This window comes from Ornithorhynchus anatinus, chromosome 16 (assembly GCF_004115215.2).
Source record: "Ornithorhynchus anatinus isolate Pmale09 chromosome 16, mOrnAna1.pri.v4, whole genome shotgun sequence".
Taxonomy (NCBI): domain Eukaryota; kingdom Metazoa; phylum Chordata; class Mammalia; order Monotremata; family Ornithorhynchidae; genus Ornithorhynchus; species Ornithorhynchus anatinus.
This window is the reverse complement of record NC_041743.1, coordinates 42,500,430-42,780,074: the sequence shown is the minus strand read 5'-3', so window position 1 is coordinate 42,780,074 and position 279,645 is coordinate 42,500,430. Positions and strand designations below refer to the sequence as shown.

At 54.3% G+C, this 279,645-nt stretch overlaps 9 protein-coding genes across 25 annotated transcripts in view; 4 read left to right on the top strand and 5 right to left on the bottom strand.

Annotated features, from left to right (window-relative positions):
* The window catches only part of SLC17A2 (solute carrier family 17 member 2), a 15,213-nt gene extending 13,037 nt beyond the window's left edge, over positions 1 to 2,176 (bottom strand). For both annotated transcript variants that reach the window (XM_029080447.2, XM_029080448.2), the window contains exon 1: positions 2,061 to 2,176. In XM_029080447.2, the coding sequence (XP_028936280.1) occupies positions 2,061 to 2,136 (76 nt within the window). In that variant the 5' untranslated portion in view covers positions 2,137 to 2,176. The remainder of the gene's footprint in view (positions 1 to 2,060) is intronic.
* Positions 2,177 to 12,449: 10,273 nt separating this feature from the next.
* On the bottom strand, positions 12,450 to 22,052 carry LOC100091005 (sodium-dependent phosphate transport protein 3-like). Its single transcript, XM_039914271.1, has 8 exons — positions 21,998 to 22,052; positions 18,744 to 18,866; positions 17,507 to 17,727; positions 16,850 to 17,125; positions 16,656 to 16,743; positions 15,958 to 16,044; positions 14,539 to 14,657; positions 12,450 to 12,708 (listed from the first exon to the last, which is right to left on the bottom strand). The coding sequence occupies exons 1-8, from the start codon at positions 22,050 to 22,052 to the stop codon at positions 12,565 to 12,567; spliced, it is 1,113 nt and encodes a 370-aa protein (XP_039770205.1). The 3' UTR covers positions 12,450 to 12,564.
* Positions 22,053 to 26,142: 4,090 nt separating this feature from the next.
* Positions 26,143 to 36,020, top strand: PPT1 (palmitoyl-protein thioesterase 1). Its single transcript, XM_029080635.1, has 9 exons — positions 26,143 to 26,276; positions 27,956 to 28,065; positions 29,132 to 29,259; positions 29,709 to 29,779; positions 31,753 to 31,855; positions 32,451 to 32,541; positions 33,004 to 33,102; positions 33,388 to 33,459; positions 35,266 to 36,020. The coding sequence occupies exons 1-9, from the start codon at positions 26,159 to 26,161 to the stop codon at positions 35,386 to 35,388; spliced, it is 915 nt and encodes a 304-aa protein (XP_028936468.1). The 5' UTR covers positions 26,143 to 26,158; the 3' UTR covers positions 35,389 to 36,020.
* Positions 36,021 to 36,086: 66 nt separating this feature from the next.
* Positions 36,087 to 54,116, bottom strand: CAP1 (cyclase associated actin cytoskeleton regulatory protein 1). 2 transcript variants are annotated; one of them, XM_029080633.2, is made up of 13 exons: positions 54,042 to 54,116; positions 45,541 to 45,662; positions 45,301 to 45,401; positions 43,979 to 44,056; positions 41,917 to 42,060; positions 41,738 to 41,823; positions 40,414 to 40,519; positions 40,150 to 40,330; positions 39,659 to 39,843; positions 39,202 to 39,325; positions 38,993 to 39,075; positions 38,263 to 38,406; positions 36,087 to 37,317 (listed from the first exon to the last, which is right to left on the bottom strand). In XM_029080633.2, the coding sequence occupies exons 2-13, from the start codon at positions 45,650 to 45,652 to the stop codon at positions 37,234 to 37,236; spliced, it is 1,428 nt and encodes a 475-aa protein (XP_028936466.1). In that variant the 5' UTR covers positions 45,653 to 45,662; positions 54,042 to 54,116; the 3' UTR covers positions 36,087 to 37,233. The 2 variants fall into 2 exon arrangements, with proteins under 2 accessions (XP_028936466.1, XP_028936467.1); XM_029080634.2 differs by having other exon boundaries at positions 45,541 to 45,665; positions 54,042 to 54,113.
* Positions 54,117 to 65,282: 11,166 nt separating this feature from the next.
* On the bottom strand, positions 65,283 to 89,778 carry MFSD2A (major facilitator superfamily domain containing 2A). 2 transcript variants are annotated; one of them, XM_029081250.1, is made up of 14 exons: positions 89,594 to 89,778; positions 86,420 to 86,548; positions 83,898 to 84,022; positions 73,732 to 73,855; positions 72,924 to 73,002; positions 72,232 to 72,407; positions 71,641 to 71,731; positions 70,232 to 70,353; positions 69,869 to 69,952; positions 67,635 to 67,718; positions 67,413 to 67,525; positions 66,849 to 66,992; positions 66,544 to 66,714; positions 65,283 to 65,861 (listed from the first exon to the last, which is right to left on the bottom strand). In XM_029081250.1, exons 1-14 carry the CDS (start codon positions 89,681 to 89,683, stop codon positions 65,804 to 65,806), a joined length of 1,590 nt encoding a protein of 529 aa, XP_028937083.1. In that variant the 5' UTR covers positions 89,684 to 89,778; the 3' UTR covers positions 65,283 to 65,803. The 2 variants fall into 2 exon arrangements, with proteins under 2 accessions (XP_028937083.1, XP_028937084.1); XM_029081251.1 differs by having other exon boundaries at positions 86,420 to 86,545.
* Positions 89,779 to 133,560: 43,782 nt separating this feature from the next.
* MYCL (MYCL proto-oncogene, bHLH transcription factor) lies at positions 133,561 to 153,194 on the top strand. Of its 2 annotated transcripts, none has more exons than XM_029080326.2 (3): positions 133,561 to 133,683; positions 148,063 to 148,606; positions 152,210 to 153,194. In XM_029080326.2, the coding sequence occupies exons 2-3, from the start codon at positions 148,072 to 148,074 to the stop codon at positions 152,836 to 152,838; spliced, it is 1,164 nt and encodes a 387-aa protein (XP_028936159.1). In that variant the 5' UTR covers positions 133,561 to 133,683; positions 148,063 to 148,071; the 3' UTR covers positions 152,839 to 153,194. The 2 variants fall into 2 exon arrangements, with proteins under 2 accessions (XP_028936159.1, XP_028936158.1); XM_029080325.2 differs by lacking the exon at positions 133,561 to 133,683 and adding an exon at positions 147,548 to 147,696.
* An 8,354-nt stretch (positions 153,195 to 161,548) lies between these two features.
* TRIT1 (tRNA isopentenyltransferase 1) lies at positions 161,549 to 191,378 on the top strand. Of its 3 annotated transcripts, none has more exons than XM_029081446.2 (11): positions 161,549 to 161,697; positions 176,832 to 176,972; positions 178,764 to 178,862; positions 179,585 to 179,751; positions 181,525 to 181,667; positions 183,051 to 183,162; positions 183,418 to 183,530; positions 185,009 to 185,086; positions 187,765 to 187,874; positions 188,577 to 188,694; positions 190,462 to 191,378. In XM_029081446.2, the coding sequence occupies exons 1-11, from the start codon at positions 161,575 to 161,577 to the stop codon at positions 190,632 to 190,634; spliced, it is 1,377 nt and encodes a 458-aa protein (XP_028937279.1). In that variant the 5' UTR covers positions 161,549 to 161,574; the 3' UTR covers positions 190,635 to 191,378. The 3 variants fall into 3 exon arrangements, with proteins under 3 accessions (XP_028937279.1, XP_028937278.1, XP_028937280.1); XM_029081445.2 differs by having other exon boundaries at positions 179,582 to 179,751; XM_029081447.1 differs by lacking the exon at positions 190,462 to 191,378 and having other exon boundaries at positions 179,582 to 179,751; positions 188,526 to 188,605.
* A 20,293-nt stretch (positions 191,379 to 211,671) lies between these two features.
* Positions 211,672 to 248,973, bottom strand: LOC100085192 (CYFIP-related Rac1 interactor A-like). 9 transcript variants are annotated; one of them, XM_029081259.2, is made up of 12 exons: positions 248,755 to 248,973; positions 232,089 to 232,173; positions 227,445 to 227,525; positions 222,050 to 222,171; positions 221,687 to 221,792; positions 220,135 to 220,271; positions 219,345 to 219,422; positions 217,760 to 217,876; positions 216,924 to 217,003; positions 214,218 to 214,344; positions 213,691 to 213,761; positions 211,672 to 211,876 (listed from the first exon to the last, which is right to left on the bottom strand). In XM_029081259.2, exons 3-12 carry the CDS (start codon positions 227,512 to 227,514, stop codon positions 211,813 to 211,815), a joined length of 972 nt encoding a protein of 323 aa, XP_028937092.1. In that variant the 5' UTR covers positions 227,515 to 227,525; positions 232,089 to 232,173; positions 248,755 to 248,973; the 3' UTR covers positions 211,672 to 211,812. The 9 variants fall into 9 exon arrangements, with proteins under 9 accessions (XP_028937092.1, XP_028937087.1, XP_028937090.1 ...); XM_029081254.2 differs by lacking the exon at positions 227,445 to 227,525 and adding an exon at positions 224,733 to 224,812 and having other exon boundaries at positions 248,755 to 248,972; XM_029081257.2 differs by lacking the exon at positions 227,445 to 227,525 and adding an exon at positions 224,733 to 224,812 and having other exon boundaries at positions 248,843 to 248,972.
* Positions 248,974 to 266,561: 17,588 nt separating this feature from the next.
* Positions 266,562 to 279,391, top strand: HPCAL4 (hippocalcin like 4). Of its 3 annotated transcripts, XM_029081376.2 has the most exons (5): positions 266,729 to 266,764; positions 268,457 to 268,530; positions 276,412 to 276,580; positions 277,592 to 277,807; positions 278,500 to 279,391. In XM_029081376.2, exons 3-5 carry the CDS (start codon positions 276,419 to 276,421, stop codon positions 278,695 to 278,697), a joined length of 576 nt encoding a protein of 191 aa, XP_028937209.1. In that variant the 5' UTR covers positions 266,729 to 266,764; positions 268,457 to 268,530; positions 276,412 to 276,418; the 3' UTR covers positions 278,698 to 279,391. The 3 variants fall into 3 exon arrangements, with proteins under 3 accessions (XP_028937208.1, XP_028937209.1, XP_028937210.1); XM_029081375.2 differs by lacking the exon at positions 268,457 to 268,530 and having other exon boundaries at positions 266,562 to 266,764; XM_029081377.2 differs by lacking the exons at positions 266,729 to 266,764; positions 268,457 to 268,530 and adding an exon at positions 267,181 to 267,249.
* The last annotated feature ends 254 nt before the right edge of the window (positions 279,392 to 279,645 follow it).

The window sequence follows — 279,645 nt, the reverse complement described above, 5'->3', positions numbered from 1 at the left end:
GGTCTAGCGTTCCGCACACAGTGAGCGCTCCCTAAATGCAACCGATTGCCCAGGGGAGGCTGGCTTACTTTATGAGGGGTCAATATTTCCTCAGCATCCTTCTCGATTTCCGTTGCGTCGTACTCTCCCGAGCTTTCGGTGCAGCGCTCTGCACACAGTAAGAGCTCGATAAAGACCGTCGACTGATGGATGGCTTTCCCTTCAAGACCTGGGGGAGATGCAGCCTGTGTGTAATATGTGTTTGGGGCTCCGCTAGACTCTCCTCCCAGCTGTTCCCCTTCTAGATTCCCAATCTGAACAGTTTTCCTCACGTCTCTCTCCTCCTTTGATTCTGCGGAAGAAAATTCCCAGCAGAAGTCCTCAGGGACTGATTTTTCCACCTCCCTATTCTATCTCATCTCCTCCGCCCCTTCGACGCCCGTGCATTTCTTTTTATTTCTCGTGGATTTATTTAATCCACTGAAGGGTTTTTTTGAGTGCTTACGGTACCGAGCTGTACTGAGCGCTCGGGAGAGTGCAGTACGTTAGAGCTGCCCTCAAGGAGCGTAGCGTCTAGTGGGGGAGACTGACATTTAAAATAAATTATGGGCAGGGAAGGCAATGTATCTGTTACTTGCATGGTTTAGTGGAGAGAGCCCGGGCCTGGGATTCAGAAGGGCCTGGGTTCTAATCCTGGCTCTGCCACTTGTGTGCTGTGTGACTCTAGGCAAGTCACTTTACTTCTCTGTGCCTCAGCTGCCTCCTCTGGAAAATGGGGATTAAGACTGTGAGTCCCATGTGGGACATTGACTGTGTCCTACCTGATTAGCTGGTATCCACCCCAGCGCTTAGTACAGTGCCTGGCACTTAGTAAGTGCTTAATAAATTGCATCCACTCACCTCCTCCAGGAGGCCTTCCCAGACTGAGCCCCCGTTCCCTCTGCTCCTCCTCCCCTCCCCCTCCTCCCTGTTCTTCCCCGTTCCCCTCCCCTCAGCACTGTGCTCATTTGTATATATTATTTATTACCCTATTTATTTTGTTAATGAGGTGGACATCTCCTGGATTCTATTTATCTTGATAATGTTATCTTGTTTTTGTTTTGTTCTGTTTTGCTTTGCCGTCCGTCTCCCCCGTTTAGACTGTGAGCCCCTTGTTGGCCAGGGATTGTCTCTATCTGTTGCCGAGTTGTACATTCCAAGTGCTTAGTTCAGTGCTCTGCACACAGTAAGTGCTCAGTAAATGCTATCGAATGAATGAATGATTATTATTAACAAATACCACAGTTATTATTATTATCTACCCTCTCGTTCTTCCCTAACGTCTCTCCCAGGATATTGCATGCTCCTTCGGGGCAGGAACCATTTTCTTCTACTTTGGTTGTACCCGGCCCCCGGCTCTTAGTACGGTCATTCTTCCAATTGCTGATATTTACTGAGCGTTCCCCGTTTGCAGAGCACTGAACTAAGCACTGGGGAGAGTATACTACGGCACAGTTGGTTGACACGATCCCAGCCCGCTAGGAGCTTACGGTCTAGTGGGGGAGACAGACACAAAAATAAATTGCAGAGAGGGAAAGATATGGAGTAGGAGAGCGGTGCTCACCCCCAGCAGGCATTCCATCAGTTCCACTAAGCGCTCAGCACAGTGCTTCGCATGCAGTAGGCACTCAATAAATACGATCGTATGAAGTATACGATGCTCCACTCCCAGCCTCTCCCCTCTCAGTCCTCCCTCCGCCCCCAGCTCTCTACCTTGGGGGACGGACGACCTGGGTTCTAATCCCGCCTCCGCCACTTGGCTGCTGTGGGACCTTGGGCAGGTCACTTCACTTCTCTCTGCCTCAGTTCCCTCATCTGGAAAATGGGGATCCAGACCGGGAGCCCCCTGCGGGACAGGGGCCGTGCCCGACCTGATCATCTTGGATTTACCCCAGGGCTTGGCACATAGTAAGCGCTTAACAAATGCCATCATCACCATCCTTATTACCACCCGATTACGTGAGCCTCGTTGGCCGGGGTGGGCGTCGGGGGGAAGGGGAGAGGGAGACCCCAGCATCCCGCGACTCCAAAGAAAGCGTTACCTTTCCCGGCCGGGTGTCGCTCGTCTATCTGCAGAACCCCCGAGGCGGGCCGACCCTCTTCCTCCCGGGCCACCATGGCCGTGGACACGTCTCCCCGGCTCCGGCGGCCGGCGCCCGGCTGCTGTAAGGAGACAACCCCCGGAGATGAGCCGCGGAGCAGAGGAGGACGACGTCCTCACCCATCCCCGCTCGGCGGCTCCTTGGGAGAATCGCGGCCCGACCTGAAGAGAAGCCCGACGCCCAGCCTTCGCTGACCTCCGCGGGGAAGCGCACGTGGCCGGCCCACCGCCCACCGAGCCCAGGTGAGCAGGCGGAGGATGTGCGAAATCCCCTCCCAGATTTGGGAATGGCTTCAGCCCAGAGCTTCCTCTCGAAAGGACGCCGAGTCCCTGCTTGGCAGGAACCCCCAGACAAACTGATCAACATCTCCGCAGAGGCAGAGCCGCTGGTTAAGAGAGCAGGGGAGGGTCAGGAGCGGAGAACTATTGCATCAGCGCACGTTTCCTCTCCAAGCGCCACCTTTGCTCCCATTTTCAGCGTTTGGTTCCCGCCACCGTCCTCTCTAAACAACACGCAGCTCTGGGGCACGTCCGGCGAAGGGACGAGGGCTCGGCGATGGCAGTTCCCGAAAGGCGTTCCGTCGGTCGGGCTATCGGTCGTATCGATCGGGGGCTTCCTGCGTGCGGAGCTCTGTGCCGTACGCTCTATGCTCCATACCGTGGGCGGGGAAGCAGCCCGGCGGAGTGGATGGAGCCCGGGCCTGGGAGTCAGAAGGTCGTGGGTTCTGATCCCGGCTCCGCCGCGCGTCTGCTTTTGACCCCGGGGGTGGTCACTTGGCTCTTCTGGGCCTCAGTTCCCTCATCTGTAAAATGGGGATGGAGACCGGGAGCCCCACGCGGGACAGGGACTGTAGCCAACCCCATCTGCTTGAATCCACCCCGATGCTTAGTACGGTGCTTGGCATATAGTAAACGCTTAACAAATACCACAGTTATTATTACCGGTGCAGTGCCTGGCACACAGTAAACACTTTAGGAATATCATAATAATAATAGGCGCCTGGGAGAGAACAATTTAACAGAGAAGGACGACACATTCACTTGTCAGCTGTGAGATCTTGGGTAAGTCGCTTCACTTCTCTAGGCCTCAGTTCCCTCATCCGTAAAATGGAGATTGAGACCGTGAGCCCCACATGGGACGGGGCTGTGTCCAGCCTGATTTGCTTAATACAGCATTTAATACAGTGCCTGGCACATAGTAAGCACTTAATAAATACCACAGATAGCTTCCTGCCCCCTGGGAGCTGACAGTCTAGACGGGGAGATGGACGTTAGAATGAATTACGGATACGGACGTCGGGGCTGGGGGCGGAGTGGATAAAGGGTGCAAATCTAAGGGCAAAGGCGATGCAGAAGGGAGTGGGAGAAGAGGAAATGAGTTGGGGAAGGCCTCTTGAAGGAGATGCCGTTTCCACTCACCATTACAGAGTAGATGTCAAAATATTCATGGCGGCCACGCATCCCTCGTGAAGAAGGCCCTTGAACCTGGAGCATAAAGTGTGAAATTATGCTTACAACCAGTGGCATTTTAGACACGGGCTCTTTCGGGGAACGCAAGGGAGGAGGTTTGGGGATCTGTCCATTTAAGGGAGACATCCCCTCCCAATAGGGACTTTAATACGTAGGGATGATACTGATCCTGAAGCTGAAATGATCTCTATTCTAAAGTGGCAGTGGGGGCTAGTGGAAAGAGCCAGGTCTGGGAGGGAAGAGTCCCAACTTCTAGATCCCAGTTCTGCCACTGGTGACCTTGGACAAGTCACTTCTCCCCTCGGAGGCTCATTTTTCTCTGCTGTAGAATGGGGCCGAGTCAGACTGTGGGACGGGGACTGGGTCAGATCGCAGAGCAAATGCTTTAAAAATACATTATTATATTATTATTACTACTACTAATAGAAGTATTATCATTATTACTACTAACAACAACCAGAAGCGTGATATACGTTAAGTGCTTACTATGTGCCAGGCACTGTTCTAAGCACTGGGGTAGATTCAAGCTAATCAGGTTAGACCCAGTCCCTGTCCCATATGGGGCCGACAGACTTAATCCCCATTTTACAGATGAGAGAACTGGGATCCAAAAAGTGAAGTGACTTACCCAAGATCACACAGCAGACGAGTAGCAGAGCCGGAATTAGAACCCAGGTCCTTCTGACTCCCAGGCCCGGGTTCTATCCACTAGACCACGCCGCTTCTCAGCTATTTATTGAGCACTTACTGTGCGCAGAGCCCTAAACTATACGCATGGGAGTGTCCAGTACAACAGAGTCACAGTCTAGAGATCCAGTTTGGGGCTTGCTCTTCCGGGACTCTTTTGGACTTGGTATTAGCCCAAGGGGAGTTAGAAGAATCACATGATTTCAAGCTTGAGTTTTCTTAGTTTCTCAAACAATCAATTTATAGGGAAGCAGCGTGGCCTAGCATCCCCTCTAGACCGTAAGGATGCTACCGACTCTGCGATATTGTACTCTCCCAAGTCCTTTATACGGCACTCTGCACACGGGAAGCGTTCGATAAATACCACTGATTAGTTGACTGGTTGAGAGTGGAAAGAGCACAGGCCTGGGTGACAGAGGGCCTGGCTTCTAATCCCAGCTCCGCCACGTACCTGCTGGGTGACCTGGGGTGCGTCACTTCACTTCTCGGTGCCTCAGTTTCCTCAACTGTAAAACGGGGCTTCAAGCCCTCTTCTCCGTCTCCTCTGGGCTACGAGTCCTTTGTGGGACAGGGACTGAGCCCATCCTGATACATTTTATCTCTGCCGGCACTTAGAGCAGTGTCTAAAGCATAGAAAGTACGTAACACATACCACAGTTATTCATCAGTGATCAAGTGCCTATTTGAATGCAGCTGCCGGGAGCCCTTTATCGATAAAAGTTAAAAACAAAAACAAAAAACTTTGACACTCAAGTTTTTATTATTTGGAACAATGGGACAAGTCTTTCCTTCCCGTTGGCTGTAATCAGTCCCAAATCCCGGGCACAAGAAGTCAAGACCGAAACAGGAGATGTATTCAACGCCCATCCATCACAACAATCCCACTCAAATATCATGATGAAATCCTGATTTTATTATCTAGCGAACAAATCAAAACTAGCCTGGCCGGTAAACCATTTTTTCATAAGCCCGTCCTTGTTCGATAGCTCGTTATGAAATAACAGCTGTTAGTTTCTTTCAAAAAAACAACAACAAAAACTCCTCTTCGTATCCGATTTCAGTCACCAACAGAGGTATCCGATGTTCAGATTTTCCATCCCCAAGGGTTTCGAGCCTGTTCTTTGGCTCTCGCTTTTCCGCCGTGGAAATTCCATCGATCTTGGACCCCTTCCCTGTAATCCAGAAAGGTCCAGGAACCGAGTCTGAAAATAAATGTAATTTATTTATTTTAATGTCTGTCTCCCCCCCCCCCAGACTGTAAACTCCTTTTGTGGACAGGAGTCACGTGTCTGCTGGGTGACCTTGGGCAAATCACTTCACTTCTCTGTGCCTCGGTTATCTCATCTGTAAAATTCATTCAATCGTATTTACTGAGCGCTTTCTGTGTGCAGAGCCCCGTACTGAGCGCTTGGAAAGTACAATTTGGCAACAGATAGAGACAATCCCTACCCAACAACGGGCTCACAGTCTAGAAGGGGGGATTAAGACTAAAATTAAGTTTAATTAAGATTTAAACTAAGATTAAAATGGGGTAGAAGACAGTGAGCCTCATGTGGGATGTGGCCTGGGTCCAATCTGATTAGCTTGCATCTACCCCAGCGCTTAGTACAGTGCCTGGCCCATAATAAGCGCTTGACAAATACCATTTCATTCCACTTTTAGGATCAGTCTGGCCCATTAGAACGAGCTATCTGTTTGGAAATGAGATGTAATTCCATAATTCAGTTATCTTTGAGATGATAACATACGGCAGTGTGTCGGTAATCAAATAATCAAACTTCATGGGAACAAAAAAGTTTCTGTACTCCGATTTCTATACTTAATAAGATAATGCCGAGTCTAAAAAATGGCATTTCCCGCAGCAAAACAAATACTTTAGGTAACTGTCTGGAATTTTGACCTCGAGCGGCTAGAACACAAACAGAAGACAAGCCCCGACTGTAAGCTTGTCCTCTAGGCTGTAAGCTCGTTATGGGTAGGGAACATGTCTGCTAATTCTGTCGTGCCCGTCCTCTCCCAAGCGCTCAGTACAGTGTTCTGCACGCAGAAAGCACTCAATAAATACCGTGGATTACTTGGTTGATTGCCAGAAAGGCATAACTGACGATGTGGGGGAGTTTCTTGAGGGGAAAAACAATTAGATTGTTATCCCTAGGCCAGCTGGACCCCTCTTCATCTAAGACCACTGAAACTGCACTCCACTGTGGTCTTGGACCAAACAGGGCCCATACTGTTCCGGTCATTTTCCCTCGATTTGACCTCCACAGTGAGACGGAAGACTGAGGGTAAAATCACCAAGCCAGTAATAATATTTGTCTGAGGTCTGTGAGGGGTTAGCCTGGAGATAAGTCCTAGTTTGGGTGGATCTCCAAGCATCCCCTGCCTGTGAAGAGGATAATGATTAACAGGAAGTTGGGGAAAGTGGGGAATGTCCTCTCCTGCGTGAGACAACGGTAGATCCTGAAACGATTTTCAAATGCTTGCTTGGAATCTATTTCCACTCCACTTTCCCCTTAGCTTTGTGAGAACTGCCCTCTCACCGCTCACCAGGGGTCTCCTTCTTGCCAACTCCAACGGCCTCCACAGCATCATAATCCTCCTCAACCCCTCGGCTGCCTTCGACACGGTCGACCAGCCCCTCTGTGGGCTCCCTCGGCGCCGGGTCCCCTTCTATCCTCCATCTCCATCCATTCCCTTGGAGACGTGCTTCCATTACTTCGACCGTCATCTCTCTGCAGATGATTCCCAAATCTCCATCTCCAGCCCTGATTTTTCTCCTTCTCTGCAGACTCATGTCTTCGCCAGCCTTCAGGACATCTCGACTCGTACGTCCCACTGACACCTCAAACTGAACACGTCCAAAACAGAACTCATCTTCCCACCCAAATTCCGCCTTCCCCACGACTTTCCCAATCGCTGTAGACAACGCCGCTAGTTTCCCTGTCTCACGAGGCTTGGTATTGTCCTCAACTCGCCTCTCTCACTCAACCCACGTATTCGATCTGTCACAGCAACTCGTCGGTTCTTCTTTCTCGGCGTCGCTAAAATCTGGTCTTTCCTCTCCATCTGAACTGCTATTATGTTGATCCAAGCACTTTCCTATCCCGCCTCGTCTACTATATCAGCCTCCTTGGTGGTGTCCCTTCCCTCCCGTCTCTCCCCGCTCCAGTCCATACTTCACTCTGCTGACCGGCCCACCCCACAGCGCTTGTGTACATATGTACATATTTATTATTCTATTCATTAATGATGTGTGTATAGCTATAATTTTATTTATTTTGATGCTACTGATGCCTGTCTACTTGTTTTGTTCTGTTGTCTGTCTCCCCCCATCTAGACTGTGAGCCCGTCGTTGGGCAGGGATTGTCTCCATCTGTTGCCGAATTGTACATTCCAGGCGCTCAGTACAGTGCTCTGCATAAGGTAAGCGCTCAAAAAATACGATTGAATGAAATGAATGACCCGATCATTTATCTACGAAAGCATCCAGGCCATATTTCTCCACTCCTCAAGACCCTCAAGTGATTGTCCCCTCCTCATCCCTAGGAAACAGAAACTCCTTACCGTCAGCTTTAAAGCACTCGATGAGCCTCCGTCCCTCCTACCTTAACTCACGGATTTCCTTCAACAGCGCGGCAGGCTCAATTTGCTCCTCTAACATCAACCCATTCACTGTATTTTCTACTGTATCTAATCTCCTAATCCCTCACCTAGGTCCTGCTCCTGGCCCGGAACTCCCTCCCTCCTGGATCTGATAGATTATCACTCTCCCTAGTTTCAAAACCTTATTCAAATCACATCTCCTCCAAGAGACCTTCCCCCAACTAAACTCTCATTTCTCCTACTCCCTCTCCCTTCTCCACCACCCTTATGCTTGGATTTGAACCCTTTATTCACCCCACCCTCGGCCCCACAGCATTTATGTCCATATCCGGAATTTCTTGTGATGTCCGTCTCCCCTTCCAGACTGTAAGATCGTAGGGGGCAGGGAACAGGTCTACCAACGTTCCACTGTACTCTTCCAATCGCTTAAAAGTGCTCTTCATCCGGTAAGAACTCAGTTAATAAGATTGATTGAGGTCGATGAGACTTGCGATTAATCAATCCATCGATGATATTTATTGAGCACTTACTGTCTGCAGAGCACGGGCTAGGGAGGCAGAGGCTGTGGGTTCTAATCCCAGTTCCGCCACTTGTCTGCTGGGCGACCTTAGGTAAGCCACTTGACTTCTCTGCGCCTCAGTTACCTCATCTGTAAAATGGGGATGAAGACTGTGAGCCTCATGTGGGAGAACCTGATTACCTTGTATCTACCCCAGCGCTTAGAACAGTGCTTGGCACGTAGCAAGCGCCGTTATTACTATTATTATTATTACAGTGCAAAGGAGCTGGTAGATATGTTCCCGGCCACGGGGAGCTTGTTGTCAGAACAAAGCCAAAATCCATCTGCTTTATTTATCTATATTTATTTCGGTCTTTTTTAAATAGTATTTATTAAGCATTTACTACGTGTTAGACCGTAACACATAGTAGACGTAAACTTGAGTGAGCGTCAAACCCTGTTCTAAGCACTGGGATAGGTACGAGAAAATTAGGTCGGACACGGTCTTACAGTCTAAAGAGGAGAGAGAACTGTTATTTAATCTTCATTTTACAGCTGAGGATGCTGAGGCAAAGAGAAGTTAAGTGACTCGCCCAAGGTCACACAGCAAAGAGTCGGCAGATCCAGAATTAGAACCTAGGTCCTCTGACTCCAAGCCCCATGCTCTTTCCCTGGGGCCAAGCTGTCTTCCCCACTAGGCTGTAAGCTCTTTCGGGGGCAGCGACCACATCTACCGACTGTCATATCTTACTCTCCCCAGTGCTTAGCACAATGCTCTGCACACAGAAAGCCTCCCAAAAAATACCATCTATTGGTTGATTGATCAATAGCCAAAGCCGACTGAGAAGATTCTGATCACCTGTATGAGAATCGGCAATTTCAGAAGAGAGGGTCCTCCTTGAATGTATTTGATTTAAATATAAAACAGGTCCGGTTCAGGTCTTCCGCGAGCGGCAAACGAGATCTGAGGAGGCTGTCGGTCAGCAACTTGTTTCCGGGGCTTTCTTTGATCCTATGATGCCTCAGTGGGTTGTTATGCTCTTTAAACCAGTTTTTTCGACTTGAAAAAGGGCCTAGAACCGACTGAAGACTTGTCTTGTACTGGTCTACTTGTCTGACTTTTGGTAAGTCACTGTGCCTCATCTGGAAAATGAGGATGATTAATAATAATAATAATGTTGCTATCTGTAAAGCGCTTACTATGTGCAGAGCACTGTTCTAAGCGCTGGGGGAGATACAGGGTCATCAGGTTGCCCCACGTGAGGCTCCCAGTCTTCATCCCCATTTTACAGATGAGGTCACTGAGGCCCAGAGAAGTGAAGTGACTCGCCCACAGTCACACAGCTGACAAGGGGCAGAGCCGGGGGTCGAACCCATGACCTCTGACTCCCCAGCCGGGGCTCTTTTCACTGAGCCACGCTGCTTCAACCACGTTGAAGACTGTAAGCCTCATGAGGGACTTGAATGGCGTCCAATCTGATCATCTTGTATTTACCCCGGCGCGTAGTACAGTGCCTGGCACGAAGTATTAGCGCTTAACAAATACCACTTTAAAAATAATACGACACTATTGAGCGTATCAATCTTTTAGACCGTAAGCTCGCTGTGGGCAGGGAAAGGATCTGTTATAATGCGCTCTCCCAAGTTCTTACTACAGCGCTGTGCGCTCAATAAGTGCTCAGCACATAGTGAGCAGCGTGGCTCAGCGGAAAGAGCACAGGCTTTGGAGTCAGAGGTCACGGGTTCGAATTCCGGCTCGGCCTCTTGTCAGCTGTGTGACTTGGGGCAAGACACTTCACTTCTCGGTGCCTCAGTTCCCTCATCTGTAAAATGGGGATGGAGACTGTGAGCCCCACGTGGGACAACCCGATTCCACTGCGTCTACCCCAGCGCTTAGAACGGTGCTCGGCACATAGTGAGCGCTTAACAAATACCAGCGTTGTTATTACTAAGCACTCAATAAATATTATTGAATGAATAAGGGCGACTGATGGAGGGGATCGGCTCCGAGAGGAAGAGTGGGAGCAAAGGCGGAGTTTGCCAGTTGGTGGTTCCTCTTTCCTGTGAGGTAGCTGTAGATGAAGCTGATTAATAACGGCAGGATGCAGTGTCCAGGTGACACAAAACACCTGTTTCACAACCTCCCTTTCCTCGCTTTTCTGGTTATAGCCCGGTGGGTATCGGGATGCCCTCTAGTGCCGATTTCCTCAGTGCTCCTCAATGCTTCGCCCCTTCTTTCCCTTTCCGTCAATTAATAGTATTTATTCCTCCCTTCCTTCCTTCAGTCAATAATTTTTGTTCTAATTAAGCCCTTGGAAACGTACACGAGTTCACAGCTGTGCTTCCCAGCCCATAAGGAGCTTACGGTCTACAGGGGGGCATTCAAATAATAATAATGATAATGTTGGTAGTTGTTAAGCGCTTACTATGTGCCGAGCACTGTTCTGCGCGCTGGGGGAGATGCAGGATAATCAGGTCGTCCCACGTGAGGCTCACGGTTAATCCCCATTTTACAGATGAGGGAACTGAGGCCCCGAGAAGCGAAGCGACTCGCCCACAGTCACCCAGCTGACGAGTGGCAGAGCCGGGAGTCGAACCCGTGACCTCTGACTCCGAAGCCCAGGCTCTTTCCGCTGAGACACGCTGCTTCCCCACATAATAAGGTCGGTGTTTGTTAAGCGCTTACGCTTCGTGCCAGGCATTATTATTATTATTACTATAATAATAATACTAATTACTACTACTACTAATAATGCTATCCGTTAAACGTTTACTATATGCCAAGCACTGTTTTAAGCGCTGGAGTCGATACAAGGTAATCAGGGTGTCCCACGTGGGGCTCACAGTCTCAATCCCCATTTTAGAGATGAGGTAACTGAGGCACAGAGAAGTGAAGTGATTCGCCCGAAGCCACACAGCTAAGTGGCGGGGTCGGGATTAGAACCCATGACCTCCGACTCCCAAGCCCGGGCTCTTTCCACTGAGCCACGCTGCTTCTCAAATAGATTAGGGATAGAGGAAATAGCTACATTCTTTCTTGGGGAAACACCAGAGAGCAGCGTGGCTCAGTGGAAAGAGCCCGGGCTTGGGAGCCAGAGGTCATGGGTTCGAATCCCAGCTCTGCCGCTTGTCAGCCGGGTGACTGTGGGCAAGTCATTTCACTTCCTCTGTGCTTCAGTTCCCCCATCTGTAAAATGGGGATTAAGTCTGTGAGCCTCACGTGGGACACCCTGATTCCCCTGTATCTCCCCCAGCGCTTAGAACAGTGCTCTGCACATAGTAAGCGCTTAACAAATACCAACATTATTATTATTATTAGCGGATGGGCCCCGGGCCTGAGAGTCAGAAGGACCTGGGTTCTAATCCCGGCTCTGCCACGTGTCTGCTGTGTGACCTGGGGCAAGTCACTTCTCCTCTCTGGGCCTCAGTTCCCTCATCTGTAAAATGGGGATTAAGACTGTCAGCCCCCTATGGGACAGGGACTGGGTCTAACCTGATTAGCTTGAATCTCCCCCCAGCGCTTAAAACAGTGCTTGGCCTATAGTAAGCATTTAACAAATACCATTATTATTAGCAGTAGTAGAAGCAGCGTGGCTTAGTGGAAAGAGCCCGGACTTTGGAGTCAGAGGTCATGGATTCGAATCCCGGCTCTGCCACTTGTCAGCTGTGTGACTGTGGGCAAGTCACCTCACTTCTCGGCGCCTCAGTGACCTCATCTGTAAAATGGGGATTAACTGTGAGCCCCACGGGGGGCAACCTGATTACCCTGTATCTACCCCAGCGCTTAGAACTGTGCTCCGCACATAGTAAGCGCTTAACAAATACCAACATTATTAATTAGTATAATTACTATAGTAGTCATAATTATATTACTAAGAATTAGTAATAATAATAAAAACAGTAGAACATAAGGATAGTCGACCAATCCTATTTATTGAGTGTTTACTATGTGCCAAGCACTGTACTGAAGACTTGGGAAAGTACAAGTTAACAGAGTTGGTTGACTTGTTCCCTTCCCACAAGGGGCTTTCCAAGTCAGCGCGGTGGAACTTTTCCACGAAAGCGCGTCGCTTTTTTCCCCCACGAAGGGCTGGAAAAAGCAAACGTAGGCCTGACCCAAGTGGGTTTCCTCAGAAGCACCCACCCTCCGTGTCCGCATAATGGTCCCTCTCTGGCGTCTGGGACCTCAGTGAAGTTCAAAATCTGGATCAGGTGCCTCTTTAGCCCAGGCCTGGACATCTGCACTGCTAAAGATGACGTAGAAAGTCACAGCCAGAAGATTAATGGCAGCCGATAGGAAGAAGACATTCCTCCAACCGGTAAGGGCATCCTGTCGGGACAAAATCCAGAGCCGGGTTAGTTCAACCGTGCCTTCAAATCCACTGGAATGCACCTTCGAACAGAAAATCCATCTTCTACTGATCTCTGCCATGAAGTTAGGGAAACATTTATTTTGAAGTGGAGCCCACGTGGGACCGGGACCGTGTCCCCTCCGATTATCTCGTATTTACCCCGGTGTTTAGTACGGTGCTTGGCGCGTAATAAGCACTTAACACATGACACGGGTGTTTTCAGTTTTGTTCTGTGGTACACACTTGGGGATAATTTTGAGAGAAAGCCCTAACTGCTCGTGCTTGAGTTCTTAAAAAATGCCTAAAAAAACTACCTTTTTTTGGCACCTACCATTTCTAAGCAGAGTCCAGAGAGTCATTTGGTCTTAATGTGGCCTTGACCTCTTGCGTTTTCATTCATTCGTTCATATTTATTGAGCACTTAAGCACTTACTGTGTGAGCAGCACTGTTCTAAGCGCTTGGGAGAGTACAGTATAACACTAAACAGACACGTTTCCTGCACCCGACAAGCTTTTCCAGAGCAGAGATTAACTCCCTGGCTTTCTGTTTGAGGGTCCTGATTTTACCACCTACACTAGTCCAGAAGGAGCGTGGCCTAGTGGAAAGAGCCCGGGCCCGGGAGCCAGAAGGACCTGGATTCTAATCCCCGCTCCATCACTTGTCTGCTGCGTGACCTCGGACCAGTCATTTCTCTGTGCCTCCAGTTCCCTCACCTATAAAAGGGGGATTAATACTGTGAGCCCCATGTAGGTCACGGACTGTGTCCCACCCGATAATCTTGTAGCTACCCCAGTGGTCAGTACAGTGCCTGGCACATAATAAGCACTTAATTACCATTAAAAAAAAATCAGATGGGGTGTGGTCTGATGAAACTTTGTCCCATAAATGGTTCAGGCAAGTCACTCCCTTTAGGACCAACAGATGGCAGGAATTGCAGGCACATTGTAAAATGATATCACCCTCTCTTTTTTTTTTAAGGTCTTGGTTATACGCTTACTGTGTGTCGAATCCTGTTCTAAGCGCTGTGGTAGATACAAGTTAACTAGGTTGGACCCAGTCCCCATTCTGCAATGGGCTCACAGTCTAAGAAAGAGGGAGAACAGGAGAAAATGATGTTTGTTAAGCGCTGAGATATATCAAGTTGGACACAGTCCCTGTCCCACGTGAGGCTCACAGTCTCATTCCCCATTTTACAGATGAGGTAACTGAGGCACACAGAATAATAATAATAATGTTGGTATTTGTTAAGCGCTTACTCTGTGCAGAGCCCTGTTCTAAGCGCTGGGGGTGATACAGGGTCATCAGGTTGTCCCACGTGAGGCTCACAGTTTTACAGATGAGGTAACTGAGGCACAAAGAAGTTAAGTGACTCGCCCACAGTCACAGAGCTGACAAGTGGCAGAGCCGGAGTCGAACCCATGACCTCTGACTCCGAAGCCCAGGCTCTCTCCACCGAGCCACGCTGCTTCCCCAGAAGGGAAGTGACTTGCTCAAGGTCACACAGCAGACAAGTGGCGGAGCCGGGGTTAGGACCCCTTTGAAGTGCCTCAATGACTCTTGAAGCTTCCTTCCCGTCAGGACCACCTCTGAAGGCCACCGCACTGTTCTCAGCAGGAAAGGGGAGGACGTTTCCCAGCTCCGGGAAGGCAGAAATGCAGAAAACCGACAAAATCCCTAGACTGTAAGCTCCTGTGGGCAAGGATGGTGTCTACCATCTCTATTATTCTCCCAAATGCTTTATATCGTGCTCTGCGCAGAGGAAGCGTTCGATAGATACCACTGTTTGTTTGATGGATAATTGATGTACCTGATGGGTCAGTGAAGACGTGATATAGTCCTTTTCCCTGGCACTAATAAACGGATGGCTCTGGGGATCTTTATAAACCAGAAAGAACCAGAAAATGCAGCAGACTCCGCCGATGCTTCCTACAGAATGCAGAAACAGGTGTGGGTGCTGAATTCTTAGGATGGGAACACCGAGCCCCGAGGAGTACTGACGACGTCTTTTCTAAGCTTTGCCAAATTCCCAAGGGTCTAATCAGTGGTATCTATTGAGTGCTTACTGGGTGCAGAACACTGTACTGAGCGCTCGGTATCATCATGGTGCAGGGAATAGAGCCCGGGCCTGGGAATCAGAAGGTCATGGGTTCTAATTCCGGCTCCGCCACTTCTCTGCTGTGTGACCTTGGGCGAGTCACTTCTCTTCTCTGGGCCTCAGTTACCTCATCTGTGAAATGGGGATTGAGGCCGTGAGCCCTACGTGGGACAGGGGCTGTGTCCAACTCCATTCGCCGGTATCCACCCCAGTGCTTAGTAGAGTACCTGACACATAGTAAGCACTTAACATATATCATCATCATCATCATCTGGGCTCCAGAGCCATTCAGGAAACAGATAGAAAGAGCACAGGCCTGGGAGTCTGAGGATCTGGGTTCTAATCCTGGCTCTGCTATTTTTCTGCCTCGCGACTTTGGGCAAGTCACTTTACTTTTCTGTACTTCAGTTCCCTCGTCTATCAAATGGGCATCTAATACCTGCTCAAATGGACATCTAATACCTGCTCTCCCTCCTACTTAGACTGTGAGGCCCCATTACGGGACAAGGTCCGTATCTGATCTGCTTATCTTAGTATCTACCTCAGTGCTTAGTACAGTGCTTTGAAAATAGTAAGCCTTTATTATTACCATTACAGGTAGAAACATCGGAGAAGCAGGGTGGCCACGTGGATAGAGCACAGGCCTGGGAGGCAGAGGGTCTAGGTTCTAATCCTGGCTCTGCCACTTGTCTGCTCTGTGACCTTGGGCAAGTCATTTCACTTCTCTGTGCCTCAGTTACCTCATGTGTAAAATGGGGATTAACACTGTGAGCCCCATGTGGGACAGGGACTGTGTCTAACCTAATTAATTCGTGTCTACCTCAGTGCTTAGTACAGTGCCTGACACATAGTAAGCGCTTAACAAATACCATTAAAAAGAACATTGCCCCAAATCCCCCTCAGCTTTGGTCAAATCTTACAGATACCCTCTTCTCTAGTTAGAGCATCCCATCCTCCCTCCCTGTCCTGAGGAAATTAATATTCATCGAATCTCCAAACCCGTCTGATCCCTCAGGGACCAGAATGATGGGTCCGGAACCGTTTCAGACGGTTCTGAGGCAGCTGACGGGTGAGCGGAACGGTGTGTCCGCAATATTATCCGGCCCCCAGGATTCCATGCCGGGAACTCACCAAAGATGTAGAAGACGAAGGGCCACCCCAGACACTGACAGATGATCCCTCCTAGCGAGAAGGTGATGCAGCTCCCGAAATGGGATCCTGAGAAGAAGAATAATTATGGTATTTGTTAAGCGCTTGTTACGTGCCAGGCACTGTACTTAGCACGGGGGTGGGTCCAAGATCATCAGGTTGGACTCGGTCCCTGTCCCACGCGGCGATCACAGTCTCCATCCTCATTTTCCAGATGAGGTAACTGAGGGACAGAGAAACTCCGGATCACATAGCAGACAGGTGGCAGAACCGGGATTAGAACCCATGACCAGTTCTGACTCCCAGGCCCAAGTTGTCTCCACTAGGAAAGCCAGGAGCTGTCGGGATTAGAAAGCTCAGGAGTCAGGGAGAGGCGAGCATCTGTCTTCCCTCTCCCGCCCCGTGCCCTCTTGCCATCGGGCGGCTCTGGATTCATTCATTCATTCATTCAATTGTATTTACTGAGTGCTTAGTGTGTGCAGAGCACTGTACTAGGAGCTTGGGAGAGCACAGTAGAACAATAAACAGACACATCCCCTGCCCACAACGAGATTCAAGAGGTAATCGCTCAATCAACCCGCTTTGAACCAGTTTAGTGCGGCTTGGCCAGAATCTCTGGAACGTTAACATTAAGATGGGCTCCCAGAATCCCTTCCAACGGCAGCGTGGCTTGTCCTCACCGGCTTTGGAAAAGGTGAAGAGGCAGCTGCGTTCGGCCGGAGGAGCCCACTTGGACCAAAACGTGGATGGCACGGGTAATATCACTCCCTGTCACGGAAATGGAACCAGCCATTCGGTTAACGGTCAGTTAGTGGCATATATTGAGCGCTTATTGTGTGCAGAGCACTGTGCTAAGCGCTTGGGGCCCCTCAACCGCGGCTCCGGAATTCTGCCCCCACCAGGACCCATCCATCACCTGAGCCATGCCCTGGGCTACGCGGAGCGCCACGAGGTAGGCCGCCCCCAGGTCCGAGGCCAACGGGGTGAGCAGCGTGAGGGCCGAGGAGACCAGCAGGCCGGCCCCGGCCACCAGCTTCCCCCCGAGCAGGCCCGCCAGGTATCCGCCGGGGATCTGGGTCAGCATGGAACCGTAGAAGAAGGCGCTGAGGATGATGCCCTGGGTTTCTGAGCTCCAGTCATACTCCGGGGCCTGAGGGAGACGGCCAATCACCTCGAGTGAAAAACTGAAGTCTGCAACCTAGTTTTCTGACATCAAGCGCTGGGATAGATACAGAATAATCAGGGTGACCACATGGGGCTCTCAGTCTAAATAATAGTAATTGTGGTATTTGTTAAGTGCTTCCTGTGCACTTAACAAGCTAATCGGGTTGGACAAAGTCCCTGTCCCACATGGGACTCACAGTCTTAATCCCCATTTTCCAGATGAGGCAGCTGAGAAGGGAAGTACTTGCCCAAGGTCACAGAGCCGACACGTGTCGGAGCCGGGATTAGAACCCAGGTCCTCTGACTCCCAAGCCCGGGCTCTTTCCACTAGGCCGCGCTTCTTCCCCGGATTTGCCAGCAGACTTACCAGGCGGACTTCAGGTGGATATTCCAGGTGGGATCCACTGGGAGAAACAGAGGGTGCGCCGGCGGGAGCATCTGTGGAGTGATTGGCCGGGTCCCGCCGGCCCGTGCCTTGGACCATGGCCACGATGGCGATGCTGAGGCTGACGCGTTGGGAAAAAATCACGAAGAAACTGAAGTGCAAGACGAAAGCCAGGCTGTGTCGGACCGAGCAAAGCCTCGGGGCTGCAGAGAGAGGCGACAGTTCTCCGGCAACGATTTTTAAGATCAGAAATATCGGGCATCAAATTATTACCAGAAAGACTCGGGAAGAATCTAGAAACTGCAACTCTCCCCACCTTCAAAACCCTCCTAAGAATCCCGTCTCCTCCACGAGGTCATCCCTAACTAAGCTCTCATTCCCCCCATCCACCCTCCTCTCTGCATCGACTCTACACTTGGCTGTGGAGCTTTTAAGCCCTTCGATATTCCCGCCAGCCCCACAGCCCTTCTGTACGTCAATCGATCAGTTGTGCTGATTGAGCGCTTACCGTGTGCAGAGCACTGTACTGAGCGCTTGGGAGAGGATGAGAGAACGATAAACAGACACCGTCCCCGCCCGCAATGAGCTTGCAGTCCCTTATACTCTTCTATATCCTCTATCTGTAATTTATTTTAATGTCTGCCTCCCCCTGTACACTCTAAGCTTCTTGCTGACAGGGATCACACCTACCAACTCCATTATATTGTACTACTTCTTTGGCCTCGGTTTCCTCATCAGTAAGATGGGGATAAGATTGATGGTGAGCCCCATGCCCAAGTCATCGTCATTACTATTGGCTGACTCCAATGTCATCATTAATATTCCTGTTATTATTATTGATTGTGTCTACCAACCGTTACATTGCGATAGCATACTCTTCCAAGCGCTCTGCACACAGTAAGGGCTCAATAAATATGACCGATTGATTTGTTAAGTGCTGACGATGTGTCAAGCACTGTTCTAAGAGCTGACTCTTCCCCTTGTATCTGTCTTATGTCTAACCCAACAAGTGCTTAATAAATACCGTAATTATCACTGTAGCTTCCACCAAGCTCGTCCCCATTTCATCCAATCTCACCACCAAGGGGATGAAGGAGATTGAACCGGGAAGATCTCACTGGGGAGCTTCGGCCCGCAGGTGATAATAATAACGGTGGTGTTTGTTAAGCGCTTACTATATGCCAAGCACTGTACCAGACACGATTTACTAAAGATTTACCTTTCTTTGCTGGGCGGTGCTCATTAGATAAATGCATCTGTGATGAGGGATCGCTCCCCATCTTGGGATCCTTTTCTATCTCCATCACCTGCAGCTCTTCACCTCCAGGTTGGCCCTCGGATCCTGTAAGTAGACGACGCCCTCTGAAACAATACCGAGGAACGTGTCTCCCAGAAATATGCTCCACCATGAAGGGGCTCGTTTTATTTTTTAATGGTATTGGTTAAGCACTTACTACGTGCCAGGCAGTCGTTCTACGTGCTTGGGTAGATCCAAGCTGATCAGGTTGGACGTAGTCTCTGTCCCACATGGGGCTCACAGTCTTAATCCCCATTTTCCAGAGGAGGGAACTGAGGCCCAGAGAAGAGAAGCGACTTGCCCAAGGTCACGCAGCGGACAAATGGCGGAGCTGGGACTGTTCATTCATATTTATTGAGCACTTACTGTGTGCACCGTAGTGTACTAAGCCCTTGGGAGAGGATAATATAACAGTAAACAGAAACATTCCCTGCCCACAGTGAGTTTAGAGTCTAGGGTGGGGAGATGGACATCAAGACAAATAAATAAATTAGAACCCAGTTCCTCCTGACTTCCTGGCCCTAGATTTACCCTCCAAACCACGCTGCTTAATGACACAATGGATAGGGCTCCTTATTTGTCAGACAGTAATCTTTAATGTAGCAACTTTTAAGGTAACCTAAGGGCTCTAAGGACCTGGTTAATAAACACAGTCGCTTCCACCGACCAAGTTGGGAGTAACCGCGAAGTAAGGACTCAGGAATCATGAACCTCTCAGGCTATATAAACTTCGTCTCTTTTCTCATCCACAAAGTCCACAACCCCTCCCAAAGCTCAGCAAAGGGCAGCACTTGCCTTTCAAAACATGACGTGTCAAAAATCAGGAGAAAATTTTCCGCTCCTAATGAAGAGTGTGGTTTCTGATTCCTTCAGATCCTCGTTTCAGAATTCCTTATAAAGGAATCGGTACTGATAATTTCTTCGCTTAAGAGAGGGCTTTCGGACCCTGTGGGGAAAGAATCATTTCAGCAATTCATTGGATCCATTCATTCTTTCATTCAGTAAATCCAACAGATACTGTCATATGAATGATCTGTTATGAAAAACGATTCAGTGATTTTAGGGGTTCAAACCTCAATTTTCAAAAGACAAAATCCTCTTTTCCTCTTCTCCCTCTCCCTTCTGCAGCCACCTGAACTTGCTCCCTTTATTCATCCCACCTGACCCAGCCCCACAGCACTTAGGCACATATCTATCATTTATGTATTTATATTAATGTCTGTCTCCCCCCTAGACTGTAAGTTCATCGTGGGCAGGGAATGTGTCGGTGTACTGGTATATTGTTCTCTCCCGAGTGCTTAGTACACTCCTTTGCCCAAAGAAGTGCTCAAAAAAATGTGATTGAATGAATGGATGGATGGATGGATGGATGAATGAATGAACGAACGAACGAATGAATCATCTGAGGAAAGGTGGAGGAGAAGAGAAAGAGGAGGAGGAGGTGTTCCTAAAGATGAGACTCTGAAAAGGACAGTGTAAGGTGGCCACCTTTATGGGTTGAAGCAGCATAGCCTAGGGGAAAGAGCCCGGGCCAGGTCACCAGCGGACCTGGGTTCTAATCCTGCCTCTGCCACGTATCTGCTGTGTCACCTTGGGCAAGTCACTTCTTTGTGCCTCAGTTTCCTCATCTGTAAAACGGGGATTCGATAGCTGTTCTTTGTCCCCCTGTGAGCTCCGTGTGGGACAAGGTCTGTGTCCAACCTGGTTACCTTGGATGGCCACAATATTCTAACGAGCTTTGTTTGTGTCTTTTCGTGTCTTTCTGTTTCATTTCACCACTCTTTAGATATCTGTGATCAGTTCCTTCTTCCTCTTGTTATTTTTAGACTGTAGGCCTTCCCCAGGATAAGAACCATGTCTAATTCCCACCTGTGTATTCTTTTCTAGTGGTTGGGACCGTAGAGAAGCAGCGTGGCTCAGTGGAAAGAGCACGGGCTTGGGAGTCAGAGGTCATGAGTTCGAATCCCGGCTCTGCCACTTGGCTGCTGTGGGACTTTGGGCAAGCCACTTAACTTCTCTGTGCCTCAGTTACCTCATCTGTAAAATGGGGATTAACTGTGAGCCTCACGTGGGACGACCTGATGACCCTGTATCTACCCCAGCGCTTAGAACAGTGCTCGGCACATAGTAAGTGCTTAACAAATACCAACATGATTATTATCATTACTCTGCACCCAGGAAGCGCTTAATAAATACTACTTAATAAATAAGTACAGTGCCTGGCGCAAATTAAGCATTTAACCAATACCGCAATTATTACTATTCCTAATATGACTTCTACTTTTTTATGGTATCTGTTTAGCGCTTACTATGTGTCAGGCACTACAATAAGCACTTAGGTAGATACAAACGAATCAGATTGGATGCAGTCCCTGTCCCACCTGGGGCTCACAGTCTTAATCCCCATTTGACAGATGAAGCAATGTAGGCACAGAGAGGTGAAGTGATTTGCCTAAGGTCACACAGCAGACAAGTGGCAGGGCTGGGTTTAGAACTCAGGTCCTTCTGACTCCCAGGCCCGGACTTTATCCCCAAGGCCACGGTTTCCCCTGCATTGAGAAGAGTGATTGGCATAGAGTAAATACTTAACAAATGCCAAAATTACTATGATCATTCCATCCCTCTCCAGTGTTTTCTCACTAATTCACCGTCACTTTTCTGCAATCAATCACGCTATTCCTTTCATAATTTCTCTCCATCAGATCCCCTGTTCCTGCCGGGCAAACAAAGCGGAAGACGCATCTGCAGCATTCGAATGACCAAAATACACCTCATTATTAAAACCTAAGCGACTTTGCTTTATTTCACTTTGGCATCAGTTCAGTCATTTGTTCATGAAAATCGCAGTATTCAAGTTAAGAAACGTAACGTTGGACCAACGCAGGAAAACTTCGTAGAACCTACCAGCTTTTTAAGTTAAAAAAACAAGAAATATTGCCAACTGAATGTGATGCCTCTTACAAACTACACATGCCATTCAGTGAGTAATGAAAGTCTCCAAGTCATCACCAACAACCAATATGTGGCATCCAAGTACCTAGAAATGAATTGAACCACAGGGCAAGAGAGAGGCAAAAAAAAATAAACAATCTCTTTATGCAACTGGCTTTTGAAACAAGAGGAGACACAGAGTGGAAAGAAAAGTGTGTAAAAGAAATTCTAAGGTAATGAAATACCTACCTGCCAAAATTCTCGATCTCCAAGCTGCAACTCCACAGGAAGAAGAGTCATGATCTCAATGGTAAAAGCGGAAAAGAAAAACTATTTTGGGGGGTGGGGGAGAGGATTTCCCCACCTGGGCAGAGTTAAAAAAGCCAAAATACTGACAGCCAGGGGAAGTGAGCTCTGTAACTACTCTGATAAAAATGACCAAATTGAGCCCTTGATGTAATTGCTTCCGCTGCTTGGACTGTGTACTGTGCAAAAGGATTATTCCCTGAGGAGAAAATGACCAAGGTGGAAAGTGACCTTGGTCCTCGGGGCGAAGTCTTCTTTTCAAGTGATTGGGTGTGAAAAGTGATAAGGGCTTCACAAGATAAGGAAACAGTGATGTCCTCCAAAAAATGATTAATGGGCAAAGAAGGGTATCTGAGGTGCTAATTACTAGGAGCTACCCTGAGGAGAAGACAAGATAGAGTTGAAATCAGTAATAATAATCATAATTGTGGTGTATGTGCCCAGCACTGTTCTAAGCACTGGTGTGGATACAAACAAATCCCGTTGGACATAGTCCCTCTCCCACATGGGTTCACAGTCTTAATCCCCATTTTAGAGATGAGGTAACTGGAGTACAGAGAAGTTGTGACTTGCCCTCCGCTCCCTCTGCTCCCTCTCTGCTCCCCCTTCACCTCCCCTCAGCTAAGCCCCCCTTCCCCCTTTTCCCTCTGCTCCTCCCCCTCTCCCCCTCCCCTCAGCACTGTGCTCATTTGTATATATTTTTATTACCCTATTTATTTTTGTTAATGAGTGTACACCCCCTTGATTCTATTTATCCTGATTACGTTGTTTTGTTTTTGTCTGTCTCCCCCAGTTAGACCGTAAGCCCGTCAGTGGGCAGGGATTGTCTCTATCTGTTGTCGAACTGTCCATTCCAAGTGCTCAATACAGTGCTCTGCACATAGTAAGCGCTCAATACTATTGAATGAATGAATGAATGAAAGTAGTGGCAGGCAGGGATTAGAAACCAGGTCCTTCTAACTCCCAGGCCGGTACGCTTCGAGAGCTAAGATTTTAAGGTGTCTGCCCAAAAGTAAAAAGCCCAAAACATGGAGTTGGAAAGGCTTCAAGGGCCTCTAGGCTGTAAACTGGGCAAGGAAGGTGTTTGCCAACTCTGTTTTATCATACTCTCCCAAATTCTTAGTACAGTGTTCTGCAAATAATAAAACCTCAATAAATACTATTGATTGATGGATTATTTCTGAAGAGGAGAGGGTGAACTAGATAACCTAAAGTCTCTTAAAGCCCGGTGATTCTGAGCAAAATCCTGGAGCAAGGAAGTGACAGAACTGAAGAGAAATAAATTAGCTGAGAAGCAGTGCTGCCTAGCGGGAAGAGCCGAGTCTGGGAGTTAGAGGACCAGGGTTCTAATCCTGACTCTGCTGATTGCTCTCTGTGTGACCTTGGGGAAATCGCCTAACTTCTCTGTGTCTCAGTTTGCTCAGCTGTAAAATGGGGATTAAATACTCATTCTCCCTCCCACTTAGACTGCGAGGCTCACGTGAGACAGTGGCTGTGTCCGATCGGATTAACTTGTACCTACCCCAGTGCTTAGAACACTGCTTGAAACTTACTAAGTGCTTACAAATACCAAAATAATAGTAATAATAATTGGGCAGTATTCAAGGAGGCTCATTACTTCCATATTAATCCAAGCATTTATCCTATCAGCCCCCTTGTTCTTTCCACTGCTTCCTATCTTATCACCTCTCATTGGAAGGATGCAAGTTGCAAACCTGGGAATGTGAGAAGAAAATGAGTGCTAATTGCTCGAATGTTCTCTATCTCCAGGGAACATTTTATCCCTAAGGACATGAGCTAATAGGTAGAATAATGGAGGGGTGTGAAAGACTTGGTGGGAAGGATTTGTTCAATTTTCAACCTGTTAAGTATGAGGTCCTCTAAACTGGAAGCTCCTTGAGGGCAGGGAACAATTCTACCAACTTTGTTGAACTATACTCTCCCAAACGCTTAGCATAGAGCTCTGCACACCATCAGCATTTAGTAAATACCACTGATTGATTGACTGAGGTGGGAGTGGGATATCCATCCAGTCAGTAAGTCAATCGTATTTACTGAGCCCTTACTGTGTGTAGACCACTGTACTACGTGCGTAGGAGAGGACATTCTACCAGTAGAACAGACACATTCCCTCCCCACTACGAGCTGACAATCTAGAGGAGGAGACAGACATTAATATAAATAAATAAATTACCGATATGGACATACGTGCTGTGGAGCTGGGAAGGGGGATGCATAAAGGGAGCAAGCCAGGGTGATGCAGAAGGGAGAGGGAGAAGAGGAAAGGAGGGTTTAGTCAGGAAAGGCCTCTTGGAGGAGATAGGCCTTCAATAAGGCTTTGAAGTGGGGAGTTATTGTCTGTTGGATATGAGGAGGGAGGGCGTTTCAGGCCAGAGGCAGGATGTGGGCGAGAGATCAATGGGGAGATAGTCCAGATAGACAAGGCAGACGAGATAGACAAGATGGAAATGTGCGGGCTGGGTTGTAGTGGGAGAGTAAGGAGGTGAGGGAGGAGGGGGAAGGTGATTGAGTGCTTTAAAGCCAATGGTGAGGAATTTCTGTTTGATGAGGATCCCCTGGAGTTTCTTGAGGAGTAGGGAAACATGGCCTGAATGTTCATGTAGGAAAATGATCCAGGCAGCAGAGTGAAGTATAGACCGGAGGGGGGAGAGACAGGTGGCAGGGAAGTTAGCAAGGAGGCTGATGCAGCCATCCAAGTGGGATAAAATATTAATAATAATTATGGTATTTAGTACTGTACTATGCACTGGGGTGGATACAAGCAAATCGGGTTGGATCCCAGTCCCTGTCCCACGTGGGGCTCACAGTCTCAATCCCCATTTTACGGAGGAGGGAAACCGAGCCCCTGAGAAGTGAAGTGACTTGCCCAAGGTCACCCAGCAGACAAGTAGAGGAGGCAGGATTAGAACCCACAGCCTTCTGACTCCCAGGCCCGGGCTCTATCCATCAGCCCATGCTGGTTCTCAAGCGATTGGATGAACGGGGAAACGGTTTGGATGGAGAGGAAAGGGTGGATTTCTGTGATGTTGTGAAGGTCAGACTGGCAGGATTTAATGATGGACTGGCTATGTGGGTCAAGATATTGAGAGAGAGAGAAGTCAAGGATAACATCAAGGTTATGAGCTTGAGAGACAGAAAGGACGGTGGTGCTGTCTACAGTGGTGGGAAAGTCAGGGGCAGAGCAGGGTTTGGGTGGGAAGCGGCGGTAGTTGAAGCCACGGGAGCGAATGGGTTCCCATGCTTAGAACAGTGCTCGGCATGTATTAAGCATTTAACAAATACCACAATTATTATTATTTATTATTATTAGAGAAGCAGCGTGGCTTAGTGGCAAGAGCCTGGGCTTGGGAATCAGAGGTCACAGATTCCAATCCCGGCTCCTACACTTGTCAGCTGTGTGACATTGGGCAAGTCACTTCCCTTCTCTGGGCCTCAGTGACCTCATCTGCAAATATGGGGATTAAAAAATGCGAGCCCCACATGGGACGATCTGCTTCCCCCGTCTCTCCCCCAGGGCTTAGAAGAGCGCGCTGCACATAGTAAGCGCTTCACAAATGCCATCATTAATAATAATAATGTTGCTATTTGTTAAGCGCTTACTATGTGCCAAGCACTGTTCTAAGCGCTGGGGCAGACACAGGGTCATCAGGTTGTCCCACGTGGAGCTCACAGTCTTAATCCCCATTTGACAGATGAGGTCACTGAGGCACCGAGAAGTGAAGTGACTTGCCCAAAGTCACACAGCTGACAAGTGGCCGAGTGGGGATTCGAACCCATGACCTCCGACTCCGAAGCCCCTGCTCTTTCCACAGAGCCAAACTGCTTCTCGGCATAAGCATTATTAACTGCATCATTCTTAACCACCGGCATTATTATTATTATTTTATTATTATTATTATTGTCCAAGGGAGTGGGTGTAGAGGGAGAACAGAAGTCACGTGCTCTGCCCCTCAGCCCTTTTGGCGGGCTTCAAAGGCCGAGGCGCGAGCGGCGATTGCGCCTGCGCCGTGGGGCGGAGCCGAGCCGAGCCGTTCCCTTGACGACGGGCGGCCCCGGCGGGTCACGTGACCCCGGGCAAGATGGCGCCGGGCGGTCCCTGCTCCTGGCTGGTCCTGCTGCTGGCGGGGGGCTGCTCGGCCCTGCAGGGCCCCCGCCCCGGACCCCCGCCCCTGCCCCTCGTCATCTGGCACGGAATGGGTGAGAGCGAGGCCGGGGAGGGGCTCGGGAGACCCTTCGACCTGCTGCCCTGGCCAGGCCCCGGGTTCTAATCCTGCTCGGGGACCTTGGGCCTGACATTTAACCCCGACCGCCTCTGGAAAATGGGGATGAACGCCGGGAGTCCCACGTGGGACAAGCTGATGACCTTGTCTCTCCTCCCCCGGGGGTGAGCACAGTGCTCAGCGCTCAAAAGATAATAACGTTGGTATTTGTTAAGCGCTGACTATGTGCAGAGCGCTGTTCTAAGCGCTGGGGGAGATACAGGGTCATCAGGTGATCCCACGTGAGGTTCACGGTCTTCATCCCCAGCGTGGCTCACTGGTAAGAGCCCGGGCTTGAGAGTCAGAGGTCATGGGTTCGAATCCCGGCTCTGCCACTCGTCAGCCGGGTGACTGTGGGCAAGTCACTTAGACCCTGTATCTCTCCCAGCGCTTAGAACAGTGCTCTGCACATAGTAAGTGCTTAACAAATACCAACATTATTATTATCCCTATTTTCCAGATGAGGGAACTGAGGCACAGTGAAGTGACCTGCCCATAGTCACACAGCTGACAAGGGGCGGAGCCGGGATTCGATCCCATGACCCCTGACTGCCAAGCCCGGGCTCTTTCCATCATTATGTTCCTTCCCAGACTGTCAGGCGGGGGGTGGGACCCAGGAGATCTGTTACCCCTCTTCACCCTTGCGAAGGGCTGGGTGGGGGTGGTCACCCAAGGGCCTGGAAGCACTTCGTACAGTGCTCTGCACATAGTAAGCGCTCAATAAATACGATCTAGGGAATGAAAAAGCGAAAATCCAATATGCGCATGCCTCCCCTTCACTCGGGACTTGCTGCTTCCTTTTCTCAAGTTCCCTAAAAGGATGAGGGTGTTTGTTAAGTAAGTAGTGAGCGCTTAAGAAATGCCATCATCATCATCCTGCCTCTCTCACCCGCTGGGACCCTGTTCAGATGATTCCCCAGAAGAATGGTTCCCCGCAGAGCTGAGAGGTGGTTTCTGGGCTGGGCCTGCCTTCAGGTCAGTCAATCAATCATTGGTACTTAGTGAATACCTACTGTGTTACGCAGGGCACTGTACTAAACGCTGGGAGAGTACCAAGGAGTCCTACCCGGCTAGCGGGACAAGCTGCAGAGAGCTTGACTCAACTGGTGTGTAAATGGCAATTTAGCCCATCTGGGAAGGGCGAATTTCCTTCCAGGAGTTCACAACCCGCTCACCTGAGCATGAAGTGGAGAGTGGTGTTTAAGTGCTTACTGTGTGCCGAGCAATGTTCTAAACGCTGAGGTAGAGACAAGAGGATCAGGTTATCGTGGTCCCTGTCCGACCTGGAGCTCGCAGCCTAAGAGGGAAGAGAACGGGTATTGAAGCCCCATTTTATAGATGAGAAAATCAAGGCTCAGAGAAGTTGAGACTTGCCCGAGATGACCCAGCAGGTGGGTGGCGGAGCTGGGATTGGAACCCAGGTCCCCTGGCTCCCAGGACCGGTTTTTCCAACTGCATTCACCTGGCCCTTAGTGAGACGGCGGAGCCCTGGGCGTTGAAGCCCAATTTCCTCAGGAGTTCTGTGCACAGACATAAGTCGCTTAAAGTCGTCCAGTTTGTTTTCTAAACCTCTTTGAAATCACGTAATGTTGTCGGCTTTTGTTTTCTTTTCCCCAGGAGACAGCTGTTGTAACCCCTTGAGCATGGGATCCATTAAAAAAATGGTGGAGAGTAAAATACCCGGGATTTATGTTTTATCTCTAGAGATTGGCAAGACCGTGATGGAGGTAAGTTCCAAGAGAGCCTCTGCTATCTAAATCGATCCGGGGTATTTTTTGAGCGCTTACTCTGTGCCGAGCACCGTACTAAGCGCTTGGGAGGTATCATATAGCAGCGTCGGTAGACACGTTCCCTGCCCACAGAGAGCTCGCAGTCTGAATCGTGGGTTTTCATCTTTTAGTTCGCAGAGTTGAGTCGGAAATAGGCTCCGTCTCTCCTGCTCCCTCACACATCTGGTCGCAGAGGTGACCGTTAGCGTCCTGGACAGTCCGGTCCTCAGCTGAGATGACATCCGATGCCTTTATGGCTGGTATTTTTATTGTCCTTGCCCAAACCGAATTCCACAGCTTGTTAGCGGCGCCCATGTTTACAAGACTTGGGAAGGGGATGCAGCAGTCCTGGAATGGGGCCGGGATTGGGGGTGAGTCAGAGGTGGCTCCCGTGATTATCTTTCGGGCTTGCGGATTTCTGAAACAGGCTCCTTGTCTGCCTTTGCCATTTACGGAAGTCTGGACTTGGGGCCGGGGGGAGTCGGTAGCAGCGGGTCAAGTTTCTCCTCTTACTTCCTCTTGCCACTTTGCTTCTTGCTGGCCTCCTTGGAGTTCTCGCTTAGTCGGAGAGCCGGGTGCTTAACCTCAGGAGGTTGTTCCTGTGCGAAACTGTGGCGGTAGGAAAAAAATGAGGGGACTCGAGAGAGAGGCTTGAAGAAATGAGCGAGGCGTTCACCGTGGTGTATTAGAAAGTTAGAGACGGAAAGGGGAAAAAAGTTTAGACCGGGCAGCCCAAACTCTGAGAATGGGAGGCAAAACACTGTAGAAGCAGCGGTTTTTTCACAGATGGTGCCCGGGCCTGGGAATCAGAGGACCTGGGTGAGAGTTTGTTGGCGAGATGGAGGTCCAGTGAATAAGTTGGCATTAGAGGAGCAAAATGTTCGGGTTGGGTTATAGTAGAGTCAGGACGGAACCAGGACTAGAATTCAGGTCTCCTGCCTCCTGCCCTTTCCGCTAGGTCCCTCTGCTCGCGTTTCTACTCATATATGTTCGTTGTCTTTCCGCCCGCACGCACCTCTTCTAGGATATGGAAAACAGTTTCTTCATGAACGTCAACCACCAAGTGTCAACCGTGTGTGAGATGCTCTCCAAGGATCCCAAGTTGCAACAGGGCTACAACGCTATGGGATTTTCCCAAGGAGGCCAGTTCCTGTACGTTCCCGATTTCAGCAGCCCCTAGGTCGCATTCATACTTTTCCTCCTGTTTCCAAGGGCCAGTCACAAATCCCCCCCACGGGGTACCCTAGCCTTAAAACAAAACAGAAAAACCCTTCCCGGAAAGCTCTGTGGAATGTGCGTGACCTTGGACAAGTCACTCGACCTCTCTGGGCCTCAGTCCTCTCATCGGTAAAACGGGGATGAAGACCGTGAGCCCGTCATTGGGCAGGGATTGTCTCTAGCTGTTGCCCAATTGTCCATTCCAAGCGCTTAGTACAGTGCTCTGCACATAGTAAGCGCTCAATAAATACCATTGAATGAATGACCGTGAGCCCCATGAGGGACAGGGACTGTGTCCAACCTGATTAGCTTGTACCTACCCCAGTGCTTAGTACCATTTACCTCCCCCCAAAACAATACAAACCACTCTGTTTTTCCTCCAGGAGGGCAGTGGCTCAGAGATGTCCGTCGCCTCCCATGGTCAACTTGATTTCAGTTGGGGGCCAACATCAAGGTAACGAGGGCTTTTCCTTCCGGGCTTCTGGGGAGCAGTGAGAGGAGCGGGGAGACCGATAGGAAATTCATTCATTCATTCATTCAATAGTATTTATTGAGCGCTTACTATGTGCAGAGCACTGTACTAAGCGCTTGGCATGAACAAGTCGGCAACAGATAGAGACGGTCCCTGCCGTTTGACGGGCTTACGGTCTAATGGGGAAGAAATGGGGTGGGGGGGGCTTCTGCACCCCAGGGCCATGGGCCTAAATGAAACTCTTTACGGTCTGCAGAGAGGTCGGAGTCACTTTAAAAGCCTGCTGGATCAGCTGACTGCAGATGTTTAGGGAGGAGACTGTAAGCTGTAAACTCCTTGAGGGCAGGGGGAAGGTGTCTGTTTATTGTAGCACTCTCCCAAAGGCTTAGTACAGTGCTCTGCACACACAATAAGCACTCAATAAATACAATTAACTAACTGACTGAGGAGGCCAGCGCTGATAGAGAGCTGGATTGCGGGAGAACGCGTCTAACGGAGGTAAGTAGTAGGAATGTGTAGCTTAGTAGATAGAGCACAGGCCCCGGGGGTCAGAAGGACCTGGGTTCTAATCCCGGCTCTGCCACATGTCTGCTGTGTGACCTTGGGCAAGACACTTCACTTCTCTGGGCCTGTTACCTCATCTGTAAAATGGGGATTAAGAGTGTGAGCCCCATGCGGGACAGGGACTGTGTCCAACCTGATTACACCGTATCTACCCCAGCGTTTAGAACAGTGCTTGGCACATAGTATGTGCTGAACAAGTACTATTATTATTATTATTACGTGGTGGTATTTAAGTGCTTGCTCTGTGCTAAGCACCGTAGTAGTTGAAAGATAATTAGGTCAGACAGTCCTTGTCCCACAGGGTGGTCAGAGTCTTAGAAAGGGAGAACAGATATTATAATAATGTTGGTATTTGTTAAGCGCTTACTATGTGCCGAGCACTGTTCTAAGCACTGGGGTAGACACAGGGGAATCAGGTTGCCCCACGTGGGGCTCACAGTCTTAATCCCCATTTTACAGATGAGGTCACTGAGGCACCGAGAAGTTGTGTGACTTGCCCGAAGTCACACAGCTGACAAGTGGCCGCGCCGGGATTCGAACCCCTGACCTCTGACTCCAAAGCCCGTGCTCTTTCCACCGAGCCACGCTGCTTCTCGATATTGAATCCCCATGTGACAAGCACCACGCTAAATGCTGGGGGATAAGGGGAGCAGAGTAGCAATGTGGCCTACTAGAAGAACTTGAGCCTCGGGAGTCGAAGGACCTGGGTTCTAATTCTAGCTCTGCCACTTGCCTGCTGTGTGACTTTAGGCAAGTCAAGTCACTTCCTGTGCCCGTTTTCTAATCTGTGAAACGGGAATAAAAATACCTCTTCCTCCTCTCCTTCAGGCCGTGAACCCTATGTAGAACCGAACCTGGGTCTGACCCGATTATCTTTTAGTCTATCCGCAGTGCTTAGTAAAGTGCTTGGCACATGAGGGAGCCCTTACCAATTTCCGCTATTGGATCATCATTATTATAAAACATAATAGTAACAACCAGAAAAGACGGGGAAGCGTTAATCAGCAGTGGCCTCCTGGAAGTTAATCGTATTGAGCGCTTACTCTGTGCAGTGCACTGTACTAAGCGCTTGGGAGAGCACAGCACGGCAGAATTAGCACGTTCCCTGCCCACTGAGCTTACGGTCTAGAGGGGGAGACGGACATGAAAATGAATAAAGAAGCTTCCTTCTGGAGGAGGGGAGGGATGTGGGGAAGCAAAGCTGACGGGAGCTACAGGAGGGGGATGGAAGGGGTGACCCCCCCAGTTACCCTGCCCGCTCTAGAGGAGGGAACTGTCGATGAGACGGGTCTCTGATCTGCCTGGGGTTGAGTAGCGGGTTCACCGCCCACCCCGTCTCCGGGAGAGTGGAATGGGCTGGGGGACTCATTGCCCACCCTCTTGGTCTGCAGGGGTCTACGGTCTTCCCCGCTGCCCCGGGGAGAGCTCGCACATCTGTGACTGGATCCGGAAAACGCTGGACATCGGGGCCTACACCAAACGGGTCCAAGAGCTGTGAGTGGGGGTGGCGGCTGGAGCCCTTCCAATCGGGAGAACGGGGCCCGGGGCGGGGGTCCCCGTTCCCCCCCGGGCATCCGCACTTCACCGTGGGTCGCGCCCCTCCCTGCCTGGTCGAGGCGCCCCGGGCCCCGGCGGGCGGGAGTGAGAGCGAGCGATGCCACGTGGAACCCTGGCGCTAGGAGGAGTGAGGCTTGTCCGTCGATCCCGGCGGGAGAGGGCATCACTAAGAGCCTGCCACCGTACTAAGTGCACTGGAGAGAGGACAGCCCGTCAAGGTTACTTACTGAGCGCCTGCTGCAGGGAAAAGACACCATCCCTGCCCTCACGGAACGTGCGTGAGGGCAGAGATCTTGGCTGTTATATTGTGCCCGCTTGAGCGCTTAGTGCTGCGCACTCAGTAAGTGCTCAGTGAATACGGTGGATTGATACAACTTAGGGGGGAGTAAGACCACATTCTTTGTTTTTGAGGAGCTTGTGGTCCTCTGGGGGAGCCAGATTGTCATTCTTTACAAATAGCGGGGAGCCGGGGGAGCCCCGACCCTCACGGCCCCCCCCCCCGCCCCCCCGATCACCGCCCCTCATGGTGCAGCTTGGTGCAGGCCGAATATTGGCACGACCCGGTGAAGGAGGAGCTGTACCGCAACTGCAGCATCTTCTTGGCCGACATCAACCAGGAGAGGGTAAGGGCCTGCTCCAGCCCCCACCCGCCCAGCCTCCCTGGGCTCCCTGAGCCCGGCCGGGCCGCAGAGGCCACAGGCGAGGGGCTCCGTCGGTTTCCCCAGCCGCCGGGCCCTTGGCAGAGCCCGGGCCTAGCACAGCCCATTCAGTCGGGCTCGGGGGAAAGCGGGGCCCGGGAACCCCTTTCACCACATTTCCCCTTAATCAGGGAAGACTTCCCAGGGCGACGTGAAGCCGCTGCCTTCGGACGTATGGGCGGGATGGGCGTTGTCCTGGGAGAAAGCGGGCTCAAGCGGGGAAGCGTCCGCCTGGCTTCCCCAAGGGCCCCTGCCGAGCCAGGACCGAGGCGGGAGGGCCTGAGGGAAACAGGAGGAAGTCAGGGGCCGGAGCTCCTAGAATTCCAGAGGACGGGGACCGGACTCGCTCCAACCCAGAGCCGCTCTCACCCCCCGCCCCTCGGCCAGGAGTTCAATGAAACGTACAAGAGGAACCTGATGGCGCTGAAGACCTTTGTGATGGTCAAGTTCCTCAAGGACACGGTGGTGGACCCCGTAGAGTCAGAGGTGAGGCCCGCGGGCCAGGCGGGAATCTCGGCCTGGGGGGCCGGAGGGGGGGCCGGACCCTCCCGCTGTCGAGGGGAGCGCAGGTTTAGGGCTCGCTCGTCCCCGGCGGGATTGGCCCCATCCCCCACCTCTCCTCCTGCTTTCTCTGGGACAGGGGTCCCAGGAGGTTTGGGAAAGACCAATTCCCGCCACCCCCCACCCCATGTGACCAGGCTGACCGGCTTGGGTGGGACACCCCCTCCTCATTTCAATCAATCGATTTCCTTTCACCTTTCCCTCCCACAGTGGTTTGGATTCTACAGAAGCGGCCAGGCCAAAGAAACCGTTCGTTTGCAGGAGACTGCCTTGTACGCCCAGGTAACGCAGGCGGCTGCAGGGCGTTCTGAGAGAAAAAAAACCTTCCCCCCACACCCTCCTCACCCGGGATCAAGAACGATCCTGGTGGGGAAAAATGGGGGCCTGGGGGTGGGGAGGGGGGTGGAGGAAGCGCTCATGCTCCCAACCCAAATCCACAGTCTGGTCCTCCGCTTCACGCCCTCCCCAGGGGTTGGCCAGGCAGAAACCCGAGCCTAACTGACCCTGGCAGAACCCAGGCAGCGTGGCTTAGTGGGTCGAGCCCGGGCCTGGGAGTCAGAAGGCACTAGAACGGCTCTAAATGGATCCTCCTCTAAGTCCCCGATCCGTAATTAATGTGTCGGAGAGAAGGGAGGCTCCCTACCGCAGCACAGGCCTCTGCAAGCCAAGTTAGGTGGGGAGGGCGGGGAAGGAGGAGGAGGAAGCGTGGGAGAGCAGGGGGCTCACCCCGCCAGCGGGGCAGCGTGTTGGCCCAGAACCCTCATGCCACAGCTGGACAAAAGCGTGACTCAGCCTGGATCGTCTGGGCCCAGCTGGCATCGTACCCCGCTACGGCTGCCTGGCGGTGGGGTGGGGAGCAGTGCGGCCACGCGGGAGGCCTGTGGGGCTCTGCCGGTTGCCCGCTGCGTGAGCTTGGGCAAGTGACTTCACTTCTCTGTGCTTGCTTCACTTTCCTCATGTTGAATGGAAACTGAATACTTGTTCTCCAGCCCCCTGGGGATCGGATCCGACCTCATCCTGTATTTCTCTTCTTTATTAGCATTTAAGCACTTTCTAAACGTCAGGCACTCTAATGAGCACTGGAGTTAGACCCAAGCTAATGAGGTTGGACACGGTCCACGTCCCACACGGGGCTCCCATGGTGTTAAGGCTGGATTAAGATTAAAGTTCCCATTTTCCAGATGAGGGAACTGAGGCCTGGACCTTGTTCTGCCCTCATAATAATAATGTCGGTATTTGTTAAGCGCTTACTGTGGGCAGAGCACTGTTCTAAGCGCTGGGGTAGATACAGGGTCATCAGATCGTCCCACGTGAGGCTCGCAGTTAATCCCCATTTTACAGGTGAGGTAACTGAGGTACAGGGAAGTTAAGTGACTTGCCCAGTCACCCGGCTGACAAGTGGCAGAGCCAGGATTCGAACCCGTGACCTCTGCCTCCCAAGCCCGGGCTCTTTCCACTGAGCCACGTTGCTTCTAACAATAATCATTAGGGTACTTTAAGCGCTTACTATCTACCAAGCACTGTTCTAAGCTCTGGGTAAGATACAGATTAAGCAGGTTGGACGCAGTCGGTCCCTGTCCCACATGGGGCTTATCTCTCTCATCCCCGTTTGACAGCTGAGGTAACCAAGGTACAGAGAAGTGAAGAGAGTTGCCCAAGGTCACGCGGCGGACACGAGCCGGGGTTAGAACCCGGGTCTTCGCGACTCCCGGACCCGGGGTCCATCCGCTGGGCCCCGCCGCTTCTCAAGCAGAATGCGAGGGGCCGGCCCCCTCCCCCTCGGGGGGCACTCGCTTCCGTTTTTCCTGGGCCGGCTCTCCCCGCCCCCTCCATCTTGGGGGTTTGCTTTGGCCCAGTGGGTCACAGTAGCCCGTCCCCCATCCCCCCTTGGCAACCAAGGCAGCCCTAGGCTCTCCACAGAGCAGCGGGTCCAAGGCTCCTCCCTCCAGCCGCTCCCAGGCCGGGCTGTCCCCCCACCCCTCCTTGCCACCCTCTCCCTGATAACCTCGTATCTACCCCAGTGCTTAGAACAATCCGTGGCCTATAGCGCTTAACAAATACCATCATCACTCTATTATTTCCCCCCAGGACCGGTTGGGGCTCAAGCAGATGGACGAGGCGGGAAAACTGGTGTTTCTGACGGCCCCCGGCGACCACCTCCAGTTCACGCCGGACTGGTTTTACACCAACCTCCTCCCGTTCCTTCTGTGAGCCGTCCCGCTGCCTCCGAGCGACCGAACGGGCGAAGGAACGGGCTCCCAGAGAACCAACGCGACTGATACGCTCTCCCCTCCCCGCCTAGAAAGATCAGAGATCCTGATCTTCTCCGGGAGCCTGCTTGAGCTTAATCCCGCTACTGCCATATGGCGTTCCCGGCCCCGGGAGAGGCCGGGTGTAATTAGCTGAGAGGCTTGAGGATTGTTTGACCGCGGAGCCCGGAGTTAGGGTGGACAAGCTGGACTCGCCTTCCTCCAGCAGGAGCTGTCACCGCAAACCGCAGCCCGGACAGTCTTGCCCGGACTGGAATTCGAGCACTTAACGCGCGCCGAGCACCGGACTGAGCGCTTGGGAGAGTACGAGAGTTGGCAGGCGCGAATTCTGCCCTCCAGGAGCTCCCGCCCTCAGGGGTCCTAGCCGGACCCAGATGATTACTGCTCACCGGTCAAGACCACACCGAAACCGGGTGCCACAATGCCGAGAGAAGAAATCCGCCGCTTCAACTAAGCACTTTCAGCCCCGTCCTCATCTCCGTACTTCCCCACGCCCCCATCTTCCGGCGAGAGTCTTTTTATAACCGTGGACGTTTTTACGTGGCTGCCTGAAATAAAGACTTCGACTTCTTATCCCTCTGGTACCTTCTCCTCTTTAGTGGGCGTTGCGGGATCGGGGCGGTACAGACCGAACCCACGGATTGGCATTCATTTTATTCCACTTTCTCTAGAACTTTAAGTACATAAGAGAAGTTTCTCCCCACGGGCCTCGGGAGATGAATGGAAGTCACAGGAGGGTCTTAAAAAACCAAGTTGCATATTTTTGTAGGTTTTATTCTAAGAGAGAAAAAAAAACAAAACAAAAAAAACCATTGACCATTTACCTAAGAAATGCCGTAAAATATGCTTATGCCGTTTAAGGCCCGGAATCGGGACGCTGAAGCCCTTGGGGTGGGGGGCGGGGAGACGCCCTGTGCTGTTCGCTCAACCCCCCCGCCCCCAAACGGGGCTCTGAACAGAAGTCAGAAGCTTCTGCCTCCAGCAGAGTGGGGCGATGCCGGGGGGGGGGGGGCGGGGCCGAGGATACAGTATTGAAAAGTGACCGTTGCCCCCCCCCCTCCCCCCGGCTTAACATTTACGACACGCAAAATGGAGCCGGTCCCGCTAAGGGAGAGGGCTCTTGAGTCCCCTGGACGCCGGTGAGTGGGGGGAACGGTCCCACGATGGCACAGGTAGAGCGAGCGTAATATTACACGTAGCCAAATCAAAAAAAGAAAAAGGGAATGTTAAGGAGGGAACCCCGCTCCGCCGGGAAAGCCCGCGCCGCGGCCTCGGGTTCGGCGGAGCCGCGGGCCGGGGTCCGGTCGGCGCCGGGGAGGGGGTCGCGGTCCCCGGGACTCGTTACAAAAAGGAACGCCCCGACTCCAGCCGAGGGGCCGTCGGCGGTTCCTCCGGGACGACGACGACGCGGATACGAAAGGGAAACCGAACACGAACCGAGCGGAAAGCTGACCGCCGATACCGGTCCGACGGTCTCCGCCGACGGACGGCGGCGGCGGTCGCGGCTGACGTGGGCAAGGCGCACCTTCCTGCAGGTGGGATTCGGGTGATCGGCTGACCTGCCCTCCCCTTCCCCTCCCCCTCCCCCCATCCCGACCCCAGAGCGCAGCCTGAGGTATATTTCAGTGAAGGCAGGTAGCTGGGTCTCTCCGGGAGAGGACAGAGAAAGCAGTTTGAGAGCAGAAAGGTAAGAGGAAACCTAGAAGAGAATCGTCTGAATGCTGATTGATCCCGTGGTGTGGGGGGGGAGGGGGCGGAGGCCCAGGCCCCGTGGCACTCGGTGGCTTTAGCCCGCGATCTCGGTCACTGTGGTCACCAACTTCTGCCCGTTCCACAGCGTCTTGAACTGCTCGGGGACCGGAAACTCGTTCTGCGGATGGGGACGGGAGTGTGTCGTCAGGCTCGGGGGCGGAAGCGGGGATGGCCGGTCTGTGCCACCCTTCCCCCCCCCCGCCCCGGCCCCCTCAAGGAGCCCGGGGCGGCCAAGGGGGGAGCGGATCGCCCCACCCCACGCCCCCCTCCGGCCTGTGCCTGGACGGTCCCCCATTTCGAGGGAATAATAATAATAATAATAATAATGTTGGTATTTGTTAAGCGCTTACTATGTGCAGAGCACTGTTCTAAGCGCTGGGGGAGATACAGGTCATCGGGTTGTCCCGGGTGAGGCTCACAGTTAATCCCCATTTTACAGGTGAGGGAACTGAGGCACAGAGAAGTGAGGTGACCTGCCCACAGTCACCCAGCTGACCAGTGGCAGAGCCGGCATTCGAACCCATGACTTCTGACTCCCAAGCCCGGGTTCTTTCCACCGAGCCACGCCGCTTCTCTGAGATGGGTGGGAATCGTCTGTCTCGCTCCACAAGCCCTCCCCACCACTAGAATCCATGACAGACACAATAATGACGGTATTCGAGCGCTCTGTGCTGAGCACCGGGGTAGACAGACGTTTATCAGGTTGGACGCAGTCCCCATCCCACGTGGGGCTCACGGTCTTAATCCCCGTTTTACAGATGACGTAAACTGAGGCACGGAGGAGTGAAGTGACTTGTCCGAGGTCACACAGGAGGCAAACGGCAGAGCCGAGGCTGGTACCCAGGGCCTTCCGGCTCCCAGGCCCGGGCTCCATCCGCGACGGGGTTGGGGAGGGACCGGACCATGGCCAGCTTTGGTCATCCCGCCCTGTGACCTCTGACCCGAAGCCCAACCTGTTGCAGCGGCCTCGGGGGGCCGAACCCCGGGCTCCTGCCCCGACCGGCTCGCGGGGGGGAGGCCAGCCCCCGGCTCCCCGGTCCCCCCTCGCCGGCAAGACACTTACGAAATCACCGCCCTCGGTGGGGATGAGGACGTTCATCTCGGAAGACTTGGCACTGACGATCTCGCAGTCGAGCGAGCTCGTGCTCAGGTACACGTGGCAGCCGTCGGTCTTGTTGATGGAGATGGTTGGCACTTTACCCATCACCTGAGGGGACAGGCGGGCGAGGGGCTCAAGCCTCGACCCCGGGGGACGGAACCTCGGCGGGGGCGAGCGCGGCGCCGGTGCCCACGGCGGGGGAGAAGGGCAGCGTGGAGGGGAGATTGGAGGGAGGCTGCGGTGGCCCTCTCTGGGGCTCTGCTTTTAACCACTCGTCTTACCCCTGTGTGCCCAACCTCTCTCCCTGTTTCGGAAGAGGCCGAGACGGCATCTGCAGACCAACCTTCCCCCTTTTTTCTGAATGGGATCTGTTAAGTGCTTCCTCGGTCTCAAACACTGGAGTAAATTCAAATTAACAAGTTGGACCCTGTCCCTGTCCCACCAGGAGCACACAGTCTAAGAGAGAACTGGCATTTAATCCCCATTTTACACTTGAGGAAACTGAGACACGGAGAAGGGAAGGGAGTTGCCCAAGGTCACAAAGCAGACACGTGGCAGAGCCGGGATTCAGAACCCAGGTCCTCCGATTTCCGGGCCCGGGCTCTCTTCCGCTAAGTTGCGCTGGTCCCCTTTAGCGTCCGGCCCGGCCCTTCTCCACGCCCCCCGGCGGCCTCCGCCGCCGGGATCCCGTTACCTGAACTTTGATGTCCCTGCTGTTGATGATCTCCACGATACCCACGACGTCGTCAAACACCAGACCCAGCTTCTTACAGTTGTCTGGAAGGAGAGAGAGGGTGCCGGTCTGTACCTCTCCCAAGAGGAGGGGAGACGGGGAAGCGGTCCCGGGTCTCCCCCGCCCCCCGGCAGAAACCCCGGCCGGGCCGGCCGCCACGGCCCCCTCACCTAATGTGATGGAGTTGATCTTGCCCTTGATGTGCAGGGTGCTGTTGACGCACTTGAACACGTAGGCCACCTGCTTCAGCTCCGTGTCCTCAATCACCAGATTGGAGACGTTCTCCTGGTTCTCCTATTATTAATAATAACAACAGCTGTGGTATTTGTTCAGTGCTTGCTGTGTGCCAGGCACTGGAAGCGCTGGGGTGGACGCAGTCCCTGTCCCACGTGGGGCTCACGGTCCCCAATCCCCATTTCACGGATGAGGGAACTGAGGCCCGGAGAGGAGTGAAGGGCCTTGCCCAAGGTCCCACGGCAGACAAGCAGGGGAGCCGGGACTAGAACCCAGGTCCTTCTGACGTCCAGGCCCGGGCTCTCTCCACTCCGCCTCCTGTTCCGGAACCGTTTCCGGTCCCCCCCGGGGGATTCCCCCTCTTCCACCCCGGTCCCCCGCCGCCCCACTCACCACTCTCCACTTCTTGCCCTCCAGCTCCAGCAAAGGAGGCTCCTTCTTGGTCAGGGGCTTGGGGGCGGAGCCGCCGGTGGGCTTGGGGGCGGTAAAGGGCTTGGGGCCGGCCCGCACGGGGCCACCCTGGCTCTTCAGGGCGGGGTTCTTGTGGGTCTTCATGTCGTCGGACACGTGCTTCAAGGCTGCCGAGGTCCAGGAGCCGTTAGCTCCGCCTGAGCACCCCTCCCCGCCGGAGCGGAGCTCACTGCCCCAGCTGAGACCCTAAAAACAATCCCCTAACTCCTCCTACCCCCTGGCCCTGGATCGCCGTTTCCCCCTCCCTTCTGATGCCTCTCCAGCCTCCCCGCCCAGTCTGGGACGGACACCCGACTCTCTCCGGGTACCCCGACCCTTCCCCTCGCCGGGCTCCGTGCTCGAGCACCGGACCCTGCCGGAAGCCCTCCGGATCCTGGCTCCCTCCTGGGGCCGGGCTCCCCGCAGCCGCTCACCGTGCGTGATGCCCTCTCCCTGGTTGATCTGGGCGAAGAGCGCCGAGCGCGAGGCCGCGTCGTCCGAGCCGGAGCTGGTGGGGACCGGCGGCGGGGGAGGCCCCGGGGGCGGCGGCGGGGGCGCCCCCGAGCCGGCGGAGGGGCCGGCGGAGACTCCGCTCAGTTCCTTTGCGATCGGACCCTGGGGGGGGGGTGGACGGGAGGTGTGAGTCCGGCCCCCGGCCCCAGTGCCCACCTGCGTCCCGGCCGGGGAGCCTCACTGACCGTTTTGCTCCAGGTGAGACCGGTGGTGTGGAACTCCTTGATGTACGCCTGGAGTTCGGCCCAGATGCTCAGGTACGCTTTCACCCAGTCCACGTGCTTCTTGTCCCTGGGGAGGGAAGGAGGAGGGGAAAAGAGCTCAGGTGAAGCTGCCCGGGGTACGGGAAGTGACCCTCGGCACCCGGGCCTCCCCCAGACCCGGCCCCGCCTGTTCCACCCTCACAGCTGGAATGGGGGAAGGGCAGAGAAGGGGCACCGAACCCAGCGGCTCCCCATCCCCAGGCCCCCCTCTCCAAACAAGCGAACGCCCCTCCCAGCCCGTTGGAAATCCCCACCGAGCCACGGCCGATGTCACTGACCCCCTTCCCACCCCCACCTGAACCGAAGTCACGAGACCCCACGGGGGGAACGGGGGAGGGAGAGGCTCCCCGGCGGGGACGCTCTGCACCCAACATTTCCCGTTGGCAAAAGCGGCGACTGTTGCCAGGCAACCTCCCGGGACGGTGGGCGGGATGGAGGGACGCGTCTCCAACCACGGCCGCCACCGGGCCGGGGAGAGGGCCGACCGGCGCTCTGGCCTCAAGGCGCCTGTGCCCGGGCCGGGGCGATGAGGACAGGCAGGCGGCCGGGCCGCTGAGCTCGAGCCGCCGAGCCCACGCTCACGTCCTCTCTACCAATAATGACGACGGTATCGGTTAAGTGGTCACTCTGTGAGGGGCACCGTACTAAGCACGAGGGTGGGTACAAGCTAATCCGGTTGGACACGGTCCTCGCCCCACGTGGGGCTCTCGTCTTAAATCCCCGTTTTACAGATGAGGTCACTGAGGCACAGAGGAATGGGGTGACTTGCCCAAGGCCACACAGCAGACGAGTGGAGGAGCCGGGATTAGAACCCAGGTCCTTCCGACTCCCAGGCCCCGGCTCTATCCACTAAGCTACGCTGCTCTCCCCCTTCGCAACCGGCAGACCGCCGCTCTCCCTGTCTTTAAAGCCCTACTAAAATTATATCGCCTCCAGGAAGCCTTCCCTGACTAAACCCCCATCTCCCCGCCCTATCCGCCCTCTCTTCTGCGTCACCTAGTCACCAGGGTCTGCATCCCTTAAGCCCCCTTGATACTCACCCTACCCCCAACCCCACACCCCTGACGGACACATCCTCAAACCCTTCCCCATCCGTATTTTAACGTTTCCCCCGACTAGGTTGTAAGCCCCTTGAGGGCACAGATCGCGTCTACCAACCCGAGCGCTCAGTCCAGTGCTCTGCGCACAGTGAGCGCTCAATTAACACCACTGAGCGAGTGAGTGAGGGCGGAAGGGCTGAACGTACACGTCCTTGTATTCCTTGAGAACCCGGTTCGTGTAGAACATGGCGGCGTCGTTCATCTCCTTCACGTACGGGCCCGGCTTCGGAGCCTAGAGAGAGTCACGGGTCACAACGGCCCGGCTCCCCGTCCCCCACCCCGGCGGGTCCCCCCCAAGCGCCGTTCCCCCGGGGCCGGGGCTCACCATGGCCACCCAGCCCAGCGCTGGGATGCTCTCGCTGACGGCCGACAGGTGATTGAACAGTCTGCTGCCCCGATTCTTCTCCCGGAAGTTCTGCACCCCCTGGATCTGTTCCGAGATGGGGCCCAGCAGGTCCGAGAGCTTATTCTGGAGGCCGAAAGGGAAAGCAAACGGGGCGGAAATGGCAGGGCGTCTCCGGTCCCTGGGAAACCTCCCCGACAACCGCCAGCCCGCACTGGGGCCGCTGTCCCTCGGAGCCCCTCTGGCCAAATCCCCTTCCTCGGCCCCGAACCAGAGGCCGTCCCCGGGTCCCCGCCGGCCCTCTCCCCACTCCCGGAGGCAGAAAATCCACACACTGGTGGAGGGGAGAGGGCCCATCGGGTACCCGGGTTCCTCCAGCCACCCCCCGGGAGAAAACAACCTGCCCTAGGAAGCAAAGTCACCCTCCCCGACCCCGACAAGAACGTCAGGCCGGGCCCACGGCCACGGCTGGGCACCTCTCGACTCCCAGAAAGTCTCCCGCTGGCCTGAACGGCCTGGCCAACCCTGGAAAAGGCCTAGTCAACTGGAAACTCCTTACGGGCAGAGAATGTGTCCACCAGAACGCTCCAATTCCCAAGCTCTGAGCACAGTGCCCCCACGCCCAGCATGGGTCCAATAAATTCATTCTTTCGATCGTATTTTTGAGCCATACTGCGTGCAAAGCACTGTACTAAGCCCTGGGGAGAGTATAATTCAACAACCAACAGACACGTTCCCTGCCCACAGGGAGGATGAACAAAGTCAGGGTGTCGCAGAAAGGGTGGGAGGAGAGGAGGGCTTAGTCAGGGAAGATTTCTGGGAGGAGATGTACCTTCAGTAAGGCTCTGAAGTGGGGGAGAGCAATTATCTGCCTCCTATGCAATTTATCCATTCCAAGCTTCCCATTTCCCTCCGCATCGAGCCAGATCTCCTCCCGGGGGCTTCCCGGTTCTCCATCAACTCTCCCCATCTGACAGCCCTCTTCACCTACCACTGTCCACCTCGCTCTACTCGCTCCACACGAGCCAACCTTCCAGCTGTACCTCGCTCTCGTCTCTCCAGCGGGCCCACAGGCCCCAAACTCCCTCCCCTGCCCGATCCAAAAGACCCCAGTTCTCCCCACCCGCAAAGCCCTTCTAAAATCCCACCCCCTCCAACAGGTCTCCCCCAGTTCCCTCTCCCGGCTCGAGTCGCACCAACCCGCCAGCCACCTCTAACATTTCCAGATTTACTTATGTATACCCTTCAACTCAGGTACGTACGTATGATCAATTGCCCAGTGATCTTATTTATTCCCATGAATAACTGTGGCATTAGTTAAGCGCTTACTAAGTGGCAGGCACCGTTCTAAGCACTGGGGTGAATACCAGCAAATCGGATTGGACACGGTCCTCGTCCCACACGGGGCTCACAGCCTCAATCCCCGTTTTACAGATGAGGCCCAGAGAAGTGAACTGACTTGCCCAGGTGACAGAGCCGGGACCCCACCGCTAAATAGTTTTAGGGCGAGCTCCCTCGTCCAAGTGGAAGCTCTTTGCGGGAAGACAGTGAATGGGTTTTTTGCTTCTGTCGGACTCTCCCGGGCGCTCGGTACAGCGTGCCAAACCCAGTGGACGCTCGATAAGAAAAAATCCTACCACCACGCTTCGACCGCTACGAGCGGTCCCCGGCCCGGAAGCCGGGGTGGAGCGAGCGGGGTCGGCCGCGGTGAAGCGGGAGGGTGAGCTGATGCTGGCCGCCAGGCGGGCTCCGGGGCCATCTGTGACCAGGGCCGGCCAAGGCCAAGGAGCCCATTAGAGACCCAGAAATAGCTTCGGCGCTGTGTTCCCGTAATTCTACCAAATTGGAGGAGGCTGCTTGTGGAACTCGGCTCAGTGCACGGGACTCTGGTTGTCACGCGACGCCTGTGTCTATTTTAAGAGGCTGTGATGGCTTGGCAGGCTTCGCCCCAACCAAATGAGGGGGGTTTACCCAACCCTCCCACCCCCTGACTCCCCGTTGAAGCCTTTCGCCTCCCCCACCTCCCGGCACCCCAGAAACTCACCCCGGAAGGCTGCTGGCACTGAGAGGCCGTCACCAGGAGGGCCCGCTCTGTCTTCAGCCCCGTGTGGACCATCTCGGCCTGAGGAGAGGAGATTGAGGAGCCGGCGTTCGGCGACACGTTACGACCGGGGAGGTTCGGATAAGAGCGGGTCGGGCCCCCGGCCCCGGGACCCTGGGCCGCTCCGGCACGATGTCGCGGCTCTCGGGGAGGATCTTGGGGAACGGGGGAACGATTCCTGCCCGGTGGCGTTCCAGGGTGCTGGACCGCTGAACCCTAAACACACAGCTGGGCGGCGAGGGGCGGGATGCCCACGGCTAGCCCGATTAGTGAAGAGGCTTGGTGAGGGTAGGGGGCGATCCCCACCCCGTCCCGAACCCCACGAGGAGGCCGGGGAGGCAGCCTCGGGCCAACGAGGGGGTCACGGTGGAGAGAGGCCGGAGGGAAGGCAAGCTCAGAGCTGCCCAGAGCACAGAGATCTTGGGAAATTTCCTCTTGCGGGTGGCACGGTAGGCTGTGTGGTCATCGGGCACCTGCAGGGAAGCCAACCTGAAGCTCTGTCACGAGGGGCGTTTCTCCGGCCTCACCCGGGGCTACAGCCTGGCCCCAATCTATGTTTTCTCTCAGGGCGGGGGGAGAGGACCCGGCTGAAGACGGGGGTGGTGGGGTATGCCAGCCGAGGACTTCTCAGTGCCCCCACTGGCTCTCGGCCCGCCGCTCGCCTCCACTCTCAAAAATAGAAAGCCGCCTTCTCCCAGGTTCCTCTTTCGGCAAGCCGGGGCGGGGGAACGGGGAGGACTCGCACACGGCCTGTTCCGGCCCCTGGGACGACAGGCAGCACGGAAAGGAGGAAGTTTCAGAGAATTCCGATAGGTCAAAAAGAGAAAATCCCCCCACCCCGGGAGGCAGCACTTCTTCCGGCTCCTGGACCTGATCGGTGCCACCCTCCAGGAGATCCCCGGCCTCCCCTCCCTTCTCTGGGGGGCCGGCAGATGGAAGGGTGGGGGTGGAGTCCTGATGGACACTGATTTCCCAGAGGGCCCATCGCTCCTTCCCCCGAGATGCTTCTCCCAAGAGGAAGGAATGAGCTGGGAAGCAGAGGCTGGGGAGGGAACAAATGGGAGGAGACGTGAGAGGGCAAGGGTGGGGTGATGGGTGTCCTCTGGAGGCAAAATGAGGGGCCCCCAGCCCCCTCGGAGGGCCACCGCGACGGGCCCCGTGTGACCCAAGGGGACTCTCCCTCATGACTCGACTAAAACAGCCAAAACAGGAGCCAGGCAGCGGCGGCTGCCCTCGGGAGGGGAGGAAGCGACCACGGGACTCACGTGTTTCTGAACGTCGCCCCCGATCTCTTTGCTGATCCTCATGTACTCGGCCACCGGGCCGGCGAGGAGCGAGTCGAAGGCTTGCACGAACGGAGCCACGCCTGCCGAAAGGAGACCGGCGAGGCGTTAGAGGGGCGGCACGAGTCGCCTCTGCCCACCGGGCCGCTCCGGGCCCTCCCCCGCCTCCGATTCCCAGGCTCGGGAACCGTGCCAGCCCGCTTGGACGGACGGACCTCTTACCTTTGGGCACGGCGTCTCCGCAGCCCCCGTGCCCGCCGGGGGCCTGGGACACCGCCTCCAGCCTGCCCACCGCCTTCTCCAGCCTCTCCACCAGGTGCTGCATGTTGGCCATGACGCTCCACCTGCTGAGGCAAACCCACGGGCACTCGGAGGGGCACGAAGATAGGTGCCCCTCTCGCCGTTCACCCATCTGTTTAGGACCATGTGCGGAGGGAGGGGGCGGGGGTCACAGACTACAGGATCTCTGGCTCTTTTGAGGGAACCGGGCGCGTCACGCTCGGGACCGCCCAACTCTTTAAGTGGTTCTGGAGCGGGAGAGAGACATGCGGCCCCGAGTCCCTAAGCGGGGTGACCCTAGGCACGTTAAGCGTCCAGTTGAAGAGCGGCCTTAAACAGGGGTCACAACTGGTGTTCGGGCGGAGGTGCAGGAGCAAACAAACCACCTTGTCCAGGCTGGTCAGGGCCTCTGCACTGTAAGCTCCTTGTGGGCAGGGAATGTGTCTGCTTATTGTTATATGATACTCTCCCACGTGCTCAGTCCGGTGCTCTGCACACAGCGAGAGTTCAATAAATACGACTCAATGAATAAGTGAAAGATTCAAGTATCTCGTCCACCCATCCAAGGTTAATAGGAGTTAATGGAAAATGATCCTCTTCCTCTGGACACTTAGGGATCAATGCGTAGCCCCAGGATCGACGTGTTTACCACGAGAAATGCTCTCTGGGCCTTCCCTCCCAAACACGGACACATCGGGACTCGCCGAGGGCTGAGCAGAGCGCGAATCCGGGACTCGGCCCTCCCCGGCGGGTCGACGGATCGGGGGGTGACGCGGAGGGAACTCTAAGGCGGCTTTTAGGACACTCGCCTGGGCTTCTCCTTGCCCCCCAGAGAATTAAACGGACCGGGGAGTCAGAGTCCGGTGATCTCGACCAGCCCGGAGGAGTCCAAGATGACCACGTCTACTCTGAATTTCACCTCCGTTGAGCCCGCCGGACGTCGGGGACCCTGCCACGCTGGGACTCGCCGGCCCGCACCTCGCCTGTTCTGCTCGTGGAGGAGACAGGCGGCTGAGGAGACCGCAAACCGCCTGCGTGCGTTCAATCCCGGCCTCCCCATGGGGAGGGCGGGAGGGAGGCTGAGTCACCAAATGGAACCGGATTTAGGATCCTCCCTTGGAACACAGATGCGAAGTAGAGGCAGGGCGGGGTCTGCTCGCTCACCTCCGTTAACCCTTTTGGAGATCCACACCACCACAGGCTGAACCCCCCCGCCCCCCCCCCCGGACCTCCAGACCCCCGAGGGCGAGGGAGGACGTGGGTGAGGGGAGAGCGGGTGTTGGGGGGAAATCGGGTCTCCGATTCCCTGCCCGGACCAGGTGGGGAAGGCTGGCTGCGCCGGGGGCTCGGCCCCTGGAACTTTCTCTCAACAGTCGCCACCTACGGAGTTCTGCTATAAAAATCTGTTCCCGGGGCGGCCGGCCGGGATGCAGTCGGAGGCCGGGATCGCTGCTGACGTCACAGGAAAAAAACAGGTCATTTTCCCTTCTTCCCGGAGAGGGCATACGGATCGGGGGAAAGACTCGCCAGCCTGGCTCGGCGACCGGTTCGACCTCGGGGCCGTTACCCAATTTGGGGGAAGGAGAACCTTGCTTCCTTCTTGCAATGACCCGACTGAATTTTAGTTCCCTTTTTCCCCATAATCCACTGGGGACCGATGCACTCGGGGAGTCCGAGAGTCACGGCTCTCGTTCATTCGATCGTATTTATTGAGGGCTCACAAAGCGGTCGGGAGAGTACGTCGTAACATTAAACAGACACGGTCCCTGCCCGCAACGAGCTCCGAATCGCCATCCACTGCCCACTCGCCCGCTCACCACGGCGGGTTGTAACCCTGACTTCTAACGGTCAGATTCAAAACAAATGAAATAATAACACTGCTCTCCCCGGCCCCCTTCCCCCAGTCCCAGACCTGCAGGAGCCTGGGCCCAGAACCAGAAGATTCCCATCTTTCTTATTCCAGAACTCCTCCGATCTGTTGCATCGCACGTAAGCGTGGAAAGATCTGGAGGATGAGGGAGAACCAAGAGGCCAGGCCTCTGCGAAGTGGGAAGGCGAACCTCCCCCACAGCTTCCCTCCTCTACCTCCCCATCCTGGGTGGGCCCAGGGACACCTATCATCACCGGTTGGGAGAGGGAGAAAGTTCAATTATCCACACAATTGGGGTTTGGGCTGGGATTCAGAAGTGCATCTGAACCCTGCAGGTTCTGGCTGAACTCAGACGCTAAAACTTTGGGGTGTTCGTTCGTGTTTTCTCTCTCTTTTTCTCACACACGTCTGTAAGGGAATGTGTCTGCTTATTGTCATGTTGCACTCTCCCAAATGCTTAGTACAGTGCTCTGTCCACGGTAAGTGCTCAGTATACACGGTAAGTGCTCAGTATACACGGTAAGCGCTCAATAAATACAACTGAGTGAATGAATGGAAGTCCCTCTATCTGGCTGGGCTTTCTGCCCGACGTTTCCGGCTGGGGGTCAGACGGGGATCCCGGGTGCCCAGGAGAGGGAGGACGTGACCGGCCACAGCCTTGGGCCTAACAAGGTGAGAGGGGTCGGGGGTTGCGGGAGAGGGGAAAATGCGGCCCCTGGGTGAAGCAGCATTTCGGGCCTGGCTCCCCGGCCATTCCTGCGGGCGACAGGGCTCAGGAAATTGACGGGGCTGCTGGTCTGGGACAATAATAATAATAACATTAACGGTATCTATCTGTTAAGTGCTTACTATGTACCAAGCACTGGGGTAGCTTCAAGGTTATCAGGCTGGACACAGTCCCTGTCCCCCACGGGGCTCACAGTCTAGGTAGGAGGGAGTAAGAGTTAATCCCCATTTGACAGATGAGGAAACTCGGGCGCAGAAGTGAAGCGACTTGCCCAGGGTCCCATAGCAAACAAGTGGCAGAGCTGGGATGATAATAACGTTGGTATTTGTTAAGCGCTTACTAGGTGCAGAGCACTGTTCTAAGCGCTGGGGTAGATAAAGGGTAATCAGGTTGTCCCACATGAGGCTCACAGTCTTGATCCCCATTTTACAGATGAGGTAACTGAGGCACAGAGAAGTGAAGTGACTTGCCCACAGTCGCACAGCTGACAAGCAGCGGAGCCGGGATTCGAACCCATGACCTCCGACTCCCAAGCCCGTGCTCCTTCCACTGAGCCACGCTGCCAGGTCCTCTGACCCCCGGGGCCCGGGCTCTTTCCGCCAGGCCACGCCGCTTCTCAAGCTCTTCCCCAACCGGGCAGCACCTCCGAGGGCAATTCCAGCTTCTTTCCGGAACCCCAGGACTATGGGGACCGCGAGGTCTACCCGGCGGCCTCTGCGGCACCCGGCTGGGCGTGACAGGGAGTTGCCCTCCCGAGAGTGTGCCCCCGGGGCCCACATCCAACCCGCGGGGAGGGGGCCGGCGGGAAGGACACGGACCGCTCGGCCCCAACCTGCCTAACAGACGGTGCCGGCTCCCTGGCCGTGCCCAGACGGCTGGGCACCGCTCACTCCCACTTCAAACGCAGCTCTTGTATTTTCGGTGGCCGGGCCCCAGCCGAGCCAACTCCTCCATCGGAAACCTGAGCCCAGGGACCAGGGCAGGGCAGGTCCCCCCCCCCCCCCGGTCCCCTCTTAAAAGCTGACGGTTCCCAGAACAAAAGACCCAGGCCCAGCCTTGCCCTGGTGAAACCATCCCCTCGAATTGACCAGAGCACCCTGCCTTTCCCCCAGGGTTGGGTTTCCCCGAGTCCACAGGTTAGCGTTTTGCTACATGACTCACCGCCGCCTCGGTCCCCGATTCAAAGGGGAAAGGCTTATCCTCTTTCAAGGACGAGGAGTCGGCACCCGACTGGTATCGGGACCTCTACCTCCCGTGCCCTCCTCGACGGAGAACCACGGTTCGTCCCTTTGACCTGGCGCTCGGGAGGAGTTGGCTGAGAAGAAAGCAAGCCTGTAGTCTTGAAACGGGACTGCCTTCTTCCACTCCAACCCCAGCCCTGCCACGACGGCTCGGCCCAAATCGGGCAATTTGGGAGGAGCCCAGGAGATAAGGGCACAATGTTTGCCGCTCCTCAATGGGCGCTGTCTAAACACAAGGTACTTCTGTCTGGGGAGCGAATACAGACGGAGACTGCAGGAGCTGACACCAGACTGCGGGTTTAGCTCGGGAAAGGACGGCTACTTTCAGTTTCTCTCGGGCCAGAGGCAAGCGCTCTTCCCTGGGGCATTCTGTTCCTCCCTGGAGATCAATTCACCTCCCGAGGTTTCATTCATTCTTTGCTGTGTCCAGACCACTGTACTAAACGCTTGGCAGAGTACGATACGACAGACACATTCCCCGCCCACAGCGAGCATACGGTCTGGAGGTGTGAAAAGATCTGTGTGGATCCTTAGCACTCCGCTAAGCGTCCTTCGAACCGTATTCTCCCAAGCGCTTAGTACGGTGCTCGGCTCCCAGGAGGCGCTCAATAAATACGATCGAGATACGCAGCTAACCCTGCCACGACCGCCTTCAACAGGCTCCGGGAAGGACCCCGGCTCCGCCCCCCACCCCCAACCGCCCCCTTCAGTGGCCGGGCCAACCTTCCAGCGGGACAGAGAAAACCGGGCCGAACAAGGCGGCATTGTGTAGGAAGGCATTTGGGGAAGCCTCCGTGAATACATCTGGTCAGTACGGTGTCATCTGAAAAGGCAAAGCGCCTTGCCGGACAGCCGTGTTAATCGAAGGCCGGTGACGTTCTCTAAATTAACTCCAGCCACAAATATTCATCGAGCTCGCTTAGCTTGAAGGCCGCATCACAGTCACACCTGGAGAATCATCCCGTTACCGGTTTATAAAATGTTTTCTCCTCGTCTCCCCCGTTAGACTGCAAACTCCGTGTGTCACCTCCGTTTTGCCCTTCCCCAGCCCTGAGAACTGTGCACCGCACCCAGCGGGCGCTCATTAGATAAGCAATGGTATTTATTGAGCGCTTATACCGCGCAGAGCACTTTACGAAGCACTTGGGAGAAGACGGGAGTCGGAGCGGACGCTATTACTCCTGGAGGGCCACCTCAAATGGCTTTACGCAAGAGCCAAAGATAAACCAAGCTCGGTAAGTCAAGAAGGGGCACTGGGGAACGAAATGCCTCCGAAAGGAAGCCGAACAACCCAAGTTGGCATACGTCGTCAATAATAATAACTGTCGTATTCAGTGTGTGCCGAGCACCGGGGTGAATAGAAGAAAATCAGGTCCAGACCGAATGCTCCCTCGGGACCGTAAGCTCCTTACGGACAGGGAACGTGACTGCTAATTCTGTTGCACTGAACTCTCTCAAGTGCTTAGAAGAGTGTTCTGCATAGAGTAAGTGCTCAATAAATATCACTGATTGACTGACAGGTCGGACAATGTCCCTGTCCCACGGGAGGCTCATATTTGGGTTCTGCTGATCCCCTCCCCCGGGCTCTGGGCCCAGGGCCCCACCTCCTACCCATACCGGGAGCCTAGTGGACAGAGCCCGGGCCTGGGAGTCAAGAAGGTCGTGGGTTCTAATCCCGACTCCACCACTTGTCTGCTGTGTGACCTTGGGCAAGTCTCTGGGCTTCAGTTCCCTCATCTGTGAAATGGGGATTCAAACTGTGAGCCCGACGTAGGACAGGGACTTTGTCCAACCGGAATAGCTTGTATCTACCCCAGCGCTTAGGACAGTGCCTGGCCCAGAGTAAGCGCTTAATACCATTATTATTATTACTATTATTAGCGGGGGGCGGGTGAGTTTTACTCCTGGGTGGAGTGGGGGGCTTCTTCTGAGGTCCTGGGCCCGAAAGCGCCGCCGATGGGGTGGGGGACCCGAGGCCAGAGCTCGGACAGAACCTGCCAGGGGTGAGGCGTCCCCGGGGCCTCCCTCCAGAAAGGACCGGGCGGAGGCTCGGACTGGACTTTTGTTTTGTTCTGCTGTCTGTCTCCCCCTTTTAGACCGTAGTCGGGCAGGGACGGTCTCTATCTGTTGCCCAATTGTCCATTCCAAGCGCTCAGTCCAGTGCCCTGCACCCAAGAAGCGCTCAATAAATACCACTGGATGACTGAATGAATCGTCCCCGGAAAGCTAATTAAGGCAAGGGCCCAGCTTGCTGAATCACCATATTCTACCCCTGGCTCGGCTCCCCCGGGGCCCAAGAAAGTTACATCAGCAACAACGCTCAGACAAGGGGCGGGTTCCGGCCAGAAGGGTTCCGCAAAACGTTCTGGCCGGAGGGGCGGCAACCTCACCTCCCAGGAGATCGTGCAGACGCGGCCCCAAAAACCACAGTCCTTTCACCCAAACCTCCTGAGGAGGCTCGGTCCCACGGTGTCTGCCCTGTGCGGTGCCAAGATGCTCGGGTCCCTAGGCCTGCACGACTCACTCCCGGCCTCGTCGCTGTCAAATTCTGGGCTGGGGTACACCCTGGCCCCTTTCCCCCTATTCCTTCTCCGACGACTATTTTCAACTTCATCTTTAGGTTGGAAAGCCTCCCCACCCGCGGGAAAGGCCGGGGACCCCCCAGCCGACGCCCAAGCCGGGAGTGGAGAAGGGAGAAGAGCGACCCTTGAATCGTTTTGTGTAGGGGGGGAGGATGGGGAAAGGAAGGAAGCGGGGAGGGGGAGTTTCTGAAAAGTTACTAGAGGAGACTTGGCCCTTTCCAGCCACCCAAGCGGCCCCTGCCTCCGAATTAGATGCAAAGCCTTGACTCCCTCGGCTCCAGGCACACCGGCATCGACGGTCCTCGCCCCCCCCGGGGTGGCAAGAGCCCGGGCTGGGGAGTCAGAGGTCATGGGTTCGAATCCCGGCTCGGCCCCTTGTCAGCTGTGTGACTGTGGGCGAGTCACTTCACTTCTCCGGGCCTCAGTTCCCTCATCTGGAAAACGGGGATGAAGACTGTGAGCCTCACGGGGGGCAACCTGATGACCCTGTATCTCCCCCAGCGCTTAGAACAGTGTTCTGCACAGAGTAAGCGCTTAACAATACCAACACTATTATTATTATTCCAAAGGCTGGCTCTGCTCCCAAACCAAGGGGCCCTCTTCCTTTCAACACCCGCCTCCGGGGCAGGAAACTGTCGAGCTGACTTCAAACCTCCATTTCCTCCTTTGACAGCCACCCCGAAACGGCCCCCCATTTCCATCAGAATGGACGCCCCCCCCCCTTCCCCTCGAAAGGGCCCAAGGGCGCCGACGGATGCCTGCCGTCCAATCTCCCTCGCCTAAACTCGGGAAGACCATTTGGAGACCTGGGTGGGAAACGAACAATTTGCAGGCAAATGTTCTGCGGGCAACCCCGCACCCCAGGAGCAAAAAACCAGCCTCCAAAAGACACAAAACACCCCCTACCCCGAGAGAACCGTGCGACCAGGCCCGGGCCGAGGTATCGAGGCTTCAATTCCCGAGGCCCCGGGGGCAGGGATGGAGCTCGACACCTGGAAGAAAGGTCTCCCTCGTGCAATTATAGACGAATTAGAGTCCATTCAGCCCGTCAATGGGCAGGGATCGTCTCTCTGTTGCCGGATTGTCCATTCCAAGCGCTTAGCACAGTGCCCTGCACTGAGTAAGCGCTCACTAAATACTTTGCAATGAATGCATAAAAAGGACGGGGGAGAAGCTCCCATCTGGACCGCCCCGACCGCTCCTTCAGGGCCCCCTTAGCTCAAAAAAAATCCTATTTTTTGAGCGCTTACCGTGTGCACTTCCCCCCTTCTGCGAGCTCCCCTCCTCCAGGAGGCCTTCCCAGACTGAACCCTCCCTTTCCCTCTGCTCCCCCTCCCTGAGCAGCCATTCATTCAATAGTATTTCTTGAGCGCCTACTCTGTGCAGAGCACTGTACTGAGCGCTTGGAATGGACCGATCGGTAACGGACAGAGGAAGTCCCTGCCCTTTGACGGCCTTACAGTCTAATCCTAATCCCATCCTCGTGATCGGTCCATTCCAAGCGCTTAGTCCGGGGCCCTGCACAGAGTAAGCGCTCAATGAATACTAATGAGTGAAGAAGAAGATATTGTTTACTGCTCTATTTTGTTCACGATGCGCCTCTCTAGCTGCGATTCTATTCATCTCGATGATACGGACGGTTGGTCTGGGGGCCCGGGTCCCCCGTGGGGCGGGGACCGTCCCGGCTACCGAATGGCCGTTCCGAGCGCTTAGCCCAGTGCTCCGCACCTAGGCAGCAATCTATAAATACGAAGGAAGCGGTTGGGGGAGGAGGGGGCGATAAGAAACAGCCTGGTTCGCTGGCCGCCCCCCCCCCCCCAGGACCGGCCGCCCCTCCCAGGACCGGCCGCCCCCCCCCCCAGGACCGGGCCCCCCCCCCCCAGGACCGGCCCCCCCCAGGACCGGCCGCTCTTTCCGAGCCCCCCCCCTCAGGCCCGGCTTCCCCGTCCCTGGCGATTAAAGAAGAAAAAAAGAAAGAAATGAAAAAAGGAGGACGCCCCCCTCCCCCTGCCCCGCGCCCTCACCTCCGCTCTCCTCCGCGGCGGCTGCCCACTTCCGGCAGGAACCGCCCAGCAACCTCCGCGCGAGCAACTTCCGGTCCCCCGCCTGCTCCTCCCAAACCCCGCCCCCTTCCCCCTCCTCCAATGAGCGGCGAGAGGGGCGTGGCCTCCTCTAAGCCACGCCCCCCTCTCGGAGGCGCGGCGGGGAGTGGTCGAGCTCGACGGAGGCCACGCCCCCTTCGGCAGGGAGGGGCGGGGGGGACTTTGAGGGAGGCCCCGCCCATCCCTTCGAGGCGGACCAATGAGCGAGCGAGGTCCCGCCCCCCTGGCGCAGGACGGCTCCTGATTGGCTGAGTGTGCGGCCCCTGGAGGAGAAGGACGGGAACCCTCCCTCCCTCCCCCCTCCCGCTGGGGGAGGCGAGGCAGCTTTTAACCTCCCGGAAAGTAAAAGACGGTCGAGGCGGAAAATGAGACTAATAATATATTAACGTTGGTATTTGTTAAGCGCTTCCTATGTGCAGAGCACTGTGCTAAGCGCTGGGGGAGATATAATTTGGTATTTTTGGTAAGCGCTTACTATGTGCCAAGCACTGTTCTGAGCACTGGGTAAACAGGTTGTCCCATGTGGGGCTCACAGTTTTCATCCCCCTTTTCCAGATGAGGGAACTGAGGCCCAGAGAAGTGAAGTGACTTGCCCAAAGTCACACAGCTGACAAGTGGCGGAGCCAGGATTAGAACCCACGACCTCTGACTCCCAAGCCCGGCCTCTTTCCAGTGAGCCACGCTGCTTCATCAGGTTGTCCCACGTGAGGCTCACAGTTAATCCCCATTTTACAGATGAGGTCACTGAGGCACAGAGAAGTGAAGTAATGTTGGTATTTGTTAAGCCCTTCACTGTGCAGAGCACTGTCCTAAGCACTGGGGTAGATACAGGGTAATCATCTTGTCCCACGTGAGGGTCACAGTTAATCCCCATTTTACAGATGAGGTCACTGAGGCACAGAGAAGTGAAGTGACCTGCCCACAGTCACACAGCTGACAAGTGGCAGAGCCGGGAATCGAACCCATGACTTCTGACTCCCAAGCCCAGGCTCTTTCCACTGAGTCATGCTACGTGCCAAGCACTGTTCTAAGTGCTGAGTAGAAACAAAGTAATCAGGTGGTCCCACGTAGGGCTCACAGTTTTAATCCCCCTTTTCCAGATGAGGTCACTGAGGCACAGAGCAGTTAAGTGGCTTGCCCAAAGTCACACAGCTGCTACTAATGGTGGTATTTGTTAAGCGCTTTCTATGTGCCAAGCACTGCTCTAAGCGCTGGGTAGATACAGGGTAATCAGGTGGTCCCATATGGGGCTCACCATCTCCATCCCCATTTTCCAGATGAGGGAACTGAGGCCCAGTGAATAATAATCATTCATTCATTCATTAGCATTTATTGAGTGCTTACTATGTGCAGAGCACTGTACTAAGCGCTTGGAATGGACAATTCGGCAACAGATAGAGATAATGTTGGTATTTGTTAAGCGCTTACTATGTGCCAAGCACTGTTCTAAGCACTGGGGGGATACAAGGTCATCAGGTTGTCCCCCGTGGGGCTCCCAGTCTTCATCCCCATTTGACAGACGAGGTCACTGAGGCCCAGAGAAGTAAAGTGACTTGTCCACAGTCACCCAGCTGACAAGTGGCGGAGGCGGGATTAGAACCCACGACCTCTGACTCCCAAGCCCGGGCTCTTGACCTCATCTGTCAAATGAGGATGAAGACTGTGAGCCTCCCGTGGGACAACCTGATGACCCTGTATCTCCCCCAGCGCTTAGAACAGTGCTCTGCACAGAGTAAGCGCTCAACAAATACCAACATCATGATTATTATTATGTACCAACCACTGTACTAAGCGCTGGGATGGGCACAAGAAAATCAGGTTGGACACAGGCCCTGCTCCACACGGGGCTCCCAGTCGAAGGAAGAGGGAGAACCGATTTTTTTTTTTTCAATACCCATTTTACAGAGGAGGAAACGGACCCGAAGAAAGGACTTGTCCCAAGTCACAGGGCAGATAGTTAGCAGTGCCGGGACAGGAACCCAGATCCCCGGATTGCGGGGCCGAGGCTCTTTCCACTGGATCGTGCTGCTCCCGTGGCATAAACCGCCCCCCCTTCATTTCCCCCCGCAGAGTGTTTGGCGCTTAGTAAGCGCCGCAGTTACCGCCGTTATGGTTACCGGTCCTCGCTGCGCTCTGCTCCGCACAGCTTGAGCACAGCAAGGGTACGAACAAATGGGAAGGAGGAGTCAAGCCAGTAGGCCTCGTGGCCTTCACCACCACTTCCTGCCCGTCCTCCGCGCTCTGTTACCATAGATGGTCACGTCTCGGCGCCGCAGCGAGCGGAGCGAGAAGCAGCCGTAGAGTCAAATTTGGCAGAGGGAGGCCCCGAGCGAGGTCTCTTTCCGGGGGCCGGGGAGCTCTGGCTGGATCCGAGCTCCTGTTACTCAGAGGGAATGAAATGTGAGGAATTTCAGCCCATCGCTACCGGGTTTCTATAATTACACTGACATCTAGCGATGTCTTTCGTCCGGGCCGTCCAGACCCAAGTACGAAAACGCGGTCGTCGTGAAGCGCTTCCAGGCGGGAGGCAGCCCGCTGCGGCCTCAACGCGATTTCACTTCCCTCTCCCTTCTCTCTTTAGGCCAAACCTCCTGCCCTGAAGAGCAGGTCAGGGCTCTCCCGAGGCTCACACTCTCCACCCAGACACTTATCCTCTCTCCCTCCCTCGGAGCTATAATTATTTCTAAAAAAAAACCCAACAAGTGTCTGCTTCCCGCCCCCATCCCAAGTGTATGCAGTCTGGGAGGCTTCTTCCATCCTTCCGTTTGGTGCCTGGAGGAGGTGGATGTGGGCCATCGCCTGCCAAGAATAACCCTGTTAAACTTTCCTCCCGGAACCCCCAAGGACTCGGGAAACATGCTCCCATCCCACTCTATCCCGGGATTGCTCTGAGAGGGAGGGCTGGCCATCAGACCCAGAGTTCCTCTTTCCTAATTCCCACCCGCTGCGCCGACCTCCCTCATCCGTTTTGGTGATGGCATCTGTTAAGCGCTTCCTATGTGCCGAGCACCGTTCTGAGCCCCGGGGTTGTCCCCCGTGGGGGCTCCCAGTCTTTCATTCACTCAATAGTATTTATTGAGCGCTTACTCTGTGCAGAGCACTGTACTAGGCGCTTGGAATGTACAATTCGGCAACAGGTAGAGACGATCCCTGCCCATTGCCGGGCTTCCGGTCTTCATCCCCATTTGACAGATGACGGAACCGAGGCCCAGAGAAGTGAAGCGACTTGCCCAGAGTCACACAGTTGATATGTGGCGGAGCCGGGTTTAAAACCCACGACCTCTGACTCGCAAGCCCGGGCTCTTTCCACTAAGCCACGCTGCTTCTCTTCCCCTGAACTCATCTCTTCCTTCTTTTAAAACCCGATTTTTTTAAAAAAAATGAAGTGTGCTTCCTCCAGGAAGCCTTCCTGGATTAGTCTTACTCCATTGTCCGGGCTAAAAGTACGGTAGAGGTGACATTGCCTCTCTTGATGATCTTTGGGGGCACCGACAAGGGGCTCTTCCACTTCATGCCCTCCTTCCACCCCCTCTCACCCTGCCCGCCATCAGGGACTCAAGCCCTGTGTCCCCAAGGCGTGTGGGAACCCTGATACCCCCGACACCAAAAGTGAAGCAGCACGGCCTAGCGGTTAGAGCGCAGACCCGGGAGTCAAGGAGGATCGGGTTCTAATCCTTGTCTGCTGTGTGACGTTGGGCAAGTCGCTTCACTTCTCCGTGCCTCCGTTCCCTCCCCTGGAAAATGGGGATGGAGACCGTCAGCCCCATATGGGACACGGACTGTGTCCATCCTGATTAGCTTGTATCTACCCCAGGGCTTTGAACAGTGCTTGGCACATAGTTAGTGCTTAACAAATACCATAAAAAAGGCCTTTAATTAATTAACGATGGTATTTGTTAAGCGCTTACTATGTGCCAAGCACTGTTCTAAGCGCTGGAGTAGATACAAGGTCATCAGGTTGTCCCACGTGGGGTTCACAGTCTTCATCCTCATATGAGGTCACTGAGGCACAGAGAATGACTTGCCCAAGGTCACACAGCTGACAAGTGCTTCTACATCCCCATTTTACAGATGAGGTCACTGAGGCGCAGAGAAGTTAAATGATTTGCCCACAGCTGACACGTGACGGAGCGGGGATTAGAACCCACGACCTCTCACGCCCAAGCCTGTGCTCTTTCCACTGAGCCGCGCTGCTTCTCGAGAAGGAGCGGCAACGATGACAGCGAAAGGGGTCAGGGGACGGGGGATCCAGGAGTCGGATGTCGGCCCAGCCCTGACTCCATTTTGTCCTCATCCAGGGCCCCTGCAGCTCTATTACTGGGAAACCCTCTGGCCCCATCATTCATTCATTCATTCATTCAATAGTATTTATTGAGCGCTTACTATGTGCAGAGCACTGTACTAAGCACTTGGAATGGACAAATCGGTAACAGATAGAGACAGTCCCTGCCCTCTGACGGGCTTACGGTCTAATCGAGGGAGACGGACAGACAAGAACAATAGTAATAAATAGAACCATGGCAGGTGGAGACCAAGTAACAGCTTCCTCCCGTTGGACCCTTCCCGTTGGAGGGGGGTGGTCCGTTTTCCGGGGGTCAAAACATCCTGAAATGCCCTATGAGGAAGTGTGAGGATCCAGGCTATTCTTAACTTCTCTGTGCCTCAGTTACCCCATCTGTAAAAGGGGGATTAAGACCTTGAGCCCACGTGGGACAACCTGATCACCTTGTATCCTCCCCAGCGCTTAGAATAGTGCTTTGCATATAGTAAGCGCTTAACAAATGTCATCATTATTATTATTATTATAGATAAGGACAGCGGCCCAGGATTCTGGGACAAGGAACCCTCTGGCTTCTCAGGACCCCTCTCCAGGGAAAGTCTTTCGAATGCCTTGCCAGGCAGTGAGGACTAATGGAAAGAGCAGGGGCCTGAATCTCAGGAGAACCGGATTCTAGTCCCAGCTCTGCCCCTAATCTGCTGCGAGACCTCGGACCAGTCACTTTACTTCTCTGGGTCTCCGTGCGTGGCGCAGTGGAAAGAGCCTGGGCTTCGGAGTCAGAGGTCATGGGTTCGACTCCCCGCTCTGCCCCTTGTCAGCTGTGTGACTGTGGGCAAGTCACTTCACTTCTCTGTGCCTCAGTTACCTCGTCTGTAAAATGGGGATTAACTGTGAGCCTCACGTGGGACAACCTGATTACCCTGTATCTACCCTAGCGCTTAGAACGGTGCTCAGCACATAGTAAGCGCTTAACAAATACCAACATTATTATTAAATAGGGGATAAGACTGTGAGCCCGTCGTGAGCAGGGGTGGTGTCTTTTTGTTGCTGAATTGTACTTTCCAAGCGCTTAGTACAGTGCTCTGCACACAGTAAGCCCTCAATAAATAATGAATGATTACTTGTTCTCTCTCCATCTTTAAGCTCTCCCTGCCTCCATTTCCTCAACTGTAAAATGGGGCTTCAACACCTGTTCTTCTTCCCACTTCAAACTTTGGGCCCCATTTGGGGCAGGGGCTGTGTCTGATCTCATTGACGTGTACCTACCCCAGCACTTAGAACAGCGTTTGGCACATAGTAAGCGCTCGACAAGTACCGTAAAATATTAAGTCTGAGCCCCCGTGGGACAAGGACTGCCCAATCTGACACAGTCAGCACTTGGGCACGGTAATTGGCAAGGAATAAGCACTCAGTAGATCATAAATCAATCAGAATCAACCGGAGAACGGCCACATCCGGAGAAGAAATGGAGCAATGAAAAGGGAATCGTTTAAGTGGCCTCAGAGCCACAAGGAGAGTCGGTGGAGAGGATGGACGGATGGGAAAGTGGCAGAGTACAAGGATATGCATCCAACACTGTGGGGGTGGGGTGAGTGCATTGCTTAGGTGGTTCAGCGCTTAGAACGGTGCTCGGCACATAGTAAGCGCTTAATACCGTAATTATTAGTATTATTATGGACCCAAATGCATGGGTGGCATAGAATGGAAGCTGAATCGGAGGAGGAAATGAGAAGTTAGTCAGGGAAGGCTTCCTGGAAGAGTTAGGATTTTAGAAGATGGGGGAGAGCAGGGGTCTATCGGCTCCGAACAGGGAGGAAGACTCCGGGCAGAAGGGACGACGTGAGTGAGGGGTTGACAGCCGTGGAGATGAGATCCGGATACCACGAGCAGGAGCGAAGTGGTGGGCTGGATTGTAGTGGGATATGAGGGAGGGGAGGGAGGAGGGAAAGAGAGCCTCAGGGAATGTGGGAGGAAAATTGGACAAACCAGAATTCCCAAAGTCCAGGGTAACCACTTGTGACCCCAAGAACTCTGGACTCTTTGTTGATTCCCTCCAACTGTTTCTATTGTCGTAAGGTTGTGAGCCCAAAAATGACCGAAAGGAATGTGAAAGAGCTTTGGGAATCAAAATGCTATACAAAATCTAGGTTTTTCTGGGCCAGTGGAAAGAGCATGGGACTGGGAATCAGGAGCTGTGGGTTCTAATCCTGACCAAGTGATACTGAGCAAATCATTTAACCTCTCTATGCCTAAGTTTTCTCATCTGTCAGATAATAGTGGTGGTTAATGGCTCACTATGTGCCAACCACTGTACTAAGCGCTTGGAACATAGTTAGCGCTGAACAAATACCATTATTATTATTATTACTAAGCACTGTACTAATGGAGATTAATTATCTGTTCTTTCTCCCTCTTAGTTTGAGTCTCACGTGAAACAGGGATTGGGCCTAATATAATTGTATTGTTCTTGGCATATAGTAAGGGCTTAAGAAATATTATTATTATTATTATCCTTATTTAAATAATAACAAATGTCAGTACTAGTTATGCCATTACCATTACTTCAGCAAGTCACTTCTCCTCTCTGTGCCTCAGTTGCCTTACGCGTAAAATGGGGATGAAGACTGTGAGCCCCATGTGGGACAGGGACTGTATCCAGCCTGATTAGCTTGCATCTACCCCAGGGCTTAGTACGGTGCCTGACTCAGAGTAAGCATTTAAATAAAAACCGTTAAAAACAACAATAAAAACTAGTAGTTATAATCATTGAGGGCAGGGAATGCGCCTGTTTATTGTTATATTGTACTCTCCCAAGCGCTTAGTACAGTGCTTTGCAGACGGTAGGTGCTCAATAAACTCGATTTAATTGATTAATTAAGTAGTTAATTGATTAATAAACCCAAGACTCGGGGGCTGAGCTTGCGAGTCTAAGGACTTCCAGTAGATGGCATCAGTCTCCAATCCTGGATATCTGTTCTTTCCAGTCAGGCCTATTTATTGAGCGCTTATTGTCTGCAGAGACTGTACTAAGCGCTTGGGAGAGTACAGTATAACAATAAACAGACACATCCCCTGCCCACAGCGAACTTAGAGCTTAGAGGGGACTAGCCCAGCCTGTTTCTCATCCCCTCCTTCTCACCTGCCCTCTCAAATTTCTACTCCTCAAAGCCCCAGGGAAGAAGGGGTTTCCTCCCCACGTGGAGCTCTGTTCCAAACATTTATTACAGACAGGAAGCGCTCAATAAATATGATCGATTGACTGGCTGACCGACAGGGCTGAGGGAAGGGTGTGGTGTGAGGGGAGAAGGCCGGGATCCTGGGGTCCTGCAGATAACGTCCCAATGGACGTTAGGATCAAGTCCCCAGCATTCGGGCCTTGGGGGGAAGAGGAGGAGAAGGCCGAGAGAGGCAGAAATGGCCGATAGCCAATGGAAGGACTTATTTATCCCCCTGGGAGGTGCAGCGGAGACCCCCCCAACCTCCGCCTAGGATCCGCACCCCGGGGCGGCGGCCGGCAGTTTGTTGAAGTCAGGCCCAGGCTTGCCGTGGTTCCTGCCCAGCGCAGGGTCCGTGCCAGGGGATGTGGAGGGCTTTGGGGCCTGACTAGCCCGGATCATACCCACAATTAATGATAACAATTATGGAACTTGTTAAGTGCTTATTATGTGCCAGGTACTATTCTAAGATAAAGGTAGAGGCAAGTCAATCCAGTTGGACTCAGTCCCTCTCCCACGTGCAATTCACACTCTTCAACCCCATTTTACAGATGAGGTCATGGAAGGCCAGAGAAGCAAAGTGACTTGCCCAAGTTCACCCGGAAGAACCGGGATTAGAACCCAGGTCCTTCTGCCTCTCAGGCCCGGGCTCTATCCACTAAGCCGCCCTGCTTCTCATCCAAAGAGTGGGCACCATTTGTCACTTAACTGTTTTGGGTCCAGGGTCCCCTGGGGGCTTGGGCATGGGGTGGGTGGGAGTCGGGGTGGGGGGAAGAGGAAGGGAGGGAAGGGAAAATAATGATTATTAACAACTGTGGTATTTGTTAAGTTTTTACTACGTGCCAGACAGCGTGCTAAGCACTGGGTTGGATACAAGCAAATACAACCACGTGGACCTCACGGTCTCAATCCCCATTTCACAGATGAGCTAACTGAGGTCCAGAGAAGTGAAATGACTTATTGAGGTCACCCAGCAGACAAGTGGCAGATCCAGGATTAGAACCCATGACCTTCTGACTCCCAGGCCAATACACCACGCTGCTTCTCCACAGAAGGGGAGGTGAGGAGAGAGGCAAAAAGGGCAGGGGAAGAGAAGGGGAAGGGAGGAGAGAGGAAAAGAGGGAAGGGGAAGGGAGGCGAGGAGCCCTCCCCACCCGCTCAGTCAACTGGAGCGTCAGCAGCGAGGGGCAGCCAGCCCCGGCCTGCTCCGGCCTCGCCGTCCCACAGCAGCGGGCAGGAATGCAGTTGTGTCAGCCGAGGTTGGGCAGCGGAAGCCACGGGGTGGGCAGGAATGTGGAGTGCAGCTGCCCCGGCCCTCCGGGATGGGGGGAGAAGGGGGGCAATCTCCACCAGTGCTCCGCCCACAGCTGTCAGGCCCAGGCCCGGGCCCGGCTGGAACCAGGACCAGCCACCCGAGGGGCCGACAGCTCACCGGGAACGATAATAACCATTATAGTAATTATAGCCATGGTACTTAAGCATGTGCCAAGCACTCTTCTAAGCGCTCTTAGGTACAAGTCAATCAGTTTGGAAAGAGTCCCTGTCCCGCTTTGGGTTGACCCTCAAAATCGCCATTTTACAGATGAGGTCACTGAAGCTCAGACGTGAAGTGACTCGTCCGAGGTCACATGGCAGACATGTGGCAGAGTCGCGATTAGAACCCAGGTCCTCCTGACTCTCAGGCCCGGGCTCTTTCCACTAAGCGACACTGTTTCTCCTGCTCCTTGTCCGGGTGCTCCGAACCCAGCCGGTGGGGGCAAGGATCACCAGAAGGGGAGCGGGGAAGACTTACTCTAAGCTTGTTGTGGGAAGGGAATGTCTGTTATTGTTATATCATCCTCTCCCGAGTGCTTAGTACAGTGCTCTGCACCCAGTAAGCGCTCGATTAATACGATTGAATGAGTGAATGAACGCAACCACCCAGTGGGCCATGGGGAGGGGGCCAGGGAAAGTCGGAAAAGAGGTCAACTCATCACCAGCAGCCTCACCAGCCCCACCCCCCTATTCCAGAGTCCCAGGCCCCGCCTGATCCCGGCAACGTGGGTCCAGTCGGTCCAGCTGCCGGGGGCGAGAAGGGCCGGGAAGGGGCCACCTGCCCGGAAGGCAGGGGGGGAGGGGGTTGAGGGGGCAGGGAGCGTGCCGGGAAGGGGAGGGGGTTTGTTGTGATTGTGCTCCCGGTTGTCAAGGAAAGGAGAGGAGAGCCCAACTGGGAGAGGCCCAAGTCCTTGAGGAAGAGATCCATAGGGAAGGGAACGGGGAGAGGCCACGAAGGAGGATGGAGGGGGTGGGCTGGGAGAGGAGACGGGAGGTGAGGATGGAATAATAATTGTGGTATTTCTCGAGCGCTGTTTTAAGAGCTGGGGTGGATCCAAGCAAATCGAGTCGGACAGAGTCCCTTTCCCTCGTGGGGGCTCAGTCTCCATCCTCGTTTTACAGATGAGGGGACTAAGGCCCAGGGAAGTGAAGCGACTTGCCCAAGACCACACAGCAGACAAGGGGCAGAGCCGGAATTAGAACCTATGACCTTCGGACTCCCAGAATGGGAACCAGATGGGATGGGGGCAGAGTCAGGGGTCAGGGTGCCCGCCGGGAGGCAGGCTGGGGCAGGACCACTCTGGGGGTGCGTAGGTGTGAGGGGGTACGGGTCTGAGCGCCCGGCAGGAGAGTAGAGGATATTGGGTGAGGGGCGGCAGTGGCTGGGCTGGGCTCCCCACACCTCCAGCAGCCAGAGAACCCGGCACCCGGGTGCAGGCGAGGACACAGTCCCGGCCCTTGGGCGACGCTGGTCGCCCCACTTTCCCTCCTGCACCTGCTCCCCCCGGGGCTCCTCCCGCTCAAACCTCTGACAAGCAGGAACTTGGGTACCCCACAATAGCTCCCTTCCCTCCTCCCCTCCCAGCCGCTCCCCAACGTCTCGCCGGCCCCGCTGCTGAAAAATGCAGTCACCGAGGATGAAATCACCCACCCCGCTCCCTCAGGCTCTGGGGGGGCAGAGGCCCAGACCCCCAGCCCCTTTTTCCAGCCAACTCCCAGAGATCATTAGATGAGGCCAAGCTTGTCCCAGCTTGGTGGGAAAGAAATATCAAGGAGTAAGAGGAAGAAAGGGCTATGCAAACCCCGGGGGGGGGGGGGGGGGGGGGGGTGGCCGATATCCACGTTATGACAATGACTCTCCCCCACTTCAAAGTCTTAATGAAGGCCCATCTTCTCCCGAGGTCTTCCCTGACTAATCCCTCCTTTCCTCTTCTCCCACTCCCTTCTGCGTCACCCTGACTTGCTCCCTTCGTTCATCGCCCCTCTCGGCCCTCATGTCCATATCTGTCATTTATTTATACGAACGTCTGCCTCCCCCTCTAGACTGTCAGCTCATCGGGGGCAGGGAATGGGTCCGTTTGCGTTTAGTACAGTGCTCTGCACACAGGAAGCGCTCAATAAACACGACCGTGTGCTCCCCTCCAAATGCACACAGCCCCCAGGGGAATCCAGGGTGTCTGCCGCATACGTGCACACGTGCTCACTCGCGCGTCTGGCCTCGGTCCTAAACACTCACCGTCTGGAGAACGCGGAAGACATCGTTAGTCACCGACCCCCACGTTTTAGTCACAGCCTCGCACGCACGAACACACGGTAAGAGTTTCTGAGAGACAGTACGGCCCGACACTCTACTTCCTTTTTTTCTCCCCCCGCCACATAGCTTTTATGTAAATTAATAATATTAATAGCACCGTGAGTCTGCTTTCCAAACAGTTATATACAAATAGGAAAATATTTCATATGTACAGCGTCATTAAGTTATTAATTAGTCTTATAAAACGTTTCTCTACATTAGTGTCGTGTTTGCCCTCCCCGCCCACCCCGTCGTGGAGAGGGGGCGGGGATCGCAGCGTATTCACAGTGTCAGCGCCGGCCCCGCCTGCCGGGGGGCAGCGTGGCGAGAGGGACGAGCCAGGCCTGGCCCCCAGGCAGGCCGGGGTGGGTCGGCCCCCGACGGGGTGAGAGTAACAGTGCTCGTTCAGTAGGTCTCGTGTAATGTACACTACTCCTGGCACCCGGGGTTGCCCCCGGGCGCGTGGTCCTCCGCCCCATCCCCCGGTCCCTCGACGAGCCGAGATGCTCCAGGATGGCGCTGGCCTCCCCCACCCCAGTCGCCGGTCATCGCGGTCCTCCCCGGGACCTTCAGCCCCGCGCTCTTATAGGATGCTGGCGAGCTCTGTGGAGTCCGAGTCCGAACTGGAACTGCTCTCATCCCTGTGGAGACATCGGAGAGGGCCTTGTGTGCGGCCTTGGTCGACGCTGAGTCCCGGGGGAGGGTGGGGAAGGACCGGAGAAGACACCGCGGCCTAGTGGAGCCCAGGACGGAGCTCTATCTCCTGGGTGACCTTGGATAAGTCACTTCACCTTGGGGCCTCAGTTTCTATAAGATGGGGATCAAGACCGTGAGCCCTGTGTGAGACACGGACTGTGTCCAACCTGATTAGCTGGCACGTATCCCAGCCCCTAAACGGGGCCTGTCACGGTAATAATAATAATGATACTTGTTAAGCGCTTACTATGTACCGAGCACTGTTCTAAGCACTGAGATAGGTACAATTTGATCAGTAGGGAGGGCTTAAATGCCATAAAAAAAGCAGGAGGGAGAAAAAGTAGCGAATCCCCATTTTGCAGTTGAGGAAACTGAGGTGTGGAAAAGTGAAGTGACTTGTCCGAGGTCACACAGCAGGTAAGTGGTGGAGACCCCCCTCCCCGGGCCCTGCCCTGTCCAGCCCTGGGATCCGGGTGACCCCGGGGGCCACCGGCATCACAGACTGAGCGTGACGGCGGCCGGACCGGGCCGCACTTCCTTGGGTCAATCCAGTCGCCTCCCCGGGGGCAGCTGCGACAGAGGGAAGAGGTCAACCTCTCGCCTCCCCACCCCCTGCGAGTTCCTAACCGCTGCATGGCTTTCTTGTTCTCTCGCCGCCTCTCCTCGTTGATGGGGTACAGCTTGAAGAGGAACAGCCCCAGGAAGATGAAAACGATGGGGGCCGCGGTGACCAGAACCTTCAGGGTCATCTTCACCGCTTGGGGCTGGGAGCAGCCGCGGGTCTCGTAGCCGGCGAATCTGAAGCCGGGGGGAAAGCGGGGGTGGTCCGTGAGGGCCAGGCCGTTCCGCGGCCGAAGCCGCGGGCAACCGGGCCCCACCCCTGGGTGGCCGCCCCCACCCACCCCCGGCCCTCCCCGGGGGCTGGGACTCACTCGAGGCTCAGCGTGGAGATGCCCAGGGAGATGCCCGAGGCGAATTTGGTAAAGAAGACGTAGAAGGAGAAGAAGATGGCCTCGTGGCCCCGTGATTTAGGGTGCGTCAGGTTGAAGTCGTCGATCACATCGGGCAGCATGGACCTGGCAGACGTAACGGGTGGTGTTGATTAATAATAACAACAGTAATAATAATTGCGGTATTTGTTAAACACTTACTACATGCCAGGCGCTGATCTAAGTGCTGGGGTAGGTACAAGCTAATCGGGTTGGACACAGTCCGTGTCCCAGGTAGGGCTCAGTCTTCATCCCCATTTTCCAGATGAGGTAATGAGGCCCAGGGAAGTGACTTGCCCCAGGTCATTCAGCAGACAAGTGGCGGAGTCGGAATTAGAACCCGGGTCCTTCAGACTCCCAGGCCCGGGCTCTATCCCCGAAGCCCTGCTTCTTCGCCTGACTCCCGTGCCCCCCACCCCGCCCCCAGGCTCCGCCCACGAAAGGAAGGGGGTTCAGGATCCCTGCCCGCAGCCCACCTCCCCCCCCCCCGCCCCCCCCTTCGCTCACCAGGGCAGGAGGAAGGCGGCCGCCACGCTGACGCCCGCGGCCACCGCCACCACGTAGGTGACGATCAGGTTGCTCTCCAGGACGGCCACCAGGATAAGGAAGGGCACGACTGACTGGGGAACGGGGGGGAGAGTCGGGTCACGGAGGGGGCCGGGGGCTCAGCCCACAGGGGATCTGACCTCCGCCCCCACCCCCGCTGCTCTCCCCCTCCCCTCGACTCACCGAGATCCCCACGTAGACGGCGGTTTTCTTCCCAAAGTGGGTCAGGAACCACTGCCAGAATGGAATGGTGAGGGTGGCAGAGACCTGGGGGGGAGGAGGGAAGGGGGCGGGTAAACCAAGGCATCGGAGACCGGTTCTCAGTCTGCTCCAGAGGCCGACGGGGGAAGCCGCCGGAGGGGACCGGGCCGGGCGGCGGGACCCAGAGCCTAGCGTCTCCGTCTCCGGCCTTCGCGCCTCACCTCTGGCGCTCCCGGAAAAAAAGGGGAACGGTGGCCAAGGCCCCCTCTCCCTGCTAGCTTCCTACCACCCCTTCCAAATCCGGCCTCTCTCCCGCCCCGGTCCAGCCTCTCCACACAGGCTTTTTTCAGCGTTCACTCTGCCCTTCCCCCACCTCGTGCTCAGCCTCTGACGTGTCCCGACTGTGGCATGTCCAGCCCCTGCGTCTCTGTCCTGTCCCTGCCTGACCCCGGCAGAGACGCTACCGGCAGCTCCGGGGCTGGGGGGATCCAACCTGCTAGTTAAGTAAGCTGCTTGGCCTAGTGGATCGAGCCCGGGCCCGAGAGTCAGAAGGTCGTGGGTTCTAATCCCGGCTCCGCCACTTGTCCGCTGCGTGGCCAGTTACCTCACCTTTAAAATGGGGATGGAGACTGTGAGCCCCATGTGGGACGGGGACTGGGTCCAACCCGATTTGTCTATATCACCCCCACCAGCGCTCAGTACAGTGCCTGGTTTAATAAATACCCTAATTAGTTATTATTATTACAAGAGAAATCCAGGGGGTCCGAGGGCTGCTCACAGTAATAATAATTATGGTAATAATAATAATTAGGGCACGTTTTAAACACTTACTATGCACCAAGCACTGTTCTAAGAGCTGAGGTAGATACAAAGCAGGCAGATTGGACACAGTCCACGTTCCCCATGCGGCTCATACTCTTAATCCCCATTTTACAGATGAGGGAACTGAAGCCCAGAGAAGTGAAATGACTTGTCCAGGGTCACCCAGCAGTTAGTAATAATAATAACTGTGGTATTTGTTAAGCGCTTATTATGGGCCAGGATAGAAGCGAATCAAATTGGACACAGTCCCTGTTCCACGTGGGGCTCACGGTCTCAGTCCTCCTTTTACAGATGAGGTAACTGAGGCCCAGAGAAGTGGCTTGCTCAAAGTCCTACAGCGGATAAGTGGCGGAGCCAGGATTAGAACCCGTGTCCTGCTGACTCCCAGGCCCGGGCTCTCTCCACTAAGCCACTCTGCTTCTCACGGATGGGGATCAAGGACGGGACTGACCACTACCCCTGAACTAGAAGGGGTGGGTGTGAAGGCAGAGACAGGGTCCACGGCTTAGGCTGGAGAGGGTGGGAAGGACAGAAAGTGACTGCGTGAATGGGAGTGAGTGTGGGTAGATGTCGGTGTCTGAACGAGGGTGAGTTTGGGGCTGGAAGTGTGTGTTCATTTATTCAGTCGTATTTATTGAACGCTTTCTGTGTGCAGAGCGCTACACTAAGCGCTTGGGAGAGTACCACAGTAAAAAGACGCACTCATATTCCCACCGAGCTCAGCCACCTGGAGCTAAGGTGCCCCAGCTCCCCCGCCTCGCCCCTCCCGTCTCCCTCGGTACCAGACTGGACCCTGCTCTCCCTGGCAGCCTGAGCTGGTGCCGAGCCCCGGCGTGGAGCTGGGACCACCCACCCCCAGGCTGGAGAGGTCGGGCCAATCTAGCCCTCTGGCTCCGGGCCCCACCCCCGGGGCTGGAGATGTCTGGCCAATCTAGACCTCTGGCTCCGGGGCCCACCCCTGGGCTGGGCCTGGGCCCCAGTTGGCTTGGGTCCTTGAAGTTGGGGGGAGGTTGGTGGGATGTTATTTTGAACCTCCTCTCGGCCCACAGCAGCCCGAGACGCTCCTCCCCTTTCCCCAAGCTCCATCCTCACCCTAACCCCAATGTTGCCTTACCACGCCCCCTCCATCCTTCACGCACACCCACAGACAAAATCCAGTGATCCCTAACCGTGCCCCCTCCCGTCCATCACACACACAAAGGCCCCCGCCAGCCTTTTCTTCTCCTCGTCCAGGGCGGGAGCCAGGAACAAAGAGCTCGCTGTTCTCCCTCCCGCTGGCCGACACTAGGCCCTACCCCCGGCCCTGCCCCCCCGGCCTCCCCACCCAGTCATCCCTCCCTCCGCCCCCAGCCCCCACGCGACCCCATCCGCCGGGAGGGGTGGGGGGGACGCACCATGATGGCCAGGAGCAGATTCTGGAACTCGTTGCGGAAGCCCAGCGTGTAGGTGCAGTACAAGGCAAAGTTCCCTTCCACCAGCTGCAGAGACAGAAGCCGGGGCAGGGAGAAGTGGGGGTGGCGGGGTGAGGTCAGAGAACCGAGGCGGGGGGCGGGTGGGGGCCGGTGGCTCAGCTGGGGCTCCCACCCCCGAATCCGGGCCAGCAGGGCCCCTCGTTCATTCGATCGTATTTACTGAGCGCTGACTGTGTACAGAGCACCGTACTAAACGCTTGGGAGAGTCCAAGGTAACAACAAACGGACACGTTCCTGCCCACGATGAGCTCACAGACTAGAGGCCCCTCCCCGCCGGTTGCTCACCATGAAGGCCAGGGAGGTGAAGAGGAAGCCGGCAATCAGCTTGATGTAGGGACCGTGGTTCATGACCAGTTTGAGCCCCTTCCAAAAGGAGACGGGCTTGTCCGTCTGGGAGTCACAGGGTTCTGTGGGGTTGGGGGGTGGGGGGTGGGGGCAGGGAGAGGATGAGGAGGCTGCACCCACCCCCGCCATTTCCCTAGCCCACCCCGACCGCGGTAGACCCCCGAACCTATCCGACACACACTCACTCACACTCACCACGGGGTCAAAGGCTCGGGCCCGAGGAGGGGCGGGAGCAGGGAGGAGGTGCCGTTGGGTTTCTGCTCTGGGTCCCCCCCTTTTCCCCCTTCGCCCTCCATGAAAGCCCCTTTGTGACTGGTCAGTGAGACCCTGTGCGTCCGCCCATCCGGACGGGAGTGGGGCTAGATGAGGCGAGACAGATTCCCTCTTTGTCTCCGGTGATGTTTGCGTCTCTCGGAGCATCTCCCCGCCCCATCCCGCTCCTCCCGCGCCCTTCCTCCAGGGGATCGGGGGGAGAGTGGAGGGGGTGGGGGCAGCAGCGGGCCTCTGCGGGGGCCGGGGAGGCCAAGTCTCGGCCCCCTCCAAGCCCCGAGACGCTCCCCACCACCACAGCGTTGCTGCTGCTTCCTCCTGCTGCCCTCCTGGACCCCGAGCTCTTCCGCTGCCAGGGGCCATGATGAGGTGTCGGGATGGAGGCAAGGGGGACAGCCGTGTGACCGGGGCGGGGGGCTCCATCTTCCCCCCCTTGCCGGAAGCTCTGGAGACCCCGGAAAACAGGTGTAAAGGGCCAGGGTGGCCCCTCGGTGACTGCAGGGACCCCCCTCCAGTGAGGATCCGTGGCCGCCCACGGGCAGCGGGGAAGGAGGGCGGCTCTGTGCCGACTGATGTTCCGTACGGCCAGGGTCCGGGGGGAAGAGTCTCGGGGTCCCCGTGGAGGGGGTGGTGAGGAGCCTCTCCCCAGAGGAAACTGGGGTGCCCCTCCTCCTGTTGGCACTCGAATATCGCCAGTCAAACCAAGTCACGCAGCGCCCCATTCCCACCTCAGGCTGTCCCGGGCCCACCCGCATCCCCCCCGCCCCAACTCCGCCCCAGACCCGTAATAATACTAATAATGATGGTATTGGTTAAGCGCTTACTACGTGCCAGGCACTGTACTAAGCGCCGGGGTGGAGACAAGGAAATCAAGATGGACCCAGTCCCCGTGCCACGTGGGGCTCACTGTCTCAATCCCCATTTTCCACATGAGGGAACCGCGGCTCGGAGAAGTGAAGTGACTTGTCCGAGATCACACAGCAGACAAGTGGCGGAGCCAGGATTAGAACGCAGGACCTTCTGACTCCCAGGCCCGGGCTCTATCCGCTAGGCCACGCTGCTTCTCTGTGTGCCCTTACCTCGCTGCTCCTTCACGCCCAGAACAAGGATGACAGCGCAGAGGATGTAGATGGCCACAATGACTCCAGCCGCCATCATGTACGCGTTCTTCTGTGGGAGGTAAAGGAAATTGGGGGAGGGGTGAAGAAGGGGGGAACAGTCACATTCGCTGCCCACCATGAGTTTACAGTCTAGCGGGGGAGATGGACATGAATAGAAACAAATAAATGACAGAGAAGGACATAAGAGGTGTGGGGCTGGAAGCGGGGGGATGAATAATGGGAGCGAGTCAGGGTGGTGCAGAGAAGGGGGGACCAGACACACCACCTCCTCCACCACCGCCCCCGACTCCACAGCGGTCTTCCCTTCCCCACACTTGACCCTGGTGATCCTCCCGCTCATCCTTCTCAAGTTAAGACCCCCACAGGGGAGCCGGGGGCAGCCGTGACCTCCAGCAAGGGGGCTGCCAGTGTCCCGCTAAGCGGTCACGGGAAACGGCCCGGGCCTGGGTAGGCGCAAGCCCACCCCTGGGTGTTGCCTGTCCCGGGGGGGCCCGGGGCCATCACCCTAGGGATCAGCCTGGGCCCTCCGCCCCCGCCGCCAGGACCCACCGTGTCGGTGAGCGAGCCGGAGTCGTGCGTCCTGTTCACCTCCTTCACGGCCACCGAGGCATTGCTACTGACGGCGATGAGGACGGTGTTCGGGAGGCAGGGCGTGTCCACCTGGCCCACTATCTGCCCCTGGATGGCAGTGCCCAGCACGGTGCCCAACACCTCCACGGTCATTCCTGGCAGAGAGGGGAGGGGTGCGGGGAGGAGGGGGGCGGTCACCCCTGCTGCAGAGGCTGGGCAGAGCGGGGAGTCCCCTCCGACGGGTGTCTCAGCTCCAAGATCATCTTGCACAGCCTCCCACCCGCCAACACACACACACACTCCCTTTCTCTCCCTCTCTCCTTCCCCTCAGCGGGTCAGAGGGCACCTGGCAGAGAGCTCAGAACTCTTAGCATTCTTAGGATGGGGAATTGGGAAGGCAGTGCAATTTTCTTCCATCCCGGCTCTCAAGTCACCACGGGGCGTTTTCCTGCCCAGTTTCCTTTGTGGGTACACACACACCCGCTCTCGCACACACCCGCTCACACACCCTCCGCCACCCAACCCCACCCTGAAGTCTGCCCCAACCCCCGAGGTCTGAGTGCCTGACCCTCTCTGGCATCTCCGTTGGCAAGCATTCAGCACCTCTGCGGCGCTGGAGGGGACGGGGAGAGGTTTGACCGCAGGCGTGCAAGAGGCGGGGAGGGGCTTACGGTAGGCGGTGGCCGAGTCTCGCTCGCTCTGCTCCGTGCTGATGAACATGGTGAGGGCCGAGTACGGGACATGGAAGCACTGAGGAGGGAAAGCCGAGGGCTCGATTGTCAGAAACCCACTCGAGGCCCACGGGAAATGGGGATTCCAAGGTTGGGAGCCCAACTTCCTCCACCTAGGCCCACACTCTTTCCCTCTTGGAAACTCGATGCACGTTGGGAAGAAGCCCGGTAACCTGGGAGAGGGGCAGGGGCAGGCCCATTCCAGGGGAGTCACAGGAGGCCTCTTAGGGCGGGCTCGAGCCTCCACCGACTCATTCACTCGATAGTATTTATTGAGCGCTTATGGCGTGCAGAGCACTGTACTAAGTGCTTGGGAGAGTACAATATAGCACAGCGTGGTGGATAGAGCAGGGCCTGGGAGTCAGGTCATGGATTCTAACCCCAGCTCCGCCACTTGTCTGCCATGCGGCTTGGGCAAGCTATTTCACTTCTCTGAGCCTCAGTTACCTCATCTGTAAAATGAGGAATAAGACTGTGAGCCCTATATAGAACAGGGACTGCGTCTAACCCAATTTGCTTGTATCTACCCCAGCGTTTAGTACAGTGCCTGGCACAAAAGTGCTTAACGAATACCATAACTGTTATTGATCATTATCATTATTAACAATAACTCCCTCTAATCCTGTGAGCCCTGTGAGGGAGTCTCCTGGTCCCATCCCAGAGGAGGCCGAGAGGGCCCGGTTTGGGAGGACGAACTGATTTTTTTTCTCCTGCTCCCCCTGAGCGGCAGGGGCTGGCCCAGACTCACCGTGACCAGGGTCTCGAAGAGGCAGTAGAAGACGAGGTACCATATCACCTGGCCCGTGGAGAAATCCGGCACGAACCAGATCAGGAAGTAGGTGATCACGGCGAATGGGGTGGAGAAGATGATCCTGAGTGGGGGTGGGGATAAAAAACAATCAATCAATTACATTTATTGAGGGCTTACGGTATGCAGAGCACGGTACTAAGCACTTGGGAGAGCACAATATAAAAGACACATTCCCTGCCCACAGTGAGACTGGCCACTGGCGGGCCCAGCCTGATTCTTCAGAATTTTCTCCACCATCAGGTGGGTCGAAGAGGTGAGAAGCAGCATGGCATAGTGGATAGAGCATGGACCTGGGAGTCAGAAAGTCATGGGTTCTAATCCTGGCTCCGCCACTTGTCTGCTGTGTGACCTTGGGCAAGACACTTCACTTCTCTGTTGCTTCGGTTATCTCATCTGTAAAATGGGCATTGAGACGGTGGCACGTGGGACAAGGACTGTGTCTAACCCTATGTACAGTGACTAGCACATAGTGAGCGCTTTACAAATACTGTTATTATTAAGAGGGCAAAGGAGTGGCAGGAAACCGGGCTGGGAATAACAGACTGCCAAAGTGAACGAGACAAAAAAAGTGTTCGTGTTTCCACGCCTCCCTCATTGGACTATAAGCTCCTTGAAGGCAAAGGATGGTATCTTGAGCTCCCTCTAGACCACCCCGCCCCACCCAGCTTTCCCCCAGTGCCCAGTCTGGACTGTTGACTGAGGGTCAGGGGACCCACCTCCCAAAATAGGGACCGGTCCTCACTTCAAAGCCCCCTGAGGCCGCCGGATGATACATCCGGGAGGGCAGGAAGCCAGTGGCAGGACACGAGGGATTGTGGGAGACACGGGAGGGGAGCGGTGGATCAGGGTCAACTCCCCCTTCCCCCCGCCAGCCCCATTAATCGTCCCCTCCCCACGGGAAGCAGGGCATCAAAGGATCGGATGAGGAAGCGGATCTCCAACAGCTACGCTAAGGCCCAGACTGGGGTAGTCTGAGAGAAGCAGAGGGCAAAGATTCAGCCCACCCTCTGTCCCGTACCCAGTTTCAGCCGGAACTCCCCTCCCACCATCTCGGAGAAAACTCCAGGCGCAGGAGGTGTGTAGGGAATTTTGGGGAAGATAGCCAGGGGATACAAGCTTTGATGTAGAAGTCACACACCTCAGAGGGAGACGGGGAGCCAGACCAGCTGGGCTGAACAAAGTTCATCCATTCGTTCAGTCATATTTCTTGAGCATTTAGCGGGTGAAGAGCACTGTACCGAGTGCTTTTGGGAGAGGACGAGACAACCGTAAACGGACAAATTCCCTGGCTACGACGAGCTCACCATCTTGGGGAGGCGGGGAGGGAGAGGGTGATATCAAGTCAACAGCTTAAGAAAGGCATGGTGAGGGAGAGATAACAGCAGAGCCAGTGGAGGGAAATCCACCAGGAGCCAGCCGGCCTGTGCTTTCTCGAAACCACCAGGTGGGTAGACTGAGGCTGTCGCCCCGCCCTCCTTTCTGTCACAGGCCCGCCTTCTTTCTGGTATGGAGTATCCCTCAGCCGTCAGAGAGGATGGGGGGGGGGGGGAGGACGACGGACTACAATTCTGCTCCTCCACTTTCCCCCAAGGAGATCTTTGTCTCTCTCCCCCCATTAGATTGTAAACGCTTAGAGAATAGGGAATGGGTCTTGCTTTTGGTGTACTCTCCCAAACACTTAGTCTACTGTTTTTCCCCTCAGTAAATACCACTGATTGATTGGGCTTCGGGAAAGAAGATGGAGGAGAGTTGAGTCCTGGCAGTGTAGTTATAGTGACCGTCTTGGGGCCTTCTTGAGCCCTGCCCAAAATCCTTAAGAGATCCCCCTTCCACAGGATTCCAGGATTACAAAGCTACACTTCTAGATCGCACTTCTAGACTGTGAGCCTGTTGTTGGGTAGGGATTGTCTCTATTTTGTTGCCACAGTGCTCTACACACAGTAAGCGCTCAGTAAATACAATTGAATGAATGAATGAAAGCACCTTCTCCTCTCATCGGTAGTGAGTGCTTACTTTGTGCAGGACACTGCTCTAAGCGCGCTCGGGAGAGTATAACACAGTAGGCAAATGTGATCCCTGTCTACAAGGATCTTTAGTGGGAAAGGCAGACATTAAAATAAATTCCAGAGGTCCGCCTCACCAAATGGTGGCCCAGAACTTCAGGAGGAGGGACAGGGAAAGGAGTCAGATTGGAGGATGGAGAGCAGGAAGACACAGACGTACCCACACTCACTGCCTCCCCTCCAAACTGGGCTCCCACATTCTGCATGCCAAAGCCAATGGGGTGCTAGCCAACTGACCCTTAGAATTATTCCTCAGCTTAGGAGTCCTGGTCTTCAGAAGGACATGGGGACCCTGGAGCCGAGCAACGGAGCCAGAACGGAAAAGGATAGTGGGAAAACGGACCGGCTGACTCTTTCCAAACCTTGGGAAGAGTACAATATAATAACAAGCCAAGAGCTGGCAGGGACCAAGTAGTAGGGATGGACCCCACTGCCCCCCACCTCGGGGAAAAGAGCCAGAGTTTCCTAGTGGTTAGAGTACAGGCCTGGGAGTCAGAAGGACCTGGGTTCTAATCCCGACTCCTCCACTTGTCTCCTATGGGACCTTCGGCAAGTCACTTCACTTCTCTGGGCCTCAGTTCCCTCATTTGTAAAATGGGGATGGAGACTATGAGCCCACGTGTGACAGGGACTGTGTGCAACCCAATTTGCTTCTTTCCACCCCAGCGATTAGTACAGTGCAGCACTTTGGTACATATCTGTAACTTATTAATTCATATCGATGTCTGTCTCCCCCTCTAGACTGCAAACAGACACACTCCCTGCCCACAACCAGCTTATTGTCATCTTGTACTCTCCCAAGGGCTTAGTAAGGTGCTCTGCACATATTGCTATTGTTCTTGTCTGTCCGTCTCCCCCGATTAGACTGTGCGCCCCTCAAAGGGCAGGGACTGTCTCTGTTACCAATTTGCACATTCCAAGTGCTTAGTACAGTGCTCTGCACATAGGAAGCGCTCAATAAATACTATTGAATGAATCAGTAAATACAAGTGACTGCCTGGCTGATAGTAAGGACTTAATAAATGAGTTATTATTATTTCCTGGGATGGTGGGGACTGTGGATCTCGTCAGGGGTGGACTAGCTGGGTGGGGCCCATCTGCCCCCCTGCTCATGGGAGGGCTTGGCTCCTCTTCACCCCTCTCTTGACTTTCTTCTAGCAATTAAAGAGTGGCCCAGAACCAGCCAAAATAGCCATGGGGCAGATGGAAGGAAGTCAGGGAGTTTTTACTCCTCTAACCTGCTCTGCCCTCAATTTGGAGCTGAGGTTTTTGGGAAGAATCTCAGAGATAAGTCAGTCCATCCCTTGATCCAGTGAAAAAGAAAGGGGGTGGGGCCAAAGCCCATTCATTCATTCAATCATATTTATTGAGTGTTCACTGTGTGCAGAGCACTGTACTTAAAGGCCTGAAAAAGTACAATACAACAATAAACAGACACATTCCCTGCCTACAACAAGTTTAGAGTCTAAAGGGGGAAATGGACATCAATACGAATAAATTACAGATACGCCACCCTCAACGGAGGGGGGGTGCCTGATGGTCACCCCCAAAAGGCACGGCTCTTAGCTGTGGCAACCCACTGGTCCCAGGGCCCCAGGCCTGGAGGTTGTGGGGGTGGGAGGGAGAAGGTGCAGGACCCCTTATGGTTTGCTTTTGGTGGTGGGAGACCCCCTTCCTTAGTACAGTGCTCTGCCCAGAGTAAATGCTCTTTTTTATGGTATCTGTTAGGCGTTTATTATGTCCTAGGCATCATTCTCAGACCTGGGGTAGATACAAGCAAATCAGGTTGGACCGAGGCCATGTCCCATATGAGACTCACGATCTAAATCCTGATTTTTTTCCAGATGAGGAGACTGAGGCCCAGAGAAGTGATTTGCCAAAGGTCACACAGCAGATCCAAGGCGGAGTCAGGGTTAGAACCCAGGTCCTTCCGACTCGCCGGCCCAGGTTCCATCCACTAAGACGTGCTGCTTCTCTACAACCTCAGTCAATACACTCAACTGCTTCCTGGTAACTCCGGGATACCGGCAACCCCCTCCTCGCCCCAACAAGAAACCGGGCAGGCGGGGGCAGGGCTGGGGAAAGTTTCCATTCCTTCACGGGAGCTTGACGCCATCCGGAGAAAATCCAGCAGCCACCTCCTCCGGGCCAGCCACGAGGGAGGAGTGCGGGATACGCCCCTGTCCCTGCCCCGAGGTGGGGAAGGGGGAGACGTGGACACTCCCATCGGAAAGAGTCACTGCCATCCAGGCATGCATGCGTACACACACGTCACCCGGCAAGTCAGTCAATCATATCTAATAATAATAATGTTGGTATTTGTTAAGCGCTTACTATGTGCCGAGCACTGTTCTAAGCGCTGGGGTAGACACAGGGGAATCAGATTGTCCCACGTGGGGCTCACAGTCTTAATCCCCATTTTACAGATGAGGTAACTGAGGCACCGAGAAGTTAAGTGACTTGCCCAAAGTCACACAGCTGACAAGTGGTATCTACCGAGTGCTTACTGTGTGCCGAGCACTGTACTAAGCGTTTGGAAGAGTTCACATAGAACAGACACGTTCCCTGCTCACAAGAAGCTTACAGTCTAGAAGGGGAGACTGATATTAATACAAATTACAGAAATGGGCATTCATTCAATTGTATTATTGATCGCTTAGAGTGTGCAGAACACTGTACTAAGCGCTTGGAAAGTACAATTTGGCAACGAAGAGAGACGATCCCCGCCCACAGTGGGCTCACAGTCTAGAAGGGGGGGAAGACAGGCACCAAAACAAGTAAACAGGCTGTGAGCGAGTTGTGGGCAGGAATGTGTCTATGGTTATGTTGTCCTCTTCCAAGAGCTTAGTACAGTGCTTTGCATACAGTAAGCACTCAAATACGATTGAATGAATGCATAAATGAATGCTGTAGGGCTGGGAGAGGGAGATGAACAAAGGGAGCAAGTCAGGGCGAGGAAGAAGGGATTGGGAGAAGAGGAAAGGAAGGCTTAGTCGGGGAAGCTCATTGTGGGTAGGGAATGTGTGTTTAGTATATTGTATTCTTCCAAGTGCTTAGAACAGTGCTTTGCACAGAGCAAGTGCTCAATAAATACAACTCAATGAATGGAAAACCTCTAGGAGATGTGCCTTCAACAAGCCTTTGAGGCGGGGGAAGAGTCACCGTCAGCCAGGCCCGCATGCACCAACGTTCATGTCGGTCTTCTCCTCTAGACTGGTTGTGGACAGGGAATATTTCTACTTACTGTCATATTGTCCTCCTCCAAGCGCTTAGTACAGTGGTCTGCACACAGTAAGCGCTCAGCTAATACGACTGAATGAGTGAATGACTAACTCATCCCAGGGCTCTTGGGACCCGGAGCAGGTTTGACTCTTAGTAACCCCAGCAGCCGGCTTGGCCTGGCCGGGCCCAGCTGTGCCAGGAGGAGGGGGCGGTGGGCACCAGGCGGGCCCATGTGACCAAGACACACCCCCTTCCCCTCCCCCGGGGCAGGGGCGAGGCCGGCTCCACCCCCTTCCCTCTCTCCTCCACCCTGGCTCCAGCCTGCGGAATTAGGTGAACAATCACCTGGAAAAATTAAGAAAAAAAGCCATAAGAATAAAGCAGCTTCCCCCCACATCCCTGCAGACTCCTAGAGCTCGGCCCTGGGAGTCAAAAGGACCTGGGTTCTAATCCCGGCTCCGCCACTTGTCTGTTGTGTGACTTTAAGTTACTTCACTTCTCCGGGCCTTGGTTCTCTCATCTTTAAAATGGGGATTAAGACTGTGAGCCCCACGTGGGACAGGGACTGTGTCCAACCTGATTAGCTTGCATAATAAGAATAATGATGGTATTTGTTAAGCGCTTATTATGTGCCAAGCACTGTTCTAAGCGCTGGGGTAGATACAAGGTTTTCAGGTTGTCCCACGTGGGGCTCACGGTCTTAATCCCCATTTTACAGATGAGGTAGCTGCGGCACAGAGAAGTTAAATGACTTGCCCAGAGCCACACAGCTGACAGGTAGCAGAGCTCAGATTAGAACCCACGACCTCTGGTTCCCAAGTCCGTGCTCTTTCCACTAAGCCACACCGTTACCCCAGTGCTTAGAACTGTGCCTAGTACTAGTAAGCTTTTATCACCTGTCCTCTGGACTGTAAGCTTGTGGTGGGCAAGAAATGTGTCTGTTTATTGTTGTACTATAGTTACAAAGCGCTCAATAAATATGATGGAATAAACACTATAAATTATTATTATTCACAGGGGGAGGGAGCGCCTGGAAAACGTTGTATTAAAGGCTCCCAAAAGGGAAGGGCCCAAAAAGATTGGGGGGCAAGAGGGGTACAGCTGTTTCAAGGGCAGAGGGTACCAGGTGACACCTAAGTAAGCCAGGCCCAGCTGGCAGATCCACCTGGCAGATGCAAATGGCACCGGCCGTCAGTCACGGCCTGGTGCATTAATAATAATAATGGTATTTGTTAAGGACTTACTATATGCCAGGCCCTGTACTAAGCAGTGGAGTGAATACAAGCAAATCGGATTGGGTACAGTCCCTGTCACACAAGGGGCTCACAGTCTCAACCCCATTTTACAAATGAGGTCACTGATGTGCAGAGAAGTGAAATGATTTGGCCAAGGTCACAAAGCAGACAAGTGGTGGAGCCAGGATTAGAACCCACGACCTTCTGACTCCCAGAGAAGCAGCGTGGCTTAGTGGATAGAGCACGGGCCTGGGAGTCAGACCGATCTGGATTCTAATTGTGACTCTGCCACATCTATGTGACCTGGGACAAGTCACTTCACTTCTCTGGGCCTCTGTTCCTTCATCTGGAGAATGGGGATTAAGAGTGCGAGTCTCATGTGGGACAGGGACTGTGTCCAACCTGCTTAATTTGTATCTGACTCAGAGCTAAGAAAAGTGCTTGGCACATAGTTACAGTACTTGTTGAGTGCCTATTATTATTATTCACTGCACGCCTCAGTTCTCAGCCCCATCCCCAGCTGGGGGTTGTGGGCAGGGAATGGGTCTGTTAATTGTTATACTGTCCTCTAAGTGCTTACTACAGTGTTTTGCACACAGTAAGTGCTCAAGAAATACCATTGAATGAATGGGGGTGGTGAGAGTAGGGGGAAAGGTTCCCCACCCCCTTTCACGAAGGGCCGGACGGCAGGATTTCCTGGTCCAAAACGGGCAGATCATCGAACAAAATACTAACGCATCCTTGGCTGTGAAATGAGTTTTCTCTGCTTCCAGCCAACCCCCCTGCCGAGGCGGGAGTCAGAGGAATCAAAGAATTGAAATTCCCAGCCCCAAAGCCTTGGAATTAACACATTCCAGAAACTCCCGAGGGCAGAGACCTTCCATGAGAGCCCTCAGAGCCGAGTGGGCACCCGTCAAGTTTCGGAGATCGGGAGACCAAAAGCCACCCTCCACGTGGCAGCCACCTTTAGGACCCACCTGACTGGGAGCATCCCAAGGGCAGGGTTGGAGTCTGCCAACTCTAACGTACCCTCTCAAGTCTTTGATAGAGGCTGTGTGACCTTGGGCAAGTCACCAGTGTCAGAAGAAGCGCGGCCTAATGGATAGTGTGCCCGCCTCGCAGTCGGAGGACTTGGCTTCTAATCCTGCCTCTGCCAACTGTCTGCTTAGAGACCTCGGGAGAGTCACTTAAAGTCTGTGCCTCAGTTACCGCACCTGTAAAATGGGGATTAAGACTGTGAACCCTATGTGGGACAGGGACTGTGTCCAACCTGATTAGCTTTTTATCTACCCCAGTGCTTGGTCCAGTGTGTGGTACACGGCACGGAGTAAGTGCTTGCCAAATGCCATTAAAAAAAATTTTAAAGCCATTCTGTAGTCATTTCCATCCTCAACACTTAAATACACAAGCCTATTCGGTTTCACATTCAGTTTATTCCGAACTTTCATCCTGACCTATTTGCAGGACTTTAGACTGTAAACTCGTTATGGGCCGAGAACATGTGTTATATTGCTATATTGGACTCTCTCAAGCACTCAGTAGTGTTCTGCACACAGTAAGTGCTCAATAAATATGGTTGACTGAATGACCGATTTTCTGTTTTACATTCCCTCCTCCTGTTTCCAGGATCTGTATGCCTGCCTTCCCCCATTAGATTGTAAACTCTCTGAGAGCAGCTGATGGGAATTTGTCTTCTGTGGTGCTCTCCCAAATATTTAGTAGAGTGCTCTGCTTTAAGGGTTGACTATCCTTGACTGAGTAGGCACTTAAAGGACGGGAATAATAATAATAATAACTGACCTGCCCCAGCCGGTTACCATCTATGGGACAGATTGTAAACTCCTTGAGGGTAGGAATTTACCTCACCCATGCACTTAGTACCACCACTTAGCACTCACTCACCCCACCCCTACTGCACTTCAGTGCATATTCTTACTTGTAATCAACAAAAGGTATCTGCTGAGAGCTTACTGTTTGCACAGCACTGTAGTAACTGCTCGGGAAAGAGCATCGGTAGCCTATTTTAACTTTTTAACATCTGGTTTCTCCCCATCTAGACTGTAAGCTCCTTGGGGTAAATACAAATTCATCAGGTTGGACACCGTCCCTGCCCCACATGGGGCTCACACTCTTAATCCCCACTTTTCAGATGAGGTACCTGAGGCCCAGAAAAGTGAAGTGACTTGCCCAAGGTCACACACAGTCGTCTGGGCCAGAGCCGGGATTGACTCCCAGGCCGGGGCTCTATTAAGCCATTCTGCTTCTCAACAGCTGATTGTTAGAGTGGAAGCTCCTTGAGGGCAGGGATCTTGTCTGCCAACTACATCCTACTCTTCCAGGTGCACTGCTTTACACACGGTAGCCACTGGAAAAATAGGATTGACAGGCCTTCTTCCACGGGATGGGTTGAAGCAACCTGTTCTAGACCTTCCCACTCTCTCCCTCGGGCAGTTTACTGTTCTATCGTGCTCTCCCAAGCCCTTAGAAAAGTGCTCTGCACACAGTAAGCGTTCAGCAAATACAGTCGAATGAATGCTCTCTAGGTTCCCCAGCCCACCCGGTTGAGGAGATCCACTGACGTGGTCTCCGCTGACCATTTCTTCTGCTGAGCCCAGGGTTCCCCTTCGGCAGCCACTTAGGTGGTGAGACAGCAGCGGTGACAGTCCCAGGCAGCTTCCCCACACTGGGGTTGGGAGAGCACAGTCACCGGCCCGTGCCCGCTCTGCCAACTCCCAAGGGCAGGGAAGAGGAAGCGCTGGCGGGGAGTGATAATTCGGGCATTTGTTAAGCGCTTACTGCGTGCCGGGCACTATAATAATAATAATGTTGGTATTTGTTAAGCGCTTACTATGTGCAGAGCACTGTTCTAAGCACTGGGGTAGACACAGGGGAATCAGGTTGTCCCACGTGGGTCTCACAGTCTTAATCCCCATTTTACAGATGAGGTAACTGAGGCACAGAGAAGTGAAGTGACTTGCCCACAGTCACACAGCTGACAAGTGGCAGACCTGGGATCGAACTCATGACCTGACTCCAAAGCCCGGGCTCTTTCCACTGAGCCACGCTGCTTCTCTATACTAAGCGCTGGGGTGGATACGAGATTCAGCCTGCTGTTGTCAGAGCAGAAATGTCCTGGTATGGTTTTGTCCCAAGCTTCCTGCCTGAGGTCAGGGGTGGGAGGAGGGTAGTAGAAGGGAACAGATCTCTATGTGGGATGTGGATTCTTTGAGAGGAAATAGCTCCTTCCAGGCTCATCGCTGGTGGGGGATGTGTATACCCACACACACACACACAACTGTCCCCGAATTGTACATTCCAAACACGTAGTACAGTGCTCTGCACAAAGTAAGCGCTTAATAAATACCATTGAATGAACACACACCCACCCACGCCTTTCCAACTTACGCAGCTGATGCGTCCGACTGTTACCAGGAATAGCAAAACCCCACTTCCTCCCCTGACCTCATCACCCTCCCAAGGCCAAGCCCTTCAGCCACGTAGTTGGAAGGGAGAGGGGAGACGCGCAGGGAAGAAGTTGGCAAAAGATGAGGAGGAAGAAAGGGGGAGAAGCAGCTCCTCTTACCAGGGAATCAGGCGACCCAGGCGGTTCCAGGAGGACTTGCTGATGAAGAAGCCCACCATGGGGTCTGTGATGGCATCCCAGGCCCGGCCCACAAATAGGATGATGGAAGCATAGAAGGGGTCCACCTGCCCCGAGGAGAGAAGGAGAGGCCGTGACTCTCCACGCAGTCGGCCAGCTTCCCTCCGACCCGGGGTCCGTTCTATCTCCCGCTCTACGTCTCCCCACGGCACTGACCGCTCCAACCCCACCAGCCCCCGGCCCTGCCGTTAGCAATGAGATTCTGGCAGCCTCCCGTCCTGGGTCCCTCCTGTCTCACAGTGACCATCGGCTCGACGCGGTCCATCGGCTGCCTCCTTCCTACCTTTCCGCTCTTTTCCCGCTGACCCCCAGCTCACGCTCTTCACTCCTCCCAAGCAAAACCTCCTAACCGCCTCTTGCTCTCGACTCCCCCCCACCTCCAACATGGCCTACTGGAACAAGTGGGGGCCAGGGAGTCGCTCCATCACTTACCTTACCTCGGTGCTTAGTAATAATAATAATAATAATGATGGCACTTGTTAAGCACTTACTATGTGCCAAGCAGCGTTCTAAGTGCTGAGGTAGATATAAGGTAATCAGGTTGTCCCACATGGGGCTCACAGTCTTCATCCCCCTTTTACAGATGAGGTAACAGTCACAGAGAAGTTAAGTGACTTGCCCAAAGTCACACAGCTGATAAGTGATTAGAACCCAAGACCTCTGACTCCCAAGCCTGTGCTCTTGCCATTAAGCCCCGCTGCTTCTCAATGCCTGGCATATAGTAGTCTCTTAATTACCATAATCATTAGTTATTACTATTACCACCTGCTGGGTGACCTTGGGCAAGTCACTTCACTTCTTGGTGTCTCAGTTTCCTTATCTGTAAAATGGGGATTCAATGACTGTGGGCAAGTCACTTAACTTCTCTGTGCCTCAGTTCCCTCATCTGTAAAATGGGGATTAAGACTGTGAGCCCCACGTGGGACAACCTGATTCCCCTGTGTTTACCCCAGCGCTTAGAACAGTGCTCTGCACATAGTAAGCGCTTAACAAATACCAACATTATTATTATTATTAATGTCCATTCTACCTCATAAATTGTGAGCCTCTTGAGGAGTCTGACCTGTGTCACCTCTACGCTGCGCCTCAGTACATACAGTGCTTACTACATAGTAAGCATTTCAACAAGTACCACGTTATATTACCCACATCTTCCCGCTCCTCAGTTTTAACAAATTCTTTTCCCTCCCTTCTGCAGAAACCGAAAAAGCCAACTCCTCTGGGATGCATTCTCCGATTAACCCACCCACATGCTAAGCACTGTATCAATCAATGGCCTTTACCGAGAGCTTAATGTGTGCAGAGCACTGGGAAAGGACATTATAACAGAGTTGGTAGGCACATTTCTTCCTCCCAGTGAGCTCACAGAACACTGTACTAAGCACCTGCCCAGGCCTGCCCAATTAATCAGTTAATCGTATTTATTGAGCACTTACTGATAATGATCCCCAGCACTCTGACATATATCTACTCTCTCCTTCTCAACTTTCGCCACATTTCTGATGGCTCACTTTCCCCCGCCAGATGGTAAGCTTAAGAGCGGGGACCATATCTTTTCCTCCTTTAAATGGCTAGCTCTGTACCGCGCCGGCAACGAGCACTCGGTCAACCCCGTTGGTTATGCCTTAGGGTGACAAGGACGAACCCGCCTTTGACCCGTTACTGATGCCGACTGAAGATGACAACGAGCGGATCTGTGGTCCCCGCCCTCGAGGAGCCTCCAATCCCAAGTCGGGTCCTCCCCATCTTGTTCCTAGGAGGAAATTCAGGCGGGACCAGGCCCGGCACCTTCTCCTCCCCTCACGCCAGGGGCCCCGATGGCAGCGGCCTCCTCCAGGCCCCTGGCAGACGGGGTAGCCTTGTCCCCCAGCCAGGAACAGGAAGTTCTTGCTTTTCTAGGAAAAAGGGAATGTCACCCCCTGTCTCCCCCACCCCCTGCCTTGCCCAATCTGGGCACCCGCTAGAGTGCTCTTTCCTCTACCTCATGGGGTAGGCGGGGGAAGGGTGGGAGCCAGGAGTCAAGGCAGGTCAAAAACAAAACTAGCCAAGGCCCCGGCCTCTCCCGGCCAAGGAAGCCGGTGCTAGGGTTGGCATTTATTATGAATAATAATGATAATATTATTAAGTGCTTACTATGTGCACGCTAGGATAGATACAACGCTATCAGATCAGTCAGACCCTGTCCCACATGGGGCTCACAATCTGAAGTTGAGAGAGGCACAGGAAGTAAAGACTTGCCCAACGTCACACTGCTGGCAAACAGCAGAGTCAGGATTAGAACCCAGGTGCTCCGACTCCCAGGCCGGTGTTCTTTCCACGAGGCCACGCTGCTTCCCTTTCCAAGACGGAGGTCTGCTAAGGGTCCCCGATGCCTCGTGGTCCTGTCGAGCGCCTTCCCAACCCTCGCTTGTTTTTCCCCCCTCCGGGCCGTGTCCACTACTCACCTGGGCGACATCCAGCAGGTAGATCTGGAGAAAGAAGCCCAGGGCACAGCCGGTGACCTGGTAGGGGGCACCACCCACGGCATAGCACAGCTTGTTGCAGATCGACAGCTTCTGCTTCCCCTCCTTCTGCTGGGGATGAAAAAGGGGCACCGGGGTGAAATCTGAGGACTCCTTCGCTGCCCAGTTTTGCCCCTTTTCGCAGGTGTCCAAGGAGCCGCCCGCTGCGGCCAGGAGGAGCAGGACAGGGCAGGGAGGGGCACTGCTTGATTCTCCATCTCCCAAGAGTCCCAGGGACCAGTCTGTGGCGGCACCTACTAAAAGCAGCAGGAGAGCGTCTCCCCCAGCCCTCTGCCCCCCTCCCCCAACCTCAACCCCCAAGCCCAGCTGGCTCCAAACCAGTTCGTTACCACCTGCAGTCGAGCAGGGTGAAAGCTGGTTTCAGTGGCTTAACCGGCCCCGCACAACCTGAAAATCTTCTCTGGAGGTCCCGGGCAACCAGCAACCCCGGGACCATTCAATCCTTTTTACTGAGTGCTTATTTGCGTGCAGAGCACTGTACTAAGCCCTTGGGAGAGTACAATACGACAATAAATAATGTATTTGTTAAGCGTTTACTATGTTCTAAGTGCTCGGGGAGGGATACAACGTGATCAGGTTGTCCCACGTGGGGCACACGGTCTGCATCCCCAATTTAAAGATGAGTTAACTGAGGCCCAGAGACGTTTAGTGACTTGCCCAAAGTCACACAGCTGACAAGCGGCGGAGCCGGGATTAGAACCCATGACCTCTACTGCCAAGCCCGTGCTCTTTCCACTGAGCCACGCTGCTTCTCTAAGAACTGACACATTCCCTGCCCAGGATGAGTTTCCAGCCTCCAGCCTGTCCCGCGCCTGCAAACTGTTGAGGGGAAAGGAGAAGTGGGAGGAAAAGGGATCCAACAGAACTGAGCCTTGCTGACCCTCGAGCTCTCTCAGCAGCTGCGGGTTCAGAGCTTTAAGCTTCGCCCCCTGATCCGGGATGGCTCTGGAGACCCTCACACTGACGCCCACCCTGGTCTGAGGCTCCCACAACTGGGCCCCCACCCCACCTGCCAGTCTCCCGGGGCTGAGAACGGATCCCAGCAGGCTTCTTCAATCCAACCTCGAATCCCAGGTTCTTGAATGGGGCCATTCTCTCCGCCTGGGGCCCCGATGGAAGAGAGACAGAGAGAGAGAGAAAGAAAGAAAAAGAGACAGAGAGCAAAGGAGAGACAGACAGAAAGAGAGCAAAGGAGAGACAGACAGAAAGAGAGCAAAGGAGAGACAGACAGAAAGAGAGCAAAGGAGAGACAGACAGAAAGAGAGCAAAGGAGAGACAGACAGAAAGAGAGCAAAGGAGAGACAGACAGAAAGAGAGCAAAGGAGAGACAGACAGAAAGAGAGCAAAGGAGAGACAGACAGAAAGAGAGCAAAGGAGAGACAGACAGAAAGAGAGCAAAGGAGAGACAGACAGAAAGAGAGCAAAGGAGAGACAGACAGAAAGAGAGCAAAGGAGAGACAGACAGAAAGAGAGCAAAGGAGAGACAGACAGAAAGAGAGCAAAGGAGAGACAGACAGAAAGAGAGCAAAGGAGAGACAGACAGAAAGAGAGCAAAGGAGAGACAGACAGAAAGAGAGCAAAGGAGAGACAGACAGAAAGAGAGCAAAGGAGAGACAGACAGAAAGAGAGCAAAGGAGAGACAGACAGAAAGAGAGCAAAGGAGAGACAGACAGAAAGAGAGCAAAGGAGAGACAGACAGAAAGAGAGCAAAGGAGACAGACAGAAAGAGAGCCAGAGCCAGACAGAAAGCATGGCTCAGTGGAAAGCGCCCGGGTTTTGGAGTCAGAGGTCATGGGTTCAAATCCCAGCTCTGCCACTTGTCAGTTGTGTGACAGAGTGACTGTGGGCAAGCCACTTCACTTCTCTGGGCCTCAGTTCCCTCATCTGTAAAATGGAGATTAAGACTGTGAACCTCATATGGGACAATATGATTACCCTGTATCTCCCCCAGCGCTTAGAACAGTGTTTTGCACATAGTAGGCGCTTAAATACCGAGAGAGAGACAGAGACAGACAGAAAGAGACAGAGACAGAAAGAGAGACAGAGACAGAGCGAGAGAGAGTCAGAGAGAAAGACAGACAGAAAAAGAGACAGAAAGAGACAGAAGGAGAGAAAAGGCAGGAGGAGGGATGGGAAGAAGGGCCAGTCCCGTTCCCTTTCCCTTGCGGATCTGCCTCGCGTGTTAATACTACTATTTGTTAAGCGCTTGCTGTGTGCCAGACACTGTACTGGGCGCTGGGGTGAATCCAAGGCACGGGGCTCCTCCCCACCGGGAGCTGCCGAGCTGGGATGTCCCAAGCCCGGGGAGCCGAGCCGAGCCCCGCCGCTCCCCGGGGCCCGGAGCAATCTCGACGTGGCTCAACGCTCCTTAGGGGCTGAACAATAAGGCGGCAATCTATAAAACCCGAGGTCCCGGGTCCCTCTGGTCCCCGGCCGGCCGGCGGCTAGCCCCCCATCCACCAAGGGTAGGGGGCTGTATTGGGGGGGGGAAGGGGCAGGGGACCCCGCAAGGCCCTCTCCCCCAACCCCCGGAGAGAAATCGGAGCAGACGGAAGGGGCTAAAATTAATCCGGGAGAGTCCGACCGCGTGAAGGATGGGGTGAAACCTAATCGCCAGACCCATCCACGACCCTCAGACCAGGCCGACCCCGGGGGGGAAACAGAGCCCCAAATACTTCCCTACTGGACACACAACGCTCACACACACCCTGCACGGTCTAGCTCCCCGGTGTCTACACACACTCACCCATATGCCCAGACACACACAGTTACACGCACACTGTCCCCGGCAGAGAAAAACTCATCCCCCACCTCATCCCCGTGCCCCCAGCCCCGGGCCGGCCCGCTCGCAGCACTCATCTAGATAACCGACCTCGGAGAGGAAGGCTGGAAAGCCCAATTTCGGGTTGGGCCGGGCTGCCCCGGTGGAGGGGGGATTTCCCCTCCCCCGGAAAAAGCGGGGATCCCCTGCATCTCCCCCAGCGCTTAGAACAGTGCTCCGCACATAGTAAACGCTTAACAGATACCAACATCGTTATTATTACTCGGGCCGGGCAGCACGTGGAAGGGCCCCCCCAAAGCCCCCCAGCCCCTCACCTTGGGCAGACACCTCTCCTGGGCTTGGAGGATGCCCGAGGGCAGCAGACCGGTGGCCGAGGCGCTCTCGGCCCCCTCGCCCTTGGCCATGGCCCTGGGGGCGCCCAGGCAGCCGATGAATGAAACGCCGGGCCCGGCGGACCCTCGCTCTTTTTCTTTCTCTTTCCCTCCTCCTCCTCCTCCTCCTCTTCCCCCCCCGGCTCCCCGCCCCGCCCCGCCCCCGGCCCCCGCACCCGCCCGCCAAGGCCTCCCGCCCCTCTGCCTTCTCCCTCTTAAAGACACAGGGAGGCTCCTCCTCTTTCTCCTCCTCCTTTCATTCATTCATTCCATCGTATCTGCTGAACGCTTACCGCCTGCCGAGCTCCGGACTTAGCGCTGGGAAAGTACAATAGAGCAATAGAGACGGTCCCTGCCCACGAGGGGCTCACGGGCAGAAGGGGGGGAGGCGGGCATCGATACCAGTCAACGGGCGGCAGGAGCATCGTTATAAAGAAATAGAATTGGAGCTGTCTGCACATCGTTAAGAAAAGGAAATGGAATTATAAATATGCACATCATTTAGACAAGTGCTGGGGGGAGGGGAGGGGGGTAGAGCAGAGGGAGGAGAGGAAAAGGGGGTTTAGGGAAGGCCTCCCCTCCTGCCCCTCCTCCTCCTCCACTTCGTCCACCTTCTCCTCCTCCTCCCTCTCTTCTCCTCCACCTCCTCCTCCTCCTCTCTTCCTCTTCTCCTTCTCCGCCTCCTCTTCCTCCTAATAATTATTTTTATGGTATTTGTTAAGCCCTTACTATGTGCCAAGCACCGTTCTAAGCCCTGGGATAGATGCAAGGTAATCAGGTTGTCCCACATGGGGCTCACAGTCTTCATCCCCCTTTTACAGATGAGGTAACTGAGGCACAGAGAAGTTAGGCCCCAAGTCACACAGCTGATAAGTGGCGGAGCCGGGATAATAATAATGTTGGTATTTGTTAAGCGCTTACTATGTGCAGAGCACTGTTCTAAGCGCTGGGGTAGACACAGGGGAATCAGGTTGTCCCACGTGGGGCTCACAGTCTTCATCCCCATTTTACAGATGAGGTCACTGAGGCACAGAGAAGTGAAGTAACTTGCCCACAGTCACACAGCTGACAAGTGGCAGAGCTGGGATTCAAACTCATGACCTCTGACTCCCAAGCCCGGGCTCTTTCCACTGAGCCACAGGATTAGAACCCATGACCTCTGACTCCCAAGCCCGGGCTCTTTCCACTAAGTCACACTGCTTCTCTCCTCCTCCTCCTCCTCCTCCTCCTCCTTCTCCTCCTCCTCCTCCTCCTCCCTCCCCACCTTCAATCAGCCACCAAAGACAGACCACGACCAGCTCGGACTCCCCAGCTCCGAAATGCTTCTCAATCAATTGTATTTATGGAGTGCTAACTGCACGCAGAGCACTGGACTAAGTACTTGGAAGTGTACAACAGAGCTACATTCCCTGCCCTCAACGAGTGTACAGTCTAGAAGGTGCCAGCATGGTGGAAAACTAGCAGGAAACCCCTAAAGAGATGGGAAAGTGGGATGCCTATGAGTGTGGCTCCAACTCCGGATTCTAGGCTCCGGGCTTTCTGTTCCACCGTCCGAGTGGACATATTATTACTACTAATAATAATGGTATTCGTTAAGCACTTACTAAGTGCTAAGCACTGTTCTAAACACTGGGGTGGATACAGGTAGAGTTGGACACAGTACCTGTCCCATGTGGGGCTCTTGGTCTCAATCCCCATTTTATAGATGAGGTAATTAAGGCCCAGGGAAGTGAAGTGACTTGCCCAAGGTCACTCAGCAGCCAAGTGGCGGAGCCGGGATGAGAACCCAGGATCACCAGGGTTCTGCCTCACTGTTTCTGTTAGTCTTCCCGACCATCAGCTCGGGATTTGGGAGTGCTGCTGCTAACACCTCCTCCTTCAGGCAACCTCTTTTCTCCGTTCCCCGCTTGGTTTTCCTACCGTTTTTCTTGTTTTCCCAGGGAGACCAGACTCGAGAGATATGTCACCCAGGAAATTGTGCCCGGGTTGCGGTCAAATAGACATCTTCCAACCTGCATCACAGATCATCGGGGCAAAGGTCCGGAGAGTTCAGGTGAGGCCCGCAGAATCCTGACCTCCAAAGATCCCCCCCACCCCGGTCCCCAGAGCCCCTAGCAGCGTGGCCTTTTGGCTAGAGCTCCGGCCTGGGAGGCAGAAGGACCTGGGTTCTAACCCCACCTCTGCCTCTCCGCCTCTATCCCGGCAAGTCACTTCACTATGCCTCAGTCACCTCATCTGTAAAATGGGGATTCAAAGTGTGAGCTCCATAGGGGTCAGAGATTGGGTCTAACCTGATTAACTTGCATCTACCCCAGTGCTTAGGACAGTGCTGGGCACATAGTAAGCGGCTTAACAAGTACCGTAATTATTATTATTAGCCTGAGGCCACACCATTCCCTGGCCTCACGGCCTAACCGGTGCCCTCTGTGCCCTGCGGCACTGGGGTAGACTGGGGGAGAGTGGGGCTTCTGACCAGTTTCCACCTGGTGCCAGGCTCCCCTTTCCATTGCCGCCAAATAGAGTACAGACCAGATCCTACCGGCCCCCTTGGGGGTTGCTGAGTCCCTAATTTGAGCTGTGGGGCGTGAGGGAGGGTCTTCCCTCTGCTGCAGGTTCAGAGACCCCCTCCTGAGCCCAGGGAACAGCTCAGCTCCCTGGGGTCTCCAGGGGACAGGGAGATCCTCAGCCGATGAGGGGTCAAAGAGGGGTCTGAAACATTCTCCCTTGGGGGCATCTCCCAGTCCTCTTCTGGGTTTCGATCTCGGAAGGCGTTAACCAGGGGGTCTGTTTGGGGGAGCGGAGGAAGTGTGAGACTCTTTCCGAACAGCCGGGTGATGGTGGTGCCGGGGTGGTGGCGGGTCTTCCCTTTGGTTGGGCACGATCCAAGGCCTCATCCTGGCTGCCTTGATGAGCAGGAGATAAGCCCTGGTCCATGGTACGAATTGGGAAACAACGGGCCAAGGTTAAAGAGTCCAAGCTTGTCTGGCAAAGAGATGGCGTCGGCAGGGCAGGGTTGAGTGGCCCCGCTGCTTCTTCGTCTGTGTACCTCGGGGCAGGTCTAAAATGCAAAATGGGAAAAGGCTTCGTTGTGGCCATCTTTGGCTCCCCTCCCTTCTGCCCCTTCCCTCTCTCCTCCTCCCTCCCCTCCCATTATGGCCTAAGGGTGAATCCAACCCTCCTTGGACTTTGCATTTCTCTGTGGCAATGTGTGGCTATTCCTCAGATTGACTCCAAAGATGGGATTTGCGGATGACAGCGCGGTCGTTCTGCCCCGGTCACTGGTGTCTCACAGGACTCTGTCAGGTGGCCACAAGGCCGCTCTGGGTTTCGGTCTCTTTCTCTGTCTAGCCTGTTCCCGCCCCACCTATCCTACTCCAAGAGGGAGTAGAGGAGCAGCGTGACCTAGTGGATAAAGCCCTGGTGTGGGTCCAGTGCGGGAGAATCATTAATAGTAACTGTGGTATGTGGTAAGCACTTACTATGTGCCAAGCAATGTACTAAGCACCGGAGTGGGCACAGGTTAATCAGGTTGGACACAGTCCCTGGCCCAACTAAGGATCACAGTCCTAAGGAGGGAGAACAGGGGTTTAACCTCTGTTTTACCCGTGAGGAAACTGAAGTACCGAGAGGTTAAGTGACCTGGCTAGGGCCACCCTGCAGATAACAGGTGGAGCCAGAATTAGAGTCCGGGTCCTCTGACACACCCTCTGCCCTCTCAAAGGTCACCAATGATCTCCTTCTTGCCAGATCCAATGGCCTCTGGCCTATCCTAATCCTCCTCGACCTCTCAGCTGCCTTCGACACTGACGATTACCCCCCTTCTCCTGGAAACATCATCCAATCTTGGCTTCACTGACTCTGCCCTCTCCTGGTTCTCCTCCTATCTCTCTGACCACTCATTCTCCGTCTTTTTCTTGGGCTCCTCCTCTGCGTCCCACCCCTTAACTTTGGGGATCCTCCAGGGTTCATTTCTGAGTCCCCTTCTCTTCTCCACCCACACCCACTCCCTTGGAGAACTCATTCAATCACATGGCTTCAACTTCTACCTCTATGAGGATGCCACCCAAGGCTACAACTACAACGCTGATCTCTCTCCCTCTCTGCCATCTCGCATTTCCTCTTGCCTTCGAGACAGCTCTACTTGGATGTCCTCCCATCACATAATAATAATAATAACGATAATAATTTTGGTATGTGCTAAGCCAAGCACTGTTCTAACTGCTGGGGTAGATACAAGTTAATCAGGTTGGACACAGTCCCTGTCCCACATGGGGCTCACACTCTTAATTTTACAGATGAGGTAACTGAGGCACAGAAAATAATAATAGTAATTATTATGGTATTTGTTAAGCTCTTACTATATGCCAAGCACTGTTCTAAGCACGGGGTAGATACAAGGTAATTGGGTTGTCCCACATAAGGCTCAGAGTCTTAATCCCCATTTTATAGATGAGGTAACTGAGGCACAGAGAAGTTAAGTGGCTTGTCCAAGGTCACACAACAGACAAGTGGCGAAGCTGGGATTAGAACCCATGACCTCCGACTCCCAAGCTCACGCTCTTGTCACTAAGTCACGTTGCTTCTCTAGTGAAGTGAAATGACTTGCCCCGGGCCCCAGACCAGACATGTGGTAGAGCAGGATTAGAATCCAGGTCCTTCTGACTCCCAGGCCCGTGCTCTATGCACTAAGCCATGCTGCTTCTCAAACTCAAATTTACCTTCCGACCCAAACCCTGTCCTTCCCCTGACTTTCCCATCACTGTAGACGGCACACGTTCCTTCCTACCTCACAAGCCCATAACTTTGGCATTATCCTTGACTTCTTTCTCTCATTCAACCCACATATTCATTCAACCATATTTATTGAGCACTTACTGTGTGCACAGCACTGTACTAAGCACTTGGAAGAGTGCAACAATAAACAGACACATTCCCTGCCCTCTACGAGCTTACGGTCTATCTGCCAGTAGCTTACGCTACATATTTGATCCATGACTAAATCCTATCGATTCTACCTTCACAGCATCGCTAAAATCTGCCCTTTCCTCTCCATCCAGTGCTACCACATTCATCCAATCGCTCCTCCTATCCCGCCTTGATTATTATATCGGCTTCCTTGCAGACCTCCCACCCTCCTGTCTCTCCCCATACTTCACTCTGCTACCGGGATCATTTTTCTACAAAAACATTCAGCCCGTGTCTCTCCATTCCTCAAGGAATTCCATCGACTGCCCATCCACCTCTGCATCAAACAAAAACTCCGCACCGTTGGCTTTAAAGATCTCAGTCACCGTGCCCCCTCCTACCTCATCACTTTCCTACTGCCACCCAGACTGCACACTTTGTTCCTCTAATGCTAACCTTCTCACTGTGCCTTGATCTCGTCTATCTCGCTGCCGACCTCTCACCCGCATCCTGCCTCTGGCCTGGAACGCCCTCCCTCTTTGAATCCAACGGACTAGTATTTTCTCCCCCCTCGAAGCCTTACTGAAGGCACATCTCCTCCAAAAGGCCTTCTCTGACTAAGCCCTCCTTTCTTCTTCTCCCTCTCCCTTCTCCATCGCCCCAAATTGCCCTCTTAATTCATGCCCTCCTTCCAGCCCCACAGCACTCCATATCTCTAATTTATTTCTATTAATGTCTGTCGGCCCTTCTAGACTGTAAACTTGTTGTGGGCAGGGGATGTGTCTGTTTATTGTTATATTGTACTCTCCCAAACTCTTAGTACAGTGTTCTGTATGCAGTAAACACTCAATAAATGGGATGGAAACGCAGGGCTGTTCTCTTTCCACTAGGCCTTGCTGATCCTTAACAGGTAGACCCTCAACCTCTGTAACCAATCAATCAATCAGTGGTATTTATTGGCGCTTTACTGTGGGCAGAGCCCTGTCCTAAGCACTTGGGAGACAGGCCACCTGGGTTATAATAACATCCTCATTTAGCCTCCCCCCTTGGCTATTATGCCCTTGCAGCTCTTTCTAACCCTCTCGTTTAGCCTGCCACAGCTTGCCACTTTGCTACACCTTCTAACTCACGCATCAGCTTTAGAGGTTGCAGTTGAACAGGGCTGGAGATTCAGATTGTTTGGAAGTCCGGTGAAAGCCGGGTGGTTAGCCCATTCTGAGCCAAAATATAAGGATCTACTTCATAAAACAATCAATCCCCGTGGTATGTATTGAGTGCTGTGTGCAGAATGCTGTACGAAGCACTTGGGAGAGCACAATATAACATTCATTCAATCAGTCCTGTTTATTGAGCATTTACCGTGTGCAGAACACTGTACTAAGTGCTTGGGAGAGTGCGATACAACAATAAATGGGCACATTCCCCATCCACAATGAGCTTACGCTCTAGAGGGAGAGATAGATATTAAGATCAATAAATAAAATTGCAGATATGGGCATAAGTCTGTGGGGCTGGGAGAGGGGATGACAAAAGGGAGCAAGTCAGGGTGATGCAGAAGGGAGTGGGAGAAGAGGAAAGGGGACCTTAGTCACAGAAGGCCTCCTGGAGGAGATGTGCCTTCAGTAAGGCTTTGAAGGATGGGAGGTAATTCATTCCCTGCCCACAACGAGCTTACAGTCTAGAAAGGAATACAGACATTAATACAAATAAATGAATTACAGTTGTGAACATAGTCATGGGTTGTGGGTTCTAATTCCAACTCTGCCACTTGTCTGCTGTGTGACTTAGGGCAAGTCACTTAACTTCTTTGTGCCTCAGGTACCTCATCTGTAAAATGGGGGTTAAAACTGTGAGCCCCACGTGGGACAACCTGATTACCTTGTGGAAGGAGCCCGGGCTTGGGAGTCAGAGGTCATGGGTTCTAATCCCAACTCTGCCGCTTGTCAGCTGTGTGACCATGGGCAAGTCACTTCACTTCTCTGTGCCTCAGTTACCTCATCTGTAAAATCTTCCCTCCCAAACCCGGTCCTCTCCCAGACTTCTCTATCACCGTGGATGGCACGACCATCCTTCCCGTCTCTCAGGCCCGCAATCTCGGTGTCATCCTTGACTCGTCCCTCTCGTTCACCCCACACATCCTATCCGTTACCAAGACCTGCCGGTTTCACCTCTACAATGTCGCCAAGATCCGCCCTTTCCTCTCCACCCAGACGGCTACCGTACTATTACGGGCTCTCGTTATATCCCGGCTAGACTACTGTGTCAGCCTTCTCTCTGACCTCCCTTCCTCCTCTCTCGCCCCGCTCCGGTCTATTCTTCACTCCGCTGCCCGGCTCATCTTCCTGCAGAAACGATCTGGGCATGTCACTCCCCTTCTTAAACAACTCCAGTGGTTGCCTATCGACCTCCGCTCCGAACAAAAACTCCTCACTCTAGGCTTCGAGGCTCTCCATCACCTTGCCCCTTCCTACCTCTCCTCCCTTCTCTCTTTCTACCGCCCACCCCGCACGCTCCGCTCCTCCGCCGCCCACCTCCTCACCGTCCCTCGGTCTCGCCTATCCCGCCGTCGACCCCCGGGTCACGTCCTCCCGCAGTCCTGGAACGCCCTCCCTCCTCACCTCCGCCAAACTGATTCTCTTTCCCTCTTCAAAACCCTACTTAAAAATCACCTCCTCCAAGAGGCGTTCCCAGACTGAGCTCCTCTTCCCCCTCTACTCCCTCTGCCATCCCCCCTTTACCTCTCCGCAGCTAAAGCCTCATTTTCCCCTTTTCCCTCTGCTCCTCCACCTCTCCCTTCCCATCCCCATAGCACCGTACTCGTCCGCTCAACTGTATATATTTTCGTTATCCTATTTATTTTGTTAATGAATTATACATCGCCTCGATTCTATTTAGTTGCCATCGGTTTTTACGAGATGTTCTACCCCTTGACGCTGTTTATTGCCATCGTTCTCGTCTGTCCGTCTCCCCCGATTAGACCGTAAGCCCGTCAAACGGCAGGGACCGTCTCTATCTGTTGCCGACTTGTTCATCCCAAGCGCTTAGTACAGTGCTCTGCACATAGTAAGCGCTCAATAAATACTATTGAATGAATGAATGAATGAATGAATGAATAAAATGGGGATGAAGACTGTGAGCCCTTCTTGGGACAACCTGATGACCTTGTATTTTCCCCAGAGCTTAGAACAGTGCTTGGCACAAAGTAAGTGCTTAACAAATACCATTATTATTATTATTATTATTATCATTATTAAGAGCTGTGGGACTGAGGAAGTTGAATAAAGGGTGCAATACAGACACAGCAGGTCAGGCACAGACTGGTGAGATGGATGACTGGGAAAAGGATGGTGAAAATGGCAGCTCTGGGGGCAAAATCCGCCCCCTCCCCAGCTTGCCATTGCTGAAGGCCGGCGGAGGGGGGCCAGGGAGAACAAATTCAAAGCACGCTTCCACTCCTGGAGAGCACTGGAGCATTGACTGCCAAAGCCTACTGCCAAGTGGACACTGGCTATCAAATGCCAAGGATGTTCTGTTCTGCTCCCAGGCTACACACATGACCCAGCCATCAGTAGAGGGAAGTTCTTTGTAAGAAGGGTAAAGGTTACAAAGAAGTTATAATTGTCAAGGAGATAATAATAATTGCTGTGGTGGTTGTTAAGCACTTACTAGTTGCCAGGAACTGTACTAAGCACTGGGGTGGATAGAAGCAACTTGAGTTGGACATAGTCCCTGTCCCATGTCTCAATCCCCATTTTACAGATGAGGGAACCGAGGCACAGAGAAGTGAAGCGACTCCCACAGGGTGGAGGGTGTAAGCCGTAAATTTGATTCGATAAAAACTCAAAGGTGTTTGGGATTAGAAAAGGAGGGAGACAAAGCAAGTAGTGGCTTTGAGAAGCCGTGTGGTCTAGTGGGTAGAGAACAGGTCTGGAAGTCAGAAAGACCTGGGTTCTAATCCCAGATCTGCCACTTGCCTGCTGTCCTGCAGAGGGGATCCTTATTCTTTTTTTTTTATGGTATCCATTAAGCGCTTACTATGTGCCAGGCACTGTTCTAAGCTCTGGTTTGGAACAGAACAGTGCTTGACACCTAGTAAGAGCTTAACAGCACCATCATTATTATTCAAGATAATCAGGTTAGACAGAGTCCATGTCCCAGATGGGATTAACAGTCTTACTCCCCATTTTACAGATGAGGTAACTGAGGCACAGAGAAGTTAGGTGATTTGCCCAAAGTCCCACAGCAGATGAGTGGCAGAGCTGGGATCAGAACCCAGGTCCCTCTGACGCGCAGATCCATGCTTTATCCATTAGTCCGTGAGGGAGGGAATGACAGCTTCTTGTTTGGAGGTGAGCTGGTTGGAAGCAAGAGGATACCTCAGGCTCCAGAGATTCAGGATTCCAATAATAACTGTGATAGTGAATCCCCATTTTCCAGATAAGGAAACTGAACGACAGAACAGTTAAGTGACTCACCCAAGATCACATAGCAGGCAAGTGGTGGAGCTGGGATTTAATACCAAATTATTGTTATTATTATCATTTGAACCCAGGTGCTCTGGCTGCCAGGCCTGTACTTTTCCCACTAGGCAAAGCTGCTTCTGAGAAACCCCAAACCTAGACAGGTCCCAGAAAATAGAAAAAAGAAAAAAAAGAAGGCTGGGAAGATCCTGCTGTAACCCTGGGGTCCACGTGACTGGAAGCCAGCTCCCCCATGTGCTCACCGTCAGCTTGGTTGGAAAAAATCTTGGCCAGGGGTCCCGTGGAAAGAGCATCACTTGGGAGTCAGGAGACCCGGATTTAAATTCCAGTTCTGCCATTAGCCTGCTGGGTGACCTAACTGCTCTGGGCCTCCATTTCCTTATCTGAAGAGTAATAATAATAAATTGTGGTATTTGTTCATTCAGTCATATTTATTGAGTGCCTACTGTGTGCAGAGAACTGTACTAAGCGCTTGGGAAGTGCAATTCAGCAACAGATAGAGACAATCCCTACCCAACAATGGGCTCATAGTCTAGAAGTGTTAAGCATTTACTATGTGCTAGGGATATGTACAAGGTAATCAGTTTGGACACATTCCCTGTTCCACATAGGGTTTACAGCCTTGATCCCCGTTTTACAGAGGAGGCCCAGAGAAATGAAGCGACTTTGGCCAGGGTCACAGAGAAGGCAAATGGCGGAGCTGGGATTAGAACCTAGGTCCCTCTGATTCCCAGATCCCAGATCTCTATCCACTAGACCATGCTGCCTCCTATCATGGGAATGATAAGCTCCAGACTGTAACGGACTGTAGGGAACATGTCTACCAGTGCTATTGTATTGTATTCTCCCAAGCACTTAGTACAATGCTCTGCACACAGTAAATACCATTGACTGATGGGGAAACAGACATTTGAAAAAAGTACAGACCCGGGGGAAGTAAAGGATATAAACTATGTACCTAAGTCCTACACGTTGCCTGAAGGGTGAGAATTTAAGGGCTTTTGGGGGTCATGAAAGAGCTGGAATGGAAGTTGGGGATATAAGAGGGGAAATTAACAATCAGGGAAGGTCTCCCGGAAGAGGACTTTGAAAATGGGGAAACCTGTGGTCTGTCAGATTCATTCATTGGATCAAATTTATTTGATCCAAAACACTGTAATAAGCACTTAGGAGAGTATGAGATAACAATAAATAGGCACATTCCCCGCCCATAATGATTTTACAATCTAGAGGGGGAGACAGAGGGTTGAGGGTGTGGGCAAGAGGCTAGATTTGTGAGAGAGGAGAATTAGGTATCATGATTAGGTTCCCTTGAGAGGAATGAAGAACACCAGCTGGGGTGTAGTGGGAGAAGGAAGTGGATTAAGTAGGAGGAAGAGAGCTGACTGAATGCCCTAAAGCCAATAGTCAAGAGTTTTGCTTAAAGCCGAGGGAATGGGCATCCACTAGAGGTTTTTGAGGAATGGAGAGATGGTGGAAAGTGACAAATTAGAAAAATCATCCAGACAGCAGACTGAAATCTCATTATATCATTATATACAACCTCTAGAGGGTAAATTCCTCATCGCTTACTGTGTGCAGATCACTGTACTAAGTCTTACGGAGAGTAGAATATAGCAATATCGCAGGTTCATTCCCTGCTCACAACGAGCTTACAGTCTAGACATAGAGACAAACATTACTAGAAAAATAAATTACAGATATGTACACAAACGCTGTGGGGCCAGGATGGGGGAGCAAATCAGGGTGATACAGAAGGGAGTGGAAGAAAAGGAAAAGAGGACTTAGTCGGGGAAGGCCTCTTGGAGAAGATGTGCCTCCGATAAGGCTTTGAAGGGGGAGAGAGTAATTGTCTGTAGGATTTGAGGAGGGGGGTATTTCAGGCCAGAGGTAGGATGTGGGCGAGAGGCTGATGGTGAGATAGATGAGATCAAGCTACAGCGAGAAGGCTGGCATTAGAGGAGCGAAGTGTGTGGGCTGGGTTGGAGTAAGAGTAGCGAGGTGAGGTAGGAGGGAGCGAAGTGATTGAGTTCTTTGAAGCCAATGGTGAGGAGTTTCTGTTTGATGTAGGGATGGATGGGCAACCACTGGAGGTTTTCGAGGAGGGGGGAAACGTGGTCTGAACATTTTTGTAGAAAAATGATCCGGGCAGCAGAGTGAAGTATGGACTGGAATGGGGAGAGACACAGGAGGCAGGGAGATCAGCAAGGTGGCTGATAGCAGTCATCAGGGCGGGATAGGATACGTGACCGGATTAATGTGGTAGCACTTTAGATGGAGAGGAAAAGATGGATCTTAGCGATGTTGTGAAGGTCGACCCGACAGGATTTAGGGATGGATTGAATATATGGGTTGAATGAGGGAGAGGAGTCAAGGATAACATCAAGGTTCTGGGTTTGTGAGAGAGAAAGGAAGGTGAAGCCATCAACAGTGATGGGAGAGGACAGGGTTTGGGGTGGGAAGATAAGCAGTTCAGTTTTAGACGTGCTAAGTTGGAGATGACTGGAGGACATCCAAGTAGAGATGTCTTGAAGGCAGGAGGAAATGCGAGACTGCAGAGAGGGAGAGAGATCGGGGGTGTAGATGGACATGGGGTACCATCCGCGGCGAGGGTTAAAACCATGGGACCGAATGAGTTCTCCAAGAGAGTGGATTTAGATGAAGAATAGAAGGGGATCCAGAACTGATCCCTGAAGGACCCCCACAGTTATTGGGTGGGATGGTAAGGAACGTGCCTGCTAAGACTGCTGTAAGCGCTCTCCCAAGCGCTTAGAACAGTGCTCTACATCCATGTCAGAAGGGTGTGGGTTCTAATCCTGGCTCCACCATTTGTCTGGGCAAAGCACTTCACTTCTCTGTGCCTCATCTGTAAACTGGGGATTAAGCCTGTGAGCCCCATGTGGAACACAGACTATGTCTACTCCAGTGCTTAGAACAGTGCCTGGCACATAGTAAGCGCTTAACACATACCAAAAAAAAAAAGTGCTCATTAATACCATTGACTGATTACAAAGAACAGACTGGAGACCTTTCCATTTCATTCCATTCCTATCTGTTATTTATTTCAGCATCTGCCTCCCCTATTAGGTTGTAAATTCTTAGAGGGCTGGGATTGTGTCTGTTAACTCTACTGTTCACTTTCAAGAATTTAAAGTAGAGCACTCCAAACCCAGCAGGTGCTCAATAAATGCTGATTTAGCCTAGGAGCCTGCAGAGATTCTAGGACCTGGATACAGAAGGGAAACAACCTTTCAGGAGGGCTCAGGCGGCCCTGCCCTGTGGCCATTAAGGCTCAACTCCAGGGGGTCAGAAGGACCTGGGTTCTAATCCTGACTCGGCCACTTGTCTTCTGAGTGACCTTGGGCAAGTCACTTCACTTCTCGGCACCTCAGTTCCCTCATCTGTCAAATGGGGATTAAGACTGTGAGCACTATGTGGGACAGGGACTGTTTCCGACCCGATATGTCTGTAGGGATCCCAGCGCTTAGTACAGTGCCTGGCACATAGTAAGTGCTTAACAAATACCACCATTATTATTAACGTTTAGACAATGCCCGCTGCCAGCCCTGACTCTTCCCAAACATGCCCCGCTGGCACTCTGGGCTGCCCGGGGTGCTCTCTCCACCTTGCCAGGGGTGTCCAGGTGGTGAAAGAGACTTGGGGGCTAGTAGAGGTCAAAGGGGAGTGGTCCCGAACAGGACCGGAAGCGTGTGTGTCTTCAGCCAACAGAGACAGGCAGCAGATCCGGTCTGAGCACCTGTTTCGGAGCGGTGCCAGTCTACCTCCCCCAAGCACCTCTTTTATGGTATTTATTCAGCCACTTATTACTGTAATGAGCATCGGGGTAGAAACAAGATAATTAGGTTGGACATAATCCCTGTCCCACTTGGGGCTCATCTCCATTTACAAGTGAGGAAACTGAGGCCCAGAGAAGTGAAGTGACTTGCCCGAGGTCACGCAGCAGGCAAGTGGCAGAGCTGGGATTAGAACCCAGGTCCTCTGACTCCCAGGCCCGGGCTCTTTCCATGAGGCCACGTTGCTTCTCCGTGTTGATGGATGCAGACTTTCCCCTTGACATCAACCCTGAACCAAGCCCCTCCTACAGAGCAGCTGTCTCCCTCTAAGTCAGCTGCCATGTCACCACATCCTGAAAAGAAACCCGGTGAAAAGAAGCGTGGCATAGCGTAGACAGCTCGGGCCTATGAGTCAGAAGGTCGTGGGTTCTAATCCCTGCTCCGCCACTTATCTGCTGTGTGACCTTGGGCAAGTCACTCCACTTCTCTGGGCCTCAGTTCCCTCATCTGTAAAGTGGGGACTGAGACCGTGAGGCCCACGTAGGACAGGGACTGGGTCCAACCCGATTTGCTTGTATTCCACCCCAGTGCTTAGTACAGTGCCTGTCACATAGTAAGTGCTTAACAAATACCACAATTATTATTATTATTATGTCCCTGGTCAGATCCTGAGGTCCATTCCTCTACCCTCTTGAAGGTGCCATTTGGCACCACCCCGAGGAGCAGGTGGGAGAACCCAATGCCAACCACTGTCCGTACTGAAATGGGGCTGGCTTTTCACAGGGCTCCCTCAGAGACAATAATAATAAATAATGTTGGTATTTGTTAAGCGCTTACTATGTGCAGAGCACTGTTCTAAGCGCTGGGGTAGAAACAGGGTAATCATTTTACAGATGAGGTAACTGAGGCACAGAGAAGTTAAGTGACTAGCCCACAGTCACACAGCTGACAAGTGGCAGAGCTGGGAGTCGAACCCATGACCTCTGACTCCGAAGCCCAGGCTCTTTCCACTGAGCCACGCTGCTTCTGGGGGATGCTCATAATGACCTCTCCCTGCTGTGGGATTCTAACTTGGAGCAGGGGGCAGTTTCTTCCCAAGCCTTGTTCACCAATGAGTGTGGACAGAGTCCCGTGGCTGTAGCAAGGACAGGGGGAGATTGGGGAGTGGGAGGGGGGCAGTATGGGAAGAATGCAGTGAATGCAGTGAATTGCAGGCTCTGCAAGTGCCAATACTGAAGCCAAAGATCCTTATCGCTGACCGAAAAGACTTGGGGCCTCTCAGTCTGCCGTCCAAAGTCTCATCCATGTTGTACCCTGGTGAGGCGGGCTGTTACTCCACCGCCAGACTCGTGGGGTTCATCCACCTTTGAGGGAAAACCCACTACATCCCTGCCTCCCAGGCCCTGCCCCGGGTGGGTAGAGAGCCTGGGCCTCCGTCGCAGCTCTGCCAGTCTGCTTCACTCTGCCCATCTCTCTGCCACCGGAGCCTCTCTCTCTCGGAGGGCGTGGCCGCTGAACCGTTTGGCTCTTTATCAGGGTCATCGGTGCTGGGTGAACAGAGAAATTACCTACCGCCTTGGCAGCTTAATTACCCACCGCCTTGGTAGCGTCTCTCCCCTCCTCCTCCTCTCTTTTCCCCGTTCTTATCTCCATTTCATGTGAACCACTCCTTCGCCACAGACCCAGGCTCATAATTCTTGCAAGATGGTGTCTCCCAGCTCTTCCCTTGCAAGGGAGGCTGGGCCGAAATGGTCATGGGTGACGTGGTTTGGGGTGTGGGGGATAGCCAGGGTTGTCAGTATCCTACATTCCTCTCCCAACAATCAATCCATCATATTTGATTGAGAGCTTACTGTGCACAGAACACTACTAGGCACTTGGGAGAGTACAGCACGACAGACACATTCCCTGTCCACAACGAGCTTACAGTCTAGAGGGCAATAATAATAATCCTAATAATTGTGGTATTTGTTAAGTGCTTACTCGGTGCCAAACACTTGTCAGCTGTGTGACTGTGGGCAAGTCACTTCACTTCTCTGTGCCTCAGTTCCCTCATCTGGAAAATGGTGATTAAGACTGTGAGCCTCACGTGGGACAACCTGATTACCTGTATCTACCCCAGCGCTTAGAACAGTGCTCGGCACATAGTAAGCACTTAACAAATACCAACATTATTATTATTATTATTATTAAGCTCTGGGGTAGGAAGTCTCTGGACTGCAAACTCACTGTGAACAGGGAACATGACCACAAGTTCTATTGCACTGTACTCTCCCAAGCACTTAGAACAGTGCTCTGCACACAGTAAGCACTCAATAAATACCACTGCTGGAGCAGCATGGACTAGTGGAGAGAGCCAGGGCCTGGGAGTCAGAAGGACCCAAATTCTATTCCCAGCTCCCCAACTTGTCTGTTGTGTGACGTGAGGCAAGTTACTTCACTTCTCTGAGCTTTGGTTGCCTCATCTGTAAAATGGGGATTAAGACTGTGAGCCCCAAGTGGGACAGGGAATGTGTCCAACCCGATTTGCTTGCATCCACCCCAGCACTTAGCACAGTGCCTGGCTCATAGGAAGCGCTTAACAAATATCATCTTTATTATTATTATTGATTTAAGATAATAAGGTGGGACAAAGTCCTTGTCCCCCAGAGGGCTCAGAGTTTAAGTAGGAGGGTGAACGGATATTTAATTCCCATTTTACGTATGAGGAAATCGAGGCGCAAAAAAGTAAAGCCGTTTGTTCACCGTCACACCGCAGACAAGTGGCAGAGCCGGGATTAGAACCCAGGTTTCTGCCCCCTCCCAGGCCCGTGCTCTTTCCACAACCCCAAAGGAGAGTTGAGGACCACCCAGGAGACAGATTCTGCAGCCCATAGCTGGAGTGATGAGGGAAAGCAGAGGGGCTGTCTGGCACCTCCTGATAGCGAGCCTGCTCAGCTGACGGGATGTGCCAGCCTCCATGGTGACTCTTCTGAGTATGCCCACTTAGCTGGGTGGCAACCACACACATTTCAGTAATAATAATAATAATCCTGTGGTATTTGTTAAGTGCTTACTATGTGCCAAGCACTGTTCTAAGCACTGAGACAGATACAAGGTAATCGGGTTGAACAAAATCCCTGACCCACACAGGGCTCGTGCTCTTAAATCCCATTTACAGATAAGGTAGTGGAGGCCCAGAGAAGTGAAGTGACTTGCCCAAGGTCACACAACAGACAGGTGGCAGAGCTGGGTGAGAAGCAGCATGACTCCGTGGAAAGAGCCCGGGCTTGGGAGTCAGAGGTCATGGGTTCTAATTCCACCTCTGCCCCTTGTCAGCTGTGTGACTTTTGGGCAAGTCACTTAACTTCTCTGTGACTTAGATACCTCATCTGTAAAAGGGGGATTAAGACTGTGAGCCTCACATGGGACAACCTCATTACCTGGTATCTACCCTAGTGCTTAGAACAGTGCTTGGCACATAGTCAGCACTTAAAAAATGCCATTATTATTATACTTTTTGATTCCCAGGCCCGTGTTCTTTCCATTAGGCCGCACATACACACACGATCCCTCCCCCACCTCCTGGGAGAACCAGCATGTCCCTACAACCCCTCTTGCCCGAAGGATTCCTCATTAGACAATTAAAGGGAGGGATAACGGCAGCTGGCAGTATTTTAGGAACGCCCACGCCCATGGGAAGGGGAGCACGAAGGCAGTTGTGGGGTGATCGCCCAGGATCCAAAAGCCTGGCTCTGCTCCGAGGGTCTGTGGACGTCCCTTCATCTTCAGGCTTCAGGACTCAAAAGCAGTGTGGCTCAGTGGAAAGAGCACAGATTTAGGAGGCAGAGGTCATGGGTTCTAATCCCAGCTCCACCACTTGTCAGTCGTGTGACTTTGGGCAAGTCACTTCACTTCTCGATGCCTCAGTAACTTCATCTGTAAAATGGGGATTAAGACTGAGCCTCACGTGGGACAATCTGATTAATAATAATAATGCTGGTATTTGATAAGCGCTTACTATGTGCCGAGTACTGTTCTAAGCGCTGGGGTAGATACAGGGTAATCAGGTCCCATGCGGGGCTCACAGTCTTAATCCCCATTTTCCAGATGAGGTAACTGAGGCACAGAGAAGTGAAGTGACTTGCCCAAAGTCACACAGATGACAAGCAGCGGAGCGGGGATTAGAACCCATGACCTCTGACTCCTAAGCCCGTGCTCTTTCCACTGAGCCACGCTGCTTCTCTATCAGTCAATCAGTCAGTCAATGATTACCCTGTATCTCCCCCAGCGCTTAGAACAGTGCTTAGCACATAGTAAACGCTTAACTAATGCCAATATTCTTACTATATTCTGGGCACCTAGCCCATGCTCCTTGACTGACAAGGATCAGGTGAGCTTCATCCTTGGCCCCGACACAAGGCTCAGATACCTAGAACTCAAAGGCCCCGGGGGTGGTGGAGGTGGGAACCTCCTGCCAAGGAGACGTCACCTCTGCTTGGAGTCCGAGCCTGATTGAACCCTCTCAGCCCACCCAGGTGGGCACTGGCCCTGTCTTCTCCTCCCGCTGTCCTACCCAGGGCAGAAGCATAAGGTCGAGGTCCTGCATTTGCTTTCTCTCCTGTTTCAACTGTAGGCCTGCCTCTCGTTACCAAGGCAATCCAGTTCACCGCACATTTTCACTTTCTGTTCCAGAAGTAGCCGCAAACAAAATAAAGCTACTCTTTGAGTGGGTTTAATCACCTAGAGAACAAGGTAGAAAAACCCTCCCAAGGGGTGTTGCTGCCCATTCTGATGCATTTATCCTGTATTATACTTTGATTAAATTAGATGTACTGTATCCGATTACTCAGAGCTGGCCTTGAATAGCAGGGGAATCTCTGCTTCCCGACCACCTCTCCCTATTTGTGCTGGAAGAAGCGCTAGTAGTAATAAATTAGCCTCTGACATACCCTTTTGAAACACAATGCAGAGTTCGTGAAGTTTTTCTTCCAGAAGAATTCGGTTCCGTGACTCGGATGACAACGCGCAGCACTTGCTCAGTCCGTCTGAGTGAGTGAAGAACTGTAAGCTCATTGTGAACAGATCATTCGCTCATTCATTCAATCGTATTTATTGAGCACTTACTGTGCGCAAAGCACTATACTAAGCATTTGGGAGAGTATGATAGAAAAATAAACGCATTCCCTGCCCACAATGAGCTTGTAGTCTAGAGGGGAAGATGGACATTAATTATAGAAAAAAAATTACATATATGGACCTAAGTGCCATGGGGCTGGGAGAAAGGATTAATAGAGGGTATATTGTTCTACTGTACTCTCCCAAGTGCTTAGTACAGTGCTCTGTACACAGTAAGCACTCAGTAAATACGATTGACTGACCGATGCGCAGCAGGGCAGGCCCAACCCATGAAGCTGGGACACCAAAAGATGCCATTTTACCACCTTGGGAAAATACAATACAACAATAAACAGTGACATTCCCTGCCTTCGACGAGCTTACAGTCTTGAGGCAGGGGAAACAGACATCACTACAAATAAATAAAATTGCAGATATGTACAAGAGTGCTGTGGGGCTGGGAGGGAGCAAGTAAGTGATGGAGAAGGGAGGGGGAGATGAGGAAAAGTGGGGCTTAGTCTGGGAAGGCCTCTTGGAGATGTACTTAGTGCTTAGTACAGTAACATTATTATTATTATTATTCTCTGCACACAGTAAGCATTTAATAAATGTGATTGACTTGAATGAGTGTGCTTTCAATAAGTCTTGAAGGGGGGAGAGTAATTGAGTTCGTTGAGGGCAGGAATGTGACTGTTATTCAATGGTATTGAGCGCTTACTCTGTGCAGAGCACTGCTAAACGCTTGGAAAGTAATAATAATATTGATTGGCATTTGTTAAGCGCTTACTATGTGCAAAGCACTGTTCTAAGCGTTGGAGAGGATACAAGGTGATCAGGTTGTCCCACGTGGGGCTCACAATTTTTAATCCCCATTTTCCAGATGAGGTCACAGAGGCACAGAGCAGTGAAGTGACTTGCTCAAAGTCACACAGCTGACAAGCGGTGGAGCCAGATAGAAACAATCCCTGACCCCATCCGGCTCACAGTCTAGAAGGGGGGAAACAGACATTGTTGTAGTGGACACTCCCAAGCGCTTAGTCTAGGACTCCGCACCCAGTAAGAAGCAGAGAAGCAGCATCGCTCAGTGGAAAGAGCCCAGGCTGGGGAGTCAGAGGTCATGGGTTCTAATCTCGGCTCTGCCACTTGTCAGCTGTGTGACCGTGGGCAAGTCACTTCACTTCTCTGGGCCTCAGTTCCCTCATCTGGAAAATGGGACAACCTGATCACCTTGTATTCCCCCACCCAGCGCATAGAACAGTGCTTTGCACATAGTAATTATTTAACAAATACCACCGTTATTAATAAGGGCTCAATAAATACCATTGAATGAATTACCAATGAAATACCATTGACGGGCTTACAGTCTAATCGTGGGGGTGACAGACAAAAACAATAGCAATAAATAGAATCAAGGGGAAGAACATCTCATTAAAACAATAGCAGTAAATAGAATCAAGGTGATGTGCATCCCATTAACAAAATAAATAGGGTAATAAAAATATATACAATTCAATTGTATATACTTGAATTGAATATATACAATTTGGGAAGCATCGTGGCTCAGTGGAAAGAGCATGGGCTGGGGAGTCAGAGGTCATGGGTTCGAATCCCGGCTCGGCCACTTGTCAGCTGTGTGACTGTGGGCAAGTTACTTCACTTCTCTGGGCCTCAGTTACCTCATCTGTAAAATGGGGATTAGGACTGTGAGCCTCGCATGGGACAACCTGATTCCCCTGTGTCTCCCCCAGCGCTTAGAACAGTGCTCTGCACATAGTAAGCGCTTAACAAATACCAACATTATTATACAATTGAATATATACAACTGAATGAATGAATGAATGGTGTGGGGCCAGGAAAGAGTTAAAGTTCCCGCCCCCTCGGGCCCCCCCGCCCTTCGCCGGGCGCGCGCACGGGGCTCCCTGTGATTGGCTGCGAGGGCAGGCCGGGCTACCAATCAGGGCTGCGATAGGCTCGTCTCGCGCGTTGCTGCCACGCCTCCTCCCCCTCCGCCCCGCCCACCCCATTCATTCATTCATTCATTCATTCATTCATTCGTATTTATTGAGCTCTTACTGTGTGCAGAGCACTGTACTAAGCACTTGGAAAGTACAATTCAGCAATAGAGACAATCCCTGCCCACACCGGGCTTACCCCCAGGAGCTTAGTGGAAAGAGCCCGGGCCTGGGAGTCAGAGGTCGTGGGTTCAAATCCCACCTCCGCCCCTTTGCAGCTGTGGGACTTTGGGCAAGTCACTTCACTGCTCTGGGCCTCAGTGACCTCATCTGGAAAATGGGGATGAAGCCTGTGAGCCCCACGGGGGACAACCTGATGACCTTGTATCTCCCCCAGCGCTTAGAACAGTGCTTGGTACATAGTAAGCTCTTAACGAATACCATAATTATTAATTATTATTAATTATTACCAGACCCCTGACCCCTCCAGACCTCCACCAGACTGGGTCTCAGTGACCTCATTTGGAAAATGGGGATGAAGACTGTGAGCCCCACGGGAGACAACCTGATGACAGCGTGGCTCAGTGGAAAGAGCACGGGCTTTGGAGTCAGAGTTCATGGGTTCGAATCCCGGCTCGGCCACTTGTCAGCTGTGTGACTTTGGGCAAGTCACTTAACTTCTCTGTGCCTCAGTTACCTCATCCGTAAAATGGGGATTAAGACTGTGAGCCCCACGTGGGACAACCTGTTTCCCCTGTGTCTACCCCAGCGCTTAGAACAGTGCTCGGCACATAGTAAGCGCTTAACAAATACCAACACTACTACTATCTCCCCCAGCGTTTAGAACAGTGCTTGGCACACAGTAAGCACTTAACGAATACCATAATTATTAATTATTACCAGATCCCCGACCCCTCCAGACCTCCACCAGACCCCAGCAGACCTCTAGACCCCCTCCCAGGCTGCAGCAGACCCCAGCTGGACACCCTAAGCCCACCTGGCTGGGGGGAAAGGGTTTGTTTTATTGTTATATTGTACTCTCCCCAGTGCTTACTGAGGTCATCGGTTCTAATCCCACCTCTACCATTTGTCTGCTATGTGATCTTGGTCAAGTCGTGTCACATAATAATAATAATAATAATGATAATGACTATGTGCCAAGCACTATACTAAAGGCTGGAGTGTATACAAGCAAATCGGGTTGGACACAGTCCCTGTCTCCCATAATAATAATGTTGGTATTTGTTAAGTGCTTACTATGTGCAGAGCACTGTTCTAAGCATTGGGGTAGATACAGGGTAATCAGATTGTCCCACGTGAGGCTCACAGTCTTCGTCCCCATTTTACAGATGAGGTAACTGAGGCCCAGAGAAGTTAAGTGACTTGCCCACAGTCACACAGCTGACAAGTGGCAGAGCCGGGAGTCGAACTCATGACCTCTGACTCCGAAGCCCAGGCTCTTTCCACTGAGCCACCCTGCTTCCGTAAGGCTCACACTCTCCATCCCCATTTTACAGATGAGGTAACTGAAGTCTGGAGAAGTGAAGTGACTTGCCCAAGGTCACACAGCCGACAAGTGGCGGAGCTGGGATTAAAACTCATGACCTTCTGACTCCCAGGCCCCGGCTCTATCCCGATGCCATGCTGCTGTAAAATGGGGATGGAGACTGTGAGCCCCATATGGGACAGGGACTGTGTCCAATTCGGTTTGCTTGTATCCACCCCAGCGCTCAGTACAGTGTCTGGCACATAGTAAATACTTAAATGACTGTGAGCTCCTCGTGGCCAGGGAATGTCACTGTTTATTGTTGTATTGTTCTTTCCCAAGCGCATGCTGCAATGCTCTGCACATAGTAAGCGCTCAATAAATACGTTGAATGAATGAATTAGTAGTAGTACTCCTCCTTCTCCTCCTTCAGCATGACTTAGTGGAAAGAGCACAGGCTTGGGAGTAAGAGGTCATGGGTTCTAATCCTGGCTCTGCCGCTTGTCAGCTGTGTGACCTTGGTAAAGTCATTTAACTTCTCTGTGCCTCAGTGACCTCATCTGTAAAATGGGGTTGAAGACTGTGAGCCCTACGTGGGACAGCCTGACTACCCTGTATCTATCCCAGTGCTTAGAACAGTGCTTGGCACATGCTAAGCACTTAACAAATACCAACATTATTATTATTATTATTAATTGCAAGCGCTCAAAAAATACGATTGCTTGGGGGAGGGCAATATTGAAAGCATCGTTGGTTCGGTCACGCCAGCCTCGGGGGTTAAAGGGGGCGAGGGGTGGGGGTGAAGACTAATTTAGGGGGCGGGTCCCGGGTTCAGGTCCTCCTGCTATTTGAGGAGAGCAGTGGGGTGAGTGTTGGGGTGAGGGGAGGGAAGCAGGAAGAAGTGCGTATTTGGCTAAGACTCCTTCCTTCATTCGGACTCATTGTCCGAGTCATCCATGCCCCCTCCTTGAGATGGGAGCTGTTCAGGAAGGATTTGGGAACTGATCGGGGGCCGGTAAATCCCGAGGCCGACCCTGGAGTGATAATAATAATAATTGTGGCATTTGTTAAGTGCTTACTTAGGTGCCAGACACCATACTAAGCGCTGGGGTGGATGCAAGCAAATCTGGTTGGCCCCAACCCCTGTCCCACATGGGACTCACAGTCTCAATCCCCTTTTTAATAACGATGGTATTTGTTAAGCGCTTACTGTGCGCCAAGCATTTACAGATGAGGGAACTGAGGCACAGAGAAGTGAAGTGACTTGCCCAAGGTCATATAATAGAGAAGTGGAGGAGCAGGGATTGGAACCCAGGTCCTTCTGACTTCCAGGCCAGGGCTCTATCCACTCGGCCACCCTGCTTCCATGCCACTTTTTGGCTACTTCACCTGGAATCCCTTCAACTCTTTCATTCTTTCCTCAAACTTCCTGCTCCCTCAATCAATCTATCAGTGGTATTTATTGAGCACTTATTGTGTGTGGAGCACTCTACTAAGTCCTCTATTGGGAGGGTCCAGGAGAGTAGAGAGGCAATATAACGGTTGATAGATAAATACCACAATTATTACTATATTCTATTCTTCTTCACTCTCATCCCCAAATCCTGCTTCACTCCACCCAAGAAGACATCCTAACTGTCCCTCCCTCTCAATTCTCCCACCTCCAACCCACTGCTCACACCTTCCCCCTGCCTGAACCTCCCTCCCCTCCTGCAGAGCCCTTCTAAAAGACCATCTCCTCCAGGAGGCCTCCCCTGATTAATCTCCCCTCTCCCATTGCCATCCCCTACCTCTGCTTCCTTAGCATCCATATTTTTATCTGGTTATTGCTTTATTTATTCTCTTTAGTCTATATTTATATCTATTCTCTCAGGAAACTCCGGTACATTCTTTGATTTATGTCTTCTGTCTCAATGCACTAGATGGTAAATTCCTCAAGGGATGGAATGCCTGGAGAAGCAATGTGGTTTAGTGGAAAGAGCACAAGCTTCGGAGTCAGAGGTCATGGGTTCTAATCCCCGCTCTGCCACTTGTCTGATGTGTGACCTTAAGCAAACCTCTTAACTTCTCTGGGCCTTAGTTACCTCCTCTGTAAAATGAGGATTAAGACTGTGAGCCCCATGTGGGACAACCTGATTACCTTGTATCTACCCCAGAGTTTAGAACAGTGCTGGGCATATAGTGAACACTTAACAAATACCATCATCATCGTCCTCTTTATCTCTTCTTTCTAATCATTCATTCGGTCAATCGTATTTAATAATAATAATAATAATGTTGGTATTTGTTAAGCGCTTACTACGTGCCGAGCACTGTTCTAAGCGCTGGGGTAGACACAGGGGAATCAGGTTGTCCCACGTGGGGCTCACAGTCTTAATCCCCATTTTACAGACGAGGTAACTGAGGCACAGAGAAGTTAAGTGACTTGCCCAAAGTCACACAGCTGACAAGTGGCCGAGCCGGGATTCGAACCCATGAACTCTGACTCCAAAGCCTGTGCTCTTTCCACTGAGCCACGCTGCTTATTAAGCGCTAACTGTGGGCAGATCAGTTGCTTAGTGCAGAGGTCTCTGCTGTTGATACTGACGTGGTCCAAAGGGTGAAAGTTACCTGTCCTGTTCTCCTAACCATCCTCTCTGTTCTTCTCAACGCTTATAGACTGTAAGCTCACTGTGGGCAGGGACTGTGTCTGTTTATTGTTGTATTGTACTCTCCCAAGAGCTTAATTCAGTGATCTGCACACTGTAAACGCTCAATAAATAGGATTGAATGAATGACTGACTGAATGAATAAGCGGTCAGTAAATATCACTGATGGGTTGATTGCCTGCTTGAAGGTACATCCTCTCTGAAATGACACTGGGAACTGGGAGGTCTCTGTCCAAGAGGTCATCGCCCCTCGGGAGGTTCCACGTCACCAGTAAACTCAGGTCACTGGGTCTTAGGATGACTAGTGGGACCAAGTGCAAGTCCAGGGCTCCAGCCACGGCTACGAGAGGTCAGGTTCCGCCCGGTCACCCCAACATCAGCAGCCATCAGAAAAACAGAAACTTTGATCCCTGCCAGAGAAGTCCCATCCAGGCCCGAGGAGAGGATGGGGGAAAGGGAGGGGAAGGAGGAGGACATTAGGGAGGGAACTAGCCCGGACTGTGGTCTCCTCTCCCGAGACTGTCTTTCCTCTCCTGGCTCCACATTTTGACTCGGCTTCCCCTGTGAAGAGTCCCACATGGAGACCCCTGGGTCTTGGGTGGGGACCCCAGAAAGCGGCCCCGTGTTGGTCTGCCCTGAGAGGGGAAAATGGGGACCCAAAACACTGATTACAGCGAGGAGGGGGCCAGAGCCATATGGGCCCCTGACCCCATGGTCCACCAGACCTTCCAGGGAACCAGGGGGCCTTCCCTGACTAAGCCTTCCTTTCTTCTTCTCCCACTCCCTTCCTCACTTGTCCCCTTTATTCATCCCCCAGCCCCACAGCATTTACGTCCATATGCGTCATTTATTTATTTATATTCGTGTCCATCTCCCCATCTAGACCGCAAGTTCTCTGTGGACAAGGGATGTGTCCATTAAATTGTTCTTTTGTACTCTCTCAAGGGCTTAGTACAGTGCTCTGCATACTGTAAGTGCTCAATAAATATGAGTCAATGACTGACTCATTGACTGAACCAGGAGTTTCTGCCAGGGTGGCAAGTCCTGGGCCCCGAGCTGGGGTGGGTCACATGTTCTGATGATAATAATAATAATATTAATAATGATGGTATTGGTAATGAGAACTGATTCCAGTCCACCCCCTCCCACAATTCTGCCTGCCTTCCCGCACCTCCCCCTTCTTGTGAGCCAGACAACGCCCCCGGGCCAGCTGGTCTGGTCTGAGATTGGAAAGAAGTCCAGTCTGGTTTCCAGCAAATCAGCTGTCCCCTCCTCGCCTGGGTGGAGCCCAGGTCGGCCAAAGGGCAAGAAGATGGATAGCTCGTTTCCTGAACCCCTAGAGTCACAAAGGTCCCCAAGGAGGTCCAGGGTGGCTTGCAGGGGGGGCAGAAGGGCTGGCCCTTCCTCCTGCCAGTGAGGGAAAACCTCAGGAGGGTGGGAATGGAGGGCAGAGGGTGTGGGGAGAGGGAAAGTATCAAAGTCTGTCCAGCCCGGCAGCCCGTTTGAAGATGAGAGGACAAAGTCACCGTCCTTGAGGCTGGTCGGGGCGGGTGGTGGTGGGGGTGGTCATTGGAAAGGATTGGGGAAATGGCTTTCCCTTCCCTTCCTCGGTCCTTTGCTGCTGGTGAGGGTCTTCTCTGCTGGGGGGATTCTGTGGGGGGCAGGCTGGACTGGACTGGGGGAGCTTAGACAGTAAGTTTGTGGTTAGATGTAAGCTCCTGGTTAGACTGTAAGCTTGTTGTGGGCAGGGAATGTGTCTGTTATGTTGTATTCTCCCAGGTGGTTAGTACAGTGCTCTGCACAAGGTAAGCGCTCAATGTATACAATTAGCGTGGCTCAGTGGAAAGAGCGCAGGCTGGGGAGTCAGAGGTCATGGGTTCGACTCCCAGCTCTGCCACTTGTCAGCTGTGTGACCGTGGGCAAGTCGCTTAACTTCTCTGTGTCTCAGTTACCTCATCTGTAAAATGGGGATTAACTGTGAGCCTCACGTGGGACAACCTGATTACCCTGTATCTCCCCCAGCACTTAGAACAGTGCTCTGCACATAGTAAGCACTTAACAAATACCAACATTATTATTACAATTGACTGACTGAGTAGAGGGAGCTGAGCCTCCTGCCGGAGCCCAGGACTAGAAGAGCCTGGAGAGTATCTGACTAGAACGGAGACCACTGGGCACGTTTACAGTGCCAAGGCAGTTTCTTGTTCCTTCCAAGCAGACCCATCTGGAAGATACTGCAGGCCCAGGGCCCATTTCTTCTATGGGGGGGTTGGGGAAGGGAGCAGCAGGGAACCAGAGCAAAGCGAGGCTCCTACTGGGCCAAAGGGAAGGGGTGAAGACGGAGAGGGGAGGTCAGAGGTTGAGGAAGAGGGAGGGAGTCAGAGGCTGAGAAAGGAGGAGGAGACAGAGGCTAAGGAAGAAATTGGGGGGACAGACTGAAGAGGGTGGAAGAGGCAGGTCCAGAGGAGAAGGGAGGGAAAACAGGCTGAGGTGGAGGGGGACAAAGGCTGAAGAAGAGGTTGGAGGGACAGACTGAAGAAGAGGGAGAAGGCAGGTCTAGGGAAGGGAGGGAAACAGAGGCTGTGGAGGAGGGAGGGGGAAATGCTGAGGTTGAAGGAGGGGAAACAGTCTGAGGTTGAAGGAAACCGAAGCTGAGGAAGAAAGTCGGGGAACAGATTGATGAGGAGGGAGAGAGGCAGAGGATGAGGAGGCCCAAGGGTGAGGACAGAGGAAGAGGGGGGCAGGGACTGAACAGAGAGGGAGGGCAGGTCTCCTCAAGGATAAATAACAGTAAATAAAAAATTGTGGTGTTTGTAAAGCGCTTACTATGTGTCAGGCACTGTTCTAAGCGCTGGGGTGGATACTAGCAAATCAGGTTGGACACAGTCTCTGCCCCACATTCATTCATTTAATCGTATTTAATTGAGCACTTTTTGTGTGCAGAGCACTGTACTAAGCCCCTTGGAAAGTGCAATTCAGCAAGAGATAGAGACAATCCCTACCCAACAATGGGCTCGCAGTCTCGAAGCGGGAGACAGGCAACAAAACAAAACAAGTAGCCAGACATCAATAGCATCAAAATAGATAAATATAGCTATATACACATCATTAATAAAATAAATAGAATAAGGGCTCACGGGCTCAAGCCCCATTTTACAGATGAGGTGACTGAGGCCCAGAGAAGTGAAGTGACTTGTCCAAGGTCACCCAGCAGACAAGTGACATTAGAAAGCATGACCTTCTGACTCCCAGGCCCATGCTCTATCCACTATGCCATGCTGCTTCTCAGAAAATTGGGATGGACGCAGTCCCTGTCCCACAGTCTCAATCCCCATTTTACAGATGAGGTAAGTGTCCAGTTAGAAGGGTGATACAAGGCATCCAGCTGCCTCTGAGGACAGCCCTGGCTCAAGCCCAATGTCCAGGGCAGCTGGGCAGGGGTGGGAGCCCTCAAATCAAAGCCTTCTGAAACCCGGGAGCAGAACCCTAATTAAAGAGGACAGCTCAGTTAGGAAATGATTAAGCCAGAGGCTTGTTAGGCCCAACAGGTCCTGAGGTCATGGTGGGAGAGAGGCCAGGACCAAGCAGAGAGACCCTTGCCCTAATGCCACCCGACCCATTCCCACTGCTCTTCGCCCCAGCTGGGAACACCCTCCCCATTCACTCTGCCAAACCATCTCACCCCAGTCCCGCAAAGCCCTCCAGAAAAGCCACCTCCAGGAAGCCTTCTCCAATCAACCCCCGCTATCTCCCAGGCCATCGACACCCTCGGCGCTTACGGGTCTCTATTTATTTGTCACCAACCGATGTCTGTCATTTTTTTAAAACTGTGGTATTTAATTGCTTACTGGGTGCCTCATGTGGGACAGGGACTGTGTCCAACTTGATTTGCTTGTATCCACCCCAGTGCTTAGAACAGTCCCTGCCACATAGTAAGTGCTTAACAAATATCACAATTATTATTATTATTATTATTATTAATGCCTGGGGACACCCTGGTTCTGGAAATAGGCGGGGTCTAATTATCTTGAATCTAACCCAGCATTTGGCTCATATAAATCAAATAACATCATCCGGGCCAGCCAAGGCCGGGACAGCTTCTTCTCACTCAGGGACACGACTGGGGCAGAGGGTCCAGAGCTGGACTCGGAGCTGGCCACCCTCTGAGTGTCCTAACTCCAGCCCCCGGGGACAGGGCTTTCTTCACTGGAGGTTTGGGGCCGGAGGCCGGGATGGCCTGGGCCTGGCCTCCTCCCCCAGACACATCGGCTGACCCTTCCAAAGGCAGGCCAGTTTCCCTTCTGTGTTTGTGCAGCTCAGCGGGGCTAGAGAGGGGAGTGGCGGGGGTTGGGGGTGGTTGTTTGTCCTGGATTTCTCTCCAGACAATGCAAATACGGCCCCGTGGCAGACACGGGCGGATGTGGGGCTACATCTTCTCTCTGCCTACAACCGAGACCAGGGGACCAGAGGGTCAGGGGCTGGGACCCTTCGGCAGCCCAGAGGACGCTTGGAAAACTCTTTCTACCGGCTGAATCCAAGAGGCTGCATTCCCTTGGGCCCTGGGAGACAGGAGGCCCGGGTTCTAGTCCCGGCTCAATGCGTGACCACGAGCAAGTCTTTGTGACCTCGGGCCTGCTGTGAGGCCACGGGCAAGTCTCTTAACCTCTCGGGGACTCAGTTTCCTCATCTGTAAAATGGGAATACGATCCCCACTCTCCCTCCCTCTCTCTTAGACTGAGAGCCCCATGAGGGACAGGGACCGTGTCTGATCCGGTCTTGTACGGACCCCAGCCCTTAGCCTGGTACAATGCCGTAATTAACAAATAAATCAACGGTGCCCCGGACACGGGCTGTCAGAGCATAGACCGGGCCGAGGGTACTCTCCCGTTGGCTGAAATGCGTGACGCCATCTCAAGACAAGCAATAACATCAGTGAACTGGGGACAGTTATGCAATGAACAATATTTAATGTTTGTGGCTTGACTGTTTGCCTTCTTTTTTTTAAGTTTGGGGCTCCTTGTCCGGGGGTAGAAGTTGGAGGAGGAGGTGGATGGGAGATTGGGGAGCAGGAGGTGGGGGGTGATGCCGGTAAATGGTTTCAAGGGTTCTAATGAAAGTGGGGAAATGAGGAATGCCTGGGTCGTGGCCTAATTATAAAAGTAATGGTACTTGTTAAGCACTTACTATGTGCCAAGTACCATTCTAGGCACTAGGGTAGATATGACTTAATCAGATTCGATACTGTTCCTGTCCCACATGAGCTTCATTCTTAATCCCATTTTACAGATGAAGCAACTGAGGCACAGAGAAGTGAAGTGACTTTTTTATGGTATTTATTAAGCACTTACTACGTGCCAGGCACTGTGTGGATACAAGCAAATTGGGTTGGCTACAGTCCCCCTCCCACGTGGGGCTCACAGTCTCAATCACCATTTTACAGATGAGGGAACTGAGGCACCGACAAGTCAAGCGGCTTGCCCAAACTCACACAGCAGACAGTGGCGGAGCCAGGATTAGAACCCACGTCTTTCCGACTCCCAGGCCCATGCTCTATCCACTAGGCCTCGCTGGTTCTTGAGATCCTAGTGGTTTAAGATCCCCTTGGAGGGGAGGGGGCAGAAACTAAGCAATGGTGGGTGGAATGCAAGGCCAGGAAGGAGAGTGATTTCAGGGACTAGAAACTCTCCCCCGCACTCCCAATTCCCCCGATCCTGGAGTCTCCCCATAACCCAGACACTCTGTCTGGGTTACATCCTCTAGACTGGAAGCTCCTTGTGGTCAGGGAACGTGTCTACTGACTCTGTTACATTGTATGCTCCCAAGCAGGGACGGGGGATGTCAACACAGAAAGCTTCCTACTCCCATGTCTGCCCAGATATGACTCCTGGGACCTCAAGGCAGGGTGGAGGGATGTGGGAGAAGAAAAGGCAGCAGATTTATTGGGGGGGGTGTGGGGTGTGTGTGTGTGTGTGTGTGTGTGTGTGTGTGTGTTTCCTAGCTTTCCCAGCTTCAAAGCCCTCTTGAAAGCCCCCCTTCTCCAGGAAGGCTTCCCCAATTAATCCCCACCTCTCCTGACCCAGTCAACCCCATGGCCACCTCAGTTCACACAGATATAGTTCACAGATTTCCATACTCTGGCTAACACTGGCCATATCTCTGCTTTTCCCCTCCTGCCCGTCCCCACTATTTGCAAAATCATTTTGATCTGCCTGTCCTCCTCGTAAAATAAGTCACTGGAGGGCAAGCCTGTGATTTCTAACTCGAGTGTACTTTCCTAAGCACTCAGTACAGCTCTCTGCACACAGAAGACCTCTAGACTAAGTTCCTTGTGGGCAGGGAAGGGATCTACCAACTCGGTTGTATTGTACTCTTCCAAGTGCTTAGTACAGTGCTCTGCATACAGTAAGCTCTCATAAATACCTCTGACTGATTGAAGATATTCCACTGGTTATGATGATGATGATGATGAAGGACTGGTCACCCCGAGATGTTGGGCAGGGACACCGATTCCCACGGGGAGCAGTCTGATAGTCTCCAGTCTGTTGCCACCATTTTGGCTACTTAGATGACGCAGTCAGGGCGGGGAAGGGAAGGGAGAGAACATTCTGCTTTATATAGTAACACGTGAGAAGCAGCATGGCCTAGTGGATAGAGCATGGGCCTGGGAGTCACAGAGGTGCAGAAAAGTGAAGTGATTTGACCAAGGTCACGAAGCAGATTAAGTGGTAGAGCCGGAATTAGAACTCAGGTCCTTCTGACTTCCAGGCCCGATCTCTATCCAGTAGGCCACGCTTCTTCCCGACTGTCCCCTTTGTCCCACCCCCACTCTTCACCTGGTGCTCCCCGCCCTCCCCTGCCTGGTCCGGAAGGTGGCCAGGCCCGCTGGGGTCCGCATTAGCCAGAGCAGCTTGAAGGGCTGGGGGCGGGTAGTGTTGGAGAGGTTTGGGGGGCGGCCACAGTGCCTGGGAACAGCTTCTCAAGGGCTCCTCGAGAGGCCCGGAGCTCCGGCCAAGAGCCTCCTTCACCGCTGCCCGGGTCAGGCCACAAAGGGTCCTTTCTCTCCTGGGGCCTCTTCCGGATGAAGAGGGTCAAATTCCCAACCCTCTGCCCAGACCTTGCCCGCCTGTCCCCTGGGTGCACACCCCTCTCGAACGATGGGGTGGGGCCAACGCCACCCCCTCGCCTGGGCCCCCGGACTGACCAGTGAGAAGGCCGCAGAGGTGGGCCGGGCACAGCTCCTGATTCTGGGGGCTGACAGAGGGGGGAACCGGTAGGGAGGGGAAAGTATCCGGAGCCCAAATTCTCGCTCTGACCTTTTGGGGGGCGGGCCGAAGTCTCCCCCCGGCTCTGCCTAGAATCTGGAAGATCAATAGCAGCCCCCGGCTCGCCTAGCGCCCTCTGCTCCTACCCCGACCCCTCTCCTCGTTCGGTTTCGGGCCGGGGGAGAGCGGAAGCTGAAATGATCTTGATAGGTACAGGTCCAAGAGCAGGACTGGAGACCTCGGGGAGGGCAAGGCAAAGCAGAGAAGTTCAGGGGCAGTTGAACTTCATTTCCCTCAAAATATTTATTATTAATGAGTATATATATTATAATATAATGGCATTTGTCAAATGCTTACTATGTGCCAAGCACTGTTCTAAATGCTGGGGTAGTTACAAGGTTAGCAGGTTGGATGCAGTCCCTTTCCCACATGCGGCTCACAGTCTTAATCCCTGTTTTACATATGAGGTAAATGAGGCCCTGAAAAGTGACTTGCCCAAGGTCACACAGCAGACAACTGGCGGAGTCAGAATTTGAACACAGGTCCTTCTGACTCCTAGGAACGTGTTCTATCCACTAGGCCGAGCTGCTTCTGCTCGATCCCCTACCCTGCATCTCCCTCCTCCCATCCTACCTTGGAGTCCCTGAGCACCCTCCCTCCTCATATCCAACAGACAATGACTCTCCCTCACTTCAAAACCTGATTGAAGGCCCACCTCCTCCAAGAGGCCTTCCCTGACTAAGCCCTCCTTTCCTCTTCTCCCACAGCCTCCTCCCAGTCCCCCACCACTTATGTCTATATCTGTCTCCCCCTCTAGACTGTACTGTTTGTTGTGGGCAGGGAATGTGTCTGTTCTATTGTACTGTATGGTACAGTGCTCTGCGCATCTTTAGCGCTCAATAAATATGATTGAATGAATGAACTGTGAGTGTGTGTTCCCAGGGCTGGGTGATAGTGGGAGGGGGGTGACTGCACAAAAAACGGAGAAGCAGCAGGGCCCAGTAGTTAGAGCCTGGGCCTGGGAGTCAGAGGGACCTGGGTTCTAATCCCACCTCTGCCACTTGTCTGCTGTGGATCGAGTCACTTCGCTTCTCCGGGCTTACCTCATCTATAAAACGGGGATGAAGGCTGTGAGCCCCACGTGGGACGTGGATCGGATCCATCCTGATTAGCCTGAATCTATCTCAGGGCTCAGTACAGTGCTCGGCACACAGTAAGTGCTTAACAAATACCATTAAAAAAAAAAGCTGGGGAAGGATTTGAGGCTTCTTAAAGCGGCTCCTCCCACCATACCACAGAGGCGGGAGATCCCCACCAGGGCCCAGAGGGCGATGCCAATCTGGGACAGGCTCACCAACCCCACAAGAAGGTCCCTGGGGGGAATCAGAGACCTGCTTCATTATCTCCCCCACCCCAGCCCAACCATGGCTGCCCCGGGGGCCTCTGGGAAAAGAGGCGGCCGCATGGGCAGCATTTCCGCGCTCAGAGGGGACTTCCTCCCGAAGCCCTCCCGACTGCGGGTTTGGGCTTGAGAATCTGGCCCGGATTCCTCCCCCGTCCACCGGCGGCCCAGACCCGGTGTCCAGGGGAAGTCTGGCCCAGGCTCCCATCAAAAGCCACATTCCTCCCCCCAGGAGGCTTCCCCCAACAGGCCGCTCGCTCCCTGCGGTGAAGTCCCCAACTCCGGATAACTCCCCTTCCCTCTCCTGGCCCGGGCCTTTCAAACGTTCGCCAACTTTTATCGGATTTCCCCCCCGGTCTCCCGGACCCCCAGCCGCACTGTCCAAACTTGACTGCTTGCGGGAGAACTCAGTGCTTCCCTAGAATAACTCAGGCTTCCCCCTGCTCAAGCCCCCACTAGGCACCCCCGGCCATAAAAGCGGCAGGAATAGGAAGCGGGGCTGAGACTGTCTGATTCCTCCTCACCTGCTGGAGCCCCCTCCCTCTCGGTGGGAACTGCAGGAATTCCCTGCCGGCTGGGGTTTGACCGCAGCTGCCTCCGTCTGCTCCTCCCCTCCCTTCCTCCTCTTTGTAGCTGGGCCTCCATCATCCTGTCCCAAGGACATTTCATCCATTCCAAACCCAGGGCCTCTTTAATCCCGAAAAGAACTTAAAGGGTTTGGAAGGCCTAATCCTCCAAGCCCCATTGGCAGAGAAGTAATAATTGTGGGATTTGTTAAGCCCTCACTATGTGCCAAGCACTCTTCTAAGGGTTGGGGCAGATCCAGCGCTTAGAACAGGGCTCAGCTCTTAGAACAGTGCTGAGAACATAGTAAGCGCTTAATAAAAACCATCGCAATTATTATTCAAGGCAATTTGGTGGGACACAGTCCTGCTCCACATAGGGCTCACAAGTCTTAATCACAGATGAGGTCACTGAGCCCAGAGAAGCGAGCCCATGGTCTCATAACAGACAAGCGGCAGAATTAGAACCCAGGTCCTGTGCTCTACCCACTAGGCCAAGCTGCTTCTGGAAAGAGCCCGGATCTGGGAGTCAGAGAAGTTGGGTTCTATTTCCTGTTACTCACTTACCTGCTGCGTAACTCTGGGCAAGACTTTCCAATTTTCTGTGTCCCGGTATCCTCATTTGTAAAATAGGGGTCAGTCAATCCATCAATCGATTGTGTTTATTGAGTGCTTACTGTGTGCAGAGCACTGTACTAAGTGTCTGGGAAACTACGATACAACAGAGTTGGGAGACACGTTCCCTGCCCATAAGGAACTTATGGGCTAGAGGGGGAAACAGGTTTTAAAATAATTAAATTGCAGATATGGACGTAAGTGCTGTGGGGTTGAGAGTGGGGTTAAATATCAAGTTTTAAGGGCACAGATCCAAGATGGTGCAGAAGGGAGAGGAAGTCAGGAAAAAGAGGGCTTAATTGGGGAAGGCCTCTTTGAGAAGACGTGATTTTAATGATGCTCTGAAGGTGGGCAGAGTTGGTGGGGGGAGTCTGTCAGATATGATGGGGAACGGGATTCCGGCCCAGAGGGAGGACATGGTCGAGGAGTCGATGGCAAGATAGATGAGATTGAGGCACGATGAGTTGCTCGGCGTTAGAGGAGCAAAGCGTACTAATTCCCATTTCACAGAAGGGGAGACTGAAGCCCAGAGAAGTGACTAGCTCAGGGTCACCCAGCAAACAAGTGGCAGATCAGGGATTCGAACCCAGGTCCCGGGACTCCCAGCCCCGTGCTCTTCCCACTAGGTCATGCTGCTTCATGTTAAGTTCCCATCAGAGCGCTGAGGTGGCTGAGTAGTTGACACGACCAGGATGGTGGGTTGTGGCTGTGGTCAATCAGGGAAGACCACCTAGAGGAGGTGACTTTTTAGAAGAGCTGTGAAGGAGGGGAACAAAGCGTTTGGTGCAGGGTCTTGGGAGATTTCTGGGGTTATGGCACATTAGCAGCGGTCCAACCGACTCCCTTAGAGCAGCGTTAAGTGGGAGCTCAGTCAATACCAACCCCATTACCCAAGCAAGTCACATAACTTCCCTGCGACTCAGTTTCCTCTCACGTTCCATTCCCATACTCCATTCCCTTTAGACTGAGAGCTCCTTGATTGTACTGTTTCACCCACAGTGCTTTATTCAGTGCTTGACCCATAGTAAGTGCTTAAGAAATACCACTCTTATTATCTTGGTGCTTATTGGTGCTCATATCCAACAGTCAATGACTCACCCCCTCCTTCAAAGCCTTATTGAAGGCCCATCTCCTCCAAGAAGCCTTCCCTGACTAAGCCCTCCTTTCCTCTCCTCCCACTCCCGTCTGCTTTGCTCTCGCTCCTGGATTTGCTCCCTTTATTCCCCTCTCCCTCAACCCCTCGGCACTTACGTCCATATCCGTCTTATATTAATTTTTATTAATGTCCATCTTCCCCTCTAGGCGGTAAGCTCACCAGGGCAAGGAACGGATTTACCGACTGTGTGGCACCGTCCTATCCCAAGCACTGAGTACAGGGCTCTGCACACAGTAAGCGCTCAATCAATAGGAATGATCGATTGACTTACTGATTGATTATCGCTCCCTCTGTCACCCAGGAGGCAGATGGGCCCAGTGGTCCCCCTCAGCGGCCTTCGGGGTCCCCCAACCCTTTTCTTGGAATGCTGTGAAGACGGGTTCCCAGGAGGGGGTTTGCCCTCCGACACCCCGGCCCTCCAGGTGCCCCGATGCCCCCGCTGGGGGTCAGAGTCCCAGCGGAGAGGACTGGTCCTCCGACCTCGGAACGTCCCGGCTCCCCGCTCTGGCTCCGCTCCGGCCCCCGCCCTTTCCCACCTTTGTGTGGGGATCAAACGGGCGCTGTGTTTGTTTGTGTCGGGGCTCTCTTCCCTTTGGAAGGGCAGGGACTGGACGTGGCCCCGGTCCAGGCACTTGAAAGAGGACTGGGGAGGGGAAGGCCGAGACGGGAGGTGGGGCGGCGGACAAGAGGATGGGGCAGAGCGGTTCTGACAGCGGGCGCGGGCCGGCGTCCAGGGCCTCGGCGGTCTGGGCCTCGGCGGGGGCTGGTGAAGGGGAGACGGAGGGAGGGGAAGCCACTCTCTGGAGGGGGCAGGGGAGCTGGCTCCGGTCTGGAGGGCCCCAGACTTTGCTCCCTGAAAGGGTCAGGCCGGTGGCCCGACGTCCGGGAGACGGAGGGAGGCGCGGCCCGAAGGCCCCTCCCTGACCCCCCGCTGAAAATGAGGGGGAGCGGGGAGCTGGTGCACCCCCAGAAGAGGCTCTCAGCCAACCCCAGCCGGGCCCTTTCGGAGGAAGCCTTCCCGCACTCCAAGCCGGCCCCGGGCTAGCTCTCCGCGCAGCTCTAAAAACTCTGTTCGGGACCCATTTTGGGGCTCCTCTCTGAGCTCTCCTCTCCCGACTCCGAGACCACTTCCCTCCGGGTTGCTCCCCACCCCTACCCCGCCTTGACCCCCTTGGGAAGCAGCATGGCATATTGGCTAGAGCACCCGCCTGGGAGCAGAATGCCATGAGTTCTAATCCCAGCTCCGCCCCTGGTCTGCTGTGTGGCTTTGGGCAAGTGACTTCACCTCTCTGAGCCTCAGTTACCTCATCTGTAAAAAATGGGGATTAAGACTGTGAACCCCACGGGGGACAGGGACTGTGTCTAACCTGATTTGCTTGAATCCACCCCACCCACTTAGTATAGTGCCTGGGACTTAGTAAGCGCTTAACAATACCATAATTATTAGTAGTAGTAGTAAAGTCCAAAATCTCCTATGGGCTCCACTGCTAGGAACAGCCCTCTTTTGGGCAGACTTCCAGTGGTTCCCTTTTGCGGTCCCCTTCTCCCCCTGACCCCTTGGACACTACCTGAGGGTCCCCTAGCCCACCCTAGCCTAGACCTTCACACGTGCATGCCTGCTTTGTAATTGTACCTGTAATTTATTTATTTCTATTAAGGTCTGTCTCCCCCTCCAGACTCTATGCTTGTTGTGAGCAGGGAATGTGTCTGTTTATTGTTAATAATAATAACTGTAGTATTTAAGTACTTACTATGTACCAAACACTGTTCTAAGCGCTGGGGTGGATACAAGCAAATTGGGCTCGACACAGCAAATTGGGCTCGACATAGTCCCACATGGGGCTCACAGTTTCAAGCCCCATTTTACAGATGAGGTAACCGAGGCACAGAGAAGTGAAGTGACTTGTCCAAGGCCACACAGCAGACAAGGGGTGAAGCTGGGATTAGAACCCATGACCTTCTGATTCCCTGGCTGCTGCTCTATCCACTGTGCCACGCTGCTTCTCGGATGTGTCCCATTCCTCCCCTCTCCTCTGTGCACAATTCCCAGGTACCCTAACCCAAGCCCATCTAAGGCCTGTCCCAATCTAGTCTTTTTCTTTTTACGGTATTTGTTAAACGCTTACTATGTGCCAGGCACTGTACTACGAGCGGGGATAGATACATGGTAATCAGGTTGGACACAGTCTATGTCCCGAAAAGGACTGACGGTCTTAATCCCCCTTTTACAGATGATGTAACTGAGGCTCAAACAAGTAGACAAGTGGCGGGGTTAGAGTCGGGTCGTCTGACTCTCAGGTCTGTGCTCTACCCACTAGGGCTTAACAAATGCTGGGAAACAAAAAGACAAGGGCAGAGAGGGGACAAGGCCTGGAACGCCCTCCTCAAATCCCACAGACAATGACTCTCCCCACTTTCAAAGCCTTATTGAAAGCATATTTCCTTCAAGAGGCCTTCCCTGACTAAACCCTCCTTTCCTCTTCTCCCACTCCCTTCTGCGACACCCTTCATTCATCTCCCCCAACCCCACAGCACTTATGTCCACATCTGTAATTTATTTCTACCAATGTCTGTTTCCCCCTCTAGACCGTAAGCTCATCGTGAGGAGGGAATGTGTCCGTTTATTGTTGAATTGCCCTCTCCCAAGCTTTTAGTGCCGTGCTCTGCCCACAGTAGGGGCTCAATAAATACGAATGAATGAATGAGCTGAACTGAAGAGAATATTGAAGGGTGTGGACAGTGAGAACAGAAAATTGTTGTTCACCCAATCCCATCATTCCCAGTGAGGAGGAACCCACTGGAGCTTGACAGCGATGAGGTCAAAAGAAACATGAGGAAAAATGATTTCATTTGGGGAGAGGCAAACGTCCCGCAAGCTGGGAAACAGCGTGGCCTCATGGAAGGAGCAGGGGGCCGGGAATCAGAGGACCTGGGTTCTAACCCTGGCTTGGCCACTTGCCTGCTGTGAGACTTCAGGTCCGTCGCTTAATTTCCCTGTACTTCAGTTTCCTCATACATCCATCAATCGATGATATTTATTGAGCGCTGACTGTCCGTAGAGGACTGGATTAAGCGCTTGGGAGAGTACAACCCAACAGAGTTGGTAATAATAATAATAATGTTGGTATATATCAAGCATTTATTATGTGCCTAGCACTGTGGGTTAGATACAGTTTATCGGGTTGTCCCACATGGGGCTCACGGTCTTAATCCCCATTTTGCAGATGAGGGAACCGAGGCCCAAAGAAGTGAAGTGACTTGCCCAAAGTCACCCAGCTGACAAGTGGCGGAGCCGGGATTAGAACCCACGACCTCTGACTCCTAAGCCCAGGTCTTTCTACGAAGACACGCTTCTTGGTAGACACATTCCCTGCCCACGAGAAGCTTAGAGTCTAGAGGGAGACCACTTTTCCTCTTAAATCCCAGAATGTTGTTTTAAAAAACTGATCAAATCAGGAGAGATGCTAAGGGGCTGCCCATCATCTATAAAATGGGGATTAAATACTTGTTCTCCTTTCATAGATTGCGAACCCCTTGAGGGACGGTGTCTGTGTCTAATTCTCACCTGTATACTCTTTCCCAGCACTTAATGTGTTGCCCTGCAGAAAGTAAGCTCTTAATAATTAATCAATCAATGATATTTATTAAGTGCTTACCCTGTGCAGAACACTGTACTAAGTGCTTTGGAGAGTATAATACAATTCAGTTGGTAGCTACATTTCCCACCCACGACGAGAAGCAACATTGCCTAGTGGTTAGAGCCCGGGCCTAGGAGTCAGAGGGACCTGGGTTCTAATTCCAGCTCTGCCACTTGTCTGCTGTGTGACCTTTGGGAGAGTCACTTCACTCCTCTGAGCCTCATTTACTTCATCTGTAAAATAGAGATTAAGGCCGTGAGTCCCATGTGGGACAAAGTCCAACCTGATTTGTTTGTATCTACCCCAGCGCTTAGTACAATGTCTGGCACAGAGTAAGCACTTAACAAATACTATTAAAAGACACACACACACAAAAATGAGATTACAGTCTAGAGGACGTAAATAATTCTACGACTGCTGCTATTACGATTATTCCTATCTTAGACTGTGAGCCCCTTCAAGGACCAGGATCGTGTCTTATCTGTTTATCCTGTATCTCTCCAGTGCTTAGTACAGTGTTTTCTTAAGGGTATTTATTATCATCATTATTGTTATTATTAGCAGCATGGTCTAGTGGGTAGAACACGGGCCTGGGAGTCAGAAGGTCGACCGTTCTAATCCCCACTCTCCCACTTGTCTGCTGTGTGACCTTGGGCAACTCACTTAACTTCTCTGTTCCTCAGTGACCTCATCCGCAAAATGGGGCTCCAGACTGCGAGTCCCACAAGGGACAGGGACTGCGTCCAACCCCATTTGCTCATATCCATCCCAGCGCTTAGTACAGTGCCTGGCACATAGTAAGTGCTTAACAGCTGTGTGACTTTGGGCAAGTCGCTTCACTTCTCTGTGCCTCCGTTACCTCATCTTTAAAATGGGGGTTACGTCTGTGAGCCCCACGTGGGACAACCTGATTACCTTGTATCTACCTCAGCGCTTAGAACAGTGCTCTGCACATAGTAAGCGCTTAACAAATACCAAAAACCCTCCAACATTTACCCTGCGGCGCCCTCTAGTGGACAATTAGGTTCCTATTCATTCATTCATTCATTCATTCGTTCGTTCGTTCATTCATTCATTCGTTAATTCATTCATTCGTTCGTTCATTCATTCATTCATTCCCTTCCATTTCTTGAGCGCTTACCCTGTATAAAACATTCTACTACTACTACTACTACTAATTATGGTGTGTGTTAATAATAATAGTGGTATTTAATAATGATAATAAAGGCATTTGTTAAGTGCTTTCTGTGTGCCAAGCACTGTTCTCAGCACTGGGGAGGATTCAAGGTGATGAGGTCGTCCCACGTGGGACTCACAGTCTTCATGCCCATTTTACAGATGAGGTAACTGAGGCACAGAGAGGTTAAGTGACTTGCCCAAAGTCCCATGGCTGACAAGTGGGATCTGAACCCATGACCTCTGGTTCCCAAGCCCGGGTTCTTTCCACTGAGCCACGCTGTATTTGTGAAGCGCTTACTATGCGCAAAGTACTGTTCTAAGCACTCTGGGGGGACAAGCTGATCAGGTTGTCCCATGTGGGGCTCACCGTTTTCATCCCCATTTTACAGATGAGGGAACTGAAGCCCAGAGAGGTAATAATGTTGGTATTTGTTAAGCCCTTACTATGTGCAGAGCACTGTTCTAAGCGCTGGGGTAAACACAGGGGAATCAGGTTGTCCCACGTGGGGCTCACAGTCTTAATCCCCATTTTACAGATGAGGGAACTGAGGCACAGAGAAGTTAAGTGACTTGCCCACAGTCACACAGCTGACAAGTGGCAGAGCTGGGATTTGAACTCATGAGCCCTGACTCCAAAGCCCGTGCTCTTTCCACTGCGCCACGCTGCTCCTCTAAAGGTGAAACGACTTGCCCAAAGTCACACAGCTGGCAAGCAGCGGAGCTGGGATTTGAACCCATGACCTCTGACTACCAAGCCCGGGCTCTTTTCAATGAGTCACGCTGCTTCTCTATGTGCCAGACACTGTGCATATTATCATTTATTACTCTATTTAGTTAATGATGTTTCTATATCTATGATTCTAATTATCTTGATGATATTGACACGAAACTACTTGTTTTGTGGTCTGTTTCCCCCGTTTAGACTGTGAGCTCGTTGTCGGGCAGGGATTGTCTCTATCTGTTGCTGAATTGTACATTCCGAGCACTTAGTCCAGTGCTCTGCACATAGTAAGCACTCGATAAATACGATTGAATGAATGTGCTAAGCGCTGAGGTGGATCCAAGCAAATCAGGCTGGACACAGTCCCCGTCCCACATGGGGCCCACGGTCTCAAACCTCATTTTACAGATGAGGAAACTGAGGCACAGAGAAATGAGGTGACTTAACCGAGGTCACACAGCGGACGAGTGGCGGAGCCGGGAAGCGCTTGGGAGAGTACAATATAACAACAAACAGGCACATCCCTGCCCACAATGAGCTCACCAACAGTCTAGAGGGGAGAGAGAGAGAGATTAATATAAATATTTAGAGGCTTCTCAGGGCCATTATTATTAATAATAAAATTATCGATAACAATAAGTTCCACTGAGTCATTTCTGACTCATAGCAACTCTTTGGATATATTTTCCAGAACATACTATCTTCGGCCATAATCCAGAACCTTGCTAAAGGTTCTTCCGTTATCATCGTTCTGGTTTCTATCAATCTAGCTGCCAGGTGGCCTCTTCCACGTTTCCCCTGGGCTTTTCCTTGCATTAGTGTCTTCTCCAGAGAATTAGTCAGGGCCGCTAGTTGGAACAAAATCAGCCTCGGCCATGACCTTGGAGAGCTAAGAGAAGACAGACTGTCCACCCGACATGGGAAAGGAGCCCAAAGCCAACTGTGATGGCCAAGCAGTGGGGCCTAGTGGAAAGAGTATTGTACTTCTATTGTTTTGCACTCCCAAAAGCGCTTAGGACAGCGCTTTGCGCACAGTAAGCGTTCAATAAATTCGATCATATGAATGAATGAAAGAGCCTGGGAGTCAGAGGACCTGGGTTCTAATTCCTACTCTGCCACTTGTCTGCTGTGTGACCTTGAGCAAGTCACTTCACTTCTCGGTGCCTCAGTTCTCCTGTTTTCCCTCCTACTTAGATTGTCCCCATGGGAGACAGGGACTGTGTCCAACCCTCTACCCTGGTGTTTAGAACAGTGTTTGACACGTGGTAAGGGCTTAACAAATCCTTCCGGCTCCGCCCACCTGTCAGCTGGGTGACTCTGGGCAAGTCACTTCACTTCTCGGTGCCTCAGTTACCTCATCTGCAAAATGGGGATTAAGATTGTGAGCCTCACGTGGGATAACCTGATGACCCTGTATCTCCCCCAGCGCTTAGAACAGTGTTCTGCACATAGTAAGCGCTTAACAAATACCAACATTATTGAGAGCTCATCTCCTCCAAGAGGGCTTCCCAGTCTGAACCCCCCCTTTTCCCTCTGCTCCCCCTCCACCTTCTGCTCCTCCCCCTCCCCCCTTCCCTTCAGCACTGTATTCATTTGTATATATTATTACCCTATTTATTTTGTTAAATGAACTGTACATCCTCTTGATTCTATTTATCATGATAATGTTGTCTTGTTTTTGTTTTGTTCTGTTCTGCTGTTCGTCTCCCCCGATTAGACTGTGAGCCCATCATTGGGCAGGGATGGTCTCTCTCTCTGTTTGAGAAGCAGCGTGGCTCAGTGGAAAGAGCCCGGGCTTGGGAGGCAGAGGTCATGGGTTCTAATCCCACCTCTGCCCCTTGTCAGCTGTGTGACTGTGGGCAAGTCACTTCACTTCTCTGTGCCTCCATTACCTCATCTGTAAAATGGGGATGAAGACTGTGAGCCTCCCGTGGGACAACCTGATGACCCCAGCGCTTAGAGCAGTGCTCTGCATATAGTAAGCACTTAACAAATACCAACCTTATTATTATCTGTTGCCAAATTGTCCATTCCAAGCGCTTAGTCCAGTGCTCTGCACATAGTAAGCGCTCCATAAATACTATTGAAGGAATGAATATTATTACCATTATTATTATCATCATGATTATTACCAAACCGCTCTGCAAACAGTAAGCGCTCAATAAATGTGATTGATTGATCGATTGAAACCTAACCCCAGACTTGTTCAGAACATTAGTCTAACACGGAATGCTCCCCCTGCAGTACATAGTTTATACCTCTGGATGGCGCCACAGGCCTACAAGAGTCTCGGCAACATTTTAATGGTATTTGTTAAGCGCTTACTATGTGCCAGGCACTGTACTAAACGCTGGGGAAGACACAAGCTAATCAGGTTGGACATAGTCCCTGTTCCACATAATAATATTATGGTATTTGTTAAGGGCTTACTACAAGCCAAGCACTGTTCTGAGCGCTGAGGGAGATACAAGGTCATCAGGTTGTTCCACGTGGGGCTCAGTCTTAATCCCCATTTTACAGATAATAATAATAATGGTGGTATTTGTTAAGCGCTTACTATGTGCAAAGCACTGTTCTAAGCGCTGGGAGGATACAAGATGATCAGGTTGCCCCACATGGGGCTCACAGTTTTCATCCCCATTTTACAGATGAGGTAACTGAGGCACAGAGAAGTTGTGACTTGCCCAAGTTCACACAGCAGGCCAGTGGTGGAGTCAGGATTAGAACCCACGTCCTTTGACCCTTAAGCCCGTGCTGTTGCCACTAGACCATGAGGTAACATGGGGCTCACAGTCTCAAACCCCATTTTACAGATGAGATAACTGAGGCCCGGAGAAGGGAAGTGACTTACCCGAGGTCACACAGCAGACAAGTGGGGGAGCTGGATTTCGAACCCAGGTTTTTCTGGCTCCCATGCTGCTTTCCCACAGCACTCTGCACGCCGTAAACGATCAATACATGTGATTGGTTGATTGCTAAGGGCAGCCTTGAGTGGGGAGGGCCCTCCGCTTCCAAGGAGCTTCTCCAGGGAATACCAGCCCGGATCCCAAGCTCTCCCTCTTCCTGGTTGGCTTTCCAGGTGGCCGGTTTTGCAGACAGAAAATCCCAGCTGTGGGGCCAGCGGGGGAGGATAGGTAAGTTGGCTTTATAGAGTTGGCCCTGGGCTTTGAAGATAATAACAAAGGTTTGGGCTCCTTCTCCTAGACACTGGGCAAGCCACCTCTTCTGTGGGCAGGGAATATGTCTGTTTATTATTCTGTTGTCCTCTCCTAAGTGCTCAGTACAGTTCTCTGCAGATGGTAAGCACTCAATAGATATGACTGACTGCCTAATAATAATGATGATGGTATTTGTTAAGTGCTTACCATGTGCCAGGCACTGTGCTGGGGTGGATACAAACAGGTTGACCCATTTGGGGCTCAAGTCTCAATCCCCATTTTCCAGATGAGGTAAATGAGGCCCAGGGCAGTAAAGTGACTTGCACAAGGTCAAAAACCGACAAGAGGCAGAGCAGGGATTAGAACCCGTGACCTCCTGACTCCCAGGCCCGGGCTCTATCTACTACTTTATGCTGACTAGAAGGAGCTGAGGCCTCCATCCAGAAACCTGCTCTGAGTGGGTGAGGATCGAGCCTGAAGCTGGAGGAGGGGGTGCCTGTGTGACGCCCCTAACCCCAAGATTCTGTGCCTTTGTGTTTGTGCATAAACGCCCCAGACTATAACTTGTCGTGGGCAAGGGATTTGTCGGTTTATTGTTGTATCGTACTTTCCCAAGCATTTCATACGGTGCCTGGTACACGGTGAAGTGCTCAATAAATACATTCGACTGACTGGCGCCCTAGACACGCCAGCTCAGCTTCCCCTCCACTCAAGAAGCGTCTCTCACCGCCCCCCTGGGTGGCCTCTCTCCTCTCCCATCCGTTCAGCCTCACTAGGGCCATGCTGGAAAGCATAAAGCGGCCCTGCACAGGATGCCCGGAGCCAGCTGCTAAACCTCGTTAGTAATAACGTCACTCGTAAAAGGTCCCACCCCAGCCGAGGCCCCAGTGGGAATTTTCTCAAGATTCCCAGGCTTCCGTCATCAGCTCTGAGGAATGTCACCATGGATAAAGAGGGGGGGAGGTGCCAGTCTGGGGCTCACGCTCAGGGACCTTCACTCTTTTCAGGTATTGTGCACATTTAGGGTGGGCTGGGGTCTCAGCTGTTTGGGAGGGGCGGGGGGGGGATGCTGCCTTTCCTGACAGATGGAATTTTGGAGCAGTGATGTGGAAGGGAATTGATCAGTTGCTTTTATTGAGTGCCTACAGTGTAATAATAATGTTGGTATTTGTTAAGCGCTTACTATATGCAGAGCACTGTTCTAAGCGCTGGGGTAGATACAGGGTCATCAGGTTGTCCCACGTGAGGCTCACAGTTAATCCCCATTTTTACAGATGAGGTCACTGAGGCACAGAGAAGTTAAGTGACTTGCCCACAGTCACACAGCTGACAAGCAGCAGAGCCGGGAGTCGAACCCATGACCTCTGACTCCCAAGCCCAGGCTCTTTCCAATGAGCCAAGCTGCACAGTACTAAATACTTGGGAAAGTACAACGGAACATTAAACAGATTCATCCCCTACCTACAAGGAGGCTACAGTTTAGAGGGGGAGAACTGTTATGTTTGTTATATTGAACTCTCCCAAGTGCTTAGTACTGTGTTCTGCACTTAAGTACTCAATAAGTGACTGGCTGTTATTATCTAGTGAGGAAGATAGAAAATAAGAAAGTGTAGATAATGGAAGCAGGAGTGGATAAGGATGTGCATATAAGTGCTGGTGGCATGAGTATCAAAGGGTCTAGGGGGTACAGACCCAAGAACATAGGTGAGGGAGAATATAGGAAGCAGTATGGTGTAGCGGATAGAGCACGGGGCTGGAAGTCACCAGGTCATGGGTTCTAATCCAGGCTCTGCCACTTGTCTGTTGTGTGTCCTTGTGCGTCACTTCCTTTCTCTGGGACTCAGGTACCTCATCTGTAAAATGGGGATGGAGATCGTGAGCCCCATATGGGACAGGGATTGTGTCTAACTGGAGTTGCTTGTGTCCACCCCCGTGCTTAGTACAGTGCCTGGCCCCTAGTAAGTGCTTAACAAATACCTAAGTATGTAGGGGGTACAGACCCAAGTGCATAGGTGAGGGGAAAATAGGGTGGGGACATAAGAGATTAGCCTGGGAAGGCTTCCTGGAGGTGATAACTTTAGTAGCTTCCTTCTCCTTAGAGAAGCAGTGTGGCGTAGTGGATAGAGCATGGATCTGGGTTCTGATCCCAGCTCTGCTGCAAGTCTGCTGTGTGACCTTGGGCAGGTTGCTTCACTTCTCTGGGCCTCAGTTCCCTCATCTGTAAAATGGGATAAGAATGTGAGCCCCCATGTGGGACAGGGATTGGGTCCAACTTGATTAATTTGTATCTTCCCCAGCGGTTAGAACAGTGCTTTGCACATAGTAAGTGCTTAACAAGTACCATTATTATTTTTATCCTCCATGCCCACCTTCCCCTGGGACCCTCGGGTGGGTGCTGCCAACCGCAAGGGTGCTGCTGTTTTGGGGAACCTGAAGGTATCCCCCCAAGCCACCCAATCCTCTGGTGATAATGATGGCATTTGTTAAATGCTTACTATGTGCCAAGCACTGTTCTAAGCACTGTTCCTGCTATATGGTAGATACAAGGTAACCGGGTGGTCCCCTGTGGGCTTACAGTCTTCACCCCTCCATTTCACAGATGAGGTAGCTGAGGCACAGAGAAGTGAAGAGTCACACAGCCGACAAGTGGCAGAACGGGGATTAGAACTCACGACCTGTGACTCCCAAGTCCCTGCTCTTTCCACTAAACCGGTGGAGTGGGTGGGGAGGGGAGGTCGGAGGGGGGTGGGCTGCTCCTTTCCTAAACGTGCCATTGTCCCCTCCTTTTCTGGCAGTCACAGTCTGGTCCCCCCAACCTCCCCCCACCCCCAGACAAAGCCTCCAGCTCTTCAATCTCTCTATTGTCCAGGCCTAAAGGCATCGGTCATTGCATCTCAATGCCGCCTCCCTCCCCACTGCCCGGTCCATTCCCCCCCTTTCCATTTGCTCCAAAGACTCCCCCCCCTCCTGCCCCCCAACAAATAAGTGGGGGTCCAAGGAGCGGCAACCCCAGGGCCTGGGCATCCAGGGCCACTTCAACCTCCCCTCATCCCTACTGCTGCACCCTAGAAGCCCACCCAAACTGTCGCTCCAATCCCCTGGGGGTCCACCCTGACTCTTGAGTCTCTCCCTCCCTGCGGCTCCATGGGCCAGGCCCCGGGAGAGGGAGTGAATATACATTCATTCAATCGTATTTATTGAGCGCTTACTGTGTGTAGAGTGCTGTACAACATCTCTAAAATCTGCCTTTTCCTATCCAGCCAAATTGCTACCTCACGGATCCAAGCACTAATTGAAAGAAATGCAACGTGGCTTAGTGGAAAGAGCACAGGTTTGGGAGACAGAGGATGTGGGTTCTGACCCCGGCTCCACCACTTGTCTGCCGTGTGACCTTGGGCAGGCCACTTCACTTTTCTGTGCCTCAGTTCCCTCATCTGTAAAATGGGGACCGTGAGCCCCATGTGGAGCCACCTGACTACCTTGTATCTACCAGCATTTATAACAGTGCTTGGCACATAGTAAGAGCTTAACAAATACCTAAATTATTATTATCCCTCCTTGACCACTGCATCAGCCTCCTCACTGACCTCCTGCCTTTTCCCCACCCCAGTCACTACTTGATGCTAGACTGTAAACTCGTTGTGGGCAGGGTATGTGTCTGTAGTTATACTGTACTTTTCCACCATCTTAGCACAATGCCCTGCACCCAGTTGCACCCAATAAAAATGACTGAGTGAATGACTGCTGTGCGGATTACTTTTCTAAAAAAACAAAAAAGAAAAAATTCAGTCCAAATCTTCCCCACTCAAAAACCGTGAGTAGGAGCAAGGCCTAGTGGATAGAACACAGGGATGGGAGTCAGAAGGACCTGGGCTCTAATCCCGGCTCCACTGCTGGGTGACCTTGGGCAAGTCATTTAACTCTGCTAATGCTCAGTTACCTCATCTGTAAAATGGAGATTAAAACTGTTATCCCAACCTGGAATATGGACTGTGTCCAAACTGATTAACCCATATCTACCCTAGTACTAAGTACAGTGCCTGCCACAGAGTAAGTGCTTAAATACCATTAAAAAAGAAAAAAAAAGAACCTCCAGTTGTTGCACGCCTATCTCTGGATGGAAGAGAAACTCCTTACCATGGGTTTTAAGGTACTTAATCAGCGTTCTCCTTCATTACCTCACTGATTTCAACATCATCAATGGTATTTATGGAGTGCTTACTATGTAAAGAGCGCTGTGTTAAGTGCTGGAGATTATAGAACAACAAAATTGGCAAATAAGTTCCTGCTATAACTCAACACCCTCACTTTGCTCATCTATTGCCAACCTACTCACTGCACCTCAGTCTCGAAGATCTCATCCCCGACCCCTCACTCACCTCCTGCCCCTAATCTGGGACTCCCTCCCCCTTTGTATCTGACAGACCTCCATACTTCCTACCTTCAAAGCCTTATTCACTAGTATTTTAAAATCGCATCTCATTTCCCCTACTCCCTCTCCCTTCTGTGTGGCCCTTCCACTGGGATTTGTCCCCTTTATTCATTCCACCCTCAGCCCACAGTGTCTGACCTGATTAACTTGTATCTACCCCAGTGCTTAGAACAGTGCTTGGCACATAAGCTCTTGAGTGCCATTATAATTTATATCCCTATCTGTAATTTATTTTACTATCTCTCCCCCCTTTTGAGAACAAGAAACACATCTAACTCTCTATCATTGTACCCTCCCAAATGTTTAGTACTGTGTTCTGCACACAGTGCTCAATCAATATGATTGATAGATTGACTGGTATTCACTGAGCACTTACTCCGTGCAGAACACAGTGTGCAGGGCTTGGGACATGCAATAAAGTTCTCTGCCCACAAGAAGATTACACTCTAGCACCCGGACGAAGCTTGCTCAGTGATCCGACTTCATGGCCAACTCAGAATTATGGTCTTTGAAATGGAATGGGGAGGAGACTCTCTCGGGGCTCCTGGCCTCTCTGAACCAGATGGGAAGAGGATTAATGAGTCCCAGAAATAGTAATTATAGACTTTTATTGAGCACCTACAGTGCCCCTTGTAGGCAGGGATCATAGCCTACATTTTTGTATGGTATTCTCCCAAGCTTAATACAGGCCTCTGCACCTAGTAAGAGCTTAATAAATACCTTTTTTAAATAGTATTTACTAAGCACTTACTATGTGCCAGGCACTGTACTTACCACCGGGGTGGATACAAGCTAGTCAGGTTGGACCTACTCCAAGTCCCACGTGGGGCTCACCATCTTAATCCCCATTTTCCAGATGAGGGAACTGAGACACAGAGAAGTAAAGCAACTTGCCCAAGGTCACACAGCCGACATGTGGCAGAGCTGGGATCAGAAGGCAGCTCCTTCTGACTCCCAGGCCCCTACTGTAACCATTAGGCCAAGCTGCTTTTCATTGATAGTAGCAGTAATACATTTATTGAGGCCTAACGTGGGCAATTTATTGATTATCAGTGTGCAGAGCAATTTACAAAGTCGTAGTAGTTATGGTATTTATTGAGCACTTCCTGAATACAATACCGTGCAATTAGCCCTTGGGAGAATACAGTTAAGAGATAGGATATGGGAGGGAATGTCTATTGTTATATTGTACTCTCTCAAGCGCTTAGTACAATTCTTTGCACACAGTAAGCACTCAGTTAAATTTGATTGAATGAATGAGTATCCCTACCCTCATCTTTCTTTTGGGAAGTTGCTCTGGTGTCTTTTGGGTGTTCAGGGTCGGAAGCCTGCCGAGAATTCACTCCACTCCGTTTCTGCAGAGCAAAGGAGGATGTGCAGAAGTTGGGTGGGAGGTGAGACCCCCTAAGAGGGAGAGAGCGAGTTGCACAAATAAGGTCTGGGGTTAATCAGTTAACCAGCTAAGGAGGGCCTGGCTCCAGGGAAACAGGACTCCGAGCAGGACTCTGCAAACAAGTAAAAAGCTTTCCTGCCTGTCTCCACTGGCCTGGCAGCCTTCGAAGTGGCCTCCAGAGGTGAGGTGTCAGCGCTGACACCTCAGAGTGACCCACCTCAAATATTTGCAGTCGGGGGCTGCTCTCTGGAGCAAGGCCAGGCCTGCCCCCCTTCCCCCCAGATAATCACACCCCAAATGGACGCCCCCTCCCCGCAAGAGCCAAGTGCCTAATGGTGTTCAAATACTATTACTTAATGATAATGATGGCCTGGGGAAGAGACCGGGAGGTTAAAGAGGAGGGGGAAGGGGGGAAAATTACTCCAAATTATCCACCTTATGGTACTTAACAAACCCTTTTCACTCTCCCGGTGTCTCTAAGCTCTTATAGAAAGGAGACTGCACTGGGATTTGCACCCTTTATTCACCCCTCCCTGAGCCCCCCCCATAATAATTACACATTATGTGTAATTATCTGTCATTTATTTATATTAATGTCTATCTCCCCCTCTAGTCTGTAAGTTGGTTGTGGGCAGGGAAAGTGTCTACCAGCTCTGTTATTTTGTACTCTCCCAAGCACTGAGTACAGTGCTCTGCACAGTGATCATTAATACCACTGATTGACTGAGATTCCTCAAGTGCCTCATAAGTGTTATGAAGTGCCTCGTGGCCTATAAGGATGGATCCGGGAGAAGAAATGTGATCTCTTCAATCAGTGGTATTTATTGAGCACTTACTGTATGCAGAGTACTGTATTAAGCGCTTAGGAGAGGAAGACAACACAACACGGTTGGTAGATGTGAATCTGTTACAGTTTAGTGGGCAAAGACACAAATTACAGATGGGGAAAATAGCATATAAAAATAGGTACAGAGGTGCTGGGGGCTGGGGTATGATGATGGGACTTAAGTGCTTAAATTACAACATTATTATTATTATTTGTTGAGCAGCGTTCTAAGTGCTGGGGTAGGTGCACGCTAATCAAGCTGGACATAGTCCCTGTCCCATGTGGGGCTTACTGTCTTAATCCCCATTTTACAGATGAGGTCACTGAGGCCCAGTGAAGTGATTTGCCCAAGATCACACAGCGGACATGAGTTTGGCACATATAAATGCTTAACAAATACCATCATTATTATTATGAGGCAGAGCTGAGATTAGAACCCAGGTCCTTCTGACTCCCAGGTGCCTGCTCTATCCACTAAGCTGCTTTCTGCAGCTTGGCTCAGTGGAAAGAGCAAGGATTTAGGAGTCAGAAGTCGTGGGTTCTAATCCAGGCTCCACCACCTGTCAGCTGTGTGACCTTGGGCAAGTTACCTAACTTCTCGATGCCTCAGTGTCCTCAGCTGTAAAATGGGAATTAAGACTGTGAGCCTCACATGGGACAAACTGATTACCCTGAATCAACCCCAGCGCTTAAAACAATGCTCGGCATATAGTAAGCACTTAAATACCAACGTTATTATTATTTTTGTGTCGTACTCCCCCAAGTTCTTAGTACAGTGTCCTGCACACAGTAAGCACTTAATATGATTGATTGAATTCAGTGCCTGGCACAAGTACTTAACAAATGCCATTAAAAAAAAAATCGGAGACTGTCTGAATGCTCTGCACAACAGGCTGGGCCTCTAGAAAATACTAATTAACTCTAACTCCCCCTGCATCAGTCCCACTGGCTGTCAGGCAACGTACATCAGCTGAGCATCTCCTGGACGCTGAAGCCTTTCAGCTGTGGGAGTGAAAGGGTTGATAGGTCGGTCCCGGGCTCGTCTGAAATGCCCCCCCAACTCTTCCAGACTCCTCCCGAGGCGGGAGATGCTCTTTCTAGCATCCAATCCCAAGAGGCACCAGAGCCATCTCCTTAGCATAATGCCCCAAAGGGGTACTTTGGGAGTCTTTGGTTTTAGGTGGCTGCTTTCTAATTCCGGATTCCCATTCCTACTCCTTGCTTTTGGGGGATGTGAGGCCGTTGAGGCACATTTCCTTTGCTCTTTTCTCACTGTCTCCCACCTGGGGCCTTCCAGTCTACACACCAGCATGGAAATGGCACAAATCAATGAGCAACTTACTTGGCCCCTGGGGGCTGGATCAGCCCAGGCTGAGGAGCCTGAAATGGGCACGCCTGGGACACTGCCTTTTTTAATAATAATAAGTATTATTATTATTCTTATTTGATTTAAGTGTTTCCTATGTGCCAGGGAATTTTCTAAGCGCTGGGGAGGATATAAGCAAATCAGGTTGGACATAGTCCCCCATCCCAACTGGGGATCCCAGACTCAATCCCCGTTTTACAGATGAGGTAACTGAGGCCCAGTGAATTGACTTGCCCAAGGTCACACAGCAGACAAGTAGTGGAGCTGGGATTAGAACTCATGACCTTCTGACTCCCAGGCCCAAGCTCTATCCACTATGCCACATATGCTAGGCACTATATTGAGTTGTTTGGTCGACTCATTCATTCATTCGTATTTATTGAGCACTTATCGTGTTCAGAGTACTTTTCTAAGTGCTTGGGAAAATACAATAAAACAATAAACAGATACATTCCCTGCCTGAGTTCTGGAGTAGATACAAGTTATTCAGGATGGACACAGTCTTAATCCCCATTTTAAAGATGAGGTAACTGAGGCCCAGAGAAGTGATGATAGTAATAATTAATGATGATGGTATTTGTTAAATGTTTACTATGTGCCAGACACTGTACTAAGCGCTGGGATAGATACAAGCAAATCAAGTTGGACACAGGCTCTCGAACTCCCTGGAATGTCAGCAAGGAGACTGATACGGTCATCAAGGCAGGATAGGATAAATGATTGGAATAATGTGGAGTCAGTTTGGATGGAGAGGAAAGGGCGGATTTTAGCGCTGTCGTGGAGGTTGAAGCCACAGGATTTAGTGATAGATTGAATACGTGGGTTGAATGAGAGAGAGCTGAGTCAAGGATAGCACCAAAGTTATGGGTTCGTGAGTCAGGGAGGATGGTGGTACCGTCTACAGTGATGGAAAAGTCAAGGGAAAGGCAGGGTTTGGATGGGAAGGTAAGGAGTTCTGTTTCGGATTTATTAAATCGGGGCCACCCATGGCCTCAGACTGCATTTGGTCAAAAATGTGCAGGCAGACAGGGGGAGGGGGAAAAGACCTCTCACCCTTTCTCTATTTGGGAGAAAAGCCTGTCCAGACACCTGCTCTCCCTCCCCACTCTCCAAGTTCTCCGTCGTGCTTAAAAACCAAATCCAGCGTGAACCATCAGCTTCAAGGGAACAGGTGAAAGGCCTGCTCTCAGGCAGAGGGACTCCAGATCTGGGGAGACGGAGTAATAGCAAAGGTAGGTATTTATTTGAGGGTCCGCTGGCTGCAATGTGCTCTACTAAGTGCTTGAGAAAGTACAAGCGAAACAGCAAACAAAATCCCTGCCCGCAAGAAGTTTACACTCTAGGAGGGGAAGAAGGTCATAAAAGATATTTACAAGTGGGATTACTATAATCAGTTGACCAGACAGTCGCTCAAAACAGAGGTACAAAAGAACCCAGGAAGGGTTTAAATAAATAATAATAATAATAAGGTTGGTATTTAAGTGCTTACTATGTGCAGAGCACTGTTCTAAGCGCTGGGGTAGATACAGGGTAATCAGATTGTCCCATGTGAGGCTCACAGTTAATCCCCATTTTACAGAGGAGGTAACTGAGGCACAGAGAAGTGAAGTGACTTGCCCACAGTCACACAGCTGCCAAGTGGCAGATCGGGGATTCGAACCCATAAGCCCAGGCTCTTTCCACTGAGCCACACTGCTTCTCCATATGACCTTAGACCCTAAACTTTTCAGAACTGGACTTCAGGAGCTCCCGGTTAAATTCCCTCTGGGCAGCCATCACATTGACACCTCATTCTCTCCCAGCTCTGCCACTTGTCAGCTGCGTGACTGTGGGCAGGTCACTTCACTTCTCTGTGCCTCAGTTCCCTCATCTGTAAAATGGAGATTACGACTCTGAGCCTCACGTGGGACAACCTGACGACCCTGTAAATCCCCCAGCGCTTAGAACAGTGCTCCACGCATAGTAAGCGCTTAACAAAAGCAACATTATTATTCTCTCAAGCCTTACTGGGAGGGCTCCAGTTCTCCCCCTACGCCCACCTCCTCCCCAGGTTATGGAAACGACCAGACTCCGCCTTTCTCCCGATAATTCCCTGTCAGGGTGCGATCTCACTTCCCCCAAGGCCTTCAGGAAGCAATTAGGGGCTAAAGCCCAAATATTTACACTGTCTGAGAGCCTGTCCATCACACTCCCTCCACCTGCCTTCCCCACCCCCGCCCCTGTCTTGGGGGGAAGGAGCCTCTAATTCATTAACAAGGGGCGGCAGCGGGGATCAGGGTGTTTCTCCTTGGGCCTGAACCGCCTGTCCCTATTTCTTCTGCGGGTCAGGTATTTTTGTGGCAGGGCCGGGCCCCGCACTGGCTTACTTATTGGACGATAAGAGGTCAAAAGCCCTCGGAGGGGAAGAAAACTTGTAGGGAGACCCCCCCCCTCGCCCCCCCAAAGAGCAGAGTTTATCTTCCTCATTGCAGGATAGGGCTCGGCTTTTATTGCCCGCCTTGGAAGCAAATGTGTTTATTTTCCCTATGCTCCACCCCTCCGAACCCAGCCACCTCCTCGGCTTCTCCCTTTCCCTTTCTCACCCCCGGCTCCCCCACCCCAGCCCTCAGGCCCACGAGAAGCAGCGTGGCTCAGTGGAAAGAGCGCGGGCTTGGGAGTCAGAGGTCATGGGTTCGAATCCCGATTCCGCCACTTGTCAGCTGTGTGACCTCGGGCAAGTCACTTCCCTTCTCTGGGCCTCAGTTTCCTCATCTGTAAAATGGAGATTAAGACTGTGAGCCCCACGTGGGACACCGATTAGACTGTAAGCCCGTCGAAGGGCAGGGACCGTCTCTATCTGTTGCCGACTTGTCCATTCCAAGCGCTTAGTACAGTGCTCTGCACATAGTAAGCGCTCAATAAATACTATTGAATGAATGACAACCTGGTTACCTTGTATCCCCTCCCCAGCGCTTAAAACGGTGCTTGGGCGCTTAGTGAGCGCTTAACAAATGCCCTCATTATTATTATTATTAATTATTATTATTATTAAACACCTGGGGGATGATCCCCTTCCCTCCCCACCCCCTTATTAATCTCCTCTAGACTGTCAGCTCGTTGTGGGCACGGAAGTTGTCTACCACCTCGGTTCTGTTGTCCTCTCCCGAGCGCTTAGAACAGTGCTCTGCACCCAATAAGCGCTCAATAAATAGGATCGATCGATTCCTTCCAACCGTGGACAGGACGCCTGAGGGCCACCAGGCGGCGCTGCTCCGAAGACCGGCTGTGTCTCCCAGTTCTCACGGTTCTGGATTCGGATCCTCCCAACCCACCCACCCCCAATTGGCGCTGGGAAACCCCGCGGGGCCGAGATCTGCGGGCCGCGAGGGGAGCAGTGGCAAAAGAGAAGCAGGGTGGTGCAGTGGCTAGAGCCCGGGCCTGGGAGTCAGCGGGTCACGGGTTCTAATCCCGACTCTGCCACTTATCTGCTCTGTGACTGCGGGCAGGTCACTTCACTTCTCTGGGCCTCAGTTCCCTCATCTGGAAAGTGTGGATGGAGACTAAGCCCCAGGTGGGACAGGAATTCGGTCCAAACTGATCTGCTGGTATCCACCCCAGCGCTTAGTACAGTGGCTGGCACATAGTAAGCGCTTAAATACAAGTTTGTATTCACCCCACTGCTTAGTACAGTATCTGGCACCTAGTGAGCGGCTTAAATACAAGCTTGTATTCACCCCAGCACTTAGTACAGTGGCTGGCACATAGTAAAGGGCTTAACAGATACAAGCTTGTATCCACCCTAGCGCTTAGTACAGTGCCTGGAACATAGTAAGCAGCTTAAAAGATACAAGCTCGTAGAGAAGCGGCGTGGCTTAGTGGAAAGAGGCCGGGCTTGGAAGTCAGAGGTCATGGGTTCTAATCCGACACCTGTCAGCTGTATGACTTTGGGCAAGTCACTTCACTGGGCCTCAGTTCCCTCATCTGTAAAATGGGGATTAAGACTGAGCCCCTCATGGGACAACCTGATTACCTTGTATCCCTTCCAGCGCTTAGTACAGTGGATGGCACATAGTAAGTGCTAACAAATACAATTATATGATTATGAAAGGAGCGGGTGAAGTTTAAGAGTCGTCCTCCCCATCCCACGGCCTGTCCTGCAACAGGGGAACCTCGTGCTCGGTCCCGGGGCCGCCTCCACCCCGGTAAGAGGCTGTGCCCGGGCACTGCCCCAAGCGTGTAGCAGGCAAACTAAGCATCCTGCAAGTAGCCCGCATCAGCTGCGCCGGGAAGGTATTTATATCAATATCTGTTTATTTGTAGTAATAATGATGATATTTGTTAAGCGCTTACTATAGGCCACACACTGTTCTAAGCGCTGGGGGGAAGATGCAAGGTGATCAGGTTGTCCCAGCTGTCCCCATTTTACAGATGAGGGAACTGAGGCACCATGAAGTGACTTGCCCAAGGCCACACAGCAGACAAGGGGAGGAGCTGGGATTAGAACCCACGACCTCGGATTCCCAAACCCGTGTTCTTGTAGCCACCCCAGTGCTTAGTGCAGCGGCTGGCACGTAGTAAGCGCCTAACAAGTATGAGCTTGTATTCACCCCAGCGCTTAGTACAGTGGCTGGCACATAGTAAGCGCTTAACAAATACAAGCTTGTACACGACTCGACAGCATAAGACAACAGGACAACAATTCACCCCAGCGCTTAGTTACAGCTCCTGGCACCTAGTAAGCGTCTAACAAATACAACCTTATATCCACCCCAGCGCTTAGTAGAGTGAGTGGCACATAGTAAGCGGCTTAACAGATACCAACATGTGCTTGGCACCTACTAAGCGCTTTACAATCACCATTATTATCGATCCCAGCGCTTAGTAGAGTGCCTGGCTCACAGTAAGCGCCTTAACAGATACAAGCTTGTGCTTGGCACCTAGTAAGCGCTTTACAATTACCATCATTATTATCGACCCCAGCGCTCAGTACAGTGGCTGGCACATAGTAAGCGGCTTAACAGATACAAGCTGGTGCTTGGCACCTAGTAAGCGCTTAGCAATCACCATTATTATTGTTATGGATCCCAGCGCTCAGTACAGTGGCTGGCACCTAGTAAGCAGCGTGGCTCAGTGGAAAGAGCCCGGGCTTTGGAGTCAGAGGTCATGAGTTCGAATCCCAGCTCTGCCACTTAGCTGTGTGACTGCGGGCAAGTCACTTCACTTCTCTGGGCCTCAGTTCCCTCATCTGTAAAATGGGGATTAAGACGGTGAGCCCCATGTGGGACAACCCGATTCCCCTATGTCTACCCAAGCGCTTAGAACAGTGCTCTGCACATAGTAAGGGCTTAACAAATTCCAACATTATTATTATTATTATTATTATTAAGCGGCTTAACCAACAGCAGCTTGTATCCCCCCCTCCAGCGCTTAGTACAGAGCCCGCAGAGGAGCAGTAATCGACGCTGCTTCTCTTTGACGGGCAGCCCGTTGTGGGCAGGGATCGCCTCCGTCTCTCCTGATGCATCGGACTCTCCCCAGCGCTTAGGGCAGTGCTCCGCACGCAGCCGGCGCTCCGTAAATACGGCGGAATGAACGGAGGGGAGGGAGGGGTGTCCGGCCTTTGCATTTCCCAGCGTTGCAGCTCCGTTGCATCACCCACCTCTTAGCCGGGCACCGGGGAGGGCAGCGGGGGGTCCCGGTGGGGGGGGGGGGGAGGTGGGGCTGGTCCTGCCAGCCGCCCCGGGGGCGGGGGGAGGGGGCAGGGAGGGGAGGGGGCTTCACCAGCCATCTCCCGCCCACTATGCAAATGGACGCCTCCTGCTCGGGCTGGATATAAGGGAGCCTGCGAACAATACCGCCGAGTCCGGCTGCGCTCCCTTTGATCCTCGGGGCCCGGGGACGGTGCCGGGGCCCTCCGAGGTGCCAGGACCGGCCACTCCGCGCCAAGCGTCGAGGGCGCCGGGAGGTCGCTTGCCCACGAGGCTCGGAGCGAGGTGAGGCGGGCCCGAGGGGACAGGCAAGAGGGGAGGGGGCGGGCTTTTCTCCCCCCACCCTGGCATTCCTCCTTCCAACGACGCCGAGGGAAAGTTAGTTTGCCCCCCCCCCCCCTTGGGGGGCTCAGCAGGGAGGTCTTCCCCCACCCCCCCGGGGAAACCCGGGCACTCCCTCCTGGCTGCAAACTCGAGCTGGAAGGCCGGGCGAGGGGCTTCTAAGGGGGGTCGTGGAGAAGGGAGGGCTTTTCTTCCTTAGCGCCCTCTCCTACCGCGCTTAGAGGAGGAGGAGGTGGGGGGGGGGGGATTGGGGTCCTGGCTGGGGAGGGAGGTCTCTTCTCCCTGCCCACACGTGCCCCTTCCTCGCAGGGAGAAGCGATGGATTTGGACTCGTACCAGCACTATTTCTACGACTACGACGGCGAGGAGGACTTCTACCGCTCCACGGCGCCCAGCGAGGACATCTGGAAGAAATTCGAGCTGGTTCCCTCGCCCCCCATGTCCCCTCCCTGGGGACATGGCGGGGGCGCCTGTTGTTCCTCCGCCGCGGACCGCCTGTCCGAGCCCTGCCCCTCCTGGGGAGGAGGAGGAGGAGGAGGAGGAGGGGACGAGCCCGAGTACCGGACCTCCAGCACCAAAGCTTTCCCCAGGAACTACGCCTCCATCATCCGCAGCGACTGCATGTGGAGCGGCTTCTCGGCCCGGGAGAGGCTGGAGAAAGTGATGAGTGATAAACTTTCGGCCGGCACGCAGAGGGTTAACCCGCTGAAGCCGGCGGGGGCGGGGGTCGCCCAGGACCCGGGGCTCGGGCACCCCGGGGGCGAGTGCGTCGACCCCGCCGCCGTCTTTCCTTGCCCACCCGGAGACAACAAGCTGCAGGCCTTGTCCGGCTCCGAGAGCCAGAGTGATTCGGGTAAGGGGCTGCTGGGATGGAGGGGAGGCTACTGGGATGGACGTGAGGGTACTGGGATGGAAGGGAGGCTACTGGGATGGACGTGAGGGTACTGGGATGAGGTGAGGCTACTGGGATGGAAAGGAGGCTACTGGGCTGAAAGGGAGGCTACTGGGATGGAAGGGAAGCCTTTTCTTCCTCCCTCCCATCTGTCCGGAGGGACATTAGATGACCAGCGAGGCTGCGGTCCCGCCCCCTTCTCTCCTGGCCCAGAGCCGAGCCCCCGAGCCAGCCAGTGGCCCTTCACACGTGGGTGTGTTGGTAAATAGTCTGGGAAAGTGGCGTGGGTACCGGAGGCCCCCCGCCCATTTGATGCCCCTGGGGTCCGAAGAAGGCAGGGCCGGCCGGTGGTGGGGAGGGGGAGGTAGGTGTCCCCCTTCACCCCCATAACCCCACCAGTTGGGCCCCGGGTGTCCGGTGGGAAGAGCAAGAGGAAGCCAGCTATTCCCTCCCCATGGGATCAGTGTGAGGCAAGGCTGGCCGGTGGTGGGGAGGGGGGAGGCAGGTGTCCCCCTTCACCTCCATAACCCCACCAGTTGGGTCCTGGGTGTCCGGTGGGAAGAGCGGGAGGAAGCCAGCTATTCCCTCCTCACGGGGTCAGTTTGAGGCAAGGCTGGCCGGTGGTGGGGAGGGGGAGGTAGGAGTTCTTCTTCACCCTCATAACTCCACCAGTTTTTACGCTGGATGTGAGGTGGGAAGATTCATTCAATAGTATTTGAGTGCTTACTATGTGCAGAGCACTGTCCTAAGTGCTTGGAAGATCAAAAGGAAGCCAGCTATTCCCCCCACCATGGGGTCAGCTTGAGGCAGGGCCGGCAGGTGGTGGGGAGAGGGGAGGTGGGTGTCCCCCTTCACCTCCATAACCCCACCAGTTTGGCCCCGCGTGTCCGGTGGGAAGAGCAAGAGGAAGGCAGCTGTCCCCTCCCCACGGTGTCAGCTTGAGGCAGGGCCGGCCGGTGGTGGGGAGAGGGAAGGTAGTCGTTCCCCTTCACCCCCGTAACCTCACCGGTTTGATCCTGGGTGTGGGGTGGGAAGAGGAAGTCAGCTCTTCCCTCCCCACGGGGTCCGCTCGAGTCTGTGCCCCGTGCCTCTACCTCAGCTCTCTTTTTCTGTGGGTAGCAGACCAGTTCCTCTGATTAAAATCTAAAGTCTTCTTTTCCTTTTTAAAGAAAGAAAATAATTCGTGAACTTTTGCAATGCCCTCCCTGGTTCCTTTTTCTCCCCCCACCCCGGCCCCTGGTGGTTTGTGGGTTTTTCGTTTCTCCGACTGATTGGACCAGGCTAGTACCCTGCAATCGTGATGCTATGGGAGAGTAGATAGGAGTAGCAGAAGGCACCTTGGGTACCTGACCTTTTGGCTTTTCTCAGGGCAAGAGCTATCGATAGGGGGGAAAACCAAGATCTTTCTTCCCACTGGGGGGGTCACTGGGAGTTCGGCCTTTCTGCAGCTGAAGAAGTGACGGTCACCCAGTGTCTAGCTGCTCGAAATGCTAGGCGAAGCCTAGGACAAGCGATGGACAATTTAAAAACTGCATTAAAACGGAACCCCAGGGTCAGAGGCTAATTATCACATGCAGAGTGCTCTTGAGAAGAATAATCCACTACAGGTTTCTACTAGTGTTCGGACGGCCACACCCTCATTTAATAGTTTGGGGACTTTTTAGTCACTTCTTGGCGGTGGGGGGGCAGGGGGGAGAGTGAGAATTTTCCTGCTAGTTAGGTTTTTTCCTCCACCCTGATGAACCCTCTCCGTCCCCCGAACTCGGGGCCTGTCTTGCCCCAGCCGTGATGGCGAAAAATGGCCGGGTTCCATTTTGGCCAGGCTTCCTTTTCCACCTCGAGAACCCCTTTTCGCTGGGCCAGGATACCCTCGTCGGGTCCTGAATCCGACTTAGCCCGACATCACCAGGCCCCTGTAGAAAAGACCACTTTCTCATAGGCCGGAACAGACAGCACCTCCCTTGAGCCCACGAGCTTTAGATTCGGAACACGGTGAAATCACAAACAGGCTGCGGATCTTCACCTTAACTGGGGTTGCGAAGGTTACCTTGGTTTCTGTTGTTTCTCCCCTCTGAGCACACCGCTCTGCTGACCTGCCCTTTTACCTGATCTTGTTTCCAAAGGCCCCCCTGGTTCATGTGCTGGCCACATGGCCTGGGAACAAAAAGCAACAGATTGCAAACAATGAGAGGGGGGGCCCCTTGACTGACTGCCGGGCTCCACCAATGAAGGCCAGGGATCTTGCTGGAGCAACATTCCAAACACAACCCAGTCAGCCAATCACTCTACTAAAGGAAGAAGTGCTGAAGCCGTAGGATTTTTATTAATGGGGAAATAATAGTACTGTTCACACAATGGAAGTTTTAGTGACAGGCGGCTCGCTGTGCAAAAGGACCAGGAAACAGAGTTCAAAATGGTTTGTTTTTGTTTTTTTTAAATAGTCTGAAAGAGGTGGGTAAAACAGGACTTTTTCAAACACACCAACCGGTTACCAGAGAGCCAAACTCTTCTGGGAGAATCAGTTAATCCTCGGTCATATGCCTGAGGGCGCAAGGGGAAGGGAGATTAATTTAGGGAGCAAGCTTGGTGCCACCCGGCTGTATTTTCTATTCTCAGCACCGCCTTGACAGCCATTTGGTGCTGGGCATACCCGTCTCTGATAAAACCTCGCAAATGCCACAGGGAGCGGTGGCAAAAAAACCAGATCCGCTTTAATTCCCACTTTTAGACAGGGACATCTGTTCCTCTTTTACTTAGAAAAATCCTAACTTTTTACCAAATCTCAAAACACCTCTGGCCCACACTTCAGGGAAGGGTGTGTGTGTGTTTGTACATGTGTGGGGGGGGGGGCGGGGGATGTGGGGGGGGGGGGGTGAGAGAGAGAGAATGATGAATGTCTTTAGAGGCCCATTGAACCCAGTAGTAAAGTGCTCTTAAAGGGGACCCCCATTCCTCCCCCACTGTGGGCTAAGGGAGGATTGTAACTCCCCTTGTCTCTGAAAACCTTCTGCTGAATGGGATGGCCGAGTACTAGGGTTGGTGAGGGATGAATAGGATTTATAACTTGTGAAAAGTAACAAGTCACCCAAGTGCGAAGCAGCACTGAGTGGGGAACAAAGGACGGAGCTGCCCACATATCCCTCATTTACAATGCTGATGGGGCATGAAAGAACCCGACTAGGGAGAAGATCTTTATAGCGAAACTTTGTCCCAGGCCAGAGTGCCTCTCCCTCTCCCCCTCTCTCCCTGGAAGGGACACTGTGAAGATTGGGGGCAGTTGGCCTAGGTCTGTCTTCTGTTCTTGTCTGTAAAAAGGAATCGGAGAATATTTTCCTTCTTAATTTTCTCTCTTTTTACTCCTGCTCCCCCACCCACCCCACCCACCCCAACCGTTCCCCATCGAGGGAATCAGCTGGTTTCTAAATTCCCTCATTCCCGCTCTCCTGTTTATTGTCTAAATCAGGTTGGTTGTCACCCAGACATCCCAGGACAGGGTTGCAGACCCCTGGGGCCCCGGGAACTTTGGCGAGAGGCCGGTTGACTTTTCATTTTTCAATCTCTCAGAGGGTGAAGAGATTGACGTGGTGACGGTGGAGAAGAGACAGTCCCTGAGCGTCCGGAAACCAGTCACCATCACGGTGCGGGCTGACCCCCTGGATCCCTGCATGAAACACTTCCACATCTCCATCCACCAGCAGCAACACAACTATGCAGCCCGCTTCCCCCCAGACGCCTGCCCTCAGGCAGAGGCTCCAAAGAAGGCCAAAGAGGAGGAGGAGGAGGAGGAAGAAGAAGAAGAGGAGGAGGAGGAGGAAGAGGAGGAAGAAGAGGAGGAGGAAGAGCCGGTCAGCCCCTCGGAACCGTCACCGGAGAGCCCGTCTTCCCGGCCCTGTCACGCCAAGCCTGGGAGCGCCCCCAGCTCTGATACCGAGGATGTGGCCAAGAGGAAAAACCACAACTTCTTGGAACGCAAGAGGCGGAACGATCTCCGCTCACGGTTTCTGGCTCTGAGGGACCAGGTGCCTGGCCTGGCGAGCTGCTCCAAGGCCCCTAAGGTGGTGATACTGAGCAAGGCGTCTGAGTACCTGCAGTCGCTGGTCAGTGCTGAGAAGCGGTTGGCCGTGGAGAAGAGGCAGCTCAAGTCTCGGCAACATCAGCTGCAGAAAAGGATTGCCCACCTCACCGGTCTCTAACTTATCAGATTGCCACCTCTTCCTCTTGTCCTCACCCCCTCCTTGACTGCCACCTCTTCCTCTTATCACCACCCCCCAGCCCCACACCCTTCCTTTGGGAAAAAAAAAAATCCCAAACTGGTCGTTCACCCCTCCCCGCCCGCCCCCCCCCCCAATAATTTGCACATTTTGGTTACTGTGGGACTATCTGGACTACAAATCCCAGAATGCTTTCCAGCCAGTGCACACAAAATAATGGCTTGCATTCTTGGAATTTTGGAAACTGGTCTCTCTTCCCTTTCTCCCCTCCCTCCACCCACTTCCCCGCGTCCATCTGGGTTTGGTCTCTGGTTTCTCTGGCAAAGCAGTTGACTGACTGAGGGGGTTTGTTGTTTTTCTTTTGCGGGGGGGGGGGGGTGGGCAGGGGAGCTCGGGGACTAAACTCGTCGGCAGTCCTGGAAGGAAAACGTGACAGATGCCGCACAACAGGTGGTGTCCTGCCGTGATGTTGTCTCGCATGAAATCACACACTCCAGAGCTTTGGGTTAGTAAGGGATGCTCTGGATGGATTGTCCCTATGGGGTTGGGCTGGGACAGCTGGGCTTTGGGGCTGTTGCTGAAATCCTTTTTCTAGAGGACACATGAGCTGTTTTCACTGGAGGGAAGCAGGGAGATTGGCTCAGCTTGGACTATTACCTCACTCTTAACCACTTTACAGTAGCTTATCTTAAACGGTTTTTTTTGGTTTGTTTATGGAAGCTGCTGCTGAGTCTTGTACTGGAGGATGTTTTTATACTGTATTTTTGTATGACTTTTTGCAAAGTATTGTTGAAACCTAAGTTTTGTACAAGAAAATTTTCTGGGTAATATCCCTGTTGCAAAGATTTGATTATTATTTTTTCTTTCGAAAGGGGGATTTGCCTGAATTTTAGTTAATTTGGGACGATCAGTTTCCCGATCAAAAATTTCCCTGTACATCTGGAACCTCTTCGACTTTTAATAAAGGGTTTCTCAAGACACTTAGAGTTGGCAGTCTATGCAGTCCATAACCATCCCGGATTGAAAAAAATGGACTCTTAAGTACCAGGTAAAAGCCTTCCCTTGGGGGCTGAATAAATACTATTGATTGTTGCTGGGAGTTCAACAGAAAGAGCTCCTCTCTTCCCAACATTGTGGGTGACTTTTACTTCTAGAGGCAGAGGTACTAACCCAGTGCATACTCGGTTCCTGGAATTTCACTTTACCCCACCCCTGGGCCGGCTCAACAGACTTAATACCCGTTTAAAATGAGCGCGAGGCTCAAGCCAGGTTGTGTCCCTAACCTATTAATTTGCCATGGGATTTTTTTTTTAAATGCTACTTAAGTCCTTACTATGTGCCAGGCACTGTCATTTTGTCATTTTGTTGCTTGTGCCTCAGCCCTGCCACTTGTAAAATGGATAATAGCATCTGCCTCAAAGAGTTTTTGAAGTTTTCTATCAGTTTAAAGCAAAAGGCTCAAAGCCCAAAAGATTTGGGAAGAAAAGCCCTAACTACTGGTCAAGGAAAACCTAGACCCACTTCTTCCGCTTTTCCCACCTGGGACTCTTGGGTATTGGTGCCAGATCCTACCAAGAAGGAGAAACCTAAATTGCAACCCTTGCTCTCGCACTTGTGGGTATTTTTTTCTTTGTCAAACGTTATAACTCTTTGTTGGAATTGTGGGGATCACTGAGCCTGATGCTCCGGGGAGGAAATGGAATACAAGTTCCCCGAGAGGAGTCTCTTCCTCCCATTGCTTATGTTTAGCTGGACGAAACTGTCTGGCCCCCCAGACTGGCCTCTTCCAAGATTGTGAAAGCTAAACAATCCCTCTTTGGAAAGGTATGGTGCCGGAGGAGGGTTTGAGAAACCCAGTCCTCCATTAATAGATCGGTCCCCACTGCAGGGAGGTTTGCAGCAGTCACAGAGTTTGGGGCTGTCTGACTGAGGAAATTTTAAGAATAAGGCTGGGGCTGGATGTAGCACTTTCTTCCCTCACACTTCATAAATCAGGTGTACCCAACCGACTAGGCCCGCCGGGAGTTTTTTGCATCTCCCTTTCCCTCGTTTAGTTCCAACTCCAATCTGAGCCCCCATGAGCTATGCCTCCTTAAGGCTAATCAGAGAAGGATTGTGCTAAAAGGGCTTTCTCAAGGCCATGTAAGGGGAGAGTTGAACACTGCACTCTGTGTGTGTGTGTGTGTGTGTGTGTGTGTGTGCTTGCATGAGCCAACACTGAGGGGGAGAAGAGGGAGAAGAGGGAGAGGAGTGCTGGGCTTGTGGAGGGAGGGAAGGTGTTTCTGGAATGTAAAGTATTTTAAGCTCCTTGCTCACTGGTTTTTGTTCCTCCATCTTTCCGCCTGAAAAGAACCAAGGAGTGCACTACCGGACCCTGGAGCGGGGAAAATGCTACCGTCTAGTTTTGCGCTAGGTTCGTGCCTGAGAAACTCAAGTGAAACTTCTGAGGGTAAACCAAAGCAAAGTCAGAAAGGTAGTTCGGGGGGCAACGTTCACTGGGGGAGCCAGGATTTAGGTGAAAAGAGATGAGAATCTCTGTAGAGGGAAAATAAGGCTCATCCTTTTCCTTTGTGCACCGCCCATTTAATGGAATTCTTGGCGGGACGGTTATCAAGGAGGGAGTGAAGTGTGCATTGTAGGGACACCTGAAGAATGGAAGTGACTGCAATCTTCTCCCTTCTATGATGCTATCTGTCAGGATAGTCTTGGGTGACTACTGGTAGGAGAGGAAAGGGAGTGGTAGGGCTGGAAGGAGAAGAAAGGCATTCCTTTGACCAGACACTAGCCACCCAGTTAATATACATACAAAACTAGGTTCGGCCTATAAACCTATAAACATAGTCAGGGAGTAGTTGAATAGCTCCTTTAGCTTAGCTGAAGTGGGTTCTGAGATCATCTTGAACCTCACCGTCAAAATATTGCGACTGCCAGAAGTCTAAACGAACTAGACTAATGGGGCAAAGTGAAGTAGTTCATCTCTTTCGGAAGACCGAGATGTACAGCTCTAGGTCCAGGAATCAGTAAAGGGATGATTGGATAAGGTAGTTGGAAGGTATTGGGTCCTCACCTTTGATCGTGTTACTGTTTCTATGTAACCTCTTTGAAAGGGGGAAGAAGGATCTTCTGTTTTACCTTTTTTTATTTTTACAGTACTTGTTAAGCACATACTATGGGCCAGGCACTGTAATAGTAATAATAATAATGATAATAATTATAGTATTGGTTAAGCGCTACTATGTGCCCGGCCCTGTTTTAAGCGCTGGCATAGATACAAGGGAGTCGGGTTGTCCCACGTGGGGCTCCCAGTCTTCATCCCCATTTTACAGATGAGGTAGCTGAGGCCCAGAGAAGTGAAGTGACTTGCCCAAGGTCACAGCAGACGAGTGGTGGAGCCGAGATTAGAAACCATGACCTTCTCACTCCCAAGTCCGTGCTCTATCCACTACGCCGTGCTGCTTCATGACTGTACTAAGCACTAGGGTAGATACAAGCTAATCGGGTTCGACACTATCCATGTCCCACCTGGGGCTCACGGTCTTAATCCCCATTCGACAGATGAGCTGGCTGAAGCACAGAGAAATGAAGTGACTCGCCCGAAGTCACACAGCAGACAAGTGGCAGGGCCGGGATTAGAACCCACATCCTTTTTGACGCCCAGGCCTGGGCTCTACCCACTAGGCCACGCTGCTTCTCACGTCTTCTTGCCTTTTTTCAAAAGGTACCCTGTTCATATCGTCTCAGACTTGAGCGATTCGCTTTATGGGACATCGGAGTGGGTCTCAGAAGGGGGATGGGTTATAGGGATGGTGGGGCAGTGCGTTATTTGCAGAAGGCTCTTTGCTACATTTGCAAAACCAAGGATTCACACTGAACGGTCCAAAGTTATGTTCTGGAACACGCCGTTCCCTACCCTCTTGGCGGCTCTAGCAACCGGCGAACGCTAGGCCTTTGCGAGCCCTTCCGACATCTCCCACTTCATTTACAAGATCCCGTGGACCACATGGTCCAGACTGATGTAAAAATTTCGCTTGCTTTAATCCCATCTTCTTCCTAAGCACTTCCAGTGATAATTCTCCCTTTAGTCTCTTGTTTATAACCGGGATCCTTGCTCGCTGTTACTATGGAGACAGTCTTGTGTTGCTAGGCTAAAAGCAATTTTCTGTCTCCGATGCTTTGGTAGAAGTCTTTTTCACTGCCCCCCTCCCCTTGGTTACCTTAGCAACAGTCCCCTCCCTCTCCGTATTTCTGCCACCACAGTTTTCCCATCTTTTTTTTTCCCTCCTGGTTACTACAGTAACAGTTGCCCGCTTGGTTTCTATAGTAATGCTTTCCTATCTTTCCTTCTCCCAACCTCCCCTCTCACTTCATGAGTGTGTACCGTTGTCATGGTCGAATTATCTTATGATAATACCCTCCTCTCCTATTGCCTCATTTTGTATTTTTTGGGCTCCCTCCATCTTTCTGAACTTGTTACTATAGTTACAGTACTCTCTGAAAATCTGGAGAAAGTTCTAACAGGCTCTCAGCTTTGAGGGTGTATGCCAATGTGCCGGCCACACGACTCCATTTAAAACCCCGCTCCAGGCGTGTGCTACTGACAGGAGAAATCATGGTCCCTGATCAAAGCTTGATAAGGAGCAAGGGATGAGGGAAAAAGAATATTGAGGGGGCAAACGGCTAAGAATTTAAGTCTTCCACACGTTGCTTCTTGATGCACCTGGGTTCTACCAGGGACAGATGCCTTAGGCTGTGTCCATATGAGGTGACCTTAACATCAGTAAATTAACCTAAATGAGTTGGGAATGAAATGGAAATCACTTCATGCAACCTGTTCCGCATAGTATTCTCATCCCACTGTTTACACAACAGAGCACACTTCCCACTGGTGGTCTTCCCCACAGAACAGCACTCTCTCTCAACTTTCAGTCCATGTTTCCCCCCTCTTTCAGAACCTCCAGAACCTCCAGTGGTTGCCCAACCACCTCCGCATCAAACAGAAACTCCTTACTGTCAGTTTAAAGCACTCAATCAATAAATACTACTGAATATATTGCCCCCTTATTCAATTGAATTTATTCATTCAGTCATGTTTATTGAGTGCTTATTGTGTGCAGAGCACTGTACTAAGAGCTTGGGAGAGCACAGTACAACAGACACATTCCCTGCCCACAGTGAGCTAACAGTCTGGTGGGGGGGGGATGGTCCAGACAATATAAATAAATAAATGACAGATATGCACATACGAGCTGTGGGGCTGGGCTGAATAAAGGGAGCAAGTCAGGGTGGCACAAAAGGGAGTGGGAGAAGAGGAAAGGGGGGATTAGTCAGGGAAGGCCTCTTGGAGGAGACAGGCCTTCGATAAGGCTTGCAAGGCGGCGAAAGTAATCTCGCTACTCCCGTACTACAATCCGGCCTGCACACTTCACTCCTCTAAATGCCAATCTACTTACTGTACCTCGATCTCCTCTATCTCCCCGCCGACCTCTTGCCCACATCCTGCCTCTGGCTTGGAAAGCCCTCCCTCTTCATGTCTGACAACGACTCTCCCCATAGGGATTTTCTCTATCTGTTGCCGAATTGTACTTTCCAAGCGCTTAGTACAGTGCTCTGCACACAGTATGTGCTCAAGAAATATGACTGAAAAAATGAACACCTGACAATTCCCCTCTCCCCTCTTCAAAATCTCATTGAAGGCACATCTCCAAGAAGCCTTCCTTGACTAAGCCCTCCTTTCCTCTTTTCCCACGTCCTTCTGCATCGCTCTGATTTACTCCCTTTTTTTCCACCACTCCCAGCACTTACGTACACGTGTAATTCATTTATTTATATGAATGTCTGTCTCCCCCATCTTGTCTATGAGCTTGTTGTGGGTAGAGAATGTGTCTGTTATGTGTTGTACTCCCCCAGTTGCTTAGTACAGTGTCCTGCACCTAGTATGCACTCAATAATAAATATGATCGGTAGGCCTAGAAGGAGGGAAATTTATTCAACCGCCTTGGTGGCCTCCATCTGCCCTACCTTAGAATGAAGCCATGTTTCAGCTGGGGTATCTTCCACATTTTTTAATGAAAAACCTCACTAAGCTAGCTGGAGCCTAGAGAGCCAAGGAATATTGGCCTCAGCAATCTGCTTTCCCCCCCTTGAACTCTGCCACTTCCTCTTTGAGCCCGTCATTTAGCAGGGATTGTCTCTATCTGTTGCCAAATTGTATGTTCCAAGCACTTAGTACAGTGCTCTGCACATAGTAAGCGCTCAATAAATACTCTTGAATGACTGAATGAATGAAAGGGGTCTCTCTGAACCGGCCTACTCCGGGAGGGAAGGAGAGCCTGTTGCTTTGAGCTGAACTCTCTCCCTAATCAATCAAGTCATTCATTCAATCATATTTATTGAACGCTTACTATGTGCACAGCACCGTACTATGTTTTTGGAAAGCCCAGTTCGGCAACAGATAGAAACAATCCCGACCCAACAGGCTCATGGTCTAGAAGGGGGGAGATGGACTATAAAACAAATAGCCAAGCAGCAATAGCATTATTACTATACCGCACTTTGCAAGTGGTCAGGGACCAAGTCTACCATCTCTTGTCTATGGTACTTCCCCCAAGTGCTTAGTACAGTGCTCTGCACAGAGAATGTACTCAGTAATAATAATAATGTTGGTATTTGTTAAGCGCTTACTATGTGCCGAGCACTGTCCTAAGTGCTGGGGTAGACACAGGGGAATCAGGTTGTCCCATGTGGGGCTCACAGTCTTAATCCCCATTTTACAGATGAGGTCACGGGCACCGAGAAGTTAAGTGACTTGCCCAAAGTCACACAGCTGACAAGTGGCCGAGCGGGGATTCGAACCCATGACCTCTGGCTCCAAAGCCCATGCTCTTTCTACTGAGCCACGCTGCTTTTGGCAGTCCATCCTGGTATTCAGTCATTTCATCCATTCGCTTGTATTTATTGTAAGCGCTTGTAAAGTCCAATTCGGCAACAGACAGAGACAATCCCTACCCAACAACGGGCTCACAGTCTAGAAGGGGGGAGCGGGATAAGAAAACAAAATAAGTAACCAGGCATCAGAAGCATTATTGCTGCATCCTACTTTCCATGTGGTCAGGGACCAAGTCCACCATCTCTTGTAGCAGCGTGGCTCAGTGGGAAGAGGCCGGGCTTGGGAGTCAGAGGTCATGGGTTCGAATCCAGGCTCTGCTGCTTGTCAGCTGTGTGACTGCAGGCAAGTCACTTCGCTTCTCTGGGCCTCAGGGACCTCGTCTGGAAAATGGGGATGAAAACTGTGAGCCTCACGTGGGACAACCTGATAGCCTTGTATCTACCTTAGTGCTTAGAATAGTGCTTGGCACATAGTAAGTGCTTAACAAATACCATTATTATTATTATATCTGTTCTATGGTGCTTCCCCCAAGTGCATAATAATAATAACGATATTTGTTAAGAGCTTACTATGTGCCAAGCACTGTTCTAAGCGCTGGGGAAGATACAAGGGAAGGGGGTTGTCCCACATGGGGCTCAGTCTTCAGCGTGGCTCGGTGGCAAGAGCCCAGGCTTGGGAGTCAGAGGTCATGGGTTCAAATACCACCTCCGTCACCTGTCAGCTGTGGGACTTTGGGCTAGTTGCTTCACTTCTCTGGGCCTCAGGGACCTCATCTGGAAAATGAAGACTGTGAGCCTCATGTGGGACAACTTGATAATCTTGTATTCCCCTCCCCCAGTGCTTAGAACAGTGCTCGGGACAAAGTAAGGGCTTAAGAGATGCCACAATGATTATTATTGGTCATGGGTTTGAATCCCAGCTCTACCACTTGTCAGCTGTGTGATTGTGGGCAAGTCACTTCGCTTCTCTGTGTCTGTTACCTCATCTGGAAAATGGGGATTAAGACTGTGAGCCTCATGTGGAACACCTGATGGCCCTGTACTGTCTCTCTCCCAGTGCTAAGAACAGTGCTCTGCACATAGTAAGTGCTTCACAAATACCAACATTATTATTATTATTATGTTAGAGAAGCAGCGTGGTTCAGTGGAAAGAGCCCGGGCTGGGGAGTCAGAGGCCATGGGTTCGAATTCCAGCTCTGCCACTTGTCAGCTGGGTGACTGTGGGCAAGTCACTTGACTTCTCTGTACCTCAGTTCCCTCATCGGTAAAATGGGGATTAACTGTGAGCCTCACGTGGGACCACCCGATGACCCTGCATCTCCCCCAGCGCTTAGAACAGGGCTCTGCACTTAGTAAGCGCTTAACAAACACCAACATTATTATTATTAAAATGGGGCTGAAGCCTATGAGCCTCCTGTGGGACCACCTGATGACCCTGTATCTGCCCCAGCGCTTAGAACAGGGCTCTGCACATAGTGAGCGCTTAACAAATACCAACATTAAAATGGGGATGAAGACTGGGAGCCCCACGGGGGACCACCTGATGACCCTGTATCTGCCCCAGCGCTTAGAACAGGGCTCTGCACATAGTGAGCGCTTAACAAATACCAACATTATTATTATTAAAATGGGGATGAAGACAGTGAGCCTCCTGTGGGACCACCTGATGACCCTGTATCTGCCCCAGCGCTTAGAACAGGGCTCAGTGCAGAGCTGCTGCTGAGTAAGGGCCGTCCGGTAGCCCGGATGTTGGGCAGGCCTCTCCCTCCCCCCCCCGTACTTCCGGCCCCGCCCCCCCGGGGTTGCCATGGGGACGCGGGGTGGGTTCTGGCCATGGCGGCGCGCGCGTCCCCGCTGGTGGTGGTCCTGGGGGCCACCGGCACCGGCAAGTCCGCCCTGGCGCTGCAGCTCGGACGGAGGTTCGGCGGGGAGATCGTCGGCGCCGACTCCATGCAGGTCACAGCCCCCAGCGCTTACTAAAGGCCCCCGCGCCCGGGGAGCGGGGGGAGGCGGGGGGAGAGCCCCCGTCACGTGGGACGGAGGGACGGGGAGCGCCAGACACGTGGGATGCAGGGAGGGGGAGCCCCAGTCACGTGGGAAGGAGGGAAGGGGGAGCCCCAGTCACGTGGGAGAGAGGGGGAGCCCCAGTCACATGGAAGGGAGGGGGAGCCCCAGTCACGTGGGGGGGGAGAGAGGGGGGAAGCCCCAGTCACGTGGGAGGGAGAGAGGGGGGAAGCCCCAGTCACGTGGGAAGGAGAGAGGGGGAGCCCCAGTCACGTGGGAGGGAGAGAGGGGGAAGCCTCAGTCACGAGGGAGGGAGGGGGCGCCCCACTCATGAGGGAGAGGGGGAGCCCCAGTCACGTGGGAGAGAGGGGGAGCCCCAGTCACGTGGGAGAGAGGGGGAGCCCCAGTCACGTGGAAGGGAGGGGGAGCCCCAGTCACGTGGGAGAGGGGGAGCCCCAGTCCTTTGGGAAGGGGGAGCACCAGGCACCTGTGAGGGAGGGAGAGGGGGAGAGCCCCAGACACCTGGAATGGAATGGAGGGAGCCCCAGCCACGGGGGAGGGAGAGGGGGAGCCCCAGTCATGTGGGAGGAAGGGAAGGGGGAGCCCCAAACACATGTAATGGAATGGGGGGAGCCTCAGCCACGTGTGAAGGGGGGGGAGTGGGAGGAGCCCCCGGCATGTCGGGGAGGGAGGGGGAGCTCCAAGCAAATGTGAAGGAATGGGGGGAGCCTCAGCCAGAGGTGACTGTGGAGGGGGGAGCCCCAGGCATGTGCCAGGAGTGCTTTTGTCCGTCTGTCTCCCCCAATTAGACCGTAAGCCCGTCAGAGGGCAGGGACGGTCTCTATCTGTTGGCGAATTGTACATTCGAAGCGCTTAGTACAGTGCTCTGCACATGGTAAGCGCTCAGTAAATACTGTTGAATGAATGAGTGGGGGGAGCCTCAGGCACAAGGGAGGGAGAGGGATGGGAGCCCCAGGCCTGTGGGGAATAATGAGCCCTAGGCCCCTGGAAGGGGTCCGGGCTGGGAAGGGAATGGGGAGAGAGTCCTAATAGTAGCAGCGATGATTGCGGGGTTCCTTAAGCACTTCCTATGTGCCGAGCACTGTACTGGGCGCTGAGGTAGATATAGGTAATCAAGTCCCACATGGGCTCACAGTCCTAGTAGGAGGAAGGCTGGGCCTTGGGTCTCCATTTTGCAGGTGAGGGAACGGGAACCCAGAGAAGAAGAAGCGACTTACCCGAGGCCCTACAGCAGTAAAGTGGTGGGACGGGATTAGAACCCAGGTCCTCTGATTCCTTGCTCTCTCCAGGAGACCCTGGTGCTTGTGAGCGTCCAAAGCCCGGGAGCGCTTTGACCCCTATGAAGGGGAGAGTTTTAGGCCTATTGGGAAAGGAAGATTTTCCCCCCGCTGGAGGATGGAGACTTCTTGGGGTCGTGGAACCGCCTTTCTCAGTATATGTCTGCGGGAACCCCTCGAGGGACTGGATCTGCGCCTTATTTCCGCTTTGGGCACTCTTTCCCAGTGCTTAGCACAGGACTCTCCCCACGACAGGCGTTCGATAAATACCATCGCGACCTCACGTCCCGCGCTCTGGGGTCCGTCCGCCCCGCGGAAGTGGACGAGGGGTCGTCGGGGGGGGGGAGATGCACCGGGGGGTGGTCTGTCCCATCCCGTATCTGAGAGAGATTGGCGGAGCTTGGGCGATGGGGGCGAGGGGATTATGGATGCCAGGGTCTACCTCGGGGCTTTGCACCACGTGGACAGTCAGAAAATAGACTATTTCAACTTGGGATTTGTCAACAACGGGAGCGTATTGTGCGGCTTCATAGGATTTGGGGTGAAGTTTGTTCATTCGTTGCACTGAGTGCTCACGGTGTGCAAAGCGCTGTACTAAGTGCTTGGGAGAGTGCAGTATAACAGACACATTCCTGTCCACAACGAGGTCACAGTCTAGGGGGGGAGACATCAATATAAATGTGACATATATACATATGTGTTGGGAGGATGATGATGGTATTTGTAGACCATTTTTGCTGTGTATTTCAGTCAAGACAGTCCTAAGGATAGCTTTTTTTTCTTTAAATGGTATTTGTTAAGCGCTTACTACGTACCAGACCCTGTACTAAGCGCTGGGCTAGATCCACGCTAATGAGGTTGGACACAGTCCATGTGGTGTTTAAGTGCTTACTATGTACAAAGCAGTGTTCTAAGCGCTGGGGGATACAAGGTGATCAGGTTGTCCCACGCGGGGCTAACAGTTTTAATCCTCATTTTACAGATGAGGTCACTGAGGCCCAGAGAAGTCAAGTGACTTGCCCAAAGTCACACAGCTGGCAAGCGGCGGAGCCGGGATTAGAACTCACGACCTCTGACTCCCAAGCCCGGGCTCTTTCCACTGAGCCATGCTGCTTCTCTCATATGGGGCTCACAGTTGTAATCCCCATTTTACAGATGAGGTATAATAATAATAATAATGGCATTTGTTAAGCGCTTACTATGTGCAAAGCACTGTTCTAAGCGCTGGGGAGGATACAGCGTGATCGGGTTGTCCCACGTGGGGCTCACAGTCTTCATCCCCATTTTACAGATGGGGTAACTGAGGCACAGAGAAGTGAAGTGACTTGCCCAAAGTCACACAGCTGACAAATGGCTGAGCCGGGATTTGAACTCATGACCTCTGACTCCTAAAGTCATGCTCTTTCCACTGAGCCACGCTGCTTCTCTATTTGAGGCCCAGAGAAGTGACGTGATTTGCCCAAGGTCACACAGCAGCAGAACCCAGGTCCTTCTCCCTCCTAGGCTCTATCCATGAGGCACGCTGCTATTTTCCATGTTGTCCCTCTAGACTGTCAGCCTGTTGTGGGCAGGGAGTGTACTGTACTTTCTCAAGCGCTTAGTACAGTGCTGTGCACATAGTAAGCGCTCAACCGTCGATGATGACGGTTGTGGAGAGAGGATGGTGTAACTGGAACTCTTTGGTAAAGTGCAGGCCTCCCGTCCCAACTGCCTTGGGGTCGAGGCGGGGAATTCCTCGTGGATAAAGCGGATTATTTATTTAGAGAATTGAGCGTTTGACTTTTTGGTTTCAGCCCTTGACTCCTGTAGGAGACAGGGAAGACGAACCTTAGAAGGCTTAGACTCTCCGGTTACCATTTGCCCTTGAATTGGGAAATCGGATACGACCTAGATAAAATGGCGCACGCAGGAGAGCCCAACTTCCAGGAGTTAGGAAGAGCATCTGTAAAGTGAAGCTAATTACATTTATTTCCTTCATTGCAGGGTAAAGGGATTAATTAATGTTTGCGAAGGGCTTTGAAGAGTACTAAGCGCTCTGGATTTGCCAGGTTGCAATTATTTATTTTTTTTAATAGCACCATGGGTCCTCTCCCCCAACCCCCAGGTCAGCCCCAGAGGTTAAATGATCCCGATCAATTTTACTGTGAGTTTTTATATTTTGCTTCGCTGCCAAGCTCTCACTTTTTGAGGTGAGCTTGGACACCCCCGGCCCCCTCCACCTCCCTCAGGGTCCCGAAGCTCCGGGTCTCCGAACATCGCTGGAGTTTCTGCGTGATCTGTAGCCGACAGGTCACGGCCCTGAAAGTCAGAAGGTCATTGTTTCTAACCCCGGCTCCTCCACTCGTTCGTTCGTTCGCTCAATCGTATTTATGGAGCGCTTATTCTAAACATGTCGGTATTTGTTAAGCGCTTACTATGTGCAGAGCGCTGTCCTAAGCGCCGGGGGAGATACAGGGTCATCAGGTTGTCCCACGTGAGGCTCACAGTTAATCCCCATTTTCCAGATGAGGGAACTGAGGCCCAGTGAAGTGACTTGCCCACAGTCACCCAGCTGCCAAGTGGCGGAGCGGGGATTCGAACCCGTGACCTCGGACTCCCAAGCCAGGTAGCTGAGACGTTTTACGGGGAGGAGGGGAAAGTACCGGAGTCTCAGAAGGGGGGGATGAGTTTAATTTGCTGGTTGGACGGCTGAGTGAATGGAGGGGAGGGGGAAACACTGTGGCCCCCTGTGGCTCTCAGCTGCTTAAAGACCGAAAAATCAACAGTGAAATTTAAATACAATAAAGAATGCTTTTCCTTGGCTTTAGCTGAAAGTCCTTGAGGCAATAATGAATGCATCGACTCAGCCGCTTCCCTTCACGGGAAGGAAAAGAAGAGTCCCCTCACTTACCTCCGTATTTCTTCAGACCCCAAATTAGATAACTTAGAGAAGCAGCGTGGCTCAGTGGAAGGCACCCGGGCTTTGGAGTCAGAGGTCACGGGTTCGAATTCAGGCCTTGCCACTTGTCAGCTGTGTGACTGTGGGCTAGTCACTTACAAAAAAAACATGTTGGTATTTGTTAAGCGCTTCCTCTGTGCAGAGCACTGTTCTAAGCGCTGGGGGAGATACAGGGTCATCAGGTTGTCCCACATGAGGCTCCCGGTCTTCATCCCCATTTTACAGATGCGGTAACTGAGGCCCAGAGAAGTGAAGTGACTCGCCCACAGTCACCCAGCTGACAGGTGGCAGAGCGGGGATTCGAACCCATGACCTCTGACTCCCAAGCCCGGGCTCTTTCCACTGAGCCACGCTGTTGGGGACCTCAGTTCCCTCATCTGTAAAATGGGGGTGAGGACTGTGAGCCTCACGTGGGACCACCCGATGACCCTGTATCTCCCCCAGCGCTTAGAACAGTGCTCTGCACAGAGTAAGCGCCTTCATACCAACATTATTATTATTATTATTACAACCTCTCACCAAGGAGAGTCAGCCAGTGGTATTCATTGAGCTCGTACTCTGTGCAGAGCACTGTGGTGAGTACTTGGGAGGGGCCAGTACAGACAAGGTCCATGCCCACAAAGGGGCATGTGCCACTTCTTCCTTTCTAGGACTCAACCCCCTTCGCCACCCACACACCCACAAAATCACATATGAAGCAGCGGGGCTCAGAGCAAAAAGCCCCGTCTTGGGAGTCAGAAGTCGTGGGTTCTAATCCCGGCCCCGCCGCTCATCAGCCGTGTGACTCACTTCACTTCTCTGTGCCTCAGTGACCTCACCGGTCAAACGGGGATCAAGACCGTGAGCCCCAGGTGGGACAACCTGATGACGTCGCATCTACCCCAGCGCTTAGAACGGGGTTTGGCACGTAGTAAGCGCTTAAGAAATACGATTATTAGTATTATTTATTGTAGGGTCCAGAGAGTTGGCTACTTCTGTTGTTCTCAGTCGTCTAGGCAGTACTCTGCACACAGTGGGTACTCAGTAAATACTCTTGATTGGCAGAGAAGCAGCATGGCGTGGTGGATAGAGCCCGGGCCTGGGATTCAGAAGGTCATGGGTTCTAATCCCGGCTCTGCCACTGGGCCACGGCGTGACCTTGGGCAAGTCGCTTCACTGGGCCTCACTGGGCCTCAGTTATCTCATCTGGAAGACGGGTTTGAGACAGTGAGTCCCAGGTGGGACAGGGACTGTGCCCCACCTGATCGATTCAGCCTGATTTGCTTCGATCCATCCCAGTGCTTAGTACAGTGCCTGGCACACGGTAAGTGCTTACCAAATACCATAATTATTATTAATGGTTTTATTATTAACACTGACAGTAATCGGGTGCTTGTCAGGAGCTCACTGGGTGCCAGCTAAGCACTGGGGGAGGTCCCAGATAATCAGGTTGGCGATGGCATTAATCACACAACTGATAGTTCATTCCATAGTATTTATTGAATGCTTACTATGTGCGGAGCACTCTCCTAAGCGCTTGGCATGTACAATTCGGCAACAGATAGAGACAATCCCTGCCCATTGACGGGCTCACAGTCTAATCGGGTGTTTCCTTGGCGCGGTGTGCCTGCTGATAGTGTTTATTGAGCAGCGCTGATTGTGCGCAGAGCCCTGTACTAAGCACTTGGGAGAGGACAGTGTAACAATAAAATACACAGTCCTTGCCCACAGTGACTTACTGTCTAGAGGGGGAGATGGGCATTAATAGAGATAAATGACAGATAATTAATAGAGATAAATGACAGATAAAGGACAGAGAGAGATAAATATGGGACGGGGAGAGGGGGATGAATAGAGGGAGTAAAGGAGATGCAGAAGGGAGCCGGGAAAGAGGAAAGGAGGGGTTAGTCGGGGAAGGCCTCTCGGAGGAGATGGGCCTTCAATAAGGCTCCAAAGTGGGGGAGAGGAGACGTCTGTCGGATATGAGAAGCAGCGTGGCTCAGTGGAAAGAGCCCGGGCTTGGGAGTCAGGGGTCATGGGTTCGAATCCCGGCTCCGCCCCTTGTCAGCTGTGCGACTTTGGGCAAGTCACTTCTCTGGGCCTCAGTTACCGCATATGTAAAATGGGAATGAAAACCGTGAACCCCACGAGGGACAACCTGATCACCTTGTCTCCCCCAGTGCTTAGAACGGTGCTTAACAAAGTAAGCGCTTAACAAATACCAACATTATTATCATTATATGAGGGAGGGCGTTCCAGGCCAGAGGCAGGGCGTGGGCGGGAGGTCAGTTTATAAATAACTCCGGGTCGCGTGGGGTGGGCGGAGGGCACCGTGGTGCCTCCGTCGCCTCGAAATTCCCGTCGCTCAAGCGTAATCGACAGGGACCGGCCCCGGTGGCGTCGGGCGAGACCCCCGGCCGTTGGGAGGAGGCGCCCGGCGCGGGCTGGGCGGAGACCCCATCAATGCCGCTTGTGTTGAGGCAGCTGTTGGCGTGGAAGCCGCGGCGGGCGGGCGGGCCGGGGGCCAGTAGGCCACCTGGGGCGGCGAGATGCCGACTGGAGGCTGGAGACACAGTAACCCTTTGTCGGTCGTCCCCCTCCGAGGCCCGAGCGGCTCGACTGGCCGGGGGCCGCCCGCTGTCTCTCCGGCACCAGGCCCCGATGGGGCCGGGCTCCCGCCCCCACCCACGGACGCCCAGCTAACGCTCTGGCGGTCAGTCCGTCGGATTTATTGTGTGCGGACCACTGTATTAAGCACTTGGGAGAGGACAAGAGAACAAGAAACAGACGCATTCCCGGCCCGCAATGGGCTTACAGTCTAGAGGGGCGGACGTTAATAAAAATGAATTATGGATAATAGTCTAATCGGGTGTTTCCTTGGTGCAGTGTGCCTGCCGATCGTGTTTATTGAGCGGCGCTGATTGGACGCAGAGCCCTGTACTAAGCACTTGGGAGAGGACAGTGTAACAGTAAAATACACAGTCCCTGCCCACAATGATTTACTGTCTAGAGGGGGAGACGGGCATTAATAGAGAGAGATAAATGACAGATCTGGACATAAGTGCTGTGGGGCGGGGAGGGAGGGGACGAATGAAGGGAGCGAGTCAGGGCGACGCAGAAGGGAGCGGGAGAAGAGGAAAGGCGGGCTTAGTCAGGGAAGGCCTCTCGGAGGAGACGGGCCTTCGATAAGACTTCGAAGAGGGGAGAGGGGAATTGTCGGATGTTCATTTTTTCAGCCATGTTTATTGAGCGCATCCTGTGTGCGGAGCACCGTACTAAGGACCTGGAAAGTCCAATTCGGCAACAGATAGAGACCATCCCCACCCAACAACGGGCTCACAGCCTCGAAGCGGGGAGACAGACCCCAAAACAAGTAGACCGGCGTCAACGGCATACCGACGCGAAGGACGTGAAGAGGGAGGGCGTTCCAGGCCAGGCGCGGGTTGTGGATGAGAGGTCGGAGGCGAGGTAGACGAGATGGAGGTACAGTGAATAAGTTGGCATTTGAGGATCGAAGTGTGCGGGCTGGGTCGAAGCCGGGGAGCAGTGCGGTGAAGTAGGAGGGGGCAGGGGGATGGAATGCTTTAAAGCCGATAGCGTTATTTATTCAGTGCGTACTCTGTACAGAACACTGTGCTGAGCTCTTGGGAGAGAAGAGTATAACAGTATGACACGGTCCCTGCTTACAGTAATCTTATTGCCTCTGGCCTGCAACACCCTCCCTCCTCAAATCCCGCAGTTACTCTCCCTCCCCGGCCTCCTTCAAAGCTCTCTGAAGGCCCATCTCCTCCGAGAAGCCTTCCCAGACTAAGCCCCCCTTTTCCTCATTCCCAACTCCCTTCTACGTCACCCCAACTCGCTCCCTTTGCTCTCCTCCCCCCACAGCACTTAGGTATCTATCTGTCATATATTTGTACTGATGTCTGTCTCCCCCACCTCGATTGTGAGCCCATGGTCCCCGTTCGTGGCTGTATTGTACTTTTCCAAGCGCCGAGTACAGTGCTGTCCACACAGTAAGCGCCTAATAGGTACCTCTGAATGAGACAGAAATTAATAGAAAGAAAGAAATCCGTTATCCCTCCACAGCAGCTTGGCTCAGTGGAAAGAGCCTGGGCTTCGGAGTCAGAGGTCATGGGTTCGACTCCCGGCTCTGCCGCTTGTCAGCTGGGTGACTGTGGGCGAGTCGCTTAACTTCCCTGTGGCTCAGTTACCTCATCTGTAAAATGGGGATTAACTGTGAGCCTCACGTAGGACGACCTGATGACCCTGTATCTCCCCCAGCGCTTAGAACAGTGCTCTGCACATAGTAAGCGCTTAACAAATACCAACATTATTATTAGGAGTGGTCGCCATTGGCAGCAGCAGCCGTCCACCGTGAGGCTGCCTCCCCGTTTGGGGGTCGGGGGGAGAGGAGGGCTGTGAGTTGGGGGGCCGTGGGGTGGGGGTGAAGAGATCTAAGGGAAGCAGTGTGGCCTAGTGGAAAGAGCACTTATGTATATTTCTAGTAATGTCTTTCACCTCCTCTAGACTGTAAGCTCGCTGTTATACTCTCCCAAGCGCTTAGTAGAGTGCTGTGCACATAGTAAGTGCTCAGTAAATATGATTAACTGATGGGGCAGGGAGTCAGAGGACCTGGGTTCTACTCTTGGCTCCAGTCGCCTGCTTGGTAGCTTTGGGAAGGCACTTTTCTAGCCTCAGTTTCCTCCTCTAAGTAAAATGGGGATTCAAGGCCACCTGCGTTCTAATCTTGGCTCCGCCACTCGCCTGCTTGGTAGCTTTGGGAAGGCACTTCTCTGGGCCTCAGTTTCCTCCTCTAAAATGGGGATTCCAGGCTCCACCAGTCGCCTGCTTGGTAGCTTTAGGAAGGCACTTCTCTGGGCCTCAGTTTCCTCCTCTGTAAATAAAATAGGGATTCAAGGCCACCTGGGTTCTAATCTTGGCTCCGCCACTCGCCTGCTTGGTAGCTTTGGCAAGGCACTTCTCTGGGCCTCAGTTTCCTCCTCTAAATAAAATGGGGATTCAAGGCCACTTGGGTTCTAATCTTGGCTCTGCCACTCGCCTGCTTGGTAGCTTTGACAAGGCACTTCTCTGGGCCTCAGTTTCCTCCTCTAAATAAAATGGGGATTCAAGGCCACTTGGGTTCTAATCTTGGCTCCGCCACTCGCCTGCTTGGTAGCTTTAGGAAGGCACTTCTCTGGGCCTCAGTTTCCTCTAAATAAAATAGGGATTCAAGGCCACCTGGGTTCTAATCTTGGCTCCGCCACTCGCCTGCTTGGTAGCTTTGACAAGGCACTTCTCTGGGCCTCAGTTTCCTCCTCTAAATAAAATGGGGATTCAAGGCCACCTGGGTTCTAATCTTGGCTCTGCCACTCACCTGCTTGGTAGCTTTGGGAAGGCACTTCTCTGGGCCTCAGTTTCCTCCTCTGTAAATGGGGATTCAAGGCCTAGTCTCCCTCCTGCCTACACTGTGAACCCTGTTGCGTGGGACAGGGACTGTGTCTGACCTGATTATCTTGTTTCGCCTCCAGCACTTAGTACAGTTCTCATCGCACAGTAAGTGCTTATCACATATTTATTGAGCGCTTACTGGGTGTAGAGCACCATACTAAGCATTTGGTTGAGTATGATATGACAGAGTGGTAGACGCGTTCCACGAGGAGCTTAGGTTAGAGGGGGAGTCAGACGTTAAAATACGATTACAGTTATGGACGTAAAGTGCCGCGTGGCCGAGGGTGGGGGTGAATAAAGGGTAGAAATCCAAGTGGAAGGGAGAGCGTGTAGAGGAAACGGGGGCTTAGTCTGGAACGGAAAGGTTATCTTGAATACCGTAGAGAGGCTGAAAATAGAAAAGAGTCGGATCAAGGATGCTTCAACCTTGAGGTCCCAAAGATGGTGACGGAGCGAAAACTTTTTTTTGCCAGTTTGGGTTTTCAAGGGGACCCCTTTGTCTCAGAGCCAGCACCGTAGGGACTCGGCGTTTACTTCTGCAACTTCCCAGATTTTTCGGGAGGGGCCGGAGAACCCAAAGGAGTCGGCGCATTGTAGCCCTCTCTCCCGGGATTTATAATGCCATACGCGCACACACGAAAGACAGAACTAACCGATTCTCCTCCCGGCCAGTGTGAAGCGGGAGTGGGAAAGGCTCCTGGGAGAAAGCACGGGAGAAGCTTAAACGATAAGCCTTTCAAAGAAGCGGACTTAGCGTAGCAACACTCACCTTCTAATAATTCCGGTGTTTATTAAGTGCTTACAAGGGACCGGTGCACTCTGTTAATCAGAGAGCGGGGGTAAGGCGAAGAAAATAATCCGGTCAGACACGGTCCCTTGCCGATTTCCTCGTATCCACCCCAGCGCTTAGAACAGTGCCCGGGACATAGGAAGCACTTAATAAATTCCATCATCATAATTATTATTATTACTTACTGAGGGCCCACAGTCTTTTCCCCACAGCCCTGAGTCTGGGGAGGGTTGCTTTGCAGCCGGATTATGTTACCTACCGTGGCTCAGTGGAAAGAGTCCGGGCTTGGGAGTCAGAGATCATGGGTTCGAATCCCAGCTCTGCCACTTGTCAGCTGTGTGACTGTAGGCGAGTCACTTCACTTCTCTGTGCCTCAGTTACCTCATCTGTAAAATGGGGGTGAAGACTGTGAGCCCCACATGGGACAACCTGATTCCCGTGTCTACCCCAGCGCTTAGAACAGTGCTCTGCACATAGTCAGCGCTTAACAAATGCCGACATTATTATTATTATTATTATTAAGTCGGCAATAATTCACACTTGATATTCACCCCTTCCTCAGCCCCACAGGTCCTTAGGTCCATATCCGTAATCTCTTTTAATGTCCGTCTCCCCCTCCGGGCTGTAAACCCTCTAAAAAGAATAATTGTGGTATTCGTTGAGTGTTTACTATGTGCCGGGCACCGTTCTAAGCGCTGAGGTGGATGCAAGCAAATCGGGTTGGGCACGGTCCCTGTCCCACATGGGGCTCAGAGTCATAATCCCCATTTTCCAGCTGAGGGAACTGAGGCCCAGAGAAGTGAAATGACTCGCCCAAGATCTCACAGCGTTTGAGTGGCGGAGCCAAAACTAGAAGCCAGGACCATCTTAGTCCAAAGCCTTTGCTCTGTCCGCTAGACTATGCTTCTGTGCCACTGAGGATAGGTCTGGTGGAAAACAGGTTCTCCCGCCCTTGATACTGTTGCAGGTCCGGATCTGCATTTGGGAGAGTAATAATAATAGTAATTGTATTTGTTAAGCACTTACTATGTGCCAAGCACTTACTGTGTGCCAAGCACTGTTCTAAGGGCCGGGGTAGATACAGAGTCATCAGGTTGTCCCGCTTGGGGCTCACAGTCTTCATCCCCATTTTCCAGATGAGGTCACTGAGGCAAAGAGAAGTGACTTCCCCAAAGTCCCACAGCTGACAAGTGGCAGAGCCGGGATTAGAACTCACGACCTCTGACTCTGCTACCGTGCTGCTGAGTACAGTATAACCGGAGTGGCAGACACTTTCCCTGTCCCACATGGGGCTCACAGCCTTTAGTCCCCATTTTACAGATGAGGTAACTGAGGCACAGAGAATTAAGTGGATCTCCAGAAGCAGCGTGGCTCAGCGGAAAGAGCCCGGGCTTGGGAGTCAGAGGTCGTGGGTTCTAATCAAGGCTCCGCCACTTGCCTGCTGTGTGACCTTGGGCAAGTCGCTTCACTTCTGTGCCTCAGTTAGCTCGTCTGGAAAATGGGGATTAAAAAAGGGTGAGCCCCAGGTGGGACAATCCGATTACCCTGTTTCTACCCCGGTGCCTACAACAGTGCACATAGTAAGCGCTTAACAAATAGCATAATGATTATTATTATCTCAGGCCCCCCAGCAGGGTGGGAAAAGCGAGGTAGCCCCACGCTACCGTAAGGGGAGAGGGACGGGAGCTGGGAAGCCACCTGGGACCTACAACCCAAAAGGCAGTTAGCCGCTCTAGGTCCACCCGGCTGATCCCCAGGGAGATGATCGGAGGGATAATCTCGATGCCGTAACCAGCCAGCCCACAGGTTTTGCATGTTCCCCGATCCGCCCGGGAGCCCGGGTTGGGAGCCGCGTTGCTTCCGGGAGAAGCTAAGGACAGTCAGTTGCCAAACGGGGCTCTGGCCCTCCTACCGTCCTTGGCGTCAGCGAGAATTGTTTCTCCCCTTCTCCTTCCCCTTCAGTTAAGCAGAGGGCGGGAGGAGGAGGGATTCGCCCTCGGAACGGGAAACGCGAGGAGGGACTTTTTAAAAAGCCGAGGAAACGGAGAGCTCGCTGGTTTTGGCATTTCTGCCGGGGGTGGGGCCGAGTGCTCGGCCCCCTGCTAAAGTTTGGCTTTGATCGGACAGAGACGGATCTCACAGGAGTTCGTTCATTCATTCAGTTGTATTTATCGAGCGCTTACTGTGTGCAGAGCACTGGACTGAGTGCTTGGGAGAGTGCAATTTAACAACAAACAGACACATTCCCTACTCACAGCGAGCTTACAGTCTAGGAGGGGGGGACAGACATTGATAGTAACAAATAAATTACAGATATGGACATGTGGTGGACTGGCCCTGTCGGGTCGGCTGGGATCCAAGGCCCGAGAAGCATCCTTACGGCGGGGAGGGGAAGGGAAGCCCATATATATCAATCAGCGGTATTTATGGAGCGCTTACTGTGTGCTGCGCAACGTGCTAAGCGCTTAATATCGGCATCACGGGGGAGTCGAAGTCGCCCCAGAGCAACAGCCTCGTGTTCTTGTCTGTCCGTCTCCCCCGATTAGACCGTAAGCCCATCAAACGGCAGGGACTGTCTCTATCTGTTGCCGACTTGTTCATCCCAAGCGCTTAGTACAGTGCTCTGCACATAGTAAGCGCTCAATAAATACTATTGAATGAATGAATGAATCTGAAAATTCCGCTCCGGAGTCATTTCGGCTCCCCCGTGGTGCTGATCCTAAGTTCTCAGCGCAGTGCTCTGCACACAGTAAGCGCCCAGTAAATAGTCCCGGTGGATATAAATTGGGGTTGAAAAATGCCCGTCCTCCTTCCCTACTTGGACGGGGTTTGCGTCCGACCCGATTATCTCCTACGGATGCTTCCACTTAGTCCAAACACTTAGCGCACAGTAGACGCTCACCCAAAACCACAGTGATTATTATTGTGTCTGCCTTCAGCTCAAACAGGAAAAACCCCACGGAAATCATTTGTAGCGAGAGGCAAGATTTCCTTCCGGCGCTCTGAGCTCGTCCCCTGACCTGTAAGCTCGTTGCGGATAGGGAACGTGTCTGTTAGGTTGTTGCGTTGTCCGTTCCCAAGCGCTTATTACAGTGACCTGCACACAGTAAGTGCTTAGTTAATAATAATAATAATAATAATCGTGGGATTTGTTAAGCATTTACTATGTGCCAAGCCCTGGAGTAGATACAAGCTAATCAGGTTGATGGATTGATTGGTTTAGGTGTCATGGAGCCTCCCTGTGGGCCGGGGGGTCGCCTCCATTGCCAGAGGTCGGGGGTCGGGAGACCTGTGGGGTCAAGGGGTCCTAGCCGGGGGTCGGGGCGGGGGGAGGGTTCCTTCGGGGTTGCAGATGAGAGGACTGGAATTGAATAGTCCTGCCTGGTGATGTGTATGTTCATTCACATTCACTTAATCGTATTTATTGAGCGCTTACTATGTGCAGAGCACCGTACTAAGCGTCGGAAGGTACGATTGGGCAACAGATAGAGACCATCCCTGCCCAACAACGGGCTCGCAGTCTAAACGGGGACTGAGGTATGTCTTGAAGAAGGTGTCTGTTTATCTTGTATTCTCCCGAGGGCTTAGCACAGTGCTCTGCCCACAGTAAGCGCTCAATAAATGATGATGATGATGGTATTTGTTAAGCCCTTACTATGTGCCAGGCACTGTACCAAGTTGTGGGATGGATACAGACCAATTGAGCCGGGCACAGTCCCTGTCCCATGTGGGGCTCAGGGTCTCAATCCCCATTTTCCAGGTGAGGTTACTGAGGCCCAGAGAAGCGAAGTGACCCGCCCGAGGTCACACAGCAGACGGGTGACGGAGCCGGGATTAGAACCCATGACCGTCCGAGTCCCAGGCCTTTGCTCGATCCACTGCGCCATGCTGCTTCTCCATACGCCTGAATGAATGAAAAACGTTTGCGGTCAAGGGGGCGTTCAGCATCCAGAAGAAGTTGTAATAATAATAATAATAATGATGGCATTTGTTAAGCGCTTACTATGTGCAGAGCTCTGTTCTGAGCGCTGGGGCAGGTGATCAGGTTGTCCCACGTGGGGCTCCCGGTCATCATCCCCATTTTCCAGATGAGGTAACTGGGGCACAGAGGAGTTGTGACTTGCCCGGAGTCACACAGCTGACGGGCGGCTGAGCGGGGATTTGAACCCATGACCTCTGACGCCCAAGCCCGGGCTCTTGCCACCGAGCCCCGCCGCTTCTCTATTGTAATGAAGGGTGAAAAATGGGGCTCCTTTTCTCGAGGTTTCAGCCGTCCGGGTCTTCTCGGGACTGCGAGAGGGGGTCCCCCGGGGAAGCGGGGAGAGATGGGCTCCCCGTCAGGGTCCGGCTCGGCCCCGAGGAGTGCCAAGGCAGGCAGGGGTGACGTGTTCCGGCCGCTCCCCGACGGCGGCCCTGCGTGCACGTGTGGTAGCGTGCGTACACGCGGACGTCGGTCAGTCGTATTTCCAGAGCGCTTACCGTGTGCGGAGCACCGTGCCTCAGAATCAGCCCACGGGTTCCCCGCCCGCAACAAGCCTGCGGCCTAGCGGGGAGGCGGACGTCGATAGACCCCCACCCCCGAGGAAGGAAAATCGATGTCTTTTCTCATCCCCGTTCTCTGTCTCTCCCGTAGGTTTACAAAGGGTTAGATATCATCACCAACAAGGTCTCCCCTCAAGAGCAGAGTCTCTGCAAGCATCACATGATCAGCTTTGTGGATCCCCTCCTGACTAATTACACCGTGGTGGACTTCAGGAACAAGGCAACGGCCCTGATATCCTTGGGCGGAAAGCCGGGCGAGGCGGGTGGGGGCGTCACCGGTAACCCCGGGACCGTTGCCCGCTCTGGATCGGAGGAGGCCGGAGCGCAGATCAATCAATCAGTGACGTTTATTGAGCGCTTAGTGTGTGGACAGCACCGTACTAGGGGCTTGGGAGAGGCCAGTATATTAAAGTTCATAATAACGTTGATAATTATTAACAGAGTTAATAAGTGGGAAGCAGCGTGGCTCAGTGGAAAGAGCCCGGGCTTGGGAGTCAGAGGTGGTGGATTCGAATCCCGGCTCTGCCGCCTGGCAGCTGGGTGACTGTGGGCGAGTCACTTCACCTCTCTGGGCCTCAGTTCCCTCATCTGGGAAATGGGGATGAAGACTGTGAGCCTCACGTGGGACAACCTGATGACCCTGTATCTACCCCAGCGCTTAGAACGGTGCTCTGCACATAGTAAACGCTTAACAGATACCGACATTATTATCATTAGTCACTTCACCTCTCTGGGCCTCAGTTCCCTCATCTGGAAAATGGGGATGAAGACTGTGAGCCTCACGTGGGACATCCTGATGACCCTGTATCTACCCCAGCGCTTAGAACGGTGCTCTGCACATAGTAAGCGCTTAACAGATACCGACATTATTATTAACCTCTCTGTGCGCCTCAGTTACCTCATCTGTAAAATGGGGATTAAGACTGAGCCTCCCGCGGGACAACCTGATTGCCCTGTATTTATTCATTCAATAGTATTTATTGAGCGCTTACTATGTGCAGAGCACTGTACTAAGCGCTTGGGATGAACAAGTCGGCACCAGATAGAGACAGTCCCTGCCGTTTGACGGGCTTACGGTCTAATCGGGGGAGATGGACAGACAAGAACAAGAATCTATCCCAGCGCTTAGAGCGGTGCTGTGCACATAGTAAGCACATAACAAATGCCATCATTATTGTTATTAGACTGGAGAGAACTCATTGATTTGGAGCAGCTGGGCCAGAGTGGAGAAGAGAGCCGCGACCGAGGGGTATCCGATCAGATCCCCGACTCTGCCCCACCCAGGGCTCATGAACGAAGAGGGAGGTAGAGCAGGTAGCGTCTCCCCCATTTAACCGACGAGGCTCAGAGAGGTCAAGTGACTCGCCCGAGGTCACGCCGCTGGCACGTGGCGGGGGCAGGACGAGAACCGGGTCTCGTATCCACTAGGCCATGCTGCCCCTCGCCGCCGCCGGAGGGTAGCAGAATGCGGAGGGGTCACTCCGGCCACGAAACGCCAGGGGCCCGAGGTCGAGAAGCGCCCGGTCGGTGGCTACTGTAAGAAGAGGAGCCCGGCCGGGCCGGGGATGTGTAGATCACCCTGGGTGGGTGGGTTTGTAAGTGAGGGTGTCCGCCCACCAATCCAGAGACCAACGAGGCGGGTGGGCGACTTGGATTCACCCAGTCCTCCAGCGTTATCCACCAGTAGTAGTTATTAAACAAAGGTGCGGCTTAACGGGAAGCCCGCGGGCCCGGGAGTCAGGATGCTTGGGTCCACGTCCCGGAAAAGTGGGGCAGAGAGGGGAGGCCCATCCGGGAAGGCTGGGAATAGACCCCTGGGAGAGCAAGTACAAGGCGCTGGGAAGGTCACCTCTCCTCCTCCTCCTTCCCCCGACCTCTCCGCCGTCCAGCGGATTGGGTGGGTGGTCGGCTATGGCGGCGGGGAGTCCGGCGACCCCGGTGACGGGAAGCAGCGGGGTCTCCGGGAGGGCCCGGAGTTCCTCGGGGGGCCGGTGGCTCCTTCCCGTCGCCCTTAACCACCCACATCGAAGACATATTTGGGCGAGGGAAGATCCCGATCGTGGTGGGAGGCACCAACTATTACATCGAGTCCTTGCTCTGGAAGGTCCTGGTCGATACCAAGGTAAGGCCCGGGCCGGCGTGCCGGCGTGCCGGCGGCCGGGGAGGAAGAAGAGGAGGTGGAGAAGGAAGACGGTTTCAGCCCGGGCTCCCTTATGCGCGAGGAGGTGTAATTTTCCCACTTATTACCGGCAACAAAGCGGCAGCCCCGTCCACGGAGCCGGGCCGCCCCCCCCCCCCCCCCCCCCCCCGGACTGGCCTCGGGCCACCGGCGGTGCCTGGGAAAGCTGCTCGTCGGCCGGATTAATGAGGATCTCCGGGGAAGCTAACAGTCCATTAAAGTCTGATTCAGCCCGGAATGGCGGGTGACAGATCCCGGGGGCTTCCCCCTTCACCCGCCCCGCCGCCGCCGAACTCTCCGTCTGGGGGAGACTCGGCAAAACGCCGGGGCCCCGGGGGTTTTGTCGAGAAAGATTGGGGTCCCTGGGCGGACCGGACCGAGTAGAGAAGCTGAGGCGGAAGATTGTAGAAGGGGCAAAGAGCAGTAAACGTTCCTGCCCTCAAGAATCTTACAATTTAACTGGGGAGGCAGCGGACGTGGATGATTAAATTGATATCGATGCACAGCTGAATGAGCAAAATGAAAAGTACACTGGGAATTTAAGGAGCTCTTTGGGTCATATACGACTGAGGAAATCGGGGGTGGGGGAAGGGGGCGTTCGTCAAGGTAAGCCTCTTGAAGGAGAGGTCTCCCGGCCTCTACCGAGTTTGTTTTTCACTCAGCAGGAAGCCCCCCGCCCCGCCCCATCTGCCAGCGCCCCCGCGGCCGCGGCCATCGACAGGAAAGTCGAGCTGGAAAAGCTGGATGGGCCAGAGCTGCATCGACGCCTGAGCCTGGTGGACCCCGACAGGGCCGCCACGCTGCACCCGCACGACAAACGCAAGCTGTCCAGGTGAGGGGGGTGCGCCTCGTCCCCACACCCCCGTCCACCCTTGGCTCGAGTGGGATTTGTCCTCGGTCGGCCGCCGTTCCCGCCGAGATTGGCTCCCTAATCGAGTGGGCAGCCCTGGACGTTGCCAGAGTGGCTCTCGTGGCCACCAGAGGAGGAGGGAGGTGAAACTTCCAAATCCCCTCCCAATCCCACCCCCCGACCTCGCCTTTCCCCGCAGAGCCTCACCAGCCAGGGGGAAGGAGGCCTCAGTCTGACCGGAGGAGACTTAGATGGGAGAGAACTCACCGATTTGGAGGGGGTGGGGGAAGCTGGGCCAGGATGGAGAAGAAAGCCTCGATTGAGGCCTAGTGGTTAGAGCGCGGGCCTGGAAGTCAGAAGGACCTGGGTTGCTCTCATCCCAGCTCCGTCACCTGTCTGCTGTGTCATCTTGGGCAAAACACTTCTCTGTGCCTCAGTTACCTCATCTGGAAAATGTGAGTCCCAGGTGGGACGGGGACCGTGTCCAACCTTGTATCTACCCCGGCGCTTAGTACAGTGCCTGGCACATAATAAGCGCTTAACGAATGCCATATTAAACGAAGAGATCCCTGCCTCTCCCACCCAGGGCTCCCAGTCGGAGAGGGAGATGGAGCAGTATCTTTTCCCCCATTTTTCAGACGAGGCGGTGGAGGCTTAGGGAGGTTAAGCGATCACGGCGAAACCCCCCGAGGGCCCCGCTCAGGGAAGGTCTCCGTGGCGCAGGTGGTCCTCTTCGGGCTCGTCCCCACAAGAGGCCATTAAGTGTGGCCACTGACCTCCGACCCCGCCGGGATCGGGGCTTTGGCGGGAGAAGGAGGCCGGGACGGTGGGGCCGAGCCATCCCGCAACATCAGGGGGCCGTCGGCCGTAGGAGCGGAGATTTTGGGGGTTGAATCCCCCGGCGTGGCTGAGGGCAGGAGGCCCGGGAACGGGTCCTGCCCCTTCCCCGGGGATCTCTGGGTCTGCGGAGCGCAGAGTTAGTGAGGCCGAAGAGTGCCTCTGTGGCCTCGGAGGCATTCAGAAAGGAAAGTTGAAGGACCAGATGTATGACGTGCCTCTCCGCTTCAGGTACGGCCCCGCCGCGAGACCAGACTTGTCGGCTTGCAACGAACTCTCCCAAACAGGCCCTCCTTCTGCCTGCCCGCCTTCCCCTCCGCGGGAGTGACGATCACCGGAGTTACTGGACCGGTTTAGCCGATTCCCGGCGGGAAGGCTCTTGGGCGCAGAGCGGGGAGGACAGAGTCTGTTATCTGTGACCAGATCCGCTCGGCAGCCTCTGCGAGGAAAAACCAGAGGGAGGATCACGCTTCTCCCCCGGTCCCCCCGAAATACTACTACTAACAATAACTGTGGCGTTGATTAAGCGCTTACCGTGTGCCAAGCACTATTCTGAGCGCCGGTGTGGATGCCAGGTAGTCGGGTTGGACACAGTCCCAGTCCCACGTGGGGCTCCAAGTCTCAATCCCCATTTTCCAGATGAGGTAACAGGTTCGGAGAAGTGAAGTGACTCGCTTATAGGATCCCACGGCAGACGAGTGGCGGAGCCGGGATTAGAACCCACGACCTTCTGACTCCCGGGCCCGGGCTCTATCCCCTTCGCCGTGCTCCTTCTGTAGGACACCCCGCGAGAGCCCGTGATGTCCCCTCCACCGACTTCCCCCGGGGCTAAGCCCGACGGCGCGGAGATAGACCATCTGCTTCCCGCCCGGTCCATCGAGGTGTGCCCGTGTCTTTTTCTCCTCCGTGGCGCCGTAGGAGCTTGCAAGTGTTCGAGGAGACGGGGATCTCCCACAGCGAGTTCCTCCGCCGGCAGCAGGCGGAGGAAGGCGGCGGTCCCCTCGGCGGCCCCCTGAGGTTCCCCCACCTGTGCATCTTCTGGCTCCACGCCGACCAGGAAGGTAGAGTCGGGCCTGCCGAATCCCCCCCTTCTTTGGGCCGCACGAAGGAGACTCCCGGGGGGGCGGAGGAGGAGATGTCCCCCCGTGCGGGCGAGAAGCCCGCTTCCTCGAGGGCCGGGGACAGCGAGAGGCAGGGGAGGGAGAAGAGGGAGAAATTAATAATAATTGTGATATTCGTTAAGGACCGTGCTGGGTGCCAGGCACCGAACGAAGCGCTGGGGTGGATACAAGCAGATCAGATTGGACACAGTCCCGGTCCCCCGTGGGGCTCACAGTCTCAACCCCCCCATTTTCCAGTTGAGGTAACTGAGGCACAGAGGAAGTGAAGCCATTTCCACAAGGTCAACAGCAGGCAAGCGGTGGAGCCGGGATTAGAACCCATGACCATTGTGGGCCGTTGTTGACAGGGCCCTGGTTTGCAAGCCAAGCGCAAGAACCATAAACAACCTCCCTATCCAGGTACTTGTTTCTAATGTGTGTAGAGCGGCCTGAGAGTCGGAGGACCCGGGTTCTAATCCTGGCTGTGACCCTGCGCAAGGGACTTCACTTCTCTGGGCCTCAGTTACCCAAGATGGGGATAAAATGCCTGTCCTCCCTCCCTGGGAGCCTACGAGTCCCACGCGGGGCAGGGACTCTGTCCGCTCTGCTTATCTTGTGTCTGTCCCAGTGCTCAGTGCAGCGCTCGGCACGTAGTAAGCGCTTAAGAAATACCGCCGCTATCGTTATTGATTTGCCCTTGCACCTTCTCGCCCTTCGACCGGTTTACCGTTTTCCCCGGCTCCCCGGCTCTTCCGAGCGGCCGGGATCGTGGGTGACTTGCAGGCCTGGCCTGGTTTTATCTGGGTGGTGATAAAGGATGAAGGCATCCAGCTAGGAGAAGGAGGCCCTGAAAAAAGGTTGGGAAATCAGAGCGAAAAACAGAAGTAAATCAGTAAGCCTCCGATGGGAGGAATGACTTCTCCCACTCCCTCGCGCCCCCTTCCTTCTCTCCCTTCCCACCTCCGGAAAGTAGCAGCACGTTGGATGAAAGGAGGCTGGACTTCCCTAAAGCCCCTGGGAAGAACTAGAAAAGCCCCAAACTCATTTTCTGCCTACAGGGAATCCACATCCCCAGTGGACTGTGCGCTTCTTGTAGGCGGCGCTGACTAGGGACCAGTCAAACCACCGATGTGGCTTGTTGAGCGCTGACCGCGTGCAGAGCGCTGTACTAAGCGCTTGGAAGTTGATTCCGCTACCGCCGCGGCTGTTACCGCGGCCCCGACGGCGTCGGGTTCCGTTAATCCGCCGGGAAGCGTGGCCCGAGACGCCCACGCGTCTGCCGCCCGACGGGAAGCAAAGGGGCCAGACTCGGGGTCCGAACCGGGGTCCCGTGCCGTCCCTCAGTTCTAGACCAGCGGCTGGACCGCAGGGTGGATGACATGCTAGCCAACGGGCTCCTGGAAGAGCTGAGGGATTTCCACCGGCGGTACAACGAGGAGAAGATCGCCGCCGATCGGTGAGCCCCGCCCGGACCCCACCAGCAGGCCGTCCTCTCGGCTCTGATCTGCCGCCTGGCCCCGGGCCGTTGGCATCGATGGCCCTACCCGCGGGTTTCGTGATTGGGAACGGTTGCATTTTTCTAATCGGGGAAACGTCCTTGGGAATCACGGCTCCGGGGGGCCAACTGGGAGGGAGACCCCCCCCCCCGGCAGAACACGCCAGCGTAAGGGGGAGATGGCGACTCAGAGGCCCGCGTGCTCGTCTTTCCCAGCCAGGATTACCAACACGGGATCTTTCAGTCCATCGGCTTCAAGGAGTTCCATGAGTTCCTGATCACCGAGGGGAAGTGCCCACCCGAGACCAGTCTTCTGCTGCTACAGAAAGGTGGAAATGGACCCATCCCGCCCCGGGGAGGTGGGGGTCCGCCGTGGGTGGGGGCGGGGTGGCCCGAGGGCCCAGTGACGGGAAGGCTCGGCCCCTCTAAACCGTAAGAGCGCTTAGTACAGTGCTCTGCACACAGTAAGGGCTCAATAAATACGATCGAGTGACTAAGATATTCGATAAGGGCTGACAGTGTGCCAGACACTGTACTGAGCACTGAAGTAGATAGAAGATAATCACGTTGGATGCAGTCCCTGTCCCACATGGGGCTCCCAGTCTCAATCTCCATTTTCCAGATGAGGGAACTGAGGCCCAGAGAAGGGAAGCGTCTTGCCCGGGGGTCCCACAGCAGACAAGCGGCGGAACTGGGATTAGAACCCAGGTCCCTCTGACTCCCAGACCCGGTCTCCGCCCACTAGGCCACGGCGCTTCTCGGCACACCCGGATTCACCCGGAGCCGCCTCCCAGTCAGTCGGGCGTATTTATTGAGTACTTGCTGTGTGCCCAGCAGTGTACTAAAGAGAGAAGAATATAACAATGTAACAGTGTCTGTAGACACATTCCCCGCGTTGGGAAGGTACGGTAGAAATAAAGAGACGCGATCCCGGCCGCCAGAGAGTTGACAGTCTAGCGGGGGAGATGGGCAGAAAAGGAAATTACACACGGGAGGAAGGATGAGAGAGAAGGATGCACTTGACTTTGGACTTAAGTAGCGGAAAAGGTGAGGTCAGTGCAGAGATGCTCAGGGAGGTAGTGAGAGCACTGTGTTTTTCATTTATTCATTCAATTGTATTTATTGAGCACTTACTGTGTGCAGAGCACTGTACTCAGCGCTTGGAATGGACAATTCGGCAACAGAGACAATCCCTGCCCAACAACAGGCTTACAGTCTAAACGGGGGAGACAGACGACAAATCCAAGTAGTCAGGCATCAATACCATCTAGATAAATGGAATCGTAGATATATGAACATTGTTAATAAGATAGAGTAATAAATAAAAATGCGTGTTGGTCGTTGGCAGAGTGGATAGAGCACAAGCCCGGGAGTCAGAAGGTCATGGGTTCTATTCCCGGTTCTGCCACCTGTCTGCCGTGTGACCTTGGGCAAGTAACTTCATTTCTCTGGGCCTCGGTTCCCTCACCTGTAAAATGGGGGTTGAGACTCAGCTCCACGCGGGACGAGGACCGTGTCCAACCTGATTTGCTCGAATCCACGCCCGGCATCTTAAAATGCCGTTATTATTGTACTCTCCCAAGTGCTTAGGACAGTGCTGTGCACGCGGTAAGTGTTTTAAACCTACGAATGAATGAATCAGTGCCTTAGGTGGTGCGGAATGCGGGTTGTGAGCCAGGGAGATAAGTGAGTGAATCGGGGAAGGTCCCCTGGAGGAGACAGACAGGCCGAAGGTTGCTCCTGCCCAGATGGAGGATGCCCAGGGGTCCCCGGGGGGCCGGTGGCTCACCCCGCTCTCGCTTTTCAGGGGTGGAGACGCTGAAGCAGGTGACCAAAAGATACGCCCGGAAGCAGAACAGATGGGTCAAAAGCCGCTTCCTGAGCCGTAAGTCGCCCGACGGGTCCCCGCCTCGACACACACCCGCCCATCCCCCGGCCCGGTTCTTCGAGATTGCACAAGGGCCGCCGCCGCCTCGCCCCTCGGTTCCACCAGTCAGTCGGGGCGATTCACCGAGCGCCTGCCCAGCTCGGAGCACGGCACCGAGCCGCCTTCCGTATCTTCCCGGGCCCCGGACGAGTCGGTTCCGGCGGCCCCCGCCCCCCCCGCTCCAGTTCCCGCCCGCAGCCGAGCTACGGACGTGGAAGAGCCGATCCGGGGCCCCCTTGCCCCCGGCGCCTTGGGCGAAATGCCCGGAGCGAGAGGGGCCGCGGTCCGGGCGGGAGGAGCGGAGGCCTCTCCCAGTGGGCTCGGGGGGCCGGGCCGGCGGCAACCGAGATGGGACCACGTAAGCTCCGAGCCGCTGGGCTCGGCTCGGGGAGCGTCTCCCAGAGCCGGAGAAGCAGGCGTTCCTTAGTGAAATCCCTCCTGTCGTAATGTTGCCTTAGGCCCGGTCCAGAGGAGCAGAAACGACACGCTTGCAAGCGCACACGCTTTCACATACATACACACGTTCTCCGCCCCGCCTCCGCCCCATCTCTCTCCGTCTCTCTCACGCCTTGCATCCGCTGCTGGGTCGGAGCGCGCGTGGACTCGGGCTGCTTCGAATTCTTTCCGGGGGTGGAACTAGGTTTCCGTTCTCCCCGCAAACGCCCCGAGAGCGGCGAGCCCCGGGTGGTAGGCCCGCAGGAGTCGAAGACCCTCCGGCTTTGGCCCCCGTTGGATATTGTTGGTCGGGCGGACCCGCCTCGAGTCCCACCCCCCCCCGAGATTCTGGGTATTCGGAGTCACCCGCCTCTCTGCCTCCGTCCCCAGTGACCCGCTCACCGACCACTCTCCTACGGGCTCCTGGGACGTCTGCCTTAGCCTGGGGATGGGCGAGGCCGTCCCCGACCAGCTTCTGCCCGGAGCCCGAGGGCCTCCGTCTCTCTCCCTGACCTCCTTTCGGCCGACGAGGCTCAGCGAGGGCCGGAGTCACCCCGGCCGGCGGTGCCCTAGGAGACCGCGGTGGCCTCCTCCGCCTCTCCCTGGGCAGCTGCTTGGAGGACCCCGACACCAGCCAGAATTTTAGCTCGGGAACCGGGAGCCCCTTCTTCGGTGACCCCTTCCACGGTCCTCCCCTCAGTGAGGGGAGGTTTGGGGATGGGAGTTGTTGCCCTCGGGAAAGCAAGGGTGGAGTCTCCCCACCTCTTCTCCCCCCATTCATTCATTCAGTAGTATTTAGCACTGTACTGGGCGCTCGGAATGGACCATCGGGCAACAGATAGTGACAGTCCCTGCCCAGTGACGGGCTCGTAGTCTAATCACCCCCTTTCGCCTCTTGAAGGGGGAGGGGCTAGTAAGACAGGGCATCGTGTCCGCCCCATGTGTGTCGGCGTTTGTATGTGCGTGTGCGTGCGCGCACACATACAAGACGCCTCGGGGCCGGGAGCGAAAGGTCCAGCTGGCCTCCGGGCCAAGAGCTGCAGCCGATTGGCCGGGCCGGCCCGCCGGGTCCGGCCCCCCTGGCAGGAAGCCAGAGGGACTTCCCCCGCCCCAGCGTGGCCTTGGATCGGCGCCAGAAACGGCAGCTGGGAGCCGAGCGCTCGTTGAAAGGTGTTCGGGGAGGGTCCAGAAGCCCGGTGGGGGGGGCGGGGGGAGCGGGCCCGGCCAGGGGGCCAAGGAAAGTGGAGAGCGGCCTCCAGACAGGTGCGGGGCCAGGTGCGTCGTGGGGGGCTGCCGACGGCCACCTTTCTCCTCGGCGGCAGGTGGAGGGCAGGTGCGGTCCCGTCCGGCGTCACGAGAAGCCCCGCCCGGGGCTGGCGCGATCCAAAGGCCACCACCTGCCGGCCGCTGGCACGCCGTAGCCTTTGATGCCGTTGTCCGGGCGCCGACGCCCCGGGCCGGCTGGCGAGCGGGCCCGGGCTCCCCCCCGGGGCCCGGCTCGGCCCGGCCCGCGCCAGCCGGGAGCCCGCCGAGCCGTCCTCCCTTGGGTCGGCGAAGCAGGGGGGCCGTCGCCGCCTGGAGAGGCGAAGCCGCCCGTTCCCTGGCCCGTCGCCAAGGCGGGGCCGCCGTTTACCGGGCGCTCCCCGGCTCCGGTGACCGGGGGCGGGTCGTCCGGGCGGAACCTGCCGGGGTCGGTTCCCGCTTCTTGCCCCCGGGGAGCCGGAGCCCTCTTGGACAGGAGGCCTCGACGACCCCCGTCTGCCCAGCGAGCGTGGGTGGGGCGGCCCGGAGATCCCCTGGGGGATCGGTCCGTCGGTCCGGTCGTATTTATCGAGTGCTTGCTCTGTGGGCTTCCCTGAGCACTCGGGAGAGTAGCGCATAACAATAAAAAAGATCCGTTCCCCAGAGCCTGGCAGACGGGTGCCCTCGGAACCAGCGGGAGGGGTAGAGCGGCGCGGCGGAGTCCTGCTCCCCCAATCCCTGTGTCCGGCCGCTGGGCCGTCACAGCTGGGCTTGTCCTCCTGGGTGGCCGGCTGCGACCGAGGTGCCCAGAGACCACCAGCCTCAGCGGCGGCCGGCACGTTTACGGCTCATCTTCGGTGGGCTCGCCCGGGGTGCTGGGCTCGGGGGTCTGGGGCAGCTTGGGAGGGGGAGCTGCGCTTGGATCCCGGCCCCGACCGCTTTCCCCGCTCCTTCGCTAGGCCCCGGGCCCGGCGTGCCCCCCGTGTACGGCCTGGAGGTGTCCGATGTCTCCCAGTGGGAGGAGTCCGTCCTGGAACCGGCGGTCCAGATCGTGAGGAGCTTTATCCGGGTAAATCCCAAACGGCTGCGTCCGGAGGGGAGGGAGTCCATCTGGCGCGGGGGTGGGGGGAGAGGGTGCGTTCCCGGTCTCCCCAACCCCAGGCCTCCCGGGACCGTGCCGATTCTCCCTGGCCCGCCTGAGAAGGGGACTTCACATCCTTCTAGATCCCCCAGCTCCCCGCTTCGCGGCGGGTTCCCGGGCTCCCGCCCTCCGACTGGAGCGAGACCGATCGGCCGATCCGTCGGTGTCTATTGAGGGCTTACTCTGTATGTAGGAGAAGCAGCGTGGCTCGGGGGAAAGAGCACAGGCTTTGGAGTCAGAGGTCATGGGTTCGAATTCCGCCTCTACCACTTGTCAGCTGTGTGACTGTGGACAAGTCACTTCTCTGTGCCTCGGTTACCTCATCTGTAAAATGAGGATTAAGACTGTGAACCCCACGTGGGACAACCTGATTCCCCTGTGTCTACCCCAGCGCTTAGAACAGTGCTCTGCACATAGTAAGCGCTTAACAAATACCAACATTATTATGTGCGGGGTCCTGTACTAAGCGCTTGGGAGAGTACAACCCAACAATACAGCAGGCCCATTCCCTGCCCACAGTGAGCTTACCGTCTAGAGATCCTAGGGGGAAAAACCCCATGTCCACCCTCCCCGTCCCAGCGGGCGTGAACTCCGAGGCCTCACGGGATTGTGGCATCCACGGACCCTCAGGGCCAGCAGCCGGCCGCCGAGCCCCTGAGGATCCACGGCGACGGGACGGAAAACAAGCGGCGTCTTCGCGTCTGCGAGCTGTGCGACCGAACCATCATCGGGGACCGAGAATGGGCAGGTAGGAGCCGGGAGAGACGGGCAGTGCGGCGTGGGTGCCCGTGTGCGGCCACGCACAGGTGGTAGCTTTGGGGCATTTACGGCTCTTGGAGGGAATCGTCGAAAGTGACCGTAGAGGCCGAGTGGAGCCAGACTGATTCTCCGAGGAGACGCAGTCGGAATACTTGTGAACGCCTCAGGATCGGGCCCTCGTGAGCCCGTGGGACGAGAGGGGGAGTAAATCTTGCAGCGCGACTCCTCCGTCGGAGCCGGGAGCCCCCCCGGGCCCTGAGGCGCGGGGTTTTTTGGGTTCGGTTCTGCCGACTCCCAGCCCGCTCTGCCTCCAGACCCCTTCCTCGCCGACGCCGTCAGCCTCTTAGACCGGCGCCGGCGAACTGTATCCGTCTCACCCCGTGGCTCTGTGCGACAGCTTCGATTGAAAGTAGAAACCCGGGGTTAGATCCGTCGGCTAGGGCGAGAGGCCTGGAGCGTAAAAATCCCAAGGCGTGATCTCAGAACGGCTCTCCGCACTCTTCTCGGTGCTCGGCGCGGTGCCCAACGCGTAGCAAGCGCCTAACGGATAGCATAATTATCATCATTCTCACTCTGCGTCTTTGATTGCCCCACGCCTCCGTTTTAAGCTCGTTCGCCTCTTCCGGAATCGGGGATTTTTGGAGATCGGGTCCCCCGTAAATTTTGAGCCGAGTCGCTTAGTGGGAGGGAGAAGTGAAGATGTCAGCAGGGTGACGGGGATAGCGAAAGGCTTTACGCTCGTTCCTAGTCGACATCCCTGGAAAGTAGGTGGAAAATTCGGGATGGTCGGGTGTTTTCTCCCTAATCCCGCTGTCGGGTGCCAGGAGAGGGGACTGGGACAGGCGTCGCCGGTCTGCCGAGCGTTGCCGAAGCGGGACTCTCCCAAGCGCTTAGTACAGGGTTCTGCACCCAGAAAGTGCTCAATAGATGCGATCGAATGAGTGAACGGATTAATGGGACGTCGGTCTGGTCTCCTAGCGGTGTTGCTTATTCCCCGGGCTTCAAACGGGCCTGCGAGCGGCCGAAGAGACCCTTCCCACTTCTAGCGAACCTCTTCCCTGCGTGAACTGGAAACGGGGGGGTCCTGACCAGACAGGGTAGAGATTTGGGGCGGGGGGGCCTCTGCTCCCCTTCAGGAGGTCCCACAGGCCAGGGGCAGCCGGAGAAGTCGTCGCCTCTCCCCAGCTGCCGTAACCCACGGTCCTGATGCATTCTAGGATACGGAGAATTGTTTCCTCCTTGGCGGCGGGACGAGCCAATATGGGGCCAGGTCTTAGAGGCTGAGCTGAATTGGCTCAGTAGCCCCCCGCTGTAGACTGTAAGTTCACTGAGGGCAGGGGACGTGTCTGTTGTTAGATTGTACTCTCCCAAGCGCTTAGTACAGCAGAAATGGCTCCGTAGTGCCCCCCTCTAGACCGTAAGCTCTTGTGCGCTGGGAATATATCTCGTAACATTCTGTCGTCTTCTCCCAAGCACTTAGTACAGTGCTCTGCACACAGTAAGCGCTCTGTAAATACGATTGAATGAATTAGTGAATGAATGAGTGACGTCTCTCCGGGCCACTGGGTTACAACTGTAGCTGTAAACCGGGAATCTTCCCCGGTGCATCCTGGTGGAATCCCGGCTAGCGGCCCCAGCGCCTGGGACGCCTGGGATGACCTCGCTGCCGAGGAGGAAGAGGACGGCAGAGCGAGAAACACGCCTGAGATTTCGTTGGTTTTTTTTTGTTTCTTTGTTTCCTGGTCGCTGCCATCAGCCCACACAAAATCCAAGTCCCACGTGCACCACCTGAAGAAAAGGAGAAAATTGAGCTGCGGGGCTGCGGCCCCCGCCCCCCCAAATCCGGGCGGGGTCCCAGAGGCTGACGAGGAGCTTCCGGAAGCGGGGCCCGCCGGGGGCGGCCAGCGGCCGATCGAGTCCAGCGCTTGACCGACGGGCGACCGGCAGCGGTCCGGACCCAAGGAGCCGGTGGCCGGCCGGCGAGGGGCTCCTGGCGGCGGGGCTCGGGCTCCGGACCGCCGCCCGGCCCTCGGGGAGGGCCAGAGCCGCGCTCTTCCTCACGGCGGGAAGGGCGGGCGGCTCCAGGGACGTGGGCTCGGCTCCGGGGGGACGGTGGAAGGAGGAAGCCGGGCCGGACCCCGGGGAGCCGGAAAGGGGCCGGGGCAACCCGAGACCGGGCTTTTATTTTTTATAAACAATTCCGTTTTCCAGGATTTTTATACCAAATAAAAATGCCCCGGTCCAGCACGTCCTCCGTGGCCCGTTGGCGACTCCTCAGTTGGGTAAGAGCCCACCGGGGCCGGCTGTTTTCCGGCTCCTTTGCCGGAAGATCCAGTTGACTTCCGCCGCAGGGGGCTGTGGCCCCCAAATTGTCGTAGGAGTAACGCTATTTATTAAGCGCTTTGTGCGTGCAGAGCACCGTCCTGAGGGCTTGGGCGAGTTGGACCCGGTCCGCGTCCCTCGGGGTTCCCGGCCGCCTGGGCCGGAAGGGGTCGGCCAATCCGGACAGAAGGGGGTCCCCCGACGGGAGCGGCGCATCCGTGGCGGGAAGCCCGAAGCCGAGGCAGGGGTCGAGGCCTCGGCGCCTCCGGCCCGGCGATCGTGAGGGGCCGCCCGGGGCCCCGGGTTGTCCGATGTTCAATAAAAAAGAGATGTGATGTTTCTTGCTGGGAATGGTGACTTTTTAATTAACAACGGAAAGGTGGAAGAGCCAGAGAAAGAGTTTGATCCGAATCCTGGGTGGCCCCTGCGAGCGGGCGCCAGTCCCGTCTCGGTCAGAAGGTGGTCGGACTTTCAATCCCCATCAAACCACCAAACTTCTTCTCTCGTTAGCGCGACGGAGCGGAATCGGTGCCCCCAGTCGCGCTCTTGAACGCAGGTAACAATACTAATAGTGGTATTTGTTAAGCGCTCACTATGTGCCAGCTACCGTGAGGCACATGTGGGTAGGAAGAAGCAGAGTAACCTAGTGGATAGAGCACGGGCCTGGGAGTCAGAAGGATCTGGGTTCTAATTTTGGCTCCTCCAGTTGTCTGCTGTGCGACCTTGGGGAAGCCAGGTCACTTCTCTGTGCCTCGGTTGCCTCATCTGCAAAATGGGAATTAAGCTTGTGCGCCCCATGTGAGACGGGGACTGTGTCCAACCCGAATAGTGTAGATCTCCTTGAGTCTATAAATCTGGACGATGTTGTTTTGTTCTGTTCTGCTTTGCTCTGTCTCCCCCGTTTAGTCTGCGAGCTCGTCACTGGGCGGGGATTGTCTCTATCTGTTGCCGAATTGTACATTCCAAGCGTTTAGTACAGTGCTCTGCACATAGTAAGCGCTCAAACGCTATCGAATGAATGAATGTACTAAGCGCTGGGGGGGAATACAAGCAAATACTGGGTCGGATACAGCCCCCGTCCCACATGGGGCTCACGGTCCCCTTTTTATAGATGAGGTAGCAGGCACAGAGAAGTGAAGTGACTGGCCCGAGATCACCCAGCACCCAAGTGGCGGAGCGGGGATTAGAACCCATGACCTTCTGACTCCCAGGCCCGGGCTCTGTCTACATGGAAATGAGGCGGACGGGCCAACTGTGTCTGCTGGCCAGCCGTCCACCCGCCTTGCACCCGGAGGTGTGACGCCTGGGGATTTGGGAAGCAGCGTGGCCTAGTGGATAGACCACAGGCCTGGAAGTCAGAAGGCCCTGGGTTAATCCCAGCCCTGCCATTTGATGCCTAGGACGCAGTCCTTGTCCCACATGGGGCTCACACTCTTGATCCCCGTTTTACAGATGGGGTCACTGAGTTCCAGAGAAGTTAAGTGACTTGCCCAAAGTCACACAGCAGACGTGTGGCAGAGTCGGGAGTAGAACTCGGGTCCTTCTGACTCCCAGGCCCGGCTCTAGCCACTAAGCCACGCTGCCTCCGGGCTAAACCTCATCCTCTTTTTCCCAACTCCCTTTCCCTTCTGCGTCATCTGTGCATTTGGATCTGTACCCTCCGGGCACTTGGTATCCACCCCAATCTCAGCCGCAAAGCACTTGTGTCCCGATCTGTCATTTACATTCACGTCTGCCTCCCTGCTAGTGGCCAGTTCCACCATCTTCATTGAACTGGAATAATAAATAATAGTAATTATGGTATTGGTAAAGCCGTTATACGTTCCAGGCACTGTACTAAGGCCTGGGGTGGGTACAAGCAAATGGGGTTGGACGCAGTCCCACGTGGGGCTCCCAGTCTCGGTCCCCATTTTACAGACGAGGGAACTGAGGCACAGAGAAGTAAAACGGCTTGCCCAAGGTCTCACGGCAGACTGGGATTAGAACCCAGGTCCCCCTCCTCCCGAAGGCCTGGGGGCCGGTGGGCCCCTGCCGTCTCACCGTATCGAGGTGGGGAAGTTGTGTGGAGGGGCTGAACGGTGACTGGAGAAGACTGTAAGCTTCTGGTGGGCAGGGAATGTGTCTATTATTATTACTACTACTATCGTATCAAGCGCTTACTGTGTGCCAGGCGCTGGTATAGATACCAGGTCATCGGGTTGTCCCACGAGGGGCTGACAGTCTTCATCCCCATTTTACAGATGAGGTCACTGAGGCAAAGAGAAGTGAAGTGACTTGCCCGCGGTCACGTAGACGAATGGTGGAGGAGCCGGAGCGAGAACCCACGACCTCTGACTCCCAAGCCCGGGCTCTTTCCACTGAGCCACGCCGCTTCTCTAAGCCAGGCTGTCGTACTCTCCCAAGTGCTTAGTGTCGGGTCCTGCCCAGAGGATGCTCCCGATCAACTCAGTTATTTCTGCTAACGGTGTCTCGAGGCCCCCGCGTGGACCGTGGAAGTCCAGCGCGGATTCCAGCAGGGTGGAAGGAGCCCCGACTCCCGGGGATTCGGCGCTAGCGTCTCTTGGATTCTTTTTGGTCGGGGTTTCCGTGGGGGAACAGGAAAAGCCAGTTCTAGTAGTCGTCCTCTCTCCCAAAATAACCTCTGCCATCTACCGCCTCCGGAGACCCCCAGCAGCAGCTCTGCGGCCGGGAAGTTCCCGGCCCTCCCGGCAGCGGCGGCGAGCCCGGATCCCGCGCTCGGGGCGCTGACCTCATCCGGGAAGATGGTCAGCGCGGGGCTGTTTATATTTTCGTCCCCTCCCTCCACCCACCCTGCAAGCAGAAGCCCTCCGACGGCTCCCCGGCTCCCTCCGTCAGCGTGGCGTCACGGATGGAGCACGGACCTGGATTCTGATCCCGGCTCCGCCCCTTAGCTGTGTGACTCACTTCACTTCTCTGGGCCTCAGTGACCTCATCTGTAAAACGGGGATGAAGACTGTGAGCCTCACGGGGGACAACCCGACGACCCCGTATCTCCCCCGGCTTTTAGAACAGCGCTCTGCACATAGTAAGCGCTTAACAGATACCAACGTTATTATTAGAACCCACGTCCTCCGACTCCCAGGCCCGGGGCTGTCGCCACTGGGCCGTGCTGCCTCCCATGCTGTGACAGCACCTCAAGAAACCACCCGAGGCCGAGAACGGAGTGATTTTTTCCTTGGGTTCCTAGAGGGGAAAGGCGCGGGATTAAGGGAGAAGAGGCCTTCCCAGACTGAGCTTCCCCTTTTCCCTCTGCTCCCCTTTCACCTCCCCTCAGCTAAGCCCCCTTTCCCCTCTGTTTCTCCCCCCCTCCCCCTCCCCTCCGCACCGTGCTCATTTATATATATTTTTATCACCCTATTTATTTTGTTAAGGAGGTGTCCATCCCCTTGATTCTATTTATCGTGATTAAGTTGTCTTGTTTTTTGCCCGTCTCCCTCGATTAGACTGTGAGCCCGTCGACGGACAGGGATTGTCTCTATCTGTGGCCCAGTTGTCCGTTCCAAGCGCTCAGTACAGTGCTCTGCACATAGTAAGCGCTCAATAAATACTACCGAACGAAGAGAGGCTTAGAGTGGAGTAAGCAGGCTCCTTTCTCGGCACACACCAGGGCGAGGTGCCGACGTCTACAGGAGCTCCAGGCTGCTGAGTTGGGCTCACCGGACCCGGAGTAGCGATGGGGTAAGGAGGGAGAGGGGGGTGTCACGAAGGCCGGAGTTCCGGCGGGGTTCCTTCCCTTTCCCGACCCCGGTCTCCCTGCAAACCCGGGAGAGAAATCCTCCGTCCGCCGGGGCCCGCGGACTAATTACGGCGCCAGGAAGCTTTTCAGATGAGCCGCGTGATGCAAGCCCGCCTGATTTATTCATAAATGCCACTCGGCCCCCACGGAGGGGGCCGGTTCGTCGCTGTGCGGGGCCGGGTGGGGACCCCCGGAGCGGCCTGGCCTGGTGGAAAGAACCCGGGCCTGGGAGTCGGAAGGCCTGGGTTCTATTCCCCAGCTCCTCCATTTGCAGCGGTAGATGGAAGCTAATGGGGTCGGACGCGGTCCCCCTCCCTCGCGGGGCTCACGGCCTCAATCCACACTTTACACCCGAGGTGACCGAGGCCCAGTCAAGAGACTTGCCCAAAGTCACACAGCAGACAAGCGGCGGAGCCGGCATTAGAACCCGCGACCCTCTGACGCCCGGGCCCTCCCCGCTACACGCCACCCGTCCCCGGCGGCCCGGGACGGAACGTCACGCGGGTCCCGGGCGGGGAGGAGATCGGTAGCCGTCTCAAATCGGGTCCGGCCGCTCAAACCCGTCTAGCCGGTCAAACCGCCCGGTCGGTCCCCGTCCCCCCCGCCGAAAAAAAAAAACCCAAATCACCTCACCCGCCTGCACCCTGAGAAACGGCAATTAAAAAGCAACACCGTGGGCCCTTCCCCTTCCAGGGAGGGCGGCGGGCGTTCGGCGGGGGGGCCGGCAGGGACCCGGGAGGTGGAGGTATTTTTATATGGACAAAAGAGATAGCGTGGTAGGGGTCGTACCGTTTCCTGCCTTGCACGGGCCTACGAATCTGCTGATAAGAGCCGGAGTCTGTTGGGCGGCTCCCGGGCCTCCGCAGCGACCCGCTTCCCCTTGTCTCCTGATGCCTGGTTTACTTTAATAATAATGAGATCGTCATCGTATTATACATCAGTAATATAATAATAATGTTGGTATTCGTTAAGCGCTTACCATGTACAGAGCACTGTTCCAACCGCTGGGGTAGACACAGGGGAATCAAGTTGTCCCACGTGGTGCTCCCAGTCTTAATCCCCATTTTCCCGATGAGGTAACCGAGGCACAGAGAAGCGAAGCGACTCGCCCACAGTCACACAGCCGACGAGTGGCAGAGCCGGGAGTCGAACCCGTGACCTCTGACTCCAAAGCCCGGGCTCTTTCCACTGAGCCACGCTGCTTCCCTAACATCAATATATAAAGAATATTATTATTTTAGTATTTGTAAAGCGCTTAACCACACGCCAGGCGCTCGGCGAAATTGCGGCGGACACAGTCCCCCTCCCGGGCGGGGTTCACAGTCTCCGTCGTCGTGCTACAGGTGAGGGAAACGGAGGCACAGGGAAGCGGAGGGACGTGGCCGAGGTCACCCGGGCCGACGTGGCGGAGCCGCCCTTCTCTCTTTCCACCGCCCACCCCGCACGCTCCGCTCCTCCGCCGCCCACCTCCCCGCCGTCCCCCGGTCTCGCCCGTCCCGCCGCCGTCGACCCCCGGGCCGCGTCCTCCCGCGGTCCCGGAACGCCCTCCCTCCTCACCTCCGCCAAACTGATTCTCTTCCCCTCTTCGAAACCCTACTTAAAACTCACCTCCTCCGAGAGGCCTTCCCAGACTGAGCTCCTCTTCTCCCTCTACCGCCCCCCCTTCACCTCTCCGCAGCTAAACCCTCTTTTCCCCCCTTTCCCTCTGCTCCTCCCCCTCTCCCTTCCCATCCCCTCGGCACCGTACTCGTCCGCTCGACTGTATATATTTTCATTACCCTATTTATTAAGCATTAAGCATTCGACAGAGCACAGTGCGACGACGTGCCCGGCCCGCGACCTGTTCAGACGGCTGAATGTTATTCTATTTATCTTGATTCTTCTCTTGATTTTCTTGATTCTGTTTAGTTGCCATTGTTTTTACGAGATGTTCTTCCCCTCGACTCTATTTATTGCCATCGTCCTTGTCTGTCCGTCTCCCCCGATCAGACCGTAAGCCCGTCAAACGGCGGGGACCGTCTCTATCTGTTGCCGACTTGTTCATTCCAAGCGCTTAGTCCAGTGCTCTGCACATAGTAAGCGCTCGATAAATACTATTGAATGAATGAATGAATGAATGAATGAATGAATGAATGAATGAATGAATATGGGGACCTCGAGCCTCTTATCTAGCTGTTTCGCCCCGAGAGGCTCGTCGTAGAAGTAATGATAACGGTATCTGGGAAATAATAATAACGATGGCATTTGGTAAGCGCTTACTACGTGCAAAGCACCGTTCTGAGCGCCGGGGAGGATGCAAGGCGATCAGGTTGTCCCGTGTGGGGCTCCCAGTCTTAATGCCCATTTTACAGACGAGGTAACTGAGGCCCAGAGAAGTTAAGTGACTTGCCCAGAGTCACACAGCTGACAAGCAGCAGAGCCTGGATTTGAACCCATGACCTCCGTCTCCCCGGCCGAAATGCTTACCATGTGTCAGGCACACTGTGTGTGAGCCCAGACGGGGCTCTCAGACCGTGTAGGAGAACGGGGATTGGGGGAAGCAGCGTGGCTCAGTGGGAAGAGCCGGGGCTTCGGAGTCAGAGGTCATGAGTTCGACTCCCGGCTCTGCCGCTTGTCAGCTGTGTGACTGTGGGCGAGTCGCTTCGCTTCTCCGTGCCTCAGTTCCCTCATCTGTAAAATGGGGGTTAACTGTGAGCCTCACGTGGGACAACCCGATGACCCGGTATCTCCCCCAGCGCTTAGAGCAGTGCTCTGCACATAGTAAGCGCTTAACAAATACCAACATTATTATGTATATATCTTCATCACCCTATTTATTTTGTTTAATGAGATGTACATCACCCTGATTCTATTTATTTGCCATTGTTTTAATGAGTTGTTCTTCCCCTCGACTCTATTTATTGCCATCGTTCTCGTCTGCCCGTCTCCCCCGATTGGACCGTCAGCCCGTCAAAGGGCAGGGACTGTCTCTATCCGTTGCCGACTTGTACGTCCCAAGCGCTTAGCACAGTGCCCTGCACGTAGTAAGCGCTCAATAAATACTACTGAATGAATGAATGACTATTATCCACGCTTTACCGTCGAGGAAACGGAGGCACGGAGAAGTGAAGTGACACGTCCAGGGTCGCAACAGCAGGTAGGTGGAAGAGCCGGAATTAGAACCCGGGTCCTCCGCCTCCCAGCCCTGTGCTCTTCACACTAGGCCACGCAGCCTCCCGCTTGAATTACCGCTGCTAAGTGTTCTACCCGTCGTTTTTCCCTCCCACCGGTGTTTTTGCCTGCGTGCTCCCTTTTTCGACTGTAAGCTCTCGGGGGACGGGGCAGGGGACGAGCCTTGGGCTCCCGTGCTACTCTCCCAACCCCTCAGTCCAGTGCTGTCCCCTCGGTAGGTGTCCAACAGAGAAGCGGCGTGGCTCAGTGGACAGAGCCCGGGCTTGGGAGTGAGAGGTCATGGGTTCGAATCCCGGCTCCGCCACCTGTCAGCTGTGTGACTGTGGGCAAGTCACTTCACTTCTCTGTGCCTCAGTGACCTCATCTGGAAAATGGGGATCAAGGCTGGGAGCCCCACGTGGGACAACCCGATTCCCCTGTATCTCCCCCAGCGCTTAGAACAGTGCTCTGCACATCGTAAGCGCTTAACTATTATCACTTATTATCTCTGACTGACCGACTGACTCTACCTCGAAGTGAATTTTGCTTGCGAAATTTTCGTCGCCTGTTCAGGAATAGAATGCGTTCGTGCATTCGTTCGTATTTATCGAGCGCTCACTGTGTGCCGGGCACTGTACTGAGCGCCTGGGAGAGGTCAGTATAACAACGGACGGACACATCGCCTGCCCAACCAGGAGCTCACAGTCTGGGGAGGTTGCAGGGGGGAGAGAGAGTCATTAATCTACAGAAGTAAGTAAATAAATAATAGTAATAGTAATGTTGGTATATGTTAAGCGCTTACTATGTGCAGAGCACTGTTCTGAGCGCCGGGGGAGATACGGGGTCATCAGGTTGTCCCACGTGAGGCTCACGGTCTTCATCCCCATTTTACAGATGAGGGAACCGAGGCCCGGAGAAGTGAAGCGACTTGCCCACGGTCACACAGCTGACAAGAGGCGGGGCTGGGATTCGAACCCGTGACCTCCGACTCCCAAGCCCGGGCTCTTTCCACTGAGCCACGCTGAATCAGCTGGCTCTTATTGGAAGGGTAGTTTTTTCTGGCCGAATTGCAAGGGGAAATGAGAGAGACGGGCGGAAAGGGACAGAGAGAGGAAATCAGGCAGAAAGGAAGAGAGAGGGAGGAGGGAGAAGCAGAGTAGGAGCAAAGGCCGCCGTCTCCGCTCATTTCCTTCCTCCCGGCAGTTGCTTCTCCAAGCCTTCGACTCGCAGGGACAACCGGGCTGGTCACCCAGAGCCCATCCCCTTTAATAATAATAATAATAATAATGTCGGTATTTGGTAAGCGCTTAATATGTGCAGAGCACTATTCTAAGCACTGGGGGAGACACAGGCTCATCAAGTTGTCTCACATGAGGCTCACAGTCTTAATCCCCATTTTAAGGATGAGGGAACTGAGGCACAGAGAAATGAAGTGACCTGCCCACGGTCACACAGTTGACAGGCGGGGCCGGGATTCGAACCCATGACCACCCGGACTCCCGCCGCCCTCCCGCCGCCCGGGGTTTTCCCTTCCCAGGGCGCGCCCGCGAGGGGAGGCCGTGGGGCCGGGGAGTCCGGGAACGGTTCCGGGGGAAGCCCGGGCCTCCTCGATCTTCCGGGGAAACCGGACCTCGGCCGCGCCGCGTCTCCGGAGGCCCGTCCTCCCTCCGAGGCCGAGGGCGTCCCGTCGGGGCGACGGGGGACCAGGATGGGACGGTGGGAAGCGGAGAGCCAGGGGAGGGAAACGCTGGGCGAGGCGGAGGCTTTACGAGATGGACGGGGCACGGCCCCGGGAGTCCGAAGGACCTGGGTTCTAATCCCGGCCCCACCACCTCTCTGCCCTCCTTTCCGGCGCCTCTGTCTCCTCAGAAAAATGGAGGTGAAGCCCGTGGTCCCCATGTGGGACGTGGACCGCGTCCAACCCGATTAGCTCGATTCTACCCCCGGCACTTAGCGCTCACGCGCTTAACAGGTCCCATTGAAAAAAACAAAACCAACACCCAAGGCCGGGAGAGGTTTCCTCGGTCTTCCCGAGAGCGTCCCCGGCCGCCGGGGGCACCGGGTCCCGTCGAGACTTGCCCTCTGACGGCGTGGCCTGCCGAGGGCGAGGGCCGGGTTGGGAGCGGGTGCGGGTGCCCGGGGAGGAACCTCTCCCTCCGGGAAGCCGGCCCCGGCCGAGGGTCGGGGCCTCTCCCTCGGCCGGTCGTCGGCCGAGAGCGCGGGGGCCGGCCCGGCCCGCTCCGTGCCCCCGCACGCCCGGCCGGAGCCAACGCGCCTTCCGCCGGTGGTATTTATCGAGCGCTTACCGCGTGAGGAACACCGTGCTGAGCGCTGGGGAGACGTGGGTACGATACCTTTCACCCCCCCCCAGCCCGCCCTCCTGGCCCCCGGCCACGTCCGGGTCGCGGGGAGGCGGTGAGGGCTCGGGGAGCGGGAGATCCGGGTTCCCCTCCCGGCCCTGCCCCTGCTGGGTGACCTCGGGCAAGTGTCTTAACCTCTCTGGGTGTGGGAAATGGAGATCGAAATATTATGGAAAGAGCCCGGGCTTGGGAGTCAGAGGTCATGGGTTCGAATCCCAACTCTGCCACTTGGCATCTGTGTGACTGTGCGCAAGTCACTTCACTTCTCTGGGCCTCAGTTCCCTCATCTGGAAAGTGGGGATTAACTGTGAGCCTCACGTGGGACGACCCGATGACCCTGTATCTCCCCCAGCGCTTAGAACAGTGCTCTGCACGTAGTAAGCGCTTAACAAATTCCAACGTTATTATTATCAGTGTATAGTTAGTGCTCAATAAATACAATCGAATGAATGAGGCGGAGCCGGGACTAGAACCCAGGTCCTTCGGACTCCCACTGTGTGCCATTTCCCCTGCCCTCGCTTCTGTCCAGAAGCGTAAGGTTTGGGGCAAAAAGGACGAACCCCGAGAATAAGCATGACCTAGTGGGTAGAACCTGAGCCTGGGAGGCAGAAGGACCTGGGTTCTAATCCCGGCTCCTCCACTTCCCCGCTGCGTGACCTCGGGCAAGTCACTCCACTTCTCCGGGCCTCAGTCGCCTCATCGGTAAAATGGGGATTAAGACTGTGAGCCCCGTGTGGGACGGGGACCGCGGCCACCCCGATTAGCTCGGGTGTACCCCGGCGCCTAATACGGGGCCTGGCAGGTAGTAAGCGCCGAGCAAATACCATTAAAAAACCAAACCAAACCTGAGTTCTGCACCGTCCCCGCGGCCCCGGGCCCGGGAGGAGCCGGCACGGGGGGGGAGAGCCGGGAGCCGACCCCGGCGTCCTGGCGGCACCCGGCCGCTCCGGGCAGGGCCGGGGCGGGACCGGTCCCGCCGAGCGCGGGAAACGGGCCGGACGGCAGCCGGGCCGGCGGAGGTTGGGGACGCTCCCCGGGGCCTGGCTCGCGGCCCGCCGCGCTTCAGGAAGCCCGGGGAACAAAGCCGTCCTTTTCCCCCAGCTGCCCGCCCGCCCGCCCGCTCCTCTGCGATCACTCGGCCGGCCGCCTTTGTAGTCGTGCAGAGTTGGGCCTCCGGCCCAGAAGTGGCGGGAGCGTTAGCCAGCGCGCCCTCGGCCCCGCCTCGGCCCCGCGGCCGGCCCCTCCACCGACCCCCCGGCCGGTCCCGCTACCTCCGCCGGCCTCGCGGCCAGAGCCGCGGCTCCCCGGCCGACCCCTCCATTCATTCGTTCGTTCGATAGTATTTCTTGAGCGCTTACTATGTGCAGAGCACTGTACTGAGCGCTTGGAATGGACAGGTCGGTAACAGACAGAGGAGAGGGGCCTCTACGACTTCGGGAACCAGTTTCCCTCCAAGTGGAGGAAATGGATTTTGGGGTCCAGAGGCTCTCGGCCTCAAAAGGGGGTCATTCGTTCATTCAGTAGTATCTATTGAGCGCTTACTATGTGCAGAGCACTGTACTGAGCGCTTGGAACGGACAGATCGGTAACAGATAGAGACGGGCTTACGGTCTAATGGGGGAGATGGACAGACAAGAACAACGCAGCGCCCCCGGGGATTTTGTTGTTTGCGGGAGAGGGGCCTCTACGGCTTCGGGAACAAGTTTCCTTCCAAGTGGAGGAAATGGATTTTGGCATCCGGAGGCTCCCAGCCTAAAAAGGGGGGTCATTCATTCATTCAGTAGTATCTGTTGAGCGCTTACTAGGTGCAGAACACCGTACTGAGTGCTTGGGTTGGACAGTTCGCCAACAGATAGGTGAGTTTGACCTGGAGTTCGCTAGACCGCAGGCCCATCCCGGGCCTTCCTCCGTCCACCCGTCCACCCGAGCTTTCCCTCCTCCTCACCGGCCGTCGATCCATCGCTCCGTCGATCCCCGGTACTTACTGAGTGCTTAGTCTCTTTAACGAGGCCTTGGGAGAGTTGACCAGAGTCGGGAGACAGTCGTATTTATTGAGCACTTACTACGTCCAGAGCGCCGTACTAAGCGCCGGGGAGAGTACGCTAGAAAAATAGTCCCATTCCCTGCCCACGACGACGGCTGTCCTCAAGGAGTTTGCAGTCCAGTGGGGTAGACCGACACTAAGACGATCAGCAGATGGAGCCCGGGCCTAGGAGTCAGAAGGACGCGAGTTCTAATCCCAGCTCCGCCACGCGTCTGCCGTCTGATCTCGGGCTAGTCCCTTCACTTGTCTGGGGCTCGGGTCCCTCGTCTGTAAAGTGGGGAGCGAGACTGTCAGCGGAAGCAGCGCGGCTCAGTGGGAAGAGCCCGGGCTTGGGAGTCGGGGGTCATGGGTTCGAATCCCAGCTCTGCCACTTCTCAGCTGTGTGACTGTGGGCAGGTCACTTCACTTCTCCGGGCCTCAGTGACCTCATCTGGAAAATGGGGATGAAGACCGGGGGCCTCACGTGGGACAACCCGATGACCCTGTATCTCCCCCAGCGCTTAGAACAGTGCTCTGCACGTAGTAAGTGCTTAACAAATACCAACATTATTATCACCCCGTATCTCCCCCAGCGCTTAGAACGGTGCTCCGCCCATAGTAAGCGCTCAACAAATACCAACGTTATTATTATGATTACAGGGACCGGGTCCAACCCGATTTGCTTGTACCCACCCCAGCGCTCAGTGCGGTGCCTGGCCCGTAGTAAGCGCTTAACAGATACCGTAATGATTATTACTAGCCAACTCCGCCTCTCCCCGCTGGACCTCTTGGGCCAGGCTGGGCCCGTCCCCGGGGAGTCCTTCGGAGGGGAAGAGGGAGGACCCGGGGGGTCGAGGAGGGCCAGGCCGGGGGGATTGGTTTGCCCCGAGGCCGGCACCCTCTCCGCCCCCTGGCACGGGACCAGGGCCGCGGGGGCCCGGGGATCGCCCAGAAACCGGCCCCCCGACTCGGGCAGGCGGGCGGCAAGAGCCGGGGCCGGCGAGACGTCGGCGGAGAGGGCCGGCCCTTCGGCCGGGGTCCGGACCCGACGGGGCGGAGCAGGCCCGCGGGAGCCGGGGGAGGTGAAGCCAGGGGCCCAGCCTCCCCGGGCGGGAAAAGCTCGGAGATTTAGCGGTAAAACCCACAGGGGGACGGTTCCCGCCGCACAAAAGAAAAAACTCTCGGAATTTGGACCGGTGCCCCGGCCGGGCCGAGGGGCGGCAAACGGCCGATCGGCGGGGAGGGGAAGCGCCGCCGACGCCGTGCTCCCGGGGGCGGGCGGCGGGGGCCTCCCCGGGGGCGGCAACGGGGGGCCCGGAGCCTCTCGGCCCAGGGCTTTAGGGCGGAATCCCCCCGGAAGGGCGGCAGGGCCCCTGAGCGCGTTCCGCAGAGCACGCCTTCCGTGTACACGGCCTACGGTGAGCACTTAACAAATACCACAGTTAAGCAGCGTGGCTCAGTGGAAAGAGCCCGGGCTTGTGAGTCAGAGGTCGTGGGTTCAGATCCCTTCTCTGCCACTCGTCAGTTGTGTGACCGTGGGCAAATCACTTCTCTGGGCCTCAGTGACCTCATCTGTAAAATGGGGATTAACTGTGAGCCTCACGTGGGACAACCCGATGACCCTGTATCTGCCCCGGCGCTTAGAACAGTGCTCTGCACATAGTAAGCGCTTAACAAATACCAACATTATTATTATTTTCATCATTCGCGAGGGAGGCCAGGAGAGAGGGACGGACGGGGGGCCGCCGCTGCCGGGAAGGAGGGAAAGTCACAACTCGTAGACCGTCTCGTTCATTCATTCCGTCGTATCCATTGAGCGCCGACTGCGTGCGGAGCGCTGGACTAAGCGCTCGGAGTGCACAGTCCGGCAACGGCTAAGAGACCGGGCCCGCCAGCGACGGGCTCCCGGTCTCCAAGGGGGAGATTTCCATCTGATGGGGAGATGGGCCTGGGAGGGCCGAGTTCCCCGTGACGAGTCAATCCTGGGAATGGTGACGAACTCAAAGAAAATCAACACCAGCAAGACCGTTGCCCAGAGTAATAGCGATACCGGTACTTGTCAAGCGCGCGCTAGAAGGCCGGGCACTGTCCAAAATAATCATCATCATCTGGGTATTTGTTAAGTGCTTACAGTCCGCCGGGCCTTGTGCTAAGCGTTGGGGTGGATACAAGTTAATTGGGGTGGACGCAGCCCCTGTCCCCCACGGGGCCCACAGTCTCGATCCCCATTTTACAGACGAGGCAGCTGAGGCCCAGAGGAGTGAAGGGACCGGCCCAAGGTCCCACAGCAGACAAGGGGCGGAGCCGGGATCAGAACGCGTGACCTTCTGAGGCGCAGGCCCGGGCTCTAGCCGCTACGCCGTGCTGCTCCTCGAAGTGCTGGGCTTCTCCACACTCCGCTCGCCCCCCTCACGGTCCCCCGTCGGCGCCCGTCCCCCCGGCCCACGTCCCGCCGCTGACCCGGGACGCCCTCCCTCCTCACCTCCAGCGGCGTGGCTCAGTGGAAGGAGCCCGGGCTTTGGACGCAGAGGTCATGGGTTCGAATCCCGGCTCGGCCACTTGTCAGCTGGGTGACTGTGGGCGAGTCACTTCACTTCTCGGTGCCTCGGTTCCCTCATCTGTAAAATGGGGATGAAGACTGGGAGCCCCACGTGGGACAACCTGATTCCCCTGTGTCTACCCCAGCGCTTAGAACAGTGCCCTGCACATAGTAAGCGCTTAACAGATACCAACATTATTATTATTATTATTACCTCCGCCAAACTCACTCTCTTCCCCTCTTCAAAGCCCTACTGAGCGCTCACCTCCTCCAGGAGGCCTTCCCACCCTGAGCCCTCCCTTTCCCTCTGCTCCTCCCCTCCCCATCTCCCCGACTCCCTCCGCTCTACCCCCTTCCCCTCCCCACAGCACTTGTGCCTATTTGCATATATTATTTATTACTCTATTTTATTAACGATGTGTCTATATCTGTGATTCTATTTATCTAATGTTGGTATTTGTTAAGCGCTTACTATGTGCCGAGCACTGTTGATGCCTCTCTACTTGTTTCGTTTGGCTGTCAGTCTCCCCCTTTTAGACTGGTAGCTCGTCAGGCAGGGATGGGCTCTATCTGTTGCCCGATTGTCCATTCCAAGCGCTTAGTCCAGTGCTCTGCACACGGTAAGCGCTCAATAAATACCATCGAATGAATGAATGAAAATGAGAAAGGAAGCAATGACCTCTGGTCCCACACCCGTCTGTGCACATGCTAGCACATGCACGCATAGAGAAGCAGCGGGGCTCAGTGGAAAGAGCCCGGGCTGGGGAGTCAGAGGTCATGGGTTCGAATCCCGGCTCTGCCACTTGGCAGCGACTGTGGGCGAGTCACTTAATAATAATAATAATAATAATAATAATGTTGGTATCTGTTAAGCGCTTACTATGTGCCGAGCACTGTTCTAAGCGCTGGGGTAGACACAGGGGAATCAGGTTGTCCCACGTGGGGCTCCCAGTCTTAATCCCCATTTTACAGATGAGGTAACCGAGGCACCGAGAAGTTAAGTGACTTGCCCAAAGTCACACAGCTGACAAATGGCCGAGCCGGGGTTTGAACCCATGACCTCTGACTCCAAAGCCCGTGCTCTTTCCACTGAGCCACGCTGCTTCACTTCCCTGGGCCTCAGTTCCCTCATCTGTAAAATGGGGATGAAGACTGAGCCTCACGTGGGACAACCTGATGACCCTGGATCTCCCCCAGCGCTTAGAGCAGTGCTCTGCACATAGCGCTTAGCAAACACCAACACTGTTATTAAAATGAGGTTGTCCCACGTGGGGCTCACAGTCTCAATCCCCACTTTCCAGATGAGGTCACTGAGGCCCAGAGAAGTGAAGCGACTTGCCCACAGTCACCCAGCTGACAAGTGGCGGAGGCGGGATTCGAACCCATGACCTCTGACTCCCAAGCCCGGGCTCTTGCCACTGAGCCACGCGGCTTCCCAACGAGAGACGCCGCTCTTCCCCGGGCTCCGCCCACTTTCAAGCTCCGCCCACACCAAGCCCCGCCCCTTTGGCGACGACCAATCAGAGCCGCGTCCTCCCAGAGCCCCGCCCCCTCTAGCCCCGCCCCCGGAGGGCGCGGCCAATCAGAGCCCCGCTCCTCCCCCGGGCGGCGGCGCCCCCTGGTGGCCGGGCCCCGTCCGCGCCGGGCGGGGCCCTGTGCATAATCAGGTTGGTATTTGTTAAGCGCTTACTACGTGCAGAGCACTGCTCTAAGCGCTGGGGGAGATACAGGGTCATCAGGTTGTCCCACTTGAGGCTCACAGTCTACATCCCCATTGTACAGGTAAGGTCACTGAGGCACAGTGAAGTGACTTGCCCACAGTCACACAGCTGCCAAGTTGCAGAGCCGGAATTCGAACCCATGACCTCAGGCTCCCCAGCCCGGGCTCTTTCCCCTGAGCCACGCTGCTTCTCTAAGGAAATCTTTAAGGAAGATCAGGTTGATACAAGGTAAGCAGGTTGTCCCTCGTGGGGTTCACAGTCTTCATCCCCATTTTCCAGATGAGGGAACTGAGGCCCAGAGAAGTGAAGTGACCGGCCCGCAGTCACCCAGCTGCCAAGGGGCAGAGTCGGAATTCGAACCCATGACCTCTGACTCCCCAGTCCGGGCTCTTGCCACCGAGCCACGCTGCAGGCTGAGTCAGCGCGGGACGGGCCCGGGCTTGAGCGGCCCGGGATTGGGAGCGGGGATTCCCGCCCTGCGCCTGGGAAGCGGCCCGCATCCCGCCCCCCTCCGAGGACGCAACACTCCGCTAAGCGCTGGGCTACAGAACCCGCCATGGGGCTCGGGGGAAAGAACCCGGCCTTGGGGGTCAGAGGTCAGGGTTTCAAATCCCGCCTCTGCCCCTTGTCGGCTGGGTGACTGTGGGCGGGTCACTTCACCTCTCTGGGCCTCACTTCCCTCATCTGGAAAATGGGGATGAATAATAATAATGTTGGTGTTTGTTAAGTGCTTACTATGTGCAGAGCACTGTTCTAAGCGCTGGGGGAGATAGAGGGGAATGAGGTTGTCCCACGTGAGGCTCATGGTCTTCATCCCCATTTTACAGATGAGGTCGCTGAGGCACAGAGAATAGTAATAATGTTGGCATTTGTTAAGCGCTTACTACGTGCAGAGCACTGTTCTAAACGTTCTAAACGCTGGGGTAGATACCGGGGAATGAGATTGTCCCACATGAGGCTCACAGTCTTCATCCCCATTTTACAGATGAGGTCACTGAGGCACAGAGAAGTGAAGTGCCTTGCCCACAGTCACACAGCTGCTAAGGGGCAGAGCCGGGATTCGAATCCATGACCTCTGACTCCCAAGCCCGGGCTCTTTCCACTGAGCCACGCTGCAGACAGGGAGCCTCACGAGGGACAACATGATGACCCTGTATCTCCCCCAGCGCTTAGAACAGTGCTCTGCACACACAGTAAGCGCTTAACAGACACCCACATTATTATTCTCTGCAGGCTGTCCTGCGGCAGTGCTCTGCACCTCGATAAATGCTACTGAATGAACCCCACTTCTCTGGGCCTCAGTTCCCTCCTCTGGGAAATGGGAACGAGGAGGGTGAGCCCCACGTGGAACTCATAATCTTGGAAATCCCCCAGCGTCGGGTGCAGCTGCTGACGCATCGTAAGCTTTTAACGAATAGAGCAGCAGCGGGGCTCAGTGGAAAGAGCCCGGGCTGGGGAGGCAGAGGTCATGGGTTCGAATGCCGCCTCTGCCCCTTGGCAGCTGGGTGACGGTGGGCGAGTCTCTTCACTTCTCTGGGCCTCAGTTCCCTCATCTGTCAAATGGGGATGAAGACCGGGAGCCTCACGGGGGACCACCTGATGACCCTGTATCTCCCCCAGCGCTCAGAACAGTGCTCTGCACAGAGTAGGCGCTTAACAAATACCAACATTAAAAAAAAAAGAAAGAAAGGGGTGTGGGGGGGTCAGCCTCAGTTTCCCCTGTCTCTTGTGCGCCACCTCGTGGACGTTTGGCGGCACTGCTCTCCCAAAAGAGAGGCTGGTTGGCCGCCCCAAACATAAAACTACCCAAAGAAGGGGACTCATTATTATTATTATTATTATTATTATTATGGTATTTGTTAAGTTCTTACTATGCTCTTACTAATTCTCTTCCCCTCTTCAAATCCCTACTTAAAGCTCACCTCCTCCAAGAGGCCTTCCCAGACTGAGCTCTCCCCTTTTTCCCTCTGCTCCCTCTACCCCCCCTTCACCTCCCCCGAGCTAAGCCCCCTTTCCCCCCGTTTCCCTCTGTTCCTCCCCCTCTCCCTTCCCCTCCCCTCAGCACTGTACTCGTCCGCTCAACTGTATATAATTTTCATCACCCTATTTATTTTGTTAATGAGATGTACATCACCCTGATTCTATTTATCTGCTATTGTTCTAATGAGATGTTCTTCCCCTCGATTCTCTTTATTGCCATCGTCCTCGTCCGTCCGTCTCCCCCGGTTAGACCGTGAGCCCGTCAAAGGGCAGGGACCGTCTCTATCTGTTACCGATCTGTCCGTTCCAAGCGCTTAGTACAGTGCCCTGCACATAGTAAGCGCTCAATAAATACTATTGAATGAATGAACTATGTGCTGAGCACTGTTCTGAGCGCTGGGGTAGATACAGGGTCTTCAGATCATCCCACGTGGGGCTCACATTTTTTAATCCCCATTTTTACAGATGAGGTCACTGAGGCCCAGAGGAAGTGAAGTGACTCGCCCAAGGTCACACAGCCGACAAGTGGCGGAGAGGGGATTAGAACCCACGACCTCTGACTCCCGGGCCCGGGCTCTTTCCACTAAGCCACGCTGCTTCTCTAATAATAATAAAAGCGGAATTTGTTAATAATATTGGTATTTGTTAAGCGCTTACTATGTGCAGAGCACTGTTCTAAGCGCTGGGGGAGATACAGGGTCATCGGGTTGTCCCACGTGGGGCTCACAGTCTTCATCCCCATTTGACAGATGAGGTCACTGAGGCCCAGAGAGGTGAAGTGACTCGCCCAAGGTCACACAGCCGACAAGTGGCGGAGTGGGGATTAGAACCCACGACCTCTGACGCCCGGGCTCTTTCCACTAAGCCACGCTGCTTCTCTAATAATAGTAAATGTGGTATTTGTTAATAATATTGGTATTTGTTAAGCGTTTGCTATGTGCAGAGCACTGTTCTAAGCGCTGGGGGAGATACAGGGTCATCAGGTTGTCCCACGTGGGGCTCACAGTCTTCATCCCCATTTGACAGAAGAGGTCACTGAGGCCCAGAGAGGTGAAGTGACTCGCCCACAGTCACACAGCCGACAAGTGGCGGAGCGGGGATTCGAACCCACGACCTCTGACTCCCAAGCCCGGACTCTTTCTACTGAGCCAAGCACTTACTATGTGCCAAGCACTGGAACAGAAACCAGATATTCGGGTTGCACCCAGTCCCTCTCTCACACAGGCCTCCCGGTTTAAGGGGGTGGGGGAACGGGTACTGAATCCCCATTTTACAGATCGGAAATCGAGGCCCAGGGAACCGCGAGCCCGTCGATGGGCAGGGACGGTCTCTATCTGTTGCCGAACTGTCCATTCCAAGCGCTCAGTACAGTGCTCTGCACATAGTAAGCGCTCAATAAATACTATTGAATGAATAAAGCGACTTGCCCAACGTCACTCAGCAGGCAAGTGGAAGCTCGCTGTCGTTTGCTACGTTGCACTCTCCTAAGCGCTCAGCAAATACGACCGCCCGAATGAATGAAGGTGGTGGAGCGGGGATTGGAACCCAGGTCCCCTGACTCCCAGGCTCCTGCCGTTTCCACGTGGCCATGCTGCTTCTCAGTGGCTTAGTGGCAGGAGCCCAGGCCTGGGAGTCAGAGGTTGCGGGTTCTAATCCCGGCTCGACCACTGATCGGCTGTGTGACTTTGGGCAAGTCGCTTGGCTTCTCTGTGCCTCGGTTACCTCATCTGTAAAATGGGGATTAAGACTGTGAGCCTCACGTGGGACATGCCGATTACCTCGTATCTCCCCCGGCGCTTAGAACAGTGCTCGGCCCATAGTAAGCGCTTAACAAATGCCATCATTATTATTCTCAGGCCCTGACTCCTTGGGCTGGGAGGGGCATCCTCAGAGAAGCAGCGTGGCTCAGTGGAAAGAGCCCGGGCTTGGGAGTCAGGTCATGGGTTCGAATGCCGGCTCTGCCACTTGTCATCTCGGTGACTGGAGGCAAGTCACTTCTCTTCTCTGGGCCTCAGTTCCCTCATCTGTAAAATGGGGATGAAGACCGGGAGCCTCACGTGGGACACCCTGTATCTCCCCCAGCGCTTAGAACAGTGCTCTGCACAGAGTAAGCGCTTAACAAATACCAACATTATTATTATTATGTAGACCATCCCCCTCCAGGCAGGCAGGGCTCTCTCCGAACCGGGAACCCCCTCCGCCCTGGCTCACCTGTTTCCAGCACCTGGGCTCAGCCAACGTCCCGGCCCCTCATCGTGCACAGTCCACCTCCCCCCCCCCGACCTGAATCAACAGATTAAATGTTATTTTTATTTCACACAAAAAATGTACAAAATAACAGGGTGGGTGGATTTTAATTGTTTATATTAAAAATCTAAAAGGTGCGACCGAACCATTTTCAATGGAGTCCCGGCAGGAGTTTTAAAGATGGCGGCCGTGCCCATCATCTTTGCACCTCAACACCCAGAACGACTCAGACGCGTTATTTACATCTCCTTGATGAGGAAGGATCCTCGCCCCCCCCCCGTCCCCCCGTCCCACCCCGCCGCCCTCGGTCGCCCCTGCTCCCACCCCCACCCCCACCCCAGGCCCGAAACAGGGTAAGCGAGGCCCTAAGGGAACGAGTTCCGGCCGGAGCGAGCGCCGGGACCCGCGGGACTGGGTTCGAAATAAATCCAGAACCCGGGACCCCAGCCAAGCAGCTCCGGCTCAATCTAGAACTTAAGCGAATGACCACCCCCCACCCCCAAAACAGCAAAAAGAAAAAGGGTCCCGGACGAGTTCGGAATCGGCCTAGAACCCGGATCTGCAGAATCCGCTTGGCTCCGTCTAGAACCCAGGCCCGGGCGGACGCGCTCTGGCTCGGGCTAGAACTCGGATCTCAGCGAGGGGATTGGGAGGTGGGGGCGGGCTCTGGACCTCCCCCCAACACCCTGGCCCCGGGGGGACTAGCTCGGGGACCCTCGACAACTCGGAAAGGCGGATCTACAAATCGCATCACCGTCAAGGGGAAAGAGAAGGGAAGGGAAATGCGGACGGAAGGGACGCGTGCACGCGTGTGCCGGAGGTTGGGAGGGAGTTGGGTTTTTGTTCAGCGGGTGGCTCGTGTTAATATCAGATTATTTTTTTTTTTAAGCTTTTCCCTTTCTTTACAAAACGAGGGGCATGGTCGTGGTTATTTATAGTCACATCGTGTCGACATCAAAATACTGCCGAAGGTCCGGGTCCCATCCGGGACCCAGCCCGGGGGGCGCTTCACTGCAGCAGGGCCCGGATCTGCTTCGAGGTGGTGTCGTCGTTCAGGTGCCGGGTGGTGTACCTGGGAAAGGAGTCGGGGGTGAGCGGAAGTTAAAAGCGGCGCGGTGTAGCGGCCCGGGAGTCGGGACGTCACGGGTTCTAATCCCGCCCCCGCCGCCTGTCTGCCGTGTGACCTCGGGCAAGTCACTTCGCTGCTCTGTGCCTCAGTTACCTCCTCTGTAAAATGGGGACTGAGACTGTGAGCCCCGCTTGGAACAGGGACTGTCCAACTCGATTTGCTCGTACCCACCTCAGGGCTCAGGACAGTGCTTCACAAAAACCGTGATTATTATTACTATTATTACTACTATTATTTTCACTTCTCTGTGCCTCAGTTACCTCATCTGTAAAATGGGGATTAACTGTGAGCCTCACGTGGGACGACCTGATTACCCTGTATCTCCCCCCAGAGCTTAGAACAGTGCTCTCGCCCATAGCAAGCGCTTAACAAATACGATTATTATTATTATTATTAGCAGTGGGAACGGGGAGGAGGCTCACGGCCTTCCCCCACTCCCACCCTTCTGGTCTCTAAAGCGTCCGGTCTGACCGGCCCCCCGCCCCGCCGACTCTCCCTGGTTTTGTTACCGATGGGGTTTTGTTACACAATTCCCCAAAGAAGGGGGCTCCTTAAAAAGAATAAATGCGGTATTTGTTAAGCGCTTACCATGTGCCAAGCACTGGTGCAGAAACCAGATATTCAGGTTTCGCCCAGTCCCTCACCCTCACAGGGCTCCCGGTTTAAGGGGGTGGGGGAACGGGTACTAAATCCCATTTTACAGATAGGAAACCGAGGCCTGGGTCGGACAGATGGGGTCTGGATGAGATTTGGGAAGCAGCATGGCTCAGTGGTAAGCGCGCGGGCTTGGGATTCAGAGGTCATGGGTTCGAATCCAGGCTCTGTCACTTGTCAGCTGTGTGACTGTGGGCATGTCACTTCACTTCTCTGGGCCTCAGTTACCTCATCTGTAAAATGGGGATTAAGACCGTGAGCCTCGCGGGGGACAACCTGATCACCCTGTGTCTACCCCAGCGCTTAGAACAGTGCTCTGCACATAGTAAGCGCTTAACAAGTACAAATACCATTTGGGCCTGTCCGGGGGAGGGGACGGACATGAGATCAACACCCCCGCTCACCGCCGTGCTCCGGCCCCCCAGCAGCAACACCAGCGGGGAGATCGCGGAGGGGCCGGCAAGGACCGACCCCCAGAACCTCCCCCAAGCTCACTAGATCCCGGGGGGGCTGGGTTTGGGGAGGGGGAGCTCACAGGTCTCCGGGCCCCCTAAGGCCCAGAGAAATCCCCCCGCAAGTCTACGAGGGCCGACCGGACCTCCTAGCAACGTCTGAGCACCTAATAATTGCAGTATCTGTTAAGCGCTTACTATGGGCCAGGCCCTGTGCTAAGCGCTGGGTGGATCCGAGCAAATCGGGGTGCCCTGTCCCACGTGGGGCACCCAGTGTCCATCGCCGTTTTACAGATGAGGTCACTGAGGCACAGAGAAGTGAAGGGACTTGCGCAGATCACTGGCGGAGCCAGGATTAGAACCCATGACCTTCTGACTCCCAGGCCCGGGAATCTATCCATTACGTCACGCAGCTTCCCCCACATCCCCCAGGGTTTATGCTGTTGCCCCTTCTCTTCCCCGTGCCGTGGGAAGGGGGAGAGAGGAGAGGCCGGGGGGGGGGGCTTCCTGGAACCTACCGTGGCAGAGCCCGGGACCCTCGGGGACCCTCGGGGTGTTGGGAGAGGGCGGCAGATGGCCCCCCACCCTCCGGCCCCCCAGACAGCAGCCCGGCGGCCGCCGAAGAGGAGGACGCGAGGACGAGGAAGTTACCTCAGAGCGTTCAGGAGCCCCTCGGTGCTGTTTGAAGGTTGATCTTTCAAGACCTTTATGCAGCCTTTCATCTGTCACGGCAAAGAAAAGGCAAAGAACAGCTGTGGGCGGGGGGAGAACTTTCGGCTTTCTCGCGGGGAGGAGGAAGGGCTCGGACCGCGGGGGAAGCTCCCCCAAAAGGCCGCTACGTTTCAAATGATAGGAGTCACCGCGATAGTCGTTCAGCTCTTACTATGGGCCGAACGCCGCGCTGACCCATCTTCCGGGGCAGCTACAAGATCATCAGATCGGGGAGCTCGTGGTCTAGGAGCCTGGGAGGGCAGAAGCCGCGTGGCCCCGTGGAAAGAGCCCGGGCCTGGGAGTCAGAGGACCCGGGTTCCAATTCTGGCTCTGCCCCTCGTCTGCTGTGTGACCTTGAGCAAGTCACTTGGCTTCTGCTATCCGTCCCGGCCCACTCGCTCCTTCCCACCCCTTCCCTCGGCCCGGAGCCCCTCTCCCGGCCGGGGGCGGCCCCTCTGGGCACTCACGTCGATCTTCGAGGTCTTGGCGAAGGCCCCCACGGGGTGCACGTGGTCGTAGAGGATGATGACGCCGACCATGACCCTCATGCAGAAGAGGAGGGTCTCCGTGTTGGTGAACCTGCTCCTGTACTCCCTGGCCGGGATGTGGACAGGCAGAGGCGGGGAGGAGAGGAGGGAGGGCGCGTGAGGGCCCGTGGGGGAGCGTGGGGGAGCGTGAGGGTGTGTGGGAACACGTGAGGGTTTGTGAAAGTGCATGAGAACGTGGGAGAGTGGGAGGGGCGTGACGGTGTGTGGCAGAGGGTGAGAGTGCGGTGAGAGCGAGCGAGAGTGCTTGAGAGCGAGTGAGAGCCTGTGAGAGCGGACGAGAGCACGGCCCATCCCGCCCAAATGGCCGACCCCAACCCCGCCTCCTCCGGGAGGCCATCCCAGGCCAATCCCCGGCCCTCCCTAACTCCCCCCGGCCTTTCCCGGAGCCCCTCGGCCTTCCCCGGCCTTCCCCGGGCCTCCCCGGCCCTCTCCGGCAGGGCCTCGCAGCCCCGCCCTCACGTGGGCCCCCTCCCGCTGCCGATCGACCGGACGGCAAACCCGCCGGCGGCCTGGCTCCCCTCGCCGCCGGCAGCTGCGGCTCGGACCCCCGCCCCGGCCCGGGCTGCCCGGATTGAGGGGAGGCGGGAGCGCGGCAGAAGAGCGTGGCGCCCGGACGCTCCGACCTCCCAGCTCCCCAGCCCCGCCGCGACCACCTCTCCTTAAGTACCGGTGGGGCTGCCCCACCGCTCGGGTCTCTGGAATTCCCCGGGTCCGCCCCACGTCCTCCCCCTCGGCCCCAGGTGCCGGCACTCGGTTCTGCTCCTCTCCACTTAAGGTCTGGACCTTTCCCATCTCGGCTCTCGCGCCCGCCGTCCGCCGGTCTGGCTTCTCTCCCGCTGCACGGCTCTCTCCGGCCCCCTTCGACCTCACCGGACCACCACCCTCCCTTTCTTCACAGCCCTCGTGAAGGGTCTTCCCAGAGCGAGCCCCCGCTTCCCCACTCTCGTCGTTCCCACCTCCTCCTCGACGCCCGGCGGGGCCCGGTGGGAAGACCACGGGCCCGGGAGTCGGTGGACCGGGGTCCCGATTCCGGCTCCGTGACTCGCCCAGCTTTTCTGTGCCTCGGTTTCCTCATCGGTAAAATGGGAATCGATACCTGCTCTCCCTCCCGCGTCGACCGTGAGCCCCACGTGGAACAGGGACTGTGTCTGGTCTGATTATCTTCTATCATCCCCAGCGCTTAGTACGGTGCTCAGCCCACTGTAAGCCCTTAATACCATCATTATTATCATTGATGATAATGATAATTTACTTCAGCCTCTTCTTTTTATCTCTTGAGGTTTACTCCAACTTATGTCTCCCTCGAGAGCAATGCAGTGGCATTTATTGAGGGCCTGCTGTGTGCAGAGCACTGCGCTGATCGATTTGGAGAATATAAATCAGATAGAAGACACAATCCCCGCCCTCGGGGAACTTTCAATTTAGTGAGGCAGACACTTAGCCTGGCTTAGTGGCAAGAGCCCGGGCTTGGGAGTCAGAGTCCGCGGGTTCTAATCCCGCCTCCTCCATTTGTCTGCTCTGCGTGTGACTTCGGGCAAGCCGCTTTACTTCTCTGTGCCTCAGTTGCCTCATCTGTAAAATAGGGATTTAAGACGGGGAGCCCCACGTGGGACAACCTGATGGCCTTCTATCTACCCCAGCGCTTAGAACAGCGCTTAACGAGTACCGTAATTATTATTATTAAATTGCAGAGGGAGAGTAACAGTGGATAGAAAATGCATAGGTAGGGGTTTGGGGACGTAGGGGTTGTGATGATGTGCGGGTGGGGGGCATTGAGTGGCCGAAGCGGCAGCTGGCTCACATAGGTTAGAGTGGGAGCTCCTTGAGGTCGGGGTCTGGGTCTCTGTGACCCCCCCGCCACGCTTAGCCGTGACCTCCGTGCCCGACCGTCAGACCGGAGGCAGGCCAAGGCAGGCAGTCCAGTCGGCGGGTGGACCCTGCTGGGACAAAGATGACCCCGGCCGATTCCGAGCCAGGTTCAGACTCACTGCCGAACTCCTGGGCCCATGATGACAACGGCAATAATAATAATAACGATAATGATCACTGTTGAGCGCTTGATATGTGTCAAGCGCTGGGGTAGAAACCAGGTAGACTCCAGAGTGTAAGCTCGTTGTGGGCAGGGAATTATCTGTTTATTGTTGAATCGTACTCTCCCAAGAGCTTAGTACAGTGCTCTGCACACAGTGAGCGCTCAGTAGATACGACTGAATCGAATGAATGAACAATCGGGCCGAGTCCCCGTCCTACGCGGGGCGCAGTCTAACAGGGAGTAAGACCGAGTACTTTATCCTCGTTTTAGAGATGTGGAAACGGAGGCCCAGAGAAGTTAAGTGTGAGGCGAGGCAGCAGGCAAGAGGCAGGGTCGGGATGAAAATCCAGGTCCTCCGACTCCCAGGCCCAGGCCCTTTCCATTCGGCCTCACTGCCTCTCCAGGCTGTTGCCCTTGTAGATGCCAGAATCCCGTAGTTCCAGACTGCTCTGGTCCCTGGCTTCCAAGCCCCAGGGGGAGAGTTAGGGTTGTGATGGATCACCCCCACCCCAACCCCCCATCGCCTCTGGGGCATTCGCCCTGGGGTGGGGTCTGGGCCCAGAGGCCGGCCCCCCGGGGAGGCGGAGACTCACGGGGTCTCCAGCATCACCCTGCAGACGCAGGCCATAGTGCTTAGACAGTCAGTGGTGTCTTCGATGGGGAGAGTCTTGTTCTGAGAATTGAGAGCAGAGAACGGCAGCTTTACTGACGCGCGTGATCCTCCTGCAGCTACCCGGTCCTCCCCGGTCCTCCCCGGCCTTCCCCGGATCTCCCCCGCCTCCCCTCGTCCTCCCCAGCCTTCTCCGGCCTTCCCCATCCCGCCCTGGACTTCCCCGGCCTTCTCCGGCCCTCCCTGACCTTTCCTGGTCTTCCCCAGCCCTCTTTGGTCCTCCCTGGCCTCCCCTAGGCCTCCCCTCGCCTTCGCCAACACTCCCCTGCCCTCCCCGACCTTCCCTGGCCTTCCCCAGGCCTCCCCAGCCCTCTCTGGCAGGGCCTTGCAGCCAGTGGGAAAAATTAACTTCAAGTGGGTCCCCTCCCACTACAGGTTCTCCCTTCCCATCCCCTCAGCACTGTACTCGCCCGCTCAGCTGTATATATCTTCATTACGCTATTTATTTTATCAATGAGATGTACATCACCTTGATTCTGTTTATCTGCTATTGTTTTAATGAGATGTTCTTCCCCTCGATTCTCTTTATTGCCATCGTTCTCGTCCGTCCGTCTCCCCCGATTAGACCGTGAGCCCGTCAAAGGGCAGGGACCGTCTCTATCTGTTGCCGATTTGTACGTTCCAAGCGCTTAGTACAGTGCTCCGCACATAGTAAGCGCTCAATAAATACTATTGAATGAATGAATGAATGACCACCCTTCTAACACTCCGTCTCGCCCCCGGGGCCAAACCCCAGGGCTCAGTCGGGCGGCCCCTTACCTCGGAGACAAACTTAGTGGTGGCGTTGCTTAGAGTTTTGAGCATCGGCGTGGCCTCTGCATAGAAGAGGGACATCCTGTTAGCCATTTCGTTGTTGACTTCACTCTCGGCATCTAACTGCAGGACAGGAAACAGGAGTGACTCTCGCAGCCGGAGGAGGCGGGGTGCTGTCGTGGCCCGGGGCTGCTCCCGTGTGCCCAGTCCAACCTGGCCCGACCTGACGTTATTATTATTAGTAATAATAATCATAATGTTGGTATTCGTTAAGCGCTTACTATGTGCGGAGCGCTGTTCTAAGCGCTGGGGGAGATACAGGGTCATCAGTTTGGCCCACGTGAGGCTCACAGTCTTCATCCCCATTTGACAGAAAAGGCAACCGAGGCACAGAGAAGTTGTGACTTGCCTACAGTCACGCAGCTGACAAGCGGCAGAGCTGGGATTCGAACCCATGACCTCCGACTCCCAAGCCCGGGCTCTTTCCACTGAGCCACGCTGCTTCTCCCGTAATTATATTACTATATAATGAATATAATGGTAATTATTGCTCACGGCCTGGAACTCCCTCCCTGTTCACAGGAAGCAGCTTGGCCTACTGGCAAGACCACGCGCTGGGGATTCAGAGGACGTAGGTTCTGATCTCTGCTCTGTCGCTTGTCGGCGGTGTGACCTTGGGCAAGTCACTTCCCTTTCATTCATTCGTTCATTCAGTAGTATTTATTGAGCGCTTACTATGTGCAGAGCGCTGTACTAAGCGCTTGGAACGGACAGTTAGGCAACAGATAGAGACGATCCCTGCCCACTGACGGGCTCACAGTCTAATCGGGGGAGACAGACGGCAGCTCTGCGCCTCAGTTACCTCATCTGTAAAATGCAGACTGAGACTGTGCGCCCCGTATGGGGCGGGGACTGTGTCCAGCCTGATGACCCTGTATCTACTCCAGCGCTTAAAACAGTGCTCGGCACATAGTGAAGGCTTAACAAATACCATCACTGTTCTTATTTCAGTCAAGCAGACCACTTCTCTCTAGGTTCCAAACGCTACCAAAATCACACCTCCACCAAGGAGGCCATCCCTATTTAATCTGGAGAAGCAGAGTGGCTCAGTGGAAAGAGCCCGGGCTTGGGAGTCAGAGGTCATGGGTTCAAATCCCGGCTCGGCCACTTGTCAGCTGCGTGACTATGGGCGAGTCACTTAACTTCTCTGTGCCTCAGTTACCTCATCTGTAAAATGGAGATTAACTGTGAGCCTCACGTGGGTCAACCTGATTACCCTGTATCCACCCCAGCGCTTAGAACAGTGCTCTGCACATAGTAAGCGCTTAGCAAATACCAACATTAATTAATTTCCCGTCGCCCCTCCATCTGCACTTCTGAATCACTTGGCCCAGTGGACAGAGCACGGACTTGGGAGTCAGGGAACCTGGGTTCTAATCCCGGTTCGGCCACCTGTCGGCTGAGTAGATTTGGGCAAGTCACGTTTTAACTACCCCCCTGCATGCAGTAAGGTCAATAAATACGATGGAATGAATGGCCCAGTTTAAGCACTTAACAAATGTCATTTTTTAAAAAATGAGAAGGCTCTTACCTGCAGATTGTTGATGCGGTTTCGGCTGATGGTTCTTCTGTAATAGCTAAAGTCATTCTGGATGGCCGGGTTGGTCATCTGGGAGACAGTCGAGGGGGGAGACACAGAAGGGACCACCGGTGACCTAGACTGGAAGCTCCTCCAGGGCAGGGACCTCTACCAACTCTATCGTACTATTTTCTCCCAAGCACTTAGTTCCCTGCTCTGTCCTCAGGAAGTGCTCAATATATACCCTCGGTCGACTGATTGATCGACTGATTGATTTCCCCTCTCCCCGTCCCAAGTCGTCTCGGGTCCACAAGACGCCCCGCACCCCCGACTCTCTGGAATCCGGCCGGGCAGCCGAAACTTCCCGATGAAGGGCCCAGATTGGTTCCAATTTCCCACTGCCGATCTCCCGGGGGAGGGGGGTGGGGAGGAGAAGAGGGGGACTTGAGGCGCTAGGGGGGTGGGTCAGAACCGGCCAACTTCATCTCCCGTTGCAGAGGCTGGGCGAGTGTGGGCACCCCCGGGGCCGGTGCGAAGCTTTAATGGCAGAACCGCCCCCCGGGTTGGGGGGCGGCTGCCCTGGGCCCCGCCCGTGTTCCTGAACACCATCAGAGGGGCCTGCAGAGGAAGACCCCGGAGGCCTCCCAGCGGGCAGCCCCCTGCCCAACTTCCCTGGGTGATGGGAGCCGGCCCCAGGCCACACGCCCTCCCCGGGGACCACCTGAGCCGTCCCCGCTCTGTCCGCCCCCATCTCCCCCGGCCCCGTCTCCTCCCACGTCCAGTGGGGCCGGGCAGCCGATACCTTGAGCTCGTCAAAGCTGAGCGTGAAGTGGAGGATTTCGGCAAACTGCTTAGCGAGGGCTTGCTCCCTCTCCAGGTGCTGGGTCGGGGCATACGGGGGGCTGGTCAGGGCCTCCAGCAGGCTGCGCAGGGCGTTCTCTGGCCGGAGGGGAAGAAGAGCACCGTGGGCTGGTGTCCTCTCCCCATCACCCAGTGGCCGCCCAACCCCACCACCTTCCACACGCTCTGCCCCTCGCCGTCCCGTCCGCCGCACCTGGCCGACAGGGGCATTCCCGCAGCCTCCAAGGTGCCTTTCCCCACTGTTCTGAGTGCAGAATTCCTGGGAATTTTTTTTAAAGGCACTGCCCTTAGCACTGGTGTAGCTACAGGATCACCAGGTTGGACACAGTCCAACCTGGGAATTGTAAGGGGAGGGAGTGGAATTGGAGAGAATGGGACCGACCAGGTTGCGGGGACGACAAGTTCTAGTCCCAGCTCTGCCACGTCTCTGCTGTGTGCCCTTGGATAAGTCACTTAACTTCTCTCATCTGTAAAATGGGGATTAAATAGCTGCTCTCTCCCTCTCCCATAGATAGGAGCCCCAGGTGGGGCAGGGACCGTATCCGATCTGATTGTATTAAAGCTACCTCAGCACTTAGCACAGCTCTTGGCACAAAGTAAATGCCAACATCAGCACTGCCCCATCCCCCTCCCCGACTGCTATCAAGGCTCATCTGGGAAGCAGGAAGGGGGAAGGAAGAGGTTGGGAGCACCATCGACGGGAGAATCTGAAGAATTCTTTTTTTGGAAAGACCAAACCAGGCAAAAGAAGCAGCATGACCCAGAGGAAAGAACCTGGGCCTGGGAGTCAGAGCACCTGGGTTCTAATAATAATAATAATAATAATAATGTTGGTATTTGTTAAGCGCTTACTATGTGCAGAACACTGTTCTAAGCGCTGGGGTAGAGCCAGGGGAATCAGGTTGCCCCACGTGGGGCTCACAGTCTTAATCCCCATTTTACAGATGAGGTAACTGAGGCCCAGAGAAGTGAAGTGACTTGCCCACAGTCCCACAGCCGACAAGTGGCAGAGCCGGGATTCGAACCCTTGACCTCTGACTCCAAAGCCCGTGCTCTTTCCACTGAGCCACGCTGCTTCCCCACCACTCGTCTGCCGTGTGACCTTGGGCAAGTCACTTCACTTTTCTCTGCCTCACTTACCCCATCCATCTGTAAAATGGGGGTTAAATCCTCCTCCTTCCAACCTAGACTGTTGAGCGCAATATGGGACAGAGACCTCGTCCAACCTATCTTGTATCTATCCCTGTTGTTAGTACAGTCCCCGGGAAATGGTAAGAGCTTAACAAATAGGATTAAAGAAAAAAGGGAAAGGATTCCTCCCCTTTCGAGTGACGTAACCTCCGGCGGCTAAAAGCGGGGCTGCCAGGCCGGAGAAGGCCCTAACTCACACCAGGCCGGAGGAGGTCAAGGACCGAAAAGGGGATTCGGGGCAGACGAGGAAATCCTTGTCCCGCACCTGAGAGGGCAGAACACGCCGGGGAAGTCAGCCTTACCGAGCCGAAGAGAAAACTCGTAGAAGCGCTTCAGTTTAGCCACTAAAGGGCACACTGCATTCCAGGCCTTCTCCTGTAGCTGGAGGTCATTGGGGTTCTGGATGGCCTACCAGATACAAAACGGACAGGAAACCCATGGGCACCCACCCCTGACCCCGCACCGCCTCGACGAGGTCCAAAAATAAGGAGGAGAATCCGGACCCCTGGGGGGTAATAAAACACCGTACCATCTTTCCGCCACGCCCACTTCCTTCTTCCCGGGCCCAGGCTTGGCCCCAAAGCATTCTAACAACGCGCCCTGCTGCCCTGCACCAACCTGGCATCGCCGCCCCGCCCCCGGAAGGAAAACCCCAGCCGTGCTACCTCTCTAATTTCCTGGCCCGCTCCTGTGTAGGACTGCAGTTCAGCCAGGATGGTTTGAGCTTCCTCCAGCACCGCATTGACTTGGTTCCACACCGCCGTCTCGGCCTCTGTGGGCTGGGCATCTACGGTAGATCACCCAAAGAGAACCATTTCAAGAGCCTTCCCGGGCCACCAGAGCCTCGGGTGTGGCTCCCGGGCGGCTGAGGTCTCAGCTCATCTAGGAACTAGGGCTCGGACGGAAAAACCCTCTCGCCCACATCACCCCCTAGGCCCCTGCCCACAGTCCAGTCCCCAGAACAGCCGAGGAGAAAAACGTCCCGTCGGGGAGCGGCGGGTAGGACGGTCAGTCGAGAGGCTTCCTGTCGGCAAGCTGTCGGGGCCTGAGCCTACGCATCCTAAGGGTCCATGAAATCCTCCTTGGCTATACCGTTTCTTGTCTGCCAGCCTGGAAAACTTCTCAGTCACGTCGCTTCCCGCCTACAGGTCCACGGAATACTTCTCCGCTACATCACTTCCCGCAAGTCCACAGCTTAATTCACCACATCGCTTCTCGCCTGCGAGTCCACGAAATACTCCTTCTCTACGTCACGTCCTCTCTGCAGGTCCATGGGCCGGTCCCTCGGGGCTCGGTCAGCCAGTCACGCATGAGTTCTCTAGCATCCCAGTTGATTCCCCCCACCTCCCCGTTTCTCTGATGGACTCTGGCACCTACAGGCTCTCAACTGAAAACGAAACCTGGAAAAATAAGGGTGAAGGAAACAGAAATGTCTGATGGAAATAACAACCCAGCTGGAGTGAAATGCCTCTTCCTTGTAATGAGCCCTCAGGCTCCCCGCCCCGCCTGCCTTCCCTCTTCTGATCCTGCTGGCACCCCGTCCTCTGGCAGCTCCCTGATTTTATTCGCCGCCTGCCTTTCCCTCCTGGAGGACCTCTCTCTCGGTCTCATTGCCGTCCAAATGTTTTCTCCCCAGTTCCTTCTCTTCCTTCCTGACCCAGTTCCATTTTTATTGACTGGCTCTCAGATAAAGGAACCAGGATTTCCTCTCTCTTTCTCTTTCTCCCCCCACCCCCGTTTCTCTCGCTCTCTTTCTCCTTCTCATGTCCTCAAGTCTTCCAGAGGCAAGGAGGACCCCCCCCCCCCCCGAGATCCTCCATTTTGCGGGGGTCTGGGCAGGGGAGGGAAAGCTTTTCAGCTGCCTTTGGAAGTAGGGGAATCCTGGAATGCTTCCTAAAGGAGGAAGCTCCATCTGCTCAGATTTCCGCCGGGGTTCCTTTCTTCTCCCCATCCTCGGCCTCTCCTCATTTGACCCTGAGTTGGACCACTGGCGGGGGGTTAAGCTGGAGCAGAACTGGAAGCAAAGAAGCTTTCCAATCTCTCTGGGTTTTTCTCTCTGGGTTTTCACGGCTGATGTCGAGCAACGGGGTGGCCTAGTGGAAAGAGCACAGGCCTGGGAGTCAGGAGACCAACGTGGATCTAATCCCAGCTCTGCCACTTGCCTGCTGTGTGACCTCGGGCAAGTCACTTAACTTTTCGGGACCTCATTTTCTTCATCTGTAAAATGGAAATTATATCCGTTCTTCCTCATCCCTAATAATTAGTGATAATTATAGTATTGGTTAAGCACTTTCTATGCCGAGCACCATACTAAGCACTGGGACAGACACAAAATAATCAGATCAGATGCAGTCCCTGTCCCACATGGGGCTCACAGTCTAAGTAGGAGGGAGTAGGATTTGATCCCCATTTTACAGGTGACAAAACTGAGGCCCAGAGAGGATGTGACGTGCCCAAGGTCACAGAGCAAACAAGGGACAGATTAGAACCGATAATAATAATAATAATAATAATAATAATGATAGTATTTGTTAAGCAATTACTAGGCGCCAAGCACTGTTCTAAGCACTGGGGTAGATACAAGGTAATCAGGTTTTCCCCCCGGGGGCTCCCAGTCTTAATCCCCATTTTACAGATGAGGTAACTGAGGTACAGAGAAGTGAAGTGACTTGCCCGAAGTCCCACAGCTGCTAAGTGGCAGAGCCGGGATTAGAACCCACGACCTCTGACTCCCAGGCCCGGGCTCTTTCCACTTGGCCACGCTGCTTCCCTTAGACTGTAAGCCTCAAGTAGGGTAGGAACTGTTTCAATCCGAGTCTCCGATATCCCAGCGCTTAGCTTAGTGTAAACTCATTAAAGGCAGGGAATGTTTCTGTTAATTCTGTTACATTGTTTTCTCCCAAGCACTTAGTATAGTGATCTGCACATAGTAAATGCTCAATAAACACAATTGATTGACAGGAAGCACTTAAATATTATTATTACTGTTACTATTATTATTATTACGTCTGTGCCGGCTGGGAGAGGCTGAGATGTGGGAAAATCCCCTCCGACTTCAGCGGCTGTTTCACAGGGCACAGACAGCAAAGTTGCTTCCATCCCTCTTGACCTCTGACCGCCTCCCCCAGCACCCCGCTTCCCACCCCCGGGGAACTTCATTCCAAGGAATTCACTCTCCAGGTCGGGGCCGCGGGATCCGGCGGAGGGAGAGGCCAGTGGCCGCTTCCGGGAGGGCGAGATGAAATGGCGGCTTAACCGATACGAACTCAAAAGAAGCAAAATGATGATAATAATAATAATAATAAAAGTAAGGGAATGCAAACGAATGAAAATAAAATCCAGTCTCACGTTCAAAGTCAAGGAAAAAATTAGGGCCATGTTCAAGCTCGTTATAAGTCAACACTTTAAGAAGGTTCCCCATGTGACACCTGCAAGAGAAGAGACAAGAGGAGAAGGTGTGATGGAGGGGTGGAGGGGGGAGTGTCCGGAAGGGCAGTACTAGATGCGAGGCTGGGGTCACCCCAGCAGAGAAATGTGGCAGGAAGAGGCGCGTGAAGCCACAGCCCTGACCCTACCCACCCCCCCCGAACCCCTGCCGCTCAATTTAAACACCCCAACTTCCCAACCAATGGCATCTCTGCGTTGAGGTTACCCCGGGACTCACCCGAGAAACCAGAGACGGACACTGAACCGCTTTCGGATTTTTTAAATTGGCTATCGCTCGGCACGACTGGTCCGAAACGACGTGCGTCGGAGTCCCAATTTTGGGGGCTTGGCCCACGGTGACCCTCTTCCTGCTCCCAGACGGGGAATGAGCAGTGGCGGATGGGAGAGGTGAACAATCATCAACCGGCCAGGAACAGAGCCGCTGTTCTCCCAAGACGGGGACGATTCGCCCGAGGTTCTGGAATGGGGAGGGGGCGGGAGGGTCCCGGAATCCCAAAGTGGGCAGGAGAGGAGCGGGCGTCCCGTCGGGGGAGCCGGCTCCGGCCGGCCGCCGACCGCTCTGACCGGGAAGTAATTTAGAAGCGTGGCCCGGATGCTGAAATTCCCCCCTCGAATCCTCTTCTTGAGAAGGGCGGCAGTGGACGTGATTGAATCGAGGGCCTTATTACCGTTTCCGGCCCCGGGGACCTGCTCTTTCGGGGACCTGCTCTTTCGGCTAGGATCGCCCTCCCCTCCGTTCCCCTTCCACCACGCCCACCCCACCTCGGGGCTCAACTGCATGCGAGCTATTTTCAGGTTTCCATTGTTCGGCCTTCAGGAGTTCGAAGGAATGAGAGAGCGTGTGGTAAACCAACTCGTGTGAGCGTCATCTCTTTCTCCCTTTCACGGCCTACTCGAACTCCGCTGCTAATTAAATCTACTCACCGCGATGCTATCGCCCGCTTTTTAGAGACCTTGATCTGGGTCGTTCTCTCTGCCGATCGGCTTGTGGTTTTGACAAAAAGCCAGGGCTGGCTTTCCCTGACTACAGTCGACCCGGTGAACTCATTGAGGAAAGTGAACTCCAAACTGGCTGGGGACCAGGTCTGGGAGGGGAGGACCGCCATCGAGTGGGCTGGTCCAGGCTTGACCGCATGCCCTGGGGCCGGGTCATCACCCACAGGATGACCAGAGGGGCTGGAGTGTGGGTGGGGAGGGGGTCGATACGGACCAGGCTCCAGTTCCTCTCCCCCACACTGCTCCCGTATTTCACGACTCTCTCCCTCCACAATTTCCACATCCCTCTCCGTTGCCCTCTCTTCTCCTTCTGCTCTCCTAAATCTCTGGTTTCCTCCTCTCTGACCCCATTCTTCCCCTACACCCGGGTCCCACTCCCTCCATTCTGTCCTTCTCCATTCCTCTCTTCATCTTTTTCTCCCCTGCCTCTCTGTTCCCCACCTCAGCTCTACTGGGGGGGTCTGAAAACACCTCCCCTCTCTCCCGGTCTCCTCTCTTCGCCCAAGGCCGCCGTGCAGATTAGTACAGGTCCGGGACCCCATGGGTATGAACCGGCAAGTAAGAGTAGATGCGATAATTGAACATGCAAACTCGGGACAGTTTTTTTCTCTAGACCTCCCCCCTCCCCCAACAAAGGACACTGGCCGGGTCAGGGCTGGTAAAAATGAGCGTGGGTTGGTAGGTTTGGAATCTGTCTGCAAAGCAACTGACTGACATCAGCTCTTTTCCTCTCTCCGTTTCCTCTTTTTTTCCTCCCTCTTTCTTCTCTTTTTCTCTCTCCCGGGGCCAATTTTCTCCCATCGCCCAGGGCCCAGGCAGACTGGGCACTTCAGCTGCATTTTCGACCCTTCCCTAAAAGCCCGAGATCTAGCCTCCTCGGGGTCGTCTGTGAAGTGTCTCGGGGAGAGACGTTGAGGTTTGTTTGCAGATTTTTCTATCTGCAGAGAGGGCCGGGCGAGTGGCCGGCTGTGGCCGGCAGGTACTTTCTTTCACAAACATATGGTCGACCCAGGAGTTGCTGGGAGATCCTGCAGGGCAGGAAATATCAGGTCAGGGTCCAGCGACCTTCCAGATTTGCAGGAAACCCTGCGGGGAGCACCACATTTCATCCGTCGCCTCTGGAGATCAGTGGCCTAAAGGGCTCAGGGCTCAGAACCCCTAGGACGGGAGCCCTCCAAAGCACTCCCAGCCCCTGCCGTCCCGAGGACGGCATCGATAGGGAAGTGGAGGGTCATCGGGCTGGGGCAGGGAAGGCTTTTATCGTCCCATTTTCCCTGCCTGAAACTTATCTGGCCCAGGTCAGCCTCCTTCCAGGAGGGAACTTTTGCATTTTGGTGGGGACTAGAAAGCCGAGGGGGGTCCTGCGGGGGTCCTGGACATGTGCAGGAAAGGGAAGACCGTCCCCCCCACCCAGCCAGGCTCAGGGACCCTCTCTCCCCTGCCCTCCGACAGGAACGGCTGCCGGCCTCTCCCAGCTGGGCCGGCGAGGCGCTGGGCAGGGGGCGAGCGGGGTCCCGAAGGGTAATAAGGCCCGGCTTGGATTTCCCTTTGGCTCTGGAGACCAGCGACTCCTCCTTCCAGCATCCGTACGCGCCTCCCAAACACAGGACGACTTACTTTCGAAATCCAGGAAAAAATGAGGACAGTTTTCTAAATCTTTGCCCAATACCTTTATCAGGTTGCCCATGGCCGGCAGCCCTGGGTGAGAGAAACAGAACACAGTGGAACAGCACGAGCACCGAGCGGCCCGGTGGCCAAACCGCCGGGTGGCCCCCGCTCCCCGGGCCTCCCCTTCCCTCGCCCCTCCTGCGGGTTCCTCTGCTCGCTACCCCTTTGCCCGGAAGACGGACCCCGGCGCCCCACGGGTCTCGGATCTTCCCGGGCCGTGCCCGCCTCGGGGGCCATGCCGGCCTCTCGGAAGTCTTACCTGCCCAGGTGCGAGGTGGCTCCGGTTCCCCGGCAGGCAGCTGTGGCCTCTACCCGCCCTGCCCCCCGCTTCGCCCACTCTGACTCCTGCCACGCCGGCTGGTCCTCCCGCGGGCTCCCCCGCCCCTCTCACCGCCCCCGGGCCCAGACGCCCGCTCGGGCCTACCGCTCTTTCGGCCGAGCCTGCCTCGACTTCTCTTTTTTTTTTTTTCTATTCTGGGTCCCCAGAGGGGAAGCGGAGCTCCTCGTTGTGCGCCTCAGCGCTTCCTGTGTGAGCATCTCATGCTGGGCCCCCTCCACGAGAGCCTGCCTAGTGTCTCCACACTTCCTCCTCACCCAGAGGAGTTGCCTCGACCACGCCCGGGGGTCCCGGGGGGGTGGGGGGGTCCCTTTTCCATTACGACCCCCGGGCCCTCTCCCTCAGGCCCTGCCTCTCTGCTTCAGGATCCTGCATGCTCTGGGGGTTGGGGAGGGGCTGGAGGAGGAGGATGGAGGAGGAGAGGGAGGGAAAGAAGGAAAAGTAGGAGGGGAAGGAGGAGGAAGAGAAAGGAGGAGGCGAAGGATGGAGGAGGAAGAGAAAGAGGGGAAGGGGAGGAGAAGGAAGGGAAGGAGGGGAAGAAGCACAAGGAGGAGGAGGTGGAGGAGGAAGAGAAAGAGGAGAAGAAAAAGGAAGAGGAGGAGGAGGGAGAGGAGAAGGGAGAGGAGGAGGAGGAGGAGACAGTGCCTAGCTGGCAAGCTGCAGACCAGTGAGGGGAGAGAGCGAGTTTGGCCTCTAGTACCTCTCCAGAACTTCCTGAAATGAACTCTGCCTGGCAGCATCGCCAGCTGACTTGGGGAAATCCGCCTTGCGCTGCAGCGGCCTGGTTTCCGCCGGCCGGGAGCCGCCCCACCCACCCCTCTGCCCGCTCCCGTTAGGGCATCGTCTCCCCCTCCCACCCAGGCCAATGCGAAACTCAGCACTTAGAGGCTCGGCCTATTGGATTGTATACTCCCCGCGGGCAGGGCACAGGTCACTTGGCTTGGTACTTCCCCGTAAAGGTTTGGTGGAGTGTACCGTGCCCAGAGGCCGCTCAATAAATGTTCCCACTTCCACCTTGAAGGCTGCTATCACCAATAGTCGGGGCCTGCGGTGTGTGTTGGGCCCAATAATAATAATGTTGGTATTTGTTAAGCGCTTACTCTGTGCAGAGCACTGTTCTAAGCGCTGGGGGAGATACAGGGTCATCAGGTTGTCCCGCGGGAGGCTCAAAGTCGATCCCCATTTTACAGATGAGGTAACTGAGGCGCAGAGAAGTGAAGTGACTTGCCCACAGTCACACAGCTGACAAGTGGCAGAGCCGGGATCCCAGCCCCCAAGCCTGGCTAGCCCCCTTCCTCCCAGGTTTCTGATCCGCACCTGCTCGCCTGGAGCGTGCCCTCCCTCTGCCCCCTCGTCCCAGGTTTCATCGCGGGGCCTTCTTGGGGTTCCGGCCGTGGGACCGAAGCCATCGCTCTTGTCTCCACGGCCCACCCCCGGCCCCAGACGGGACGTGAGCTTCAGGGTAGGGCTGCCGGGAGGTGAGAGGCGGCCGAGCGGGCGGAGCGGAGGAGTCCTCTCCCCCTTCTGGCCCGTGAGCCCGTCGTCGGGGAGGGATTGTCTCCAGCCGCTGCTGAATGGTACTTTCCAAGCGCTTAGTACGGTGCTCTGCACACAGAAAGCACTCAATAATAATAATGCTGGTATCTATCAAGCGCTCACGATGTGCAAAGCACTCTTCTAAGCGCTGGGGGGATACAAGGTGACCAGGTTGTCCCACATGGGGCTCACAGTTTTCATCCCCATTTGCCAGATGAGGTCACTGAGGCACTGAGAAGTGAAGTGACTTGCCCAAAGTCACCCAGCGGATAAGTGGCAGAGGTGGGATTAGAACCCATGACCTCTGACTCCCGAGCCCAGGCTCTTTCCCCTGAGCCACGCTGCTTCTAATAAGCACCTTCTAATGCTTCTAATGCTCAATAAATACAGATTTATATGACTGAATGAATAAATGACTGGACTCTAGACAGTCCCTCTAGACTGAGAGCTCGTCATGGGCAGGGAATGTCAGTTAATTGCTGTTCTGTACTTTCCCAAACGCTTAGTACTGTGCTCTGCACACGATAAGCACTTAATAGATACGATTGAATGAATGAATGAATGAATGAATGAATGAATGACTGGGATTCAGGAGTGGGACTCTTGTGTCTGCCCCAGCGCTTGGTGCCAATGCTCAGCACATAGTGAGTGCTTAACCGAAAGTATTATTATTGTTATTATTTATCACTATTATGATTATCGTTGCTGTGGTGGTTGTTAGACCTGGGTTCTAATCTCAGCCCTGCCACTGACCTGCTGTGGGACTTGGAGCAAATCACTGAACCACTCTGAGCCTCAGTCTCTGCATCTGTAAAATGGGGCTATCTGATCTCCCGCCCTCTTTTCTTCTATTTCAATGGCACTTTTGAAGTGCTTACTATGGGCCGGGCGCTGTACGAAGCACCGGAGTAGATACAAGCCACTCAAGTTGGACGCAGTCCATAGCCCACGTGGGGATCAAGACACTGTCCATTTTACAGATGAGGTAACCGAGGCACAGAGAAGTTAAATGACTTGCCCAAGGTCACACAGCAAACAGCAGAACAGGGATTAGAATCCAGTTCCTCTGTCTCCCAGGTCTGTGCGCTTTCCACTAGGCCACGCTGCTTCTCTGACTGTGAATTTGTTGAGGGAAGGGAATGCGCCTGTTTATTGCTATGTTGTATTGTCCCAGCCGCTTGGTACAGTGCTCTGCACACAGTAAGCGTTCAGTAATTCGATCGAGTGAGTGAATGAATGTGAATGAAAGCCTGGGAGTGCTCAATAAATACGACTGAATGAGTGAATATGATTGAAAAGCCAGGGAGCGCTCAGTAAATATGAATAAATGAATACGAATGAAAAGCCAGGAAGGGTTCAATGACTATGATCGAATGAATGAATACGTTTAACAAGTCAGGGAGCACTCAATAAATAGGAATGAATGAATATGAATGAAAAGCCAGGAGGTGCTCAATAAATACGATCGAATGAATGACTATGAACGGAAAGCTAGAGAGTGCTCAATAAATGCAATCGAATGAATGAATATGATTGAAAAGCCAGGGAGCACTCAATAAATATGAATGAATGAATATGAATGAAAAGCCAGGAAGTGCTCAATAAATATGGTTGCATGAATGAATGAATAGGATTGAAGAGCCGGGACACGCTCAATAAATACGGTTGAATGAATGAATGCCTATGAACGAAAAGCCAGGGAGTGCTCAATAAATACGATTGGATGAAAAGCCAGGGAGCGCTCAATAAATACGATTGAATGAATGAATATCTATGAATGAAAAGCCAGGGAGCGCTCAATAAATACGATTGGATGAAAAGCCAGGGAGCGCTCAATCAATACGGTTGAACGAATGAATGCTTATGAACGAAAAGCCAGGGAGCGCTCAATAAATACGATTGAACGAATGACTATCTATGAATGAAAAGCCAGGGAGCGCTCAATAAATACGATTGAACGAATGAATATCTATGAATGAAAAGCCAGGGAGCGCTCAATAAATACGATTGAATGAATGAATATCTATGAATGAAAAGCCAGGGAGCGCTCAATAAATACGATTGAACGAATGACTATCTATGAATGAAAAGCCAGGAAGCGCTCAATCAATACGATTGGATGAAAAGCCAGGGAGCGCTCAATCAATACGATTGGATGAATGAATGCCTATGAATGAGAAGTCAGGGACGGGGAGCACGTCCCATCTGATCACTGCCTACCGCCCCCAGCGATTAGCACCCAGTAAGCGCTTAATAAGTAGCAGGCGGACTACCGGCACTCTGAATTGGCCGCCCCCAACGCCCCGCCCGCGCAGGCCCCGCCCCCTGCGGGCCATCTGGGCTCTGATTGGTCCCTGGGCCCGGCGACCTGCCCGGACCAGCCAATCGGGACCTCGCTCCTCCGAGTCCGCCCCGCCCCCCAGGTGCCGCCGGGGTTCTGGGGCGCCCCCTGGCGGCCGCCGCAGCCGCCGACGGCGCCACCTGCTGGGGACGAGGAGCACCGACAGGCCGGGAGGCCTCCCTCCCAAAGGCCCAGTTGAGGGCCAAGGTTGCCCCTGCCCAGCCTCTCAGAGCCAATCGGCCACCCTGCCAACCAGGGCCCACCGCCTCCGGCCCGCATCTGGAGAGCCCTCCTGCCCTTCCTCCTGCCCGGCCCCTCCTCCAGAAGCACAGCCCCTGGCCCGCCTCCCCTCGAAACCCCCCGGGCCCGGCCTCCTCACCTCGATTTCCCACGCTCCAGACACCTCTAGGACAGGGACCGGGGCCGCGAGAGGCTCATCGATCGCTTCGTCGGCCGGCGGAGCGCTGCAGCGGGGAGGGGGAGACGCGGCGTCAGATCCGGGCCCGCCCGGGGACGTCGTGATGATAACCGTAAGAGCGATACCCGTGGCATTCGGTAAGTGCTCATTACGTGCCGGCCGCCGGGCCGAGCGTCGGGGTGGAGAGAAGCGAATGGGGTTGGACACAGTGGGGCTCACAGTCTCCATCCTCATCTTACAGACGACGTGACTGAGGCCCAGAGACGTGACCTGCCCGAGGTCACGCAGCGGACAAGTGTCGGAGCTGGGATTGGAACCCGTGACCTTCTGACTCCCGGGCCCGGGCTCTATCCACCGCGCCAGGCTGCCGCTTCTCGACCGATGCGGAACCGATGGAGTGGAGGTAAGAGCGGCCTCCGGTTCCTCAGACGGACGGACGGACACACAACCGCACACATACACACCCCTCCTTTCCCCTCTCCCAGCCTATCGAGGGCCACAACCGGCTGGGAAGAGGCCATCCGGTTCTAGAAGGAAGAATCTGGAGGACTCGGTCTACCCCTCCGCTAAATGGGGGAGGTCGTCCCGGTTCAAGCTGGTCCGCTTCGCTATGCCGCCAGACGTCTTTGTGAGGGCTGTTGGTATTTCCGCCACCAGCCTCAATCACTCGATTGTATTTATCGAGACCTTACTGGGTGCAGAGCACTGTACTAAGCGCTTGGAGAGGACGATGTACAAGAGCCGGTGGACACGTTCCCTCAGCTCCGGCCACCGAGTCTTGGAGTTTGGAAGCAGAGCCCGTGTTCGCGGGGACCTGGGAGGGGGGCGCGATGGCCCCGAAGTCAGTCAGAGCCCGTGTTCGCGGGGACCTGGGAGGGGGGCGCGATGGCCCCGAAGTCAGTCGTATTTATTGAGCGCTCACTGTGTGCAGAGCACTGTAGTAAGCGCTTGGGAGAGTACGATGCGATAATAGACACATTCCCTGCCCACAATGAACTTATAGTCTAGTGGAAGGGATGGAGGGAACCGAGGCCCTCTCAGGACACAGTCTAAGTTGTAGTGGTGGTGATATTTATTATTAATAATAATATTATTATAATATAATGATTATTATGGTATTTAAGCACTTACTGTGTAAAGTACCTGGCACAAAGTAAGCACTTAACAAATACCATCTTTTTTTTAACATGCCAGGCCCTGTTCTAAGCACTGGGGTGGGTACAAGCCAATCGGGTCGGACACAGTCCCTGTCCCACGTGGGGCTCACAATCTTAATACTCCTCAGATTTCCACTAAAGCTTCCATAGGACGCCACTGCAGAACCTATGAGACGTGGAATAATAATAATGGTGGTATTTTTGAATGGCTCACTACGTGCCAAGCACTGTACTAAGCCCCGGTGCAGATACGTGATTATTAGGTCGGACGCGGTCCCCGTCCCACTTGGGGCTCACAGTTTAAATAGGGAGGGAGATTATGTATTGATTCCCCATTTTACAGATGAGGAAAGTGAGGCCCAGAGAAGACCCAAAGTCACACAGCAGGCAAGTGGCCTGATTAGAACCCAGGTCCTCTGACTCCCAGGCCTGTGTTCTTTCCACTAAGCCCCACTGCTTCTCTAGGACATGTCATGACAAAAGTCATGGAACATTCTTCTGATGCGCCTGCGTTGGCAAAGGGGATTTTTGAGACTTTATCTATCCTCTTCCAGAGGCTTAGCACAGTGCTGTGCACACGTGAGCACTCAATAAAGACTGATTGATTGAGAGCCACCTGTGGCCACTCAATCCCCACCCCTCCCATCCTATTAAAATGAATTTTAATGGCCGTCTCCCCCTGAAGACTGGAAGCTTCTTGCGGGCAGGGATCGGGACTATCAACTCGATCGCATTATGCTCTGCGCATAGTAAGCGCTGAGCAGATACCATTAAAAGTAAGTCAGGAAATTCCATAGATCGGTTGATCTCAGCCAGTCCGGGGAATGCTGGGGAGGCTAAGGAGACCACGTCCACGCGATATGGTGGAATCAAGGCGGAGAAAGTCAGCCCATCCTCACCCCACTGGGAGCCAAAAGGGGATCCCAATCCACATCCCGATGGGTCACCGGTTGGATCCACTTCCCAGTGGGCTGTTTGGATTTTGCCGGTTTTAACTTCCGCCCGCTCTTCCCAAGACGCAGTTTTCTCTCCCAAAAGCCTGGCGTCACCCGAGAGACCTCCCCCCGAGAGGCTTGTTTTCATTCGGGGCCCCGGAACGATCTTGGGGATTCCCCGGCAAGGTAGAGCATCCGAACCTCAAAACCCAGGGGACCACTCTGTCCTCCGTGGTTTTTTGGGACGTCGACGGCGGTAGATAAAGACACAGGCACTATAAAACCCGTCAGTCTCTCAGTGATATTTCCCGAGTGTAAACTCTTGGGAACTGTACCATCATAATAATGATGATGGGTGTGCCAAGCACTGTTCTAAGCACTGCGATAAAACTAGAAGGCAACATGGCTCCTGCCCTCAAAGATCCTATAATCTCATGGGAGAGAGGGAGAGAATCAAATCGATCGAGCACTTACTGTGTGCAGAGCACTGTACCGAGATCTTGGGAGAATCCAATTATGAGAAGCAGCGTGGCTTAGTGGAAGGAGCCCGGGCTTGGGTTCTAATCCTAGCTCCGCCCCTTGTCTGCTGTGTGACCTCGGACAAGCTACTTCGCTTCTCTGTGCCTCAGTTCCCTCATCTGTAAAAGGGGGATGAAGACTGTGAGCCCCACGTGGGACAACCTGATGACCTTCTATCTACCCCTGCGCTTAGAACAGTGCTTGGCACATAGTAAGCGCTTAACAAATACCATAATTATTATTATTATTATTATACAACAGAGTTGGGAAAAACACATTCCCCGCCCACAAGAAGCTTACATTCTAGAGAGGGAGACCGACATTAATATAAATAAATTGATTGCGGATACATACGTAAGTGCTGTGGAGCCAGCGGGGTGAGACGGGAATAAGGAACAAGGATATAACTCTTAAGAGCAAGACTACGGATGATTTAAAAAATGAATAAATATGTGAATAAATAAGGAGTGTAGCTAGAACATATATCAGTGATTTTTTTTATGGTGTTGGTTAAACGCTTACTATGTACCAGGCACTCGACTCTGCCACTTGTCAGCTGTGTGACTGTGGGCAAGTCACTTCACTTCTCTGGGCCTCAGTGACCTCATCTGTAAAATGGGGATGAAGACTGTGAGCCTCACGTGGGACAACCCGATGACCCTGTATCTCCCCCAGCGCTTAGAACAGTGCTCTGCACATAGTAAGCGCTTAACAAATACCAACGTCATTATTTACTAAGCACCGGAGTAGATACACACTAACCAGGCTGGTCACAGACCATGACCCGTATGGGGCTCGCAGCCCTCATCTTCATTTTACAGATGAGGTAACTGAGGTACAGAAAAGTGAAGTGACTTGTCCAAGGTCACACAGTAGCGGATTTGTAGGTCAGTAGACCGTAAATATAATGCCGCGGGTAGATGTACAAAGCTCAGGTGCTAAAGGTGGCTGTGGGGTTGATGTGAACGTGAGGAGGTGAGAATTCAGCACGGAAGGCTTCCTGGAGGAGGTGGAATTTGGGGGGGGGCGTCTCGGAAAAAGGGCAGAGTCATTCTTCCCAAGCCAGAGCGCAAGGTCTCGAGAAGTAACCCACCTCCCTTCTCGTGTTCTATCTTGGTGTTGAGGACCAAGGAATCCAGATCACTATGGCAACAGATAAAAATGCTTCTTGAAGGCGTTGCTCCGCTCGGGCTCCCGCTCCCCGTGTTTAGCAGATGAGGGACCCTGGAACTCTTGCTAACTGGAGCGCCAAGATGGAGGACGCTCAAGCCCCGGTCCGCCGGCGCAGGGCAGAGGAAGTTTCCAATCCCCGTACCGGATGCCATAACAGTCTGGGGGTCTGTCACCTCCCTGGTCCGGCGGGACCCCGGCCCATGAGCTCAGCCCCGCCCTGGCCTAGTGGCCTGAGCCCGGGCCCGGGACTCAGAGGAACCGGGTTCTAATCCCGGATCTGCCACTTGCCTGCTGTGTGACTTTGGGCAAGTCACTTCACTGCTCTGGGCCTCAGTTTCCCCCTCGGTAAAATGGGGATTCAATCCCCGTTCTCCCTTTTACTTAGTCTGTGAGCTCCATGAGGGGCAGGGACCATTGTCTAACACGGTTACTTTCTACGTACCCTGACGCCTAGAACAGTGCTTGACACGCTGCTTAACAAATACCACAATCATCGTTATTATTATTAGTCAGTTTTCACAGCATCTACCACATGTCTTCTGTCACTTAATGTTGGTATTTGTTAAGCGCTTACTATGTGCAGAGCACTGTTCTAAGCGCTGGGTAGATACAGGGTAATCAGGTTGTCCCACGTGGGGCTCACAGTCTTCATCCCCATTTTATAGATGAGGTAACTGAGGCCCAGAGAAGTGAAGTGATTTGCCCACAGTCACACAGCTGACAAGTGGCAGAGCCGGGATTCAAACCCATGACCTCTGACTCCCAAGCCCGGGCTCTTTCCACTGAGCCACGCTGCTAGCTCCTTGAGGGCAGGGATCATATTTAATAATTCTACTGCGTCAATTGATCCATCGTATTTATTGTGTCCTCACTATGTGCGATACACTGACTAAATGCTTGAGAAAGGACGATATAACTGTGTCCAACCCAATTACCTTGTATCTACCCCAGTGCTTAGGATATAGTAAGCGCTTAACAAATGCCATAATAATTATTGGTAGTAGTAATAATAATGATCAACTTCACTAAGTTCCAGAGGTCCTCCAGTGCTCAATGGGATCCCCCAGGTCCTCAGAGGCGACCCTGCTGTCGGACAAGACGCCCCTCCACCCCCTCACCCTCCAAAACTCCTCCCGTGTGCCGCGGGGGCGGGAAGGATCATGGGCAGCGTCAAGTCTGGGCCCAGCCCAGACTCATTCACAGCCCCGCCGCCGAAAACCTGGTTTCACTTCAGCTCCGTCGCTCCGCAGCCTCCTGGGATCGTCCTGGCACCGAGCCGTTTTTGCCGAGGACTCGACGTCAACCCGGCCGGGGAGGGAGAGGGGCAGAGGCTCTCCTCTCCCTGGGCCGGAGGGAAGGGAGAGCAGGGGGAGCGGGCGGGCTCGGCTCTGCGGGAGGGAAAATGCCATCTGGGGACGATGGACGGGTTTGGTCGCGGGGACTTAGGAGTCCTTGACGGGATGGGAGCTTCGGAGAGCGGCGGGGCTAAGGCGCTGGCACAGCTGCTGGAGAGACTGGAGTCTGACGGGACAGACGGGGGTGGAAGCTGCTGGAGGGACATTGGTAATAATTAAGAAGCAGCGTGGCTCAGTGGCAAGAGCCCGGGCTTGGGAGTCAGAGGTCATGGGTTCTAAACTCAGCTCCGCCACTTGTCTGCTGCGTGACTCTGGGAAAGTCACTTCGCTTCTCTGGGCCTCAGTTCCCTCCTCTGTAAAATGGGGATTAACTGTGAGCCCCACGTGGGACAATCCGATTGCCCGTATCTCCCCCAGCGCTTAGAACAGTGCTCTGCACATAGTACGTGCTTAACAAATGCCAACGTTGTTATTCCCACTAGGCTACGCTGCTTCCCTAGGGAGAATTACCTTTGCGAGGGCGATGCTATGCCCGGGGTGCTGCTGAGGATTAGGGGACTCAAAGTGATGCCTGTGACTTGTGTGTGTTTGTGTAATCCTAAAACTTCAAAGGATTGGGCTGGGAGTCACACCTGTGATGATAATAATAATAATGATAAAAAATAGTGTATTTGTTAAGGGCTATACCAGACATTATACTTGACTAGATACAAGATAATCAGGTCAGAGAGAGTCCCTGCCCCACATGGGGCTCAAAGTCCAAGGCGCAGGCACTGAACCCCCATTTTACACAAAAGGAAACCGAACCATACAGAAGCTAAGAGATTTGCCCAAGGTCACGCAGCAGGTACCTGGCAGAGCTGGGAGTAGGACCCAGGTCTCCTGGCCCCCAGCCCCGTGCTCTTTCAACTAGGCCACGTTCCTTCTAGTCCCGGCTCTGCCCTAGTTCGCCGTCTGACCCGGGGCAAGTCACTTAACCCTCCCCGGCCCTCGTGGGCAGGTGACAGTCTCTGCCTCCGGTGGATTTCCCAAGGACGCGGGCATCGGGACGAACGAGATCACGCGGCTCAGGCGCCCCGGGCGCCGAACATCCGGAATGCCCGGTCTCGGTGGTGGGGGCTGCCCCTTTCCCGATCCGGCTCCATCCAAGCCGCCCCCCCGCCCCTCCGTCCCTCCCTCCCTCCACTCACTGCGGGATCGGATCCCCTCTGCATCCGCTTTTCTTCTCAGGTAGCTCGCTGACTAGTGAAGCTAACCCACCAAATGCCGGAAAGATATTTTTGGCTCTCCCCAAAAGCGGGGAGGGGCGCCGGCCTCAAGGACAAAGCAAGGTGGAGCGGACCGGGGGGGTCCCGGAGGGGAGTGGTCCGAGCTCCCGGCTTGAGCCACAAGGAAACAGAGGACCGGGCAGGGAGGGGAGAAGCCAGCCGAGACGTCAGCCCGGCCCGGCTGCTCGGCTCTGCAGATGGAGGAGTCGCAGGTGGCGGAAGGGAAGGAGGAGAAGAAGGGGTGATCCCTCCTGGGGAAGGAACAGAAAAACAAAAAGGGGGTCGGGGGCCCCCGGGTGGTTTATGGAATCGGCCCATCTGGAGGCAGGGGGCTGGACCGGATGACCTCCAACTCTAAGGGAAGCAGCATGGTCTAGTGGAAAGAGCGCAGGCCCGCGAATCACGGGGCGTGGCTTCTAACTCTCTGCCACATGTCTGCTGTGGGACTTTGGGCAACTCGCTTCACTTCTCTCCGCCTCAGTTCCCTCATCTGTAAAATGGGGATTAAGGCTGCGAGTCCCATGTGGGAGAGGGACCGCGTCCAACCTGAGCCCGTTGTTGGGTAGGGATTGTCTCTGTTGCCGAATTGTATTTTCCAAGCGCTTAATACAGTGCTCTGCCCACAGTAAGTGCTCAATAAATAGGATAGAATGAATGATTACCGCTTATCTACCCCAGTGCTTAGAACAGTGCTTGGTACATACTAAGCATTTAACAAATACCCAATGATTATTCTTATTATCGACTTTGGGATGCAGCTCCTGCTTTAATGGCTGCCCTGGCCTCTCGTGCCCTGGTGACCTTTGGGGCGGTTTGTTCCCGCCGGTCTCCCCCTGCTTCCAAACAAGAGGCTGAGGGTCCATTGTTTTGAGGTGAGAAGGAGCAGAGGCGAGGGTTGGAGGCATTGCTATTGCCGGGGGCCTGACCTCTCCCTCCATTTCGAGAGGCTCTCGGTTTTTTGGCTAAGTGGCTCGCTCCCCAAAAACTAGGTGACAGTCCTCCTCATTAAACCGGAGTGCGGCCCTGACCCAGGACTGGCTTCCCGACGGGATCCGGGGGCCGGGAACACGCCAAGTGAGCGGCGGTGCTGCCTGGTCTGTGTCCCCACCTGGCTCACCCCGCTCCTATCCTGTTCTGGATTAGGTGAGGAGCCCAGAGGGGCAAGGGCTGGGTTTAGTCCCGGCACGGGGGAAGATAATAATAATAATTTGGTATTTGTTAAGCGCTTACTATGTGCAGAGCACTGTTCTAAGCGCTGGGGTAGCCACAGGGGAATCAGGTGGCCCCACGTGGGGCTCACAGTCTTAATCCCCATTTTACAGATGAGGTAACTGAGGCACAGAGAAGTGAAGTGACTTGCCCACAGTCACACAGCTGACAGGTGGCAGATCTGGGATTCGAACCCAAGACCTCTGACTCCAAAGCCCGTGCTCTTTCCACTGAGCCACGCTGTTTCTCTAATAATAACAGCGATGGTATTTGTTACGCGCTTACTACGCACCAGGAACTGTACTGGGCTGGATACAAGCAACTCGGGTTGGACACAGTCCCTGTCCCACATGGGGCTCACTGTCTCAATCCCCATTTTACAGATGAGGGAACTGAGGCACGGAGAAGTAAAGCGACTTGCCTAAGGTCACTCAGCAGACAAGTGTTGGAGCGGGGATTGGAACCCATGACCTTCTGAATCCCAGACCCGTGCCGAGAGTCATGGCATCTTCCCAGTGGTCTGCGTGGCATCCAGGGTCTCCCCTGAGGGGGCCGGGGTGTGGTCTCATGATGGGGGTTTAAAACTTTGTCCCACCATGGGTGTCTCTATCTGTTGCCAAATTGTCCATTCCAAGCGCTTAGTAGAGTGCTCTGCCCATCGTAAGCACTCAATAAATATTATTGAATGAATAAATGAATGAATTGCCGAGAAGGGCCAACTGAAAGCATTCTCTCCCACTCCAGATCCACCACTCGTCCGCTGTGAGACCTCAGGCAAGTCACTTAACTTCTCTGTGCCTCAGTTGGGACAGGGGTTCTGGGAAAAACCGGTCCGTGGTCTGTTGCTGGACGGTTCCCTCTGCAGGAACGGCTAAGCCCCGACCTGGGGTTGGGAAGGTCCCAAGATTCTGGCGGGATTCAAGTCCCCAGCTGGGCTCAGGATGCCCTGATAGGGAGGCAGTGTGGCATAGTGGAAAGAGCACAGGAGACCCGGGTTCCAGTCTCTCCCCGGCCGATCGTCTGCTGTGGGACCGTGGGCGGGTCACCTAGCTTCTGTGTGCCTCAGTGACCTGTAAAATGGAGACCCAATCCATGTTCTTCCCTCCATCTTCAACTGTGAGCCCCAGTTGGGTTAGGGACCCTGTGTGATCTCGATTAGCCTGTACCAGACCCAGTGCTCAGCATGGGATTGGAACATAGTAGGTGCTGAACAAGTACAGCGGTGTGACTTTGGGCTAGTCACTTAACTTCTCTGTGCCTCAGTTACCTCCTCTGGAAAATGGGGATCGAGACTGTGAGCCTCACGTGGGACAACCTGATTACCCTGTATCTACCCCGGCGCTTACAACAGTGCTCTGCACATAGTAAGCGCTTAACAAATACCAACACTATTATTATTATTACAGCATGGCCTAGTGGATAGAGCCCAGGCCTGGGCAGCAGAAGGACCTGGGTTCTGATTCCGGCTCCCCCACTTGTGCGCTGCGTAACCTTGCGCAAGTCATTTCACTTCTCTGGGACTCAAGAGAAGACCCGATAATCTTGAGCTCTGAACACGGAGCCCGACGTTGGGCAGGGATGGTCTCTACCTGTTGCCAAATTGTACTTCCCGAGCGCTTAGTACAGTGCTCTGCACACTGTAAGCGCTCGATAAATACGATTGAATAAATGAATGGTAAACGCTCAATAAATACAACTGGCTGTCTCAGAGCCACTCCCCACAGTCGTTTTTCAGTTCTTCAGAGGATCTTCCTTGCCAGCTTCCTGGAGACTGTGCCCTTTCAACCACATCCTCCCTTCCCTCCCCACCCCCCGAAACACCCTCCCCTACTCTCCACCTGCTTCTCGACCTGGGATTGCCGCATTGTCCGCCTGCCCCATCGATTCCAGACTCGGGACTTCCGGGATAATCAGATCATCTCCAGCAAACGAATCATGAAAGGATCTTATTTCCTCCGAATGCACCCTCTCCCTCTCTCCTCTCATGATGCTCACTCTAGTCTGTCCCATTTTTCCCAAATCTCTAACAGGGAATGATTCTCCAGGGGTTTGATATCCCGGCCCCTGTCCCCGCTGCCCATCTCCTCCCCAGTCACGGGCTCTGGTTAGAGCAGCAAGCCCGAGGCGGGGGGTCGGGGCAGGGGGTGGTAGCTACAGTTTACTACACAGATGTTGATCCTGCCCCAAAACATCACAGATGCCACCCTCCCACCCCCCCAACAGCCCCTCACCCACCTGCTAAGAGGGTCAGCTCCAAGGAGGCGGGGAGTACATCACTTCTTTGTATTCATTTAGCCGTATTTATAATAATCATAATGTGGGCATTTGTTAAAGCGCTTACTATGTGCCAAGCACTGTTCTAAGCCCTGGGGAGGATACAAGGTCATCAGGTGGTCCCACGTGGGGCTCACAGTCTTCATCCCCATTTTACAGATGAGGTCACTGAGGCACAGAGAGGTGAAGTAATAATAATAATAACGTTGGTATCTGTTAAGCGGTTACTATGTGCCGAGCACTGTTCTAAGCGCTGGGGTAGATACAGGGAAATCAGGTTGTCCCACGTGAGGCTCACAGTCTGAATCCCCATTCTACAGATGAGGTAACAGGCACCGAGAAGTGAAGTGACTTGCCCAAAGTCACACCGCTGACATGCGGCGGAGCTGGGATTTGAACCCATGATTCCTGACTCCCCAGCCCGTACTCTTTCCACTGAGCCACGCTGCTTCTCTAAATAAATGATGGTATTTGTTGAGTGCTTATTCTGTGCCAAGCACTGTTCTAAGCGCTGGGGGAGATACGGGGTTATCAGGTTGTCCCAGGTGGGGCTCACGGTCTTAATCCCCATTTTACAGATGAGGTAACTGAGGCACAGAGAAGTTAAGTGACTTGCCCAAGGCCACACAGCAGACAAGTGGCAGAGCTGGAATTAGAACCCATGTCCCCCGACTCCCAAGCCCGTGCTCCTTCCACTAAGCCACGCTTACTGTGTGCGAAGCACTATCCTAAGCAATTGGGAGAGCATAACAATAAACAGACACATTCCCTGCCCACAATGAGGTTACAGTCTAGAGGACTTGGTACAGTCTCAAGCGTTTGATACAATGTACTGCCCTCAGCGGGGGCTTCGTAAAATCTATTTCCAAAACCCAAACTAATCCCCGACACTGTGGTTTGGTCATTAAGGTGACTCAATCAATCAATCGGTCGTATTTATTGAGTGCTTACGTGGGCAGGGCTTGGGAGAGTACAACACAGCAGAATAAGCAGAGAGAAGCAGCGTGGCTTAGTGGAAAGAGTCCCGGCCCTGGGAGTCACAGGTCGCGGGTTCTAATCCCGGCTCCGCCACTTATCAGCTGTGTGACTTTGGGCAAGTCACATCCCTTCTCTGTGCCTCAATTACCTCATCTGTAAAATGGGGATTAAGACTGTGAGCCCCACGTGGGACAACCTGATCACCTTGTATCCGCCCAGCTCTTAGAACAGTGCTTTGCACATAGTAAGCGCTTAACAAATGCTTTATTATATTAAATACGATTGATTCTCTTAGAACATCATTCAGACCTTCGAGTATGGCTCTAAACAGACTACTTCCAACTTCCAGCACCAGCTCCATTAATGCTCCTGCAACAATCTTCCAAATAAACCCCCGAATGCCAAATCTATTTCATTAGGGCCATGGGCAAGTTACTTAATCTCGCTGTGCCTCAGTTCCCTCATCTGCAAAATGGGGATTCAATACCTGTTCTCCCTCCCATGTGGGATCTGATTATCTTGCATCAGTCAGTTGTATTTATTGAGCGCTTACTGGGTGCACAGCGCTGTACTAAGCGCTTGGGCGAGTTCGATATAACAATACAATGAGTTTATGGTCTAGAGGGGAAGAGAAATCCAGGGTCAGGCAGGGGGAGATGCAACAGCAGAGGAGGAGGGAAGAAAAAGAGGGAAGCTTGTGCAGAGCCGTGAAGAAGGAGGGAGAGGGAGCGAGCTTTGTTCTGGAGAGCTCGCTGTGGGCAGCAATGTGTCTGTTGTTATATTGTACTCTCCCAAGCGCTTAGTACAGTGCTTTGCACCCAATATGTGCTCAAGAAATACAGTTGAATGAATGAATGAATGAATGAATGGAGTGCTGAGCGAATCAAGGTCGCCATCAAAGAACCAATTTTCCAGGCAGTCCCGATGATTCCCTCCCTGCCACACCTCTCCTGGCTCCACTGAGAGGCTCCTCTCCAGACCTCCTGCCTCATTCGCCTCAGGGACTGCTGGATCAAATTCCCTTCTCCCTGCCCTCCTCTCGAACGGGTGCCCAGACAACTGCCCCCCAGCTAAGGGTGACCCAGCCCCCTTGCCCTCCCCTTTCCTAATTACGCCCACCATACCGCATCGTTATGAATATATAGTTAGTGCAGCCTGAGGAAAGGAACACCAGATGGAAAACCCCGGCTCGAGCACTCTCCCGCTGTGTGACCTTGAGCAAGTCCCTTAACCCCCCTGGGCCTCAGTTTCCCCACTGCTAAATGGCGATCCCTTTGGTGTCTCTTGGGGCAGGTACAGGGGAGACCTTTTGAGCTACTTGAAAAAGGGCTTTATGAAATCAAGGAATTGCTCGAAATCGTGAATCATGAATCTGGAGGGCACCCGACACAGCGATGCTTTGTTTAGGTAAAGGAGGTGAACAATGAATAATAGTTATGGTATTTGTTAAGTGCTTACTATGTGCTGAGCACTGTTCTACGCGCTGGGGTAGATATAGGGTAATCAGATTGTCCCACGTGGGGCTCGCATTTTTTAATTCCCATTTTTACAGATGGGGTAACTGAGGCACAGAGAAGTAAAGTGACTTGGCCAAGGTTGCACAGCAGAAAAGTGGCAGAGCCGGGATCAGAACCCGTGACCTCTGACTCCCAAGCCGGCGCTCTTTCCACTAAGCCACGCCCCTTCTCTAGTGAAATGAATGAAATCATTTAGATCGGTCCCAAAGGAGTCCATCAACTAGCTTCCACCCATTTTGGAGCCGCTCGGTCCCGGGGCAGCCAAAGTTCCTCTCTACTTGCCTGAATTCCGTTGTTACTCATCCTGGGCGAGTGGGCTATTTGCAAGGTGGGATGACTGCCCAAAGTGGTCCGTGACAAAACCGCAAGCTCGCTGTGGGCAGGGAATGTGCCTGTTTCTTGTTATATTGTACTCTCCCGAGCACTTAGTACGCAGTGCTCTGCACACAGTAAGTGCTCAGTGAATACGACTGAATGAACGAGTACCCAGCTGGATGGCCAAGTCCTTCTGGGGAACGTGGCCCGGGTGCAAGAAATGACAGAGCAGCAGTTCAGAAAAAGCCCCTTCCCCTCCTCCCGATTCTCTCCAAAGTCTCCCGGATTCTGCCGTCGGCCCACTGCAGCAGCGACAGCAGCAACTCATTCATTCATTCATTCATTCATTCGATCGTATTTATTGAGCGCTTTCTGGGTGCAGAGCACTGTACCAAGCTCTTGGGAAAGTACAGTGCAACAATAAATAGTGATATTTCCTGCCCACAACGAGCTTACAGTCTAGAGCGCGAGACAGACATTAATACAGATCAATAAATGACAGACAGGGACATAAGCGCTGCGGGACTGGGAGGGGAGCAAAGGGAGCGAGTCAGGGTGATGCAGAAGGGAGTGGGAGATGAGGACAAGTGGGGCTGAGTCTGGGAAGGCCTCTCGGAGGAGATGGGCTTTCGGGGGAGAGTAAATGTCTGTCGGATTAGAGGAGGGAGGGTGTTCCAGGCCAAAGGCAGGATGTGGGCGAGGGGTGGGCGGTGAGACAGGCAAGACTCCAACTCAAGCCTGGTCAGGTCACCTCGGGTCATCCTGGCCCCCGGGGAAGTCCTGCCAGCCGGGGCTGGGAAAGGCAGAAGGCCTGATCCGGCCCCACCCCCTCACCCCCCTGAGATGTGCTGGGAGACCGATCGTTGTATTCGTTAAGCACTTATTCTGTGTCAAACGCTGTCCTAAGCACTGGGGAAGGAACAAGTTAATTAGGTCGGACCCAGTCCCTGTCTCTCATGGGGCTCACAGTCTAAGTAGGAGGGAGGACAGGTAACCCCATTTTACAGTTGAGGAAATGGAGGAACAGAGAAGTGAAGTGACTTGCCCAAGGTTACACAAGCAAGGAGCCGGGATTAGAACCCTGCTCTTTCCGACTCCCAGGCCTGTGCTCTCTCACCATTTGGCCACGCTGCTTCTTTGGAGCGAGCCAAGGGCCGGGCCAAAGGGTAGAGTTAGAGGTCCTGGACCACACACCTGCCGGGATTAGCCTCCTGCAGCTCAGCCCCAGGGGGCTCAATCCACCCCTGGAGCCCACCATCCTAAGAGCCTCGGAGAGGGAATCTGCTGGGAAGGCCAGACAACGGGCTGGGAGACTAGCCACTGGGGTCCCCTCGGTCTGGGTGGGGGTGGGAGAGGGGAGGATGGGGCTATCTGGATCAGACTCTGTCCTTCGACCAGAGCCAGGCAGGGCTTCGGGTCGCCCAGCTGCTGCGTCCGAGAGACACCGGAACGTTATATCGGCGTGGAAAATCCCAGCCCAGCCAGGGCATCGAGAGAGCGACAGGGAGCCCTGGGGAGCCCCCGCAGTCCAGGCCAGCCACCCCTGTGGGATGCAAACCCCAACTCGCCCAAGCCCCCTTTCCTCACCTGCGCTTCTAGTGACCTCTCCCTCTCTCCGTCCGTCATCCCAGCCGCCCCCCAGCTCCGGCAGGGTAACGGCACGGTGCCGAGCGGGCTCGCTCCTCGGGCGCTCCCCGTGGGGTAGGCCTCGGGAACCGCCTCTCCAGAGCACAGGGCAGCTGCTGCCTCCAGGCTTACCACTTGCCTGGAGAGCTGTCCTCGCTTTCCCGGGCCTTCTCTCTGTACCATCTTGGGGTGAGACCACCGCCCCCCCCCCCCCAAAACACACACACACATACACGGATTCCTGGTCTTTCTGTGCCATCTAGGGGCGAGGCGACCCCCCCCCAAAAACACACACTGACACTCCTCATCCTTTTTTCCGTACCATCTTGGGGCGCGACGATCCCCCCAAACACTCTCTCTGTCCTTCTCTCTGTGCTATTGTGCTCTCTTGGGGCGAGAAGACTCCCCAGAAAGACAGACAGTCAGATACACACACTCCTGGTCCTTCTCTCTGTGCTATCTTGCAGCAAGATGACACCCCAAAAGACAGGCACACACACACACACACACACACACACCCTCTCTCTCTCTCACTCCCGGTCCTTCTTTCTGTGCTATCTTGGGGAGAGTCGACTCCCCCAAAAGACAGAGTCAGATGCACGGGGTCCCGGGCGCCCCCACCGAGGCTGATTTTGAATGGGCCACCCCTTCCAGGCCCTCCCAGGTATGGCAGCTCCTGCGCCCCCTCACTCCCGGAGGGCTCGGGTGGGCTCCCGGAGCACCTCCTTGCAGACACCCCTCCCCTCCCCTGGCCGACCCCGTCTTTCGGGTCTCCCCCTACCGCCCCTCCTGGGCTCCCGGCCCTCAGGGGCGCAGATTAGCGTGCCGGGGGTGGCCCCTGGGGGCAGGCAGGGGTATCTGGGGCAGAAAAAGGGCCAGCCCGGGGCTGGAGGGACTGGGGGGCTGAGGGAGGGTCGCCCCGGCAGGCGGCCCTTAAACAAACCCATCACTGCTCCCCAGCCTGACTCCTCCATTCATTCGTTCATTCAATGGTATTTATTAAGCGCTGAACGGCCACGGGTCTGGCCCAGTTCGTGGGGCGGAGGTGGTGGTCGTCCACGGGGACAGGTGTGACCGGCAATCAGCGGTATTTACTGAGCGCTCACAATGTGCAGAGCACTGTACTAATCGCTTGGGAGAGTCCAAGCCAACAAAATTAGAAGACACTTATCCTACCCATAAGGAGCTAACCTCACTGTGCCTCCATCGCTCCCGTCTCCACTCCTGGCCCACGTCCTACCTCTGGCCCGGAAAGCCCTCCCGCCTCAAATCCGCCAAAAACATCACTCCTCCCCCCTTCGAAGCCCTCCTGAAGGCCCCCCTCCTCCAGGAGGCCTTCCCAGACCGAGCCCCCCTCTTCCTCATCTCCCCCTCCCTTCCGCCTCACCCCGACTTGCACCCTTTGCCCTCCCGGCCCCACGGCACTTATGTATCTCCCCGTCATTTTATTTATTTATATCGTTGTCAGTTTATTCGTACCGATGTCTGTCCTCCCCACCCCTCCCCGCCCCCAAGACTGTGAGCTCGTGGTGGGCGGGGATTGTCACCCTTTTTTGCCGTACCGTACTTTCCCGAGCGTTTAGTGCAGGGTTCGGCCAAACAAGCGCTTAATAAATAGGATGGAAGCGAATGAATGAAGGAGCTTCCAGTCTGGAAGGACCGAAAGGGCACAGCCCTTCCCGGCTCTCCGGGAGGGGGGGAGTCGCCCGCACCCCCACCCCAAAGCAGCCCCTTCCGTGTGCGGAGCACCGTACTAAGCGCTTGGGAGAGTACGCTCTAACAGACCCCCGCCTCTCCGTCACCTTCCCGGGAAGAACGGGGGTGTAGGGGGTCTCCCCCGGGTGGGCACCAGCGATCTGGAGGGGGAGGGGGCTCTCGACGCCCACCCCGGAGGGGAGCCAGGACCAGCCGGGCGCTGACCCTTGGGCATCCCCACCTAGCTCTCGGTGGCCCAGCCCACCCACACCTGGTTGGGCGGGTGTGGGCAACTTCCAGGCCCAGGGACGTGGGCCCCGTTTGGTGGAGATGCCCCCGGCCCCCCCTCCGGAGCGGCCGGACCCCCGCCCGATTCCAGGGGCGCCAGGTGATCCCTTCTCGGGGCTCCACAAATAAAAGATTCAACACCCTCCCTCTCCCCCACGCGCAACACCCCCAAAGTAAGTCACGGTGGAGCCGGGAACGAAAAAGAGCAGAAAAAGAGGATGGCCAAGGCGGGGCTGGCTTTCCATTCATTCGGCCCGGCCCCGGGCCCCCCCCCCCCCAAACCCCCCTCCCAGCTCATCCTCTTGATTCCTTCCCTACCCTCCGCCTTCTGTCGTCTCCGCCCGGTTTCTTCCTCCGCTGCTCGTCTCCCCTCGCCCAGAGGGGCGAAGAGGGAGAAAAGGCTCACCGTTGGGGGTTTTTGGGGGGGGTGGGATGGGCCTGCTCCCTGGACAGCGGGAGGGTCGGCGGCGTCTAGCTCAGGCTCTTCTGCAGATCCTATTAAGTCTTCGGAGTCCCCTTCTGCGCGCGCGCGTGGGTGGGGGGCTCTGGGTGGGGGGTGGGGGGTGTGGAGTTGTGGTTTTGTGTGTGTGCGCCCTCGTCTGTCTCTGCTCCGGGCGGGCTCGGTGCGGCAGCTGCTGCTATCTGTAAAAAACGCATCACAAAGACCACCCTAGCCCGCCGCTTCCCCCCACCCCCTCTCCCCAAACCACGGGGATGCGTGACGAGCAAAGGAAGCTCGGGCAGATTAACCCTCCCCCTCCTGGAGGGCCCGGCCGGGGTCCCCCGGGGGGCCCGGGGTGGGCAATCGTCGTCTAATCCCAACCCCCCCCGGGATGAGGACTGAGCCCAGCCCCTCTCCCCGCACCGGCCGCTCCGGAGGCATCTTCGGGGACCGGCTGGGATCGGGGTAACGGCGCTCACTGTGCACCGAGCGCTGGGGTGCGGGCCGGGTGGAGCTGCCGGTCTCCATCCCCCTTTTGCAGATGAGGTCACTGAGGCCCAGAGAAGGGACGTCCCTCACCCCAGGTCACACAGCGGACGGGTGGCGGGGCCGGGGTTGGAACCCGTGACCTTCTGACTCCCGGGCCCGTGCTCTGTCCGCTACGCCTTGCTGCTTCTTAACTATCTAGACCTAGAAGCGTCGCCGTGGAAGTTATGATAATGATAACGTTGGTGTTTGTTAAGCGCTTACTGTGTGCAGAGCACTGTTCTAAGCGCTGGGGGAGATACAGGGTCGTCAGGCTGTCCCGCGTGAGGCTCACGGGCTCGATCCCCATTTTACAGGTGAGGGAACTGAGGCACAGAGAAGTGAAGTGACTTGCCCACGGTCACACAGCTGACGAGTGGCAGAGCCGGGATGCGAACCCGTGACCTCTGACTTCCAAGCCCGTGCTCTTTCCCCTGAGCCACGGTGCTTCCCCAAGTTCAGTCGACGGGGCGAGGGGAAGACCCTTAGAGCATGGGGAGGGGGGTCAGACCATCTGTCCCGGCCTGAGAATAATAGTCAGATAATAATAATGTTGGTATTTGTTAAGTGATTACTACGTGCAGAGCACTGCTCTGAGCGCTGGGGTAGATACAGGGTCATCAGGTTGTCCCACGTGAAGCTCGTGGTCTTAATCCCCATTTTCCAGATGAGGGCACCGAGGCACCGAGAAGTGAAGTGACTTGCCCACAGTCACACTGCTGCCAAGTGGCAGAGCTGGGATTCAAACCCATGACCTCTGACTTCCAAGCCCGGGCTCTTTCCACTGAGCTAAGCTGCTTCTCTAGCTTCTGGGAGAACTGGCCCCAGGGTCCTGGCTTACCCTTATTTATCCTGGGCGTCAATTTTTATGGTATTTTTTAAGCGCTTACTGTGTGCCAGACACTGTGCTAAACGCTGGGGTAGGTGCAAGCTAATCGGGTTGGGCACGGTCCGTGTCCCACATGGGCTCACGGTCTTAATGTCCATTTCACAGATGAGGTAACTGAGGCCCGGAGACGTGGCACACAGCGGACGTGTGGCAGAATCGCGATTCAAACTCAGGTCCTTCTGACTCCGAGGCCCAAACTCTATCCACTAAGCTTCTCCTAATTATTCTCATGATTTTCACTTGCTTCCAGGTGCCGGGGGTCTCTCTGGGCAGAGGGCCTTGGCCCTGGAGACTCTGGGGGAGTCAGCTAATCAATCGATCGTATTTATTTAGTGCTTACTCTGTGCAGGACACTAAGCACTTGGGAGAGTACAGTATACCTAAATTAATCTGGGGTGGGGCAGACATTAATATAAATAAGTAAATTAAAGATATGGACATAAGTGCTGTGGGACTAAAGGTGGAGTGAATAAAGAGTGCATACGTAAGTGAAAGGGAGATGCAGAAAGGAGAAGAGGAAATGAGGCCTTAGTCCGGGAAGGCCTCTTGGAGGAGGTGTGCTTTTAGTAAGGCTTTGAAGGAGGGGAGAATGAACGTCTGTCAGCTCTAAAGAGGGAGGGAGTTCCAGGACAAAAGCAGGACAAAACCAGGACAAAAGCGGGAAGTCGATGGTGAGAGAGGGTGAGATTGAAGTACACTGAGTACAGTCAATCGATCAGTAGCATTTATTGAGCAATTACTGTGTGCACTATACTAAGTGCTCAGGGGAGTACAGTGGAATTAGTAACGGTGATCCCTGCCCTCGAGGAGTTGACACTCTAGCCCCGAGGCCTTAGATTCACCTTGCTCCAAAGCTCCATCTTTCCCTCATCCTACAGTTGGGTGGGAGACGGCTTCTTCTTCGACACCAGGGCTGTGGAAAAGCCGGTGTGAAATCCCCGGGCAGCTCTGCTCTGGGGTGTTTACCCTGCCCTCGTCCCACGACTGGCGCAGTCTGGCGAGGGGACTGGCGTCTGGCCTGACCGGCTAGAGTTCCCTCTCCTCCATCTCTCCATTCCCCTGCCATTCCCCGGTGGGCATTGGAGGTGCACAGAAGATTCATTTGGGGCAAGAAAGCAGTCTCCTGCCTTGGCCTTGCAAATCTCTCTCTTCAGAGGCAATGGAGTTTTGGGGGAGAGATAGGCAGGGAATGTGACGGCTAATTCTGTTGTGTGGTACTCTCCCAAGCACTTAGTCCAGTGCCCGGCACGTAGTAAACACTCAATAGATACGATCGATCGAGGGATAGGGTTAGGGTTTGTTGGTTTCCCTCCTTCCATTTTAACTGTAAAAGTGTAAGCTTCTCGTGGTCAAAGAATATGTGTTTTGCTTCTGTTGGATTTTCCCGAAACCTTAATGCGGCGCTCTGCGGCGGGAGGTGCTCAGTAAATATCACTGTTGGATTGGCTGTGCCTGCGATTAACCTGAGGAAAATTGGGATACTGCAGCCAGAGAGGATGGAGCAGAAAGGGGAGGAGGAAGCTGGAGATTGTAAATTCAAGATTGTAAATTCAGACTGTAAACTCGTCAAGGGCGTGGACCGCATCTTTCATTTCTTGGTCTGTCTCCTCTGTGCTTAGCTAAATACACTGCAACCAGAGCAGGGGGACTACCAATCAGTCCTGGGTAGCAGCGAGGTCTAGAGGAAAGAGACACGGTCCTGGGAGTCAGAAAACCTGGGTTCTAATTCCAATTCTGCCACGAACCCGCTGTGTGATCTTCGGCACGTCACTTCACTTCTCTGTGCCCCAGTTACCTCATTTGTAAAAAGGAGATTAAGACTGTGTGTCCCATGTGGGACATGGACTGTGTCCAACCTCATTTTTTTGTATCTTCCCCCGGTGCTTAATGCAGTGTTCAGCACAGAGTAAGCACTTAACGCACACCACAATGATTTCAGTCAGTCAATCGTATTTACTGAGCGCTTACTGTGTGCAGAGCACTGTACTAAGTGCTTGGGAGAGTACAGAATAACAATAAAACAGACACATTCCATGCCCAGAATAAGCTTATAGTATGGGGGTGCAAGAGGTGAAGGTGGGGATTAAGACTGTGAGCCTCATGTGGGACAACCTGATGACCCTGTATCTCCCCCAGCGCTTAGAACAGTGCTCTGCACATAGTAAGTGCTTAACAAATACCAACATTATTATTATTCAGGTGAGCGGATGCTCCATTATAGGTGGGAGGGCCCTGAAATTTCCATGTTTGTCTGCCTCCTGCTCTAGGGGTGGTAGGGAAGGGGGACAGGACCGGGGAGATGGGAAACAAACTCTTGACATGGCCTAGTGGATAGAGCAAGGGCCTTGGAGTCAGAAGGTCATGGGTTCTAATCCCAGTTCTGCCACTTGTTTGCTGCGTGACCTGGGGCAAATCACTTCTCTGTGCCTCAGTTCCCTCCTCTGTAAAATGGGGATCGAGACTGTGAGCCGCACAATGGGACAAGGACTGTGTCCAACCTGATTGGCTTGTATCCACAGGGTTTAGTGCAGTGCCTGGCACACAGTAAGCGCTTAACGAGTATCAGAATTATCATTACTACTGACCCGCAGGTCCAGCGCTTTTGTGGCCACGGCCACGCTGTAGGTCTGGGGCCTAGGCTTCCATTTCATTTCATTCTCACAAAAGACCGTGTCTGACCCGGCTATCTTTTATAAAAATAATAATTGCGGTATTTATTAAATGCTTACTATGTGCCAAGCACTGTATTAAGCACCAGGGTAGATACAAGATCATTGAATTGGACACAGACCCTGTCCCTTGTGGGGCTCACAGTCTTACTTCCCATTTTACAGATGAGGAAACTGAGGTGCAGAGAAGTGAAGTGACTTGACCAAAGTCGCCCAGCAGACAAGTGGCAGAGGCAGGATTAGAACCCAGGTCCTTCTGACTTCCAAGCCAGGGAAGGGGAGACAGACATCGATATAAATATATAAAATTACAGATACGGAAACAAGTGCTTTAGGGCTGGGAGGGGGGTGAATAAAGGGAGCCCTAGACTCAGGAGTTCTGGAACCAGAGTTCCTTGAAACCCAGATCCACACTCTTCCCGTTTGTCGACAGTATAACTCAGGACCAGAATCAGCTGCCCAAGGCCAAGACGACGGAGGCGGGGCGGCATCTGAGACCACAGATTTTTGGCAAACTTAATCTCCTTAGAGTAAGCAGTCGGGAGGCTCATGGCCAGGATCCTTTGAATGGGAAATGCATGAGAGGACCCCTACGGGCTCAATTTATCTTCTGAGGGCCAACGGGCACCCACCGAGTCACGGGGATGGAACTGTGCAGAGAGGGGAGGAAGAAAGACCATCTCTCTCTCTCTCTCCTCCCGCCCCCCTCCCCAGCCCTCCAAGCTGGTCTGGTTTCCCACCAAACAAAAGCATCTGCCCCCAGCCCCATCCCTACGACAGGCCAAGTTGCCGGAGAGGAGTGAGGCCATTGGCCAGCCACTCCGTCCATCAAAGCCCTACCAGTGACAGTCCAGGACCAATTTTATTTCCATGGAGACAACCAATCAAGGGGAGTGTTGGGTTTTTTGGGGGGGAGGCGAGGGATGCTTGACAGTTCCCATTCATCACTTCTCAAGCCATCGGGATGCTGGGGACACCAAAGGAAATCACCGCTCATCTCCAGGCGGATTTAACTGTTGAGGACCCCGGCTGGGGAGAGGAGGGGGGCTTAGCTCTGTCTAGGGGAGGCAGGGTGGGCCTCGGCTGTGGGTGCGGAGAGAAGGAGGATGATGGGTTGGAGAGAGAGGGGGAGAGGGGAGGCCCGGGAAATGCTGCAAGGGCGAGGAACCTCGAACACGTGGGGCGGAGAGCTGCATGGCAGATTCGGGGGGTGGGTCGGGGGCGCAAACGAGGCCCAGAAAGGAATCTACTCCCTGGCCGGCAACGGGGGGTTCGGAGAGGGGTGGGGAAGGAGAGGGAAAAGGAGAAACTGGAGCTGCAGAGGAGGGCTGTGAGGGAGGGGCTTGAAGCTAGCCCCTACCCCTTTGAGCTTCCCCACCAATTGGAGGAGGGCACTCGGCAGGGCCAAGAACAGCCGATTTTGCATCCCATTTGGTCCCCTGCCCTTTCTCTTCCCTGATCTTTTTTTGTTTCAAATGGTATTCGTTAAGCGCTTATTATGCTCCAGGCACCATTCTAAGCTCTGGGGCAGGTACGAGTTAATCGGGTTGGACACAGTCCCGGTCCCACAGGGGGGCTCACAGTCTTAATCCCCATTTTACAGATGAGAGCACTGAGGCCCGGAGAAGTGAAGCGACTTGCCCAACGAGGAAGTAGAAGCCGGGTCCTTCCGACTCCCGGGCCTGGACTTTAACCACTAGGCCACGCTGCTTCCCAATCGCCCCCCCCCATCCCAGTCGTCCAGTCAGTCGGGCAGTCGTATTTATCGAGCGCTTACTGCGTGGAGAGCTCTGTACTAAGCCCTTGGGAGAGCACAATAGAACAATATAAGCACGTGTGGCCGGCCTCTGTCCCGGTTCTGGCGCACGGGGCCGGTCCAGCCTCCGCCCAGAGCGGGTCTGGACAGTCCTGAGGATCAGTCGGTCAATCGGTGGTATTCACTGGGCTCTTGCCATGTGAAGAGCACTGTTTACAGCCCCGGTCTCCGTTCCCCTTCCTGTCGGGTGGCTGGGTTTCTCCTCTCAGTCACGGGTGATGCCCAATTCCCCAAAATGAAGACCAGGGAAGCGGCATGGCCAGGGTGGGGGGAAGGGATGGAGACTTTCCCCACCCCTTCGAAGGCTTATTGAAGGCTCATCTCCTCCAAGATGTCTTCCCTGAAGAAGCCCTCCTTTCCTCTTCTCCCTCTCCCTTCTGCATCACCCTGACTTGCTCCCTTCATTCATCCCCCGGCTCCCAGCCCCACACCACTCAAATCCATATCCATCATTTATTTATTTATATTAACGCCTGACTCCCCCTCTAGACTGTATGCTCATTGTGGGCAGGGAGTGTTTCTCTTATTGTTCTACTCTCCCATGGCATAGTGGATAGAGCACAGGTCTGGGAGTCAGAAGATCCCGGGTTCTAATGCCGGCTTCGCCTCTTGTCTGCTGTGTGACCTTGGGTGAGTCACTTCCCTTCTCTGGGCCTCGGTTTCCTCACCTATAAATGGGGATTAAGACTCTGAGCCCCACGTGGGACAGGGACTGCGTCCAAGCTGATTAACATGTATCTACCCCAGGGTTTGGAACAGTGCCTGGCCATAGTAAGCACTTAGAAAATACCTTTTTTTTACAAAAAAAAAAGGTCTCAGGACCTGGAAGATTCAGGGTGGGGGGGGGATGGGGGGAGCCCGGGGGCCCGCACAGCAAATTATTTCCATATCTGAAATGTATTTATTTATATTAATGTCTATCTCCCCCTCTAGACTAAGCTCCTTGTGGGCAGGGAATGTGTCTGTGATAGTGTCCTCTCCCGAGTGCTCAGTACAGTGCCCTGCACACAGTAATCGCCCAATAAATACGATTGGCTGACTGGCCCAGACGGCTCGGGGCGTAGGAGATCTCAGATAGCAATCCTCCCTCAGCCAGTCCGGGGGATGGTAGGAGATGGGCTCTTAGTACAGTGCCTGGCACATAGTAAGCGCTTAACAAATGCCATAATTATAATTACGGGTGGGCGGGTGGAGATTTGACCCCAAGGCAGGGGCAGAAGCGTTGGATTTTCGCTCGCAGCCACAGTTCCCGCTCAGAGGAGGAGTGTGACTTCCTGTCGCGCTTGACACTTCTGCAGAAACCGCGGGTGGGCGGGCCGGCTGGCCGGGGGGACAAGGCCGGGCAGGGCTGGGCAGTCGGACTTCTCCCAAATCTTCCCTTTTGCATAATCCTTGGGGGAAGCTGCCGGGCAAGGCCACGGAGCCGGGACTTTCCCTCCTGGGGCGATGGGGAAGAAACGGCTCCCGCTCGCCCAATTGAGGAAATGCAGATATTAATAGTTTCATAGGGTGTGACAACCCATCAGTCGATCATTCACTGGCCCTTATTGAGCGCTAATTGCGTGCGGAGCACCGTACTAGGCACTTGGGAGAGAACAAAATGGCAGAGTTGGAAGACGCGGTCCCTGCCTATGGTCTAGAGGGGGAAAAACTCCAACCTCTTCCCTTGGGGACCCTCTGCCCCTGGGTCAAAGGGACAAAGGATAAAGGAAGCAAGTCAGGGGGACGTGGAAGGGAGGAGAAGATTAGGGAAAGGGGGGCTTAAGTCTGGTGAGGCCTCCCGACTGTCTCCCTCCTCAAATCTGTCAGACGATGAGGCGCCCTCTTCAAAGCCCTACTGAAGGCGCACCTCCTCCAGGAGGCCTTCCCAGATTTAAACCCCCCCTTTTCCTAATCTCCTCCTCCCTTCCACGTCCCCCTGACTTGCTCCCTTTGTTCTTCCCCCATCTCCCCGCCCCACAGCCCTTATTATTATTATTGTGGTATTTGTTGAGCACTTACTATGTGCCAAGCACTATTCTAAGCACTGGGGTAGGTACAAGTTAAACAGGTTGTCCCCTGTGGGACTCACAGTTCTCATCCCCATTCTCTGGATGAGGACCAGAGAAGTGAAATGACTTGCTCAAAGCCACATGGCAGACAAGGGGCGGAGGTGGGATTAGGCTGAGCCCGTCATTGGGCAGGGATGGTCTATCTGTTACCGAATTGTACAGTCCAAGCACTTAGTGTAGTGTTCTGCACATAGTAAGCGCTCAGTAAATACTACTGAATGAATGAATGAATGAATGAATGAATGATTAGAACCCATGACCTCTGACTCTCAAGCCCAGGCTCTTCCCACTAAGCCACGCTGCTTCTCCACGCTGCTCTAAGGTCACCCCCTGTTTCCTCCGGGTCCAAGTGGCCCCCTCTTTGTGTTCCCCCCACTCCCCCCAGCATCCCTCCCCCCCAAACACACACACACTGACATGCACGGGCTGTCTCTCTCTGAGCCCTGCTTTTTGCCCCCCGAGGCGGGGAGAAGGAGAGAGCCAGCTAAGTCTCGCTTCATTAACAAGATCACAGATTTCAAATGGTTTCATCAGCCGGCTGTGTTCCCAGTCCCTTTCCTGCTAATTCCCTTCCCACGTGCTGGGTTGGGATTTGGGAGTTGCTTTTTTCCCCAAACGGGGCTGACAAAGGATGGGGAGAAGGCCCCAAGGGAAGTCTGAATTGGGGTTCCAGATTTCCTGGTTGAGGTAGGGAAATGCATATACGTGTGCAGGGCATATGACTGCGTATGACCGTGGTCACCGACACAGTCCCTGTCCCTCATGGGGCTCACGGTCTTAGCCAGAGGGCCAGGGGGAGAACAGGTATTGAAGCCTCATTTTACAGATGAGGAAACCGAGGCCCAGAGGAATTCAGCGAGTTGCCCAAGGATAGGCAAGTGGCGGAGCCGGGATTAGCACCCAGGTCCTCTGACTCCCAGGCCCGTTCTCTTTCCACTTCTCGGTTGTAGCCAGCACTGCTTTGAGGAGGAGAATGAACATCCAGTCTCTTTGTATTGCCCCGACTGGTCCTTAACTTGTAAATGACAGAAGGGGGGAGCTCAAGCTGTTGGATAAATTTACATTTTCTTTTATAGAGTTTTTAATACGTGGCTGAGGCTGATAAGAAGCAGGGGCGGTCCGGTGGAAAGAGCCCGCAGCAGGGAGAGCCAAGGGGTGGTGAGGCGGGTTGAGTCTAGAAGCCGGGTCCGGGCCATCGTTTGAGATGCGGGAACTGCGAGGAGATGCCAACCCATCTCTGGGACTGGCCCCGGCCGCTGGCCCCCGGTCCCGGCCGCTGGCCCCCCGACCCCATCCCCCTGCCCAGGCTGGGAGTGGGAGGGGGGGGAAGGGCTCGGGGATAGAATGGCTTGAGCTGGAGCTGGGGAGAAGGACACATCGACTTCACTATCTTTAGAGATGATGGGAATCGAAGGGGAAGGGAGAGGATTTGGGGGCGCACCAGAAGGACTCCAAGAATCCTTGCTCCTCACGGGGTGATGAAATAACAATAATGATGATGGTATTTGTTAAGCACTTACTATGTGCCAAGCACTGTTCTAAGCTCTGGGGCAGATAACAGGGTACTCAGGTTGTCCCACATGGGGCTCACACTTTTAATTCCCATTTTACAGATGAGGCAACTGAGGCCCAGAGAAGTTCAGTGACTTGCCCTAGGTCACACAGCAGACAAGTGGCGGAGGTGGGATTAGAACCCGGCTCTTCTGACTCCCAGGCCCGTGCTCCTTCTACTAGGCCACGCTGTTTCTCCAACACTTTCGGACCCTGCAGCGTTATTAGTGGGGAGAATGGGTTTTTGCAGAAGTGTCAGGGATTTGGGGCTGATGGTTCTGACTTCCACACGGGGATTAAGCCTCTCTGTCCCATTCCTCCCCCTATTTCGGCAGTCTCCAGGGTAGGAGCTGACAGACACCGAGACAGATATGTCCCAAAGTTCGCGAGAACTGTTCCCATTCTCTGATTCTCCCGAAGGCAGAAAAATAAAGAGGAAATAGCCCCCCATTACAGCAGGAGGGATTGAGGTTAGCTACCGAGAAGAACCTTGTCAGCGGGAAGGTGTTAAACACTCAAAGGGTGATAGAGATAGGGTGCCCTCATCTTCACCGAGACTTGGCCACAGGAGAGCTCTGTTGCCGAATTGTACATTCCAAGCGCTTAGTACAGTGCTCTGCACAGAGTAAGCGCTCAGTAGATACTATTGAATGAATGAGAGATTCTCATCTCCGGTTCAGGAGACGCCTGGACTGGAGGCAGGGTTATGGTCTAGGTCTCCCTAAGCCTGGGGCGGGAAGGGGGGCGGGGTGTGTGTGTGGATCTGATTACATTTTGACATTCAGAAGAACTGGGGACCCAATTCCCATCTTCCTTCCCCCAACAATCCTTTCCCCGGGGAAGGGTCAAGTTGCCGATAACCCTTTTCCCACTTGCAGGTGAGATGGGGGAGGAAAATCCGCTCAGCGCGGAGGAAAGAACCCCCAACCAAATCTTCAGGGCCCCCATTCATTCATTCATTCAGTAGTATTTATTGAGCGCTTACTATGTGCAGAGCACTGTTCTAAGCGCTTGGAATGTACAAATCAGCAACAGATACAGTCCCTGCCCGTTGATGGGCTTACAGGCTAATCGAGGGGATAATTAATAATGTTGGTATTTGTTAAGCGCTTACTATGTGCCGAGCACTGTTCTAAGCGCTGGGGTAGATGGAGGGTCATCAGGTTGTCCCACATGAGGCTCACAGTCTTCATCCCCATTTTACAGATGAGGGAACTGAGGCACAGACCCTAAAAACTGTCCAGGGCCGCCGTGGAGGGGCGAGGGATCAGGCTCCCTCCTGCCCTTCGTCGAGACTGCGAGCCCGTCGTTGGGCAGGGATTGTCTCTATCTGTTGCCGAATTGTCCATTCCAAACGCTCAGTACAGCGCTCTGCACGTAGTAAGCGTTCAATAAATACCACTGAATGAATGAGCAATCGGCCCGCTTGGCTGCACGTCTTTCAACCTGAGAGGAGCTGGACGGCGCCCTCTCCTGGCCATCAGCTGGCATGACCCGATCCCTTCCACCCGACCGCGCAGGGACCCGACTTAATAATAATCGTAATTATGGAATTTGTTAATAATAATAATAATAATGTTGGTATTTGTTAAGCCCTTACTATCTGCCAAGCACTGTTCTAAGCGCTGAGGTGGTTAAAGGTAATCCCGTTGTCCTACGTGGGGTTCACAGTTTTCATCCCCATTTTCCAGATGAGGTAACTGAGGCCCAGAGAAGTGAAGTGACTTGCCCAAGGTCACCCAGCTGACGAGCGGCGGAGCCGGGATTAGAACTCATGACCCCTGACTCCCAAGCCCAGGCTCTTTCCGCTGACCCACGCTGTAGCATGGCCTATCGCCAAGAGCATGAGCTTGGGAGTCAGAGGGTGCGGGTTCTAATCCCGGCTCTACTCCTTGCCTTCTGCGTGACCTTGGGCAAGTCACTTCACTTCTCTGGGCCTCAGTTCCCTCATCTGTAAAATGGGGATGAAGACTGTGAGCCCTACGTGGGACACCCTGATTACCTTATGTCTACCCCAGCACTTAGAACAGCGCTTGGCACATAGTAAGTGCTTAACAAATACCAACATTATAATTATTATCTAGGTCAGACCAGACTGCCCCCTCCCCTGGGTACAACAGCATCAGGGGCCTGGGGAGTGGGTCCAGGGTCGAGGAGACTAGAGAAAGTGGGAAAGGCTGAAGAGGGGGACTTAAGCTTAAGTCCCCCCACCGGCCAGTCCCTCCACAATCCCTCTCATTTCTGCAATAACAATAAGAATAGAAATAGCATTTGTAAGCACTTACTATGTGTCAAGCACTGTTGTAATCCCTGGGGGAGAGACAAGTTAATCAGGCCGGACACAGTCCCTGTCCCATATGGGGCTCCCACAATAGGTGGGAGGATGGGTATTGAATCCCCATTTTACAGATGAGGAAACTGAGGCCCAGAGAAGTTAAGTCACCTGCTCAAAAAAGTCCCACAGCAGGCAAGTGGTGGAGCTGGTATTAGAACCCAGATCCTTTTGATTCCCAGGCCTGTGCTCTATCCATTCAATAGTATTTATTGAGCGCTTACTATGTGCAGAGCACTGTACTAAGCGCTTGGAATGGACAAATCGGTAACAGATAGAGACAGCCCCTGCCCTCTGACGGGCTTACAGTCTAATCCACTAGGCCATACTGCTTCTCTCCCTCTTCTGCCCTGCTCCAGGTAGTTGACATGTTTAATAAAATGCAAGACTAAGCCAGGGCACAGAATGCTGGAGGAAAAGAGAAGGCCAACACCTTAAATTTAAAGGTGCCAGCCAGAATTCCAGCTATCAGTTCCTTAGGAAGATATGCCCGAGGGACCCCCTACAGACCCACTTTTGATCGGGGTGGTGGGACGGGGGAGAGGGGATTACAAGGCTGTGGGGAGTTCAGCGCAGGGCAGCTGCCAACTTAGCCTCCCCAGGGCAGTTTCACCACTGGTCGACCTGCCACACTCCACACCTGTGGGGACCAGCCAGTTAATTGTATTTATCGAGTGCTTACTGTGTGCAGAGCACTGTACTAAGCCCACAGCAGCAGCAGGGAGCAAAGCAGGCCGGGGTGGATGGGCAGCACCTGCTGAGGGCTTTGTCCTGTGCTTACTTACTGGCACGGGGGGATTGGCATCAGAACGCACTGAGTGCTTCTGGGCACGTGGGTGTGTGTGAGAGAGAGAGAGAAGAGAGAGTCTTCCATTCCTGTCTGCGTGCATTTCTCTTCTCATTTCTCTCTGATGCCTTTCTCTCTGCTGTATCCATTTCCCTTTCCTGCCCTTTCTTATAGCATGTGTTAAACGCTTACTACGTGCCAGGCACTGTACTAAGCACTGGGGTAGATCCAAGCGAATCAGGTTGGAAACAATCCATGCCCCACACGGGGCTCACAGTCTTAATCCTCATTTTACAGGGGAGGGAACCGAGGCCCGGAGAAGAGAAGTGATTTGCTCAAGGTCCTCAGCAGTGGGGATTAGAACCCAGGTCCTTCTGACTTCCAGGCCTGCGCTCTATCTGTTAGGGTATTCTGCTTCTCACACCATGCCCCTCGTGCCTTGTCCCCGACCCTACGGATAATGGAGCCTGGAAGGCCCAACGCCTGTCTGCTGCAGGAAATACCATCCCTTTAAACCGGGGTCACACATAGTGGGGTAAAAGGGCACAGGACCCCACTCTCACCCCCCCCACCCTACTGTCCTCAGGGGGAGATGTCCCCTTCACCCCCTCCTGGAGCTGGCACCCGGAGTTCGACAGATCCCTGGGGGGGAGGAGAGAGGGGTCCCTCGGAGGACAGATCTTTGTCAGACCAGCCGGCTCAATACCGTGCCGGGTACCGGTAGAGTTTCATCCTTCCTGCTGAGGAAGGAGGGAGAAACTGTTGTGGGGGGGCTCACTTCCCGTCCAGGAGAGAGCCCCTCCCCGCTCTGCGGCCCGGCCCCGCGGGACAGCGCCTGGCCAGGGGGGAGGGGGAGGTCCGGGCCGGCCGTGAGACCTTCCAGACAGGTCCACTGTAAACGGGCCCTCGGTGTTCGTATCAACATTTAGCAAACTTCCTCTGTGGGGAGGAGGCGTGGGGTTTATCTGGGAGCCTCCAGAGCCTCTCCCATCTACGCCCTCCCATCCGACAGGCGGGGACGGGAATGAGGACGGTAGTGGTGGGGAGATGGGAGGACTGTACCCGAGACCTGGACTGACCCCCCGCCCGAGCCTGAATATTTCCCCAGCGGAGGGCCCTCCTCTGGCCCGGCTCACCCTCTCGCCACCTCCCCTTGCCAGCCATCTTCTTAAGAATGATAATTGTGGTATTTATTAAGTGCTTACTCTGCGCCAGGCACTGTACTAAACCCCGGGGTGGATACAAGTAAATCAGGACTGGGCCCCGATATGGGTCAGTGGGTCAGTGTCCCGGGTCTGCGCCCCCGATCCCTCTCTCTGCCCTCCATTCCTCGTTGCTCCCTTGCCGCACCTGCCCTCAGATCCAGAGGCGGCGGAAGGGTCAGGCCCTGGGCCAGACCAGCCGCAGAGAGGGCAGGTCGGACTGGCCTTAGCCCGCAGGCCCCCCTCCCTCCATCTCCCTCCGTAAGAGCCCAAGATGCAGGGAAGGTGAGGGGTGCGGCCTGAGCCCAGTCCAGGTCCGGGTTGTTCCGGGAGAGCCTGGTCTGAGACTGTGCAGATGTGTCCACCTGCCACTCCCGATTCCCTCCAGCCCAGGCCCTGGCCCCTGCCCTGGCCTGGGCCCCGCCCTCTCCAGGGCCCTGGGCGCACTCCGTTCCCTCCTCTTCTTCTTGTGCTCTCTGCTCCCTCACACTCTGCTCCCCCACGCTCTCTGCTCTCCTCGTTCCCCTGCCCTCTCCCTCCGTTCCCCTTACTCCCTCTGCTCCCCCGCACTCTCTGCTCTCCTCGCTCCCCCTCCCTCTCTCCTGCTCCCTCCGTTCCCTCCTCTCCCCTGCATTCTCTGCACCCCTCTGTCCCCCTCGTTCTCTGCTCCCCTTGCTCTCTCCGTTCCCCCCCTACACCTGCTCCCTCCGGTCCCCCAGGCTCCCCCCAGGCTCTCCCCAGGCTCCCCTCGCTCCCTCCGCTCCCCTGCCCTCCGTCCATTCCCTCTGCTCTCCCTGCTCCCTCGCGCTTTCAGCTCCCCCACGCTCTCCCCTTGCTCCCCTCTCTCCCCCTTGGTTCCCCCTCTGCTCGTTCCCTCTGCTCCCCCATGCTCCCCTCTGCTCTCCCACGCTCTCCCCTGGCTCCCTTCTCTCCCCTCTCTCCTCCACGCTCTCCCCTGGCTCCCCCTCACTCTCCCTCCGCTCCCCTCAGCTCCCCCGGCTCCGTCGGTCCCCGCCGACCCCCTGTGGGGAGAGGGAGGTCGGGGGAAGGCCTGCAGCGGGGACCAGTGGAACGTGGCCCCGGAGGGACTGTGGGTCTGGGCCGGGCCGCGCCGGGCCCATCCACACTGTGCGGGCCGTCCTCGGGGCGTCGTCTGGGCGGGAACGGAGGACCGGCCCAGCCCGCTCCACTGAGCCGTGGCCACACTCTTCCTGTAGCCCTTGCCCCCTGTACCACCTGCACCCCCTTCGGTGCCACATCAGCTCCGTTAAACACGAGGTCCCTCCCGACTCCCGCGCTCCCACCCCGACACTTTCCAGTTTAAGGTCACCACGGGGAGAATTCGCCTTCTCTGGCAGTTTCCATGGAAACAACTCACATTGCTTTCTGAAAACGGGCTCCTCTCCTCCTCCGAGCCGCAGCCTCCCTCCCCTGTGTCCTCCACCCCCGTGCCCTCCACCCCCGTGTCCTCCTCCCTCGTGCCCTCCACCCCCCGTCCTCCTCCCCCGCATCTTTCTCCCCTGTGTCTTCCACCCTCGCGTCCTCCACCCCTGACCACCCCACGTGCGCCCCCACTCAGCTCGGCGAGGGCGCTCTGTGGGCCCCTTGGCTGACCCCTAGCCCATGTCCTGCCTCAGGCCTGGAACACCCTCCCTCCTCAAATCCCTCAGACGATTCGTCTCCCCGCTCTTCAAAGCCTTCCTGAAGGCCCATCTCCTTCAAGAAGCCTTCCCAGGCTCAGCCCCTCTTTTCCTCATCTCCCGCTCCCTTCTGCATCACCCTGACTTGTTCCCTTTGCTCTTCCCCCCACCCAGCCCTGCAGGCCTATGTCCAGATCTCTCATTTTATTTATTTGTATTGATGTCTGTCTTCCCCCCGCCCCCCAACCAGACTCTAAGCTCATCGTGGGTGGGGAATGTATCTGTTTATTGTTGTATGTACTCTCCCAAGTGCTTAGTACAGTGCTCTGCACACAGTAAGTGCTCAATAAATGCAATTGAATGAATGAATGCATGGATCCAGGCTCCCAGCAGGTAACTTGGCGCTGTGCCTAGGGTGTTTAGGATGCCCAGAGCTGAGGAGCTGAGGGAAAGTCTTGGCCCCTTCTATTTGCCTCCCCTGAACCCAGGCTTCTAGACCTCAGGCCCCAGAGGCCCCAGGTGACAACTTCCCAGTGGAGGATGGAAGTCGGATGGGGCAGACAGGCCCTCGGGGACCCTCTAGACTGTAAGCTCCTAGTGGGCAGGGAATGTGTCTGTTTATTGGTACATCGTCCTCTCCCTGGCGCTTAGCTTAGTACACTGTCCTGCACACAGTAAGCGCTCAATAAATACAATCGAATGAGTGAAAGAGTGATCAGCCCAAAAGACCCGTTAGGGAGCTGTTAGCTCTTTTCAATCCTGCTCGGATTTGGGATTCCCGGGAGGAGCGAGGCTGGGACACAGAGCTCAGCACAAAGAGCTGTGGGAAGAAAACAGAAAGCTGAAAACCCCCAAGAGATCATTTCCTCCACCACCCCCATCGCCTAAGAGCAGAGCCCAGGAAGCAGCGTGGCCTAGTGGAAAGACCACGGGCCTGGGAGGCAGACGGTCCTGGGTTCTAATCCCGGCTCCACCACTTGTCTGCTGTGTGACCTTGGGCAAGACAATTTTTTATGTGCTTCAGTTCTCTCATCCTTAAAATGGGGATTAAGACCGTGAGCCCCAAGGGGGACATGGACTCTGTCTAACCTGATCAGCTTGTAACTGTTCCTTCAACAGTATTTACTGAGAAGTAGCGTGGCTCAGTGGAAAGAGCACGGGCTTTGGAGTCAGAGGTCATGAGTTCAAACCCCAGCTCTGCCACTTGTCAGCTGTGTGACTGTGGGCAAGTCACTTAACTTCTCTGTGCCTCAGTTACCTCATCTGTAAAATGGGGATTAAGACTGTGAGCCCCAAGTGGGACAACCTGATTCCCCTGTGTCTACCCCAGCGCTTAGAACAGTGCTCTGCACATAGTAAGCGCTTAACAAATACCAACATTATTATTATTATTATTTACTGAGCGCTTACTGTGTGCAGGGCACTGTATTAAGCTCTTGGGAGAGCACAATACAACAATAAACAGATACATTCTCTGCCCACATTGAGTGCTTGTGCCTAGCACAAGTAAGCAAAATTCTGGTGTACTCTCCCCAGGGCTTGGTACAGTGTTTTGCACATAGTAAGTGTTTAATAAATACCATTGATTGATCGATTGATGAAAAAATGCCATTATAAAAAAGCCCAGCTCCTCCCCACTCCCCCAACCTGCGGCACACTGAACCCTTGGCCCGCCCCTGCCCTCTCCCCCCAACCCCGGGGGAAATTGTACGGATGTCTGTCTTCCCCTCTAGTCTGTAAGCTCGTTGTGGGCGGGAATGTGTCTGTTTATTTTTGCACTGTGCTTTTCCAAGCGCTCAGTACAGTGCTCTGCACACAGTAAGCGCTCACCCTGCCCTCTCCCCGCCACCCCAGGGGGAATTCGCACTGATGTCTTTCTTCCCCTCTGGACCGTTAGCTCGTTGTGGGCAGGGAATGTATCCGTTTACTGTTGCACTGTACTTTCCCAGGCGCTCAGTACAGAGCGCACAATAAGCGCTCAATAAATACGATGGAATGAATGAATGAACGGGGCTGGGCCGAAGAGTCCCCGACCCCTGGCCCTTCCCTCCCGGCCCCCAGGATCCTCCCGGGGGCAGGCGGACCCTCTACCGTCCAAGTGGGGGTCCCGGGCAGAGCCCCCCGGGCCCGGACCGTTATTCTCCCCCTCCCCAAAGCGGCAGCCAATCGAGGCCCTTGCTTTCCCGCTCAGGGGGCGGGTTTTATGCAAATCGATTTTGCCTGGAAGGGGGTACATACTGATACAGGAGAAGAGACCCAGAGACAGCTGAGACGGGGAGCCAGGTCTCGTCTCGGGGCTCCGGACAGAGGCAGCAGAGACCCGAGCCTGCCCGCAGCCCCTCTGACCACCCCCTCCCCCCCACCCCCCGAGGGAGCTAAAGGTCCCGGAGCAGCGACCACACCTGAACCTCAGCTGCTCACGAGGTAAGAAGACACCAGGAGGCTAATCTGGGCTCCTGAGATCCTGGGATGGAGGGGCTGGTTGGGGGGCGCAGGAGGAGGGGGACGGCAGGTGAGCAGGGGTGGGGGGATGTGGCTGCTGTTTTCACCAGGATGCATGGGGAGGGAGAGGCCCAGTCACGCTCCTCGCCCACGACCCCCGCCTGCCTCCCCACCAGATGCATTCTGCTCCGACAATCGGGGTCCCCTCCTCCCGGGAAGGGGGGCGGGAGTTTTGGGGAGATGCATGCCGAGGGTCTGGGTCCCCAGGAGGATCGGGGACTGCTTGGCTTTGGAGCCACCCTCCCCGGGAGGCTCGGGAGGGGGTCTGACCTCAATCTAGATTCCCACCTCCCCTTGAGTCCAGCCCCACCGAACCGGGAGGCCTCTGTCCCTGTGGCGAAGTTCCCCAGATCCTCGGCAACAGGTCCAGGGAACCTGAACGTCCAATCTGGAAAAGTCCCGCACAGGTGGGTGGAGGGTGGGACAGGAAGGAAGAAGGAGGAGGGAGGAGGAAGGGTGGGGTGCCTTGGCCTCCAAAAGGGAGTAATCACCCCTGGGCTCCCGACTTGTCCCTCCCCCAGATCTAGCAGAGGCTCCAGGCGTTCAGGCTGAGAGGGATCCTAGCCCCAAGTCCCTTGATCGCACCGGGATTCTGGGATTTGGGGGGGATCTCGGGGTCCGGCCCCTCCCTCGAACCTGGATCCCTGCAGGTAGGTGGGTGGTTTGAGGAGGGGTGATCCAGAGGACTCAGGCTCCCCCTTGCTGCCCCCACAGAAGCACCCCCACCCACGCTGTCCCCAGAAGCCCACATCCCACCGCACCCATCCCGGCCTGCAGAGCCCCAGGAGAATTGCACCTCGGTTTCCCCTCGGGTGGCCTGGAAGCTGTGGTTCGCGGGGACCCCAGGAAACAGCTGGGAATCCAGTGGGCCCCTGGGTGGGGTCACCCCTCGGCAGCCACTTGTCCACCACTTTAGTGTGGGTCCTGACCGGTTCCAGGAGCCTCTCGTCTCCCCTCAGTCCAGGCCCCGCTATTCCCGCCCGCAAAGGGGCCTGGGGTCACCCTGGAAGCAGCGAGGACCCTGCGGACTTAAGCCGACTCATCTTTCCCTCCGGTGAGCGCCTGCAGCTGGCCGGGTGCCTCCCGAGACCCCCACGAGGCCTAAGTGGGGCCGACCGGGCCTCTGGAGAAGGACTGAATTGTCGGCAGCTCCACCATCCTGCCTTAGGACCAATAATAATAACCGTGGTGCTTGTTAAGCGCTTACTATGTGCCAGGCACCGGGATGAATGCAAGCAAATTGGGTCGGACACAGTCCCTGTCCTACATGGGGCTCACAGCCTTAATCCTCATTTTATAGATGAGGTAACTAAGGGCCAGAGAAGTGAAGGAACTTGCCCGCAAAGCAGACAAGTGGCGGGGTCAGGATTAGAACCCATGACCTTCTGACTCCCAGGCTCCGGGCTCTGTCCGGGCAGGGCCGGGGATCAGGCAGAGTCAAGTCCTGGGAAGATTGATTCCGGAGAGCGGCTCTGAGCCTCCAGGTTAAAGAGGGGGCCCTCCCCCTCCCCGCCCTCCTGCCTTTCCTCATTCCATGTCCCCAGGGGCTGCTGAAACTGGAGGGTAAGTGAGACTCCCTCTCCCCCCTCCCTCCCCTCTCCGCCTTTCACCTAGAAAGAATTTCTGACTCTCAGCTCCTGGAACTGGACAAAGACCTTCTCAGGGAGGCAGAAAAAGCCCGGGCTTGGGTAAGTCCAAAGGTCGTGGGCTCTAATCCTGGTTCCGCCACTTGTCCGGTCGGTGACCTTGGGCAAGACTCTTCACTACTCTGGGCCTCAGTTATCTCATCTATAAAACGGGGATCGAGACTGGAAGTCCCCCGTGGGACAGGGACTGTGTCCAACCCGATTTGCCCGGCTCCACCCCAGCGCTTAACACAGTGCCCGGCACACAGTAAGCGCTTATCAAATACCACAGTTGTAATTATCGGGGCCCACCACCTCCTGGCTCATGGGATCGCACAGACTCGGAAGTAGAGAGAGAAGCAGGACCACTCGTCCACTCATTCAATCGTATTTATTGAGCGCTTACTGTGTGCAGAGCACTGTACTAAACGCTTGGGATGTACAACTCGGCAACAGATAGAGACAATCCCTGCCCAACAACGGGCTCACAGTCTAAAAGGGGGGAGACAGACAACAAAACCAAACAAGTAGTCAGGTATCAATATCATCAAGATAAATAGAATCATAGATACATGCACGTCATTAATAAAATAGAGAAATAATATAGACAACACCCAGAGACCCAGCTATGGATCAGGAAAACAGAGTCAGGGTTCCCAGTGCTTGCTGGGACTTTGGAATGGAGTTACAGAGGTAGGTCGACGGACTGTAAGCTCGCTGTGGGCAGGAAACATGTCTATTGTTATATTGTACTCTCCCAAATGTTTAGTACAGTGCCCTGTACACTGTAAGCACCCAGTAAATAGGAGGGATCGATTGAAGGAGGCAGCCTGCACCCCAGCCAAAAGGAACCAGATTTATCAAACAGTGGTCTAGAGCGATTCCCAGGAATATCAGGTGAGCAGCCCCTTTCCCCTCAGACAGGCACCCTGCCTTGCTTCTCTCCCCCCAGCCTGGCCAGGAATTGAGGGGAAGACCCCCCCTCTTGCCCCTTCCCGCTCCTCCCACCCATCACATTCATTCATTCGGTCGTATTTATTGAGTGCTTACTGTGGGCAGAGCACTGTACTAAGCGCTTGGGAGAGTACACTACGACGATAGACACAGTCCCTGTGTAATCCCCCCACCCCGCTGACCGTGGATGGAAGATTGGGCTTGGGGCAGGAGAAAGGAGAAGAAGGGAAATGGGGCAGTGGGGATGGGTGTGTGGCTGGGATCCTGGACTCGTTCGGCCTCCTCTGGGTTCAAAAATCCAGAGTGGGAAGAGGGGGGATAAGGAGGGAGGTGAGAGTCCAACTCCTCCCTGCCTCAGCGATTCCTGCTTGGCTGTTGCTTTCAAAGCCCCCTCTATTCCCCGTAATCTTCAACCTGCCTCATCTCCCTCTTCCTCTCCTCCCTCAGTAAGCGGACAGAGGGGCTCACACCCAGGCTCTTGGAATTACATGCGGGACCCCGTAGCCTCCGGGCTCCTGCCACTGCAGGGGGAGAGCAAAAAAAAAACCAACCCTTCCTGCCACGGATGGAACTGTGGTTGCCATGGTAACCTTCTCAGCACCGGCTCCTCACCGAAGCTGGAAAGGGGGAGGATGAGATTTCTCTCCCTTTCCCTTCCACCCTCTCCTATCAGTGGGGGACAGAAAGCTGGGTGTGAAGAAAAGGGGCCTGTAGGAGGCTAGGGAGTGAGGGTGCTTTCTACCTATCTTCCCTGCCCCCTTCCTCCGACCTCTCTCCCATTCCCCTCTCCAGGGAGAGGGCCGGAAAGCCCACACAGCTGAGAACATTTTGGAGCCAGCCAGGAGTGACATTCACCAGCGGACCAGGTGGGCGAGGGCGGGCGGGAGGATGGGCTGAGGGGGAGATGGGTCGGTGAACAGGTGACCCTCCCCAGCAGACCCGTCGGATGGGGCAGGTTTCAAGCAGAATAAGTCCTGAGAGTCTGGGGCCAGAAGAGACTACATAGAAGCAAACAGGGGCCCGATCGCAGAGAGACCATTTCCTCCCCACCTCCACAGGGTGAGCCCCAGAAATGACATGGCGGGGCTCACCATGCTCCCGCCGTGATCCTTGGGCCGGGAAAGGGAGATGCAGCCCCCGCTAGCTTAGTACAGTGCTCTGCACACAGTAAGCGCTCAGTAAATACGATTGAATGAATGCTAGGCTGACCAGGTCCAGAGGTGCTTGGCTGGGACCAGCCGATGAGGAGAGGGGAGAGGTTACTCAGGCCTGGAGGGATTGCTCTTTTTTAAGGCTCCGCGGCTGGCTAAGAAGGAATCGAAGGCCTCGATAGTTTTTTAAAAATAAACCTCGAGAGCAGAAGCACCACAAAGTACAATCCTAAATCAGCTACTTCCTTCTTCCTGTGACTTTTTAATCTTTTGTACCAACCCTGTCCCCTGCCATTCTACTGACAGAACTGCACAATTATATTACAATCCAATTGGTGTTTATTGACCGTTTACTAGGTATAGAGCACTATGTTAAGCGGTTGGTTAAATTCAGTACGTTTGCTAGGCATCAATCAATCAGTGGTATTTATTGAGCACTTACTATGTGCAGAGTACTATACTAAGCACTTGGGAGAGTACAGTTCAACATAATTAGTAGATGCGATCCCTGCCTATTGCAAGATCACAGTCTTGTGGACCATGCTCCACTACTTTCATTCATTCATTCAATATTATTTATTGAGCGCTTACTATGTGCAGAGCACTGTACTAAGTGCTTGGAATGTACAGATCGGTAACAGACAGAGTCCCTGCCCTTTGAAGGGCTTACAGTCTAATCACTTGCCCGATGTGTGACCTTAGACAAGTCATTTAACTTCTCCGGACTTCAGGGTCCATATCTGTAAAATGGGCATTCAATACGTGAATCCCCTGTCCAATGGGGGGACAGAGATTGTGTCTATCCAGATTATCTTGTATCTACCCCAATGTTTAGTACAGTGCCTGGTACATAGCCCTTAATAAATGCCACAACTATTATTTTAATTTTCATTACCATAGTTAAAATATATATTAACCATTTGAAAAGAAAATAATACTAATAATAATTGTGGTCTATGTTAACTGCTTACTATGTGCCAAACACTGTACTAAACAATAGGGTAGATACAAGATAAATCTGGCTGGACACAATCCCTGTCCCACATGGGGCTCACAGTCTTGAATTCATCCTTATACACCCTACCATTTCCCGACCTGGGAATTTATTTTAATGACTGTCTCCCGCTATAGACTGTAATAATAATGTTAATAATGTTGGTATTTGTTAAGCGCTTACTATGTGCCGAGCACTGTTCTAAGCGCTGGGGTAGACATAGGGGAATCAGGTTGTCCCACGTGGGGCTCACAGTCTTAATCCCCATTTTACAGATGAGGGAACTGAGGCACAGAGAAGTTAAGTGACTCGCCCACAGTCACACAGCCGACAAGTGGCAGAGCTGGGTTTCGAACTCATGAGCCCTGACTCCAAAGGCCATGCTCTTTCCACTGAGCCATGCTGTAGGCTTCTTGTGGGCAGGGATCGTGTTTACTAATTCTATTGTATTGCTTTGCACAGTGCTCTACACCCAGTAAGCGCTCAGTAAATAGCATTGATTGATTGAAAATCAATCTGAATAGACTGTAAACCCATCAATGGGCAGGGATTGTCTCTATCTGTTACCGAATTGTACACTCCAAGCGCTTAGTACAGTGCTCTGCACATAGTAAGCACTCAATAAATACTGTTGAATGAAACTCATGGCGGTTGGGGGTCGGTACACAGGAGGGGCAAAGGGAAGCAGCGTGGTCTTATAGCTAGAGCCCGAGCCCGGGAGTCAGAAGGACCTGGGTTCTAATCCCGGCTCTACCACTTGTCTGCTGTGTGAGTTGGGTAAGTTACTTGACTTCTCTGGGTCTGTTATCTCATCAGAATGGGAATTAAGACTGTGAACCCCATGTGGGACAGGGACTGTGTCCAACCCGCTTGGTTTGTATCCACCCCAGCTCTTAGTATAGTGCTTGGCACATAGTAAGCACTTAATAAATACTACAATTATTATTAGGGAGCAGAGAGTCCCCCTTGACCAGAGGCTCCCCAAACCCACCTTCTCTTGCAGATTCCTGCAACACCAACCGATTTGGAAACCGTAATCCAAAACGGAGCTGAGAGTTGGGCTTTGTTCCCAGGCCTGCCGTGGGCGGGCAGTGTGTCCGTCCCACCTGTGATCCCTCCAAGTGGCACACTTGCTGTCACCCCTCGCCAAAGGTCACTGCTCCTCCGGCGCCCAGCCCGGGGCCTGTCCCCGGTGGGCTCCACTAGGGGAAGGGGGACTGGGCGAGAGGTCCGGGGCCTGAGCCCGGGGAACAGGTGGCAGGGTTGGGAAATGGGCTTGGGTTTGGCAGGCCCGGCTTGGGAGGCCTCTGTGAATCCAATACCTGCTGGTGCGGATGCCCCCCTCACCCCCACTGGCCTGCCTGGCATGGCTGAGCCTAAATGACGGTGCCCAAGTGGAATGTTTCCCAGGATTCTCGTTAGAATTTATGAAGTGCTTACTCTATTTTTATGGCGTTTGTCAAGTGCTTCCTGTGTGCTGGGGTAGATACAAGGAAATCGGGTTGGACAAAGTCCCTGTCCCACACGGGGCTTGCAGTTGTAATCCCCATTTTACAGATGAGGAAACCGAGGTATAGAGAAGTAAAGTGTCACAGCTCACAAGTGGCAGAGCTGGGATTAGAACTCAGGTCCTTCCAACTCCCAGGCCCGGGCTCTATCCGTTAGGCCACGCTGCTTACTGTGTACTAAACGCTGGGGGAGATGCAGATAATAATAATAATGTTGGTGTTTGTTAAGCGCTTACTATGTGCAGAGCACTGTTCTAAGCGCTGGGGTAGATACAGGGCAATCAGGTTGTCTCACGTGAGACTCACAGTTAACCCCATTTTACAGATGAGGTAACTGAGGTCCAGAGAAGTTAAGTGACTAGCCCACAGTCACACAGCTGCCAAGTGGCAGAGCCGGGAGTCGAACCCATGACCTCTGACTCCGAAGCCCAGGCTCTTTCCACTGAGCCACTCTGTTTCAGACACTGTCCCTGACCCATACTGAGCTCCCAACTAAAAGGGAGGGCAAGTAGGGTTCTTATCCCAGGTGTACTGATGGGGAAAATAAGTCCCAGAGAGGTTAACTGACTGGCCTCAAGTCACCCAGCTGGTCAGTCCTGACTCGGAAGCCCACGCCCTTACCACGAGGCTACATCGCTTCTTAATAGCGAAGCAGTTTGATTGGCTGGGCTCCGAGGACACGTAGGCTGGGAAAATGACCGACCTTATCTGTGACACTGTGGCGGATGGACTCCCGGCATAATAATGTTGGTATCTGTTAAGCGCTTACTCTGTGCAGAGCACTGTTCTAAGCGCTGGGGTAGATACAGGGTCATCAGGTTGTCCCACGTGAGGCTCACAGTTGATCCCCATTTTACAGATGAGGTAACCGAGGCACAGAGAAGTGAAGTGACTTGCCCACAGTCACACAGCTGCCAAGTGGCAGAGCCGGGATTAGAAGCCATGACCTCTGACTTCCAAGCCCGGGCTCTTGCCACTGAGCCACGCTGCCACGCATGCTCCCCAGCCTGGGCCACTGGGATTTCGAGACGCCTATCACCTAGGTTGTCCTGGCAACACCTCATCTTATTCCTACCCTCTTCCTCTGGTACATCAACACAGGCCTGGCTGATAGGCCTCAGGTGTCTCCCAGGGCAGCACCACTCGGTTCCTACCACCCGAGCCCCCAGTGAGGGGCCAGGGCCCAGCCCTAGCAGCAAGGGAAGACAGGAGGCCGTGTGGCCTAGTGGAAAGCGAATGAAGCTGTAAGCTCCTCTAGACCGTAAGCTCCTAACCATCATTGGTATGTCCTGAACACGTACTGGGTGCAGAACGCTGTACTGAGGACTTGGGAAAGTACAATACAGCGGAGTTAGTGGACGAGTTCCCTGCCCACAAGGAGTTTACAATCTACAAGAGTTTACAGTCCCCTGTGGGCAGGGATCATGCCTACAACGTGGCTCAGTGGAAAGAGCCCGGGCTTGGGAGTCAGAGGTCATGGGTTCGAATCCCCGCTCTGCCACTTGGCAGCTGTGGGACTGTGGGCAAGTCACTTAACTTCTCTGGGCCTCGGTTACCTCATCTATAAAATGGGGATTAACTGTGAGCCTCACGTGGGACAACCTGATTACCCTGTATCTACCCCAGCGCTTAGAACAGTGCTCTGGACATAGTAAGTGCTTAACAGATACCAACATTACATTATTATTTTTGGATTGTATCCTCCCGAGTGCTTAATACAGTGCTCTGCACATGGCAAGCACTCAAGAAATACCATTGATTGAATCAGGTTCTGATCCCAACTCTGCCATTGGTCCGCTGTGTAACCTTGTAAAATCCACTTAACCTCTCTGTGCTCTGGTTTCCTCTTTGGTAAAATGGGGACGAGATCCCTCTTAGCCTCTTAGACTGGGTGCCCCATGTGAAACCGAGACTGATCTGATTACCTTGTCACCTTTCCTAGCACTTAGCACATAGTAATTGCCTACGAAATGCCACCGTTGTTATTGCCGGGACAGGAAAAGACATGGTGGCTGCCCTCAAGGTGAGGTAGGTGCCCCAAAGGCCGACCCCTCCCTTCGGCTTCGTCTCGGTCCAGGGGTCCTGAAACTCCCACCTGCCTAGTCTGGGGTTGGGGAATGTGGGAAGATGAGATGGTTTGGGAGGGGGCTGGGAGAGGCAGCAGCCTTTATGTGGAGGTGTGAGGAAAAATGTGTCATCTCCCGTGAAGGAAAAGCAAAGCTCTGAGAGTCGGTGGGGGTGTGGGTATTTGTTAAGTGCTTACCGTGTGTTAAGCAATCTCCTAGGTGCTGGGATAGAGACAAGTTAATCGGGTGGGACACGGTCCCCCTCCCACATGAGGCTCCCAGTCGAATAGGAAGGAGGACAGGTATTGAATCCCCATTTTACAGTTAAGGAAACTGAGGCGTAAGGAAGTGACTTGACCAGGGTCACAGCAGGCAACGGATGGAGTGGTCATTAGAACCCAGGTCCTCTGGCTCCTAGGCCCGTGCATTTTCCATTAGGCCATGCTGGCTGTTTCCAGGGGTTTCCTGGGCTGGGCCCAGGCTCTCAGCTCCGGGGTCTTGTAGGAATCCCTGGTCCTTGTGGGGAGAATAACCCTCCGGGCTCCCAAGGGGACTACTTGCTGGACCCCCCCGTCCCCTTGAGGGCAAAGCCGGACGGCGCAGCCGGCCGACAGACTGTGTCCAACTTGGTTTGCTGTATCCACTCAGTGCTTAGTGCAGCGCCTGGCACGTAGAAAGAGTTTAACAAGTACCATTATTATTTTCATTAACTTGATATGGGCAGGGAATGTCACTGTTTATTGTTGCGTTGTACTTTCCCAAGCGCTTAGTACAGTGCTCTGCACACAGTAAGTGCTCTATAAATACGATTGAGTGAATGGATTGATAGACATGTTTCCCGCCCCTGGGCATCGAAGAACCAAGCTGGAACAGGAGTGTGGCTGGTGGGGAAGGGCCTCGAGGGGCAGGATGGACGGAACAGCTTCCTGCCGGTAGTGAGCTGGCTCTCTGAGCCAGTGGTGTCCACCTCTCCGGCCTGGGCCTGGGTCTTCCTGAGCCGTATCGATCCAATCGTATTTATTGAGCACTTACTGTGCGCAGAGCACTGTACTGAGCCCTTGGGAGAGTACGATATAGCAGAGTCGGTAGACCCGATCCCTGCCCGCAACGAGCTTACGGTCTAGAAGGATCTGGGGGAGGGCACCCTCTCCTCACGGAGAAAGATCTATACTGATGACCGGTGGAGTAGCGCCCCAGTGGGGGTTTGTCTTGCTCATCTCCACACGTTCTCCCCCTCCCCGGTGTCTCTACCCCTCCCCCCCCCCCCCCAGGTCCGCCATGGGGAAGCAGAACAGCAAACTGGCCCCCGAGATGCTGGACGACCTGGTGAGAAGCACGGAGTTCAGCGAGCACGAGCTGAAGCAGTGGTACAAAGGCTTCCTGAAGGACTGCCCCACAGGCATCCTCAACCTGGATGAGTTCCAGCAGCTTTACATTAAGGTAGCGGGAGCGAGGTGGGGCAGGGAGCGGGCCAGGGCGGGGGCCGGAGGGGACGCCCAGGAGAAGCAGCCCCCCAGAACGGCGGGTTTCTGGGTCCCCGAGCCGGGGAGGTCTGGCCAATCTGGGAAATGGGATTCAGCCTTGCTGTCTTGGGATCCTTGGGTCAGGATGACCCAGAATTGCCGTCGACCCCCATCTCGCCGGGTCCCTGGTTTCTCTGCTTTAGAGTAAGGACCCCCTCTGCCTCTTATGTTGGTATTTGTTAAGCGCTTACTATGTGCAGAGCACTGTTCTAAGTGCTGGGGTAGATACAGGGTAATCAGGTTGTCCCACATGAGGCTCACAGTCTTAATCCCCATTTTACAGATGAGGGAACTGAGGCACAGAGAAGTTAAGTGACTTACCCACAGTCACACAGCTGACAAGTGGCAGAGCTGGAATTTGAACCCATCACCTCTCACTCCTAAGCCCATGCTCTTTCCACTGAGCCACACTGCTTCTCCCTCTTCTGCCTCTTCCCACCAAGGGGCAGGCCGGACCCAAACCCACGAGGTTCAGGGCGAATGGGTCATTTTTGGAGCAGAAGGTGTGGCTGGAAGACTTTGGGGTGGAGGCAGGGAGCCCGGGCTCTTCCTGCCCCTGCCCCTAGAAACTCCCCCAACAGTGATCGGCCAGGACTTGGGCGGGGGGGGTAGGATGTCCCTTGAAGCCCCCGTCTCTAATAGGATATTAATAACAGTTATTGAACACTCATTTAGCAGGCTGCACTGTACTAAACACTTGGGAAAGTATGAAACAAGAAGTGACACGTTCCCTGCCCGCACGGAGCTTACACTGTGACAGTTATAATGGTATTTATAGAGCACCTACTGAGTGCAGTGCACCGTACTAAGTAGTCTGCAGCTCAAAGGACCCCCTAGACCCACCCCTCCCACCCCCAGGGGGGTCGTCTCTGCCCGGCCCCACCCCCGGCGGCTGGACCTTGCAACCCGATGTCTCTGCCCTCCCCAGTTCTTCCCGTACGGCGACGCCTCCAAGTTTGCCCAGCACGCCTTCCGCACTTTCGACAAGAACGGGGACGGCACCATCGACTTCCGGGAGTTCATCTGCGCCCTCAGCGTCACCTCTCGGGGCAGCTTCGAGCAAAAGCTCAACTGGGCCTTCGAGATGTATGACCTGGATGGGGACGGCAAGATCACCCGCCTGGAGATGCTGGAGATCATCGAGGTAACATCGAGGCGGGGCCTCGGTCGCCCGGGACGGGGTGGGGGGGAGACTGGGCCGGGGGCAGGGGACTAGGCCGTGCAAGGAGGGGTGGGGCTGAGGGGTGAGACAGCTCAACGTATAACCCCCACAAAGATCTGGAACTTCCCGGCCACAGGTCATGGGATCTAATCCTGGCTCCACCACTTGTCTGCTGTGTGATCTTGGGCAGGTCTCTTTACTTTTCTGTGCTTCAGTTCCCTCACTTGTAATATGGGGATTGAGACTGTGAGCGCCACATGGGATAGGGATTGTGTCCATCCCAATTTGCTTGTATCCACCCCAGTTCTTAGTACAATGCCCGGCACATAGTAAGCGCTTAACAAATACCACAATTATTATTATTATTGTTATTACTGGCTGTGTCTGCCGGGCCCCCTGCCCCGCTGAGCCCCGGGACCCCTCTCCATGGAGTACTCTCAGGGTGACTCAGGTTCCAACCGGGACTCCCAGAAGAATCTCGGACCTGCCTCCTTGGGGGCTTCATTCCCAAGTCAGCGGAGGTCCCTGGAGGGTTCAGACCCGCCTTCTGCCTTCCTGCCCCGTCAGTCCAGAGCCTGCATTTCCTTTTCCACTCTTCCTCCTCTGGGTGTTTCGGGGAGGGGTCTCCAGCAGGCCCCGCCTCTCCCTTTGACTATTTTCCGTCCCTCCCCCAGGCCATTTATAAGATGGTGGGCACGGTCATCATGATGCGGATGAACCAGGATGGACTGACCCCCCAGCAACGCGTGGACAAGATCTTCACCAAGATGGATAAGGACCGGGATGACCAGATCACCCTGGAGGAGTTCAAGGAGGCGGCCAAGAGCGACCCCTCCATCGTCCTCCTGCTCCAGTGCGACATGCAGAAATAGAGGCCCCGGGGGTCCCTCCCCGGACCAGGCCCTGCTCCCTCCCCGTCCTCCCTGACCCCTTGGTGTTTCCCCGACCGTTCCCCTCCCCGCACTCTCAGGCCCGGGCTGGGGGGCAGGTGAGGGTGTGGAGGGCCAGGGTCTCCCCGTGGACCAGGCAGATCCTCCCCCTTGGTCACTTTCGAATCTTCCTGAAGCCTCGTGCCGCCCTCGCCCCTCCTCGGTCCCGGGCCTAGAAGTATCGCCCGAGAATGGCCGACCTCCCTGGCCCCTGGCCTCCGGGGGCCCAGGTCAACGTTTGCCCAGATGTGCCCACGGCAGGGCCGCCTGAAGTTCACGTGAAATCGCCCTCTCGCCTCCCTCACCCCGGCGCCACTGCCCTGGCTCCTCGGCCTCCCAGTGACTGCCCCCCGCCCGGAGCGCGGCCTGGACCGTGGCCTGGACCGGTCTTCCGCCCCAGCTTTGTTTTCCCCCTATGCCGGGTGAGGGGACCAGGAGGGGCAGAGAGAGCCGCGGGGAGCCGCTGCCCAGGAGAGCTGGTGGGGAGGGGCTCGGACCAACTGCCCAGGAGAGCCGGCGGCGAGGGGCTCGTGCTTTGACTGATGTTGCTGTTCTCGGGGAAGGGCCCTCTGTGTCCACAAATGCACATTCATTTTGATTTTAATGTTTTCAGGTGATTAAACTGCATGGGAACTGAGCTCAGCTGTGACCTTTAACAGCACAGAGAGAAGTGACTAACCTAGCAGCCGGCAAGGGGCAAAACCTGAGATGGGGAACTGCCCCTAACCCCCCTTTCTGAGACCCGCGGACCCTTGCATGGCCCCTGGCAGTTGAGTTATGGATTTTGACGTTCTGGGGTTGGAGGTGGAGGGGTGCTCTGCTGTGGACCACCTCCGGGCTCTGCCTCGGCCCAGATAAGGTCCCTGGGGGGACAGAGAGGGGAACACACCT

Excerpts from the sequence above, each read along its gene's own strand:
- LOC100091005 (XM_039914271.1), bottom strand. The coding sequence starts at position 22,052 with ATGACTCTTCTTCCTGTGGAGTTGCAGCTTGGAGATCGAGAATTTTGG. Across the intron at positions 17,126-17,506 it reads ATCCACCTGAAGTCCGCCTG|GCCCCGGAGTATGACTGGAG; the intron begins GTAAGTCTGCTG and ends CGTCTCCCTCAG. Across the intron at positions 12,709-14,538 it reads CGTCTTCACTGACCCATCAG|GATGCCCTTACCGGTTGGAG; the intron begins GTACATCAATTA and ends TTGTCCCGACAG.
- PPT1 (XM_029080635.1), top strand. The coding sequence starts at position 26,159 with ATGGCGCCGGGCGGTCCCTGCTCCTGGCTGGTCCTGCTGCTGGCGGGG. Across the intron at positions 28,066-29,131 it reads TTGGCAAGACCGTGATGGAG|GATATGGAAAACAGTTTCTT; the intron begins GTAAGTTCCAAG and ends CACCTCTTCTAG. Across the intron at positions 29,780-31,752 it reads AGTTGGGGGCCAACATCAAG|GGGTCTACGGTCTTCCCCGC; the intron begins GTAACGAGGGCT and ends CTTGGTCTGCAG.
- CAP1 (XM_029080633.2), bottom strand. The coding sequence starts at position 45,652 with ATGGCCAACATGCAGCACCTGGTGGAGAGGCTGGAGAAGGCGGTGGGC. Across the intron at positions 44,057-45,300 it reads GGGGCGACGTTCAGAAACAC|GCCGAGATGGTCCACACGGG; the intron begins GTGAGTCCCGTG and ends TCCTCTCCTCAG. Across the intron at positions 40,331-40,413 it reads GTCTCACCTGGAGCAAAACG|GGTCCGATCGCAAAGGAACT; the intron begins GTCAGTGAGGCT and ends CCCCCCCCCCAG.
- MFSD2A (XM_029081250.1), bottom strand. The coding sequence starts at position 89,683 with ATGGCCAAGGGCGAGGGGGCCGAGAGCGCCTCGGCCACCGGTCTGCTG. Across the intron at positions 70,354-71,640 it reads GGGCGTGAAGGAGCAGCGAG|AACCCTGTGACTCCCAGACG; the intron begins GTAAGGGCACAC and ends CCAACCCCACAG. Across the intron at positions 67,526-67,634 it reads CCGTCTACGTGGGGATCTCG|TCAGTCGTGCCCTTCCTTAT; the intron begins GTGAGTCGAGGG and ends CCCGTTCCCCAG.
- MYCL (XM_029080326.2), top strand. The coding sequence starts at position 148,072 with ATGGATTTGGACTCGTACCAGCACTATTTCTACGACTACGACGGCGAG. Across the intron at positions 148,607-152,209 it reads CGAGAGCCAGAGTGATTCGG|AGGGTGAAGAGATTGACGTG; the intron begins GTAAGGGGCTGC and ends TCAATCTCTCAG.
- TRIT1 (XM_029081445.2), top strand. The coding sequence starts at position 161,575 with ATGGCGGCGCGCGCGTCCCCGCTGGTGGTGGTCCTGGGGGCCACCGGC. Across the intron at positions 179,752-181,524 it reads GACAAACGCAAGCTGTCCAG|GAGCTTGCAAGTGTTCGAGG; the intron begins GTGAGGGGGGTG and ends GTGGCGCCGTAG. Across the intron at positions 188,695-190,461 it reads CGGGGACCGAGAATGGGCAG|CCCACACAAAATCCAAGTCC; the intron begins GTAGGAGCCGGG and ends CGCTGCCATCAG.
- LOC100085192 (XM_029081252.2), bottom strand. The coding sequence starts at position 225,937 with ATGGCGGTCCTCCCCTCCCAGACCTGGTCCCCAGCCAGTTTGGAGTTC. Across the intron at positions 221,793-222,049 it reads CGGGCCAGGAAATTAGAGAG|GCCATCCAGAACCCCAATGA; the intron begins GTAGCACGGCTG and ends TGTATCTGGTAG. Across the intron at positions 219,423-220,134 it reads TCAGCTTTGACGAGCTCAAG|ATGACCAACCCGGCCATCCA; the intron begins GTATCGGCTGCC and ends ACTGTCTCCCAG.
- HPCAL4 (XM_029081375.2), top strand. The coding sequence starts at position 276,419 with ATGGGGAAGCAGAACAGCAAACTGGCCCCCGAGATGCTGGACGACCTG. Across the intron at positions 276,581-277,591 it reads TCCAGCAGCTTTACATTAAG|TTCTTCCCGTACGGCGACGC; the intron begins GTAGCGGGAGCG and ends TGCCCTCCCCAG. Across the intron at positions 277,808-278,499 it reads AGATGCTGGAGATCATCGAG|GCCATTTATAAGATGGTGGG; the intron begins GTAACATCGAGG and ends TCCCTCCCCCAG.